Raw genomic sequence first — 288,358 nt, forward strand, 5'->3', positions numbered from 1 at the left:
CATGGTCAGTGAAGGAGGGAGCTCAACTGAAAAAGCAAACCTTTGTGCATGTTTGAGTATTCACCCATCCATCTTCAACACTTCATTTATGCAGAAAATAGAATGCTACCATTGTGCAAATATATTTATACACGTTAGCACAATTTGTGGCGTACAGATAAAAAATATGAATGATCAAATAAAACATGTATTTTATTGTTAATGAGACTAACAAAAGCAACACACTCGACATTGCAGTATAATTAGGATACAAATGTGCCCAGCATATAATTACAAATATGGAAAAATAAAATATGAGGCCCACTCATGCTGGGCAGCATAAGCTCCAGATCCCAGCACCCTGTATTTAGTCGAAAACGTACAATGAAACTTGCAGTAGTGTTGCTTGTGTTAAAATGTGATCAGGATCATTATGACTATCCCTCAGCAATAAAGACCACAAATACTGCCACTTAGCTGACATTGGTGGCAATAAACGTGCATAGACAGCTCCTGCAGTAACATTCATTCACGTCCGCACACATCCGAGAGGAAGAGAAGTTGCCCGCTGCAGTCAACTTGAGTAAAGGCCGTGAGCCAACCGCTCGTTAATGAGACGTGAAAGCCAAAAAGTCATTTTGTCCTGGGTGGAGTTGTTGCGTGGTAGCCTTCACAGCCAAGGAAGATGGAGAATAGCTGGCATTAATGAGGAACAACGCAGCAGGCAGGGGCACAGAAACCATCACTTAAAGAGCCAAAATGGATGTTGGATGAGTTAACGTCTTCTAATAATAATAATAAAGATGCATAAGTGCAAAGTCAGCATTCTGGAGTTCAAATATTATTTTGCACAGCTACACCTTGATGAGCTCATTATAAACTCAACGGGAGAATTTTTTGACCAAGAGATGTATATTTTGGGGTAAATTATCGAGCAGCAGGGGAGGGTCATTGAATGTGTTTGAAACCATTGCATCTAATGATTTTTAGGACTCCAAACATTCCTGTTGGGATCCATAACTTTTTAATTTTGCGAGTTCCGGGGACTCAATATTTTCTCAAGCATTGGAAACGGGGCACATTGCAATATCATTAAACGAGCTTCACGGGTCACGTATGTATGCTCCGAGATGCAAACAACATGTTTTCCACAGCCTCTGTCCATCTTTGCACACCTCTGCGTGGAGACAGACTTGCTCTGATGCTGGTTATTTAACAGATCAGCGCAGGCCGGCGGAACTGAGAGAAGGAGGATTGTGCTGCTGTGGGGGTGGCAATTTCACTCATGGAAAATCAAAGCTGCGCCTTTCAATGGGGAAAACACATCTGCACAGTGAAGTGGGTACTTGAAGGCTGTACCCAAATTGAAATCGCATGGCTCTTCTGTTGTTTAAACTTTTACAAAGTACAATCTGATTTTTACGGGACAGATTGAGACCACATTCGGGAGATACTGTCATATAATATGTTGAATTGTATATACTGAGAAGCGACACAGTGGAAGACTGGATAGCGCACTTGTCTCACATCTGGAGGTTGAGGGTTCAATTCCAGATCCTTCATAAGTGGAGCTTGCATGATTCCTCCGTGCCCATGTGTGCTTTCTCTGGGTACTCCTATTTCCTCCCACATTCCACAAACCTGCAGAGGAGGTAGATTTGATATTCAGAACTGCCCTTTGTGAGTGTGAATGGTTGTTTTTCTCTGCGTGCCCTCTGACTGGCTGGAAATCAGCTCAAGGTGTACGCTAACCAATGCCCGAATGTAAACTCCAGCCTGCATGTGATCTTTGGAGGACAAGGCGTTAAATGTGTTTCTAAAGGTAACTACATCAGCACAACATCGGTGCCACAATGGATGCTCCGACTGGGGACTGGGTGCACCAATGTGTCAAGTAGTACAGAGGGAAGCAGTTCAAACTTAAGCAGCCAAATCCAAAATAATGAAATTACTTGGAGCGGAGCGCCTCTCTAAACACACCTGGTCACAAATGAGTGTAAGGGTGTCGGGGTGAATTTCATAAACACGCCGTGGCGGGATATACTGTCTATAACATTGGGAGGAAAAAAGCATTGTGTAAATTTAATGAAATATTTTAGCTTTGAAAGTGTCTCATCTTACTTCAGCCTCAAAAAATCCATAGTTGTTAATATCCACGAGGCTACCGTATATATTCTATGAATGCTTACATGTGATGCAAAGCTTTTCTAACATGCATTCAGCCATTACATGAGAGAGCATTGAGACGATTTCTTCTGCTGAAGGACTCTTTTGTTCTCTACGTGAGGCCGAAGGACAGCCAGGTGGCGACGGTGATCCTCTCTGATAAGGGCTCTGACATCAAGACGAGCACCTGGGGGACTGTCGTCCATCGCGAGATCACCAGGCGAGGGCCTCCGCAGGAAAGCATCTGATCAGATCAGATTTACATTTTGCTGCCATGGCATTGCAGAAACACATTGTGTGTGTGTGTGTGTGTGTATGTATATATATATATATATATATATATATATATATATATATATATATATATATATATATATATATATATATATATATATATATATATATATATATATATATATATATATATATATATATATATATATATATATATATATATATATATATATATATATATATATATATATATATATATATATATATATACACACACACACATACTTACCACATACCACATACTTATCAAATTACATTAGGCATACCTGATGTTAGGGCAAACAATTGCTGTTAAAATGTATACAAGTGTACCGAATATTTTTCCAGATGAATTTATATTTCATACCCTTTCAAAATATCAGCTAGTAACTGTTTATATATACAAGTGCCATTAGACTAATGCCCAGCCGTTGTCAAGTCACCTTGAATAAGACCAGCATAAAATAATGATATTGAAATACTATGATGAATATACATTTTAAAAAATGTGGAGTAATATTGAATTAAAGAAATCTATTAAAGTTTATTTTGTCCAAAATTTTAAGTACAGGCATACTTCTGCAGTTTTGAATAAAAAAAACAAAAGTTACATGAGGTTTGAGGTATGAATTCCTGACCCTCAAGTTGGTAAACAGCCAGAATTGCACCACTCAGTGCTGCCTCGCTTAAAGTTTCTGACTTTACTAGTTTTTTTTTTTTTTTTTTTTAAACACAAATGGACTTTTTTTTCAATTTAGTGAGTTTACATATTTTAATTTACAGATGAGTATTGTATGCTGGTAGTCCTATGCAGGTAATGTTGAGTTAAATTGATTGGTTGTCTCAATTTATAACCAATCTTTGGGTTTTACCATAAAGGCATTTTCAAGATGATTCTCATTAAAAGTTTGACATGAGCAAGTCAGATGAGTGAACGTGTCAATAATATATACATATAGAACCTCCAGCTGTTGCACTGACATTTTGTGTTGACCGTGGATTATCAGGTCTCTTGGAATTGTTATTTATTTATTTTTTTATTAATTCATTTATTTCAGTTTTTTTTCATCCCATCAAACCCAATGTAATTTTAAATGATTTTAAATTGTATATTATTGTTTGTAAGCTTGCTGTTGTGTGTTGGAGTTGATCACTACTGCTGTTGTCCAAAAGTTTAACTAAAATGTAACTGTTTTCATGTTTTTGGCAGTGTGACTGTTTAGTATGAAAAAGAAAAAATGAAACTCAGCCAGTGTCCTACAGTAAAAGCTCACTGGCCATCCCATTGTATGGGTGAAAACTTGATAATAGTGCATCCATCCATCCATTTTCTAAAACTGCTTATCATCAAAAGGGTCGCAGGTGTGCTGGTGCCTATCCCAGCTGACTTCGAGCAGAAGGCGGAGGGCACCCTGATCTGGTTGCCAGTCAATTACAGGGCACACAGAGATGAACAACCATTCACACACCCAATCACACCTGAAGACAATTTAGTGTGTCCAATACACCTGCCATGCATGTTTTTGGAGTGTGGGAGGAAGCCGGCGTGCCTGGAGAACCCACACCGGCACGGGGAGAACATGCAAAATACACACAAGGTCCCTGAACTGTGAGGCAGAAGTGCTAACCACTGTTCCACCGAGCCCCCTTACTTGTTAAGGTCCTGCTTGTTATAATAATGTTGTGGCTTATGAGTGCATTTACGGCCAGTCAAAATTGAGTTTTGACTTATTTAGCTTTCCAGTTGTCTTTGACATCTACAGCGGTGAATAGCAGTGAATGGGTTAATACCCGTCAACATTTGTGGCGGGGTACTTAATGATATGGTGGAAATTTGTACTTCACAGCTGTCAAAAGGTGTGACGGCATACCTCATGTTATGACTGGTGATAGTATACTTCATACCCTTCTAAACAACCACGAGCCAGAACACTTACTTGCCTGCAGCCAGACACAGACATTAAGTCCTGTCTTATTCCATTACCTTAACTCATCCACTCCACAGGTGTCTCTGGCCCCTTAAATGACAGAGCTATCACAACACATCACGACTCAGAGTGGAAGAGTGGCAGCACCCAGCCAGCAACTTGCCCAGTGCGGGCCCCTGGGTGGAAAGATAGGAAGGATACGGGATTATACCCTCCAAGCCCGACAACTACTTCCATCCAAGAGGTCAATATTAAAAAAAAAAAAAAAAAAAGTGAGAATTTGGTCCAAAAAAAAAAGCCATGTGAGACCTGGTCTACGATGAGATCCCCGCTGTTGCCTTCTCCCCGGTGATGCTCACAAAAGTGTTGCGCCTAAAACCTTGTTGCCACCACACCCCTCAGGCCCCCAGATGATTGACAGCCCGTCACATTATTTTACAGCGGCGCTCATGGAGGAAGAGGCAGAGAGAAGGAAAAAGAGAGTGTGTGAACAAAAGAGCGGAGTAGTGATACTGGGGTTAGTGCTAAGTGTAGATACACACCCTAAGGACCTTCCAGTACATACAGTAGTGGAGCAGCTGTGATGTGGATGCAGTGTGTGTGTGTGTGTGTGTGTGTGCGTGTGTGTGTGTGTGTATATAACAGAAATGTGCAGATGTTTGTACATCTGGTGTATAATGCGGATATTTAAAGCAGGATGGTGAAAAGATTTCTTCATTAGATGGTGATTATTATATACAGTAACTGTAGGCTATGACTGTTATTCATGCAAGCTATATCAGTTGAAATCTATTCATTGTATGACTTTGCAAACCCATTCGGCGGTTAAACATTAAGTGCAGGATCTGCATTGTGGTATAAAAGGAAGGCATTCCTCAGAGGGCTCCAATGTCTTTTTTTTTTAAGTCAAAATGCAAAAAGGACAAAGAATTACAGAACTCAAACAAGCAGGGGTGTTGTGACTTGGCAAAAAGCTAATTTTCACGAAACAGTGAGTAGAAATAGGACAGTTATTGCTTTGTTTCACCAAAGTTGCGGTTCAACATCAATCTACTATAATGCCCTTGTTAAGCCTGCGGATCAGTGCAAGTGGCGCATACAGCAGCGCAGACACATCCTGAAACACAAATACCATCCCATTCCTATGTTGACAACATTTCTGGCCATGTTTAGGATGCAGCTAATATCAAAAATAAACAGAGAACATTAACTGTATAATTTGACACTTGATGAGGAAACAAATATGTATGCAAGCAAAAGTATTTCTTTCTTCAGTGTGAAGGTTGCCACTGTTAATACGACCACCTGATGCCAGAAGACCCCAAAGGCACCCAATATCATCCAAAAATCATCTTTTTAAAAGTACCTGTCATTCCATTTGTGACAAAGTGACAAACTCTGACACTCATTCACCATGAAATCTCACCGTGTGGCTCACTACGAAACTGTAGCACCTCATCTTCGCTAAAGGTCAACAACCTTGGGCAACATGGAGAGAATCACGTTCCAGATGGCTCAAAATAGAAACAGCAGAGGTAAAACATTTCGGGAAATGTAAATCATGGAAGCAAATCTGTTTGGTCACATGCGTTCATACCTCTCAGGATTTGGGCCAGTGCATCTTTGCCACTCAGATTAGATTGATGGCTGTCACATAGCAACTTGCGTCAAGTTGCAGACAGAGAAGTGACAACCGAACGACATTGACTTGTTGCTACTACTGTCACTTATAGGTTGCGTCGACGCACTCCCCAATAAAAGTTAACTTAGAGTTGTTTAGAATTCTTTTCTCCAATTCACGCGATTAAAGGGTTTAGATTACGTTAACCCAAACCCTAACCCTTAGATTACGTTTTACATTACAAATACATGTTTTTTGTGTTCCTCAGCCAGGTTTGCCCCAAGATCTCGATAAAGCAATGCAGACATTGCAGTCATTTGAATTATCCACAAAATAATTATATGCAGTTCTTATCTCATTCACAAAAATGTCAATATTATGATTATGGTTGTGGGATTAGCAAATTCATCGTGAACAATTAATGACAGTCATACTCCAAGCATTATTTTTTTATGTTGCGTTAATCACATTTTTGATCGCTAACTTTAAGCTTTCTGTTCGCTGATTAGATCCGTTTTAATACATTTGGTTTCTTTTGGGTTGAGTTGCTGGGGGTTGGGAAACAAAGCTTAATAGCAACCTGACTTGAACACTGATTGGCTGTAAGTGGGTTTGACATAACCTGATAGGCTCCTGTTGTGAGTGAGAGGGCAAGTTCAGGGGCAGAAGGAAGACATAATAATGGAAGCGCGTGTGAAAGTGTCGGTCCGATAAGTGGTAAATTAAACTTAAAACACTGATGGTACCTTTGATAGTGACATGCATTCTTTGTTAAAAGGCCTTTTTTTTTACTCCAGAATCAGTTCTGTGACTGCAGCCACAGTTAATAAAGGCAAAGACGGTAATGTAGCGACTCATAGCAAAGCTCTTTGGCAAACCAAACTGTGTTTGAGCAAGTCTGCAATGGACAGGATGCACAATATTTTATTTTGTTCATGTCTAATTATTTGTCAATTGAGAGAAAAAAAACTGCTACATTCCTTCCTCATGGCCAAACCAAAATGTTGCAGCAAAAACTGGGGGCTCGTCTTAAATATATCAAAAGGTAAATGGTTACTACTGCAATTAAGTAAATCTCTGATAAAGAAAATAAATGACTGAAGACACTTTTATTTAAAATGGTTGTATATCAATGTTTTGATCTGCCATAATATCACATGGTATCAAAAGTTTTAGTGTTGCGTTTGAATTTTTGTTTTGTTCTTGTTTTCTTGCCCTTTGTTTGAGTGTCTTGTTAGTTTGATTTTGTCCATCTGTCTTTGTCAACCCGCCTCTTTGTGTTATCCTACCAGCTCCCTGCTCCAATTGTTTCTTGTCAGATGTTCCTTGTTGCCTAATTAGTTTGAGTGTATTTAGTTTCCTGTTTACTTTCACTTCCTGTCGGATCGTTGTCATGTCTACCTGCTTGTATATTGTCTTGTTTACCCGCCAGCCTGTCTGTGTAGTTCTTGCTGTCCTCTTTTTCCCGCATCCTGTTTTTGCTTACACTTTTTGTGAATTAAATATGGCTTTCTGCACTTATGTCCTGCCACCGAGCTTCCCTACAATTGGGTCCACAATCCCCCACATCCATGACAAACCTTGACAGGTTGAGGACTTTTCTCTAATTTTTTTAAATGAGAATAAAAAGAGTCTTAATTACCAGAAATTAATCAAATTATTAAATTTAATGACATCACTAATAAAGATAATAGTTTGAGCCCATAAGCCTACTTGACTATTGATATTGTGGATGTAACGTTTAGAGGCATTTCAAAAACCCTCCTGCCTGATTTAGTGCAAAATATACTTATGCAAATACCCATCCATCTTAAACTCTTATCTTCACAAGGGTGCTGCAGTGGTGCTATCTAAGCTACCGTCGGGCAGCAGGCGAAGTACACACTGTTATGGTTGCCAGACAATCGCAGGGCACATAAAGACAAACAACCATTCATACCCACAGACTGATTAATGTTCCTCCAAAGAGCACAGGCATGTCAAAAGTTTGTCCAACATAGCAACAGTAGCTAAGGGGATGTGGGTGTGTCGAACCCCAAAGACGTCCCCGTAAGCATCTGAGGCCCCGCTTTAATTGTTCTTTTTCACCAACCTCAAGCTCTCACACTGAGAGGTGTAGGCTAATCTCTCTGGGTAGCCCCCCTCTCTCCCCAACATCGCCTGTCATTCCACTTTGTAGAAAAAAAAAAAAAAAAAAACACCCTCCCCTTCTTTCTCCCTTTGGAAGTCTGCATTAAACATAGAGACCGTGCATGGGTGAGTGATTCAACAAATTGCCAGAGCCAATAAATGGGTAAGAAAATGATCTATATGCCACCAGTCCTTACCTTATCTTTTTGTCTGATGCGTTTAAATAAACATGATCTTTGCTTATTGCATTTAGTTAAGAGCGTCCCTCCACATGCTTGACTGCTTGTGTCCATCAACTGGAGGGAGCCCAGCTAACACACATGAAACCCGCTACAGCTGCTGCTCTAACCTTTGAGTGTCTCCTAAGGAGCGCAGTGATATTTGCACTTAATAAAATTATGCCTACCGGGAGAATATGCCGCTGACATTTGCCATTTGTCAAGTTGAGGTGGCAGCGAGAGCTTTATGAGTCATTAGTGTTCCGGAGTGTGTGCGTCTGTGTGTGTTTGAGAAAGACAGAGTTAATCAGCCCGCAGTGACAGTCATTGCTGAGTGTACAAGTCAGAAATATCCACTAACATCACCCTGTTTTATCAGCTTAAAAACCCATTTAACATTTGTTATAAATTATTCCGTATGTCTTTTCCTTTTTTTTATGATGTTCTTTTAACTGCTAGACATTTAATGTTGAAACTCCACACAAGTGGTTGAATTTAGTACTCAGTCAAACTGAAAAATAAAGCATTTCAACAATTTTCATGTACTTCTGTTCAGTGTTTTAGAGGCTTGGTTGTTTGATTCTATTATTTGAATAGGTTGTGGTCATGTAAAGCAGTATTTTACCAAGCTGGCAAAAAAATAAAACATAAAATAAATAAAAAACATACATAGAACAGTGTACTTCACATGTGAAGCGGCTTTTTTCATTTTAGACAAAATCTCAAGCAGTACAGCCAGGAAATTTGACTGTTTTACTTTGTTGTAAGCTGACTTGCTTACTCATTAAAAAAAAAAAAAATCTTAACCGGTGTGTTATGGTTCCAACAAAACACTAATTCTCTGATGTCTGCTGGGGTGCCTCAGAATTGGTGACTGTGATCATATGAAGTGACTTTTCTTCATAACTTTCCCAAAGTCTGGGACCAACCCTGAGAAATGTCTATGCTGGGTTCAAACATGGAAGTCAGTGGTGTCAAACATAATGATATGCTGTTATCTTACCAGTGCAGTTCTCCTCCGGCATCTTCACTCGCATCCTTTCCACTGGTCCACTTTTTTCACCGCACATAACCAGTGCTCTATCAGGTGTAAGTCCAACGGTTTGTCCGAGGGCAGTTTAATGTTGGCTACACTTTGACATACATTTTCAAACTTGTTATTTCCACCTGTAGTCCTGTGCCCTGATTTTATGTCCAATATTTTCTCTGTAATGCACATATTGGAGTCCACTCCACCAATGAAGATAGCTAGCTGTGCTGCGTCAAGTCATGTCAGCACTTTCATCCACAGCAAGGAAGTATGCTATCATTCCGCTGGTAACAAATGGAGTTTGACCGTCACTGATCTGGTGACTGTGAAAGCCTAAACAGTGGCTTTTGATGATCTCAACGTTATCGCAGGTCCCGATCATGCTGAAGCCGTGATAAATATTCCCGCCGCCTTCCTGCTAAATAGATCAACAACAGCAGAAACAGCATTCAGTCATTTCTTTATACTCTTTCTCTTTGCTTCCACACAATGCGACTCCCCATGCACAAATAAACTTTTTTCTCACTTGCGCACACATGAATTAAATATGCTATTCCAAAACCAAATATTCATACAGAACAGAAGGCAAATGGTTGGGAAAACACAAGACAAAACTTCAGCATGTCCACAAAACAAAATAAAATACAAAGTCCACATTTGGTACACAAACGAAATGTGTTTCCCTCTCTGTGTGTCAGTTCTTCACTGACCAGAAACAAAGTGGCCGGGCGACAAAGGAAAGCTGTTATACTTTGGTATCTGATCAGTACAAAAACTTTCAGTTTGAGAGAACACTAACAAGAATTGTAAATCTCAGATGTTATTTTCATGAATTGTGACATTTCACACATGTATAGCCAAAAAAGTGCACACCAGACGAATCCCCCAAAGAAAGTAAAATTTGATCATTTGCGACAGCTCAGGTACAAGCTGACAATTGCAATTTTCTTTCTCTTGTCTGTTTTACGCAGCCAATTGGGATGTGAAAAGAGACGCCTTAGTACAATCAAGGTTGTTTACCAAATGTAACCTCCTGCTCATTCCCTATCACACATTGATCAAGAAACCAGAACACACAAACACAACTGCGCAAACCAAATCAAATACAATCAAAGAGTTAACACAAGAAAGAATTACCCCGTCCTTCATGCTTTGTGTGATGTGTTCAGCTCAGTTCTTCTTCTTCTTCCAGACATGTAGCGAAGATTTGATTTGGAAAGATGAGGATTTGTGATATCTGCCATGACAGTATCCCAACAAATGATTTGAACTGTGAAGAAAGAAAAATAAGTAAGTGGTCTAAGCACTTGGTCACAACTTTGATGCAATATGCAATATTTCAGTGCTTACTATGTACAAATGTATTATTCCAGAATTAAGCGTCAACAAAACAACACAAGAAATTGGATAATTTCATGTGAACTTTGGTGTTGTGTTTTCCACAAAAACAAGTGATAAATCATACTAGATTTGTCCAGCAGACCCAAACACTCTTTTTACATTAGCTAATATCATGTGGTCTGCCGTTTGTTTATTTAATTAAAGACATTACATTTTACTGTTGATTTAATTTTAATAAATTTAATTATAAATTAATTAATAATTATAGTGTTGGATGTAACTGGATTGTAAATCGATGCTGATCAATGCTGACTGTCACAACAGTCAGAGCAATTTATTTGATGTCATTTCTACAGACACATGTCGCTCATGTTTTATTCTCTTCCTAAGCTAAAAAGATTTTTGTTACATGGCTGGTTTGTGTTTTTGTTGAGAAACAACTTTAGATAATGGCAACGGTTAAAAATGGCAAAGCTAAAACAAATGTTTTGACAGTTACAAATGAGATACTGTATGAGCAAAATTGCTCATTTGGACTCAAAGAAGGTGTGACAAGAGAGAGGGAAAAACAACAATCAATGGGGGTGTTTAAGTTTTGGGGTTTTTTTTTCAAATTCAAGATCTAGGGATGTGTTTTTTACTGGTGCACAAAATGAACTGTGTATGAACATCACCTTGTTTAAAGATCAAGACCAACACAGAATCAACACTCAAAACAAATCACAAAGCTGCAAATCATCGTGACTTCCAATCTTGCCTTTGAGAAATGGCAGCAGAAATGTGTGGCTTCAGGAATAGAAAAGATCTTCCAAATATGAAATGCTTCAAAGAGTAATGATTTTCCGATTATAATATTTCAATTATTAAGTCATGCAGAGTCTGCTAGCAACACTTTTATTATCAGATGAGGGTTAGGGTTTATTTGATTATTAATTTATTCGACAACTTGTGAATGGCATCAAATGTGGGGCTCTGTCCAGGTTTAGGACTTTGTACAGTAAATAAAAAATACGATAATTAAATCTGAACACAATTTTGAGTCATACGTTAACTTGGTACCTATTGTTCAAACACAACCATTAATTGTAACAGATGAGCCCATTTGAAGTGTACAGAATTGTTTTGTAACTTTTAAACCTAAGAAATATAATTTAAAGTGACAATACGTTAGGTCAGGCAAATCCGGCCCGCCAAGTGCCTCTTGTAAAACTCAGTTCCAAAATCTTAACTTGTCATGTATAGTAAATAATAAAGTTGAAAATTTGCAAAATGTTTTGGGGGTTTTTGTTTCAGTAAATTCAACAATAAATCAACAAACATTTATCCTTTACATCTGATTTCAAAACCACAAAGCCACTAATTTGTTGTGTACAATAATAATACTACAACACTATTTAAAATGGACTTTGTTTCCTTATCATATCGGCCCAATGAGAGAAGTTGGAGCTACACAGTGGCCCGTGACAAAAATGAGTTTGACACCGCTGCGATAGGTGCATGGAGACTATTGGCATTTCCGTTAACTGACAGGGTCATTCGACATCTTGTGTATGTCCTTGATGTTGTTTCAGAGAAAGACACCAATTATAAGTAGTCAAGGAGGCCAATAATCTATATTTGGAGCAGATATTCCATAGGAAAAAAAAAGGCACCAGCATTTATTTGAAAATGTCAAACTCGAGTTCTTAAGTTTGTTGAACTGTCTCAAAGCATATGTATGTACATACTGAGCTTGATGTGTTTGGTTAAAAAAAAAAGAAATACATTTTATTCATATACATTTTTGTTGTAAAATTTTAACATTCAGGAAGCTCCCAGAGTTATCATAAACATAAACAGTCAAATGAAAACTACACGACTGTAAATGATGCTCTCTCATATTTTTCTCAAAACGTCACTTCGTTTTAAACTAAAACACAGGACGTTGATGTTTCTAGGGTCATCAAAATTTCCTATAAAGTTACCAAAAACTATATACAGAATTAGATCACCAAAGTTAAATATAGTTTTAAATTTATTCATTTTGGATAATCGATTTTTTTTTATAATGGCAGTATTCATCAAAATGTCAAATATTAGCGCAGATAATTGGTCTGGCAAATTATTAATAAAAAAAAATAGCTACTTGTCTAAAAAGCAAGTGGCCAAAAGACTTTTAAAAAAAATGCATGAAAAGAGTTTTGGGGAAACTTAGTTTTTCATCTCCTATTACCTAGTTGCGTTTTGGGAACTTGACAACTTTTCGCATGTAACATCGTCACGTTGACGCATTCTTCCCTCGTGCTCACAAAACCACTTTTCTGCCATTACCTTTCATTATGCGCTTTCCTCCGTAATGTCACATCCATTTTCTGCTCCCTCACTCCCAAACGACCATATGCATGCACAATTTAGCATAATAGGAGAATTAAAAAACACAAAATTATAAGGTAATGTCTCACCAAGGGCTATACATATTCACATTAAAACGCTTTCTCGGTGGTCTGTAAGATTGCTCTCTGCGGGGAATATTAATTGTTTGAGCACAGCACCCCCTGCAGGCATGCATTAGTCCGTGCCAATAATACCCTCGGTGGGCGCACGAAGTCTTAGGTAACCTTTCTCTGCAATTACAGGCCTTTCTGCTTTGATCGGTGCGTAATTGAATTGGTTTAAGCACTTATGATTTCTCTGTGAAAATTCGACCCATATTTCAGTCTCCCCTGCGAGATCAGACAAAGCTCGGGTGGCCCTGTAATTAAAGGAGCCAGGTGTACAAGTAGGGGAGCAGGCGACCACAGTCACTTGTATGGGACTGATTAGGTATTTAGTGAAAATGAGATTTCGCTGCTCGGGAGGACAAACTGCGCCATCGTACTCGGTGTTCCGTGTTCGGTGGGGTGGCAATCGACTGGTGCACCAATCGAAAATGACTTTTTTGGTCCATGCCATTTGCACGAGGCTTGGTGGTCTAAACATGGGGGCACATCAAGCATGAAAGGTGGTTTTTGATTACATTTTGGAGACCATTTGGAATATTAATATTATGATGTTTGAACAATGAGTAGGGAAAGCATTTTCTATTGAACAAAAACTAAAATCATTTAAATTTATCGGCACCCTCACAAGTTTGCCAAAATTAATAAATGTGCAGTAGTGTGTTTGAGAGTTTCAATCATCCTAACAAATGTGAAGCTGCTAAGTCGCAGGTTAAGCCAATCACTATTCACAGTACCATTTTCTTCCTGGAAAAAAACAAAACAAAAACAATCAAGGTAAAGATGCTGTTTATGTGGCAACCTCAAACCAAAAAGCCAAAAATGCTAGGTCAAAAAGTGACACTTTGGTCTTTGGGGAGTGACAGCTGCGGCCAGTGGATGAACGCCAAGCGACTGAATGGAAAACAAGTGAGCTTCACTACTTTAATTTTAGAACGGAATGGATTTTAATCAACACATTATGCCGGTTGTTAATTGCTTTTCCCACCTGCTGCTGAAATAATTAGCTACTTTTCCAAATTATTGGAGTAATAGCCATCTGTTTGGTAGCGCATAGACAGGATCTGTTCTGGACATAGTGGAGATGCTGACATGAGATACAGGCGGCTGATAACGCCGATATCTATGAAGCCAAAAAAAAACTTTTTTTTTTTTTCAAAAATAAGCAAAATATTAAAATTGTTATTTTAATATCTTGCTTATTTAACAAAATGTAAATGACAATGGTGAATAGGTGCACTCCATTTACAATTGAAAGACTTATAATATATAATCTGACAAGGAATACGATATGAACTGTAATTGTAAAGGTCAGGCTTTATCAATGTCATGTCCGAACCTGGAGGTTTTTGAAGGATACGCCATCAATTGAAGAGGAGTATTTCAAGAAACATTCGCATGATGAAGTCATGCATGTATAGTTAAATGAAGGTTGGCTATTGCAACTTGTTCCAGGCTGTTATTGACTCTGGCCCGCAGTCATCTGAGGCCCCAGCTAGCCCGCAACCATACTGAGGACAACCGATACAGTAAATACATGAATAGAATGTGCACTCTCCAATTAATTGCAATTGTCTTCCATCTTAGTGGGGGCAAATATCTGAAGCAGTGGTGTCAAAATAACATTAATGGTGACACATTGTCATTATCAATTGCTTAGTATAATTTTTAATCTCTGACTATGCTTTCTGATCCATTTTTATGCATGGGGATTCTTGTGGTTGAGTTGTCAGGGGTTGGAGAACAAAGGTCAATTATACCCTGAAGTGGACACTGATTGGCTGCCATTGTGAATGGCATAACATGTTGTGGGTGGGATGGCAAGCTCAGGAGCAGAAGGAAGACATGAAAAAGGAAGCACAGTGAGAATTGTCGTTTTGATAAATAGTACATTTAACTTTGAAACGCCACCTTTGATAAAGACAGGGTCGTATGTTTTTTATAAGAGGGTGCTTGCTAACCACAGTAGCGGTTTAAGTTTAGCTTACCTCATGAATCAGTTAACGATAGCAAATAAAGACGCGAGCAATAGCAAAGCAATTTGCCAAACTAATTTCGAGAACACCTCACGTTCGAGCAAGTTTGCGACGGACAGGATGATGTTTAACTTTAATGTTATTTTTTTAAATCATTTAACTATGAAAGAAACCAGCACCATTACTCCTGATGGTCAAAACTAAAGATTGCAGCCAGCCCTAGACTCAAATGTGTCAGAAGTTAAATAGATACAACTGCATCTATTAAAGAAAATAAATGACTGAAGCCACTTTTTGATGCTGTTTATCGATCTCTTCTGCCACAACGCAATGTGCCAAAAAAATAAACTAAAACTTGAGGATTTTCTTCCACGAGCACTAATTTGAAGATATATGGTATTAACGCTTCATTTGTGAAGAGTGATCGACACACTAGGAGCTCAATAAGAGCATGCCATCTGTTCATTAATTGGGGAACAGCAAATGTAGTCGCAGAGCATTCATGCATTACTAACAAAGAGTGGACATCTACCATTGCCAAAGAGTGGACATCTAATGGAGCGCTGGCCACCACTTAAATAATGAAAGGTCAGTGGTGAAAGATGGAGTTGGCCAATCATCGGTACAAGGTGTCTATTGGAGCTTCATCAAAGCTTCATAATCGAGACATGGTTGTGTATTGGAGCGGCCGACATTTAAGAAAATACCATATTGATGATTTCAACTGTTCAACAGTTTGCATCTTGAGTGGTAGTCTTTTAAGTCAGTAGAACAAGAAAAGGTGTGCTCCGCCAAAGAGACGGTGCAGCTCTTAAAGTAACATCTCACCAGGAGGGGAACAAGCCTGTGCAGCCAATGGTGGACTTTAATTATAGGTAATCTCCACTCTCAGACAGACACTGCACTTAAGAACTTCCTGGCCAATTACCAAAGTGCCTTAAGTAAGCTGCAGACATCCATGATAGAAAGTGACGGGCGGAGGGGGGTGAGAGAAAAACAACAGGCCCCGAATGAGGCGGCGTCTTACGCGGAGGCAATTAAAAGACACAAATGTTACACCACGCAGGGCTCAAATGAGAAGAAAAGAGGAGAAGGCCTTTGATGAGTCGGTTGTGAGCTTAGTTGAGTTTAAGAGGCGATGATGGTGGAGGAAAAAAAAGGGTGAGCAAAAAGGGGCAAATTAAAGACAGTTGATTAGCACCAGGCCCGGTGTCACACTGTTTCCCTCCAGGACCATATGTCACACGGAGAACTCACTCGTCGAGGGCCTGGAATGTGCCACCAAAAGTCAGGATTTCTATAAAGCAAACTGGGCGTCCCACCGGCAGCTGATTCTCTGCTGCGCTCCCTCATGTTCATTATCAAGCAAGGGCCAGCGCACACTCGGTGCTAAATTACGAGGCTTTTGAATGGACAATCCAAGAGCCTGTCTCCTTTAATGGGTTAATTACGCATCTAACAAGGGGCCTTGTTCAGGGGGAAACACTGGCCTTGATGAAGGTTAGCACATTAGTCAATTGGTTCTGAAACTAACCCTGAATGATTGTCAAACAAACTAATGATAAGGGGGAAAAAATTAATGCCCCCATTCAAAAAAAAAAAAAAAATGTAAAAACTTGCTTGCGATGTTTGCGTCCTCTTGAATTTCCTACAACTGCTTACTTGACACCGTCATAAGATGCTACTTTTAGAAATTTTCACACTGTTTTACTGCATTATTTGCAGTAGGCTATATTATATTTTGGACATAATCCATTAAATGCATGAATCTAGATACAACGGACCCCCAGTTTACGACGCCCCTGACTTACGTTTTTTTGTCTTTACAACATGGACTGAGACATTTTTTCGTCCCCTCTTTGTGACATTTTTATTCGCCTTACGACATCAAAAACAACAACTTCTTTTCTCAAACATGGCAGTCAGAGTGCACACTCATACGTCACTGCACACGTCCCTGCTTACGTCACTACAATGCTGATCTGGTATTGATTCGCATCACGACTCACGAAGATACTGGTCTGCTATTGGTCGGCTTCCTGGCATCACTAGGATGCCGGTCGGCTAGTGGTCAGCGTCATGGTGTCAAGATGGCGACATGCTAAAGATATTAACTCGTAGGAGTGCTTACAATATTGTATTTATTGTGCATTTTACTGCTTAATTCAAACTTGAATTGCTTAGGCATGGATCGCAAAATTGCAACAATCGCAAAAAGTAAGAAGATGATTAGTATGGAAATGAAGCTGCAAATAATTGAGAAATACGAAGAAGGCTAAGCTAGCCTAGTGCTAGCTACCCTCACTAGGGAATATGGCCATAACAAGCTCGTCACGTCACACAAAAGTAAATAAATCCTTTAAATAATTTTTATTTACTATTTAATAGTATACATGTACTGTATATTACTGTATGTATAAGTAGCACTTACCATGCTATTTTATTACTAATTTTTAATATGTATAGACAATTTTGATGTTTTTACCTTGGGTTTACACACATTAGCTAATTAACATAGGTTTCTATTGCCTGCCATATGATGATTTTGCCTTACGATGCCAACTGTGAACGGATTAATTTCGTAATAGCGTGGGGTCGACTGTACTAGGTTCTCTGGGTCAAGTACAGTTAGTGTATCTAATTGTCAATATTAGGACTGTGCAAGAAAAAACATAATAACATGTTATTATGTTTTTTCCACAGTTCAGCAACTTCATGCACCACATATAAAAAAACACATGTGTAAACCTCTAAATTACATCATCAGCAATTAATTAAAGGCCAAAAAAATATCAAAAAAGTAACGTAACCTGTCTGGTCAATTAGTAAACAATCCCTAAATAGCAGTTTTGAACTTGACCCGACCTATGAAACTTAATTTAGCTTGTTCATCGTCAACAAGCATTTGAAGAGGCCAGTCATAATTTTGAAGTGTATATTCATCGGGGCCTTATCAAAACAAAACAGTCCATTCATTTCAAAGAATCATGGTCCCAGATCTACAGTGTTGTCATTGGATGAATTTTTCTTATTATTTGCACAAGTGGTCATTTGGGATATTTAGAATGCATGTTTTTCATGCAAACTCCAGCTATATTATCATGATAACAGAGTCAAAAAAGACAATTATCAATTTACCACTTGTGAATACTCAAAAATGTGATTTACACTCAGCGGAGCTTTGGCTGTGTTGCATTATGTGTGTCCTTCAGGTGGCAGTAAACACGTAACAAAGTGTAAGAGCAGGGTTGTCAAACTAGAGTACGGAAGGAGGTTTGATGCAATCTGTAGGATTATTTTGTGAAGTATTAAAAACATCAATAAGTCCCAACCCTTTAGTCCGCTGTTCATAATCAACAGACAGACAACAATTCTTAATTTTACAAGCAATGCCCAGATGAGCACTGTGACTAGCGTTTATGTTAGCATTGGCATTTAGCTTCATAATGGCTACTGCTCAGCACAAGTAAAATCCTCTGATCGCCCCGACGAGATTCACAAAGCGGAACTGTCACCATCTGGGCCATTACCAGACATTCATTCATTTATTTCTGTTTTTTCTGTTTATTTTATTATGTGTTCTATACAAAATATGTACCATAATTCTCCAAAACACACACTTTTTTTTCCCTAAAACATGAAGGCCAAAAGTATGGGTGCATCCTACTTTTTACATTTTTTTATTCAACGTCGGCCACATAAGCCGAGTTTTGACACACATATGTGTAGTTTTATATTGGCTGTATTTTTACTAAGAATAGTTACCGTAACGGTGCGAGTTAGTGGGCGGATGTCAGTTGGTTGTTAGCAGCAAGTGCCTGTCACTGCTAACAGCAGCTCGTGTTAACTAAGTTCTAATGTCTACAACTGATTCACTTAAAGCTTTGTTTATACTTGATGCGTGAACACTTCGTGCAGAAACGACACGCTAGGAGTTGTTTCCAGTATTTCGGTCAAGGGAGTCCTCTTCAACCAAATCATAAAGGTGTTTATACCAGCATAGTTCCAAAAGCAATAGTTAGAAATTCCAGAAGCAATGCATTGTGGAAAATCGGGCCCGCCCCTGGATGCCACCCGGAGGGTCACGGTTGCTGAAATGACGTCATTTTGGCGCGTGGAGCCACGCTGAGCTCACGGACGTGTCAAGCATGAACCAAGCTTTAGAGCGGTGTGTGCACCAGTTAGAGAACACGGAAAGGTATTCTATTTGATTTGTTTATCGATTGCGCTCTTTTGGAATATACACACAATCATAAACTTGGTGGAACACGGATGCTGCACAACTTTGGATATTTATGGCAAAATGAATTCCAGCTGTGTCGCGAGGAGTATAAACAGCTGCCTCCCGCGCATTCACCACGATGCTGCGGCGCTCACTGATCACTCATAATGTAGGAAATCTGAAACACACTTAACCCTAACCCCGCAACAAATATATAACTTACAGATATAAACACAACAGAATATGAAGTTTATGAAGATGAGATTTATTCTGTTTTGATATAGTTTTTACATTGTTGCTAAAGTGTTTTATAAACGGTAACATAGAAAATACCAGAATTTGACCCCAAAATCAAGGGTGTGCCCTATACACACTTGCGTTTTTTTGGGGAAATTACAGTATTTTATGAGCAAATGGAAGGAAAAATGTTATAAATAAACAATTTTATATATATATTCTATTTTTTATTTTTTTTTGTTACAACAATTTATTTGCAGTTGAGCGTTGAGATCCGCTGGGAATTGAGACCATATTATTGAGCTCATATAATTGACACCAATAGTTTTTAGTCATATGCCATGGTTTTACCTGTCTGGCCCACTTGAGAATTGATTTTCCTCCATGTGGCTCATGAGCTAAGATGAGTATGACACGACTAAGATAGAAGGAGGTAGTGAATTCAAAAAGTCATACAAAAAGAGACAACACCTTCTCATCATTGCCTACATAGAGTAAGCCTTTAATTAGAATATAAATTTCTAGATAGATTTACCGGTAATTACTTACATTCATAAATCTATTATTCCCTTCATTGCATACTTCAGAATAATAGCAATGTGTTTTTAAAAAAAGTGTCTAAAGCTTCAAATCCACATAAAATATTTGGTTGAACACAAGCAAATGCAATGGGAACACTGCATAAATCAAGAAATTGTAATACGGAGCTTTGCTGTTAATTACAAAGATGCTGTAATATGAATCCGTGAGGAGCCATTACAGGCCAGAACCACTGGAATAAATTGAGACATTACAAGAAATTTTAGCTTTACACACATTGCTATTATGCCGATCACGACAATATATGCTCCCCTTACCCACCCAAAGAGTACAAAGCGTCCATAAGAAAATCCATATGCATATGATAAATAAAGTCAAACTGACACGAAAAGAGCCTTACAGCTGAATACACAAACAAGAACAGATTTTGCTTCATCGATCCAGTGTGTCCTCGCCGCTCACACTTGCCAGATGTGCCTACAAAGCAACATTCGCAGAGGACAGGAAATACGGCTCCCAGAGGTATCAGCTTGACGCCACTCTTTGGCCAAAATACTTTCTCTAGATTCAAAATAATATCTTCATTGATCCAGTCAACAGATAAGCTCCCCAGCTCATTAAAGTCAAAGAAAAAAAAAAAAAAACAAAGTTCACAGTTTGTGGATGGACCTAAATGTCGATGAGGTCGTCGCCGCTCTCGTCGCTCTCCACTGTCAGCTGCCGGGTCCACCACTTCTTCACCTCCGACCCCGATGAGGCCTCGTCGTTGACAGGGTTCATCTTACACACAATGGACTTGACGCTGGTGCGACCTGACACACACACACACACACACACACACACACACACACACACACACACACACACACACACACACACACACGAGAAAATGAAAATGCATTCATAACTTTAGGTACAAAATCTTATCAGTTCCTATTATACTTTTTTACCTTTACAAATATAATGTCAATATTGACGGGCAAAGTTTTATTATCAGTATAGAATATGACAGAGATGGAAAATAGTGATCCCATTGATCGATCTGCAAATGACATTAGCGCTGATGACAGATTACGCATAAAATGGCGAAATTTCTGCCGATCCATTCCAGCCAATCAAATTTGTCTAGTCGAGCAGCGGTGAGAGGTGGGAGGTCTGAATGAACTCACACCCTCCTAAGTACGGAGTGTTTTTGTCTTTTCTTTAGACTACATGGTCTTTTTGTGTCCTGTGACTGATGTGTCCGCGGTGGCCCAAAACAGATACAATGGATCTCACTCTCATTCATCGACTAATTAAAGTGAATTGATCCGATGATGTGTGCATCCTTGGGAAATTTTTATCACAAGCTTCCCTTATTCCATCCACAGGTATATATTAAATTGTAAATATAGTTAACTATTGCTGTAAAACAATATATGTGTACTGTAAATACTGTATTTTTATCACTTGCTTGCTGAAAACCAGCAAAGGGACTTCTGCAGTGGAGTTTTGCTGAATTACTGCAAAAAACACCTACATTTGTTGGCCAATCAAATACAGGGATACCACGGCCCAAAGTCTGTGAATGCGTTTATATGTTGTTGTGATCATAATTTAGTTTCTCTAGTTGGCTGTTGTGTTTGTAAAATTCCTCTAGGTGTTGTGTCTGCTTGTGTGAAAGACATTGAGTTGCTGGAAATTAAACATAAACTTGCCTTGCTTTGTATACTTATTTTACTCTAAAAATCAGAATAATTTGAACTGAATTTAACAAAATGTTTTCATAATATTGCCTGCTACACTGAATCGGTGTGATATGTTTACAACAGCGTATCTTATCATTCTTTTAATATTATCGTGGTTTGTTACTTTAATCAGGTATAGCATCTTCCATCCATCCATTTTCTCTCGCCGCTTATCCTCATTAGGGTCGCTGGCTCACTGGTGTCTATTCCAGGTATCTATGGGCAGTAGGCCGGGGACACTCTGAACTGTTCGCCAGCCAATCGCAGGGCACACAAGGATGAACAATAATTCACACACCCAATTACACCCAAGGACAATAGTCCTGTGATGCATGTTTTTGGGATGTGGGAGGAAGTCGGAGTGCCCGGAAGGAACCCATGTGGGCATGGGGAAAACATCTAAACTCCACGCAGGAATTCAGTACTCTCAACTGTGAGGCGGACGTGCTAACCACTCTGTGGTATGGTTTTTTGTTTGGATTACTTAATATATAAGATATAAAAATAAATAAAGTTATAGAATTTGTTATGCATTGTGCTACATAATAATATCTTGTAGTTTGGTTGTTAAATTCCTGTGTAATGTGTGATGAAGTAATGAGTATGAAGTATGAGCTGTAATGAAAATGAAAACTTGGGCCAATACAAATAACATCCAAAATGAAACTTTTGCTGGATATCAATCCCTCTCTGACAGTGAAAGCCAACATTTTTTTTAATTTTTCCTAGGGCAACCCTGTTATTGTCGAGAGTGTTTGGAGCTAACACACAAGGATAAATGACATTCTCAATGTCTAACTAATAGCTGTGTTTTGCGAAGACAAAAAGGTGCCCGGCCGCACACACCTGCAGGCAGCCGCCACTGTCCCAGCTTCCTCTGCGGCTTGCCCAGGTCGGAGGAGTCCTGTCTGTAGCCTCCTCTGTCGGACAAGGTGGGACTGAGCAGCTGCTGGAGGCCACTCATCTAAACAAAAAGCGCAGATCCGTTGTTGAGCGTACACCTGCATTTGGCAGTGTGACGTGTCAAACAGGGATGGCGGCGAGCAGGTTTTCACCTCAGGCTGCGAGGGGTTGTCCGGGTTGTTTGAGTTGTGGTCTTCGCTCGGCACCGTGGTCTCGATGCTGGGGGGGTTGAGGAAGCGACTCAACTCCTGCTGCTGGCTCTCTCTCAAGCTGTGGATGATGCTACACGACTGCTGCTGCTTCTGCAAACGGAGCGAGGACAAAGCATCACACGTGCGCACATGCCGAGAAAGCGGCGTCGGTTCCCGCGTGGGCGGAACGCACCGCGCGGATGCGTTTGAGGCACTTCTTCAGCCACATGCGTATGGTCTGCTTGGCGACCTCCTCCTCAATGGTGTACTCCAACTGTTCCCTGGCCAACAGCTCCTCCAGCTGGAGAGACTTGCGAATGTCCACGGAGCGGTAGGACAGCATGCTGCCAACACGCGCAATGTAAAAACACACAATTATAGCAGGCTTATCGGCAAATTCAAACAATACTATACCTTCATTATTACTTAGAAAGAAAATAAAACTATTATGTATTTTTACTGTTGTTAATTACAAATCTTTTCTGGGCTGGCTGAGATTATGAACTGAAGCTCTGCAGTCAAGTGTTGGCATATGCACAATAAATGTTCAAATTGTGCATAATCTTACGGTGGCTTAACCCCCCCAAATCCAGTCCAGTACAAATCTGTTGAATTTAACTTCTAACAGTTAAAATGTGTACTCTTATGTATTACATATGTCATATTATTTATTTTATATTTATTTGCAAACATATACCAGTACATATAAACACTTAAAGAAACTTTTTCCACGGAACTATGTGGAAAATATCAACAAAATAAGAACACACTAAAAATAATGACAATTGCATACCTGTGAGACTGTGTTTTACAATTAATCTTTATTTACAAAATATTGATTGTATGTCATTTTTCATATTTTTATATTATGTGCACCAATTGGAGCAGCGCTCCCAATTTTGGTGTATACCTGTGTATAAAGACAAAGGTTCTATTCTATTAAAGTACATTTTTATCTTAACTTAAGAACAATACATTTTATTCAAATAAGTAAGTGCTACATTTAACATAATGATAAAACTGTCTATAGTGTTTCATTGGCTTACAATAATACAAAGTACATTTTAAGTATACGGCCTCAGAATTATTTTTGACCACCCACTACAGTGATTTAATGGTGAGGAAAACTACGGTTGTGCTTGGTACTATTTTTTGAGGTGGTGCAATAAGTTTGGGACTTAGATATTCATGTAATTCCAAATGACGATTGAAAGAATACAGAAAAACGTATTTGGCTGAAGAGAGAATGTTTTGTTGCTTTAACTGTAATGAAATGTAATTGATTTTTTTTTTGTTTTCAATTCTACAAATATGGTTTCATCTTACTTGGTACTTTTTTTTAAGCCGGTGCTCACTGTAACACACTTGAGATTTGGATATGCACGTAATGTCAAATAATGACTGAAAGAAAAAACATTGAACAAAGAGGGAATATATATATATATATATATATATATATATATATATATATATATATATATATATATATATATATATATATATATATATATATATATATATATATATATATATATATATATATATTTTTTTTTTTTTTTTTTTTTAAACTGTAGGGGCAGTTTGAATTTTTTTTCATGTTTTTTATTGATTTTATTGATGTAGCCCTTTGTTGTTGTTTATTTGTTCTGCAACAATTTCCTGGACATCAAGCCAATCCATCAAGAGAGATGTTGTACTTTCCAAAATTTGACCTCAGGGTTGTCAAGGATTTCTGTATGGGCATGGTCACCTGAGAACATCGTGAAAGGTGACATCTCCTCCACTGTGTAGTCGCTCCATCTCGTAGCACATGTGCTTGAAGAGCAACTTATCTTTGTCCAGGTCCACCTCCAGTCTGCCTCTGAGCAGACGCAGTAAGAACTTCACCCTGGATGTTGGAATCACGCCCTGCAGGAGAAAGAACAAAACGAAGAGGAGTGGGAGCTGTTAAAGCAGCAAGGCGGGAGCTGACTAACAATACATTCACTCTTCAATTTTCAGTCCCTGTGCTATATAAGCGCTCACCTCCCGCTTGTCGTCGACCATGTTCCAGATGATTTGGAAGTGTCTCAAGTCATTGTAGCTCAGCAGTTGGTCCTCCTCAGTGGAGTAGAAAAGGGAGAAGTTCTCCACAATGATGGCTACGTCGCAAGGATGGAAATATTTCAGTTTATGTGTTAATACCTGCTCTGACTGTTTATTAAAGCCTTGTCATTGCTTCCATTTTTTTGATCTGTCATGATACGATTGCCCCCTCGCTAAAGTAGCAGTGCAGATCAACAGCTACTAAAATGCAATAACTGTCAGTGCCATCTGTGTCTTCCTTACGAGCCAGCGGGGGCAGAATGATAAACACAGTCCATTAAACCACAGGAATACATGCTGTGTGCCTCATCTCTGTATGCCTTTATCTTGCCATGTCATCATTCAGGATTGTTCCCTCCCTCCTCCTGTTTGCTGGCACTGAAGCGTTCAAAACGTCTGCTTTAAAGGAATTAGGAATAAAACACCAAACTCTAATATGCTGATTAAGAATAAAATATTAATACATTATCAATAATGACAAATCTATTTCGATGGCTCAGTTTTGAAAGAAAATTACAAGCTGCCTTATGGTCAATAAAAAAAACAGAAAAAAACTAGCACACTACTTTACAAACATGATTTAATAATATATAAATAATACACAAAAAAAAGCATAAGTGAACTCTCCAAAGTTGAACACCTTAAAAGATCAACCAAAAAGAAAAAAAAGTTGAAATGATGAAAACCGTCGAACAGCAAACTTTGGCAGACGTTGGCTAAGTAAACATGTAAAATGATTAACAGTAAAATTTGTTTTTTCTCATTTCTCTTACACGTTTATGTCGACCACTACAGAATGAAAAAAAAAACACCCTGCTTTTTGCAGCAATTATGCCAATAGGTGGCGGTGCTGCTCTGCAAATGTCTTTATTTTCCAACTCTGTGACTAGTGAGTACAACAACTTATTTTCATTTACTTATATTATAGCTTAAAATGTAAAATTTTATTTACAAGCATTGAGTGAATAGCTAATAATAATTTTTATCAATGTGGAATTCAGCCCGTATTGAAAACATTTATGATATATTACTTTATGTGAAAATGTACTTATATTTTGAAATGATACACTTGGAAGTCCACCTGCACCAGGAGCAGCTTATATTCCACTGTAAATGAGAGGCGAGGAGGTTAAGTACAAAAAAGACACATGCACTGACCAACAAGGAGGTTGAGCATGATGTAGGCTATGATGACGTAGAAGGAACAGAAGTAAATAAGAGCCCCGGCGTAGTTGCCACAGTCAGTCTCCCAATAGCGATGCTTATCCGGAGTGCAGAATGGAGCCTGCACCTGCGTAAAAAAACAAAAACAAACAAAAAAAAACATTTACAGTATGCATACAATTCTAAAGGCATTAAAAATTAGCAAAACAAAAAGCAAGAGGTAAAGTGGTCTCAAAAGTTCCTCATCGTTCCCCCTAAAATTCTTTTTTAGTCATTAAAATAACTACAATATCTCAGTTCAAAGATACTAATGTTCATACAATAGTAGTAACTGCTTACCAGTCGAAGCCATTTTAGCAAGGCACATTCATCTTAGAGGAATGAAAATACAGTATAATGCTCTATGCTGCTACCTTCCCACTACAGGACTTTGTACCCCATTTGAATTTTTATTGCCTGTTACAATAGAAAAACAAGTGTGTCCCTCACCAAAAATAAAGAATGAATTTATATTCTCTGAGCTAACACACTTACCAAAAAGGAACAGCAACATGCGGGAAAAATTAGCAATGTTTTTTTGTGAATGCTCTATATTGTTGTGTGAATTTATATTTGAGTTTTGAGAGGTCACACCACTATCTTGTCCATTTTGTTGAAATTCGATAAATAATTTTTCTATTTGTTTAAATGTCTGTTTTTATTTGGCAAAATTGGTAGTATACCAGTATCAAAGTGATATTAAGAAGATAAGGAGCACCTGTACCTAATGTCATAAGCTGTAATAATTTATACAGATACAGATTTAAGTGTCAAATGATATCATTGTCAAAGCATCGAAACCAGTGTTAAAGAGGATCCCTTGTTTTTGATTACTTACCATGCAGTCATGCATGATTTTATTCCAGTCCTCTCCAGTGACTATGCGAAAGAGGACGGTGATCGCTTGGCCCGCCGTGGAGAAGTTTGCATGTCTGCAAGGTGGTGGCGAGACCGACTAAGACTCACAGCAACTTGACTTATTCAGCAGTGTTATTCCAGTCAAACCTTACCGGTTGATGTTCTCCCCATACTTGACAGTGCCAAAGAGAACAACGCCAGCAAAAGCATAGCAGAGGAGGAGGAGGAACATCCCCACTATGATGAAAAAGCTCTTGTACATGCTGACCACCACGGTCAACAACAGCATTTTCAGTGTCACCTGGAGACGTTCAAGCGTAACAACATTTTACACTTCAATTGCGGGATATGTAAAATGTACAGTTAAACAGTTTGAGACAAACTTGGCCAAAGAGTTTTTCAAAAGAGTATTAAAACTGACTAATAATTTTGTGAAATTGTAATGGAATTAGGTGGTTTCTGTCGGAACCGACTACAATCAGCATTAAATTGATCCCAGAGATCCCAGAGTTTTTATTTTCTTTAAGGTTTTTAGGGGTGCACAGAGAGAAGGGGAGGGGGGGGGGCAGCTAAATATTACATTGCATTTTTCCATACACAACCAGAAATAACATCCTACATAAGCTGAGCAATTGACAACATGAAATGGCATTTAATATTATCAATATATTCAATATTTAATTAAGATGTTTAACAATATTTTATGTAAGATTTAATTTTCATCCTAATTAGAAATCTGGATAAATACTAGCAATACTCTTTCTCACCCTATATTCACATTGACCAAATTTGACAATGATGTGCTGTATTTGTATTATGATTGAGCCATTGAAACTATTCACGAAACAGTATGCTTTGTATATACCCAGGCTTGAAACAATAATGCTGGTCATCCTGTTTGAAACCCTAATGGAATTTCTTACGACTATGGTCATCAATGGCAGCAAATGAGTTAAATGAAAAACTTTAAAAAGTACACTTACGTGCTTCCCACATATTGTGAAGAATCTGAAGACAATCACACATGTGCCCATCATGTAGGTATATGCATTCTAAATGGCAAACAGGTATGCATTAGGTTTCTGAACTGCAAATAACAGCGGCTTCATGATATAAAAATAGTGAGTCTAACCAGGAGAGCAAAATGAAGTACAATCCAAATGACACCGAGCGATGTCACCAGCAGATCATAACGATTCCGTCGACTCTGCCAGTAACCAGCTGGAGACATTGCTATCAGCTTCATTGTTACCTAGGCAACAGCGAAAGATGTGACCATGGCTGACTATTATCTAATCAGTAATCACCAACTTGAAAAGGATGCACCCTAGCAGTCTTACCTCCAGCACAAATATAAAAGTGAAGACCACCGACATGGTGGCAAGAGGAAATGTTACTTGGTCATCCACATCCCACTAAAGAAAATAGATGGGTCAGGTTAGTTTATATAGTATAGTACGATATTAAGGTGGTCTATGCAATACTGTATGTACCTTGACTGAGAGGAGCACTGATTGAGCCAATACCAGCACAGCGATGCCACGCTTGAAGAATGGGTGTTGTGTGATATCATACATCTTGGCCCGGAACCCTCCATTCTCTGTTAGGAATATTGTACATTTATTTTATAAATCTATGGTGCTAAACCATTTGATCAGTTTGTCTTAATTAACTTAAAGGTGAGACTGATTGTACAGTAAATTGAAACAGGTGTCGCCTCAATACAGCATACATGTACAATGTCTATAGAGTCCTCAGGATGGCATTCAAAGAATAATGCTGCGTGAACATAAGAATCAGGAAGTTAACTACTTTTACACTCTTTTTAAAAAATATTTTAACCGTGCCTTATGAATAAAGTCCTTACTTAATACTAAAGAAAACAATACATTACAGGTGCTGTGTCTCCATGACTTTCAAGATTCAACTAAAACTTAAAAAACAAGATCTGCTTCTATTTATATGGTAACCTAAAATTAAGTAGAAACAGACAGGGATTGCTTCATTCACTTTAAGCTAGTAAATGTGATTTGTCCCAGTCAGCAATACACTGGAAGATCATAACGATATATCAAGCAACATAGAAATGTAAAGACATCCAAAGAAAAAAAATGCAGTAAATTCTAATATAAAAATTCATAATTATAAATATTTTTCAGGTTTTTCTATTTTTTTTTTATATAACTATTGGCTGTAAATTCCTGTATACATTTTTCAGTGTGATATGTATTTTAGTTTTGCAATAGTATGCAAAGTATTATAAACATATAGTAAAAGTCACTGAGTTTGAAAAAGCCTCACACAACATACCTTGTGAAGCATTACATAAAGTCACCGAATGATTATTTTGTGCTCTATGAAGTCGAGTAAAGTCATAAATTGTTAACAAGAACACAGGCTAGCAGCTTTCTAAACAGGCCATTACATTTTCAGGGCCTTGTTACATTTTTAAAATGAATTAAAAAATGTGCTATCACCACATCTCTCCTTTTGAAATATCTCTGTGAGTCTGAGCTAATTCACACATAACACACACTTTGACTACGACCATCTGAGCATGGCCAGCAGGAGTGTGCGTAGTAATGTGAGTGAATGAGTGGTTTTAATGGGCCTTTGGAAGAGGATCAAAAGCAGGTTGGTTCAGCTGGCACCAGTGTAGTGTGTGTTGCAGCAGCTCTCAAGTTTCCATTCAATAGGAGCATATTAAATGTGCTTTAATCGAGTCATTGTTAAATTATGTATAGTTAAAAGTGTTAAGGTGGATATTAGCAGCAGAGCCGATCATGATTCAGCGTTTGAGCCATTTGCACCTTGAGTCTGCTATATACTGCATGAAGCCAAAGACTGCTGTTCATCCTTTTTCGGTTGCCCTGGTGACAGATGAGTCTGAACAACATGCCCTCAGAGAACATTCGTCTGCTTTGACACACCTCAAATGTTCACCGGCATCTAACCCCGTCGCGACCAAGTTTACATCCAAAAAAGCAATTATTTATGATATGCACTGCTTGGATTACCCCACAGTGCAGGTGCAGTAGATATACACCCAGAAAATGAGTGGTATATTGTAAGTTTAATAAGACCGCACTTCCTCCAAAGTAATTTATAGTGTTGTAGGCATAAATGTTTTATAAATATGTGTATGCGTACCTGGACGAGGAGGGAGGTGGAGAGGTTGGGCTATTTTGAGGCGACTTTTCAAATCCTCCCATCGCCTCTGATCTACAGTCAGCAAAGCAGTGCCCTGGAAAGAAAAGAAATACAAGTGCAAAGACTTAACTGAACTATTATAGACTTGTCACACCAATAAACAAAATGACTTATTAATCGACGATGAGAATTAGGGGAAAGAGGGAAAAAAGCTAAATTTGGAGAAGAAAAACATATTAATGTGACAAAATAAAGTTTTTATATTTACAAGAATAAAGTCAGCTATTTATTTGATTTTTAAATAAAGCAAAATTTAATAATACATTGTTTTTCAATAGCTGTAATGTTGACAAAGTTATAATTTTGCTGAAAAAAAAATCATAATATTACAATGAGAATAAAACATTAGATGAAGTGATAAAAATAAAGAAATATTCAAGAATTTTTTTAAAATTTTGGTGGAAAAAATTCAGTAAAACACTTCAAATACTAAAGTAGTAGGTGTGGGTGATAATATTGATTTATTGCAATACTAAGTGACACAATACAATATCGCAATACGACATTCGTTTTCCAATATATCACGTATTGATTTTGAAACGCCTTATTTTCGTAATATTTCGTTTTTTTTATATCAATCTGCTCCAAAGTCCCTTTTGTATTATGATTTTTGTCATATTATGAATAGTGTTTTACATGTTAATTATTCCAAGCACTTCAAAAATCACATTAAATGATACAATAGTGTAGCGTGTATGTTGTGAATGGAGAGCGAGAAATTGGTCAAGCAAGAGTTTGGAGGAGGCGCATGCGCGACAGGAGGAAAAGTTGCTTCACAGCGGGAGAGGACTGTGTTGTTACTAAATGTAACAAAATGTCGACCCAGCCGGCTGGGCAACTCCGGCCCTGGAAGAGGGACGGACAACAATACATGACCTTTCGCTACACTGGCGGCAGTGGAGAAGGGCAAACAGTGGAAAAAAGAAAGCTTTCCTGTTCAAGTTGTCCACAATAAGCTCTTGTATGTGTTCCTGAAACGTGCAATAATATTTAAGCAGCCGTATGCTTTTTTTTTTTTTAATTAAGAATTTTTAATGTGTGCTCAGAGATGTCAATTATGTGTGGCTTCTGAAAAGGAATAAATAGAATGAGTCTATTTTAATCATTTTCTCTTTTTTTTTCAATCATTTTAACACATATGCCATAGATTTTTCTTTTAACCAAACATTGCCCAATATGTTGCAATATGTGTCGCAATACGCCCTTGACTCGCAATATATCGCAATACACTTTTAAGACCCAATACCCAGCCCTATAAAGTAATAGCAAAATTGTTGAAATTTCACTAGAATAAAGTCACATTTATTTAGAAAAAAAAAGAAGAAACAAAACTATTTTTCAGAAAAAAAAGTTGTAATACAGGTTGTTCTTTTAATCTCGGGCACATTTTGAAATTGATTATCTTGAATACCATTAAGGATGCGCCTGACATTCTGAAAACATTTGATTTCAAGTTTTCATGGAATTTTCAAAGATATTTGAAGAGCACTTTTTAAGAGTTTTGTCTGAAATGCATGTTGAATTAGTGTTGATTCAGTTTTCAAATTCAAGGATGCAAAATGTCTGTTCTGGTTGAGTGAATGTCATGACTGGATGTGAAATAGTATGAAAAAAGCATAAACATTACAAAAATAAAATAAAATGGTGAATCTACCAATTTCATCATAATACCACCTACAGTTCAGTAGATATGATGATTTGAAAAGTGCCAAAGACTTCTGGAAGACACTGTGTTTTGAGAATGAGGTAAAAAAGCAGAAATTCTATCATTGTTCTACTATACTGTATATTTTTCCAATTCCATATGTCTCTGATATTCTTTGAATGGCATAAACATCACTGGTACATACTTTGTTCTCGTTGAAATTGGCAATGACAACACCAACAAAGAGAGTGAGTCCAATCATGCACCCCAGGAACACAAAGACATGGATGTAGATGCCGTGGATCTGCCCACACAGAAGATAGCAATTAATCAGCTGCTACCACTAAGTACAAAAGAGTTTAAAAATACAATAGACAGTTCTTCCAATACCGGTCCAACACGGTGAATAATGACATCTCGAACTTCCACCCATCCTTTCAGTGACAGCACCTCAAACAGCGCCAACATTGCATTGCCCACATTGTCAAAATTAAAGTTGCGAGGGTTGGCCCTGGAATGCGGCAAAATCAGATGAATACACAATTTTACTCAAAATAAAGCATGAGGTTAAAAAAAATAAATAAATAAATAAAATACATGCCGATATTACCAGACTCTTGGTACCCAGAATCCTGGCTTCTTCTCTCCAGGTTTCAGTTTCAGGTTGAGGTTTTTGGAAACGCTGACATTTATTCTGAATATACCGTGACACTCGTCCTGTGACCAACACAAGACACACATTTATGGTACTGAATGTGTGCAATATTCATGCTTTTTCTATTTTCAGTTCCATCTTTTTGCTGTACCTGTTTGAGAACATGAGGGTCATTGCACTTGGCCAGTTTCCCGGCAAACAGTTGAACTCCGAAGCTGGCGAACACCAGCATTAGCGTGAGGAGTAGAATGGAAACCTGCAGAATAGAAAATACTGTAATCAGTCAATCAAAGCTAATTGCTAATTGTATTTACATGTTAGATACATCAGGTACAACTGAGCAATATGATTTTGGACAAAATGAATCAGGGTCATACAAAAGGGATGGAAAAAAATATCCATCAGTCAATTTTCCACACATACGGTACCAAGGGGATCACCAACATACTGCCTAATAACTTGTGAAACATTAAACAGATATGGTAGCAAAGAAGAAAAGAAGAAAGAAATACAAAGAAGAAAGAAATTTGAAAACTGAATGAAGCATCTTGGAAAAACTTGTGAGGACAAATGACATTTTTGTGGAACACTCATGAGATTGAAAATACGGTCAAAAATCATTCAAAAGATATACACATATCGCACTCTTCCACCCACCAGGAAAATCTCTTTAAAGCCTTTGAGGACCTCCCGCACCACCTTCCTCATTTGAGGCACCAGCTTGAAGATCCTGAGCGGCCGCAGGCAGCGCAGCATCATCAACAGCTGAGCACCAGACTCGGGCGGGACATCATGTGGCAGCCAGCAGAGAAAGATAAGACTCACCTGCAGCGGTAGACAGACAATAAAGAAATGTACTCAATAATAATTATTCAAGCATACACTGTGTATGTACAGTAGGTTTCCTTACAAGGTAGATGAAGATGTCCATCACACCTCCAAAATCCCTGATGACCGCTGTGGGCGTGAAGAACAGACCGTCTGCCATGATCTTCAGGTTCAGCTCGATACTCATAAAGATGACAAAGACGTACTCCCCGATCTGATGTGACATATTGTTTTTGGTTGTTGTATAGACATGCTGGATGAAGGACACTGATGTTTTGCTTACCTGCAAGGTAGGCACGTGCATGACCCTGGTAAAGGGTGACTCAAACATCATTGAAATGCATGAGCAGATGGTCACGATGATCATAACCCAGTCCAAATAGGTGACAAGGCCCAACAGGTCACTGCAGGCAAACATACATACATTTAGTGGCATATTCATTGAGAAATTCAGAGAATTTTACAATTGTCTCCAAATGTCAAATTGTGTTTTAAAACACTTTTAAAACATTATGTTTAGATAAGCAGGGCAAATAGAAATGATTATTCTCAGTGACAATTTTTGGGTTGACTTCCACTTTGTTTTCATTGTTTGTCTGTGTACAACACCACTGCATGACTAGATGAAAGATTTGGGCTAGATGACACGGCAATAATATTAGAAGCGCCTCCAAGAGTGATGAACTCTAATCGACAGCGCAGGTGTAGCTGATGCTATGCCTGATGAGTGTCCTGTTACGCTGATTTGGGACTGAATATCCTAGACAGTTCTCAAAGGAGAATGTGCCTTCAAGCAGAACTTAAATAATTAAATTCATTTCGGCCACAGCACCGAGAGATTTCATTTATTTCGAGGCCTGTGCTCACCTGACAGCTCTCATTAGCAACCACAGGATCGCACGTTTCAAGTCACAATGCAACCACATGGTACCAACTCAACTTGTTAAATTCTGGACCACTATCCGCTTCGATCTTCACGAGGGTTTCCATGGAGAAGTTAAAAAACAATCAAACAGCGAAACCATCTAAACTGAAAACAACCCTTGAGTAGACAGTCAATCCATCTTATGTCACCATACATTCTATGTGGTCTAATGCTTGTTATACTTTTTAAAGGCATTTCCACAATAAAGCCAACATTGAACGTAGCTTGGTAACTTTGACATTTGGCGCTTCCACTGTGTTATCTTGACATAAACCTTTGTATTACATACATATGAATATAAATATGAGCCTTATAAACCATCTCACACATTGCATTTGCTTTGGACCCAAATTAAATTGCGTGTATCATGCAAATTTGCTATAAGCTATTTCTTCACCCAAAACTACCCCAAACCCCATTGGTTTTCCCCCATTCACACATCTCTGAGCATTCTTGCTCATTGCTGCGCTCTTAGTAAAAACCACTCCCAATCGGAGAAATGATAGGGTCCTTAAACTCCTCCCGTTGTAATGTCATTAATTGAGCACTGCCCATGCACTCAACACAAGAACTCATTCTCCAAGCAGTCAGCAGTGCATTGTCATTTTCTAAGAAATTCATAATATCGAAGTGGCTGTATAACCTGTAATATAAACCCACCTACAGTAAATTGTGGAAAGTTTAAAATATCATGTACTTCAGTTAAGTACTTACTAAAGTTGGTGGTACTTTGTGTTTTTCACCACTCCTGTGATAGGGTCCGTTTTGGATCTACAGATGGATTCAGCGTAATAGAACACAGTGTGATGATGCAGTAATGTAAAGTCTTAACATTTTGTATTCATATGATGCAAGTGAAATTGTAGATTAAAAAAAAATGCAAATTTCATGCAGTCAGAATATACCTTATTTAGTAGATGTGCATTTACAATGTGGTTAAACAAATTCAAAAGTTTGCCTTTACATCCAAAAGCCTTGATTTGATCTGAAGTTATGTGCTTGCAGAGTTTGGATGTGTGTTCATGTCAAAAAGCTTATACTGGACTTAAAACTACAGTTTCTTGGTTTACGTGTCATCAAAAGTGGCAGAGTCATCTTACGCATTGAAGCGCGCTCGAACAATCATACGGCAGAAGTTCCTGAAGCGGTGTTCCCGGCCTACAATGAAGAGAGGCTTATCGAAGTATGGATGGTTCTCTCTAAGCTCCTCCTCCTGGACTTTTCTGTCGGGCCGATCAGAGAGATGGAGGAAACAAACGGCAGTGCCGGTAAAGGAGTGCCGCAGTAAGTGTCAAAAGGAGCTGTTGTTTATGTTTACATTTTTTATGTTTGACTACCGTTTCATCTCTGCTTGTTCTTTTTTTTCTTGGATCATCTTGATTTCGCTGTCCTCTCTTTGGGCGTTTCGGTAGCGGACAGTGCTTGAATGCTTTGAAAGTAAAAAAAAAAAAAAAAAAAAATCACTAACACTTGACATTTTTATGTCATTTTCAGAGGTGGTCCTCTAACATTTTTTTGCTGGTCTGTCAGTCATCAGAGCACTGATCCTTTTCTGTCATGGTCGATTGGCGCATCGGTGTTGCGCAAGACACATCACTAATATTCCATTGCCCAATTCCATAATACAGTGGACCACCAGGTAACGGTGTCCCTAGCTTACATTTTTTTTTTCAAAAAAAAATTACAAATTACAAAGTGGGATTTGAAGTTTTTGCGTTCCCTTGTTATGACATTTTTCCCGCCATAGACTGGCATCAAGAACAATTACAAAATTCAAATTTGGCGGTCAGTGTGCATGCGTACGACTGTGCGAGTCACACCATGTTCATACGTCACTATGTGCGTCACTGCATACGTCACTAAGATGCTGGTCTGCTATTGGTCGGCGTCATGGTGTCACTAAGATGCTAAAGACTTGATCTCGTGTGAGTGCTTACGATATCGTATTTATTGTGCATTTTAGTGCTTAATTCAAACTTTAATTTGTTAGCCACCGGTTCCAATATTGCTAGTGATGTTAAAGGGAGAAGATGATGATTACTATGGCAACAAAGCTGGAGATAATCAAGAAATACGAAGAAGGCACACGCATCGTTACCCTCGCTAGGGAATATGGCTGTAACTGGCTTAAATCATATCACTCTGAAGGTAAATGAAATTTGATTTTCGGTTCGGAGTTTCAACAAAGCAACACTCAGTCATCATTGCCTCTCGGTGGCGGCGTTATGTGATTATAGTCTAATTGACTAGAAAACGATACCAGTTTATAGTCATTGGAAGAAAGCAACAGGCAAAACAGTTGGCTTGTTTGTATTTCCGTTGGCAACGGGGGTGGGGGGTGGGGGGTGATGGACAGTTGATGCAACGTCTATCTCAACGATTATAATGACGGACGAAAAATACACTTCCGACATTATAGTATGGAATACTCACATCCTGGGTGAGGGTCTCCAGCGACTTTCCTCGGCTGATCCTCTGACTGGTGGAGCCATGTCGCAAAGACCTGCGCTCTTGGCGTATGTGATGTTGCACGCTAAGGATGGAACGTTCCTTAGTCGGCTGCCCCTCCAATGACCCGCTAAGCATCCGCTGTCTTGTGCATGCCCTGCAGAAGAGATAAGCAAAGGCGCAGACATTAAATGTAAATGCCATTTGTCCCTTTCCTTTTGTTAGTCTGTGTGGCAGTGAGTATGCATTTTTTTTCCTTAAAAAACATCCTTGAGAAAACCTGCCAAGCAACAAGATCTGGACATATTTATGATTTATCAATTAATCAATTTGGTGTGAGCAGCTTGTTGGAACAGTGGGTATCACGTCCGCCTCACAGTTCAGAGTCCCGAGTTCAATTTCAGCTCGCTTCAGCCCTCCTGTGGGGAGTTTGCATATTCTCCCTGAGCCTGCGTGGGTTCTCTACAGGCACACCAGCTTCCTCCCACACTCCAAAAACATGCATGGCAGGTCTATTGGACACTCTAACTTGATTGGGCCTGAATGGTTCTTTGTCCCTTACCTGCCTTGCAAAGTTAAGAGTGTCCCCCAATAACTGGGTTAGGCACCAGCAGCCCTAGAGGATAAGCGGCTACAGAAAATGGATTGATGGATGGATGATATTTGTTGTTGTTGAAGTTCCTCACTGAATCAGCTAGGGCAGGGGGGTTCAAACTTTTTTGTTTGAGGACCACACACAGAAAAATATAATGATGCAACGGCCACTTTAAAAAATTTCAAATGTAATTTCATAAAGACAAAAGGAAAAATTACACATTGTTAATAAATATTTTGTTTTGACTACTACCTAATGCCCTAGTGATAGGGCAAATAGTTCAACATTTTTCAAAATTTTTGCTGTATGCCTCTACATTAGATCCACCCCTGCACTGCATCCATCCATCCATTCATCCATTTTCCAGAGCGGCTTATCCTCACAAGGGTCGCAGGCTAGCTTTTGCATATCCCGGCTGGCTTTGGGCAGTTGGCGCTGGACACCCTGAACTGGTTGCCAGCCAATTGCAGCCCCTCAATTGCACAGCAGTCAAATCCCATCTCCACACGAGTGATGGACAAATGAAGCTTCATGAAGCACTTGTGATAGTTATTTGACCTCTCTAGATGGAATTCTTCTTTCAAAAAAATGGGGAGGAATTTAAAACATTTTCATTTCACTAAACCAAGAGCACCATATGGAGAAGTAAAACAATAATACAGGTACTTCATGAAGCTTCATTTTCCCATCACTAAGACACACTCAAAAGCAAAACAAGAGAAAACTGTAGTAAGCTGTTTTTCAAGCAATGACTTGAGCATCCTTAAATGGTAAATGGTAAATGGACTTTCACTTATATAGCGCTTTTCTACCTTAGGTACTCAAAGCGCTTTACACTAACTAGTCATTTACCTAATGATGACGCAGCATCAGGAGCAACTGGGGGTTCACTGTCTTGCTCAAGGACACTTAGACATGGTCTAGATAGTCGGGGATCAAACCCACGGCCTTTCGGCTGGGAGACGACCACTCTACCACTAAGCCATGCCGCCCCAAATGCCCCCAAAAACCATAATGGTTTTTATGCACCTTTACAAAAAGGACTGTGGAGATTTTTTGTTTCTAAAAATGAATTAGCTTTACTCACCAGTGTTTTGACACATTGTGTCATTGAGACAAATTGTTGTATTAGTTATAGTTTATTTGTTTTTTCTGAATCTAGAAAAGCTTCACAGGATATAAAGTAACTCAAAACTAGTGGTAGTACCTATTTTTAAACGTCCTTTATCCCTCAACTGACCCCCATCTATTGGTCACAAGTTTAAATGTCAATTTTAGTCATTTTGTCATGAGCACCTGAAAAACGCATGGTGGGTCACAAATGGCCCCCGGACCATAGTGTGGACACCCCTGAGCTAGGTAATGCAGACTAGTGTCCTGCCATTTTACTTAAAATAAAAACACTCCTCTGTGAGGAAATGAAGGCTTAATAAAGCAACCAGAGGGCATTCACAATGTTAGCTCTTCAATCAATTGAGAAAATGACTCACATTATGCATGCGTACGTGCTAAACTATTGATGCTGACGTGAACTTGATTTTGTATTCGGTGATGGCACAGCAGACGCAACGTGTTATGAATGCTAATGTAGCATCTACCTTTCAGGAGCAAGAGGAGGAGGAGGAGGGGAGGGCAGACAGATTGGACATGGTGCCAGCGGGCTAATGTACACCCGGTGCCATGCTGGACAACAAATTATGTTATTTATTTCACAACAGTAACTGAGTCAAAAGCTGGCCTGAGTGTGGGAGTAAAAGCATGAAGCATTCACCAACTAAACAAGTGTTTTGATGGATTTTATATCCTTTACACAGACTTTAACTGCAAATGTTGATAATACATCTTATTTAAAGATGCTTGAGGCTTTTTCTGATGTACTTGATTCAATTCCTTTGTCAGTTTAATTGTTGAGGCCCATATTTGAGTCTAGATATATGTCTATCTATTTGGCACATGTTCAACACGCAGTGTATGCTAATAATGCTTTTATTGTCTGTACAAGATGTACATTTGAGTGAGTAGATACAATATACAATGCATACTTGCTTGTATGCAGCCGACAATTACAAATCCAAGAGAGGTCCAGGTGGCTTTTATACATACACTTCCCAGTAAGATGACAAGAGGCATTCTTCACAGCTACTCTAGTTGTAATGCTGAAGCTCCACCCATTGTCATCCTGATATGAAAACAAGACTCGGGATTGGCCAAACAGCTTTTAGGATGCCAAAAAAAAACAATTTCCCGACGACACAGGAAATATGGTGTCTGTGCAAAATATGCTACAACTTGATTTTTGGACAGGACTAAAATGTTAAAATATGTATATTGTTTTCTTTATAAGTTCTCTGTATTATGATAAAACAACAAATTGACTGTTGATAACATTTTACTGGACTGCATTTTTACATTACAACTTACAGCTGAATACGGAATACAGAATATGTGCATGTGTCTTACCGTAGTATTTTATTGATTGTTGTTTCCTTTTCCAGCAGATTCCGAGCCTGGATGCTAAATATTGACCGGCGAAGCTGAGGGAACAAACAAAGGTTACAAAACCGAGCAGGTGAATTGAACTGGCACAAATAATAAATGCAGTGTTTGGAAAAATAAAACACCATAGCTCTCTGTCACTGCTGTTTTTAATCAGCAAAGGGAAGACATTATCACCCTCATATTCACAAGTCAACTTGAGCCTCAATGCACCTTTTGGTCTATATACTTGTTGTCTTCAATGGCCGAACGTTTGGAGTGGTCACAGGAGGACGACGAGGCCGAGGGGAGTCTTCGAATCAAACAACTTGGGTCCTGCTGTTGCCTGTCGATGAACTGCTTCATGAAACTCTCCCTTGAGGACGTGGCACACAGGAAACATGACAACAGTAAACATATTTAGAACTTTATGATGGTAATCCACGTAGGCATTATACAGTAATACCTAGACTATGGCAAACACACACAAAATTTAAAGCTAAAAAAAGACGTGTCTATAACCCACAGGTATCCCCGTTGTTGGTCTCATATCAGCTTTACCTTGCTAGCTTATGGTAGGGTATATCTTCGAGATGTCATTAGGGCTGAAACAAGTCCTTAAGTAATTTCAGTAACTCTTGTTATTTTTTTTCCCTAAACACCCGTTTATTAGCTTACATGTCAGAAATATCAAGCAAATCACAGCAACAATTGCTTAATGACAGAAAAAAACATGCTGGAAACGCAGTGATAAAGCTTCACTTTACGAAACGGTATAGGGAAACAAATGCCTTGGTAAGCTTTTACAAGTTGTTTCCAGCAGCATGTTGCAGTAAAACTTGACTAGTGTTTCAACAGCAAGTGTTGCTCCCAACTCCCGATGTGAAATGACACAACGGTCGCTCTGAAGTCATATTTAGCCAGTTTAGCTGACAGCTACAATTGACGTTCATACTGATCACATTTGAACAATATATGCAGATTCAAATGTGCTGTTTGTGTGCCAAAATTTAAGGGGAGGGATTGGTCTAAAATGTTTTGAGAGAGGAGATTATTGTGCTGCTAAGCACAGTTTAAAAGTTTAAGTAAGCAATATGAATGCAATTTAAAAAATGCATAAAGATTGGTCATTCTTGTGAAAGTGAAAATGTGTTATTTGGTCATCTGTCTAAAACAATGTTTTTAACCAAGCAAAAAATATGTTTTTTTTTTTTTTCATACACTTACTTTTATCTGGTCAGTCGTTCTCCTGTGCACTCCGCTCCCTCTCAGCCTCTTTGGTGTGTATTTTTGGTTTAGACCACTTTTGCTTATACTTTGTATTTTGCCTCTGCGTTTTCAGTTGTACTTTTCCCTTTTGACATTTTGTTTGTTGCCTTTGACGCTGGACGTGCATGTTTGTTATTAAAACGTGTTCGAACGTTCTCCTGCTGTCTGTTTGTGGTCCAATTTCTGATCACGCTATGAGGCTCATTCGTAACACGTACAACCAAAGGCTTCTGGGCTTATGATGAAACCGAATGGAAGCTTACTTGGGAACAACCACGACAACCATAACCATAACAACCACAATGTCTTTATTTTTAAGCTTGCTTTAGTTGACCAAACAGTTAACAAATAGGTTGTGCCTGTAGTTAAAACAAAGCTACTGGGGTGACATACCTGATTCTGGGCACGGTGAAGTCCGACGGAAGCTTGGAGATCTTCACCATCTGAGGTCTGTTGGGGAACTTTTCAAAGATCCTGAGTCGTAGGGGTAGCTTCTCTTTGGTGTCAGCATTTGCCTCACTTTGCTTGAGCTAAATGAAGCATAACAGCAAGGAGTCCATCAAGTTCATGCATGGTTGATACAGAATGTAAACGTTACAATATCAGCTTTTTCTGATGTAAAAACAGGACACCACGATTAATAGTTTTAAGGGATATACACGCTCACTTTTCTTCAAAATGATTGTGGAATAAATGCATGTTAAAGACAAAAATAATGCTACATACGAAGTCTTTTGCTTTAAAGGAGTCCAATCATGAAAATTCGTACCTCCTTTACAGCACCCTTCATTTTGGTTTCGGAGTTGGGGAGGAGACATTTTGCAGTGAGTCGGCCAGGTAATCCGCAATGTTTCATTCAGTAGTTACAATGTTTCACCTCAGAAAATTCCAAAGTGGTGAAAATGTGTGTTTGGGAGCACATAGACAGACAATCAACGTCAGTAGTAAATAATTCACCAGAGAGTGGAAATATCTTTATGAATACTGCGTTCCCAAGGGGACTGATTTGATAGGAGGAACGGTTGTTAGTAGAAGCTGTGGATTGACGCTGTTTTGCATTTTAATGCCGTTTTTTTTTTTTCCCTCATTCATTCTGTTGGAATAGTCTCTGTCATCCGCAAGCCTTGTGAGAATGAGTGGTCAAGATGATGGATGGTTGTTTCGTGGCTGGCTGGCATTGAACGACGTCATGAGGAGGTGAGGCAGCCACACGGTAAGTGGTGCAGCCTCTACAATCAAGGCGTATTACTTCCGGGTTGGAAATATTAAATCAAATCGCCAATTTGACGTAATTCACATGCATATATTTAACTGTGGAAAGTGGAAAAATACCATGAACTAGGTGATCTAGAATTGATCCCTTTAACAGTACTCAGTATTTGGCCAATCTTGGCCACGGTGGGAGGACAAACCGTTGTCAAGATTACAAGGATTTCTTTTGTGCACTGCCCTCTTCAGGCCACTCCACACATTTTCAGCCTTTGGCATTCCTATTTTTCTCTTAATTCTTGCTTACTGAATCAATTACTGTATTTAGTTGATTCAGGTTCGCAGCTAAATTTGACTGTCTTGTGGAACCGTTCATAAAGCAAAATAATATGTTCAAGTCAAAGAAAACAAACCCCAAAGCATGACAAGCATGATTTTGTGTTTTGCGGCATGATGTGCAAATCTTTGGTTGTCAAGCTCTGCAACATTATGAAATCAACTGTACGTACATATTGTATGTATTTTTTGTTGTAGTAAGTTTGTTTGCACTGATATATTTCTCTTAAACATATTTTCATGTTTATGCTAAACAATGTTTTTTATTTATTGTCGTGGTGGGGGTAATGTTCAATCCTAATCGTGGTCACTTTTGTTCTCATCAGATAAACCTGATATTTAACACTTTGTATACGTACTGTGGGGTGAATATTCAGAGTTCAAGATAAGAGGATTGAAACCGACAAAAACAAAAAACAAAAGAAACAGTACTTGGTTCTCGGGACAATAATGAGGCTTGCATCTCATCATCTACTAATGGGGGAGAAGCACCAGCAAAAAGCAGTTTGCAGCTTTAAGTTCTTGCCTGATGATGGCAGTAACACGCTAACCTACAACAGCACAGTCACATGAAGACACACTTTTCCCACAGCCCCATGACTTACTTTGAGCGTATAATGGAAGAAGCCAACAAAAAAGAAAACAAAGGTTACTTTGGAGTGGTTTGTGGAGAAAAGGAAGAGGGGGGAAACATGCAGCAACAGAACAACGTGTATTGTTGCAAAGGGTTGACAGAATAAAATGACAAAGGGGAAATGAAAGCAATTATTTCCATTTAATTACATATGGGGAGGCTGATTGAAAATCCCTGGCAGGTAGTCTCTGTGTGGGTGCCTGCAGATAACCTTTGATGCATTGCCGATTAGGACCGCCAGCATACTGCATTTAAAGCAATGCTAAGGCAGCTTATCATTCAGAGCAGGCCACTCGCTGAGTGGCAAATTAGCTGAGCTTGGTTAATGTTTTGCAGTCCATTTACCTATGTGTGAAAGCAAACCTCCTTTCGTGCTGGTCATTTGATTGTGCAGCACGACAACTGTGCCGTTATATTCTTGGCATTACTTTTTTGTTTACTGCAGTATTTACACATTCAGGTATGGGAGTGTCTTTTCAGTGATCAGCGAGTGAGGGGAAATTAAGGAATTATGTGCCAGTGTTTGCTCACCAAATCCTTCTCTCTATGATTAGGAGATTAACATGCCAAACAAATAAAATAGGCAAATACAAAAGCTGACAGATGGAATTTGTAACCGATTTAAATTGAAACATCATTTTTCTTCATTTAAAAGATGTGAGTGCATAAACTTATCAAATTGTTCCCTATTTAAAATGTATCGAGATACATACTGAATTGTCTCATATTGGAAATGTCATACTACAGAGATGAATCGTATCGTATCCTTCCACGTTCAAATTCAAGCACCCTAGAAATGTTTTGTACCCAACATACCAAAACTGTATTGAATTGTCTTTTATTGAGAGATGAACACCCCTTGTAATCATCATTAATCAGCCATTTTCAATCCAATGTAGGATGTAGGCCTCTTCATTATGACACTAACATTTACAGTCCTTTTGCTGCCACTGAATTCCTGCATGCTTTACAATTCCATGCACCCTTCAAGCATTAGGTCTTGGTTTCGGGCATTTCGTGTCTAGTGGTATTGCCTAATCTAACAGCAATTCTTCTTGTAGTGTATGCTGAGACCTAACATTTGTTGTTTCACGCTTCTTTTGGTGCTAGACAAAGGGGTGCAGTATTAGGAATTGGCAGACAAGTAGGGATAGAAGGAATAATGAATGCAGCAATATACAAAGATATCCTGGATGAAAACCTGCTACAGAGCGCTCTAGTGTAAAGTTTCATGTCTCAACAGGACATTGAAGCGAAACATGTAGCCAATATCTCAAATGACTGACTTTAGAATCACTCTGTGAATGTCCTTAAGTGTTCTAGCCAAAGCTCAGACTTGAAACCAATTGAACATCTCTGGAGATCCATCCAACCTGATGAAGCTTGAGAACTACAGCAAGAAGAATGGGCAGAACTGCCTTGGAATTGGTGTGCTAAGGTTGTGGCTTCTTTATAAAAAAAAAAAAAAAAAAAAAAAAAAAAAAAGACTGCATTAAACATAGGCTCTGAATACATCTGGAAATATAATTTCTTAGTTTTATTTAATCCATTAAAAAAATGCCCCCCCGCCCCCCCTGCCCCAAAAAAAAGGGTCGTATACAGTGTGTTGTGCCTAGAATTTTGAGGAAGGGGATTAATTTGATAGTTTGGAATGAGGCTGTAAAATGACAAAATGTGGAAAATGTGAAATGTTTACATGTGCATGTAACCACCAGGGGGAAAAGGCAAGAGTAAGATTTCATTAATCTTAACAAATATAGCAAGCAGGCAAATCCTGCAAGAAGGGCGGCAGCATGCTTGGTTTATGCTTGACGCGAACTCCGCACGGTTCCACGCGTCAAATGACGTCATTTCGGCAACTGCGCCCCTGCTGGGACAGATTTTCCGCAACGTGAACCTTCTGGAGTTTCTCCCGCGCACACAATATGGCAGACAAACTATTGCTCATGGAAGTTTGCTGGTATAAACAATTTTATTATACAACTAAAAAGAACTACAGTGACCTAAATACTGTAAACAACTCCTAGCGAGCACGCACACTGGATATACATGAGGAGTCTGTTATAAAAAAGCTTGAAATAATTTCGATCATTTGACTCCAATAGGATTCTCTACCTCTTTTATACAGTAGTGTAGTGTTCTTTGTATGCTGTAGATTCTATTTACTAGCAGAATATCGGCTGACTGCGGGGGAAAGCCGCGCCGAGTATTAAGTACTGCAAGATTCCGCGTGTCTTCTTTCCGCACAGAGCATAAACCAAGCCTTAGCAGCAGTCTCAACTGAGAGACTGGAAAGCGACGCTGAGGTTGGCTGCGCTCTCATGATTTCAGGTTTCAATACCACCTAGATGGCAATATTTCCCACATATTTGCATAACAAAAGCTTTTCTCACCCCCTAATATACCGTACTAGCTGTCAATTGAGACCCATTTTGAAAAATCCGATTGGCAAAATAAATTCAGTTTGAAATGACTGAAAATGGCAGTTTAACTGCTAAGTCCGTAGTCACTTTGAGTTATTCTGGTACTTTTAGCAGCCTCCCATCAGCGCCAGAGTGAAATGGTGTTGAATTTCTCACCGGATTCCTCATATACTGTATACCTTGCTAGCTGTCAAATGAGACCCATTTTGGAAAATCAGTTGTCTTTGAAATGACCAAACTTGACACTGTCCATACTCACTTTGAGCGATTCAGGTACTTTTGTACGTTTTTTTTCTTGCAAAAGAACGTTAAGGGTGTTGTAGGTCTTGTTACAGTATGTGCCAGGTTTTAAGTATCAAGCATTGAAGCCTTGTTTGTTTACTACATGCTTGTTTAAAAAAAGTGCAAGAAATAGACATGTTTGACCAAATATAAAGAATAATCGTAATGAATAATAGTGATTTAAATATTGACCAAAATAATTGTGATTATTATTTTGGACATAATTGTGCAGCCCAGTCAATCGGAGGGCACACAAAGACAAACAACCATTCATGCACCCTATCACACCTGAGGACAATTTAGAATGCACAATACATCTGCCATGCATGTCCTTGGAGAGTGGGAGGAAAGGTGAGAACCCACGCAGGCTCGAGGAAGGCCGGAGCAAGGTGGATTTGAACTCGGGACCTCGAACCACACACCCACCAAGCCGCCCTCCGGCAAATTATTTGAATTGACCAAAAAGTCTGAACTAAATAACAAAAATCAGAAGTGGCGAACATTATTACAAACACATGTTGCCTTATGACGCCCCAAGAGATGAACTATAAGCTAAATGTAATCTTCAAAGCAGAGGCTGATTTCTTAACATTTTAGAGGTTTAAAATCTCAGATGATGTGCTTACCTGCTGTTGGAATTTACTTTCTATAAGTCTTTCAAAAGTTTCAGAAAGTGAGTAATCAATATATTTTCCTTAAAACTTAAATAGGATTTTCTCAAAACTAAGGTATTTTAAAGTGACAACCAAAGTCAATTTGCTGTATTCTCATCATTTTTTAGGTATTTTAAAGGCAATTTTTCTCAAAAGTAAGGATTTCAACATAACAAAAGTCAATTTCCTATTTCTGAGCTATTTTAATGTGACATAAGTGTACAATTAAAATATATGAATTTATCAGCATTATTTTTCTGAGACATGAGCCTAATTTTGTGAAAACACATCAAATGCACCCCCCCCCCCCCCCCCCCCCCACACACACACACACACATGCACACGCACTCACGTATTTTTTATTTATTTTTTTTAATGTCAATGGACGGTGACCATTCTAAGGTATACCACAGCATGCGTCAAAAGTCAGCTGGAGTTGGTTCCAGCTCACCCGCAATCTAAAGAGAAGAAGCAGTACAAATAAAAGCAATAATTAAAAAAAAAGCTGTGAAACAAATGAAAAAAAAATCCGTCTTAGTTAAGACTGAATCAATAGGCACCGCCCGTGCTAAGTCTACAATTAATCGCACAAAGCTAACTCAATTCTTAATGGACAATTAATCGAATAATTGATGATTACGCCTCTCCTAGTTTCCCTTAAAGCACAAAGATTAATCCCAACTTTATGGGGTTGAAAATAAAGGTGTGCTGAAATTCTCTATGGCACTGCAATTCTTGGGTAGACACCCAGAAAGTGCTGATTCAACCCAAAGAATGTCTGCACAATTGGCAGTACTGTACACGAGAGCGATGCACACATACAGGGGACAACAATGAAGAATTAATATAGACTCTATTGTTCCCAAAGGTTCTAATCAATTGGTCAGACACAAAGAAGCATCCCATTAAAACAAAACTTTCGATGCAATCACCCTTTTTCTTGCTCCCTGTGCCAACTTGGAACTTCTCTTTTCCTCTATTTGCTACTCATTGCTTCCTTTCTTTACAAAACGGCCTGAAGTTAGAACCAGACATTTAAATGGACAAGTGTGACATGAGCCAATTAATTGTTTACCTTGTGTTCCTTTTCAATGAGGGCATCCGACTGAGGGGAGATTAAAAAAAAAAAAAGCCAAAGGCATGGTGGATTTAATTTAATTTCCCCGTAGGAACATATTGCAGTGTACTATACCCGAGACCATTTGGAGTCTATACGAAGATTTCACTTTAAAGCAATTAACATACAAAGTCTATTGTTAAAACGTATTGGTCAGGTTTTGCGTAATCGTTTCCTTTGTTGGGTGCTTATTTATTGATGCAAGGTCGCTCACCTGGTGTTCTGCTATCACCAATAAGCCGCCATGGATCACTATTAACAGTATGTGCTAACACACTGGATCCTCAGAGTGGTCAATACACATGATCAATAAAGCGCACATACAGGGCATACTACTTTCAGCATGGATCATCTCACACCCTTTGGAATACTATCGGAGGGTATGAACAAAATATACTTACATTTGCTCTCCCTGTATATCTTTTTATACATTAGTCTGTGCATTCTTTGACAGTGAATGGATGAGATATATTTTAGCCATGGAGATAAGACTAATGTGTTTTGCCTTGAGGAGTCACTCAGTCGAACCTGCGACTGCTTCCTCCTCCATTCAAGCCAATTTCAGGCTCGGCTAAGCGTCTAAAGAATGCCAGCCCTTTTTCCGACCAAGGGCAAAAGGAAGACTAAAGCAGACTGTTAGCATGACTGTACAATCAGCCAGAGCTTTCGTTTCCACTCATAAAACACAACAATACTTGGTAGAACCAAACCTTAGAACAAAAAGGTTATAAAAACACTGTACACCTGACATATACCTGTTTTCCAGTCTTTATCTGGGTCACTTTAATTGAAAAGGTGGGGTACACCCAGAGCTGGTCACCAATGACAAATTTGAACTACAATTTAAACAGTTACACACACACACATATACCTATATATATATATATATATATATATATATATATATATATATATATATATATATATATATATATATATATATATATATATATATATTTGCATTTTTTTTTCAAAAATACTTCATCACATATTTTGAATTTTCTTTGAACTTTTCCTCAAACTAGGTGCCTGTTTAACCAAATTTCCACAATTTGTGGAAAAAAAAAAGAAAAAAAAACGTGGGACTGAACTGAATGAACCACTTTGTAGAAACCATTTTTTTTTAGCCCTAACCGTGTAATTTAGTGTCATTTCTTATTCAAAACTAATGGTTCTGCGCATAAATCTGCATTCATCCCAGCAGTTATGTCCATGATCAAAGCTAAAATTAACATGTATATCGTATTATATGTAATAACCTATTGGCCTTTGAGACATTTGTGTTGGGTCCCCCATGCTTCTAGTCCTATCCAGCTGCTATACCCAGGGGGAAGACGAGCTGAGAATGAGTGAGCAGGGTCACACTCTCCTTCTCTCATTAGATGGCTAATGAGGCGTGCTGTGGAGCTGCTGTAGAGCCATGCAGCCCATAAACCTCTAATAGCTACCTTCAAGATTCAAAACAACATTATACTATTATTATCAATATAAACACCTAGCCTATGGTGTTTAAGTCTGTGCTTTTGCCATCAAAGGTCCTGGCTCATCAAGGTTGGACGTTTTTTTGTTTTTTTTTTACATAAATGCTTAAGAATAACTGTGTGGCAAAAAATTACATCACATAAATCCTGATATTTCTGTCAATGTATTTGTACAGCGTAGATTCAGTCAATAATAAAATGTCCCTCTCCACATTGCCTTTGTCTCTTATGCTACTCCTTAAAGTGTTGAAGTGTAATTCATTTCGAAGCCACTGCTCGTGAATACATAATAATGAAAGAAGAAACAAACTTGCTGATTGAGCTTAAGGCTAGATACTAGATGTTGGACATTTGGTACACCTGATATTTGCAACTTAACATCCACAAACAGACTGATTTACAGTGACCACTATTCTAGTGAATATATATATATATATATATATATATATATATATATATATATATATACATACAGTATATAGTGGCAGTTCATACGTGATACTGTCAAAACTTAAAATAAAAGTGATTTTACTATTTTATTTTTAAATATACGCTATATTACAACTTGCAGTTTAACATAAGAACATAATTGTATATATTTACCATTAATTGAAAATTAACAAAACAAAATGACAAAAACATATTAAAGATGAAAAAATACCTCAATAAAATCTTGCACTCACCAAAATGGCTGTCTCCCAAAACAATTCAACACAAAATCCATTCTTCTTTCTTTCCTCAAGAAGACTTCAATGAATTCAGTTGTACAGTTTATCTATGCATTTCAGATCCAAAAAGAAATCCTTTAGTATCATATGTTTTAATTCGCTTTAAAAAGCCAGAGAATGACCGCAACACAGAAGCACAGGACAAAGGGATTGATACAGTCAAACAGCTAAGCATGCTTCATCATGGTACCCCATAGCATGGACAGAAAAGTTTTTGCACCATTGTTTATAAGGTTGAAGGTATGGGGGGTCAGATTGTCAGTGCCCAGACAATACGCCGCACACCGTATCAAATTGGTCTGCACTGCCATTGTCCCAGATGAAGCCCCTTGTAAATAATGACACACATGAAAGTCCAAAGCTTGCTGAAGACAAACAGAGTAAGGACCAGGATAAGTGGTAGCATGTCCTGTGGTGTGATGAGACCAAGATCAACATATTTGGTTCAGATGGTGTCAAGTATGAGTGGTGGCAACCTGGTAAGGTGTATAAAAACAGGTGTTTTGCCTACAGTCCAGCATGGTGTCATGGTCTAGGGCAGCATGGGTGCTACCGACATCAGGGAGCTACACTTCATTGAGGGAAACATGAACACCAACGTGTGCTGTAACATGTTGAAGCAAAGCATGATCCCCCCTCTCCAGAAATTGGGCCGCAGTGCATTATTCCAACTGATAATGATCCCAAACACACCTCCAAGATGACCACTGCCTTGCTAAAAAGGCTGAGGGTAAAGATGAAGGCCTGGCCAAGCAAGTTACCAGACCTAAACTCTATTGAAAATCTTTGAGGTATCCTCAAACTGAAGGTAAAGGAGCATAAGACCTTGAATATCCATAAGCTTGGCGATGGCGTCATGGAGGAGTGGAAGAGGATTCCAGTGGAAACGTGACGCTCTGGTGAACTCCATGTCTAGGAGAGTGAGGTCAGTGGTAGAAAATGATGGTAGCCATACAAAATATTGACGATAAAGGGCTTTATTTAATTAGGGTTGTACTCACTGTTGTTGCCAGTGGTTTAGACATTAAAGGTTGTATTCTGAGTTATTCATAGGGAACAATAAATTAAGCTGTTATATATGATGTACACTGACTACTTCTCAATGTGTCAAAGAGACATTTCTTCAGCGTGGTTCCATGAAAAGACAAATATCTGCACAAATGAGACAGGTGCACTCGATTTTGTGAAATTCATTAATACAGATTTGGCAATAGTGAATTACAACATTTTGCATGTTCTCCTCAAGCCCGCATGGGTTTTCTCCGGGCACTTCGGCTTCCTCCCACTCCCCAAAAACATGCATGGCAGGTGAATTGGACAAACTAAATTGTCCTTCGTTGGTTGTTCGTCTCTATGTGCCCTGCGATTGGCTGGCAACCAGTTCAGGGTGTCCCCCGCCTACAGCCCGAAGCCAGCTGAGATAGGCGCCAGCAAGCCTGCGACCCCTATAGGGATAAGTGGCGATAGAAAATGGATGGATGGATGGATGGATGGAATTACAACATTATTAAATTCCTAACAATCAATCAGTCTATTGGCACAATCCCTTAGTTGATGTATTCGAACAAAATTACTGGTAGTTAATTTTGATTTAGGTACAGCGGGCCATAAGACTAACACTGGCTGGTCTTTCCTATTTTTAATATAAACAATAACTGCATGCTGGTGGCAATGATTGCCCTAAGTGGTAGAGTATCTCAGACACCTGCGGTAGCTTCCCAATTGATAACTGAAGGTGACATTCTAGAGATAAGAGCACATTGTATCAGGAATCCTCTGAGGGGGAACGTTCTTTTCCCCTGTGCTCCACTCTCTGTCTACTTAGGCTTTCTGTCGCTAAATCCCTAAATAAACCTTTGCTCCATTAAGTCCCACAAACGGAGGGCAGGCTTTTAGTTTAGTTAATATACAATCAGGTGGCAACTCCATCCTCTTCATTGTGCATTTGATCAGGTTGATTTCATCTTAACAAAAGTGTTTATTTTATATGCAGACACACATGCACATTTAAAGCCGAGAGCCTTTAGAATACCCTAAATTTGAATAAAATAAAATAAAATGTCTATACATTTATAGTGCTATTGTGTGAAGCCCTTTGCCACTTCGGATATTCAGGGCTATACAAATAAAATTTGATTGATTGATTGATTGATTGATTGATTGATTGATATGTCCACTTATATATACATTCACTTGTCTCATGCTGCACCTCTTGTTTCATCCCCAAACGTGATTTCTTGCAGTCTGTCGGACGAATATGTAATATATGTACATGTAGCCTGACTGCTGAATGGTGTCACCACCACCATTTTCTATGCAACAAGCCTGTCACACTCACTTGGGCGTAGAAGTGTGAGGGATTGCCACTGCACAAGATCACACTGGATCTTGTAAATCCGAGGAACTCCCTGGAGACTTTACTACGGATTCACATGAGAGCACAATATAAATGCGTCAATGTAGGAACCATCCATCATACCACAAATAATGCATGCATATAGACACGTCCATTTAGCTACTCAAGCCATTTTTCGACAAGCATCTGTTATCTACTCCGATGACTAGGCTTCTCAGTAGATGGCTATCTGACAACATGTCAGATATACTGAAAAACCAAATGTTATGTATGCAGTCCTCATAAAATAAACCGCCAGAGAGATTATAACAATGTGATGGTGAGTCAATTGTGGTTCTGACGCACCAGGAACCAGAAGCAGGAATTGGTCATCGGTTCTAACTCACATATTCATGAAAACACTTTTGTGTCTATATTCAGTGATCATCAAACTTATTACTTCATGTCAACAAAATCTGAAAAGACTATTCAGTGTTATGGAACGCTTTTAATGAAGGGTCAAATTCATCTCTCTTTCTCTCTCTCTCTCTGTCTTGCACACTACTAGTTCATAGCTGACTCGCAACTTGACCTGCTCTTTTACGAAACAACTTTGTTGGTTAGGGGGTCAATTTTTTGCATTGTTGAGCCACACTCAAGCAGGCTGGACGCCTTGTGTCTTACCTCAGGTGAAAGCATAATAAAAGTAGCACATGACAGCAAGTTAGCAAGTGAACATTATATTGTATATTGAGCAAAATTATATTGCTATTAAAGCCCACAAAGCAGGAGATGGACAATGAGATTGCTGCAGCAGAGGAGGACTCACGTATAATACGCATTGAGAGCTGCACAGTAAAATTGCCTGGTAAGGCAGACAAAGTGGGAGGGGACAGATTTGGATAGTTTTAAACAACCATGACTTTTAAAACCGCAATATATCGTCGTTACGGTTATCAGTTCATTGTTCCACCTTTCAAAAGGTAACAGCATGCCTTGTCTACGTCCTGCAACTGTTGCTCCGGACTCCCAATACCCAAATAACCCGAAGTTGTTCTGAAACCAAGTTCAATTGGCAAATTAGGTCTCTGACAAACTACGCTGACATTTGCGTATGGCCACTGTTGCCAGTGTTTATCAGTGGCTCAAGGCTCCCTTATAGCTGCACCTAGCATAAATTAGCCGCTTACTACTGTAGCTAGCGCTTGCCTGAGTGCTCCATATAAACTGCCGTGATACTTAAATGACTTCACAATATGAAGCACACAACCCAACACAGTTGCCGTTCCTACTCATCACATTTTACAAACCATGTTAACTCAACTGGTTTACCAGTGTTTCAGAGGAAGTTGAGTTCAAAATTACAGATTCAACTGTAGTTTCAGAAATAATATAAACCAAACAAATGAAGGTTGACTTTTAAAAAATATTTATAACCAACTTCAATGTTTTCATTTTGTATATTATTATTCGTCAAGTGTTTTGTCATTTTTTTCTGACATTTTTCTACTTGGGCCTTTTTGCTAAATAGATAGCAGATCAATTAAATAAATACATTATCATCGGACAGATTTATTTTCCGATGATTCGTCATTCATTTCCTACTATTACTCAGGATTGAAAAAAGTCGCTTGGCTTTGTTAATGTTGAGGTACACAGCTGCACATTAGTCTGTCATTTCCTTCTGCTTTGTATTTCTCACAGCATTTTTTTCTCTCAAATTTTTTCAATACATCTCATGACTCATCGGCCTAGCCTTCGGGTGTGGGTGATTGCTACACATTTTGTTACAAACACACCTACATGATTATCATCATCACTGCACCCTGAAGTGTAAACACCTATTTTCCCTTGGATTTGGATATTTTCTTGCAAAGGGACAATGATTTGTTAGCCACATGGTGGGCCTTCAGTCCTCTCACTGAATCCGACCAAACTGGGACACAGATGAAGGCATGGCATATAGTACAATGTCGTCATTTGTAATACTAGACACAGCCAATTGGTATGGTCTTCAATGTGACAGAAAATATGTGTCACTGTAGCATATAAACGCATCTTTATAGTATGCCACACATAACTAACACTGAATTGGGCAGCATTTTGTCCAAGTTGCACATCTTCTGCGAGCATTGAGGACATTGATGAGTGTGTGGGTGTGTAGTGACGGCGAGTCGTTTCTGGTTTCCTCTGCTGTCTGTCTACCACTCTGCTGCCTTCCTTTTATTAAACCTTTGGAGCAAACCTAATTTCACGCGCTAAATGCATTATCCTAATCAACACTGATGTGTGTGGATTTGTGTGTATGCGTGGGCGTGTGTGTGTTTCCAGCCTCACAAAACAATATGGTTGAAAATTATGTTTGTTCTAGACAGTTTCCTCCACCTTCCAAATGATAATGGATCACTTTTTGCACATACACGTGAGGGTGATGGGGGCACCACCCAGGCATGGCTTCACACCATTTCAATTCTAATATGTCATATTAAAAGTGGCAAAGGAAGCTGATCAATGCGGGACCATCCAGGAAACTGAAAGCCCCCCAAGTACACACTCAAGTGAGTTGTAGAGAAATGCTTGAAATCAAGAGAAATGGGCTGTCAGTAGTACTTACAGAGGCGAGTCAGCTGGCCTGTGATCAGAATGCAAATTTTGACAGATGCTGTTTGCTATCTGACTTAGTAATAATCTGCAGGTAAATCAGGCACCAGAACAGCATAGCCTCAAAAGACCTAGAAATCATACAATCCAGATTTTTGGGGGCCAAAGTACACTTCTGGGTTCACTGAACTATTTTGGACTAAGTCCAAACGCTGCCAAACCTCTAGTAAGACAGCATTTGGCATGGCTCAATGAGCATTTAAATGATGACCAAATATTTTTGAGCTTTTCCTTGTCAGGCATAGAATTAAAGGTTAAGAGTAAAAATAAACATATACTGTAAGTACAGTGACCTTCTATATCTCACAGGGAATACGGCCAACAGCCACCTGCATTAAAAAAGAAAAAAAAAAAGATTATACTTTTTGTTCATGGTTTTATCCATCCGACACACATTAAACAAACCTTATTAAAAACTAAAATTTACACCGATCTGATCGCCTGGCTATAGATTGGCTCATAATTTACATTATATACCAAATCACGATCAATTGTTATGTCTCCTTTAAATGAAGAAAAAAACAAAATAAATGTGAGTCATGACAACTAACTTTCAGTTTACACATCAGCAAACTACAAGGTCCATTATTTTAACCAAGCAGCACCTTTATACTGAGGGAACAAGAAATGTATTTGCTATGAATATTACAGGTCGCAAGTAAAAAGGCAATCACATGAAAACTGTTAAAGATTAGTTGATTCATAATTGAGGGGCAAAATACATAAACTTTGCTATGAGGTGGCTAACTTTTATTTTAGGGGTTTCCACGCCACAAAATGACCAATTTTGGAAAAAACGCAAATGTTTTATTGATGTGAAATGACACTAGAAGCGAAGAACCGTCAGTATTATGCCAATGAATTTGAGGTGCTGTAAATTGTATTTGGTCAATTATTTATATTTATTTTGTATTACAAAAATTGTTTAAAAAAATAAACTTTCTCTCCTATAAAAGTAAAGGCTTCATGATGGCAACCCACTTTTCATTATACTCTGTGGGATTTTTATGTATTTATTTATTTATCATTTTAGTACAAATAACTTGGACATCAATTACACACAGATTGTGTGCTATGCCGCGTTGTAAGTAAACAGCACTTGTATGATCTTGCCTGGAGTCAGTTGGCCTAGCTGGAGTGCAACATACTGCCACTCAACAATGCAAGGACTGACTTGATTAGACTGAAATAATAAAAGTAACCACTGGTTAGGTGCCCTTAACAACACGTAGTTTACTTTGTGTAGTCTGTTCCACAGGTACTTTTATGAAGTCAACCTTGACATTATATTCAGCTTTTAAGTCATGAGGTGATTCTGCAAATACCTGCAGCCAAGCAGGCTTTTTAGCCCTCTAAGTTGTGCATTTTTAATAGGGCATGACTCACAAAGATCACCCTTCTACTGATGCTGCAGGAATGTAATAACAGCATGCTGCATAACTATTACACTTACAAATAAAAAGAAAAGAAAATTGCAAGTAGCATCAGCCGAACATCTAGTCGCATATGTTGTGAATATAGCCAATGGTGTGTATGTGAGGAAGCTCACCGCATTGGTGGATGTTGCATATGATGATCATAAGTAACTGTAATTGGAGATTCTGTTTCGCCGCTGTTTAATAAAACTACAAAATAATAATAACACCTTCCTTTTGCCTAAGCAAACAATATAGAAAATAAATGGATAAATGGCTCACCGGCAGGCTGCATAATTGTGCAGGTAAGCGTTATTGCTTCAAGCTTCACTGCATATTTGAATTTCCATTTCAATGTGCCACACTTACACACATAGATAAACACATGCACTGCATGCTTCAGGTCCCTCACGGATGGGAACCAATGCTAAAGGCAACCAAGTGGCGCTGATATCTTTGACTGATTTTTTTCAAATAATATTCCAGACGAGCACGTAGCACGATGAAGGGCATGAGCTGTTAGGGCCAGATTCATTGTGACCATCAAACATATGTAAGCCACAGCGGCTACAATTTTACCATATGAAATTCTCCTTGTCATTCAACTCATAAAAAGACTAAATCCATTACTTTGAATAAATAATGTCATTTGGTAGTTTATTTGTTGAAATAGTTGATCACAACAGGTTCTGAACTCAACCATGCCCTATCATAAACATGCAATTTGCAAAAACGAACTAACGATGTACTAATGTGCAGAATTCTCATGCTGTAGTGGTATATCGTAATGATTTGAAGAATTTTACAGCCAATAACCACTGCAAGTTAGGTAAGGAAGAAGAAAGGTTACTGGTATGTTCTGCTGGTTTATAATATTTTCAGTACATACTGTATATCCCTCTAAAAAACACTGCACACTGATTTGCTGCCTGAGGTGCCATCCACATTGAACAATTGCGGTAATTGTCTTCTCTTTCTTCCATTTAGGACAAAAAAGAATAGCACAGTGTCTTTAAAGAAATCCTTAACTTACAGTGTCCTGTGGTAACATTTTTACCTACCTACCTATCTATCATCCATCTATTCATCGATCCTTCCATTCATCTCTTCATCCGTCCGTCCATCTATGTATGTATTTTTTAGGAGCAGTACAACAGCAGTTACAATCTCAGTGATTTCGACAACTAAAAGAAACTCTACTACATACTAATAGTAAATACTATTTATCCAATCTAAATAATGCTTAACGTGCCATTTCTTTCATATTGTCTCTACTGTCATTTATACGCTTTTAAACAAAGATGTCCAGACTGCATGTAATATTAGAAAGCATATTTTTGCATTCGCTTGGTTAATGTGGGTGCCAAGCAAGAGTAAGACTAATTTTGCAAAAGGATTTATGTCACTAGAACATTTATAGCAAGTCTTGTGGTTTTTATTTTGTGACTTCATCTATGTGGTGGTTAATGGCTGTTTGCCTTGTTTTGCGAGTCTGCGACATAACCCTGCTTTACATTAACACACACACACACACACACACACACACACACAGTTGGACAATGGGGGAGGAAACAAAGTCCTCATAAAAATGTGAAATGCAATTCGATAGAGGAGGAAGAAGGAAAAAGAGTGCGATGAACACATCACTGTTTCACTCCTAAATAAGTTCTAGTTAATTCGTAAGATGACAACAATTTGCACATGAGCCTCAACATGTCTACTGAAGTTGACCTGTTGAGTCTGCACATGGGCACGCGTGTATGACTGCTAATTAGCTCAGCCCACTTGCTCAACCCTCTGGAGATGTGGTAAGGGCGAGAGGGCCCTGCCCACATGTGAATACATTATTCAGTCCTGTCACTCTTCCCAAGTTGGCACCAGAAAAGTACTTAAATAAAATATTGCAGTGAATGGAAAATGGCTGAGAGAACAGTGGAAAGAGAATATTGTATGTTAGGCCCATGCTCATTAAGTAAAAATGCGATCAAACTACTTACTTGTTTGAGCTTTTTCAAGTCTTCATCCAGCTCAAGATTGTCCAATATAACTGCGACAAAAAGACTGAGCAGAATCTAGAAAGCCAAAGATGAGAAAAATGAACACGTGATTTCATTACATACCTAGAATTTGAGATTTTTTTTCAAAAGCACTATTAGCTTCCGTGATTGATTACCGAGCATAAACATGGAAGTCGTGCCAAAAGGTATAAATCAAATCAAATCAAAGCAAATAGTCTGTCTTTGTTACAAGTGGTCATTTAGGGATCTTTTTGCCATTTTCAGAGGTCCTTGAAAATATTTAATTTGATTTACTGCTTGCTTCATCCACAAAGGCATCTTGTCAGTCTGGGATGAGGAGGTGTGAGTCATCAGGACACTTCCCAATATTAGGAGGACAAACACTAAAATGTCAGCACTTCTCACAACGGCAGCTGATTGGCTGTAAAGCTCGAAGAAGCATAACGGGGAGATGAGGCGGTAACTAATTAAATGCCTTAAGATAAGAAAAGAATTCATGTAGCTTGCTTGCCATTTGCTTACTTTTACTGCTTACAAATAATGTTCATCCAAATTAAATGTCACCCTTGTTTTCCTATGTTAATTTAATTTTAGTGAAGTCTGCTTCAGTGGACTTAGTTAAGAACCGATTACAGCACTTAAAAAATGCTGGATTCCAAAATTAATGGGGAGTCATTTTGTACTCACTGATGGTTTTGAAAACTGATTAATGCAAAGTGTTATGAGCTTGATATGCACTTTTGAATCTACATCAGTTTTAAATACATGTTAACTACAGGTTATTATTACTGCTGCTGTGAATAGCAGCTATGTGTTGATTGATTAATTTTGACACCTCAGCTTTCACCATATTTTAACTATGGCAGCCCAAAACTATGTAAATATGTGACGATCATATTTAAAATTAATTTGACTTCATAGTCATATTGGCCCTCCTCTTTTTAAGTCAAAGGTTTGTGGTAAAATACCCGCCCATGGATAAAAAGGATGCGATATAAATCAAAATGTTGTGTTTAGACTAGTGAGGGTGCATAGAACAAATGAATATAAAGCCTTTTTTTGTGCTGACTTCCCATTAAGAGTCTTACCAGGGTCGCAAACAGATGGTAGAGGATGAAGTAAATGGCCACGACTGGAGCCCACATGTGACCAACTGCGACCAGTGTCTGGTCCATGACGTCTACCCAGCCCTCCTGTGTCAAAATCTGAAACATGGACATGAAAGCCTATAGGGAAGAAAAATAAGGTAGAAGGTGAAATTGCGAAAAGGGTCGGGGGCAGCACAAGGTGAAGATGTAATGCACATAATGCTTCTTGCTAACCACCTTTTCCATCCTGCCATTGTGAGATTTAGAAACATAATCATCTGCTGCATGGTGAGGTCAAAGAAAGCCAGGACACTGATGCACGCCTGCACTTTTTTCTTCACCGACAAATAGCATCCTCAACTCCCTGCTACTCGCATTCTTACTCCCACAGTCCAATCATTGCAAATAATGATACAACCTACAGGTCTGCCAGCACAAGAGAGATACTAACATGACAAATGTGTGGGTGTAAAGCACAAGCCATACAGAACAGATAATATTTGAGTGGCTTCTGTTTATGAGCACATTGGTGTGTGAAGTGAGAATTGAAAGCAAAATTCTAAGAAACTTAGACACTTAAAGACATCTCATCTCTTAAACCAACATCCAAGCCATTATTACTATCAATTCTATATCTAAATAACCATGGTTATTCTCTAAAAAATAAAATTTGCTAGGCTAGTGTGAATTATCCATAGTATGATATCACAGTGCTCCATTTTAATCAGACAATTTCCACTTCATATTTTTTCACGAGCCCACACTTACAATGTCCTTACTCCCGAATTTGTTTGCAGTGAAATATGACACAAATAGTAATATTACAAAAAACGCAGTCTTAATTATGAGACTAAAGCAAAAATATTACAGAAAAAAAATTTCAAATGGAAATGTCATAGGTGAAAAACATTACAATTAAAAAAAAAAACAAAAATAACATTAAATGAAGTCGCAATATGAAAAGACATAATTTTCAGAGTATAAAGTTTTCATTTCAAGTTTATCAAAAATATCACAAAAATAACCTCTTTGTGAGAAAACATACTTTGTGAGAAAACATAAAATTACAGGAGTAAAGTTATTAATACAAGAATGAAGTCAAAATATTGAAAAACGCTGAAGTATTTATTCATAAAAGTAATACTAACAGAAAAATACATACAAGTAAAACTTACAGGAAAATAATGTTTAAAATATGAGAAAAAAAAGTTCGAATTTTACTAGAATAGAAACGTATAATTTTTTTGTTATTACAGATCTTGTTTTTCTTTTTAATTTTACAAAATAAAGAATCAATGTGCAGTTCCTCACTCTGGGAAAGGTTGTGAAGCGGTCCAGGTCTTCCACAAAGCAGAACATCTGCAGACTGATGGCCGACATGACGATGAGGAGGCTGGCTGTGAAGACCACCAGGCTGCCTAATTTTTTACCTGGTCCAAATATCTTGTAGACAAAGTCTTCCAGTGCCGGGGAGATCTTTATCAAACGCACCACACGAAGGACCTTTGGAGGAAAAGGAAAATGCATGTTTAATGTTAAAAAAAAAATAAAAAATCCAGTGTACATAAGGAATATTTTCTTTCCCAAAATCGTTCATAAACAATTTTTGGAACAATAATGAAATGAATGTAACTTCTATTATAGCTGAAATGAAAAGTTTTGAGGTCATATATGGTGAAATTGTAAGAAGTGATTCAGAACAGGGCGGCATGGCGGAGGATTGGTTAGCATGTGTACCTTACAGTTCAGAGGTCTCAGATTGAATTACAGCTCCAGCCTTTCTGTATGGCATTTGCATGCTTTCTCAGTACCTGCGTGGATTCCCTTCACATAGTCCAGCTTTTCACAAACATGCAGGGTAGGTGTTTTGGACACTCCGAATTGCCCTTAGATGTGTTTGGGTGTGTGATTGGTTGTTTGTCTCTATGTGCCCTGCGATTGGCTGGAAACCAATTCAGGTTGTCCCCTGCCTACTGCCTGAAGACTGCTGGGATAGGCACCACCATACCAGCAACCATATTGATGATAAGTGGCCATAGAAATTGAAAAATGATTGGATGGATGAATTCAGTACACTCTAAAAAAACAGTTGGGTTAAAAGAAACCCAAATTTGGGTTTGAAAAGGATCAACCAAATTACAGTGTAAACAACATGTAGAAAATTGAGTATAATAATAAAATAATAATGAATGTGGGGTTGTCCCAATGTCCCATGCTCTCGAATATAGGAGAAATGTTTTACTATGACATACTAAAAAAAAGCTGTAGAGGCTAAACAAAGGCTTTCCGGTGTAGTTACTTAAAGGCCAAACTAAGGGGATAAGGCATCAGGCTACTTCTTATTGAGTATCGTATTTTCCGCGCTATAAGGTGCACCGGACTATAAGGCACACCCTAAATTAATGGCATATTTTAAAACGTTTTCCATATGTAAGGCGCACCACATTATAAGGCGCAACAGTAGAAGCAGTCAAACTTTATTCGTAGATTACAAACCAGCTTTCTGACAACACCATTCACTCCCAAAATGAATAAACAACTGTCTTATGTTTTATTTTACTAGTATTTCCGTGACAGTTGGTATAACATGTAGTGCAACTATTATATCAGGGAACTTTTTCTCCAGTGCAATCACAATATAGTAATACTCAAAGTAGTAAGAATAATAACTCAATTAATAACTCTAAACTCTCAATAGCATAATAACTCAATGTCAATATGATCAACCTTGTTCAACTGTAAACACACAAAAGAAACAGGTAAAGCTACTTTATCAGTTCATTCCCCATCTACGAATCCTAAACTCAATATTGATCCATATATAAAGCACACCGGATTAGGGCGCACCATCAACTTTTTTAAAAGAATTAAGGCTTTTAGGTGCGCCTTATAGTGTGGAAAACACGGTAGCTTACCATCCAGCGCTTGCAGCGTACCATCCCCACCCCTCCCCTTTCCTCCAAACTACCCTACTGTTGACCAAGTGAAAACTAAGTGTAATTGCCTTCATTCATCCATGAGAAAAAGCTGTTTTGTGGCTGATGTTTCAGTGGATTCAATCGTAAACCACTAATGTATGCATAGTGATGAACTGAGATTTACAGTCTGTATTTTTTTTCTTCTGCCAGGGCTTCGTACAGAGGTGTTCATTTGTCTTCAACCGCTATTTGAGGAACTATTATTGTATTTATACTACAGTACAGCAATGGTCAAAATGTTTTGAAAACAATCTAGGAAGCGCCTTCTTTGGTTATCAATGCATTTGGCTTGAAATATGCAGCCTGTCTTCAAAATGTACAGTATGCCTTTTCAATGAGATTACTGTAATAAGGCAGCTAGACTGCTTTCCTACTATTAATCACAAGCAATCAATTAAAAAGAGACAATGGCCTTCCTGTACTTCTGCCAGAATGTTCTTGGCTACTTGCAAGACATCGAAATGATTTGCATGAAATGTAATTGCATGATGAATTGTAACACATTGTCGCTGTCACAGACATCCGATTCTATTTAAACTGATATTGGCTGGAAATCAGCACACCCCCTCACCCAGCACCACTGGAAAGGTCCGACTGTCATCCAGTGCTTTGCCTTTCTGAATGAATCAGATTGACTGAGCTGTTGACTCATGCCAGTAGTGAATTCATTTAAATTCTGAGCACACAGAGAGAAGAGAACTCCATTGGCTAAAAAAATAAAAAATAAAAAAATCATTCTACGTCATGTGAAAGCTGACAAGTGAGGCTGGGGAAGCATGTGAGAATTTGTTCGGAATTAAAGAGCATTTGGGAAGGTGAATGACACACCACTCGATTTGATATCGAGAAACCGAGGAATATAAAAATGCCGGGAAGTAGGTTTGATTGCTGGTAGAGACTTAAGGTTAATCATTTGTGACTAAAAGGTCATCATGTAGGTCATCATATAGGACCCACAGTAGATGGTATTAAATTCGATGTGTGAATGAAATATTTTTTATGATCCAGTGGAGGGAAAAAGTGACCATTCTAAGGCGTATGAATAATGTCCTCCTTAAAACAGTGATGATGAATGTTTTCTTTTCTAATTTGTCCTTGCCAAGCCATACAAATGGTAAGTGTGAATGTACTTCAAGACATTATGGTTGCATACAATTCAATTAGCGAGCAAGGGGCAATGCTAATATCAATGATAAAAAGCATAAGAGGGCTCCAAATTAGGTCCGTGGATAAGTGTGATGGATGTTATTGTATTTGATAATAGCTTACACAGAACCCATTGAATAATTTTAGAAATCAATTAATTGAACACATTATAATCTCTATTTAAAATCAACTCCGTCAGGGCACAACCGCGGGAGTGGTCAAACACGGACACACCGGATGGAGTGTAAACTCCATTTTTCCGATTTCACTGCAGTGATCTTTAATTTTACTCGTCAACTTTCTGGCTGTGGTCTGCTTACAGTTCCTTTTAAACTTAGTTTGGACTTTGATCAAACCACTTAGGATAAGACAGTTCATGCAGCTATTTTTAAAAGGGCAAAAGCTCTAATAGCCTTTGCATGAGAATATGCATGATGGTGCAGACAACATCTGTTGAGGGTGAATCAGAGAAGCACAAGGGCAGCTTGTATAGTCAGGGTTCATTAAAGTCCATTCAAAAAGACTTTCTCTCCTTCCCGAGTTTCAACTGTCCATGAGCTTTTCATCGTTGACACACCTACAGCAATTTCAAAGGTTTAATTAAGGGTGTCAGATAAACGGGCTAATTGTGATAAATTAATTACAGTCCTACTTAAAGCAATATTTTTTATCATGTTAATCAAATTATAATTTCTAAATTGATGCTTTCTGTGTGCTGATTAGATCAGTTTGTATGCATTTGGATTCTTCTGTTTGAGTTGTTGGGGGTTGGAAAACAAAGGTCAATCACACCCTTAAATGGACACTAATTGGGTGTCATTGTGTTGGGCAGAAGGAAGAAATGAAACTGGATGAGCATGTTAGAGATGTTTGTCTAATGAACGGTACATTTAACTTAAGAAAAAATGCCCCGAAAGCATCTTTGAGAAAGCCAGTGTGATATGCACTCTTAGTAAGAAGAAGCTAAGCACAGAAGCAACTGAAATTTAGCCTACCACATAAATGCAGAGCATCAAGCTGCATCTGCAGCCATAGCTAGCAATGGCAACAAAGACGCTAATGCAGCAAACTATAGCAAAGTTCTTTGCCAAACTAAACCCAAGATCATCCGGAGTTTGTCCAAGTTTGTGATGGACAGAATGGATGATATTTTAGGTTAAAATTATGTTCTAATAATTTGGAAAAAAAGGCAAAAAACAAACAAACAGACAAACAAAAAAACAGCACCATGCCTTTTAAGCAGATAGTAAATGGTCACAGCTGCAGCTCTGTTAAAGTACATTTGTAACACTATACTAAATGCCATAATAACACAATGTATCTACGTAACAAACCAAAAAAAGTCACCTGAAGGGTTGTTCTCACGTTTTTAGGTGTGATTAACATCTGATAAGTTAGATCAATTGATAACAAATTTCAATTTTTAATCTATTGAGGTCACAAAGTTTAAATCTTGGGGGCTTGTGAAAAACATAGTAAACATTTTATTTTTCTTCCTTTCTTCCTTTTGAGGTGTCATAACAAAACCATTTATTCAAACAATGGTTGATGGACAATAGTTGATGCTTACGCTTCAGTCACTTGGCATGTTTTGTCAGCACACGGTTACGTCACATCGTGCAGACAGTCTGTAAAGTTGTCTTCTAAAAGTGCCAAAGTGAGCGGAGAACAAATAGCAGACATGGCATCAAGCAACACTTTTGCAGACATTGAGGCCTGCTTTCAAGACATACACACCCAGCTTCAAAACATTTTGGTCCGAATCAAGACTCGCAGGCTACCCTCTTTTGCACATGCAAAACTAACGCGGATCTTTGCATGAGCAAAACAATCCAGACACGGAAGCACACTCTGGTGCCAACACTCAAACACATATACCGTATTTTCCACACTATAAGGTGCACCTAAAACCCTCAATTTTTTTAAAAAAGCTGATGGTGCGCCTTATAATCAGGTGGGCCTTAAATATGTATCAATATTGAGAATTGATACGAGATTCAAAGGTGGGGAATGAACTGATAAAGTAAGCTTTACCTGTTTCTTCTGTTTGTTTACAGTTGAACAAGGTTGGTCGTATTGACATTGAGTTATTATGCTATTGAGAGTTTAGAGTTATTATTTGAGTTATTATTGTTATTACTTTGAGTATTCCTATATTGTGATTGAAAAAGTTTTAAAATATGTCATTAATTGAGGGTGTGCCTTATAATCCGGTGTGCCTTATAGTGCGGAAAATACGGTATTTCAAATAATAGCATGAACTGGAAGAAAAAAAAAGCACCTTCAAGCACCAATGCAAATAAAATAATAAAACAACAGGTTTACAGTATATGGAAAATGGCTATTTATGGTATAATGGGCGTCAATGGGAGAATACATATATTTAAATCATGTTCCATCATTTTCTGCGCGCCAATCTGAAACAGTTAGAGACTAGATTTTGGTGCCCTTTTGAATTTTGGGCTCTTTTGAAATTCCATCAGAAATTTCAGTTCTGTAGTGTTTGCTTTTGTTTTTTTTTTTTTCAATGCTTTATCTTCAATAAAAAACAAAAAAAAAGTTCAAAAAAATGTCACCAAAAAGCATATGGTGATACATACAGAACCAGTCCAAATAAAAGCTAGTAGGCTATATTCAGCATTCAGCCTATATTGTAGCTCTGATTCCACCATACAAGACAGGCAATTGATGACTAGACTGTCATCCCCACTCTATCTCATTGCTATTCAAACGGGAATATCAACATGGGGAAAAGCGTGGAGAACTACAGGCTTTTACAGGAAAGAGCCTCTCACGCTGAGAGCTGGCAAAATTTTTGCATCTGAGACGTGACAGGAAATCAGTCATTGATCCTGCTTTTTACACAAAACCCATCTAAGTGGGTATTGCTGTAACTGTGTGTGCTTTCACACAGTGATATGACATCAATGTCACTCCCACAGTATGTGAAAAAAAATTGCAGGACCCTTCACACTGCCCTTTCCAGCTGCCTTTTCCCTCATCTTTTCTCCAGTGTGTGTGTTTTGTAAGCAAGATACAGTAAATATATGGACTGAGTCATTAAATCAACCAATCAAATGTGCTGGTTTTTCAGAGAGAATCTGAAGCATAGATACCTGTGCATAAGGGGAGCAGAATTTGCTATGCTGGGATGACACTGTAGTATGAAGTTCAAGCACCATGTACTAGTAGAAACTACATGAATCTATAAGTACCGTATTTAATAACACACACACCATGTGTTATAATTGGACAGCCATGATCTGTTTAACCACTAAAATCAGGGGTAGACTTACAATTGTGTTTTTGTAAAATGAATCCAAATTGAAGTTAAAAAAAATCAGGGGGGTCGACTTATAAGTGACTTGTTCTCTGAGAAATATGGTAATATTGTATTATGTTTTTATTTATGTTGTTTTTTATTGTTATATAATCATATATTTTTTTAATTAAAACACTTGTGTCTCAAATGACCATGAAATGCAGTTGTTTTTTTTCTTCCCCAGTTAGAATGTCTTATTCAGGGCATGAACAGAGTAATAATTTCACTGTGTAGTTTTGTGCTATATATGTGACAATAATTCTCTACAATTCAAGGATTAAATACCACTACTTAAGATTTATGATTGCTTAAGTGAGTTCACAACAATGGCTTGATAGCAAAATATCCTTAAGAACTTTTTAAACATGCTAGCCCATTCGAACAGTGGTTCTCAAATGGGGGTAGGGATACCCCTGGGGGTACTTGAAGGAACTCCAGGGGGTACTCAAGATTTTAAAGAAAACAAACATGATAAAAAATCTTTTGAAAATTATTATTGAATTTATCAAATGTTTAGGGAAAATAAGGAAAAATGTTCATAAAACAAATTTTATGTCAGTAGGTTATTGAGTTCCATTATTTCAAAAACTCTGATTCTCACCCATACTAGAATGGTTTGACCCAACTTGTCACGTGCCACCTCTCGCTACCTGTCAAGTTAATGATTTATTTTCGTCAACAGATACCTAATGTAATCCTTAATATTTTTCCGTGCACAAATATTTATTTATAATTAATTTTTGGAGAGCATTTTACTTGATTTTTTTTTTATTGTGGACAAATATTTAGTTGTGATTAAATTAACGATTTATTTTGTGAACAGATATCTAATGTAGCGCTTTGAGTACCCAAGGTAGAAAGAAAAAAGTGAAAAGTGAAAGTACATTTACCATTTAGAATGTGTCAGACACTTTATCTTGATGATTTTTTTTTGTGGACAAAATGTATTAATAATTAAGTTATTTCTTTTTGTTAACAGATCTCTTCTATGATCCAAAAGAGGACACTTTATGTTGGTTTTTTTTTCTTTTTTTGTGGGCCAATACAAATGAAGTTTAAAAGGTTCTAAGGTTTAATGCCACTGATGTATTTTCACTTTTTTTTTCCAGATACGTAAGTATTGAATCGCTACTTAAGTACATTAAGGATGTTAATTTCCAAATACTTAATTATTAAATTGATACTAAAGTATCTGGGATTGAATGTCTGGAAAAAACAAAACAAAACTGAAAAGTCGTCCCTGGCATTGAATTAGTTAAAGGGTACTTGGCTAACAATAAATTTCACAAAAGGTTGAAAAAGGTTGAGAACCATAGCATTAGAAGATATTCAAGTATGTGATCATAAAATCAAACCTGAAAATAGGTGAACTGGGAATGGTAGAGATCTGGGTAGATGTGCAGGGTGGTTCCCACCACTAGCAGCAATTCAAACTTGTGCAGGGAAGAGCTGAAGTAGCCGGTGAAGCCCAGACACCATATCTTAAGAAGAGCTTCCAGGTCAAACAGAACTGTAAAGGCCACCTAGAAATAATACAGACGTTACAATATAAGGTAATGTGATTTTTTTTTACGTTTTTATTATTGTTTATTTAATATTGGGTTTATTTTTTTAGGGGGATCAATCGGAAGTTACAATAAATAGAAATGCCATTAATCCCTTTCAGCCTTTTTTTTTTAAAGCACCCATAAGGTGACATTATAAAATTAAATTCTGGTTTCAAAATACCCTATATTGGAAGTGCACCATATTAGCTTTGCTTCTCAGTATGGAAAGAATAGTACTCAGCTATTAAATATGTTATGAATACAAGACTCTATGCCTTTGAGTACTGCTGTATGGTTTGTCAACCTGTGTTGCAGCACCATTTAGTCAAAGAAGTCAAACATTTTCTTTGTGATATGTGCTACAGTATGTGCCCTTACTCATCCGAACACAATATTCAGTTTTAGATTTCCTTTCTGACATGAGAATGAAAAAAATCAATGTTTGAATCCATCTCAGACAGCGGCCATTTTGTCCTTTACCACCACCATTTTGTCCTGTAAGATACTGTGACCTGCTGCGGATCTGTTTTCTAGTCTTGGTCCTGATATGTTCGCAAGGTGACACTATGGATATTTTGATGACAATTCATTTTGTTCTTTCAGTAAATTGTCTTATTTGGCACGTTTCGTGGATAATTATTCATTAAAGACAGTATTTTATAGGTCTTCTCAAACATCATTCAACATGCTCTACAAGCACTTGGCACACTTTTGTACTTTTTGGGAAAATTGATGGCACTGAAAGAATTAAGAATATTACTATGTTATTAGGGTTTTCATGAATATGAAAGTATGTTTTTTTGCTGATTAACTGCGATAGGGAAAATGAAAAACTGAAATAAAATACAAACAAATCAGTGGTTGACCATTGCGTTGCACGTGGGTTCCATTTTACAAAAGAGTGACTATACACAAATATAATAAAATATCAAACACCATTCAAATTCAGATTAATTACCACGCAGGACATCAAGTCTATATTTATGTTTTATATACAACAGTGTATCATCAACGTATAACATGAATAGTTCAAATTGTAAAAACTAAAATAGAAAACGTTAAAAACAGAAAAATAAAAACATCTTACCTCTGCCAAGTAAAATCTTCATGTGCTTTTATTTTGCATTCAAATTAATGTTATTCTAATACATTTATGTGGGAAAAAATGGTCTGTTTTGAGTTATGCGGTTATACGTTGGTCCACCTTATATTAGGGTTGAAAATGAGGGGAAAAAAAAAAAAAAAACTTGACTTGTACTCATAGATATACAATAATCATATCATGAATAGTTAAAATTGCAAAAACTACAATAGAAAACATTAGAAACTGAAAAATAAGAACATCTTACCTCCGCCAAGTAAAACTCATCATAGTGCCTGCGATGATTCTCGCCTTTGTAATAATTGCTTGCAGCAACGATCACATCAACGGCCACCATACTTAATATGAACATGTGGAACACAGACGAGCGCATCAGTTGCTGTGGGAAAAAAGAAGTGTGAAATAAAACACTGTCATTTTCCATCCCATTGAAGTTCAAGTTTTGGTTTTCATGCAATTCAGAGAAACAATAGCAATAATAATTTTTTTTAATACAAGACCCATATGTTATCCATATGCTTTGGCGTGTATAGAAAAAAAAGGAAAAACCAGATTGGAAGAAAACTCAAAGCAATCAGGAGGCTTTTCTCAGCACAAGATCCAACCAGACAACAAAATCAGTGTGTATTCACACTGACGGAAACAAGAGGAGAAAGGTGCAATCACTGTGTGTTATTTCTCATGGGACGTGCCGTGGAATTGAACGCCTACAACAACATCACAAGATGGAAACAATCGGGACACAAATAAAAAGTGATGGAGGGAACACGCACATGCACGCACATACACGAATAAACACACTCAACACTTGTTTCGACAAAAGGGCGAAACGGTCTATGTCTTGGTTTTGAAACAATTTAACAGATGTGATCACGACCTTGGATGGACTGAATGTGTGTGGCAAGAGAGGGGAACAGCTTGAGAGTGGGCGGAATGGCTCACCCTACAAAAATACGGAAAGCTTGAAACCACTGAAAGATGAGAGGAAATTGAGATGTTTGGAGAATGGAATGAGTGCCACCAATCCACCTACGCAGCACAAACATTGATTTATTGACAACCTTTCATTTCCAGTTTCAATTTAGATTTTATTTTTTTAACATAATATCATCCATGCATAAACATTTAAGGAGTGCCACCCACCAAAATTACATGTTTAATGACACGGTGGAAAAAGAAAGTAACCCCAGAGTCCTACCTGCCAGAACCAAAGTTCAAAGCACATATTTTTACTTTGAAACACTGCAGTGGTTGATGACAAAAGCTGATCAATTTTATTTTGTTTTAATGAACTATTCTTTTTAACTATATTTTGAGCAGATGGGTGATAATGAAGGTTTTCTGTGCCTGAGTCTAAAAGCGGACATAGAATTATACCTCTATTGTTGGGCCCCCAAAAAGCTTGAAGGTGGATGTTCCGCCATTAAATGTTTCCAATGAAAAACAAGGGGTGCCAACCCCCACCGAAAAAAAAACAAAACAAAAATCATTAAAAAATATAAATAATAATAATAATAATAAAAATATTGAAAAATAATAAAAATATTTAAAAATGAAATACAGTGGACCCCCAGTCTACGACGTCCCTGCCTTACGGTTTGTTCAATTTACGATGTGGACCGCAACGTTTTTTTTGTCCCCTCTTCACACCATTTCTTTGGCCTTGTGACACATCCAACATGGTGGTTCGTGTGCGTGTGTGACCGCCATGTTGGATGTGTCTGCACTAATACGTCTATAAATGCGTCACCGCTTACGTCACTACAATGCTTGTCTGCTATTGGTCAGCGTCACGGTGAAAATGGCAGCATGCTAAAGACGGGATCTCATCTGAGTGCTTAAAATAACGTATTTATTGTGCATTTTACTGCTTAATTCAAACTTGAATGGGTTAGCCATGGGTCCCAAGAGTGCTAGCGATGTTACAGAGAGAAGTAAGAAGATGATTTATACGGAAATGAATCTGGAGATAATCAAGCAATACAAAGAAGGCTACGCAACGGAATATGGCCATAAATCGCTAAAAGGTAAATAAATCCATTATATATATATTTTTTTGTTCATGATGTTATTTACCGTATTCTCTGGACCATAAACCACACCATATAAGCCGCAGCAGAAAAATATGAGCAAAAAATTATTTTTGTCATGGATAAGCCGCACTGACTATAAGACGCAAGTAATAACATGAGATATTTCCGCAAAAAGATTGTACATGGACGTTTATATATTATATTATATTATATATATATATATATATATATATATATATATATATATATATATATATATATATATATATATATATATATATATATATATATATATATATATTTTTTATTTTTTTATTTTTTGGTTATTTAATTTGTTTGTAATTGTCTTTAACAAACTGAACATGCCTGCACGTTTAGTCCCAACATATTTATAGAGATGGTTGGATGGATATTTTCAACACTAAGAGAATACTGTTAGTTAAATTGCAGTTCAAAATCAAAATCAATACTTCAATAGCATCTTTTTTTTTTTATCTCTTTGTTTGATGGATTATTTTAGTTAATATAAAAACATCTTGCACATAATTCATATATACAATCATAATTACATGAATAAAATCATATATACTGTGTACTGTATATAAAATTCACACGTCACAAATTTACCCAAAATTGTATACGTTTGTTACATTGTATTACATACATACATTATTCAATTTAGACATATTTTGTTAAATAATATATTTTTAAAACTCGTTTTGAGCACAGCCATTGATTCACATCTTTTCAGTTCTATTTATTAGATGTTCCATAACTACCTCAAACAGATAAACACATTTGCTTGCTGGTAGCTAGCAAAAAATAAAATAAAATAAAAAACAACAAATAAACCGGGCTGCAGAGGTTAGGCTGACTGATGTTATAAGCCGCAGGGCTCAAATCATGAGGAAAAAGTTGCAGCATATAGTCCGAAAAATACGGTTATTTTATGCATGTATATTATATATACATAGCACCTATACTATTTTGATACCAATCTTTAAAATGTTTATACAATTTTGATGTTTTTACCTGGGGTTTTAAATGCATTAGCTATTTAACATAGGTTTGGATTGCCCGCCATACGGCGAATTCGCCTTACAAACCCAACCGCAGAACGTCTTAATCTTGTAAACTTAATCTCGCCCACTGTATTAAAAAAAAAAAGAAAATTTAAACTGTTGAATCTCACACCACGGGTGTACAAAGACTTTGTATAATATTTTGTACAAAATGTTCAGAACAAAATTAATCACTTTTAATTTGAATGTATACAGAGAATGCAATGAAAAAATAAATTCATGTTTCTGGTACTGCATCTATCAGATTAAGTCTTTGGTGGTTTTGTGAAATACTTGCAGTATAACAACTTTGCACTCTAAACAGCTGTGTTATAAATAATGCAATTATTGGTAAAAAAAAAAAAAAAAAAAGGACCAAACTCTATATTTAGGTCAATTTGACTGATCTTTTTGGGTTGTCCAAAACAACCCATTTTTTGAAGTTACGGCATTCACAACAATGACCCATCAACCCAGAATATTGGGTCAACTTGTCCTTTTTTTAACCAACAACTGGGTTGTTTTTAACCCAACTGTGTTTGGCGTGTAGTAATCAAAAGACGATCCCAAAAGTCTGGGCTTTCAGGGCTGGGATACACCAATCCCATGTCAGAGGTTGTGAAGAGTTCAGGCGTTGCTATGCTATGCAACATCTGATTAATTATGAATACACCATCGTTGCATCTGAGCTATTGGCAGGTCACCAAAGGGTGCGTTCGGCAGATTCGGTATGTTGTATTGGTGCCGTACTGTCGCGACATTTTATCACTTTGTTTGGCTATTAGCTAGAACAGGAAGTGTCGAACACACATCGTCACCCTCCACATTTCGATGGAAAATGTCTGCCTAGATGTAACTATGCAGTAAAATAGACACGAGTATCGTATGAGATTACCGTAAGGTTATGTCATCAAAGTGAAAGAAGCAACGTGAAGACATGGAGATGGTACTGGACCTACATAGCTAGTAGGATATGTCAAAATTCTAAGGGTTTTCTTTGTGCGGAAGGTCATCGTAAGCAAAAACAATAGCGATATACATTTCTTAAGTTTTTATATCCCATCCTCATTAAGAGCTTTTTGATTGGGTTTTTTCTAACAATGAGGAATAATGACTACTGTCACTTATGATATGCAGGGGTATTACTTATTACCCAGGTGGAGCAGGTACTTAATTACTGTAGTCAGCATTGTTGCAGTGTATTTTCGTCATTTATTCAACGTGATGTGCAGATGGTCAGGCCAACACCACAGGGAGTAGGCGTCATCACATTTGGCCAGAATCCGATTGGTGTATCTTTGCCTTCAGATGTTATCATGTTATCTTATGATAGATCTGATCACTAGCACTTCATGGCCATTACCTTGGAAAAAGTACCATTTACAGTATTGTCACAAATGTCACCATGTTTTTTTTTTTTTTTTCGACAAGAAAAAAGATTCACACAGAGGTTAGGCTGACTGAGATTGGACGTGACAAAACAGTTTGACATTTCCAGGAGCCAGACACTCCCTCCCATGGGTCTTTGGCTGAAATGTGTGTGTGGGTGTGTGTGTGTGTGTGTAAAGGTAGCCAAAGAGGACATGGAGGAGAACTGACAGAGAACAGAAAGGGGCTGGTCAGCGCATATAACACTTGATTTTCTCAAAGTACTGACTCTGGCCGTATTCTGCAGTCAATGGACTCACACTTATATTACCTTAAGTGCTCAAAGCGCTTTACACTGATGACACATTATAAGGAGCAACTGGGGGTTCAGTGTCTTTTTTAAGAACACTTCACCATGGTCATAATGGTCGGGAATCAAACCCACAACCTCTCAGTGGGGAGACGACGACTCTACCACTGAACCATATGGTTATGTCAGCTTTGGAGAATCACCACACCACCACAACATGAAAGTCCCCTCTGGAGAGCAATCTGCAATACCAACCTTTATTAAGGAGGCTAGGTGTCTGCACATACAGTTAATGGTCAACCTTTTTTTTTTTTGTTGTCCCTGCTTTCCCCCTTTATTTACTTGCGTAAATTGGTGAAATGCAGTGCAAATCACTTGACAATGTATCTGATGATAAAGCGACAAAATAAACGATCTGAAATTCAGAACATTCAGAGACAAGTGTCCATTCCTTTTAAAGTATTATTTTCTAGATGCTATGGTCTTGAGGTGTCAAAATAAATCTAAATCTATAAACCATGAGACAAGATAGTCACTCCCTGGTTTGGATTGCCCGTCATACGAAGAATTCGAGTTAAGAGCCTAGCCGGTAAACGGATTACGTTCGTAACACGGGGGCCCACTGTATATAGTATTGTAATATTTCCACGCTGTTTGTCACTTTTGTTAGTTTTATGAATTCATCATTTTGGTCGTGTATTTACTGTTGTTATTTGTTTGGGTGGTTTGTGGTTTGTTTCTTGATATCAATTGCCATGCCGTTGCTATGGTCCTTTAGTTTGATTTATTATGTCATGTAGGGTAGATGTTTGGCACTATTTGAGCTCTAGGTTCTCAGTAACACATGGTCAGAATGGCAAGCTCTGAAGTTGCCAAGTCAAGTCATGTCATTCTAGTTTCTTTTAGTCGAGTTTTTCCAGTCTAGTTTTCAGAGTTGAGTTTTGCAGGTCTAGTTTCCGATGCCTGCTGTGGTTACTTGGGATTTTTGTGTATTCGTACTTTGTTCTTTTCCAGATCCATATCCTGTCTGCTTCTGGGTCCAAATACTGCTCCAACATGACACGCAAGCAAGCCAACCAAACGCACACAACGAATTGTCTTCGACTGGTTCGTCATTGGAAATACAAAACAGCTGGGTGCTTGTTGATTGCTCATCACTGAAGTTATGCTTTGTTAATTCACTGTTGCATCGGCCATCTTCTCAGTGTGACATAAACTGGAATCCAACAACACAACAGAGTTGTGTTCATGAAGCATGTCCCGATGTAATTTACTGTTAATAATGTAATCATCTAGAGGATTTATATGTGATACCTGGAACATTTCCCGCGGCTTTGACCATAGAGGCAGGCTTATACAGACTGATTGCTTCTTCCTACTGCTCCGTCTGTTCACTCACATTGCCAAAAAGAACAAATGCTCTTTTCCGCCTCAACTGGAGACAAGTGTGACACGTGTAACATGAAGCCACCAGACGACAGCTCACAAAAACCTGCGCCACTTTTCTTTGAACTTCAACTGATTTATAGCTTCACTCACCTACGCTCAGAAGCTCAATTAAGTACACCTCCACAGTGTGAAAAGATTGAGTGTAAGAGCTGCATAAGAAATGCTGCCTTTTCCGAAAATAATGTCAAAGGGACAGTGTGTAAGATTTTGACCGTTATTTATTAAAATGCAATAAATTAAAGGATTGTAAATTTCCAAAACATTCAAATGAATTTGTTCTTAATGACCACCAGTATGTTTTAAATATTATCATACGTCTAGTTATTAAATGATATTACATGGCCTTCTCCGGACGCGGCCAGTTTGTTATAGCTACAGACAATGGTAAATGCTGCACCTGCAGCACCTCCTGCTGTTCGTAATGAAAAACTATCTAAATCTTACACATTATCCCTTTAAGAATGTCGTTGTGAGGTCTTAATTGAATAGCATTTTTATTAAAGATGCGTATTTGAATACATCTTAGTGAACAACGAGAGAAATTTACGACTGTACTTATGTATTGTGGACACTTGCAATCGACGGATATGGCAACTACCCTTCGAACGTTCTTAAGTTCAATCTTAATATAAAATTAAGTGCATAGCGTTTAACTGAACGTTAGAAGAAAACTTTTGGTAGCTACAAGAACTAAAAAATGTACTTTAATTGCCACTCAATTTTCACGCAGCATACTTTTGACAAGAATGCAGCATAGCAGAACATTGTCGTTACCGTAATAATGTTTTCTACATACGCTAATGATTTTAATATAGGCTCAATATAACTCAAAGCCTGGGAACAAGATACGGTCCACTACATTATTGTATGTTGTTGCGAAGGCAAAGTGTTACGTTAAATATTATCAACACTATGCTGCTTGCTATAATAACAAAATTGCAAACTGTATACATTTTTAAAAACATTGAGACAATGCAAGCATTTTTCCTTTGTATCTTTCATTTAAAATGAATGTAATAATTTTTTAACTAACCGTTTTTACTGGCCTTTAGGACTTTATTCCTGCCCATTCCTCAACTTTTGTACATATAAGGTATATAAAAGTTCACAGTCATAGCCATGACTATGATATGGCCCAAGGCAGAAATGAGTTTGACAGGTTCTGTAAAGGCCTATTGACTATTGCTTATTACATATCACAAGATACATTGCCAGTGTTGATTGTTACAGCTCACTTTCAATCTCTACATACTGCCCAGTCTCATTGCCCAATGTTGTAATTATAATAATTAGTATTTGCTAAACATGTATACACTATGCATTTTTACACTGGCATTATTATTAAGTTGTGCCACCTTCCATGTTTCTGTATTTTATTCAACAGTGTTAATTCCCCTAGTATGTCGTTCCAAACAATGAAAAAGATCATGTATTTTTGTATTTTGTATTATCTATTAATGTATTCATGTATTTTTAATACAGCTCTTGAATTGTTTATTTAAATTTGGCTGAAGGCTGTGAATAACATGGAATGAAATTTGACTGACATTTAGGACTGTGGAGTATGTAAAACCTTTAGTAGGTTGGCAATCCATCAAAGCAGTAGCAAACAACAACAGCCCGACCTTGAGGGTCTTAATAATATCCGTTGTGCTTTGCCACCTCTGCCTCCTTTTCCTGTCTGGCTTTTCATGCTTGTGCAAATATACAGTGTGCCTTGGCTGATGACCGTACAGACCGAATAAATGTTCTCATTCATATTCACAAACACTTGACTGTGTGTCACTTCTTATTCATTTCCGGTGTCTTTTGTGTCCCATCTTAAAGCAAATCCACCAATCTACCGATACGTTCTGTGTTTTTGTTTTTTGTTTTTTAACTCATGTTCACTCCTGATCACACTGGGATTCATTTCTTCTTTCTCTATTTTATTTTTATTTTCTCAATAATGTCATGAAGGCTACTTTACTCAGCACCTGGTCATGTGGCATACACGGTAGTCTGGTCATAATAAGTCAAAATAAAGTCATAATAAAAGCAATCACCTCTCTTGTTGCACGAGAAAATCCTCACCTTGGTGATGATTATTGACAGGGTAATATCATGAACAGTCATTTCAAGGTGAGTCTTGAAAGCGTATTTTAATTTAGCTCATTCTTGTTAAAGTGGGCTATTGCTTTTAAAACAAACACTAATATTTCAGACTTTGCAAGGTTTACAATCACTATATACTGTACATCCATCCATCCATTTTGTATAGCCGCTTATCCTCACAAGGACAGCAGGCTCCCTGGCGCCTATCTCAGTTAGCTTCGGTCAGTAGGCGGGGGACACCCTGAACTGGCTGCCAGCCAATCGCAGGGTACACAGAGACAAACAACCATTCACGCGCCCAATCACACTAAGGACAATTTAGTATGTCCAGTACATACCAGTGCATATGATAATGATTTTTTTTTTCAGAAATGCGTATTTGATCCTGAAATAAAATTCCTGAAAGTCTTGTGATAAGAACAGCATAACTCTGCAAAGGACTCAATTTTTTCTTCTTTCCCTAGCAGGTTATTCCATGTCAAATAACGGCTAAAATATTAAAATTCAACCCAAGCAAATATTGTTTTGAATGAAATAAATTGGAGAAGGCGTTTGGAAGCAATTGGCCACCGAATTCTTTTATATTTTCACCAAAAGATATGGGGTTGCCCTCTTTTGAACTCTTATATATCAGAAACTACTGGGTCTATCTTCAAAGAACAGATATTGTTAAAAAGGGAATTCAACAAGAATTCCACAATCATCATCAGATCATTTAGAACAGTGGTTCTCAAAGTGGGGTCTGCAGATCCCTGAGGGTCCGTGGCCTGACTGCAGGGGGTCGGTGAAATAATTTTGGGTATTTTGGGTGATTTAGTTCATTGTTTAATAGTTACAAATGTGTGCCTTGTTTGGCTTAGTCTTTGTTTTTTGGCGGCGCTTCTGGCCGATGTTGATATTTTGTGGTGGGGAAGGACAGCGTGCAAATGTTTTGCAGTAAAAATCATACTTGTTTGCATTTATTTAACATTTCGTATTGAAAGAAATATCATTTGTAATTCAGATTTATGATTGCTTTAATCTACGCAATTTGTCTACGCAAGTACAGTTTGACAATATAAATGAGTCAGAGCAGTGCTACTGACACAAGTAAATTAAAGAAGAATTACACTCATTTGCAGTTCGCTGTCTCTCTACCTGGATGGAAGCCACTGTAACATCTAGAATGGACAGAACAGTGGATTATTAATCAAAAACTAAATATTTTTGTTAAAAATTATTTTAAATTAAACTGTGAACGTATTCATGACTTCAATAAAGCAATCAATTCAACTATTTTCAAACATTTTTAAAACGGAATCAGTTTTAAATTTGCGTTTCGTGTCTACAATTGCTTGCTAACGGGGCGAAAAAGTCAGCAACGCTAATGCGGCATTTGATTTTACCATACTGTTTTTGACTGAATAATTGGCAGCAAATTTTTTGGAAGGAATTGACCCAGTTTGGTCAAAGGAGACGTGCATGTTGCAATTTTTATTTTCTAAATTTCAGTGTAGCTGTAAAATAACAAATATTCTTGTTGTCAAAATTGATGTGTTGCTTTCTAAAAGGGGTCCCTGACTCCATAAAGTTTGAGACTCCCTGATTTTGAAGATTGCTGTGTCATTCAGTCAGTTGGAAGATAATTAAGATTTTTACTGATGAACTTTAAATTGATCTTGTGGTTCCTGACCTTTAATGGTGTCTCCAGGATGGTCTGTTTTACACTGACAAGCTCAATGCATGCTTTTTCAATCAAGAAAATGGTATTGATCTTATTTGCATCCTGGAACAGATCATGTGCAAACATTGAGGTTTTAATAATTTTCAAAAGTGAGGTTTGTGTGCGCATACAAGTTTATAAATATTCACGGTCTTTCTTGGCAAACAACTGAGATTAGAAGATAAACACATTGAGACTGTGATAGCTAGTGGATGTTTGGCAATGTCACCCCTCAAGAGAGGACTTCCCGCTCCATCCAAAAAGAGCAGGTGGTCAATCAATTGCATATTATCACTAACTGCTCCTTCCCTCCAAACTACACGAGCGTACAATCACATACACATTACCAAATAGGATGAGCAATGTCTACAAGTGGAACAGAGGTCTTCCTGTGTAAATTCAGGTTTTTTAATAGTCTGGTGGGTTCAGGTGTTGGTGTGGGTAAGACGTGGAGACATTCTTATCATTTGAAGACCAATTACTCTGGAAATAGGCAGAGCAGAACACAAGCTCACGACTGGCTTCCCCTGCACATCCATGCGGATGGTAGGGCAGTCTGGACCTCCAAGACTACCTGTCCGTTCAGCACGCTTCACTTCTTTCAGTTACGGGTGACAAAGCTTAGCGACAGACAGCGTGTTTAGCTGTTTAGTTAAATGTCAGGTCTCAGAGAAGAGTAGCTTTCCCTCATTTATCAAAAATTGCAAAAGCTGCAATAGTCAGACTGGTACTTGTATTTTAGTTCTTAATTTTACATCAGAAGCAGTCATCAACAATAATCTTTTTCGATGATTCAAATAGACAGTTTGATGAACATGTTTTATTTTGAGTACTGTAATTCCCCAAATATAGGACGCACCAATATGTATGACGCACCCTTAATTTAAAGAGCAAATTCTGGCATATTCTATGTTATCGTGTGTAGGACAGTTTGGTGACTATGTAAAAAGTATAGCAAAACAGAATAAAAATCTTCTCTGTAAATTATCTATTGTATTTGTGAGTGAGTGAGTGAGTGAGTGAGTGAGTGAGTGAGTGAGTGAGTGAGTGAGTGAGTGGGTCTCTGATCATAGGGAGGAGCATGTGAGGGTGCAAGGGAGAGTACTGTTGAATAAATGAATAAATGAATAAACCCTACCGCCTTGTTTTCCTGTTTGGTCGGCTACAGGCTCCATTTGAAGTCGCATGTGAGGGCCGTCAGCTGAAAGCCTTGTGAAAGCGTCACGTCACTAACCTGCTCTGCTACAAGAATCGATTCCTTCTTGAAATCTACTTTCTATCTATTATTCTTCTGTATGAAAGAGGATAGAGACAGACGCCGGTTCAGTTTTCTTGCTTCTTTTATTGAAAATAATGCAGTAACAACCTCGGCTAACATGAGCAGCAACTAACGTAAGCCAACTGACTGCCTCCAGTCTAAGCCCGTCCCATGACCATGATTACGTACTATAAGTAAGTATACGTCCCCTTGCCCATGAGCCATCACTTTACCTTGGTGGAGGGATTTGCATGTCCCAGTGACCCTAGGAGCTAAGAATAATATATCTGGATCGCCTGTTCTCTTGTGCAGACGCATATCACCAGGGCCCCCCTCTGGACCTAGGGGCTAGCCGGCAAGCGCCTGATAGCCAGACCTGCACCCATGGGGTCTGGCCGGGCACACCCCAAATAGGCAATGAGGGTCTCCCTTCCCATGGGCTCACCGCCTGTTGGAGGAGCCAAAGGGGTTCGGTGCGGAGATTTCTGGCTGGTGGTCAAGGTCCTAGTGCTCTGATTCCTGGCTAAAGAAGCAAGATCTTGGGACATGGAATCTCATCTCTATGGTGTGGAAAAAACCTGAGCTGGTGTGCAAGGGCAATTTCCAACTAGATACAATCAGTCTCGCCTCTCCACACATCTTGGACTCCAGCACCAGTCCGCTCGAGAAGGGTTAGACTCTATCCCACTCTGGAGTTGCTCATGATGAGAGGCGCAGAGCCGGTCTGGGCATATTGATTACTCGCACCTTGGAGCCTGTATGTTGGGGTTCACTTCGGTGAACGAGAAGGAGGCCTCCCTCAGCCTTTGGGAGGGGGGATGGGTCCTGACCATCATTTTTTGCCTATACACCAAATGTCAGGTCAGAGTACTTACTCTTTTTGGAGTCAATGGTGGGTGCTCTCTCTGAGGATGCCCTCATTCTGCTGGGGGACTACAATGTTCATTTGGACAATGACAGTGAGACCCAGAGGGGCATGATTGGGATGAATGGACCCCCTGATCTGAACCCGAGAAATGTTCTGTTACTGGAGTTCTGTGCTTGTCACGGATTTTTCATAACGAACACCATGTTCAAACATAAGGATGTCCATATGCCCACTTGGCACCAGTAAACTATAGGCCGCAGTTCGATGATCGACTCTGTGGTTGTGTCATCACATTTGCAGCCGCATACTTAGGACACTCAAGGTGAAGGTCGACCAACAGGGGTCTGGGGAGGGAGAAGCATTGCACTATTAACACTCTGTAAAGTGGAGAGGGAGGTGGAGCCCACCTTAGGTCTATTAAGACTTCAGGGCGTGGGGACCAGGCCTCGGGCGCATTGGGCTGACCACCCAACTGCCTTAAACCCCAAACTGTTACGGCAACACGGATTGTTGCAACTGCAACTATCTCTGCCCGATGCCTCAACCAGAGGCTAAAAGGAATTACTACAATAGTGGAGAGGCTGCACTCCTAACATCAACTCAAGATGCCGTGGACCAGCGGGCAGAATACTTTGAAGACCTCCTTAATTCCACCCACATGTCTTTTTGTGAGGAAACAGTGTTTGGAAACTCCGAGGTGGAATTTCCTATCTCTGGGATCAAATTCACTTTAGTGGTTAAAAGACTCCTTGGTGTCAAGGCTCCTGAGGTGGATGAGATCCACCCTGAGTTCGTAAAGGCTCTGGATGTTGTAGGGCTGTCCTGGTTGACACGCCTCTACTACATTGCATGGAAATCTGGGACAGTGCCTCTGGACTGGCAAACTAAGGTCGTGGTCTCCCTATTTAAGAAGGGGGACCGGAAGATGTGTTCCAACTATAAAGCAACAACACCTTTGTGCCTCACAAGTAAGGTCTATTCTGTTGCAGAGCATGGTCTGTTGGGAAGTCAAACCTTGGATTCAGAAGGCGCAGTGTGGTTTTCGTCATGGCCATGGAACAGTGGGCCAGCTCTACATCCTCAGCAGGATGCTGAAGGGTACATTAGAGTTTACGAAGTTTTAAGATGCGTCAAGAGATCACACAATAACACAGAATCCTACCATAAAATCTGTACCTTTGTCCGGCCATGTGGTTCCAAACACACATTTTTGCCACTTGACTGTTTTCTAGATTTTTTAGTTAAAAACTAAAAATTGAAACGTGAAAAACGTGAAAATCTTTTCGAATAAGGCGGGTGTGTATTTTCTCTTTGACGGGTGGTCAGGGTGAGGGTGGTGTTAAGGAATTAATAGAAATGCATTAATAAGCAAATAAAACTAGGATTATTTTCAGGATATGGGGCCAATATAATTTTATTGATAACTAACTAGCTAGACTATTCCTTTCGTTCTGTGCTCAACTCAAGTATTTGACTGGAGTATAACACGCTCAGAATGTCTACTACATTTGCTGAGTGTTTTTCAGTATTTCTCTGCATTGTTCTGAAGTGCAACGCTGCAAGGGGAATGTACAAGGTGCCCGCACAGGCGCAATGATGCTGAAAACACAACCATTTGAATATGGAGTTTAATTTTTTGTAGGATTTCCCACTAAATTCTCTTGAGAGCGCATTGCTGCGGGTGATCCATTTAATGGAGCAGAAGGCTCAGAGGGAAGTCAGCCGTGTTTATCCCTCTGGTTATCCCTATCTAAATCCTCCCTCCAAGTGGTGATGGTGCTCCGGAGGGGACACACTGCATATTCTGCATGCTATATTTCTTCTCAACATTCCTCTATTTTTAAATTCTTTCCTCACCCATTTGTGTGTTGACGCTCACCATCTCTGTCATAGCCACAAAGTCTATCGGCAGTCTCTCGCAGCTTGAAGCAGCCTTTTGCCCTAAGCCACTATCAACAGAGGTCCAGCTGCAAGCTGTGTTTAGCTTATCTCAAAAGCACCGCTGTTTGGATCACACTGACCACAAGTCTAACAGCAGCATGCTGCCTTGTGCAGACGTCATTTAAAAGTCATTTATTGCTGTGGCAACGTCATTGGAACGTCAGTGCAAATCCACATGTCATTTAAACTTCAGTCACTTCTCAAGGCTTAGTTCACTGATGCTTGGTTGATATTGATTCTTAATTCTATTACACAAAACGAGTCCTAAAAAAATTGCACGTTATCATTAAAATGCACTCATTCACTGCCATTGACGGCTATAGAAGTTGACGATTTAACCATCCATCTTCTGTAGTCACTTATCCTAACTAGGGTCGCTGCCTCAGGGACAGTTGACACAGGGAGGAAGAACCATCCATGCACCCAATCACACCTAAGGACAGTTTAGAGTGTCCAACATACATAGAGTGCATGTTGTTGGAATGTGGGATAAAGCCAGAGTGCCCAGAGAGAACCCGCGCAGGCACCGGGAGATGAGGTAAGATGCGAAAGTTATGGTAATTGTAGGACAAAGTAAAGAAGTATGTTAAGGTAAGGAATGCACAATAAGGTTAACTCACAGTTGGATATAAGTCTGAAAATAATATAATAAAAAATATTTATTATAAAAAATATAATAAATAAATGCAATAAAATAATTTTGGCCTGCATATCCGCATATTAGTGTACACATCAGAACAAATACATTGAGCCAATCACAGCAACACAGGGAAGATGATTTATTTTTGTCATGTGAAGTGTAACTGTGATCAAATAAAAATTGGCATCTTTTTTTTCAGGCACTTGTTTTTTTTTCTGCTCAGACCAGGGGTGTCAGCCTCATTTTAGCTTGCAAGCCTTATGGTGGAAAATCTATTTCTAAGTGGGCTAGACAAATAAAAGCATGATATGTATTTATATAACTTTAAAACAACAACTTCATATGTATTTTAATTTTTTTACTGTCTAAAATAGTAAAAGCACAACATCACTATTAATCATAAAAAATTAACATTACTAATAATCATAAAACTTAAAAGTCTTTCATTTATTATAAAATCAACTCATTTTTCTACCTTATAAAATCAACTTGCAGGGCGGATAAAACCCAGCAAGAAACAGCCTGCAGGCTTTATGTTTGACACGACTGGCTAAGTCAAACATTGAACCTGTTTAAATGCTGTAAAAAAAAAAAAAAACATTAATAAATAGTTGTTTAAAGTATTTTTTGTGCTGTTTCCTTGTTAATGTTAAAAAGGACACAGTTGAAGGTATACTTATACTTTTTTTATAGATAATGATCTTATTTATGGTCGGCATGGCAAGTGGGAGGGATGCAAAATTATGGTCGGCATGGCAAGTGGGGGGTTTCGAAATAATTTCTCTTTCCTAGGAGGGGGCTTTGCAAAATATTATTGAGAAGTACTGTTTTATTTTAAATAAAATATTATAGTCCATTAATACATTATCTGTTTAACTTTTTCACAAGGCAGAAGTGAAAAAAAAGTCTGCAGAAAAAGATACAAAAAAATGGTTGTGACTTGTCAGTTCTCACTCTTTACTTTAAATAGTTTGAGCAAAGCACTGAGTGGGGGAGCAACAAAACGTTACAACTGAATGCAGTAAAACATGTTTTCATTGGTGGTTTTAAATGCCCCAGGCTGAAAAAAACATAGGAATCCAGTCATTCGTATGCAATAAAAAAGTAAAATATTGTCAGAAAGGGTGCACAGGAAGAAGATCAGATAGTATAGCAAACCCATGAGAAAGAAATACTTTTCCCCACTTCTAAAGTTCAAGTGACATTCTATCAACAAAGCGAAGCCCGTCTTAAATTTGCAAGTGTGCGTTTAGGGGGAATTTACACATTCTTATAGTAGCGGCAACACTGATCGCGAATAAAATGTGTTAGAGGATTCACCTGAAGGCAGGCAGGTGCTCGTCCATGTGGTTTGTTGACGTCCACGGCAACAAGCTGCCATCCCCCAGCAGCATCTTCGTGGAACATCTGCAGCATGAGGACACCCCATCCAAATAATAAAAAGATAAATGAAATGAATTTAAATATACACCATTTAAAATAAAACACAGAATTCATACAATCTTTAAATAAATAGGGTGCAATATGATTTGAGTATGATTTGATTTTAAAGTACAATGATTTTAGAGGGATTATGAACATATTTGGTTCAAGAATACGAGGAGACGATTTACATTCTCCAGTAGGTAGTTCTGTATTGGTTAGCAATTATGTCAGTAAATAGGCTCAGCAGTAAAACCTTGAATGTCCCTAAGCGAACAATTGGAACGGGTTAATTACAATATTCTGGTTTTGTATTTCTTGAGAAGAAAAAAATAGTACAGTTGGAGACTACTCTGTTGTCAATATTGCAAAAGTAAAATTACTTCCAAAATATGACAATACCTGCGTTGTTGCTGTGGATGTCGTGCTACTCCTGGACCCCCACATCTGCTGAAATTGAACTCTGATTTCAGCAAAGGTCTCGATGATGACAGCAATGAAGACGTTCTGTTTAAGGACAAACAGCACCATTGGTCGGCAAGATCGAAAGCTAAAGAAGGTTCAATTCCAGGCGACCGGAAAAAAAAGATCAGCAAATGGTCTAACCTTCACAAGCCATGCCAGAAAAAAAATGAGAGTGATAAAATAGAAGTAGGAACGCCAACGAGGGAAACTGTCAATTGCTCTGTACATGAGGAACACCCAACCCTCCTGAGAAGCCGCCTCGTAAACAGTAAAGATGCTTGTTCCTAAAAAACAAAAGAAGAATATGGTGGTTACAAGGACAAGTCTTTTCTTTTCCTCTGGAAATGACTTATGACAAGACTTTACCCAGCTCATTGAAACCACTGTAGCCAAGTTCCTGCCTGCTGAGGCCCAGTTCTTCCAGGTCCATACATTTAAAGCCCAGTGGACACTGGTAACCCTCACCATCGGGGGAGCAGTGGGTATCTGGGATTGCCAAGCTATTCCATGTCACATTGCTAATCAAATGAAAACACGAATAACCATTGCATTTGGTTGTCGGTTGTAATCACAGTGACACGACATCTGAAATCTTCTCATACAAAAGTGAAAAAAAGAACACTGACAACATATAGTATCTGATATAGGATGCGGGGATGTTAGAATTTTCTACACCAACCAACCTACCCTCTGATGACAAACAAAAAAACTGTCAGGATTGCTGAAATAGCATAGTTTTTAAATGTTGAGAACTTGAGTAAAGTGGCGGCTGAAACAATTTGAAAGGGGCATGTTTTTGAAATGTGGGAGGAAGCCTGTGTGCCAGGAGCGAACCCATGTGGGCACGGGAAGAACATACAAACTAACATTGTCCCAAAAGTAAATTGAAAATGCTCTCCCCCACAACGGTGCTAACACCAATTTTTAAATGCACATATCTATATAAAAATTAAAAAAAAAAAAACATCCAAAAACAAAATTACAAAAAAGAAAAAAGAATGAACTCGAACCATGTTAGCCCGCATTTTGTGATAGACTTGCACTGGGCATTAAAATAGGGCTCCAGGTGTTATTTCAGGAGAAACTAATGAAAATTAATTACTTCAATTTGACTGTCCAGACATTCATCTCAAGGGCGAGGGGAATCTAACAGGGATTCACATTTTGCAACGTCACAAAGGGCAACCAAAGGCATGACAATGCAACAAAATAAAGCTAATTAAACACGGAGAAATAATAATAACATTGTGTCTTATCAAAGAATTTAACTTTCTTGATGAAAAAAAAAAAACAGGGAATAGATAAACCCCCAAAGGAGACATCAAATATGATGTCAATAATAATAATGAAGTGAGTCAAATTGAGTAGGAAGATTATAGATCTGTGAAAAGGAATGACTGGTATTTATCATATTTGTTGAAAAAAAAAATGTGACCACTCAGTATGAGAGTGAAGATTAAAGATTGTTTTACTTTTTTCTTGCGTCAATAATAACATTTCATTTTTATACTGTGTTGACAACGCACAGCTTCTTTCAGGAAGACTGTCGAGCCATAAAGGTTTTATGATAGCGACAGTGACTCCGCAAAAGATTAACTCAATTTCCTTTATTTCCTTTGTGGAAAAAAATAGATTAGATGGAGGATGGCCAGGATGGACTGTACCCGACATTTCTGTTTTTTATATTTTAAATAAGCAATAATAATACCTTTGTGTGCAATTCATGATATGAAATCAAATAGCAGGCGAAATCCTGACATCCACAAGATCCTCCTATTGTTAACAAATCCGACACCCTTTTCATCTCATACCCGCTGCCCCTGGTATATTCCTTCCTAATTTCCATCACATCTCATGTGTGTGCAAAGCTGTGGGGCTTTTGACTTTGGGTCAAGGACATGCAGCAGTTACAGATAAGGCACATCTGTTCTCTCTGACATATTTTAAAGCACATAGTGGATTTAGGCAATAGGAAACAGGGGGATCGCATCAGACACGCTGCTTTTATGTGGCCGCATTGGTATCTAAGGTGTAAATGTGAGAAAGAACTGAGGTTTCTCTCTTGCACGTAATGGTCAAGGTTTCCCGAGGGTGCGTCGGCACAAACACGGAGATAGATGAGGAACTGGGGAGAATGAATGAGCTTCATTCAAAAGGACTAGGACGTACAATTAATTTGAACAATTGCTGCTAATGGTAAATACAATATAGTATATGTGGAAGAGCGTTACGCCTACCTGATTCCAAATCTCCGCGGAGTTGTACATACATCCTCATTATGAGCAATGCCATTTTAATCATGCTGTAATTAATTGTGCTTCAATTTGAATTAAACAGTGGTGCAGAATAATGAGGCTCAATGGGTATTGGGCAGTTCCATGACTATGGAGAAGAGGCTGATAATCACGACTACCAGCGAGTATGTGTTTTTAGGATAAAAACATCAAAGACAACTGAGTTGTGGGACATATTTACAGTATGAACCCCTATATTTAGCAAACCATTTCACAAATATAACCCTACAACCTGGAGCTTCTCCACTGCAGTACGATAAAGATTTATTTTAAACTATAATTCAAAACTGAAGCTGAAAATCTGAAATTAATACCCGGGATGTATACTCGAACAGTCTGAATTTGTTTGTCAAGAACATTGTGATATTGTCAAGAACATTTATTTCACAGCCAATACAACAACATTTCAAACAATGTTAATATTTTCATTATACTGTTATGCTATTTTCTTTTTTGTTGCAAAGCTACTTTTGTTCATAGGGATGATGCAATGACGTCAGCGAATGTTGTTGTTATAGGTTGGCTCTGATAGTCCCTATCTTACTGCTTGTCAGCCTATTACACGATCTAGTAAACTAGCAAATTCCAAGTTTGCTTCACAGGTCAACATAATTATTATTCGACAATAACATGTGTAGAGGTAACGTTGAATATAAATCATTAACACTAAACGGTGGTTAACTAGCAGACTTCTCTATGTGGTATATGTCTTTTAACATAGAATTTTATGACCATTATCTTAGTGCCTGTGTATGTAATATTATGACGCTTTACTGTGAGGAGAAACTATGATTTCTCATTTATGTATTACTTATTTAGTTATTATGTACCCTATTTATTGTTCATATGATTTATAAGCATCAATTGAAGAAGCGCTCCCAATTGTGTTGTATACATGTGTACAATGACAAAGGTATTCTATTTTATTCTATTCTATTGGAATGGGATTTTTTAGGTGAGCCTTATCAACCATGTAAGCAGAAGTAGAAGCATAACACCAATGAAATATTTAGACGGAAAAGATTTCTACGATTGGTCATGAACACAAAGTAAGTCATTGAATAAATATTATGGTGGTATGTGAGCTTGCCTTTTTGTCCCATTTTGTAACGACATATTCTTTCACCACTGTACAAAAATATATCGCTGTGCATGCTTGTTTCATTTAAAATCTTTGAACGTTGTATGCCATTGCTGTGCCATTACCAAAGCAGTGTAAATCCAAGTCAAGTATAATGATGATTGCATAGACCAGCGCTCATCATTTTTCCATAGTATCTTTAGCTTGGATTGGTTAGATTAAGACAAATGTCAAGCAACATAAAAAAATACTGTATAAAGTATTGAAGTGTTATTTACCCTTTCTGTGTGTCATTGGTTACACAGTGGTGGTTGAATGTTCCAAACATCTGCACACCCAGAATTCCATAAAGCAAGAGAAAAAACAGCAGAAAGATAGATACACTCCAGATCTGCTCCCCAGAGCGCCTGCCAGCCAACAACAAGAATTTACAAACACATTTTAGTGGCCTAGTTCCTTATACACAATCAGTTTTGGTAAGAATAAAATGCTCAGTCGTACTTAAGAATGTTAGTGATGCGGGAGCGAGGGAGCTCAAAGCGGAAGTAGATCCTGAAGGCCCGAATCATAATGAGCGCTCTGGGGATTCTCAGCATCCCCCATGGAGACATCTGATCCACGAGCTCAGCTATCTCAAACACCTCAAAACAAAGAGAGGCGGATGGTTAAAACAGTAACATGCCTTAAGTAAAGCTGTCTAAGCAAATTTAAGTTGGTAAAAAATGAAAGTGCAGTAAAAATAGTCAATGTCGCAATATACCTGCAACACAAGGGACACCCAGATGAAAAACACCATGAATCCATCAAACATGCACCAGCGATCTTTCACATAGGAGTTATCCCCCTGTGCAGATTGGAGGAGGAAATGGCAATGGAACAAATCAACAGTTAACAATCCAAAAACAAGAATGTAACACTTTTAATGATGAGAAGCAGCCCACGGCTTTCCTTTGTATCTCACACATACGCACGCGCACACACACAAACACACGCACAAACACACACACACTATTTCTTCCCTGATGTCTTTGAACACACATATACAGACACGAGGTTCAACCTCTATAGAGCCAGTAGCTTGTCAGGAATTGACACCCAGCCCATAAAGCATCAACACAAAATCATCAACGAACAAACTGGAACGTAATAGTGACAGAAATAAAGTAAAACAGTACTGTCAATGCGGGGCTGAGAATTACATTTGTTAACTTTAGCCAAAAGGTTGACTACATTCATGAATGGAGAAAATAAATTTTAAAAAAATTCTAGTCATGATTCCATCCATTTTTTTTCATATTCATTTCATTTCATATTATTTCCATATATTTGGACACAGAATTTACAAAAAGTAATAGAACAGAACTATTAATTATACTGTGCCCATCACGCAATCTGAGGTCATCACATATCTAACCACATAGGTGATTTTTTAATCAGATGGAAGCTAGCTTGTGGCATAGTGAGAGACGAAACTGTTATGTCCTTTGCCCATTCCACTTGAAATTCTTTGTTTTGCCTTACACATAATAAATTGGTGGTTTAAAGAATAATTATGCAATGTCAGCCATGGGATGTTGAACTCAAGGAACTCCGCAGACCATTGAGACTCATTGGAAAATACATACCATTCGTACAGCACGAGGGGGATCGTACATCAAACATTAATTTTATCAGGGATTAAGTGGGCATTTAAATAAAGAAAATTAGTGCTATAACTAACAATTATTTGAATTATTCTGTTCATTTTTAAGACTTATCGAATCTTTGAAAAAACATTTTTAGATCACTTCCCTTTATTAAAAAAAACGCAAATATATCAAATTGACAGTGCGGAAGATGTATTTGTTATGATTCACTTAACAGTTTGGTCCGTAACATATCAGAAAATCATTCTATATTGGCTACCACTTGCTTTTTCTTGATTTATTTTGCGTTTTTAAAGGACAGAAAGTCACCATTTTAGTTTGGTGTCACGTCTGTGAGCTGCTTTTATTTCTGAAAAACCATCCTCCAAGACTGGTGATTCCAGTATTTTAGCCAGGTGTTGCAGCTAAGAAAAACATGAATCTTCAAAAAAATGAATAAAAATAAACAGCCTTAAATTAGTAATAGATTTGTCTTTCATAAATCCTAATCCTAATATTTTTTTAACTCACCCACACAGGAATAAAAAAATACGGATGTGTCAACAGGTATATATGGTACTGTGTGTAAATCTTTCAGCATTCCGCTCATGCGGAGAAGCAACCTGTTTTCGACACGATAAGCCGAAGAAAATGACAAAAGCCCCGAGGTATAAACAGTGAAATGTCAAGGGGACATTGGATGCAGAAGAGTATGAGGAAGAAAGACTGCAAAATAGCAGGGTGTCGTTTAAAAAACATTAGAAATAAAAACATGAAATTGTTCAAGTAGTCACATGTATTCTAGTGTAGATTATATCTTTTAATCATTGAGGTCACATTAAATTGTTTTAAAGAAAATTAGGATTTTTTACAAGTATAAATTATAATGTTCCACTGCTGTTTTCAACCAATGGTAGATCAAACCGTGTCCTCATTTGCCTCCTTGTTTGTTATGCCTTACATGCCACGTTAGCTGACCACATGTTGCATGGTAGCCAGCTTTCCCTTTCTGGACGCTTCAGTTGAACCTTTCCTGGCTCCAGAGAACAGCAAAATTTACTGCATTTTACTGATTAGTTCCATTTATTCTTCCATTTTCCCTTAGTCTTCACTAGCTGGGCTGCAGCATGCACAAAAAGCGATAAAATCCACTTGTGCAATGTGTAGGTGAATTTCTGTCTGAAGTTTTCACGTGGCTGAGACTCAGCCACTGATTTTGCAACAATTCCAAATTTGAATCGCAGCAAACATTACAAAATTTCATAGATGGATGTGTCAGGGAATTTTCCATTCCATCATTCCATAACTGTACATTTGATGAAGACTACTAAGGTTAAATTTGAAAAAAAAAAAATGTATGTTTGTCACCGTTATGTAAATGTTGCAGAGCAAGTCGCTACCTTGATAATTCCCCTGATGTGCATCTTGGCGATCATCTCAGCTGTGTAGAGGAACATGAGCAGTGTGTCCAGCGTGAATGTCACATATTGCAGGGGCGGGTAGTGTTCAAATGTCTTGGGGGTGTTCATGCACACTGAGATAACGCTGATGATGGCACAGGCTCTCAGGAGGGTGTGCACCCACTACAGAAAATTGAGAGACAATGTGCAGTTTGGATGATTGTGTATTCAAAAGAGATGGATGATTGTGTATTCAAAAGAGACATTGAGACAGCAAAGTAACCAAAATTGTATACATATATACAGATATGTACAGTATATGCACACGGGCAACATAGATTTTAGATTCCTTTGAATTTTTATAGCGAACAATTTAAAAAGAAAATGTAATTGCTATTTTGCTACCCTGGGCTTCCAGAGCTTCCACAGCTTCCATCTTCCACTCATTTCCTCAAGTCTAACACCAAATAGTAGGCTAGCAGAACACAGCTACACCTAAAGTACTCCAACCGTAAGAGCTGACTTGTCAGTGAATTGGGTTTGCAGCAACAGACATGGAAGAAGCAACATCATGCAACGTTTGTTTAAAACCCGTTGCAACATAAGGACAGCAGCATAACCAACTTTTTTCAGGACCTAAAACAGAGTCAGTCACCCAAGTATGTAAGATGTCAATCTTACAATGGACGAGTCATTTACACAAATAAGCATTTATGATAAGAAATTGACATAATGGAGAGTGATCATTGAAGCACCCATATAAACGGTGCAAAAGACTGGGGCAGAATTGGTACACAACAAAATTGGCAGCATCTTATCCAGATATTTTTGTTGGTTTCTCAAGTGATACATGTTGTAATGTTTAGCTTTAACAAAGTTGTGAAAGATTTTAAGTGATCTTTATCAGTCCCATGAAGTGTGGTAATTTTTACTGCTTGTTCTGTTAACAGAAGTATTTTATGCAAAGACCTGCAGAAACTAAAATAAGAGCAACACTTGTTTTGACTTTCCTGTATCATTTTTTTGTATCATTCTTTTTCCTTAAAATAAAGGTGGGGTTAATAGGAAAAAAAATCCCAAATCCAAGCTTGACAGCTAGACAGACAGACAGACAGACAGACAGACAGACAGACAGACAGACAAAAGTGCACTCACTGGTTTGTTAATCCAGAAGATGTCAGCGCTGTCTGCTAGCGTCTCATCAGGCCCAAAGTCGGTCATGGGCTGGGTCTCGACCCTGGAGCTTTGTTTCCTCTTAAGCATGCTGGGGCTTGCCGTGCTATACAGAGAGTGGATCTGACAAAGAGAGTAGGTAGACCACATAGTGACCCAAGCTACATTAGGGAGACCACAACATTCTGTATCTGCATTCAAGTCCGGAAAGTATGATGTGAAATTTAGGTTTACCTTCATTTTGTTTTTGTTAAATAATTTAGTTTATATAGGAGTTTGACTAGACATGCATTATTGCACTCATTGTCTTTGTTTAAGCCTTTATGTAACCAACATTGACTCAAATGCTCGCCTAAACCATCTAGTGAGCTCCAATGCAAAAGATGTATCATCTTTATTAGCTTGAGGTTTGACGAGTATTTTTTTTTTCGTGTTTTGTCGTGTATTCAGTTTTACAGTAAATTCCTACTTGGGTATTTTCAAACAGCTTAAAGCATGCCTAATTGCCCATCTCTGGCACATAATAACTCCACTGACCTGTTTTCTAGAATTGGTAATGTGAAATGTATAATACAAAGTGTATAGAATGTGTCAACTATGTTTTGTATTTATTTAGGATGATCCAGCTAAGTACTGTAGAGGTATCACACATTTAGGACTCAGCAGTGGCTTAATGTAAAGAACAAATGCCCAGACTTGAACTGCAAGAACAGAGTTGTATTTCTAAATATGTTCAACACATGATGCATGATCCTATCATGTTACACAACAAAGCACACATGGAACACAGGACAAGTGTATTCACACTGGAACATGTCCAGAAACTTACCATGTGACGAGATCACACATGATCATCATTTAGCTGCATAAGCAAGTGTGACTCTTCTTATTTCAGCATGTGTGTGTTTGTGTGTGTGTGTGTGCATGTGTACAGAGGATATAAAAAGTTGTATACTTTTTAAATCCGCTGCGCAAAGGGAAAAGGTTGTATACAGGTTGCATATAAACAGAAGAAGAAATGACACTCTGAATGGAGACAAAGCGCACATACCAAAGGGAAAAGTAAAGCTGAAATTGCTCCAGCACTGCACATAACATGCGATCAGGCATACCCTGCAAATAACACAGTTAACAACAGTTAGTCAACATCATGGCTTGTATGGCGTACATTTACACTATACCCACAGCTACATTACGCTCAGAGAGACAGGAATGCCCACCACATCTGACATCAAGGCATATATGTGACACACTCTGTGAATGAGTGACCGAGTGTGGAGGAGGAAGACGGGGCGGAAGAAAAGGCAATTTGAGGGGGGGGGGACTCACTGTGAGGCTCCTCATTGGTGCGTTCATCCCCAGGGCACAGAGAGGTGGAGGGACCAACCAGAGAGAGCAGAGATGCAAAAAAACAAGTGTCCTCAAGGCCTGGATGTGCTGTAGCAGCAGCAAGTGGTGGACACAATGGTAGAAAAAAGGAGTGGGAGTACAGTATATAAAACAGTTTGATCCATTGAGATTAAACACACAATGCAATTAAATTACCCGCTGGTTTTAACGTGGTGTTTTGATTGATAATGTGTTCGAGGAATATGAATTGAGCAGCAAAATCCCCCCATTTTTATCCATAACAAGGAGTGGCCATTTTACCACTTGCTGTCGACTGAAACTATTGCTCAGGGCTCGGGTAATGATCACGGCTTCACTTGCTAACATCACAGAACCAAACTCAAAAAACAGGTGAGCCGTTATTGATTTTTTTTTTTTTTTTCCTGAGCCCTTGAGCAGTTGTGTGATTTTGCCTGAAATGGATAAAAAGGAGTGGATTCAGCTGCCTAATTTATATTCCGCAAGAACATTATTAATCAGAATACTATGCTTCGAGTAGTGGAAACACAATGAAACGTGTTAAGAAATGTTTGGATAAAAACTTAAAATCTGTATTATTTCTTTTTTTAGTCATTCCGGATGTTAATCGAAGAAATAAACACAACAAGCATTTATTCAAAAGTTTAAATAATTCAAATAAACTGTGCAAAATGTTCAGACGACAATAATGGAAAATGATATTAAATCCATTTCAACGTAAACTTGCCATTCTTGGCTAGGACAAAAAATAGCTATTCATAGCTAGGGTTGGCTTTCAGTCTCTAAATATGAATAATGGAAAGTCCAATCAATTTTAATCAATCTTAATTGAATTTATATTTTAATTTTCTGAAAATTGTTGACATGTTTTGTGATTCAACTATAGAAGGTGGACAGGAAATGCAAAGACAAAAAAAAAAAAACATTTACTATAGAATAAGAAATGTGATGTCTCTGTTTTGGCTGCTCAGTGCACCAACAATTTATCAACTATAGCAACTGAGTGTCACAAAAAAGGCAAAAACAAATCTAGCACGATGACAGGAAAGTTCAAGCAGAGCCTTGTTTGTCTTCCCATTTCAACTGCACTCACATTTAGAAACAATTAAAGCATGTGATTTTTGCACTTAACATATAGAGATGTGAGAAAGAGTGACAAGAAAATCACAGGGCCTGCCTGCTATTATGTGGGAGGACCAGTGGTGAGAACAGCAATTAACTTTCCATTTGGAGGAGACACGACGTGTGCCTCTTGGGCAGGATGCAATCACATTAATTGTAAGTCTGGATGTGTGTGAAGGATTCATTTCTCAACTTTTAAAACAAACTTAACAAGAAACATCAACAGCATTTTTCAGGACTCAGGAGTACAAGTACACTAATCTGGAACAGTCCAATAAAGCTGACGAAGAAAAAAACTTTGAGTCAATGTGTAGCTTACAAAAATTTGGGGAACAGCTCCTCTCATTACCAGCAAGAAGGTAGCATAAAATGAAATGGTACACTTTGCCTGTTCAGTGTCATATGGATAAAACAATTATTTTATTTGAAGTGCATCTGTGACTTTCAGAACGGAAACAAATAGTTTTATCAAGAAAAAAATCGATTTAATCGTGTTTTTGTTTCACTAACAATGGATGGATGGTTGTATTATAACAAGCATATAATAGTAAGAAGAAATTATTTACGACAACATGTGCAAAATTTTACAGTACATGCTAGCAGGGGTTAACTGCTAGCAGGGGAGAGACAATATATGGCATCATAGACAGGCGGCCTTTAATTCCATTGTCTTCTATTCAACATGCCACATTTGGCCATAATCTGCTAAGTCTGACTGAGTCAGTCCCACCTCATTCCAATAAATGACAAAGGGTCCTTGAATGCATCAGTATTGACGCTGACAACAAGTGAAACAAAAACATGTTTACATGCAGTTTTTCTTGATAAACCATATATGTTATTTTTTTAATATGCCAACGGGATCAGTTTGTACTTTCAGGAGGCAATCACCCCTTAAAAACTGCATTTTATATTTAGTTGTGTTATCTTTATAGGACATTGGAATAAGTTTTGATTAGTTCCTCGATTTAAAGTACCTGCTGATACCAATATTACCGATATCCGATCTGATACCTTAGGAAAACATGAGAAAAAAAAAGGAAGAAAAAGTGGTTCAAAACCAAGGAAAGGAAAGCTTGTCATACCATATCAGTGTTGATATGCAAGATATGCATGAGGAAGCACAATCATGTGCAGTGTTCTCAAATAAATGACTAGTCTTTATCATTTAATCATATCACTGAAATATATTCAGTCAATCAATCAAACTTTAGTATACAGAGATTTGTCAGCACAAGATTGTAATTCAAATTGCTTGCCATGAATTAAACCAAGTCCAATACCCACCACTTAAACACAAGAGAGTAAACACGCACAAGCACACTCAAAAGAAATAAAATGTAAAGACGCCTATAAGCCGGACCCCTATTCAGCTGAGTTTGGGCAGTAGGCAGGGTTGCCAACTAATTTCAGGGCACGCAGAGATAAATAACCATTCATGCACTCAATCACACTTATGGACAATTTAGTTTGTCCAATACACCTGCCATGCACGTTTGTGGGATGTGGGGGTAAGCCGGAGTGCCTGGAGAGAGCCCACGTGGACTCGTGGAGAACATGCAAACTCCACACAGGAAGGCCGGAGGGAGTTGCATTTGAAATCGGGTAAGAGAACTGTGAGGCGGATGTCCTAACCACTGGGCCACTGGGCCACGGAGCCACCATACCCCCATAACTACTAAACACAAATGAATACGTGTTAGACAGACAGTATGGGTGCAGTCTCACAATAATCACAAAGCTGTCCCGTGTGTCACTGACGAAAAGCTGCACACCATCTCACTATCTCATCTGCAATCAGGAGATGAATGAAAAGACAGTCAAGGTTACTATGGAAACGCGTTAGCACGAAAACGCTATATTTCCTCTAAAACAAGCCGACGACAACACTAATATCAATCGGTTGTATCAATGAGTACAACTAAAGAATCTTTGATAACGTCTGGCCATAATGACAATTTGTATTTTAGCAAATACACGCGAAATAAATAAGTCAAGGCCTACTAGGGAGGACTTCCGGTGCACAGCAAGCTAGCAGGTGGGAATTTCTTGCGCTCTTAATACGCACAACTACAATACCAGGTGAACGTTAAAATACCGATTCCGTGTCATACTTGCACACACACTAAATGACTTACGGCAGCGGGTTTTTCCCCTCATCGACCGCGACACATCGTATCCGTGTCATCAGCTGTTTTCCTTCAGTGAGTCTCTCTGTGTGTGTACTTTGGGCTCGCGTGAGGGATGTGAGTGCGCGCGCAGCCTGCAATCTCATCAGCAGCAGAGAGCGCGCCTCCGTTTCCATGGTAACACAAAACCAACGCTTTTGAAAGTCAACCCTCTTGATACGTCTTTTAATGCAATAGAATAATTATTTATTGAAGATTTTGTTAGGCTGGAGCATATTGACGTTGCAAGTCACAATGCTTTTTTTTTTTCTTCTATATCAACTAAATCGTGAGACATTACTTTTTAGTTGAGACCTAATCCACTTCTTGAATGCAATACCATCACATTACATTTATATAAAACCCCAACAGTATACGAAAATGCGAATGTAGCTACGTGAAACCATAATATGCATCTGAAGCAGTTCATAAATAATTTAGGCCTATACCCAATTTACAACATCTAAACAGAATGCATATTAGTCAGTAGAGATGGTGATTATTAAACGTATTAAAGCTGTATATCAATACAGGACAGGTTTGTTTTGTTACTAGTCAATTTTGGCTTGTAATCAGTATGGAAACTTGTTGATGGGTCACGCCCTAAAACAAAAAGGAAATCTGATTGACTAAAGAAACAGCTTTATCGATAATAGTTTTAGGTGCATTGGCCAGCAGCACTGCTGATTCTTAAGTCCCTAAGCAGATACACACGTGGACAAACGTGTTGATACCCTTTATTGAATGAAAGAAAATTCACCTTGGTGTTTTCGACACCTTTCTGCCGTTTTTTTTGACACCACACAGTTTCCCCCACCCCCACTCCACCCCATCAGCAAAACGGCTCCAGTTGCCTCAGATTCGAAGGGTGCCTTTTCCAGATGGCATGTGTCAGCTCCTTCCATTGATGTTCAATAGGATTTAGGTCAGGTCTCACTTTAGCAGCGGACCAGAATACCTGCAGAAAGGTGCTTAAGTCTCATTGACAGAGGTTTGTTTGATGGTGGCAATTGCTTCAAAATATTGTAAAGCTTATTTGAATATAGAGTGGATTACAGTATTGGTATCATGTCTGGAGTTGATCGCAGTTGTTAAAAATGCACAGTATATATACAAATTACTATGTGTATATCATGAAATATCATGAAATGCTACTGAAGACAGTATGAAAAAAAATGAACTGACAATTCAATCCCAACTTCACCAAGCTAATAGCTCTTTCATCACCGGCACAGCCAAGAATCACAACATATTCTGCATTTACATGTGTAAAAAAACAGTATACATGAAGTTGGACAAGTTTAGGCAAGAACTAATAAAGCCTACTGAGTCAGGAAATGATTGACCTAGGCTTGTCAAAATACAATAAGCACAAGTAAAAGCAATAGCACCCAAAGGGCCACTGAAGCATCTTAGGAATTCCGATGATTTCACACACACACAACAGCTGGGCCTTGAGCTGGAAAAGCTGTTCAGGACACACTCATCATTAAGGCTCAAAGGCCATGGTATTTAGTGCTTGATTCATGGTCATTTGGTTTGGATGCTTTTTTTTTTTTTTTAACTTTGGCACAAGTGAACACACAAGAGGACAGCATTCCACTTCATTGTTAATGTGTTTTTTATGTGTTGGCTGACTATGCTAAATCGCCCAGATGAACCCTCCATTCTTTTAACAAAACCTAACTTAATTCTAAACTTCCGATATAAGCAGTACTGATTGCCATACAAGGTAAACCAATGAACATGGGTGACTGTGACATCACGTTGAAAGAATCATACTCTCAGATTACTTTTGAATCTACTCAAATCCAACATATAAACTTGAATGTTAGAAGGTTACAGTGAAAACACTGAAATGGGTCAATGAAGCTAACCTGACACTGCAGCAATATTGGACCGCACAGAGTAGACTGTCTGAAATTTGAGATTGATTAATATCCAGACATTGTGATATGCTCTGTCAATTGATGTGAAGGCAAAAATGTCTGTGCATTCAACAACAACATGATTTGGTTAACTTTGAACATTATTTAGGAGGATGCCTGTTGAAATGGGCATAAACAAAGTGGCCGGAAACCAGATGACAAATAAGTGTCGATATGACAAAAAAAAAAAGTTTCTGCTTACAATTCTGCTTCAGTGCTTCACCACTATAATAAATTACTGAAAACAAGAGACCATGCCGTCAACAGTGAAGGTACTGTTAAAGTATGTTGAGCTTTTCCATCCTTCCATCCCTCCATCTCCTTTACCATAAATAAGCAGAACGTAAGACGGCTCTGCTCTGCCATAAAAAAAAAAATGGACCAATCTTTTTTTGTTGTGTTTTCATGTTGATCTCCAGCAACAAGAAAGCAGTAGTAGCAATAACATTAAAACAAAACTGCCAAGCCAACCAAACCTTGGCTCACTGGGCAAATTGCTCTATGATCAGCTGAGACCCAGCTTGGAGCTTGTGATAGCTGTTGACCAACTGGAGTGCTGCTGGTGTCACTAGCTACCAGCACTGGACAGTTGGATGAAGTTGCTAGACATTTGCTTGTAGTGCTCTTATTGTAAGGAAGAACACTACAGGCGACCATTTGGCGGCGTCCGATGAACGTCCAGCAACAGTCCAGTGACTGTTCGGTGAGCACTGGTGGACCTGAACAAACCCTGATGAGATCAAAAGAGCCGCTACCTTCGCTAAAACATGTCAACATTCATCCCTCAATGGAATCGAGGCTTAAATATTAGTTTAGCTGTTTGTTGTTCTCATAATGGCTCAAACTTTTAACCAGAAATGGAATGATTTTTTTTTTACATACTTGCCCAATAAGGATGATTCCGATTCTGAAATTCTCAGAGAAATCTAAAAAGAAGACTAAGACAAGGCCAGCTGCTAAGCAGCAAAATAGTAACTCAGACCAACCAAGATTGACTTTTCTTTGCCGGCAAAAGGAGGGCTTGGCTCTCACTCTCATGTTCGCCAAAGCTGTTGGAGCCCAGTCGTCCCCGCCTGCTTTTTATTAATTCAGCAAAGCATTGCACATTACAAGACATAACAAAAAGAGCCATCCGGGCGCCGCCAACAGCTGGGCCAAGGTTTCAGTTCAACCTTTCCTGCATCAACAGCTTTATCTAAGGACTGGGGTGAGATGATCTAGGACTGCATAGATGGATAGCAATGCATGTTATTCTAGACAAGAACTAAACACACTATGACAACAACCTTATATATGATTCCCTTCATAGAAATGTATTGCATGATTATTGTCACTTTTTTTTGTTCCATATCGGGAAACGTACTGAAAGAATTTCTTTGTTTGTGTTTGTTTTCATGTACAGTAGATCTACATAGCTGTCATAACATTTTGTGTCTTTGATTTCCTCCACTGCCCTGTGATTGGCTGGCAACAAGTCCGGGAATGTCCACCTTCTGCCCAAAGATATCTGGGGTAGGCTGGAACACAACCTTCGTCAGGATAAGTGGTTAAGAGAATATATGGATGGATTTTTCACAAAATGTCTTTGTGCCTTATATCTTTTCCTCTATCGTCCACGTGAAACAAATTCCAATTGCAGGTTCTGATCCCATGAAAAGGATCATCTGGAAAAAGTAAGAGGAGGGGAACAAATGAAAAAAAAAGTAAAAACAGTCTGCTTCTCATTACATTCTTAAACTGGTGAGTGAACTTTTCATTTTGGCAGTTCTTCCCCCATAGAACTCGTGGCCAGCACTGCGCCTGAGAGTCACAACTAATGAAAGGCACTTGTAAGAGAAGAGATCAGGCCAGCCTGCTGCTTTTTCTCTCCACCGTTCGTTTTCTCTCCCCTCCTTTTTTCTTCTTCTTCCACAAACTGTCAGCGAAGGGAGAGTGGGAAAATTCCTTCGAGCTACTTTAACTTCAGGTTAACTGTGGGATCTAAACATGCACACTGAAATTTGGGTGCAGCCCACGCTAGTGCCGCTGATTCTAATTCTGCTCTCTAGCGTGGAGGACACATTGTTACAGTCTGTGAGGTGAGTTTCTGCATAACTTCATACTCCACGAGTAAAATGACATATTTCATGTTTATATTGGGATGAGTTGAAGGTACTGTGGGGAACGGAGTTGCTGAATTTGCTGACAAAGACAATGCAACATGCAGCATAGAAATGTTGAAGAGACTGCAAAGATTTTGTTTGCACATTTCTTTTTTGGGGTGCTTTTAAACTAAATGCACTAAATATCTGTGATTTTTTTTTCATATTTAGCTGAAGAGAAGTAAAAAATAATAACTAAAATACATAAAAACAAAAACATTTCACTTACTTAATTTTAGAATTACCGGTGTATCAACTGAGTTGCATTCCGTGGAATAAATTTATTTTTTATTCCAATTATTTTTTTTTCTGATTATTTAAATCAAAACACATTTCATGAATTGAATGTGCAATTCATATTTAACTGTAATATTGACAAAAATATAGAAATAATTTACATTTTATTTAGCTGACAGAATCACTAAATTGTTAAATGTGTAATTTTGTCAAATAATATTGATTTATATGTTATTTAATAACTTTTAGATGTAATACATTTGTATTAAGTCCTGTTTAACAGTTTCTTTATCAAACATTGCTTAAAGTAGCGGATTTTTCTGATGATAAACAGCAAAAATTGAAACGAAAAAAAAAGCCACACTGGACTACAAACCGCAGGTGGGATAGCAGATATTTAGGCAGAAAGATGTGAATGTTGTGGTCTTTTCTGTTTTGAATAGAACATGTTCTGATTTGGAGCCAAACGTTATAATTTGCGTCATCGAGGTGTTGTGTTGTCTAGTGCTGTTGCATTTATTGGCAAACCCACACAAACATTAACCACAGGAAGTAGGAGCAGCTTTCAATTGATTTCTCCCTCTTTTTCTTTTTTAAACAACTATAACAATATGAGAACCACAGTGGGTGTGAGTCATTCATTAATGAAGGTCCTGCACTGCTAAAAACAAAAGTGAAGTGGATGGAAGTGTAGTCTTGGCAACTGAAGGAGCACAAAGCCCGTCAATTACACTGTTGTGTGCAATGTTGTGTGCATGTTGAGGATGACGTCCAAAGGCAAGCAAGAAAAAAAAGGCAGATTTATTAATCGCTGGAGAATCTTAATTTCTAACCATACCAAGGCATTACATTGATTTCAATGTAGTGGCAACACTTTGAGGAATTACCTTTTCTGTCTTACTGCAAAGGAATGCTTCTGTGTGTTTGGTGTGGAAGAACTTGAGATCTGTGACCTCAACTTCAGGTCATTGACAGTTTAGTGGTCCACAATGCTGACTTGCATGCTCTTGACATTGGAGAACTATCCAGAACCCTAAGTGTGGGTAACTGGTAGTGTTGTGGTTCATCCTATATGGTTGTTTTGTGCAGCTGGTCTATAATACATCATGTCAATCCTAGTTCCTTGGTAGTTTAGTGGTCCATGATTTATGTATTTCTGACTCTTGTGGGAAGCATTTGCTTGAAGTCAACCTTTGGTTTCTGGTAATATCGTGCTTCCCATAATAGGTGTGTGCTTCTCATGTCTCCCGTGACCTGAACCCTGGGCCATTGGCAGTGTAGTGGTTCACATAGCTGACTTCTTTTTGGACCATGACCCTTGTTCTTTGTTTTTTATTAGCCAGGTGGCTGGTGTGTGTCGACTTTCCACTGAGTCTTCCCTGCGTCGCTGCCGGACACCCGATGGCAACATCTGCAGCGGGAGGGGCAAGTGTGACTGCGGTGTATGCGTGTGCCAGGCGTCAGATCCAGAGAAATTCTATGGGCCTCGCTGCGAGTGCCATGACTGGGTCTGTGCCACACACAATGACAAAAATTGTAATGGTGCGTACACAAAGCGGATGCTATGACATGTGCAACACAAGCAAATTATTTAACATAGGTGTGCAATAACAAAAACAGCCAACCAATCTATGGGTATAACTACTTTTTCCACTTCTATTGGCTCATATTCTACTGACTATAAACAAGTGTCATGTTTAGCACTGTCTGGTTTAGGGTCATTAATACATTTGTTTATTGACTACGAAGGGGATAAGACACACATCCCGCGAGATGAGATGTCTCCCACGACTGAGTTCACAAGAACGAGATGAGATGCAAAATTTGTAATAATTCATGGTTAATATAGTTTTACATTTTCAAAATTTGTTCTTTATTGCAGAGAGCAAGAAAATTAACAATCTTGCATGAAAATATAAGCATAATTTAGTGAGCAAATAAAACATAAAACAAGACAAATTTGCTTTGTCTTATCAGCCAATATTTTACCATCTTTTTCATCAAATTCAAAACCAAATTTTTTCCACACTGGTGATTTGAAAGTAGAGTGATCAGATCATGCTGTATCTCCCCTGGTGAGCAACAGCTATTGAGTATTTTGGTACTTGGATAAAAATAAAAGAAATCACACTTATTTTTTTTGCTTGGTGAAAATCTAAACACAGACCACCAAAAAAATAAAATAAAATTAACCAGAAATGACCAAATTTTATCTGGCAATCAACATTTCTTTTTTTTTTCAAAAGATATTAAATAAGATTTTAGACAATGATTTCACAATAGCTAATAGTCAATGAGTGACAATAGAACACAAATTTGAGTCAGGCTGGTTTGTTCAAAAGTCTTAAGGAGGAAAACAACTGTGTCAGGCTGTCAGGATCAAAGTGTGCAGCCATTTACATTTCTTCAACTGCCTTCGAAAAGTAATCTGACTTCTCACCAGATCATATACTGTAGAGCCCTAAAATGCTGCTATCTAGCGACTAATTTTTGCTAGACGCTGTGATAAATGCTGACACCAGTCAACGTACAATACATCGTCAGCTAATTACAGTAAGTCCCTTTGTAACACCCTGAATTGACAACTGAACATGATTGTAGAACAACATTGGGTTGTTTATATTGGGAGTCAGAAATCATGACTCACTCTGCAAGCGCCAGTTTGTGACTCAAGTTAGCCGTAATGCCCCTAAAGCTCGTACAGGTGGATGAGGAAAATTACACAATTACTCCAAGGGAGTATGTGTAATTTAGGGGCATTGCAGTAAATGCAACACCTTGAAATGCTGACACTTGTTGGTGCCTATGCTCCAAACAGTAGTTCAAATCACCCTTCATTTTTGGAGTTCCCCAGAGGGTGTACTGAGGAGTGCGCCCTATGGGGACTCCCTCATTTTGCTAGCAGACTTCACTGCTCCCATGAGAAATTTGTGATTGTGTCATCTGATTTGCGGCCCTATGTTTCTGACGCTCAGGTGATGGTGGACTCAAAAATATCATGGGGAACGTCTGACAGAGTCCCCTGTCAGAAGGAGTTTCAACCTCTGGCAAACTATCTCTCATCTTCCAGGGGAGGTGGGGGATAATGAGTCCAAATGGACCATGTTGTATAAGTCCGTTATTGAGGCGGTTGATCGACGTTGTGGCCGTCAGGTGGTCAATGCTTGTTGTGGTGGCAGTCTTTGAATCCTGATGGATACCAGCAGTAAGGCTTGCAGTCAATTTGAAAAAGAAGTCCTGGGCTCCCCTGTCTATGGGATCAAACTCAATGAGGTGGTTTAAAAGTTCCTTGGTGGCAAGGCCCCTAAGTGTTGATGAGATCTGCTAAGCTCCTAAAGGCTCTGTTGTAGGGTTGTCCTGGTTTAACATACCTCTACAACATTGCATGGACATTGGGGACATTGCCTCTGGATTGCCTCTGGAAGGGGGACAGGAGGCTGTGTTGTAAGTATAGTGAAACCACACACCTCAGACTCCCTGGTAAGGTCTTTTCAGGAGTAGTGGATTGGAGGGTCCGTTGGATTCAGGAGGAGCAGTGTGGTTTTCATCAATCTATGACCATTGTCCTCAGTCGGGAGGGTCGGGATGAGGTCCTGCCCCAAGTGGAGGAGTTCAAGTATAGGCTCTTTTTCACGGGGAGGGTAGATAGAGCTGATATAGCTGGAGATCCAAAGATGGAACGCTGTAACGTTAAGTATGGTGTGGTCTCTGTACTGCTCTATTGTGGTAAAGAAGGAGCTGAGCCAAAAGTCAAAGTTCTCTTTTGACTGATAGATCTAAGTTCATACCCTCAACAATGGGCACAAGTTGTGGGTCATGACCAATAAAGGAGATCCTGAATACAAGTGGTCAAAAATGATTTCCTCCATAGGATGTCCAGGCTCTGCCTAGAGATAGGGTGAGAACCTCAGGCATCTGGTAAATATTCTTCCAGCACGCCTCTCTGGTGAGATGTTCAAATTAACGCACACATTTACTACAGGAATACTACTGTTGCACTGTGCAACATGTGATGTAAATACTGCATAATTCTGCAGTTGTGATGACCTGCTTTACTCTATGTAGTAATGACTGGCCAGTAGGTGGTACAGTCATTTGACTCATACAGGCTAGGTGGGTTCATTTCCCAATCAGTGAACGGTTTTCTGTTTTATGCATTCTTTGACTAATTGGGTTGTCCTCAACTTCTCACAACCATGAACAGAATAAGTGGTATACACAATAGATGGATGCAGTACAGTACAAGTACCAAGTACCAACTTTTAACTAGGGTTTCTAGGACAGAAACTGGGGGGGGGGGGGGGGGGGGGGTGTCTATCTGTATAGGTAGGGGTCAGCAACCTTTAACAATAAAAAGAGCCATTTTGATATCCCCGGATAAGACACTAGAAGCCGCAAACACTCTATTACATCTGAAATGAAGATGTAACACACACACACACACACACACACACACACACACACACACACACACACACACACACACACACATATATACATATATATATATATATATATATATATATATATATATATATATATATATATATATATATATATATATCAGGATCAGTTGTGTAGCTTTTGTCAACCAAGGTTTACCACATTATTTTAATTTAAAAAAAAGGCAGACTGAATCCATCCGTGTTCTCCGTCTTATCTGTGTTATCTTCTTTATAAATATCTGCTTTTGACGTGTTATATTTCGTGTTTACATTCTCTGTTTGTCATTTAGCTTTTAGCGATGTTTGTGTCAGCCAAGGTTGTTACATTCTTGGTTTCAAGACGAGAACGAGGAGACTGACCCAACATTCAGCTATCCACATAGTCAATCTGAACCAAGCATTTTATTTTCCCAAACCACCGAGAGCCGCAATGTAGGGATGAAAGATCCGTACGTGGCTCCGGAGCCGCAGGTTGCTGACCTCTGGGATAGGCCTTCAGACAATTTGAGAGTAAGTCTACGGTAATAGAGATATGAATAGAGGTTCGGGTGGCGCTTTCACGTAATGGCTTTGCCAGTGATTTATTTGGGGAGACAACATGGCTGCTGCGAGGAGCTCATTATGGTTCAGCAGTCTGGAACGATGAGGCTCGACTTTTCGGCCCCTGATAATGGGCTTTCACTCACCACTGCACTACTTGGCATCTGAGAAGGGACGGTGTTTCACACCTTGGCGCACACTAACGCACCAAAACACACTGACACCTACAGGGTCACCTGGCATCCACAGTACCAAATACAGGTGCATAGCAGACCAGTAGAAATATTATCAAAGCAGATTGAATGGAACAGAGCCAACCTCCTTATCTATTGCTGCTAGGTATTGTGTCTTAAAAGTGTATCGCGATCTATTGAGATACAGCAAACGCATATTGCGATACCTATTGCAATATATTGAGCAAAGTGTGTAAAAAAAAACCAAATATATTTGGATGGAAATTGTGTGTGTGTATTTGTGTTTATATGTGTGTGTATATATATATATATATATATATATATATATATTTATATATATATATATATATATATATATATATATATATATATATATATATATATATATATATTTTTTTTTTTTTTTTTTACACACTTTGCTCAATATATTGCAATGTCTATCATCTAAGCCTTTGTTTTCTTCAATTTTCAAAATTTTCATGCAAAATGCTCCAAGTTGAGTTGTTTCTTTTAGTGTCTTGAGTGGAATGAGCCTTCTAAGGCAGAGCTTCTTTTCATTTTGCTGCTTTTATTTTCAACTCCATTCTATCCTGATTCTTTAGACATAAGTGCTAGGGGGTGTTTTTTTTTTTTTTTTCTCTTTTATCATGTTAAAGGGGAAATGGAGGAGGTATTATAGGGATGTATACTGCATGGCAGTTATTCACATGCAAAAACATCCATGTTCCATTTAAGAATGTGTACCGAGATAAATAAATACGTTCAGCGGACAGAATCTTCTTCCACCTGTGTTTTATTTCATTTACTTCAATAATTTATTCATGTGCATGCGAATGTGCGTGTGTGTGTATGTTAGGTTTTTTTTTTTCTTTTGAATGGGCACACCCTTCTAAAATGTCCCTTTTCACCATACATTCAGAAAGACTGTTACACAAAAAGTGTTACACAAATTGTATGGATGGAAATTGTGTGTGTGTTTGTGTTGTGTTAATACACCTGAGCAAAACTAGAAAATGCCATGTGTAATTTTTAAAATGGTCTGCCCTCAGACTTTAATTTCATATATATATATATATATATATATATATATATATATATATATATATATATATATATATATATATATATATATATTTGAAATAAAAGTCTGAGGGCAGACCATTTCAAAGATTACACATGGCATTTTCTAGTTCTGCTCAGTTGTGTTACTCATTAGATATATTTCATTATGATATTATTTCATCTTTGTAAAAAAAAAACAAACAAAAAAAAACTTGAAATATTCAACTACACCATTTGACTCTATGAAGACTACAGGATCTGGACTGTGCAGAGGGTGGGAAGTATGGGAATCCAGAACCATTTTTATACATCTTGATAGTAACTTTAGTGAACATATTTTTACACACTTTCGATTGTTATATGCCATTGCAAGTATATAAATATATCAATAAATATATGACAGTACGTAAAGGTTCTAGGATGTCACGGACTGACCCTGTTTCTACCTAAGATAATCAACATTTTGTGCAAAAAACGAACAAAATCTCAGCGAACATGCTCCAGCAGAACAATACGGTGGTCTTGACAAACATCTGTTTGCCAAATGTGCAAAAATACATTGTCATATTCTTTCCATTGGTTTTCCCCTACTCCCTCTCTGCATTTTCACATCTTTTTAGAGTCTGAACAGTATTTCAAGTCAGCTGCATGGAAATAGTTTATGAATCACGGTATCATGAAAAACCAAACACAGCAACTGAGGCTATTTAACATCTTTGTGTAATAACTTGTGGTGTTCAGGCTCAACGTGGCACTGTCTTACAAAAAAAACTCATCTACCCCGCACTCTTTCCGTCCCTCCCTCTTTGCGAATAGCCACGTGAAGTCTGTTCCATTCTCTTCAAACTGAGGATGTATTTTTCTCTGCTATGTTTATATACATAATGTTTTCTTTCTTAAAATGTGTTCTTTCTTGGCCCATGACTCAACCAAAACTTTCTTATGATAGTTCGTGTCATTTATCTTTACTTACTTTCGGCAATCAAAACATAACCTCTGGCCCACACACTTGGTTGATGCACAGTGGAATCACTGAGGCTGTGCCAAATGGTTCTCCACTCCAGAACAATACTCATTGATGCAACCTCTTTTTCTGCCTGGAGCCCCCAAGATTCCAGACCTCACTGCCAAGAGCGAACAAGGATCCCACCCAGGGGGCATTGTGTCAGTAGCAGTACACATCAAACGCCTCCAAATGCAGTACAAGAGTTATATAACATTTGTTAGTTGATTGTTGATTTTGCAGTACGAGTACAGATGATGGCATATATTGCAAGCAACACTTAAAGCTATGCTTCTCTGTATGGTTTGGGCCACAGTTCTTGGTGGTCTTTCAGAAAGGCCAAGAAGTCAGGAATTTGACATAAGACCACTGTGCATTTAGGCCATGGGATCTACTGGGTAATTTATCAGGGCCAAAAAATGATGCTGCAAAGGAGATGGAGCGGTAGTACAAAAGTAGTCTAGGAACACCTGGGGTGGGGTTTGCATTACAGTTGCATTTTCCGCCTAGCAACTTAGAATTCGTGCAGCAAAAATGTATAGTTTTGTGCTGTTTAGGCCTTGCACATTAGTTGTACTTTTACTTGAGATACATATTTTGGAATCATGTTTTCATTTTAGACACTGTAAGCGAGCCATTCGCTTTGTGGTGAGTCACCTAATGATTCCAGTGTGGGTTGCTGGGAGGAAAAACGCCACTCAAGTCTTGACAGGCCACGGTGCGCCAGTAACACTTTCTGCTTGAGACAAGTGCCAGAACATCCTGTCTGTTTTGAAATATAAGAAGCCAAAAGGAGACTGCTTCTTTTATAGGGTGACACTTACAAATAGGGGTGTCCGTGGTTGATTTTTTTTTAGGCCCCCGTCAACATGAGATGACTTCCTCTCACACTCTAACACCCACAACGAGAGAAGAGTGATAATTAGTCACAGAAATGTGTGATTGAGCAAATTAAGTGGATATAATATCTAGAGAACAGTTTTATGTAATAAGATTGTACCACTAGATTTTCCAAAGCATTTTGACAGAAGGACATAATACAGTTACCTCATTATATATTTAATTGTAGAGGTAACTTACACAAGACCCTTACTTATAACTTACATTATAAGGAAAAATAAATTAGGTTTTAGTGAAGTTCAAGGATTCTAACAGGAACGGCCTCTCTTGTTTGTCATCCCCCTTGAATCTGGAATTAGCTTGAATTACTGAATAAATACAGACTCTATCGTTTTTCTATTGTTTTGTTCACTTCCTTGACCGGGGGTTTTCGCTGTCCTAAAAGGGACAATTATATGAAATATGGTCATGATGATATTGCTAAGGTAACACATTAAAAGGTTGGCCTGATACAGATAAGATGTGTTGGCTCATGAGCAGATTCATAGTTCAGATAATGAGCATCTGAATGTTGATTATGTAACCTCTGACAAGGAATGTTCCTTGGCTGTTTTTATATTAGTTAGAAAGACTAACTCAAAACCTCCAAAACAACTTTGAAAAAAAAAAGTGCTGTTTATAATATAAAGTATAAACTATGTTATAGGCCTGCATGCATTACATTAGCATTGTTCATCTTTCTGTTAGTTGACCTTATAGAATGTGGCACTGTGCCATTTTATTAAGTTATTTTTTGTCATCAAGTTACATTTTATGAGTCACCGTCCTCTCCTTGAACATGGTAACACTACAGTACATCATCAGTTAGTAGAGGCACCTTTGGCCCCAATATGTTATATCCAGGGTTTTTTTTATAACCTGATTTGCTGTGTGGAGTATGTAGCCTGTGTGTGTAGTAGCGTAGTCGTGGCAGGCAACATCCCAAAGACAGAGAATCAACATGCCGGTTGTGCATGCAGGGCATGATCTGGATCCCCTGCACAGGAGGTACATGCATGAAAGGTCACCCATCTTTGATTGCTAACTACAGAGAAAGACAATATAAATCCCTAGATAATTTGCAATGCACATTTGTAAAAAGATGACTGTTTTCCATAAATTTAGGACTATAAGACGCTACTTTTTGTCATGCTTTGAACCCTGCAACTTATAGTCCAGTGCAGCACAGTTTTTTCTTTTTTTTAATACCAGCTTTGGGCTATCTCCCAATAAACAAAGAGGAAACAGAAGAAAACACTTTCAAAGTATCCATCCATTTTCTAGAGCCACTTATCCTCACAGGCTTGCTGGTGGCTATCCCAGCTGACAGTACTGTAGGCAGGGGACACCCTGAACTGGTTGCCAGCCGATTGCAGGGCACACAATTTAGTATGCCGCACATGTTTTTGAGGTGTGGGAGGAAGCCAGAGTGCCCGGAGAGAACACATGAAGGGTCACTGAGAACATGCAAACGCCACACAGGAAGACCAGAGTGAGGTGGATTTGAACTCGAGTCCTTGAACTTTGAGGCGGGCATGCTAACCACTCATCCACCGAGCCGCCTACTTTTGAAGTATTGATTTTGAATTTAAACTGCTATATTACTTGCCACCAGGGGACACTTCACTAGCAAACACAATCAGGTATCTTACTGTTGTGTTGGTGCACTATTTTAAGTATCTGAGTGTGCCCTTATGTTGCAAATATGTTGGTGCTTTTCTTATTTCTAAATGTGCAGTTGTGTTCAATCTCAGTCGAAGGTGTGCTTGGTGCTGCTCTGATTTCAAAACATGAAGGCATGTTCAAACTATGTTGAAGGAATGACATTGCGGTAACCAGGCAATACAGTAGTCAGATGCAGCCTATACAGGACAAAAATAGATATCCAGTGACAAGTTTATTGTTGCAGCTTAAATTCTGGTGCAACTCCTTGTCCAAAAAATATGGTATATCTTGGAAAGACATGCAGCAATTTCGTCACATCTTGTGCAAGTAGAAAAGACAGACCAATGGACAGACAGACAGATGGATTGTAGATCCTTGGAAATTGTACTGTAGTTAGTTTTGCTTCGCCAGTGTGTTTAAAACACACCTCCCCACTGACTTAAAGACAAGTACTTATTTTACTGGAAATGTTCGAGTCAAAAGTGAAATACTTACATTATAAATATCAAAGAGTTTAAATGAAAGGTACTCCAATAGCATACTCTAAAGTAAGGCAGAGCTCAAAACAGTCCCCAAGTAAAGTTTCTTTTTTGTCCATCATTGGTTGATCAATTATTTTGTGGGTCATTTAAAGGTATTAAAGCTACTAGAGAGCTACTACCACAAGGATAAATAGAAAAAAATGTCATTGCCTGAAAATGAAATGAAAGGGTGAAAAAAAGGACAGAAAGATTTCACAGAATAAATCCATTTCCGAAATAGCATAACCATCCATCCATTTTCTAGAGCCGCTTATCCCCAAAGGGGTCGCAGGCGCCTATCTCAGCTGGCGGGGAACACCCTGAACTGGTTGCCAGCCAATTGTAGGGCACACAGAGACAAACAACCATTCATGCACCCAATCACACCTAAGGACAATTTAGTATGCCCAATTCACATGCCATGCATGCTTTTGGAGTGTGGGAGGAAGCCGGAGTGCCCGGAGAGAAGCCACGCGGGCTCAGGGAGAACATGCAAACTCCACACAGGAAGGCGGGAGGCAGGTGGATTTGAACAAGGACCTTTGAACTGTGAGGCGGACGTGCTATTCACTGTGCCACCGAGCTGCCCGGAAAAGCACATTAAATCATAAATGGTTTGTTGGGCACATTTGTTTTTCAATTGAATCATTTTGTTAATTTCAGCGTTGCAATGTTCACTCATTTAAGAGTTCATGATTAGCTGACTTTGAAGTGGGTTGGATCAAATACTTTCTATGTGTTAGCAAATACAGTATATGCTGAATTGCAAATCACGTTGATAGTGAACTGCTCTAGGGCTCTACTTTCCTTTTTTCAGATTCTCATAGGTGTACACCACGGTAATGAGGATAGATGGGGGATGAGTGCTAATGATTGATTGACAGCCCTTGAGAAGGGCACTGGATTTACATGATGAATGAATCGAGAAAATGATTGAGTGTGACACACAGAGCCCCTTGCTACCAAATGAAGTAACATATAAAAAAACGTTCTCGTCTGTCTCAGGAAATTCCGCCTGCCGTGTACAAGTTTCAATCTTTTGGGTGGTGGTCATAAGAGCTGTGGTGTGGTGGAATTGGAACCAGCCTTGTGTTTTCATGATTTAGGTTTCAAAGAACATTTCAACCCACCCTCAGTGTAGTTCCCTTGAATGTTTTTATTTTCCCCAAACGGTACCCTGATAATTGGAAAACAGAGGTTTGATTGTGGCTTGAGTGACAAAAAGATTAATTCTTCCAATAAAAGAGGAAAAAGAGAAAATAACCCATTGTGCTTTGAATGCCGCCAACAAAATAATAACTTTGTCTAACAAGACAGGAACTATCACAGTGTGGTGTTTTTGTTGTAGTTTGTCCATTAGGAGGCTATTTCTTGGTTCACGGAAAATGACAAACATTGCAATATTAGACAGATAGATGAGATGTGTTTATTTGGGTTCCGGGGTAGGCGGAATGTTTCCATCAGGACTTGAGTGACACATAGAGGGAATAAATTCCTCTTGGAAAAAGTGAAAAGAATTGTGCCAAATTGTTGCTTGTTTTTTTATTTGATAGTTATCAGACTTCATTCTTCATGGAGAATGATGTTAAACTACACAGAAATGATGGCACCATATGCATTCCAGGGTGGTGGCACTAACAGCTAACAGCAATCAGCAAAATGATTCCTCTTAGTTACGTCTGTTCTAAACAGAGTTAATAAAATGTACATGCTTTTAACAGTCTTCGGCAAGTTATTTCAGAACTGCATTACACTTCTATTGCATTACTCTCACCTCCATACCTGGAAATATATATTTGGCATTCTAAATGTAGCTCATTACGCTCATTACACATCCAGTGGAAGTTTGTCCTAAGCCTAAAAATGACAAATTCTTTGATCTGTATAGTACAGTATTGTAAACCTTTAAAGACACAGATACCAAATATTTTTTTGCATTGTAATCCCTTTATAAATTTGACAGCATAGTGATGCATTGTTTATGCTTTAGGAAGGAATAGTTAGTGCATTCCACAATATCAATGATAACATTCAAATAAGTTCAGTCGGCTAGGTGAGGGACAGACGTTTTAAAAATAGATGGGGGTAATTTTAGCAGCTAGCTTACCTTGTCATTATTGCTAGGTGCAACAGGGATCTTGCTGACAAGGTTTTGAAAAGCTGACGAATCTACTTAGCAAAGTGGCAGCATATCTTTTACGAACCACATACTCCAACATGAGTCTCCTAACCTCTTGAGGTCAAAGGGGCATCCCTGAGCTCGAAAACGATAATTTTGCCTGCTTTGTTTAAGCCCTACACTCATTCTCCTCATGCTTTTTTCGCTAACTTCACATTACTATGGCAGTGCTCAAAATGTTTTGTCAAATTACTGGTGCTATTACGCAAAGTTGATAACTCTTTAGGTTTTCCGCACAAAATGAACGTAGCTATTATATTCTTTGTGTCCTTATCTCTGATGAACTGAAAGTAACGGGTATATGTCACTCTCGTGGTCCATATCCAAGCTTTGGTCTGCTGCGGCCACACTCTAGTGTTGTAGAAACTAACAACAGGACCTAAACATTTTCCCTGGACATTTCTCCTCCGATCTCGCTGTCTTTTTGATGAATTTGGTGTAAAAAAAAAAACCCATCACTTTCAGGTAAAAAATGCATTGTAATGCATTGTGTTACTCTCATTTGTAGAGAGTAAACTATCACTATATTTTTTGTGTGTAATGTACACTACCACATTTCATTACTTTTGTAATGCATTACTCCCAACTCTGGCTATATAATGCTCTCTAATGAACTCCTCGACTTCCCCCTGCAAATCTACACTAACATCCACCATGAATCCTGGGCTTTACGGTCCACATTTATATCAATCACAGCATTTCGGCATTCTCACTGTTTTGAAGCTCTTCTAAGCATTTTAAAATGTTACCACTATAGTTACTGTCTTTTAGTAATTTTAGAAAGCTACTTTTTTATTCTCTTCACATTAACTTTTTTTTCTCTTTACTTTTTTATGAGCTTAAATGACTTTTTCTAACCTTGCGTGTACATGCTTAAATGTTGTTAATGTAGTGCCTTTGGTTGCGCAACTTTGCAGTTGTGTTTGTAAATGCCTTAAGCCTCGGTTGTGTGAAGCACATTGAGTTGCTTGTATATGAAATGCCTTGCCTAATAAACAGCATGCAGTATGTGGTGTTTCCCTACAGATCACGGCTACTGCGATTGCGGGAAGTGCGAGTGTGACGATGGCTGGTTTGGCGAGGCCTGCCAATTCCAAGAGGAGTGTAATCTTTCTGGAAAGAAGAGCAAGGAGCTGTGCCGAAACCCCCAAGGGGTGGTGTGCTCAAACAGAGGTGCAATGTTGCATTTCGTGGTAAATTATTCATTAATGCCGGATTGATCCGTTTTTATCTTCAAAAAACTCACCAGCCAAAAATTTATAGCTGCAGTCTTAGGAGAATATTGATTATCCATTCTTATTAAGAAACCTCCTGGGAACAATTTAGTAGGGTTTCAGATGAAAAGCGATGCCCTAGTTAGTCGAAAATTTACAAAATTTGGGAAGAACTGAAAAAAGGTTATTCTTATTAAAATCAATGTAAAAAATAATAACCTATTTTAAAACTATGAGGACACTGTAATATTTTTGAAAAAGTATTCTGTGCAGCAGAATAGAAATGTTTCAGTGGGGTGGCTAGGGTGTCACATTTCAAAGAGAAAATGAAGTGTGTGTATACACATACGGACACGAATGTGTATACACAATTCCGCTTGCTTGTAACCACCTGTCTAACTGAGAAATGATTGTTATATCACCCACGGTCAAGATTTCATGAAATAAAATGCACAGATATTCAGAAATTTTCTCAACACGTTTTCTAAAACAAGCAGGATTTAGTTTATGTAAAAATCAACATTTTGCTGAGCTTACAAGATAATGCTCATGCATTATGATTTACTTTCATGTACTTTCTCGGTCTACCACTCCTATGTTGCATGCAAATTGCAAATGATAGCCCATTCTTTCAAAACATACCCAACAGCCATGTTGACACAAAAATTTCTTCAATTTTGCCAATTTAAAATGTTGCATTTGACAGGTTTGTTCCTGCTTGTGAAAGAGATTGTATGAAAGACTTTTGGCATCATGCAACAACACTTCTTGTCCATGATGCTTAAAGGGACAATGTATAAGATTTAGACTGTTTTTTTTTTTACGACAGAAAGCAGGAGGTGTAGACATACGATTATATTTAAAACATACTGTTGGTAATTAATAACACATCTATTTGCAGGTTGTTAAAATTGATAATCATTTAATTTATTCCTTTTTAATGAAAAGCAGTCTGAGTCTTACACATTGTCCCTTCCATACTTTTCATACACCTTCATATTTTGAATATGTTGGACGAATTGGTATACAGTATGTGTGCATTTTATTTATTCTATTCTTATTATTCTATGTGTTGACTGTGGATGGTATACTGTAAAAGTAATTTGTTGATTATCAATGTGTGTAAGAATCATAGATTCTTTACTAAAGAAGAATTCTTGAAGAGTTTACATTTTAATGTACTTTATGTTTACATGTAAATTGGAAATGTGTTCTCTTAAAGTACATTAAATCTAATTATATTGTAGCGGCGTAATAAGTGATCTAAGAACACTGAATCCATGTGAAAATGACAGGAAAGTCACAGATATCGAAATATTCCCCGAAATGTGGGGTGGCCAGAAAGTAACTAGGTGTGGTAATAGCCACCCGTGGGCAGCATGGAGCTCCGCCCCTACAGAATGATTACCTTGGTGTATCTTGTCAAATATTGGCATATTTGTCAGACTTTATTTTGTCTTTCAAGAATGGTTTTAAATATTAGTTACTCTAATTATTACTCTACAGTAATATGGATATCTTCTATTTTATGGCCCAAATTGTATGCCACAAACTTAATGTTCTCCCTCACTCTTCCTGTGGCATTTACTTTAGTTCTGACCTATGCAATCGTTTTGTGTGTAAAGGGACTTGCCACTGTGGTAGCTGCATGTGCAACAATGAGAACAACAAAGGCCTGGTGACGGGACACTTCTGCGAGTGCGATGACAGCGAGTGCCTGGATGAAGAGACTGGTGAGGTGTGTGGAGGTATGTGCCAAAACTCTCATTTGGGCAAGTATTGCAACCAAATGATGAAATGCTGACACTAAAATTGTGGATTAAATATACAAGAGTAATGATAATTCAGTGTTTTTAAAAATATCGACATTTAGTATTTGAGTGTCAATTTACAACCCTCAACAGGAGTGACCTCATCAGGTTGTCACGTGTTGCACTGCTTCCAGGCCACGGCCAGTGTTACTGTGGAAACTGTTACTGTGCTGCTGGTTGGCATGGAGACAAATGTGAATTCCAGTGTGACATCAGCCCATGGGAGAGCAAACGCAGATGCTCATCTCCAGACGGCAAAATCTGCAGCAACCGAGGTCTGTTCAACCGCTTTGAAGCCACAGGGCAACCACAGTCATTTGGGATTGTTTTTCTTTTTAAATTACTTTATTCAGAATATACATTTTACAAAAACATGTATATACAACAGTCATAAATGATATACAGTATATAAAACATATATGTTTAATGCAAATGGGCACAATACAGTTGAATAAGTACAACAAATTATATTGGAATCATTAAACAGAAAGAAATCCAATAATACAATCAAATAAAGTAATATTTTTCCACTGTTCATTTAACAAACACAAGACAGTTGCTGCATTCATTTTAGAACCATGTCATTAGATCTTCATGTGTTTTTGCGTTACCTTGTGTGTATTTTTGCTGCATTATTATGAATGCCCATAAAACTACAGTCGCCATTAAGTTCAAATTGTAACTGAAGTGGATGAAAATAAGAGATTAGCAGACAATGCACACCAATCCATCAATCCATTTTCTACCACTAATCCTGTGTCGAGTCCCGGGGGCTTTACCAGGGAAGCCCAGACTTCCCTCTTCGCAACCATTTAGTCCAAGGCACTTTAAATGAAAGGCATTCAGCAAACCGCACTGACCTTATAAAACAGTAAACATAAACCAGAAACCTCCAGTATGGAGGAGCCTCACCATTGAGGGCTATGTGACTGTTTAAATTTTCTAATGAAGCCTAAAATTAAATCGGAGACAGCATAAGGATGACAGAACGTGAGTGATGTGACTGAAACCTCTGGGATCTAGACAAAAAGCTTTTGGTTGTGTTCTAAACTAATTGAAGATGATCTGATGAAGATTTGTTGAGGCGGCTGAAAAGAGAACTGCATCCTGAGGAAATGCACTGATACACATAATAGAACAAGGAGTTACCTGAAAATCCACAGAAGTTCGATTGTTGAAACCCTCTCATTCCTCATGTGACAAAATACCATTCTAGCAGAGCATTTTTTTTCACTCTAGAATTAGTTATGGAGTGATTTTCTACTGTATTTCGACAAAGGTTTTTGCAGCTCTCCCATTTCTGCTTAAGTGAACAAGTGACACAACACTGACTGTGTTCACAGAGTAGAAAGCTATCAGGATCTTGCAGTAGAGACAGAGGGCAAAGGCCAGAAAGGATTTACCAGTGCAAAGAACAATACGGAGATAAAAAGAAGATGTGGATTTAGTTCTAGTGTTGAGCAAAATGTTTAACATTCAATGCTTGCTCAAAGCTCTTTTGCCAAAAAACTGGATAAAAATCAGGCAAGCAAAGGTCCAGAAAATAACTTTTTTTTTTTTTTTTGGAAAGATGTGGAGTATGGTAACTATATAAAAAATAATAATAACAATAATAGTAATAATTCAGACTGACATGTTTGTTCAAACGTACTTAGAAGTACAATTGGACTTATTTGCAAGCATGTTAGAATAGACTTGCCTTATGTGAAAAAGCATAGCTTTCTATTCTCATAATGACAAGGGCTATTGACTTGCGTATGTAAAATGTAGAATGTAAAATGTAAAATGTAGGTCAAAGGCTAAAACGATTTGTTTTGACTCACACAACGTCTTTATGACTGAAGATGGCTATTGCATTTATCCTACTTCTGCGTTTGAAGTCTTTAACTATGTTTGCAAGTAAGTTTGAAGGTATTATTAAACACTTTTGAAAGTATATTCGACTACATTTGAAAATACTTCAAAGTACGTTTTAATGGGTTTGCTAGTCAAAAATGTTTCCTCCACATTGCCAGCACCTCGCTTCCGCAGGAATTAGTATATGGATTATGGTCAATTTAATAGTAAAGTAGCATAGTCAAGAATCAAATTGAAAAAATGTTGTCATAACCAAACATCCATGCATATAAATACTGTAGCTTGCCTTGCTCCATACAAGGATATTTCAATATCTTACTTGATCCATTGTTTTGTCTCACCTGTTTTCTTACCTGAGAAGCCCACGTCAAACAAGGTGCTTCTGTACATGTATGAAACCGTGTTTTTTTTTTTTTCTTATCTGGATATTGTAAAAATATAAACTATACATACAATACTTGGTTAACGACTACGTACTATTGACAACTCACGCGTTTAGGCATGATGACTACACAAATACTGTATATATGTATATCCATGTTTGTGTGTGTGCATATCGGTGGGGGGGTGGTGATGCTAACTTAAGTTCAAAATAAGCAAATGGCATCACTGTTTGCAGATAAAATGTATGCTATGCACAAAAAAACACAGCTCTTAGTTCGCAATCCAGCAGCATAACCATTTCCTATTTCATGTATCCAACCTCTTTCCATGTCCACTGTGCAGCTTTTGGGGCCGCTGCTGAAATATTGGCGGCATTGCATTCAATTCAAGTCTGTTCTTAGGTTGGTATCCCAGTAGCTTTGCTTATAGATCGTCTTAGTAGCACAATTCAAGAAAATGAACCTCACAAATAACCGATTACCTGCCAAACCAGTAAGTATTCATCGAGTGTCCCATGGGCTGAGAAGCTACTGGTATATATATATATATATATATATATATATATATATATATATATATATATATATATATATATATATATATATATATATATATATATAAGGGAGACTTTCCACAATCAGAATTCTAATAGTAGTTCAATATTAGTAGTAGGAGTACTGTACACTGACATATCGGGGAGGCTAGGGGTCAGGATAGTTATTTGGAAGGGTCATTGAGAAGATGGGTTAGTCTTGGAGGAGCTTGTGAAGGTGAGGTTTGGAGAGGGAGAATAAATTGGGGGGAGGGATTGCAGATGCTGAGGTTTGTCACGAAAGTCATCAATGAAACAAGATGATGCCAATCTGGAAGATTTGGAGGTCATTCTGTGGGTGATCGGGGTGATTATTGTGGAGGATGAAATGGTATTTGGGAAGGATAATTGGAAGTATGGTGGGTTGTCTACAAGGATGGATGGACATCAGACGCAATTACACTTTAGAACAATATTTCTTCACATAGTGGCCAACTGTAATCGACTCCTGACCTCATTAATCTCCATATAGGTCATCAACTTCAATAAATAAATGCCACACTCAAGGCAATAGTTTCCTTTCTTTCACTCCACTGAAGTAAAATATATTTTTCACATTGAAGTTACTTCATCAGGAGCCAGCATCTGGGACTTTACTGAATGTGCAGCCATGCTATCGGTGTTCATAAGTGAGTCGTGAATAGGCTATGTAATTTCCCGTTCGCGAACAAGTCAGTACGTCATTTTGCATTCATTAACAAGACAGTGAGTGAACGAACTGTTATTCTCAGTGATCCATCTGCATCTCCTGAGCTAATAAGTGCGTGAACGGACTATCATTCAGGAGTGAACATTAGTGAGTGATGTGTGATTCACCAAGGAAGGAAAGACAATGTTACCATTCAGTGATCTGCGAGACTTTCGTCTCACAAGGATACGCTCAATTGGCATTTGGCTAGCAGTTGATTCAAAATACACTAAAAGAAGCAATTAATGTAGATCAAGATTGGATAAAAATGTGTATTAAATATTAACTAATAATGAATGTAGCAGGCGGATAGGTCTTAGTTTTTTTTTCATTTTTCTTTTTTTTTTAAGCAATTCCATGAATGCCTTTTTAAAAAATATATTTTTTTTAATTAACTGATTCTAATGATTCGTGCCCACCACTAGTTTACAGTTGAGTATGAAACAAAAGAGCTACTGTGCAATTCAAGATGGATGGTATCAGTATATCTCTCTGATTTCTCTGTTAGAAAAATGTAGGCTTAATACAGGAAACACCATGTAATAATAAGATATCTGACAGACTGTTGAGTGACAAAAATGACTAAATGAGAAAATATTGTATCTATAAATGTGTGAAGGCCTTTGTTAGGTTTTTTTTTTTAAATTCAAAACCTTCCTTTATATGCATCTCATTTCACATAATTCATCTGATTCCTTTGGGATCGTAACGCAAATTTGCCGTATGGCAGGCAATCCAAATCTATGTTAATTTGCTGATGCATGTAAAACCTCTAGTAAAAACATCATAATTGTATATACATATTAAAAAATACAGTAGTATCAAAATAGTACAGTGGGTGCCACGTATGTATAATATACATGTATACAATTAAAAACATCATAAATAAAAAATATAGAAAGGATTTATATACCTTTATGTGACGAGCTTGTTATGGCCATATTCCCTAGTGAGGCTAGCCTAGCCTAGGCTAGCTTAGCCTTCTTGCTATTTCTTGATTATTTCCAGGTTCGTTTCCATATAAACCATCTTCTTCTTTCTTAAACATCATCATCATCTTGACCCACTCATTCAAGTTTGAATCAAGCAGTAAAATGCACAATAAATATCTATTTTAACCACTCAGACGCAATCTAGTCAGTAGCGTACTGCCATTTTGACAGTGACGCCAACCAATAGCAGACCAGTATCTTAGAGAGTTGTGACGCAGACCAGCGGAGGCAGTTTGAGAGGACCAGAAAATAAAAGCAATTACCTTAAAACGTCTGAAGATGGAGACAAAGGAACACATATACAAGCAACCCCTTGTTGTTTTTATCGTAAAGCGGGAAGAATACCGTAATGAGGGGACTGGATAAAAACAAAACAAAACAAAACATAACAAATATATATATATATATATATATATATATATATATATATATATATATATATATATATATATATATATATATATATATATATATATTTTTTTTTTTTTTTTTTTTTTTTTTTCAACGTTAACGTTTCAAAGTTAATTTGCACAAGGATGTCAATTCTTAAAAGTAAGAATTTTTGTGTATTGTAATGTGCATTGCTGTCAGGCAGAAGGAGGCCAGCGAATGAGGACTGAGAGAATCAGTTACTTGTTATCAAGCACGAGCATGAGTTGCAGCTGACAGTACCTTTATTTTTCTTTCAATAAAGGAAGCTATCAGACTGAACCACAACTGAGTGAATCCTTTAATAAATGCAAGGGCATTATAGTATTATAAAAAACAGATTAATTGGGTTCGGTCTGATTAATTTTTTTGTGCTTCATGATATAATCTTGCAGGCTGTATTGAACCTTCTTGCAGGTCGGATATGGCCTGCAGGCCATAGGTTTGACACCTCTGTTCTAAAATACATACTTCGATATCATGCCATGTTTTTAACAAAATTCAAGATCTTTCAAAATCATTCGGTATTTCAATATATTTTCATTCAGAATTTAAGCCTTCAGATACAATTCCCCCCCAAATATCTAGTTTATACATGCGATGTAAAAAATGGATTTGCAGTTATAAACATTATACATATGCATGATACAAAGAAAAAAAATTGCATCAATCTACATCGTGGTACAACTACACATATTTTTGATCATTTTAAATGTCTTTCTCTATACTCCACAGTAACCTTCATCTCTCCTGTGTGAAAAGCTTGACTGACAGGAGACAGTAGCGTAGCTCCTCATCGCCTAGCTAATAATATACCAACTGGCATGCTGTCAAACCACGAGCAGCTGGGTGGTGGCGCTTTGGGCTAAATGCATGCATTAATACACAGCAAGATTCAAAACTATCTCTATAGTAGGAGGACCGTGGGTGTGTGATGCAGTGCTTAATACAAAATATAATATGAAATGAAATGCACAACTCTTTGGTTGAAATAAAGGTGTAGATGGTGCAGTAAACCATATCATTGGGGTGATGAGATACTGAGGGTGAGGTGCGAGGGTAGGGTTTAAACTTGGGGCAAGGGGGCTGATACATGCAGTTATTACTACTGAGCGCTGCTGAACAATTGTCATGATTCTAAGTGCAGTTCAACTAATGTTAAGATGCAGAAGAAACACACTATGAAAGAATGAACAAAGGTGGTACTCATGCTTAAGAATCACATCTCACCTTATGGTCGTCTTATTGCCAAATTTAAAAAAGCAGGTGAGCCCTGACTGATCCTTTTACCCAAACGAGTGGAAAAATGGCTGACCCCCTGACACAAATGAAAATGTGTGGATTTTGCTGTTTATTTAATATTCCACAAATGCAGTATCAACTCGAATGGAGAGTTTAGAGTAGTTGTGGCGCATAGAGCATATTGTAGAGATGAATTTTAACTTGACTCAACCCTTTGAGTACCAAACAATAATATAATTACTGTCAGATCATGTTGTCAACATTTCTGTTGTCCGTTTTTTTTTTCTTTTTCCTCTATAAGTCAAACCATGCTTGACTTATTTCTTGACCACTCTCTTTATTTACGTCATAAGAGGAGTAAAAGATAAAGATAAAGAAAGATTTGAGTAGGGAGCAGTTGGCTTTTAAATCTAAGTGTTTAAGTACTTGTACTTCATTATTTACCACCACTGAGAACAAAAAGGATGTCACATAAGATGAAGGTTGGGGAACCCACTGTATAATCGTTTGTGTTGCTCCTCCACACAATTCTAAGAATATCAGTGGAAATACAGGAAAACAAAATGTTTTGTGCATGGATGTGTGTTTCCTGTTTGTGTGCAATTATGCTTTAGGCACCTGTGTGTGCGGGGAGTGTAGCTGTTATGATGTGGATCCCTCTGGCGACTGGGGAGATATTCACGGTAACACCTGCGAGTGTGACGAAAGAAACTGCCATGCCACCTACGACCGATACACCGATGACTTCTGCTCAGGTGAACATACTCTGTAATTGGGATGGTAAGGGTTATTACACATAGCATGTTTTTATACACGTTAAGTGTAGTTTTACACTACTGAAAACCACAACTGCACTAGTAAACACTAATGATACCTTTCTAAAAATGTAGTTGAGTCATGAAGGCTAAACTGCTAGATACACAAGCGATGAAAAGGACGGACAGAAGAAACAGAATCGCTTCTTGTCTCTTGTCTCTAAGGGATAGCCTGGACAACCTGGAATGATTTTCTCAGAGTTATCTGCCTTGAACTTTAATGACACTCTTAACCATTAATGATAGATATGGTTTCTTAGTGGTAAACCATTATTCACAAAAAGCCTCCATGTTATGTCATTTGGGTTCACATGAATGGCCCAATGGTACTGAGGTAAGGAGAATGCAATGGCCCATGACAACCACAATTTTTTTGACCTTGTTTGTTTGGATCATTGTCACATTGGAAAATCCCAGTGTGGTCCATGCTCAGCTTCCAGATCGATCAATGCTAATTGTCCTCCAACATGTTCTGGTGACGTGCTGTATTTATTTTGTCATCGGTTTTGACAGTATTCCCTGTTCCATTGCTTTGGTCTGGTTACATCAAATGACTTATTATCATAGGTATGAGCTATGTCTACATCAGTGAACAACTGAAGTTTAAGAACTTGACCTTTTTTTAGGTATTGAAAATCCCCAGTTTCATGTTTCACGACATAGACACGCCAGCCTCTAGTAAACATCCTAAATTCTCCACAGTACTAATTGGCCGAGCAATCTAACTTAATCATCTGCTGCCAGAGGATTGTATCATCACAAATTGACACAATGAGATGGGTATTTCTTGACCTCCCAAGTGGAGGCTTCGTCGAACCCCTGAGACCAACTCATCGAATTCAGGTGAAGAACCACTGGAACCACAAGAGTTGTTTAACAGACCGTGGGCAGCTTTGAGGTATTGGTACCCCCCAAACAATCTTCATACTGGTTGTGACTGAAATTTTTCTTAATCCAACCATGAAGGAATAGCGCTAGCTTGGGTGATTGATTTATCTCACCTCCCCTCTTCCAGGTCACGGCCAGTGTCACTGTGGCAGGTGCGACTGCAAGGTTGGCTGGGCTGGAAAGAAGTGCGAGCATCCGCTCTCCTGCTCCATGTCTCTGGAGAGCAGCCTGAAGAAGTGCCAGGGAACATCCAGACTGCCCTGCTTTGGACGAGGTACACCCGCGTCCTTCCCTCTTGCGCGCCTGTTGCCATGGTAACCCCCTGCATTCAGCTCTCACCTTCCTCTGTATAAGTGGGTCATTTCTAGTGCCACTTTTGAATTTCTACAACCACAACAAAGAAGACTCAACAAATACCTTTTTGACAGTGTCAATCAAAACAGAGCAATACAAACAGAATTTTTAATATCATTTTTTTACTGATCTTATCACACCAGAGGTCACCAACTTTGTATCACCAGACATCAGGTAGCCCCCAGGGCCATATGACTAGCCTTTGGACTTATCATGTCCTTCCTAGAAATGCTATAGCAGTGATCTTTTTCTTCTTAAACACGAGCAAATAGTTAAAGAACTAACGTGTATCAATATTTCAAATCTGTTTCCTACCACATCAATGTTGATAATTACTGTATTTCGAAATTATTTACATTATAAGTTTCTTAACAGGGTTAATCATTATTACCATTTTGATCAAAGTTCATATGAATGACTTTGCTGTTTTAGGAGGGTGGCCCAAACAAGTAGTTCTTCATATTTATCACTCACTAACAAGACACCTGCTTGAGTCTCTCTAATAAAGGTGGGGCACTCGTTAAAGCCATGGTAAAGTTTCAGTGACCTGGTGGTTGGTCGATTTGTGATTTATGACACTGTATGATTCATTAGTGGCCCCGCTGGATTGCAGAAGCCCGTTTTCTTGCAGCTCCAAAAACCACTATAGGCCGACTCGAAATTGGATACGCGTGGCACTGGAAAGTCCCGCTAAGCTCACCAGATGTGCAGCTTGCTCCTTCTCGGTGGACCTTGGTGGCCTGTTGATTGATGGCAGTGGGTTAAACATGTGGCAGGACAAACGTGCCAAGGAAGCAATAACAAGATGATGATTTTTTTTAAGACAAATACTAAGGGGTTAAATCATTATTTTATTTTTTATACAAACTAAAATCAGGATATTTATCAACAAATGGTAGCTTCACAATCCTTTTTCAATAGTGGGAATCACAGCTAAATAGTTGCCATGGTGACCCAGGGGTGTGACTATGACAGCTTCAAAATCACACAAAAGTTTTGAAACATGAGCAATACCACCTCTGATGTTGCCAAGTTTATTTTGGAACTTTAATGAGTGATGATATTTTTGTGGACACCAGCCTAGACAAGTCTCATGGTTAGGCTAGCATCTGTGCTAGTTAATTTGTGTCCAAGTCTCCCACGAGCTAAAGTTTAGGAATGCAGTTTTTGTCAATACAGATTAAACCCACACATCATGTAATAAACCGTATCAGGAGAGAGCCAAAATCATGCTTATGTATTGTAACATAAAGAATACAATCTCTGCTATTGGCATGGTGAGCCTGGGACCCCAATAGGCTATTGTTTATTAGTGGTGTATAATATTGATAGACCAGCCTGGCCACTCTCATGCTTTCTTAGCACTGACATCTGTGTATGCTTGTTTGGAGAGTGACTTGCAACCGGTCCAGGGTGTAACTCACCTCTTACCCAATGCCAGATGTCAACAGTTTTGTTGCCAATAAGCAGAAATGCTCTATAAATTAAAGGGAGTTAGTCTATGAAGGAGTACAAATTGGTGTTAATTCAAACTAGGATTGGTCACCCTCAGCATATGTCTACTATTTGTCATTGCAGCCTCTATTATTTCCAGACATTGGTTTGAGTCAATTCCCCACCATAACATAATGAAACAGGAGAGATGAACATGTGACAGCAGGCTTAATTAACTTCAGCACCTCCAGCAGTGCCTTTAAATTATCTCTACTAGCTACAATAAAATGGAGCTTTAAACTAGAACAATGAAGCCATAGACTGTTCAAAATTAACATCATTGTTCATTCAATGGCTGCTGGTATCTTTTTTTGCTAATTTTTTGTACCCCTTGTTGCTGAGGCTCATCTGTGAAATTCAACACAAATATCAAATTTTAAACCAACACCACTGTTTTTGACATGCTGTTTAAAGAATCAAGACTTGAAATGTACAGTAGAACAGGCCATGGGGGCCGGAGACAAGTGACTTAAAACCAACTGGCTTCACCATGGCTTAAGCACAAACTGAAGGAATTCAGTGAGGGTAAGACAGGCAGGAGAGAATGGGAGGCATGAATAGTGGGTGCAGATGGTAGCTTGAGCGGAGAAAAACCCTGAAAAGTGAACCAGCAGCTTAAAGGCTTTTTTTATTCCTTTCCCTGAGACACAAAAGGCGAGCACATTCTTTCCACCATGTGGGATTTCCTCAAGGAAACACCTGCTTTCATCATTGGGCTTTCTCGCCAAGTGTGATCGTAATGCAATGAACGGTCGCATAGTCTTATGTCTGGCATTTGATGTGCAGAAAAAGGTCAGAGTTAAAGGGGGTCATCGCAGTTTATTTTGTGAGCCGATGCGAAATAACCGTGAGGCAGACTGTGAGTGACATTTTCGATGTGATTCCCTTCCACACCTCCCTTCTGACAGTATGTGTCATCCTGATGACTTCTCACTTCACTGGTCTCCAGCTGGTACTACTACACTCACTTTGAAGAAACGCTGAAGGTCACTGACTAACATACTACGGGCTGATTTAAAAGAACTAACACAATTTGTACGTGTGAGATACGTAGTATCTCAACCAGTATTTGAATCAATATGTTGGACTGGAAAATCAACTCCTTGACCATGATACCAAAGAGCCAGGCTCAAATGGCGTCCTTGCCACAGAAGTGAGGAGTATTAATGTCACCACCCATCTAAGAAGACGTGTTATGTTAAAAACCTGCATTTTCACCAAGCCAGCCAACACCACAGTCAGATGGCTCCATGGCTAAGCTTCTGGAACCATAACCAAAAGAAATTTAAGGAATTCAAGTCAACCTGTTTTTGATTGCAGATCTTTTGGGCTGGAAACATACACAAGTCTGAGAAGCAGTAGAGTGAATCCAGTGAAGTTGGGTTTAAAAACACATACACTGTTAAAAAAAAATAAAAATATATATATATATATATATATATATATATATATATATATATATATATATATATATATATATATATATATATATATATACTCTCCCAGATCATGTCCAGTGCAACCCTGCATTTTTTTGTTGTTTACGTCCTCCATCACACCTGATTCAAATGATCATCTTATCATCATAAGATGAGCATTTAAATCAGGTGTTTTAAGAGGACAGAAATACCAAGGCCCAAGGCCCTCACCATCTCAAGTCAAATGTCTGAAGTTTTCTTCAAATTGGAAAAGCAGTGGATGTCCTTTCGCGTAGCTATTCCACAGAGAGGTCATCTAGGTGAAGGTCAGCCAACCATGTCTGAAAAGAGGAGGGGCTTACAACACCTACTATCCCCTGTGTATAATTCCATCCTTTCATGCAACCCACAGAGAATATATTATTTTGCCTCCAAAAAACAACAAGGCAGTCCTCTATGAATGTAAAGACCTTTCTACTACAACTGAATGGAAGACATATGAGGAAGTTTCCAGCCATGACTTACTGATGGACAGAAGCATCAGTGCAAGGCATTTTTTCCAATTTTTTTTATATTCCCACAGAATGATAACACTCATGTATTGGGACGTGGCTTCAATTTGGAGCACAAATAGTTTCCAAACCAATTCAAGCTGTCGCACTCTTAACCAAGCCTTGTTGTATGAACTGACAAAAACTGTTCAAATGACAGGTGAAATGTCTTCTCAGACAAGCAGAACAGTCTAGTTGCGATTGACACAGTGCCTTGAGAATGAAATGACCTGAATAAATGAGAAAATTCACCAGCAATTCCCACTTCTGACATCTTTTGTAATGGGCGCTGAAGAGCAAAGACGGAAACTGCCACTGCGGAGTGAACATACCTTCCTGACAAATTCATGTAAATTTACTTGTAAGTCAATGCTAAAAACATATTCAACTTTTCTTCCATATTGCGCCGGGGTTTGCACATCAACCTTTCTCGTTAGCATTGAGCCTACAACTACTTTTTAATGTTTTAGTACTGTAAATATGAATGTATTGTTAAAACAAGTATGTTTGAATGTATTTTCAAATATGTTTGCAAATATTTGAAAAGATCTTCAACCATATTTTCAAATATGATCAAACATAGTTTTAAGCAAAATGCTAAAAAGTATTTGTACCCACATTGCCATAGAGTGTTGATGCGCATATCCAGAAGCATTATGGGGGAAATAAATGAATGCATTTTCAGTACTTAGCTTACAAGTATGCACGAGCAGATTTGCATATGTTTTCAAACATACAGTATTTGCAAGGGCGTTCAAACCTATTTGAAAATATGGTAATGTAGACCTTTGAACATATTCGAACATACTTATAAATATATTGGAATGTACTTGCAAGTATATTCTAACTGACAATGAAACGCTTCCCCACCAGGACTTGTGTACAAAACCTTATTTGAGAGATCTTTCAAAGAAGGCATTCCACTTTTGATACCATTCATTATAAAGTTCTGAGAAGTGGCCTTTGATTGAGGTATTTTTCTTGCACCAGAGAACCAGGCTCTTCAACAAAGTACACAAGCTTTGCGACTACACACTTAAATACGTATGTATGAGTTATTGACACTGTATTAATACTTTGAATTATACTTTCATCATGGTTAAATAATGTTAAGCTAGCCACTTTTTGACTTAGTGTGTGTCCTTCCCATTCAGTCATATTGTAGAAGGTTGGAGGGTTTTTGGTAGCCATCAATTGGGGTACTTGGGACAGTGACATGGGCTACAGACAGCAGTTTTTTTTTTTTTTTATGTGTCTGGAGGAGTGTCTTTTTTGTGCAACAATGGGAACAAACACAATTTTTCAAAATAAATAGACACTTGTAAAGCGGAATTGCAAATGTTGCATATCCTCCATTGTTGATTATTATATGGCCTTCCTCTTTTTTTCATTGGCACCGTGCACTGTGACTAACAGGTCATCATCAGAATCTTTGAAATGCTTCCTTTTTTTTCCCCTCCATTTGTGCAAGCAGGGCCATGCTGCCCAATGACTGAGCTTGTGTCGCCACACTCAAAATTGCAAAATTGAATTTGCTTTGCCCTCAGCCACCTTCGGTTAGTGGTGTGCATCTGCAGGAATAGCCATGAAAACTCAGAAATAAATTGTTTCTTGACAAGCAGTCCCTTATGTGACTTTATCAGAAAGTGTGACAAGTGTAACCTCACACACATGTACACAGATGCACGCATGCATGCACACACACTTTCTCCAGGTGTGGATAGTTTGACGGATGGATATAATCGATAAGGCAAGGGTGTTATAACATCAGTGGTTGCCAGGGTAACTGACTCCCTTGCACAGATGGTGCCATGCTCTATGGGTCTGTCTACGTGTGTGCGTGTGTGCACACTTACATAATTCAAAAATGTATACCGAAATCCACGACTGAATCTTCAAGCACCAAATTAGATTTAAAAAAATAGGAGTATATTTTAAGATATGTAGTTCCATTTCACCTATACAAAGTTGCTAGCATGCTAAACCTGGTGTATCCATGAATATAAATATGAATGATGTTCCTTGTGTGTTTTCTCTCATATGCTTTGCTGCTCCTTTATTGGGTACTCTTGGTCAACTGCTAAAATACTGAATGAGAGGTCAACCAATCAACTATAGTGATTTCAGTAACGCCTTAGAATGACTGAATAACTGAATTGTCTTTGACGCTGTCACGTGTATTGTTTTCGGGTGCCATCTGTTCATTCTAAATGGCAATTTTTATGAAGAAAAACATAAATGTAGATACTAATATAATAATACTAAATCCTGTAGGTGGCATGACTATTGACTACCCATGGATGGATGGATGGATGGATGGATGGATGGATGGATGGATGGATGGATGGATGGATGGATGGATGGATAGATAGATAGATAGATAGATAGATAGATAGATAGATAGATAGATAGATAGATAGATAGATAGATAGATAGATAGATAGATTTTCATCTTATACCGCGTTTGTCATCTTTACTTTTTCCCTGCAACTCAGCTATGTAAGTGTTGAATGTAAACGTGTTTTTAAACACATACTCTCCACAATTTAGACACAAAAGAGAGCGCCGTGAATACATTATCTTCTGTTCATGTCTTTATAGGTCAGTGCCAGTGTGGACAATGTACTTGTCACCCACCTGGAGACAGTCGAGTACATGGCAAGAACTGCGAATGCGACGATCGACAGTGTGAGGACCTCTCTGGGGAGGTGTGTGGAGGTGAGTGGACAGACAAACACAATTTTGAAAATGCAATTACCAAGTTACGTAGAGAAACAACAGAAAAACATTTACGTGAACACATATTATTCACAATGTTGCATTTATACAAGTGAGGGGACACAAAAACTGTCAATAATGTTTTTGACTTGACTTTGTACTAAAGTCAGAACAAAGTAGTATTTGGGAGGACCGTAAATAGTACTTAATTTATACAGCACTCATTGAGCTTAACTACTTATGCTCATACTGATGACGCGGCATCAAGAGTGACTGTGGATTCAGTATCATGCTTTCTGTGGTCGCCAGGGTCAGTAAATTAACCCACAACCTTACGGTTGTGAGACAAGCAGTCTACAACTGAGCCATGGTTCTCAAACACATTATGCATTATATGTTGTGGAATCAAAGGGTACAGATTTGTTTCCTGGCCCTGACTCATTCTCCTGTAATAAAAAAAAAAAAAAAAAAGGACCTTTTGCCCTCCACCACCAGGTCATGGTTACTGCTCATGCGGACGTTGCATCTGTGAGGAGGGTTGGTTCGGAAAGCAGTGCCGCTTCCCTAGGTCATGTGACTTAACTGATGCCCAGAGCAAGGAGCAGTGTGAGACCGCCGATGGAGTCATCTGCAGTGGCAAAGGTACCTTATATGAATATTCACAAAAAGAATGCTAACATCCAATATCATTTAGTACAAATTCAAAAATCTTTATGATCACGCCGTAATTATAATAGCGTGTGCAAGCCATGTTTCTAAGGATACGATTCTGTAAAATTTACTTTTATTATGCTGGGCTACCATGAAGGGAGTGTTAACAAACAATTATGAGAGCGAGTACCTATTTCAAAATAAGGAGAACGTGTTGACCACTGTCAACCAAAGATAGGGTCTTCTACAGTCGTGAGCTTTTACCAAGTAAGGGAGTGTTGAAATGATCAGACTATAAACATAGGGCTCAATATTCAAGCCCAGAGAGGGTAAAACTACAGAGGTTGTGCTTTCTACACAAATAGGGTTGTTATAAATATGGTCATTCGCTGCAAGAGAGTGAAGGAGTACTGAAGACAAACATCGAAATCACTTAGAATTTTAAGGGTACTGCGAGCAGGCCTCGACAGGTGGATGAAGGAAAGTTGGCCAAAGCAATCACACTTCAACACTGGGAAGTGGGCAATTGCACTCCACCTTCCACCTTTTGGTATGCATCTTAAATAGAAGCGCTCAAGTGTCTCCATGAGTAGTCAGAATACGTTTCAGAGGCAGTTCAAGAGGTGGAAATGACATTTTGGCTTAACATTTACTATTACATTAACTATTGATGCTTTTGAACATACCAAGTTGAGTCAAATGTATATTCTGTGGGTATGAAATCCCTTTGTCTCAATGAAAAAAAACAATATGTAGAAAGAGCTGTCTACAATCTCACAGTTTAAATTTCAAATATGATCAAATTTGGTTATTTATTAAGTAAAATATATTGTTTGGATTTCTGTGTTTATAATTGTTTTTGTAATTGCATGGGGAGGACATGAAAACTCCATACAGGGAGGCTGGAATGAACTGGAATTAAACTCTGAACTATGAACTGGCGGATGTACTAACCACTCCGCCACCGTTTTGTTTTTAACTAAATATCAAATTACTCAATCAATTACTCAATAGGAGTCCTACCGGAGAAATTCAAAATGTGCTTATCACTTTCAAATCCTTTTTTGGATTCCAGTAGAATAAACGAATGGTAAAATATTGGCATATCAAGACAAACACAGCAAATACTGAAAAAAATGAGAGCTCTTCTTTCATCATGATTCCCTAGTAGCTATTAGCCCCTAGATGGCTTGCCATGATGTGTTGGGTCCCTCCAATATTCTATAGACTCGCCCTGTGTGCTGTATTCAGATTCACACAAAAGATTTGAGAGTTATTAGCTGTATAATTTGTTTGCCAGTCTTCAAGCTAACAAGCTATGAAGCGGATGAGCTTGCTTGGATACGTTGTGCAATACTTTAACACTCAGAGACACTTAAGAAAATGTGAACTTAGTATGAAACACAGCAGCACATTAATTTTCAGCCTGCAGCTAACTACAGACACTTTTTTCATACAGCGTATGAGCTAACGTACACTATTTAATTGACAGGTAAGGGTTGAGCAGGTTTCCATTGCCTACAGAGGAAATACATGCACACTGTCCTACTACTGGAAAGCAGGTTCTATTTGGCATGCATTTTATGAACACTATTTTTGACGTGTTAAATTTACAGGGCATTTTTGGGGGCCGTTTACTCAGTTTTTAAGGCATGTCAACGTACACCAAACTAAGAAGAAAGTGTGAACAAAGGGCAAAAGAAGAAGGGAGTATATTAAAATTTAAATTAAGTGAATGAAAGGGATGTTAATTGGAATTTGAGGAAGGAACATTAACTGGCAAATTAAGGAGTGGGAGGGGGGGCGGCATGAACATGGCAAAGTAATGAGGAAGTGTCAAAAATTAAAAAAAAAAGAAGTGACTGTCAGCAGTTTCAAAATAATGAGGGTGCGTCAACAACAACACAATCAGAAGAATCGGGGAACCAAATATAGAATCCACTTATTTAAAAATGCCCCTTTTCAACATCCTCAAAATATTCATAACTTTTTCTGACGAAATTTGCTCTTACTAACAGAGTAAGGGTATAGGACGTGTATTATGGATCTGTGGTTCTGATTCACACATTGGTCCTCATTCCCCAGCTATATATTACTGTTGTATGTGTAAACTGTATTGGAGTATTAATATTGGAGCTCTTTGGATGTGTGCATGTCGAGCGATTGAGAGTTGATGTGAGTGTGCATTCATCTGTTTTGGTTTTTGGGTTCTCTATTTTGAATCTGCAATGTTGTATCCGTCTGTTCTGTCTTGTTTGATTTATTTGTTTTGTGATAACTGAAGACACCCTTGAAAATGAGACGGTTATTCTCAGGGGGTTTATCCCCTCAATGTAATGAATCACACATTTTGTTATATTGCAGGTTCCTGTCACTGTGGCCAGTGCATCTGTTCCACAAAGGACTGGTGGGTGTCTGGCGAATACTGCGAGTGTGACGACAGAGAGTGTGACAAACATGATGACCTTGTATGCACAGGTACACCAGCTGAACTTAAATGTTATAACATTTCACAGTACATTATGAGGTACTTTTGTAATCAGTCAATTACATATGGGAGGTTAACAAGAGCGGCTCAATCATTGTTGACAAAATTCATAATTATAACATTACGTTGTTAAAAGTGATAGGTGCTAATGCTAGCTTGCCCTGAGGCCATATCTTAGCTCTGGGCACTAGTGTGTCAGTCTCACAGTCGGAACATTTTGAAAACCCCGGGCTAGGGTCATTGTGCGTCTTTGAAGGACACCTGAAAGTGGTCAAAATCAGAGGTGGAAAGTGACACCTGTCATCACCAGTCTGTCAGTACTGACAGAAGGACTGTCAGTCATTCAGTGAGAGCACAACTAAAACCATTTTGGGGGTGATTCCTCAAACAATGCCTGAATTTTAACAGGATAAACACACCTTGCAAAATGTGGCGACTTTTTGAGTTTTGTAAAGCCATACAAATTGTGATTTATTTGCCCCAATATAGCGACGCTTTTAAGCGTTCTTCTTTAACTGAAGGAAATAACACCTTACTTGGTCTCTTTCCCTGTGAGACTTGTGACAGTCCAAGTGATTCTTCCAGAGGGTCATGGTGTGAAAAGATTTACCTTGTTAAAAAGTTTTTATCATTCACAGCTTTCTTTTGTACCTCACTTCAGGGAACGGACTGTGCAACTGCGGCACCTGCGAGTGCTGGGACGGCTGGACCGGGAACGCTTGTGAAATCTGGGTGGGAGCCGAATACTGAAACCCCGTTGGTGAAAACGAAAAACCAAAGCTTGTAAAACATGGACATGGTTTGATTCCTAGTATTGTATTGGCTACAAGCATTTTCTTTCGAATTGGGTCTATTCAAATCTTTTGATGCATAAACATCTATTTGTGCATGTGTGCGCTGTTTTAATGACAGGCATACACACGCACACAGAATGGCTGATATACAACATTGGATGCAAGTTGAACACCATTGAGGCAATAGAGGCAAACTGTTTGCATTGTTTGAGCATTTTTATTTTTTTTCTCTTAAAATAATAAAACATTAAATGTGCCGCATGACAACATTTTGCATGGAAAACAATGCGAATAAGACCTTAAACATACATACATGGTTACAAATTTGGTTTATAACATGACATAACTCCAAATGGGCATACTTGCAATGGCATATAGTTTTATATATTTGTTTTTAAAAAATAAATCTTTTCAACCTTGACTCTTTCTTTAATTAATCTTCCCGAAAAGAACGAGACTCAGACTTCCAGGTATGGATATTCCTCATAGACTTGAGAGGAGAGAAAATTGAGAGGACATACAGTACATGCACTATGTGCGCTAATGTATTGGGATATGTGACCATTAAACCTGAAGTGAAAATGGAAGTAAATATGGAGCTGGTCTCCCTTTGTGCATCTCTAACAGTGTCCACTCCGTTGGGAATCCTCGTCCATTCAGAGGAGCATTTATGAGTTTGGTGGGGTTTATGTCAGGGCCCCAAGAGGCAAAGTGATAACCTAATTGTTTAAACAGTGCTTTACAACCCTTTTGTCCGTAAAGTGCCACACCTGAGAAAGGGTACCAATCACATTTTTTTAACCATGGTACTTTTTTTTTGAACAAATGAGTATTTGGACACATGGAAAATCTTGAAAATAAATGTACTATTGCACATCAATTTGTAAATTCTGAGAAAAAAAAGTTGCCATTTTGTGATTAAATAATATATCTTAATATTACGGTGAGAAACAAATTGTGTTACGAGAAGAATCAGTTCTTAGAAAAAAACAAAATCCTAGGTACAACTTGTAATGTCCTATTGTAGTAGAACATTATGTTTTAATCTGATGGGAATACATTTGTGATGATAGGGCTGTATTTTTGCAAACAGTGCATCTTCTCTGTGACGCAAATTCCAGCGGAACATGATTTTCATATTAGCTGCATGTGTTTCCCAATTTAGCACACAGAATTTCAAACCATAACAAAAATAGTTTACATCATGTTTTACATGTTTAACAAAGTCATATTAGAACAATACTGTTTTCTTTCTCAGAAACGGGAAGAATAAAGATAAAATGTTGGGGGGCATTATCTTAGTAGAATAAAGTTAATATGAAGGAATGGTCTAATTATCTAGGCAAAAATAAATGTATATATTTGTTATCATACTGAGGATATTGTAAATTTATTCTTTAGTTCATTAGTGTTCTTTTTTCTTTTTATGTGTTCCTAATACTCCTTCATAATCTCAGCAATGTATTTGTTACCTTTCCCAAGTTCAAAAGTATACTGCACACTCTATTGCACATAATGTATTAAATTTATAGCATTCACTCACAAAAAAAAAAATGTTTTATGTGTGTGTACACCAAACAAATTGTACAGGGTCGACAAACCTTTTGCATATACGTCATTAAAAAAAAAAAGAGATACAAACAAGTTAGTGAAAGCCATATCTTACTTACATGCAGTTCGTCGACACCTTTCTCCGCACCATGCACAAATGAGACAAGATGATCATAATGAACCAGTACGTGCAAATACAGTACGCCAAACGGAATGAATGGAATTGACATCACACACAACACACATGAGGAAAATGGGAGAAATGGAAGTATATGAGTCAGGGGTGTCAAAACCGTGACTGCATTCTCAATGGTTTCCACGTTTCTTTCCATTCTAAACCTGATTTAAATGATCAGGATTGTTATCGGGCTTCTGCTGAGCTTGTTGATGAGCTGATCATTTGAATCAAGAGTGTCAGGGAAACAAAACTGGAAAACATGCAGGATACTAGCCCATGTGAACCGAGTTCAGACACGCCTGGATTAAACGGATCCAAACACATTTCAACATCGCAGCCATTTACAAAATTGGAGTTTCCCTTGGAGTGGACTCATTTTTGTTCGACCAAAACTGAACAGAAGTTTAGTACGACAACTAAATAGAAGTTGTTTTTTTTTAATGTTTATTAAAAAGCAATTGTTTTCTTCCTCGTGGAGTATTAGTTAAATTGAAGGTAAGTGGACATTTTTGATTGTTCAAAGTTTTGTAGAATCCCAGGACACCAAAAAGTCCACCTGCGTTCAAAATCCCATAGAAGGCAAGTTGACTATTGCTTTTAAAAGATAAATAGATGCAGAAGAACAATCTAGAAGAAATCTAGGTGCCTTTGAAATTAGAAGGCAGTTAGTTTCTTCTTAGTTGTTTCAGAGATGTCAGAGTTAACTTCCAGAAAGCTATTTCCCTGGAAGTTGAATAAAAGACAATGGAGTCCAATTCAACTGCAAAGTGCAATGAAAAGAGAAAACGAGTATGGTTGTGAATTTCTATTTAAGTTGAATACAAGAAAAAGCAAAGGTCTTCATGATTGTTGGACAGCTGATAGTTTGCTTAGTTGCCTTTCAAGTTTGAAAAGGAGTCCAGTTCAACAACGAGGAGGTCTAGTTGTCTTTAATGTGTAGTAGCCAATAACCTTCTCTTCAATTATTTGTAATTCGGCATGATCTGGATGACTGAGAATTTAAACAGATACAGTCCCAAATGCATTAAGAATTCTTTCCAGCTCTCGCATCTAATCATACTCGCAAATCATAAGTAATATCCTAAGTTGGTCATATCACATTCTGATAAATATAAAAATTTGACATTTCTCAACTAGAAAGAAAGAAATCTAGTCAGAAAAAGTCTGATTAAAGCAAGACAATTGTCAAAGATTGGTCATCATCTGCTAACAGTCATGATGAGAGTAACAACGTGAAAGTGCAGAGTAGCTTGTGAGGGTGCCGTAGCCTGCAACATGCCCATGTCAAGTCCTACACTACGTATATCCCGACACCTCTGAAAGAACATGCACATGACTAATTGAAGGTAGACAAACCTCTGCAAAAAATGACATCAAGTTACGACCTTCCAAAGAAGTAGGAAAGCAGGGCCGCGCTCACGCAAAGATCTCAGGAGGGTTCGGAAACGAAAAGCTATCACAGTGAAAGCGTTGATGACTAGAGAGGATTTTCCAAGAATCTTCCCGGTTGGTGGGGGGGCCTTTGGTCATATCAGAGTGAGCTGGGTGATTCTCGCTATGCTAACGATGCTACGTGTCCTGTAAATGGATGGATGGGTGAGTGGGCGAGGCACCTTTGGCCCAGTGGGGACTGGGAACCGCTTTTTGCATGCCGGGAATAGTCGAGGTTGAAAACAGGCACGTGATAGGTCAGAATGATCAGTACTGGACTCTGCATGCTGAGCTAGGACGATTCCCATTGAAGAATAACCTTCCTGTTTAAAAACGTCTTTTGATTAATACCCCCCTGTACCAATACACGATGAAAATGTTACAATATACATTACATTGTTGCTGCAAGAGAGACAGAACACAAAATCAACCTTGCCCATGCTTTAGTTTGTTTATGCAGCTGGTAAATGTTGAAAATGTTGCCGTGAAGGGCTGCCTGCCAGAGTCGTACAGATTATCTCGGCCAAAAGCCTCAAGCCTAAGAAGTTCAAAAAGTCGTCAACGGAGGCCCACTAAGCTGAGAGATATTCCCGCAGCCCACGCTCAGAAAAAAAGTTCAAGAAAAATAGATTTACCAGAGAAGGCGAACCGCTCAACTAAAGCTTGGTGGGACTTGAGTGATATGTAGACACCGTTCCTGTACAGCTCTTTTCTCGCCCACACCACGTTTTGCAAATCGTGGGGAGTCCCATTTCACTGCATTGACTTCTGCAGTGGTGGTAACTAGCACTCCATCACTGATTGCAGGTGCTGCAAGGAAAAAAAAAAACTGTATCCTAATGTTTCAGTGTGTCTCTACGCTGTCGTTTGCATTTGTTTCTAGGGCCAAAGTGGAAAGTGTGTGATTGGGTCTAGAAAAGAGAGAAAGGGGAACTCATTAAAAAATAGAGGACAGTCGTCCACATATTTACTCTATCTATACAGCCGCTATCCCAGACCGTAGCTGGTGAACCGTGGTATAGAAAATAGGTCTGTAGATACACAGACTTACTCTGCAATAGGGCATCAAAGAAGGGAACAATGTTATTTTTCTATGGTTTTTTTTTGTACGAACCCTCAGCAAGCAAAGTGGCTGTAAAACACACGTTCACACCACAACCTCACAGTTCCAGAGGAATTTTTAAAGGCATTCCAGGATCAGAGAGGTCCGTTACTGTCCTCCGGTTTTGGGGAAATCCCCCAGCACCCTCCCGGTACCCTCCCCCAGCCTCAAACTAAGAATCCCTCCACCAGACAGCTGGAATAAAGGGTAAGCACAAGGCAAAGACAAAGCTGGAGGAGCGAACGAAGAAACGGAGGAAAGGTTCGCCCGGATCTACCGAGGATAGACGCTCCGGCGAGGGTGAAACGGCCTTCCGCCATCGCCCCGGCACCAGCAAGCAGTCAAGGGGGGGAAGATGGGGCGTGGCTATGTAGTTGGTTTGTCAGGCTTGCTAACAGGTTTACCTCCATTCATTACCACGGGCTCACTTGTGCTTTTACTGGCCGGGACCGCTGCTTTGGGCACCGTCTCGCCGACGTCGTGCAGGGATGGCTCTCGGTACATGGCGACTGGGGACGCAAAGACAAAACACATTGCTGTTTCCAGAAAACAATGCTTAACGCAATATGGTCAGAGAAACAAACACAACCTCTGACACCCCCTCTTCATTTCTGTTAACTGTTCAACATGGTTCTGAGATGCTATTCTTTTGTATTTTTCAAGAGAGGTACTTTAAACTGCATCTCAGATGCACCTACTCCTGTGGCTTGAAAAACACACTGTACCTTCTAATGGCTTGGGCAGGAAGTGAGCAGCTGGTTTGGTTTTCTTCACTCTGTTACCCTTCATGGCTTGACCCTCCTTATTGAGACCGAGGAACCAGGCTCGACCCGACTCCTGCTGTCGGTATAACATGGATGAGTAGATGACGTAGTAGTTCTCGAACACCGACTCTTTAAATTTGCACTCTGCCGTGAAGAGCTCCTGTGAAGGTGCGCGCACACACACACACACACAAAACTCAGTTTTTTGTAACTAGATGTTTTGAAAACATATTCACATCCGTGGATGTATGGATGGATGGCTAAATATTTGCTTTTATTTCTGGAGAAATAGTGTGGGATGGCCTAAATGTTGAATGAAATAAATAATTAAAAATGGCAAATTTAAATAATATGGAATGATTTTGAAAAATATGAAAAGATATTTAAAAATATCGAAGATGTGAAATGTTAAATGCGCCACTGGTTTTCAAATATTTTCCTGCGAATGAATGATGAATAAGCAGCTTGGTGGAGTATTTGCTAGCAAGTCCGTCTCAGAGTTAAGGGACACAAGTTCGATTCCAGCTGTGCATGAACTCCCCGAGCCCACGTGGGTTATCTCCCGACACTCCGGCTTCCTCCCACACACCAAAAACATACTTGGCACGTGTATTGGGCATACAAATATTTCCTCAGGTGTGATTGGGTGCGTGAATGGTTGTTCGTCTCTGCATGCCCAGCGATTGGCTGGCAACCAGTTCAGGGTGTTCCCTGCCTACTGTCAACTGGAATAGGCTCCAGCAACCCTGCGACCCTTTTGAGAATAAGTGCCTATAGAAGATGCATGTATGAATAGGAAATTTTGTTTGTCTGTATTGTTATGCTGAATATGTTCATTTGTTGGTGAGTGGACATTTTCGCAAATTCAGAAATTGCTCCCAAGGAACATTAATCAAGCCAATATCAATTTCGAATGGGAATGCTGTGAATGTGTAAAGTTTAATTCGGAACCTCTTTGGAATGATTGGTGAATATTCTGACAAAGGTTTTAACATTTTGCAAAAACCGAATACTGTATTTGGAATGACAAAAAAATCAAACACCCATGGCAGGATATTTGTGAATATTTTAAAGCCTGAATGTTTTAATTAGGTGAAATACGTGGAGAGAGGTGAATGTAAAAAATATGTGAGGAATAAAACAATCAACAGGAATAAAAATCTAGCACAAAGCGCAATCTAACGGTGAATGTGAGTGGAGTTTTCACAGATGGCAAAATTGGGCTTAACCCTTGTGTTTTTTCATAGACATTTTTTGGACTTTGTAACTTTTTTTTCATTAAAGACAGAGCATTTAAAACATACAAAAAAGGCAATACAAAGCTGAAATTTCAGTTGGAATGTCAAAAGAGGCAAAATTTCAAAAGAGCACCTGTAACGGTTTTAGCTTGGTGCTCAGAAAATGATACCCTGGAACGTGATTTAAATCTATTTTTTGTCCCATAGAATCCCATTATGAATAGCCATTTTACTGTATTTTTACTGTATGAATCCCTTCAATGGGCTGAAGCTACTAAATATTTTGAGCGGGTGAAAGTAAAAAAAAATATTCATAAGAGCCTCGTTATGACACCTCAAATGCAGAGGCATTTTTTTGTCCAAACATGGTGATGTGTCATGTTGTAGTGATAAACTGCACTTGTCAAAAACTGGGCATACTAACACTAGATATGTATGAAACTACTACCACTGAGCATTTTTAGTGGTTGAAAGTAAAAATATATTCATAAAGGGTTTTGTTATGACACCTCAAAAGCAGTGACATTTTTTGGTAGAAATATAAAATGTGTATTGTGTTCTTCACAAGCCCCAAAGGGTTGACGGAGCAAGCTTCACTGTGAGCCATGGTGCGATGGAACCAGCATTTTGTAACCAACTTTGTTATGTTTTGGGATGTTCAGTGTTTCTTTTTTTTCCTTTCGTGTTTTTTTTTTTTTTTTTTTTTTGTTCCTTTCATGTCAAATTAGCAGTTGTGCTGTGGAGTGAGTCCCACCGCGTCCGCGGGAACACTCAGTAAGGCACAGCCGTTCCATCAACTTCACAAGCTAGAATTGCACAGGCGCTAAAATTAAGATGCACATATTTTTACGCCAAGCAGAGTATTACTTACCATGACGAAATTAATTATCAATGTGTCTGGGGCAAGGCAATCCATGTTTGCTGTAATGCCCAGACAGGCGCAACACTGCCCCCAAATAGGGTAGGCTTGTACTGGCACAAAAATGAAGTTAGGCCTCTGTTTACACCAAGCCTGCTGGTGCCTTTCTCCTAAAATAGGACCCCTAATGAACAGCATACAACAAAACAGGACCAGTGCAATAGTTGGTTCCTAACTTTCAAGAGGAAGTGTGTTGTTTTGATGTATATTAATTGACTTTAATGAACTCAGATTCAGGTGAAATGCAACTCTTGTTACAACTACAGTTATTTGGCGACGAGTCCAGTGTTTGCCTTTCACCAAAAGTCAGCTGGGATAGGTTCCCGTTTGCCCGCAACCTTAATGAGGACAGGTGCTATTGAAAATGGATGAATACTGTTCGCTAAAGCGACTAACACATCTTGCTTGATCCTTGAGGTTTCTTATGAGTAAAATCCACAAAAGAGTTGGTTTTTTCTTTGCAACTTGTTAGCATCGCCTCGTGGGCACGTGTGCAAATGATGATCGAGCAAACCGAGCGGCTCCTCTGTCCTCTGTCCACGCCTCGACGTGGCAAAGACAAATGAACCTAGAAGGCGCCACATCTCTTCTTTGCTGTCGCACATTCATCTCCAAGCAGAAGGGTAATAAAAGCGTTTCCACATTGTCCGCCCCTGCTCGAGCTAAAAATAAAGGCCCGCATCGTAGTGTGTTAATCAAGGCACTTTGCGCACATCTGTTTTGTGAAAGTCACAAACTCAAGCTTGCAAACTACATATGCACATATTAGCACGTAAAAAGATAACGACGTGCTGCTTTTGGGCAGTTTTTATCTGAATTTGGAAAATGTTACCACAACTTGCTCTGCCCTTTTTTCAAATAAGTATCCCCTTACCATTTGAAAGGGTTTAGAATTGAGACTATGCTAAAAATCCAAGGTTAATAGATTGTCCCCAAGAAAATAAAAACTAAAGCGGACCCCCACCATACAAAATACAAAATTAACCCATTTCGGAGTTGGGATCTTAAGGCGTAATTGTCGTATGGCAGACATTAGAAACCTATGGTAATTTTCTAATGTGTATAAAACTAGCACTAAATAAAGGAAAAATTAAATGTTATTTACCTGAGTGACATTGACTTGAGCTACTTACGGCCATAATCCCTAGCAAGGGTAGCCTATCTTAGCCTAGCCTTCTTCGTATTTCTTAATTATCTCCAGCTTAATTTCCATACTAATCATCTTCCTACCTGTCCTTTTAAAATTACTATCAATTTTGGGACCTATGGATAACCAACTAATGTTTGAAATAAGCACTAAAATGCACAATAATGCACAATGAAATGCACACGCCGACCAAAAGCAGACTAGCATTTAAGTGACATATGCATTGACGCATTTAGTGACGCGCACTGACCGCCAAGTTTGAATTCTTGTTGATGCTGTAAAGTTAAAAAAGTGCCATAAAGAGGGGACGAAATAAACTTGGTATTCCACTTCGTAACATGAAAAAAAACGTAAGGGAGAGACGCCATAACCCGGGGGTCCACTATATTAATCTGTGGTGTTAAATTCTATGTGGTTATCATCATGTAGAATGTTGTGGCGGACACTAGGACCATGTCTCTCACCCAAACCACACGTTGCTGTGCTAGTGGAGATCTTTACTCTTCGCATGCCATCACAAAACTGATACAACAAAGTCCAAAACAGCAAAGACAAAGCCAACAGGTTCAAAGCATCAAAGGATCATAGCAACATGCCTACTGGGTGAGAGACATGGTCCTAGTGTCCGCCACAATGTCAGCATTTTCTTTTAAGAAAAAAGTGTGACAGAAGGCTCAGAAACCTTCTGGGTGTTTGGTTCTCCAATCACTTAAGTGTTCAGTAGTCCCCCCAAAGAGTGATATATCTTTTACCCTGGCCAGGGTAGTTGGCCTGACTCAATCAACATGCACACTAAACACAAAAAAGTGTCTCTACTCTCAGTCTAAGAAGAAATTTAGGTCAAATATACGTCTTTTCTTTTGAATTAGTTTGACAAGTCAAAGAATTAATATGCTTTCAAACTGTAGCTGAATAAAGCCGATAAGATTTTTGAATTACTCCATCTAACCGCCAGTAGTTCAAAGTACCTGCTTTAATCCCTCACTGACTGGAATTAATAGGATTGAATCACAAAGACTCCTGCAGCCCTCAACCGCCCTCCCCGGTCCCTTTGGTGTCCTGGGAGCTGACAGTTGAGTAGAGGCCATTTCAGTGAGTGCATGTCTCCTGAAAGCAGCCGCCAGCACTCAGCCTCATTGCACGCGCGAGGGGCGAGGACACAAGAGGATTCCCTAACCGATACTTGGCCTTTCTTTTGAGGAGACGAGGTGGCATGTCCACAGCATAGAGACTGAATGATTCAAGCAGACAGTATGAAAACAGATATGAGATGAAAGAAAAAAATATATATATCCAGGCATTGGGATTGATATGGGTGCTCAGGGATTGAGTTTAGCTTTAAAGTGAGTTTAGCTAGATTTATACCTGATGGGCCATGGTTGGACTGCTGTAGCCCGGTGTATTAGAGCAAATGTTCTTGTATTATTCGGTAGGAATATTCGAAGAAAGACTTTTTTTGGGGGGAGGGTTAAACTCGGATAAAGTTTGAGTATAATAAGAGCAAGTCTAGATAATTCTACATTTTGCGGATTAGTATGATCTATTTGTCTCTACATTTGAAATATGGTCAAGATATTCCTGTTTGTATGCTGTGATTTCATACAGTACATACTGTTAGTGCAGGTTTCAGATTTACCCTGCAAGTTAAAAAAAATACATCTCTGGGATAACATAATGTACCAAGGAAATCCTACTATCAAACTACTTTTGGTTAATATTCAGACCAGCTTCAATTTTTTGCCTTTTTTGCACCATTCAAATCTTATACTCTTCATTTTGTTTTAGGGAATATTTTGTTCAAATCCACTTTATATCTCCTGGATAAGGTTAGGTTATGCCCTGTGGTGCCTCAGATCTTTCTTGTCTCATCAACTATAGTTTAAATACAGCACATTTTGAGGTGGTCTATGGTCAAGGTTAGATAAGGGGAATAAGGCGAAATGTTTTTTGCAAATGTTTTCACTAGGGTTGCGGGCATGCTGGAGCCTATCCCCACTATCTGGGAGCAGTAGGTGGGGTACACCCTGTATTGGTTGACAGCCAATTGCTAGGCACACAAAAACAAACAGCCGTTCATACTCACAAACACAACTAAGGTCAATTTAGAATAGAATAAAAAAGAACAGAATAGAATTGAACAGAATGCCTTTATTTTTACTGTACACAGGTATAGGTACAAAATAATTAGCAGCACTGCTCTAATTGGTACTTAGTAATACTATGAACAATAGATGAATGAATAGAATAGAATAAAATAGAATTGAATAGTAGAGTGTTTAATATGTCTACCACGCCTGTTTTTGGAATGTGGGAGGAAAGCCGAGTGCTTGAGTATCTGAGGAATCACCACGCAGAAGACCACGTAAACTCCACACAGGTAGGATGAAGCCCGGAAGCAAACCTACGGCCTCTGTATTGACAGGCAGACGTGATCACCAGATTCACCATGCACTTTTGGAGTATGACTTTTTAAATTAATAACATGAATTTGAAGGTGAAATAAGTAATGTCATGTACAAGGCTTAAAATGATAATACATATAACTCAGGTATGAGTCCGTTTTAGAGTGTTTACATTAGTCAAGTTGGCTCTTTGTTGTCAACAACAAGGTTGCGTGGATATTTTTTTCCGGCAGGTTTTGATGCATTATGAAAAGGAAAATACGGCTTGACTTGTCTCCTTCAGCTCGCAGACGTGGAATTGAATAAGCCGGCACGGATGGGGGCAAGTTGGGGGATAAACAGCGAAAGGCAACCTTCCACGCTCTGATCTCACAACAATCGTCACTTGGGTGAAGAACGTCCCAAGTAAGACGATCAGCAAATCATCTCGGAAGACATCCATTTCAATCAAATTGGATGGGTCCGACGATGTCTACCCGAGAAAGAAGGTCGTTCGTGAGTTAAATGGGAGGAGCTACTTGGCGTTTCAGATAATTATGATAACTTTTAGGGCTTTTCGACAAATTAAGATTCCACTGGATCAAAAAAAAAATGTTTTTTTCTTTTTAAATCACCCAAATCAAACCAAAAAAGGGGGGTCGACTTATATTCGGAGAAATACGCTAGCTACATTATTGTGCATTGAAAAGGGACATCAGAAAGATTCACAGTGCCGATATAGAGGGTGTATTTTTCTAGTATAAACCAATGATATATGACATATTAAATCTCAATAACCTGCTAGCCTACTGAGTAAACGCATGTCTTCTCACATTCAACTCACACAAGCTGTTGTGTTGAGTAGCTCGCAGCATGAGGGAGGAAGCTCTCTTCACATTCAAGAGAATACACTGTCATGCTTTAAAGCCTTTCGAAAGCGCTCTCACACTTATTGATTATTTGCATCTCCTGGGGGAGGAACTTTCATAAAATGTTCCTTTCAATTCTGCCAGTGAAATGGGAGGGGGGGGGGGGGGGGGGGTTTAACAGATATTACACATTGGCAGGCAAGTAGAGAAATGCAGGCTTTTCTGTCACTGTGAAAGAATCCCTTTCCCTCACACACACCCACACTTTGATCCAAGCGGCTGCGAACAGCATGAACAAGACAGCAAAACAACGCAAAGCCGCTGAAAGGTTTGAGCTGCGGTAAATCAAAACAACTCGCGTAACAGCAAGGATGTACGGTATAAAAATCCCGGCATGTTCTGCAATATATTTGTAGTGACTCTCCTTAAATGGAATACAAAGGGACTGAGTGTCGTATTTAAGCACCCACAACAACCGGCCATCCAACTAGAAGCATTGTCCGAGCTACTCATTCACTGTTAACATTTTTTTTTTAAGTCTGCTTTGGAAATTAATTTCCGTTGTGTCTGGCCGTCTGCTCCCCACTTCATGCAATGAATATCACAGTCACTCAGAACCAATGAAGGGATGCAAGAGGGCTGACTGTCATCCCAAGCCTGCCTGCAAGCCCCAGAAATTGGAAATTGAAATCTGATTGACTAAAAAAAATAGTGTTGCTTCAATTGTATGGTTCTGCAAACCTGTTTGATGACCTAGAGGATTTTACTCCGGTATAACAACACAAGTAGAATGAAATCCTATTGCACAAAATAAAATAGCAATAATAGTAAGGATAACCCACACAAAAATGGTGACCTTCATTTCTCTCTTGTGTTAAAGTGACACACAATTTGGTTTTGCAATGTTTTGCAAATATTTTGACCAAAATTTTTTGTTGATGGTGCTTGTGACATTGTTCGGGTCTATTTATCCTTGGACTTAAGGATAAAGTTCTATTTAAAGTAAACTTTTTCCGAAAATCTCAAAATCTAAGACTTTGTAAGGATTATTATGATATAGGCATTGTTGCCCTCAATGACATTTCCTACTTTTGAGCGGTCTCGGATGCAAAGAAACACACACACGCACACACAAAAAATTGTACATTAGTTCTGTAGTGAAATCGCTGAACCATGGACACAGATGTTGAGCACTGGCCGACTTCGACTGCCACACCGTTTGCCACTCGAAGCGCAAACACTTCCATCTCTGCTCGCTATTTATGACCCTCGTTCCACCCTAATTACCTTCCCATTGCATGAATGTCAAGCACCGTGCAAATACAAATTGCACACTCGTTGCTTCAAGAGCAGCGTTAATCTGTGATTGAGTCGCACCAGTCTGAAGCAGCTTGTAAAGCAGCAAGTTCTCTCCAGACCCTAATTGAATGTCTGACTCTCTTGAGCCTATACGCACATTTATTTATTATTAGCTCAGTTGCATTGATTTGGATCTGTGACTTTCTTTATTTAAATTCCCATCTTCAAAGTTTTCTTGACTGTATTTAAATTCTATTAGATCAGATAAAATTCTATGCATTTACCTCTTTATTAAGCTAAAAGGAAGGGTTACTGTTCAACACGCGTCTATAAACGGCTTTGAACAATAAGCTTTGGCACACACTCCACTGATTACATATTCTGTCTCAATGTATCTGCCTCCAGCATCATTGACACATACGCCAACTAAGCCCTGTCTGTCTGCTTTACGCTTGTGGTTTTGCTGGAGATGTCCCCGATGGACGAGGGAGAGTCAGCGTATGCTTCAGCTGACAGATCAATAGTTGGCAGCCCCAGCTGACACAAATGGAAAAACAACTATAAAAGACACTGAGTAGGAATACCGTTGAACGTTTCTTTCCTTGAATGCATGAATGTAGGGGTGCAAATTTGGCTCTGAGAAAACTATTTTTATAAAAGAGACCATCTAAGAGTGCTGAGAAAGGTGTGCTTTTATAAAATTTTGATGCCTCATTTTACAGTACTTAGGGGGATTTTTTCATTAACATTTGACAGGGTGAATAAGACATTGCCTGCGCTGCTGAACTTTCTGTTTGTACAGTACTACAGCCATTGGAAAAAGTAGTTTCAATTGTGCTAATACTTTCTTCCTGCTTCGCCGCTGTTCATATGGGTGTGTGTCTGTGTGTGTGTGTGCTTGTGTGTCTGTGAGACCAGTCTCCCACAGCGCTGAGCAAGCTGACTGATAGGAGAAGGAATGAAGCAGCGCAACTGAATGCAGATGATGTATGCACACAAGCATGTGAATACTTATTTATCATTTCGGGAAAACAACTAACATTCATTATTTTATCTAATGATATGGTGATATATTAATTACTGAGACTGTAGCATTCGCTGTGCAAACCTCACACCTCAGATTACACAACTAGATTGCCCAGAACTTTAACTCCTTCAATTCCCAGAACCATGTCAAAAGACAGGTTCATATTTTTAACAATACACCATAACAGTTGGATTGTTAAAATACTGCACCAACACAGCTGTAACACGCTTGGCGCGGTTGCGATTCAAAGCAGACGGCTTCCGTTGTGCAATCAAGCCTTACTATCCCTTTAAATTTTGTCAAATCGGTGTAAATATTCTCACATATATAAATAAATTATTTCTATTTTTTTTCCAATGACAGCTATTAATGTATATGCATATTGTTTGAAAGTAAGGTGTAAGGAATGTTTATTATTTATACAACTTTGTTCTATTATATATTATTTCTAGACTGATTGCTCTGAATATATATTTGTTATAGTAAAAATAAGACGTAAATAAGATCCTTGTGGCCCCGAGGGCTGAGTTTAGATACCCCTGACTTACAGTTTTCTCAGTTTATTTCATGATTATACAGCACTTTGTAGGCATTAATACCTAGTTTAAAGCATTATATAAATAAAGTTGAGTTGAGTTAAGTTGTTGAAAGGCAAACCTCCATACATAATGCGCACTAGCAATTTTTAAAATTTTATTAAGTGCAACACAAGGGCTGACATATATTTTGCTCCTTTTCATTCATTTTGCAAATTCTGCTTTATGTATATACAATTTTACAAATACATTGGGGGATTACTCAGTAATGGAGGAATCAGGCAAGATGACATTTTAAAAAAAAAAAGAAAAAAAAAAACTGAATGCTGATCAATCCTGCAAAGTAGATTTACCAAACACCAGACGGAGTTAATATGAGAAAAACTCTATACTTGGCACGAGCTGGCTTTGCCGCCTACCTCTGACCTTGCTGTTCATTAATGCATGAGGCTGTTCCCCGCCAGCCCTCATGACCCAAACTATTTCTGACATTGCATTAAAGGTAGGAGAGAACAACAATTTGGATATAATGAGCAAACCCCCACTCCACCCATCAGCCCCGGCACAACCACCCATGGTACTTCCCCTGATGGGTTGGTAATTACTGCATGCAGCACACTTCTAGGGACTGTAGGAATGTGAAAATATTATGGTCTGCACACCTTTCACGTGCTTTAGTGAGTCAGTGGATTTATTTAAGTGCTAATGGCATACAGAGGGACCTATTAGGCCGATGTTTCATTTCATTAACGGCAAAATGCCCAAATGATCTAATAATATAGGGCCAGAGAGATAGTCCCTGGTTGTTTTATTGTTTTGTTTGTGGTGGTTTAAAACATGTATACTATATCTATATATTGTATATGTGCAACATTAAGTTTTACATATACACATACACAGTGTGTGTATATACAGTGTATATATATATATATATATATATATATATATATATATATATATATATATATATATATATATATATATATATATATTCTGATTTGCTTGTGTATTTATAATTTCCAAACTCTAATGAAGAGTAAGCAATTGTTTATAATTATAATAAAAAAATAAAAACCTTCGGCTTGGTGTTAAGCTTTATCATGACCAGACTAGTTATAATCATGAATGCTGGAATAAAAGAAGGACACATGGATTTTCTTTCAGATACATGTGGAACATTTTCTTCCTGCAGGTATGGTAAAATGTTATGTGTAGAATTATTATTACATCAAAATAAATTGGAAATAAATTGGAATCAAAATAAAGTGGAACCTTTCATTGTAGTTTACTATAGATTTGAACTAATGAGCTTGATATTTTGCGTAACATCATCTCAATTTGCATGATGATCAGATCCACCAATCCAATGGAGATATTCATGCAAAGATGTGAAGTAGTGTCTCATGAGGTCATAGTCGTGCAAACGAGAGTTGTATTCGAAATGCCTTGCACGCTCAAGTATTTGATTCATAAACTCAAAATAATTTGGAGTCGTACTCATATGGAAACACTTCAAACTCAACCCAATTTAGAGACGTACGAATTGTTAAAAAATGATAACAACAAATCAATGATAAGAATTCCATCCATCCTTTAATTCTCCACATCACGGGTCCTGGATGTTTTTGGTCAAAAGACAGAGTCAATGATTTGTTTTTTCTCAAAAAGGATGGCACAAGTTTATCTCTAATCATAATTTAGAATTTTTTGGTATACCAACACTCAAATTGCACTCATCCAATACAGACATGGAACACAGCTTAACATTTCCTTCTGTACGGTTTCTTCTCTGTTCTATTTACCCAATTCATTATTTTATCCCTTTGACAGACACATGCAACAGAGACAGGGCAGTATCCAAGCGCACACATATAAAGGACCCAATCGACTGCAGTATTACATTTGTGCACATTTGCATTCCACACGACTGAAAACGGGTTCACGCAAAGCCATCTGTTAGCCACTGACACCGTATACCACAAACACACACTTTACACTAGAGGTGTCTATGGAGGAGGTGTTATAGTTGTGTGAAGCTGAGAATTTGCATCTATGGTTCACGTATGCTGATGAAATATACAGTATTTGTTGGGACCAACACCTTCCTGAGGTGCTTCGCCTACCCATACATTGTATTCCTCTTGTTTGTATACTGAAAAGTTGAATTCAAGGGAGGCTAAAGAAGTTACAATGACGACTGCATCACCAACATCATCAAGAAATGTAGTGAAATGCCAAGTCTGCTAATCGCTAATAAAGACGCCATCTCTGCCCAGGGACTTTATTTTGGACTCCTCCTATTGAGTTTTCTCATGCCAGACTGTTTATGCCTCTGTAGATGCTGCTGTTTTAGTTAGCGACAGAGTTCAAATCGGGTCTGCTGTTAATTCTTTAATGTCAGTGTGTGACAAATAATGATTATGCTTATCCTCGATATTTACTTAAAAAATTGAATACCACCCATTACAGCTGATATTAATTCACTATCTGCAGTCATGTGCATGCAAATAAGAGTTTGTTATTCTTTCATGGGTCTCGCAGGATTCCTCCTCCAAGGGAAAAGTCCAGAAAACAGATATTTTGGGAACAGGTCGACAAATAGTGTGGTTGACCTTGAGAGTTTTTCTCAATGGGGCTTCAATTAGGCAAATAAACAATGCTATAGGCTTGCAATAACTAACAGAATACAGTTACTTGACTTCCATTCTCCATTCTAGTGTATTACTTGACTTCTCAACAAATCTCACATGCACTAATCTGCCTCTTACTCAATGCATAAATAATGTTTTCCACTAATATTTTGCACTACATATTATTTGCACTATATTATGATCACCATTTCTGTTGTTTTATTGTTTATTGTATTATTGTTCGTGAATTCTTATTAATCTATATATTTATTGCTTGAACATGGAATGTGGTCTGCTACTCCGGGAGAATAAAACAGAATAAGAATTTCATTATGTGGTATAATAATACTATACATATGACAATAAAAACTCATGAATCTTGAAGTTTGCATCTTCAATGGAAGGTTTTTTTTTTATGCATTTGTTTATAATTTGGGGGTGACGTGTGCGTCACCAACAGACTGCTCTCAAACCACATCATCCTACATAAAAATCAAGCCAAACAAAGCACAAATAAGTGAACTGTTAAACTAAATCAGTTCCAAAACATTATTTTGGGTGGAACACACGCAGCCTGGTACCAGTTGATCCGCGAACCGGTACCGGGCCGCGAATCGGTGGTTGGGGACCACAGACATAAGCCACATAAACCAAGGCAGTCAATTCGCTGTTAGCAGCCAGGGCGGATGATCCTCAGCTAACAGGAGCAGCTTTTTAGCTGTAACTATAGCATTATTTTCAATAATAGAAACAAGCAGACTGAAAAGGTGTCCGGGTTCATTTTTGTTAACACGCAGGAATATTACTGTTGCTTACAAGAAAACAGTATTTCTTGTAGCGTAGTAGGTTAGAGACCATGAGGCTGCCACAAGGTTTGGGCTAACAATAATAATAGTCCCTCACACCGCATCTTCACCACCCGTACTAGAGTAGATACACGCCCACTTTATCTGAGGAAAATTGACCGTTTTTCACTTTTGGTTTTATTCCAGGCTTGGGAAGAAGAGATTTTGGACTGTGTTGGCCAAGTAAACAGTAATGTTTATTAGTTACAGAGATTTACTGTAGAAAATGGCAAAATGGCAAAATAGCAAAATTGTATGTTTTGGAGCACACGGCAAGGCAATCAACGTTCCAGTACATAATTCACTCGTGGGAGACATTGTTGTTGTGACTTATGAGTAGTGGCTTTCCAAGGAGACTGATTGATAGGAGGAATGGGTGTTACTGCGTGTGCTCTATCGTTTGTTGGCAACTCCAGTTCATTTCAATGTCGGTAAAACGCCTTTGACTCCCATTACTGATCACTACAACATTAGCTTTGTTGTTGTTGTTTCGTCATGGCAGATGGCTTTAGAAAAACATCATGAAGGGGGTGTGCGAGCCACTCGATGAAAGGCGGGGTTATAGGGAATATACCGTTTCACTTAACTTAACGTTTCACTTAACTGGCCTTAACAAAGGCCAAAATTGTTAATTTTCCGGGGGAGAGTCACGGCACCTCTGTAGGATGAAAACTGTGAAGATTCATGGTATTCATTTGACAGTCGATATGCTAATGTATTCTGCAGCCTGAAGCTGTCATAGATTGTGAATAAAATGCAAACTGGGAAGTAGATCCCTCCATTTTACACAATATGTCTTCTTACTTAGAGTGTAGTTGCTCAAAGCAATGCCACCGGTCAATTTGACATTCAGAAGAAGAAAAAAAAAATACCAAAAGCAAGTGTAGGATCTGACGAGTCAGCTGAGACTTTGCCGGTCAAGTGAAGCAGGGCAAATGTAGCCGCTAACCATGAAATGTAACGTTTCCACTTGAGATATGAAGAGCCATTTAATGGATGGAAAACAGTGAAGGAAATGATTTGGCAAAATAATGCAATACATATATTATTGTAACCATTAATTCTGAAAGCATTAACAAATGACCTCTCAAATTCCCAGCCTCACTAGAGACACGAAAATGTTGGGAATTGATGACAAAAGTAATGTATTACTTTAGGTAATTAAGGAAATAAATAATGTATTACTCTGGTTAGTTATATAAATAAGTAATCCTTTGATTTAATTAATGATATACTCAATTAATCCATTATTTTAGATAATTATGCATACAAGGAATTTAGTAATAAAGAACTAAATATTTTTTGTCATTAATTACCTAAAGTAATAAAAGCATTCATTTATTTAACCCCAAAGTGTAGGATTAAATAAATTAATTACAGAGTAATGATTTACTTGAGTATTTAATTACCTATAGTACTGGCATACTTTAGTATTTAGCTACCTAAAGTACTGGCATACTTTCGTACTTAATTATTGAAAGTAATGGAATACCATAGTGTTTAATTACTCAAAGTAATGATTACGTTAGTACTTAATTAACTCCTTTAGCACCACCATTTTTAAATCCTCTTTTAGAAAAAAAAGAAAAGTTATATGAATGAGACCTTGGGATAGAATGTCTGGATTTAAAAAATAACAAAAGAAAACAACAACAACAACAACAACATTACATAAAACTATATCTTTAGAATTGAACTAGTTAAGTAGTGGACTAACTCAGGTCATTGTCCATTTCAAAATGTAACACCCACCACTACTTTATAGCTGTGCAAAATGAAAAATAATTTATTGACTGCTGAGAATGCAGTCGATTATGTGGAGCTGATTGCTAATTCAATATGTTTTGAAGGATTTTTAAGGCAATCCTGAGTGAGCAATTGTCTGAAACATACAATGAAACTATTAATTCACGGTCAAGAAATGTATTTTCTGCAGATTAACATTGAGTTACAAAACCATGAGTTCTTCATTGACTGATTTTGCCTCAAAAGCTTTAGAATTTCGAATGATCCCAGAGCAGACACTAAGGTATCTGTAGAGAATAACAGCATCCTTATAGAAACCCCAGGGAGATAACCATGGTTCTTATTACATCTCAGAGGGAATGTCGGACCTAGCAGGAAAGATAAATTAGCCAAACGTTCATTAGTTCATAGAGACCAGAAAGGCGTTCGGTGATTGAGCCCTCCTTTTGTTCCGAGGTGCTTCCTTTGTGCCGGACTGCTCGGCCGCTTTGATACCAGATGGAAGCGCTGTGCCCAGTGGGCCTTTCGCACAAAAGAACCTGATGCACAACCACGGGGCATTGAATGTGTTCGTCATTTATTTCCTGGAAAAGATCACAGCTCTCAGTTAATTCACGTCCTGTGAACGTGCGTCATTGCCCATGAAAGACCGACTGAGTCAATTCTGCTATCCACTTGGCCTTTTGGGCTTTAAAGAACTGAGCTTGTAACTCAAAATATCCGTCTTGTTTGAGTGGATTCTTCTTTATGTTTTCATTTGTGAACATGAGGTAGAGTGTTATTCGCCAGCCAAACACAGGGTCACACTCAGACGTTACACAAAAATATTCACACACATGTCCACATTTATGAACTGTTTAAAGGGAAATGTCAGTCACTAATTTCTTTGCTAGAATATATTCTATACATTCTCCACTGTTTAAACAAGGTATTTTGATTAATACTGTGTTTGTGGAACCTGAATTAAGCAGCAAAATCCATCTGTTTTTGTCCATTTCAAGAGGGCAGCCTTTTTGTCATCTGTCTTCGACTGAAAATGACTTCACAGCTGTTTAAGGTCCAGATGATAGCTAATAACAGGTCACCTGTTTTGCGGGTTTGTTCATGTGGTATTCACAAGCTGAGATGTGATCGGTTGCTATGTTAGCTCTTAGCAACCGTGGAGGCATTTTTGGTCGACAGAAAATGGCAAAATGGCCGCCCCTGAGATGGAGGAAAACAGTTGGATTTTGCTGCTTCATTTATACTCCATGTATGCAATACTAATCTGAATGTCGTGTTTGGATGGGTGGGGTTGCACTGAACAAGGACATTTGACTAATCTTATCCTATAAAATCTCAAATTAAAGTAATATTCTTTATGTTCGCCTGTTTGATCTTCTTTGTGGACAGTCTCTTCTAGATTTTTCAATAAAGCATTTTTTTGGGTGTTCAATTAAAAAAAAAAAAGAAGAAAAAAAAAAAAAGAAAATGCAGCAAGTTTTTAGTGGCGATTTAAAACATGATAGTCAGAGTTTTTCCATCACAGCGCATAGGTTCACAAGCGGCAGTCTGGTGCTTGGTGTGCAACGATATGCAGCAGACCATTCGTGTTTGACTTATTTGACAGAAGTAAGGCTAATTTCAAGTCATAAGTAACTTAATACATCAAGGTATGAGGAAACATTAATCAATGTCCCATACATCCTTTATTCATATTATTAATTTATTCACACACTAGTAGGACAAAGTATACACAAAGCTAAATTTCACACACAATAATAACCTGCTGATTTAATCAAATGAACATTAAGATTCACAACCCTGTGAAATATTTTACCTTAATAATCTCATGGAAAGCCTTTAACAAATTACTTTCAGATAATATATAACTGTTTTTTTTTGTTTGTTTTTGTTTTTGTTTTTTTTACTTAGCGATAACCTAAGGTATGAGAGGCTTTGGGAATTTTACACTACCCAACTGCCAAGAAGAGTTCTGTGCCTGTGTGCGGCGTTTAACTGTGGAATAGTCTGGACCTACACAACAAGCAATTCTATAGCTTTAAAGCATCTTATGGTCTAGTTAAATTTGAACATAAAGGACTGGTTTGGTTGGTGAGTCATTGGCTCTTTCTTACCTTTGTTGGTATCTGCTTGTTGTTAACCACGTCGGTGTGCGTCGTTTCCATTATCTTGATGATATATGTTTGTGATTTAAAATGTTGGTATATATCTCATTTCTATTGCCAGTTATAGTAGGTAACTACTATTGAAATATACTGTAATCTAAATTATGTAGACTACTATATCTATACTAACTAGTTATAATGTATGATAATGTTTGATGTTTGATAAGTTTGTTGCTTATCTTAGCTGGCATGTATGGGTCTGTTTGCCACCAGAGAGGTGAAAAACATTAGCATGGCATGCAATAAAAATTAAGATGGAGTTCTAAAAGGATTTCATCTTCCTACTCCTTTTTGGGCACCATATGACGAGTTTGAATTACAGTACATATTGACAGATTTTTGCCATGATACTTTTTCTGCATGCATTGCTTTATTCTTTTGTATAGTTTTTCTGAGGTAGGGGGGGGATTTGTTTTGACTTGATAAAAAAACAAAAAAACAATAACAAAATCAATCAAACAAAATCAACCAAGTCTTAAATCATAGTCATCAAATTTATCAGCATGTCCCAAGCTACTGTGTCAAAAATTCAAGCAAGCCGAACCAAGCTATCACTTGGGTTGGTCAAAATGTAGTATCAGGGACAATATGTTTTTCACTTATCATAAAAAGTGTTCATTTTGAATTCATAAAACTCAAATGACCAAGTCTAATAAAAATATCATACTCATATTCATATATAATAAGTATATAGTATGGAATGGATTTAATATTAACCCCTTACATATTTAAACCTTTCAAGATAGATAGATAGATAGATAGATAGATAGATAGATAGATAGATAGATAGATAGATAGATAGATAGATAGATAGATGTTTTGCTAATATAAAATTAATACAAACTATCAAATCCACCTTATACACACATCAAACTGACAACTTCAGCATTTATTTGAGTTTTTGCTCAGCTGATATAACACTGCATTCCACCAAATAAATATTATAAGTATTTAAGCATTCAAAACTGCCTTTAGCATTTGGAAATCTTTTGTGCTGGGCTTACAATGAATTTCAAAGGTAAATATTTTGAAAGTTTACCAATTGAAAGTTAGATCAGCATCAGTGAGAAGCTCTTGAAAACTTACTTTTAGATCAACTGTGATGTGTTTGTCATTTTCCCCCCAAATATGTTGTTTAGCACAGCTGCATTAAAACAACCTTCAGAGCAGTTTCTCTCAAAAAATCTAAGTGCACTACCTTCAAACACAACTAATGGGCAGAAGTAGCAGCGCGAGTCTGAAGCTCACAAAGCGATAACGGCAGAAAAGCGTGTATCCTCCTTACGGAGGAGGATGAAGACCATCTGGCAAGGCTGCCATTTCCCCACTAAAATGGGGGCCCATTTGAGTGGGCCGCGTGATCATAACCTCCATTAGCAAACAGAAAGAAGCGGTGGACAAATCAGCAAGACGAGCTGTGTAAAAGGAACACAAGGCTCCAACCTCAATAACTCCCACTTCAAACATGTCTGGAGGTTAGTGGACACACCATCGTTTATGTTACAAAAAGAGGCCGTGTTAAACGGTAAAAACATAGGTGGGGAGCTTTTTTCCCTTTTCACTTATTAGAGATCCACCATCTTAAAGTTACAATTCCGTTTTGAACAGTCCAAATCCTCAGAGTTTCAGGCTTTCACAAGTGAATATTCTACGATTTCTGTAGTCCTCATGGAGACAGTCATATTATATTTGTGTAAAATAAAAATAAAAAAATAATAATAAAAAAAATCAAACATTTGCATTAGAAAAAAATATGAATATTTGTGCCCTTTTTTCTGACGTTAGGAACTAAAGCTGTTATGTATCTTAATTTATTCATATGTTATTACACTGTCAATTTGTAATAATGTCGTTAGTGAATAAGGGGATGGGAAATTAAGTCTGACCATTTTCTATAGCCGCTTATCCTCACTAGAGCCGCTGGCTTGCTGGTGTTTCTCCCAGCAGTCTTCAGGCAGTAGGCGAGGTTACCCTGGATTGGTTGCCAGCCAATCGCAGGGTGCACAGAGACAAAACATCATTCACAACTAATGGAAATTTGAAGTATCCAATAGATATAACAGATTTTACCTGCCTAGCCAGCTTGAGAAATTATTTTCCCCCATGCGGCCCATGAGCCAAAATAAAGTTTGACATCCCTGCTTTTTTCTATCCATGGATATCCATCCATCCATCCATCCATCCATCCATCCATCCATCCATCCATCCATCCATCCATCCATCCATGCATCCATTTTTTAGAGCCGCTCATCCTCACAAGGGTCGCAGCCTTACTGGTGCCTATCCCAGCTAGCTTTGGGCAGTAGGCTGAACTGTTTGCCAGCCAATTGCAGGTGACATAGAGACCAACAACCAATCATGTAGCCAATCACACCTTAGGACAATATACAGGGTTGTCAAACTCATTTTTGTCACGCGCCACTTTGTAGCTCTGATTGGGCTGATATGATAAGGAGTTAAATATTTTTAAATAGTTTTGTAGTATTATTACTGTAAACAACAAATTAATGACTTAGTAGTTTTGAAATCAGAAGTCAAGGACAAGAACTTTTTGATTTGTTCTTGAAGTTACTGGAAAAAAACAAATGATCAACTTCATTATTATACACAAGTTAAAATTTTGGAACTGAGTTTTACAAGGGTCATGGGAATTTACATGATTTGCTATCGCAGGCCATATAAAATGACTTCGCGGGCCGGAGTTGGCCGGATTTTAGGTCCAAAACACCTCCCATGGATGTTTTTGGAGAGTGAGAGGAAGTGATGAAAACCTTGGGAAGTATTTTTATACTACTTAGGATTAAAAGCATGCTTATAATCAAACACAATACAATTTCTCTGCTTGGTTGATATTTTAAATTGAAAGCAAGGGATCACGGGTTGAATGGTGGGGGGTGGGGGTGGTGTGCATTACAATTACAATACATGTGTACTACATTTAAATGTACTTACTGATGTGTAGAGATGACCCTCCCCGTTCATGGCGATGTACAAGCCCGTCTTCACAGACTGGATGGCGACGACTCGGAGGCCCACGGGAATGAGGTTGAACAAAGCTGAAGGATACAAAATATGGGTAAACATCATAAACAACTCGACCTCAGTTGTTGGGAAAATAAAAACATTGCTGCATCTTCTAGATGAACAAAGCTGAAAGATATAAAATATTGACAAACATCGTAAACATCTCAACCTCAATTTTAAGGAAAGCAACATCATGACTGCATGTTCTAGATGGGGCCTGGAAGCTAAGCTAGCCTCAGACTGCGCAGAATTTCCTGTGAGTTTGCCAATGAAATGGTTGATGGGGTATCTGTGAACCATCATGGGTGCAAGGTTGATTTAATAGTCCTGCAGTTTCTGTAATACAGTACATGTGGCTTGTTCTGGTTCATTGCTTGTTCTGGTGGGAGACAACAGAACATAAGATGTGAATAATAGTGTATAATACACTTAAAATGGCAACATTTTAACAAAGTATACATATGATTTGGTTAATGAAGTTTCTGAACATCAAAAGATATATTAGCAATATTTTTCTGCTTGTTTTGCTAAATTGCCCCAGTCAAATAAAATCTGCATTTGCTGCCCACCTTTAGATTTTTAGTTTTTCATTATCCATATGCAGCGTGTTAGGATTATTAAAAAAACAAATTAAAAAAAGATTAGTAAACCTCTTTTATACTTCATTGTTACTAAGGATTCAGCGAACAAATAGTTATGGCTTAGCACAAGCTGACCAAACTCAGAAAATAGCGAAGATTGGTCATTCCCTAAACCCTCAGTAATGTCCTTTTAACAGCACTGGTCAAAACGTCCGCCCTCTGAGATGGATGAAAGTGGAAGGATTTTGCTGCTTGATTCATATTCAACGACAGCAAGACATATCAGAAGGCAGTGTTTAGACGTGTGTAAAAAACCCTAGTAAAACATTTTGATTTGACACCCCCTTTCACTGTTTTAATTCGTTTTTATATGTGCAAGCACTTATAAAAATGGTAAATCTCCATTCTTCTTCATATAATTTAAAATATATTTCTAATGTTCAGAAAATAACCTGTATCTTCACTGTCTGTTGGGCTTTTAACCTATGTGAAATGACACGTGCCACATCCCATCTGGTTGACACGCTAATGTGAAGTGTCACTTGTTGGCAGCTAGCAGTTAAATGAAGCAGCTAGCCTAAAGCTGCAGTGCCACAATCAGCTATTAATACTCCCGCAGCCGCTTATCCGCACTTCTCCGTCTGTTTCCTGGGCGACCATCCGTCTTGGAGGTTTCATCATTTGTGACCCATGAGCATAAATCAAGGTTACAAATGCTAATGAGAGCAAATACAATACAATTTCTCCGCTTGGTTAATATTTTAAATTCAAAGCAAGTGCTCACGGGTTGAATAGATTTACCTTATCCAGTACAATTTACAACTGAGTGAAATTCGATTCTATCAAGAGCTGCTGAATGATAATGAATAAAAATTGATAGTGGCGCTGCATGAATTATTTATATTCTTCAAACAACATGCGCAAGCTGCTTTTTTTTATATTGATACGTAGGTTCATAAGCCTTTGTGAAATCTCCTTAGCAACAAGTGGTCATGCAAATACTGTGTGTCTGTCATGACTTCCTATTCTTATGCCTACTTTGTCATTTACACAGTATAGTGGGCATACCTGGACTAAGACCATTTCTTACTTAAACAATTAGGCAGTAATGATTTGGCTTCATGAGATCTGCATAGGAAGAAGTGTATAAGCCATTTGTGCTGATGGGAGCTGAAGATGTTTAATTCTGTGCCTAGTCAGAACTAGAGTTCTAGTGGTTTGAGACTTTTTAGTCTGGTTTGTTTTATTTCATCTAACTTTCTGTTAATAATAGTAATTTCTGTTAAATTCAGAGCAAGTTTGTTAGGTACTTCTAGTTCTACTTACAAAATTAATTTGTTCCAGAAGTAATTTCGTAATGTGAATCTTTTTGATAGAGCAGTTTTTTACATATAAATAGCCTAATACATTCCTAGACCGCCAAAATGCTCCTGAACCCTTTAAACAAATATTAATCAATTATAAAAATGCATCAAAAATGGTAACAAATACATTTTAGAAGTACATTAGTGCATAATAATAAAAATATATTATGTAAAATATCATAAAAACTGCTCCTAAACCCTTTAAATGAAGCAGTTGACAATATGAATGCAGTTCAGTTGTTTGCCTTGAGATGGTGCTGGTGTGTTGGTGATGAGTGCAGAGACAGATATCTCTTCAGAATGTTAAATTTGTACGTTTTTATTTTACATTTCCAGTGATCCAGGAATCATTTACAAGTCCACTGGAGCAATAATATTGATTTTTTTTGGATTATTTTGAGCATGTAAGTTTACTTGACTTTAGTTTATCGTCATGCAATTGCCTCCTGTGTGATGTCATTGCTAAAGTACGGACAATGTGTTAACAATGTTAAAGTTAGAAACGACAGTCCAAAGTGGTTTGTTACATATGTGTTTTTATGTGATTATGTGAATAATAGGCTAACAACCTTGAATAGAGCTTGTAGCAGACTAAACAGGATGTACAGTAAACATTCACATTTATTTCAATAGAACTCTTCCTGAAACTCTCTGTAAGGCTCCCTTTGCTCAGGTGAAATAGCATTAAAGATGAGCAATACACCGAAACATGAAAAAGAACAGGATTCGACCCTAAAATAAAGAGTGTATTGTATGCACATGTGCGGCCTTTATTTGGGGGATTATAGTGCCAACTTTTCAACTTTCCTCTGTACAGCCAGCCATACAGTAAAACTGGAATAAATGAATTTAAAATGAACCCTGAAAGCTCATGTATAGTACTGATTCATAGGATGTCTTCACTATAATTATACATAGTATTAGTTAATTTTATGAATGTAAAATGCAGGTTCCAGTTACTATTTTTATATTTTCATGCTCATACTTGTTTTATCCAATGAAAATTATTGTCATATTTAGTTTTAGTTATTTATTTAGTTGTTGTTAACTATAATAATCTTAGTCAGAACAGAGGTTATCTTATGTATCTTTATATAAGGACAGGGTCTAGAAAAGTGTTCCTAACCAAAAAAAAAAAGAAAAAAGAAAAAAAAGAACTCGGAGAGGCACAGCCATTTAAGCACATTGGTTAAAGATTATGAAAAATTAAAGAAATTATTTTGCTGATTTACTTTACATTAAAGTGACACCATAAAAATACAGTGAAGCAGCAATGATTTGTGCTCCTTGAGTGATTTATAAAACGGCCATCATCCAGAATTTGGGGGGGCTGTGGAGGGTTGAGATCATTTTTTTCTCTCTAAAGACAGCTAGAGAGTGAAACAACTACTCACAGGAATTACTGCTGTCATCCTTGGTGCCATCCAGAGAGCCATCGGGATTCATTTGCAAGTAGTAGCCCTGTCTGCAATATAACCTGGTCACTATACCCTTGAGCTGGGGATCTGTGAGGGGAAAAAAGGCAAAGATTAATTAAAAGTAAAAGTACGTGGCATGTTTCCACACAGACACATTTTAGCTCTGTGATTGCTTGACTGCCAAAGAGAACCCAACACCACCTTCTCTGGCAGTTTTATGTAGTGCATCCATAGGATTACTATACTGTATTTCTTATTTTTCCTGCAAGAGAAATCAGTGGATTACCTCTATCCGCTGTACAGTGCATGCTGGTATTTAATTTTGTCGTGAAGCTGGCTTAAGAAATGATACATTTAATAAAACTCAAAGATATGGCTGTGGTGGGTCACACAGGATCAACATTACTCTTATTGCACAGACAGCCAACAGAGCCTCCGAGGAGGTGAACTTCACTTGAGTGGAAATTTACCACTGTGTGCCTGTGTCAGGTGTAAAAAGTATCGAACATGGCCACAGAGGACACAAAAATGTTTTTTTTTTCCCTGCTGTAACTGTCCAACCTAAGGCAATTTCTGATAGCAATATTTTGGCTGATGACATTGGAACAGTCTGGAAACCTTTACTTGAGAAGAGATAAGGTAGGCAGGTGGAGGTTGAGGCCATCTTTCAGCAAGCACAATCATGTGCAAATAGTGCAAATGAATGTAATTATAAAGTAGGTGGAAGTATACAGTACTGTAACACTTGTTACATTCAATTGGCACAGATTTTTCAAGCAAGTAAAGAGAAACAAACATGAGACATAACAGCAGACTTGTCAATGCACCACCATCAATAAAGAAGTTTGAAGATTCAGACGTTGTTTGTATCAATGAAAGACCTACGTGCAGTATATGCAAGTATGCATTGTGTGCTGATTTGCGTTGACTGTAAATTAACCTGCTGTAATTTTATGAACATTTAAATGTATTTCCCATGTGTAGCGTGAATACGTTTAAAAAAATTAGGACAAAAACATGCCAGGGGGGAGGATAATTTTGACCTTTGTAGGGCTGCACAATGAATCAAGTTTTAATCGCGATTACGATATTGGCTGGCACGATTAATTAGGCTGATCCACGGCGCTATTAACATTTAAAAAGTCGGGCACTTTTTTTTCTGATCACAAGTCAAATCAAGCAAGTTGTCATCTTACCACGGGGGGCAATGTTTCCTCATGTTTGCATGACGAAAGCCTCTTAATTTCTCACCCTAATATTTTCCACACAGAAATTCAATGGAACTACAGCAGGCACTGCAAACTAGAACTAAAGTTTGAAAATAGCTTGCTATGACAGCTTGTGAACTTGGCTTGATTTGGCATAACATTCGGACAGTTTGTCACTGAGAATTTAGAGCGTCAATACTGTCAGAAATGAATCTTATATGACATAACAAGTTAACAACGCAAGTTAAGAACCATAGCGACTGCACAGAAAGAAATAATACAAGGAACAAACCGATCACAGCCCGTTGTATTTCAACAAAAATACAAAAAATCTAGATTGGAATAATGTAATGATTACACATGGGAATTTAAATCTTGGTGTTTCTTATCATTTTCGTTTTTGCTGTGCTGACAGCACATCCATCATGCAGACAGGAAAAAAAAATGGTGATCAAGGTCTTCAACTGCAAGCGTAGCGTCACAAGCACCCATCTTAGAAATGAAGAGACTGAGAACGCCAGCGAGCTCCTGTTGCAGCTTTCTGCTACTAGCCGTTGCCCACCCGTCTGATAAATGCAACCTGTCGCACCCAGAGATAGAGCACAACCGTTTCCATGGTGACCAATCCCAAATACACAAATTAGCATTAGAAAAAATGATGAGTCACTTTCATCATCACCTCTGATATTTCAGGTGTATTAATAAGTGTTGTATCAGGGGCAAGAAAAATTGTGAACATACTACTAAAATACTGTGTTTGGTCAATAACTAATTAGAAGACATCTTAGAATGTTATTTATTTTTTTAATTAAAAAAAAAAGTTTGGCGGTCAAAGTGACCTTGCCCACACACCATTCCAGAAATATTCTCATTGAACCTGGTCACAAAGCAGATGTAACAGAAAGTATACAAGGCAGCAAATTAAAACAACCAAATATGATGACGACAATTAGAATTAAAAATAATATATGAAAAACACAAAAAAATACATTACATTTACAGTTTTACACTAAAAAAAACAATGGAAAAATATAAACTTAAAAAAAAAACAACAGAAAACACCTGAAAATTGCAATACATCAAACACAAACACATTTAAAAATAGTCACAAATGACCAGAAAAAAAAATGATGACTAAGAAAATACGATCAAAAAATAGTCTCTTAGCAATACACATGATTGTTTGAGTATGCAGGATTACCCCCTTGCTCGACACCTAAGGACCAATGTGATGCCAAAGCCCTCAACTTCCCCAAGTCATTGAAAAAAATGGCTCAGTCAAATTTGCCATAATTCCTGACCCAATCATGGGTGGAACCAAACAAAGCAGCAGTATATGCGAGGCAAGATGATGATCTGATTTTGCATGCAAGGACAGTCAGCTCTTTCAAAAACATGGAAACCCTCTTAGATCCACAGAAGGACGAGATTACAAATTTGAACACGTTGGTTGATACAACCAAACTAATAAAAGGTCCTACTATATTTATGGGCAACGGGGCCTTGTAAAGAGACTAGTTTTGAGACATCCACCAAAAAATGCAGAAAGAGTGGATTTTGGTTACAGCGTGAAGAAACAGGGATGATTATGATTACAGTTCTAATAATATATCCAAACAATTCTTGATTCTTATTCTTAATAATAATAATAATAAATTTGAAAGAGGCAGGGGGGAATATTTACTTTTGCCGTTTACTGGTGTTACACGAATGCAGCACGCATACTACAGAGTCACAGAGAGAACATAATTTGGAAGCATGCGCCCAGCCGGCGAGAGAGTGAGCGAATACAAATACAATTTGCCATTGGTTTCAGTGCATACAAAACTTGGGCAAATACGTCAACACTGGTTAATTACCCCAGGCTTCCACGAACATAAAGAAAATGAAAACACAACTTTTACCAGTCTAGTAAAATGCAAGAAGTAATCCAGGAGGATTAAAAAGAGGCATCAACACAACGCATGCAGCCATTTTTAACCAGTATATCAATTTTATTAATTTTATTTGCGAACCTCAAAAAAAAAAACAGTAATACTTTAATATCAGGCAGCAGTTAAATCATGCTACTAAACACTCGTTGATGGGCTAAACTAGTGCTTTTGTTTGTTAGGACAAAAACATGGTATTAGAAACACAAAGTTGCATTTGAAGGGAAAGCAAGGAAATGGTTCTAATCTATATGTAACTATATACTGCTTGTATATACACACTATGGATGGGACAAAATCCCACCAGATGAGATGTCTTGTGAGATTGTGTCCATGAGAATGAGATGAGGCAAAATTTTGGCAATATTTGTCATATAAAATAATGTCTCACATAAATTTTACAGTTTTCAAAATGTTTTCTATTTAGTTAGCAGATTGCAACAAAATTGATGATCTGGTGTGAAAAATTAAGGCTTCTTTTTTTTTTTTTTTTGCTTGGTGGAAAAGTCAGCTGACTTATAGCACTTGATCAGTGCTAGCTAGCAGTTAATTTATGCTAGAGGCACTGCAGGCACTGCACAATCAAATGCCAGCGGAGTAAAGACATTTTTTGTCCATACAAATCTACCAACATAAATGAAACCATTTATTTTGAAATTGGTCAATAGTGGAGCAGAAGAAAACACCTGAAAGAACCCGATGAGACGAAGAAAGAAAAGAAAAAAAAAAAATTAAAAAGTCTCCTGTGGTACGAACATGAAACTTAAATGTTGATATAATTAAGGACCATGAAATTTCCCTTGCCATCGAGGATCCTTCATGACTAAATGCACGAAGATGGAGGATTCATTTTCTGTCTTTGATCTGTCTTTGTGGCGGTGAAGTCTGTAGCGCTAATGAATTTGGCTGAGATACACATAGTAGAAATGTTGTTCCAAAATATGTACATGCTTTGGTAAGATAACTTGTAGAGGGGAGAATTATTTTTTTGGTAACATTTTTGCTACGTTTCAGCAGCAAGACCTCCTTTATAGTAAACATAGCACAAGAAAGGTCACCTCTATGAATTGAAAATAAATCAGCATGTCATTTATCACACCATGCGTCAAGTCTGACCTTTTTTTTCAAAATCCCAAACTAGTTTAATCAGTGTTCCTCTTTGCACCATTCAAAGATAATGGTTCTTTTTTTATTGAAGACAATGCTGTGGATGTCTTCATTCAGACAAGCATGGACTATGAATGTGTGTGTCTTTGAGATTTCTGTTTGCGTTCATTCCGTATGCATGTGAGTGTGTGTGTGTGTTTGTAGGTGTGTGTGTGTGTGTGTGTGGGGGGGGGGGGGGGGGGTTGTTAGTGTTGTAGGGACCATTACAATGGGAGGTGACTCATTGGCGTAGTGAATAGCACGTCCGCCTCACAGTTCAAGATACCCGAGTTCAAATCCACCTGGCTCTGGCCTTACTTTGTAGAGTTTGCACGTTCTCCCCAAGCCTGCATGGGTTCTCTCCGGACACTCCGGCTTCCTCCCACCCAAAACATGCATGGCAGGTGAATTGGACATAATAAATTGTCCTTAGGTGTGATTGGGTGGGTGAATTGTTGTTCCTCTCTGTGTACCCTGTGATTGCCTGGCAACCAGTTCAGGGTGTCCCCCGCCCACTATCCGAAGCCACCTGAGATAGGCACCAGCAAGTCTGCGACCCTTGTGAGGATAAGCGGCTCTGGAAAATGGATGGATGAATAGACCAAATGGGCTCCTTATCATTTTTTGGTAGCCATTGTCTACAACCTCAACTTGACAATAAATTTTAACTTCCAATTTAGTAACCACTTGGCAGGTTCACTACCCACGATTATGTAGTTAAAAATAGGGGTTATACACAAAATCAAATTCTCATAAATCAAGTCATAGTCACTACTACTAAAGACAACCACATCCAATGTGTAGGCTTTGGTAATATATATCAATGTGCCGCATGAATAAATAAATACTTTACACGTGAACATTGTTAATCAAAATTGATCAGGCACAAAGAGAGCAACATTTGAGCAAGCGCTGCTTCAAATGATCTTGCCTGTTAGTAATGCTATATTGGACTGCAGTTAGCCATCTTAGGTAAATGCACAATCAAAATCACAAAGGTTCTTGTAAGTGTAAGTAGAACTCTGTCAAAGAACATGAATTGATTTCAGCAGCATTGGGGAATATTTCTGTTCAAATCAAAATCAGGTTTTCATGCTTTGATGAAGGCCTACATTCTCTTGAGCGCTGAGGCTTAATTTATAAGGGTAGATAGTGGTGACAATTAATATAGGGATATTTATTTGTTGCTATTGTGATGAATTGATTTCATATGCAAACAAGATCTGGAACACAGCTGCCCTCTTATCCAGGAAGGAAGTCCGCACCGCAGAAGCTAATCTAGCGCTCCTCTCTACACATCATAATCTAATGATCTACGGCTTTAATTGAGCTTGATCATTATTGCAGTGAGATTACAGTCGTGTGGTGAGTGTAATCGGATTTACATCTGGCAAATCTCCCACAAAATCTGTGTGATCATTAACCCTGTGGACACTATGAAAATCTGATGTGCTTGAAAAAAAAAAAATCTACCAGTGTTCTTACTCAAGTTAAACAGTACTTTGAATTACAAGGCACTTTGACAGAATATGGCGAACATTTGTAGTTTTTTTAAATCTTTTTTTAAATTGTACTGAAAAAAAGATGCTGATAATCAATACAGTCAGACGGTAGATGCTAATGCAGCGTCGGGCTTGGGTTACATATAGAAGACACTGGTGTTTGGAATTTCCAGAAACCACTTGCCAAAATCCCGATTTTCATCCATGCCACAGCCCCATAATGATAGAAGACAAGCAAAAAAAATATAGGAATATTCATTTTCTCATTGAAACAATTTGGAGATCAACAAGATTCAACTCTAGTACACAATAAAATTGTTTTGATAAGCAATAGTTTTACAGGTTTAAAATATGCAAGGGTTTGCATGAGAATACAGTAATAAATCACAGACACCCAGAATCTGTAAGTATCATACGGAGTAATAATAAATTTCAAACTTGTCTCTTTTCTAGCCACATTAATGTTCTCACACACACACACAAAAATGTTCCATCATATGATACAATAACGGCAAGCAATAGTTAAACACAGATCATTTCTGCAGGTAAAGACTAACCTAACACAGTTGAACACTGCGTGTCTTGCAGGACACTCAAACTTGATTTCCAGTAATTGGCTCCCGGCGGGACCATCGACCAATGAGGGCAGGAGTTGTAATCTACTCCCGCCCTAACTCCCGCTGTGTCACTCATGAAACAAAAATCCGCAATGCATTGAGGGCCCAATAGGTGAGGCGCGAAGTAGCGAGGATCACTGTATATCAAACATATTCTTCAGATAAATATGGTAATGGGGCAAATGGGAAGGGTGGAAGTGGACAGAATCAGTTGGGGGTTAGCAGCCAGAGGAGTTGCTTACAGAAGCTTTGTTAAGCAACGTTGTGCACCAGTTTTCATTAAAAAAGCAAGCAGATCGAACCAACGTCTGAATCCATCTGTGTTCTCAAACAGGAGCATTGAAATGAGATTTATTCTGTGTTAAGAATTCTCCAAGCACACCTGTTTGTATTGTTACTTACCTGTGTTATATTATTTTGAAATTACTGCTTTTAATCTGGAAGTTCCCACTGTATGTTCTTCGTTCATGATTTAGCTCTTAGTGGTGTTCGTGTTAATACAGGTTGTTAACTTGTTACCTTCTTGGTTTTAAGAAAAGCACTAGCAAACTGATCCAAGGTTTTGAGTCCATCCTTGTTGAAACTCAGGCGCATTAAGATGGCATTCATTTTGTGTTAAGAATTTTTTAAGCACTTTAATCTTTAATGTTCAGTTATAGCAAACTCTGCAAAGTGTGTGCTTGTGATCTGGAAGGCCGCACAGTATTTCCGTTTCCAACTGTAACTTTCCCAAAACTAACTGGCTGTGTCTCGTCACGTTTGGGTTATACCAAACACGTCCTATAGATGTCGCCCTACCACCCAATCATGCAAACGTCATTGACTGCTATTCAAACGTGTCACTTGTTACGCAATCCACGTGGTCAATCAGAACCAAGCATTATTTATTTTGCCAAACATGGAGAGCCGCAAGATAAGGATGAAAGTGCAACATTTGGACCTAGAGCCGCAGGGTGCTGACCTCTGGGCTAAGAATATGAAGGACGATATTTGCTTATTCCAGGGCAAATATTGCAACAAAAAATGTCAATGATGAAATATGTTCTTTGAAGGCCAATCAGTATAAACACAGTGTGCTTGTGAAATATGAATTAAGCAGTAAAATGTACCCAGTATTTTCCACCTTAGGGGGCATCCATTTTGCTACTTGCTGTAAACAGAAAATTACATCACAACACTCACATATCAATAGTCCTTTATTTTGCATTTATTAGAATATTTTTAAAACTGTTTTACTTGACTTTCTCCTTAATAAATACCATCTGACAAACAGTCTGTTTATTTATAAAATGCATCATTAAGAGTGGTTACGATAAAATGTTATTAAAACACTATGTGCAGTTAAACGTTTTACAATGGCCACACGTTTGACGGCGAAATGGAATATTTGTATTGAGACTTTTTCCGCAAGACCAAATTGTAGCATCATAAGATAAATACTATTTAAAATTGTGCAAAGCTAAACCAAAAAACTAGGCTGCAAAATGGTATGTGGCAATTGCAGTGGTCTTGGAACAGACCTTACAATGAACAGCAGTTGTGTGAACAAACACACAGAAACATAATCTAGATGGATGAAGCTTCTGCATTAAGGTGACAGAGGACGACACCAATCTGCATCTGCCATTTTGAAGCACCCTGACCCATCGCCAGATGGGTCCTCTCTCTGACACCACACATATAAACGCCCAGAGAAAAGCCATTTTAATCCACACTGTGCCTCTGTGAGGTCAACATATGAACTCCCGTGTTCTTCTTTCCAAAAGAAGGACACTTTAGAGGGCAACATTGCAATGACAACAACTACACTGTGAAAAGGTCACTTCAAATAAGTCAAAGCACCAATGCATGTCCAGCGCAACAGGTCCTATACCTGATGATTATGCCATGCAAGTTAACTGAAGGGAATTTGTTGCATTTTTAAAAAAAAATATCACAAAAATGCTCCAACTAGTTGATTTGCCCTTGAACACATCATGTGACTTTTATATGGAGCTACATACTGTGAGAAATTAGATGCATTTGTCTTCCAAAAAGACAATTATAAGGTGAATGCCCAGCAGGAGATGACACTAAGTATCAATTTCATCCCGTAAACCACGGATGTCAAACTCAAGTCCCGGGGTCCAGATCTGGTCTATGACATTATATAATGTGAACTGAAAAAGCACGTCAATTTTGTAAACCTCTAAGATGCATGCAAGAATCTATGTACCACAACCTAACATTGTTATATCTCTAAAATTATATGGAGCGATTGAAAGCCGTTTCTTGTCACCCAAACCCATTATTATAGTAACTTGAACAATAGTTGAACAAAATGGTTTTCTTATTTTATCATTCATCCAGCCATTGATTAAACATTGAGATCGGTTAACATAACTACGAAATGACCCTTGACAAAAATGATTTTGATAACCCTTGAACTATTCCGCTATGAATATTGTTTGTTGCAATATGGTGATATTCGTGGTGACCCAGTCTTTTTTTCCCCATTCCAGTGCTACCTGTCAGTCATACGGTCTGACAAGACAAAATAAAGTATATATTTCCATTTACCTGTTCATTTTGTGTTTTTTTTTCCCAACATACCTTTCCTCAATTCAAATGAACTTTTCATTTAGGTACTTGATCAGTTAGTTCTGCGTGTTTTCTTCAACATTTACATATCACTAAATGCACATTGCAGTATTGTCATCGTATAATGAAAATATTGCAATATCATCGTACATCTATACTCTGCATACCCGCCCAGCGTGTACCATGCAGGACATGACAGCTCTCACATGCGGCAAACGTGCTCAGCGTTTTATCACCTTTTACGCACGCGCCAAACACATCGCTGTAAACGTGTTGCCTGTAAAGGGAGTGGCAATCAACCAGTGGCTGCGTGGCCGAAACTTGCACCTTGTCTCCGTAGCCTGCGTTTCCTGAGGCCAAAGATGCGCACTTTGGAGAAGATGTCCACTAGGTTGCCGTTGCACAGCCCCTTGTTCTTGTTGGGGCTCCTCCGGCGCCGGTTGGTGGAGGGCCGGTCCAAATGCTGCTCCCGCGCCTGCCTCTTCTGCCGAATCAGCCCGCTCGCGATGGCAGCGGCCATGGCTGGTCAAAATCAGCCGTCCGGCTCCCGCGGTGTGCGCACTAAACGGCCACCGGGTCACGGTCCCGGCATGGTGGCGGCGTGTGCGGTCCGCTCCGGTCCAGTATAGTGTCAAATGTCACTTTGTTATTTATTAAAAAGAATGACAACTATCCGTGCTGTCGGAACACTACATGATAAACAATAAACTGAGTGGATCATCCAGGAAATCATGCGTAATTCCGCATGAATGCATAAGGGGGGGAAACAGTCTTGAAGAACTCGGGCTCCCTGAAAGTGCTATCCAAAGGAATACTCCCGATTCACGCTTGTTAATACGAAAAAAAAGAAGGTCCAGTTGCGGCTTGCAGCGTGCTGAGAGGCAAATGCACTCCTTTTTTCCCTCCTTTTCACCAGCCGTGCTTGTCCACCCTCCTCCTTTTTCTCCTCCTGTCAGCCGAGCGGGCGCGTTCACGCTGCTGTCTAAGTGACGCTCGTGCATGAGCACACAAAGCGCATCTATGGGGAGTGAAGTTTGTTCCCGAGCAACACGTCCAAATAAAGACGCAATCGCAAAAGTAAGCCAAACTTGTGCGGTAGAATGCGTTTTTTTCGGTATTCCGTGAAGTTCTGATGCGGCACAATCACCAAAAACGACAACAAATAATAGCTACACGCTCACAAAAACTGATCCCAGTGCAATGAACTTGACGTGTGCGCGGCGTGACAGTCTGCATAGTAAAATGTGTACGCAAACCTTGTATTGTAAAATGTGATACACAATTAGAACCGGATGTAGTTACATATAACAGCACAATCAACAAACCACACCCATTATCTCAATTTACTACATGCTGGAACACAAGAGTTTATTTCAAAGAGTTGCAACTTCAGATAAACGACTTGGATACTGAGAGTCATGAAAAGTTGTACTCAAAGTGGCTGCCTTTGCAAAATATCAACAACCAAAGACAGTTTGGATACAGTTGCAAAAAAAGATATCGCTTGGGTAAGACGCAATCCCCGAACCTCCAAAATCATCACTTTTTAAGAGGCCACAAAATGGTAAGCTTGATCTGCTATTAACATTGCATCATCAAAGAGAGCAAGGCCTTCTCAACACTTTCAATCGGTCAATGTGTAAAATTGACACTCACAAACCTGGAATGGATTTAAAAAAAAAAAAAGAACTGATTGTGACCTAGAAGGTTATGGCTTGACACCAGTGGTTATCATTACATATTGGCGTTCGACTGAATAGCCACTTAATTGAAAATTTTCATTTGAGAATCTACTTAGCGTGGAACAATCGTGTTTATACTGAATTTAATTTGGACTTTTCAATGTCACATTTTTGAAAGTGAACTCATGCGAGAAAAAAAAATACACTACTACTACTACTAGTATGTTCCATGCAACCAGCTAACCTAAACATTGCAACCTAAACAGTCTTTTAATCCGTCTCAGCAGGCAGCCATGTTGCCAGCTGCTATTGAGTGAAAATGACAACAAAGCTGCTCAGGGCTCAAGTAAGGACCAATCAAGCCATGATTGTGATTACCGGAGCAACTGTAAAGTCCTTGAGGTGTTTTTGCACCTTAAATCATATTCCATGAATGTAATATTATTCATAATCCATTGTTTAGACTAGTGGCTCTGCAGAGAACATTATTGTAAAAAAATATTTTGACTTGACTTGGTGTTAAGTATAGTCGATAAAATGCTTCCAATTATAAATATTATGAATAAAAATAAAGATACATGATACTACAAACAAAAATATAAATGGCTCAATTACTTGTAACTCATAATTTTGTTTAAAATGCTTAGTTTTGTTGTAAATTTTAACTAGTTGTGCTTTGTTATGCTTTGTTTGCACTTTAACCTTTAATGCCTATGATTCGTCTATTCATATATTTATGGTAATACCCTACTTTTGATATTTACTTCAGTCAGTTTATGCAAAAAGATCGACAAATCTAAAAAAATGTATGCCAAAGCCTATCTGTTTAGCTCAATATTTTCAGCACCATGGACAGCAACTTTTCATCTCCATCCATTATCACAACCGCTTAGCATCATGAGGGTCACAGGCTTACTGGTGCCTATCGCAGCTGTTTTTGGGCACTAGAGGGATGGACCCTGAACATGCCAGCCAATCACATGACACACAAAGGAAAATAACTATTTACATTCACAAATACGCCTATAGACCATTTATATTTGGATTGTGGGAGGTAGGCGAACGCACAACCCACCCCCCCTCCCCCTACACACACACACACACTCACATATATATATATATATATATATATATATATATATATATATATATATATATATATATATATATATATAGAGAGGAAGCAGAAGCAACAGCATGGCAGGAAATCACAGACATTCAAATTAAAACTCGAGAGAGCCATCTGCTGTTTGCGTCTGTAATTAAAAGCTCTAGGCTACAAAGACTGAGGAAGGGGGTTGTCCCAGGGGTCTCCACATGCACCTGTTGAATCCAGCTGCACTATTATTGGATGGCGAGAACTGACGGATGAGCATCTGCACATTCATTCAAAGTCATCCATTCTCATTAGGGAAAACCTGGTATTTCCTCCCTGAGATAAATGGGATTTGGAGGGAAGAAAAATACATCAAGCTGAACATAGCTGATAAGGGAATTAAAATTCACACTAACAGCCTTATGTAGACTTTTTTCACGCGTGAACAACAGTGTGTTCTCTACTATACACGTGCAGTGACTGTGACGCTGCATTGACTGGAGGATGCAGTAAAAGGCTGCAGCCAGCAGCGGACACTGTCAGACCGTGACAGAGGCACTGCGTGGACCATCTACTCGTCTAAATATATCGAGACAGAGTGCTCTGCTTGTCTAGTGCGGCAAAAAGGAAGACAGACAAAATGTTCAGGCAAGCAATCACGTGGCAGACTGACCTTTCATTACACAGACTGACAGACATGATATTTAACCTCAAAGGAGAACACGGCAAGAACACATAGCAATTAAAAAACTATAAGAATTGAAACTTATAGTTGGCTGTCCAACTTGAGGGCCATGTATCAGCCAAATAATTTCTTTTCAAATGGTCTAGTGGGCGTGGCTGTTTTTTTATTTTTTTTGTGGCCCATGGGCTCCGAATAACAGTATTCAAGACATACAGTACATATTAACACGTAGCCACAATAAATGTCTGACCTCTTGTTCCAGCGCCAAACACCCATATTCTGCGATTCAAACAGCCTAGAATGCATGACTGGCATTTGGTGATTTTTTTCATCAACCCAAGGGTCACAAATGACATCTTTTTTTTTCCAATGCTGCCCAACACACTTCCAGTTTCTGCATTGTCAGCCCTCAGCAATTCAAAAAGACTCAGAGGCATGACTGGCACAGGCACACAACCGAAATTTGGACTAGAGAGAAATTAACAGTTCAAAACATCCCACATTATGTGTTCAAAAATGTAAAATCCATACTGGGCAGTTGCTGATTATGTATCTGAATACATTGCAGTGCAATCTAGCATATAGAGCATCATTGAGCATAATCAGTGGTCTTGTCGCTGGGCAATGGCCTGTGGGCCTGCAATTTCCAGGGGCTCTCCCATGTCTCATAATCACTGACTAATAAAGTTTCTTAAATAGAAAACATTTGTTAATCTTTTTTCTTTCAATGCACTTGTTTAAAAACGCATAAAAATACTTAAAAAATATGATTGTTTACTGTGCTCTCCCTCCCCAAGTGGGCATATGCAGACCCAGATTCTGGGAGAGGATAACGATTAACAAAACAACAATGTCCAATGTATTGCAAGGAAAATGAAATAGAGGTATTCTGTGTTGCGGAATGTTTCAGGATAAGGATTTCAGGGTAAAAAAAGCCTTTAAAAATGTCTTTTGGGGGTTTTCTATATCTGAAGCTTCAAAGACAGAAGTCTTAACACAGCATTCTGTTGGTCTGTGAGGTAGTGTGAAGGGAAAAGTTAAAGGAAGATTCTTATGGTTAAGGAAGGGAGGAGCTACTAAAAGGGAGTCAAATACAAGACAATGATATATGTCTGTTGTTGAACTAACTGCAGATTCATTCTAAACAGTTTTGATGCAGGTAAAAAAAATAAGATAAAAATAAATCATTGTTCAAACATAACGGATGGTCGCTGAACAACAAAATGTTATGCTGAATACTTATTTTCCATTATGCTGTAATATCAAAACAACAAATATTTCAACCATTTCCGTGGCGACACCAAATGCGTGAAACTGATAACAGCACACTCCTGCTAGTTGTAGTAGCTGTGCTGTCAGTGTCAGTTGAAGATGATGGAGTATTGATGAAGGGGAATGAGACTAGAAATATAACTGAAAACATATATTTTATAATAAAGGCTTATTCAGCTTTCTATCAAGAGAGTAAACGTATTGAAATGATTCAGCTAATACTTGAGAAAGACCTTAAGGCTTTATCTACTTTGTGAAATAGTAAACATTTTCAAGTTCACACTTATTTATTGATGATAAAATGTTAAAAAGGTGAGCATTACACTGATGTAGAAGGTCCAATGATTGAGTTTATTTTGGGCCGCTCAATGAGTACATAAACAACAACAGAATATAAAATCCAAGAGGGTGTGGCAGGCTTCAATTTTGACATATGCGATATAAATTAACCATTAGTCTTGTTCACTGTCTTTATTTAAAGCTAAATCATTATAAAGTTGCTCCGAAATTATTCCGAACTACAAAGGCAACTTTACAATACAAATAGAAAACAAACACATCTGTAGCATTGAAAATTGTAAGCATTAGTTCGAAAGTATTATATTCACATTTCCAATTTTTGTTATGTTCCAGCACAAGAGAAAAGAGAAATTTTGCAACTTTCACAATACCAGTACAAAACAAAAGTGGATTAAAAACGATTTAAACCAATGCTCAAGTTCCGCCTAAAAAACATCCGAAAAACAAAGAGCAATCAATATGTCGAGTGCACACGTACCTACATTTTTTTTCCTCCTGCACGTAAATGCACGCGCCTCCATGTCAGTCCCATTCCAAAGCTCGCATTGGCCAAAAGCCTTCCCTCCTGATCACCAATGCCAGCATTTATACTGCCTCTACTCGGCCCTAATATGGTTACATGGAGAACTTGACAGTTGACCCCCCTGAGCACTTTGCATTCATTTGCCTACAAATTGAACTCCAGAAATGTGTTCAAGCTTCATGTTAAGTCACATACTAGCACAAAGAATGTTGTTATGACACTTTGGTTGCACTTTATGACTTTGAGAGAATCTTTAAATTTAAAACGTATATGCCATAAATCATCTTTTTTTTTTTTTTTTGGGGGGGGGGACAATATTGAAGAGGGAGCATAAAAAGTCGTAACTTTCTATGTAACCGACACTTTTGCACAACATTCCTAAGAAAAATGCGCGTTTTGTTCTTCAATGATATGGGTAATTGTTGAAACATAAGGAGTAAAAATGCCTTAGAATTGCCATATATGGTAAACAAAAAAAGGAGTCATATCAAAATCAGAAGGAGGGGGGCTTAATGCAAACGTGAATTTTGCACCTGCAGTAAAAAAAAAAAAAAAGTCGCTGCCATGTAGCAAATACACAATCATCCATTCATGAATGTCAGACAGTTTATTCGTGTTTTCGAAAGAAGTGGTGTTCTTAATTCAATACTGTACATACAATTGTTGTAAGAATATTCTTTGCCCAAAGTAAAAATATTCTGGATAAAATACAGTATGTAAGTAAAAAAAGATGACAAAAAACAAAGAAAAACTGCATAGATGCAATCGAATCAGATGTAGGCTCGTCCCATCAGGACCAAATGTTCTAATCCAATCTGCTTTGAGGAAATGACATTAGTGTGAGTTCAATGTCCTGCAGCGACGCCACAACAAAATGTCAGCCGACACAAGTTGGATAAACAAGCCGACTGATGATGATTCTCGCCGCTCCGCCTCCCGGCCGCGTTCCTTCATCACTACTCAATACAGGCATGAAATGTCTGAATTACGCAACATGAGTGCATTCGACTGCTTTGGATGTTTGACTCAGTTACAGTGAGTAAACTCCCAATCAAAGTATTGAGGCTGTCATTTATGAAATTTTAGTCAGGACTCGAGACTGTTATTGTGTTGATTTTTACACGTGTTAATTTACTTTTATAATAATGTAGCAAAAGGTGTGTAAGGTTATCCTTATTACACAAGTGAGTTCTTTGTTGTTTTCGTGATAAACAACCATGAACTTATTCTTGTTAACAAAGTTATAATATGACAGGTAAAATTGTTAAAAGTTATAGTAAAATGCTATGACCCTCTGATCCTGGAACAAATAAACTATTTGCCACATCCCAACTCTCTGCAATGACTATAAATTGTCTAATAGTTTTTTTGGAAGTATGTCTCTGCAGATGTGCTTCCAGTGAGATTAGAACACTACTGTCACCCATAGCAATTGACAAGCAATAACAGGTTATAATAGAAAAGAAAAAACATTCAGTTAGTGCCACATTCAATTTTATGTCCTAGGTTTCAAATCCACATAAATGATATTTGCATGATGTTCATCTGACCCCCAAATAATTCTGTTCAAATATTGCCCTTAGGATTCCCAACTAAACTCACATAACATGCTGGCAGACAATAGTGTCCACCGATAATTTACTATATATCCTCCAGGGAATGTTCCAGAAGGGGCGGTGGACATAGTGACCCCGGCCACAAACCTTTGACTCGCCGGCTCATCATCTTGTGAGCTTGTGTCATAAAATCATTTAAATGTACATCCCATAATGGCTGCCAGGCACTCAAATGTGCCTTGGGGACTACGTCGAGCCACGTTATAATTTGTCTCCCTCTCGTGAGTATGATGAAGCGCTGCCCAGCCCCCTTCTCCATCGTCCTTACCCCTCCAAAAGCATAAGATTAAAGCCTAGCCTGCGGCATGGAAACCTCCGACAGGAACGCTAATGAAACACAGCAAGTGCCACTCAAAAATAGTCCACTTGCTGCTTGAATTAGCTCGTTAATACTTACATTGCAATGATTGGCTGCCTCCTTGAAGGAGGGGACCAGTGGAAAAGCCTCTGGGGGAAAGATGATGGAGCATCCTTATTGGACTGTGAGGGCTACACAATGACCTATATGTGGAACCTTTGGTCGAGAAAGGTCAATGCTTACAGTAAAGATTGCATTTGGACACAGTGTTGAGGCAACCCCCAAAAAAAAAAAAAAAAAAAAAAAAAAAATAGATATATATATATATATATATATATATATATATATATATATATATATATATATATATATATATATATCAACTTATTTTTTATATATTTTATTATAAACACATATTTTTGTTTTATATATTATTATATTATATTATATTATTATGATATATATATTATATATATTGTTGTGTGAGACATCTTTGGAAAATTTATTTGGGTAGAGGCAAAAGCCGGATGATCAAAGAAGTCCATGTATCCTTGTTACATTTTTAATTCATTTCAAGCCTTTTTTACAAGTGGCCACAATATTTCCCAGACAACTACTTATATAAGGTGTTGATTTCCATTTATATAGTGTTGGCTAAGTTCATCACTCTTATGTTCTGTGGAATTTTGTTTGTGTTTTGGTTCATGTTGGGGTTTTCTGTTCCTTTCTGTTCTGGGTTTCTACTGGGCTTTGATTTCTCTTTGCACATTCTAAGTTTGGTCTTTTGTTCATGTTTCTATTCCCCTTGTGTCAGTGTCTCGTCAGTGTCATTGTGTCCACCTGTCATTGTCAACCTGCTTCCCTTGAGTTGGCCAATCAGTTCCCTTCAGCAATTGTTTCCTGCCCAGGTGTTACGTGTTTTCTCCTTAGGTTTGAGCAGACAGTATTTAGTTCTCCTTTCAGATCTTGTTGTGTTGTTGTCCAACTGTTATGGTCTCCTATTGAATTGTTGCTGTCGTTTTCTTCTGTGCCTTTGTTTAAGGAGTTTTTAGTGTTCAAGTATTGAGTGGAAAGTTTATTTTTGAGTTTTGATTTGTTACTCTGTTTTTCTTTGTCAACTTTGCTTTCCTTTGTTATTTTCTTATTAATCTTTTTCCAGAATTGAACTAGCTTTCCCGCTTCCCTGCATTTTGGGTCCACACCCTTCCTCATCTCAACCCCCCTCACCCACCATGCTACGCCATCGTAACAATCACATGACTTTTAAAGTGATTACGCAAATATCCCCAATTCCCTGCGTGTAACCTTTTCCCCTTTAGTGGTCTTTCTTCACGGTAGCAATTAGCAAAAGCATTGAGTAGCTTGGCAAGCAAAGCAAACCAATGTGCCATCTGCATTCTGATCACATATTCAGATAGTTGACATCCTATTTTTAAGGATGCAGCAGTGGAAGAGGAACAGCGAGCTTTGTCAGCAGTTTGGCGCTCCTTTGGGAAGCCCGGAGCAGTGTGGGAGAATATCAATTAGTTGGAAGTGACAACTGCATTTGTGTGTGGGATTTGTATGGCGGCAAAATATTAACCCACTAGCGCCTGGGGGAAAATCATTAATATTACTCCTTGATTGATCCAGGGGAAAGCCATCAATGGTGTTGAGTTAAATATAGTGTGCGGGTTGCAGCTTATGGAATGGAGAAAATAAGCCCTGCATTAGCTACCGCAAATTTGTGATTGCAACACAAGTTTTAAGCCAGAGGCATGATCCATCACTTTATCACAAATACACACGGGCACACACACACACACACACACACACACACACACGCACAACACTAATCAAGGAAGAAGCAAGGTAGAGCTTTTTGAACGGGCCACATGAGACCGACCTCAAAAATCTCTCTCGCACTCATACACATGCATGCGAGCACTAATTAATTATTGAGTCTCATCTAATAAACAGCAACTTTTGTACTTGGGCTCGGTATGAACCTGTATGAGGACCCTAGAATTCTAATTTTCACCATGGCTAAAAATATGAGTTCAACTTTAAAGCTCACTTAAAGAGGAGCGATATCTGCCATAGTATACACAATATACAGTGTTCGCTTGCCACTTTGCGCTTCATCTTTTTGCTCACTCAGCGTTTCGGATTTTTTGTTTCACATTGGCAGTGCATAAATAAAATGTGTGAAATATATTTAGTAAAACCCTCCGTACCTTTCTTTCCCATCCAACAGTCTCTTTTGTGGCACAAACTTTTTTTTTTTTAACCAACACATAGCAGAGTGCTTTCAGTGAGACGCCAACTTCTCAATTCCCGCTGCTGAGCGTGCTACCCCTGCCCCCGCCCATTTCTGAATGTCAGGTCACTTTACGTTCTGCTAACACCTCTCATCCCTCGCCCATTTTTGCATGAAAGGTCATCTCTTGATTCTGCCCACATCTATGGTAAGTTCCGCACTTGTGTTAGACATAAGCCACAGCGGTGCGGCCGTGCAAGTGTGGATTTTGCTAACGTCCTTAGTAGTGCCAGACGTAGAAAAGCATTAGTTTAGTTTTCGGCAAAAGTGCCTTAATTCGAACTAGATTGTGTATTAGTGTGAGAGCTGCAGTTCATTATACACTACTGTGAAGTTATAGTCCTTTGAAAAAAAAAAATGAAATGCACTGAGAGCCCGATAGGAGAGGCGGAGAGTAGCTATATCGCTGTATTGATATTCCATTGTATATGCCTGAATTTTGTTGTCATGCTCTGCACCGCAATCATAATTAATGCATGTATTCTTTTTATATTTTACAAGCATCGCTTCACAAGAAAAATTATATAACAGTACTAACTTGAGCGCTCAATATATGAGAACATGATAAACACGACAGAAAGCACACTGCAATCATCGTAAAACATATGACACGCTTCCCACAGAGAAATGGCGGTCCATTCCATTCTGTTATTGCTGCTGGATGCATCACAGGCCTCCAATAAGGCAGGCGGTCAATTGAGAATGAAGATTCAAACACTAATGTCTGTGAAGGCTAACATTACGATACCGGGCTCCATTAACTGAGGCGACTTCAACCTTTTGATAGTGCGCATGAAAGAAAATATATGATGCACAAGGCATTAATGGAAACACTGATGGCGACACTTGGCAAGCCAATGAGGTGATAGGGATGTGATGTCACTGCACTAAGGTTAAGGAATCAACACAAAATGTAGATACAGAGCAGCATTGTGAGGAGAGTAAGATGGAGTGTATGAGACAGGCAAGCAATTAGGAGACTAGACCATGGTGTGCACATGATATGACTCAATCAATCACACTAACATTACACAACAGTATTTTTAATAGAATTTAAATGCAACCCAGCATGTTCAATTATTGATTTTGCTTTATTCATAACAAATAATATATATGTTCAATTATCTATACCAATGACATTTAGCGCCATGTATGAACATTTAAATTAGCTCTGATTTTATTGCAGAGAGTACATATTTAAAAATGTTTCCATTCATTCGAAGTAAAAGCTGTTGTCACAGGAAGGTCGGAATTCTAATTTTTCATACTTCCAACCATTTTATTTATTTATTTATTTTGATATACAGTAATTGTTTCATGAAAATATAAGTTCATAAAACAAAACAAATGTTATGTTATTATGTTGTAAGTTTTTGTTTTTTTCAACTCAAAAACGCTTTGCACTGGTTTAGGGGTACTTGGCTGAAAACATGTTTCATAGGAGGCACAATGACAAAAGGTTGAGAACCACTGGTCGAGTTTACCAAGTATCATAAAATGTTCTGCTTGAGATAATGCACGTGCTGTACTAGCGTTCTGCCACTAGAGGACAGTGTGGCGCTCAGCACGACATTACTGCAGGCTCTCTCTCGCTCGCTTTCTCTCTCTCTCTCTCGCTCTCGCTCTCGCTCTCTCTCTCTCTCTCTCTCTCTCTCTCTCTCTCTCTCGCTCACTCTCTCACACACATACACACAAAGACAAACTAACTCATCTATATGCTTGACTCCCTGACGCTCCACTCCGCTAAAGACTACAAGCCTCATGGTCGACTTCAGCAGAGAAACAAGCAAAAGGGGGCAACCTCTAAATGGAAACCCATCAACTCCAATTTGCCGAGGGCCAACACAGCGTGGCGTGATATCATGAATTAAACATAGATCACATATATCGGGTGGAGGAAAAATAAGCAGTGTGTTCAAAGTGGATGTTACAGTTCAATCACATCCCTGTAGCTAAAATAAACCATAACAAAAAAGAAAGATGAGGAAGAAGCCTTCAATTGGTCATTAACATGTCACGTCACACTTGCTCTGTTTTGACATCTTCATCTGATAATGGCAGCCCTCTTCAGAGTCCAAGTTTATCTCTTTGATCAAATCTATCAATCTCTCATTTAATCAAGCTTCCACGGTTGTGACAAGTGGAGGAAAACACTGCCGAGAAGCCTTCATCTGACTGTGTGTCATTTGTCATAAGAAAGTATTGTGTCAAACGAGAGACTCATTCCAACATGTGTTGTTTGAGTAACACTTAGAATGTCTCGTACAAACCTCTGCCAAGGCTCCCTCAAAAAAAATCATGTTTTTATTTTCATGTTTGTTTGTCTAACTATTTGCTAGCTATCAGACTATCTCTGCTAGTCTGGTTCAGGAAGGATGCCGAATAGATGGGCACACCAATGATGCCATCCATTGGAAACAAAAGTCTACATTCTCCTTTTCATTAGAGGGTAATCCATATATATTAGAGGGGGGTGTTTGTTGTTTTACGTTCTAGCACATAGGTGTCGAACTCCAGTCCTCGAGGGCTGGCATCCTGCATGTTTTCCGGTTTTCTTTCCCCAACACAACTGATTCAAATGATTATCTCATTAGCAAGCTCTGCAGGAGCTTCAAAATGATCCCAATCATTTGAATCAGGTGTTTTTGAGGGAAAAGGTTTGAAAACATGCAGGATATCGGCCCTCGAGGACTGGAGTTCGACACCTGTGTTCTAGCAGATGCTTATTTTTTTTGTCAAGATTGATATATATTAGGAATCATTCAGAATTCCCTCTATCTTGTTCTTAAATTTCAAATTCTAATGGAAAACAAAACAATGCAATAACACAATACTTCACTGTAACTCGTTAAAGTGCTCTTTTGGCAATGATGGTTTTGTAGCCACTTATCCTCATTATCCCCGCCGTCTATGGGCAGTAGGCAGGGGACACCGTGAACTGACTGCCAGCCAATAGCGGGGCACATATAGACAATCAATCCATTTATGCACCCAATCACACATAAGAACAATTTTTAGTATGTCCAATACACCTGACATGCATGTTTTTGGAATGTGGGAGGAAGCCGGACTGCTCAGAGAGAACCCATGCGGGCTCAGGGAGAAGATGCAAACTCTACACAGGAACGCCACAGCAGGGTGCATTTGAACTTAAGTCCCTTAACTGTGAGGCGGACGTGCTAACCTCTGTTCCACCAAACCGCCTTGCCCCAAATATTCCTTTTGAAATTCTGAAAAGTTCAACATGGGTTTCATCACACTGCCACACGTTTAGAGATTTAAAGTGGTGACATTCTAACCTATAGCCAATACATTAGGGGGAAAACGAAACAAAAACTGTAGGTTTGTTTTCACAATTGCTAAATGGCCAGTACTTATGAGAAATTCCTTCAGTGTTGCCTTAGCCAGTTTGAGTAGTTTTGTTGTGTTTTTATTATTCTCAGTCTTGGTAATGTCTACGTTGTGTCATATTTCTCTACTTCATTCTCTACTTTGCTGTGTTTCATGGTATAGTTACTGCTTTGGAAATAATTTCATACCCTTCTCCTCACTGATATGTTCAGGTAACAAGCTCCGTCAGATGCTACAGAAGCTCTCTTTCGGCCATTCGCTTTCTACCTTGGATACTCAGAGATGTAACTTACAGGAATGAAGTATGAAACGACAATAATATGTATGTAAGATAACAAAATTAATGCTCCAGAAAAAGTAAAAAAAAATACTTGTGTTGTGAGAAAAAAATGTTTTCTTATGGTTAAAAGTTGTAATCCATCCTAGGCTCAAGACATAATTAGCTGTTCTTCTTTTCACCATATAGTGAGCCAAATGCTTCTTTTGTAACATTTTGGAAATCTTTATTTAGCTCAAGAGAGTTGACATATGAAAAAGTTCTATCTGTATGATAGTTATGAACTTATTGTTGACATTGTGATAGTGTCAATCAAAAAGTGAGCATTATCATCTTAGATTGTGTGATGTCAATTCACTTCCACGTTATGCAACAGACACACATATAGATCACACCCTGAGGACAGGATTTCCAACAGCAGTGAGGCAGGGCGGTACTATTATTACGCCGGCTGCTCTCGCTTGTGTGAACAGGGACGCTTGATTTTATGTCGGGAGCAGAAATTAGCATTTAGCGATCAATATAGCTCTCTCGCTCTTTCTCATATGTCAGAACAACACATCGGACTATAAAGCAGCAAATGATCTCATTTTGTTCTGCTTTTTAGGCTTTCTTTAGCTCACTTGGAAAACAGCATCAGTGAATTAGAATACATTAGTTCCATACAGCACTTTGGCATTTACACAATGCGCCTCTATTAAATAGACAGTATTGGAACTCTAATGTTTTTATATGCCAACAATAGCCCATTCTTTTCTTTTTCTTGACCTTTCGTTTCAACAACATAAGACTATAAACAAAACAGAAGGGCAACTACTCTAGCATTTTCACGAGTCGAGAAGAGAGCACTGCCGAGCTTCCGCATCTTTCCTGGGAATACAGGTAAAACAAAACAAAAAATGCCGACAACAAACAACATCACGTCATGACATGGTCTAAAAACTATCTTCAAAATAAATGCGCTAAATAGGACATGGGCGTCAATGCAATAGCTGGACTAAGCTTTTATATTTAAGTTGGCCTTCATAACTGTGTTAGCGGAATAGCTAGCCTAAGTGCTCATGACTGTTTTTATTGCAGTCACATCACAGAGTGGCCAATATTGAAAATGTAAAAACAGTGCATTCAGAGTATCCTCACTGTTGTTGTACGTTTACTTTTATTGGCCGTTACCCAGTGAGTGACATCAAGAACATGGCCGGTTACATTGTGTCAGTAAATTTCAGCATACCGTATTACAAAAATATTGTGGTCATGTGGTTTGTATTTAACTGTATTGATCATCTGAGGAGCCATTTCCTTCCTTACATTACACTCTGTGGTTTTCATTTCCTGCTCTATGGCTATCATCACACTTCAATTGGCATATCCACTATCTGGCCTAATGAGGACGGACACATCCATAATTACTTCTGGCATCAAAGTGACACTCCAGAACTAAAATATTTAAGACATGGGGTGTAAGTGGGCATCATATTATTGACCTGCTTAAGTCCATAAAATGCTTCAAAAGGAAGTCACTTTACTTTAACACTATTTGGCGATGCCGAGACGGATGGAGAGACGTCATGTGTTCGCTCGGAGAATGTACGGCTTACCTCACGTCCTAAATCTCGATTATGTGACAGGACCATTGAAGCAGCATTCATGTCAAGTCAATGAGAATGGATTGTCAGGGCATGTACATACATTCTCTGCTTCAGTAATTTTATGTGATGGACAATGTTAAAGCCTGTGTCTAAAGGTTATGGGTTGGCGTGACTGTTAGGTTTATCAGCTACTATTTTTAGGATCAGTTAATCAATCACCTTCGGACACTCTGACTGTACATAAGTTCATTGATGCACACAGATTGATGCTTTGAAAATAAAATGATTGTCATTATGAAGATGAATTGAGTGCATCTTGGCAAAGCTCAAGAATGGTTTCAGCTGAAGCAAACATGACATGCACATGACACTCAAAATGTTATCAGTGAAGTTATATACAGTATATTTGCCTGAAATATTGAGTAAACAAAAATATTTCGGCCCACCTCTAAATATGAAATATAATAAATATATTTTGCATTCTTCTATCATTTGACTCGTGCTACTTCTGATTTTTTGGCTGTGGTCTGACATTTTGGCTGTGGTCTAGAAAAAAATAATAATAATAATAATTATATATATATATATATATATATATATATATATATATATATATATATATATATATATATATATATATATATATACTGTACTGTACTGTATAGGAATATTATTACTTATACAATAAATATTTTTTTATATAATAAATAGAAAATGGGGCAAAAATCGTGGTACTACCACAACAAAATAATCACACATCCAACTCACACTCTAACTCTAACCCTAACCCTCAAAACATTTTCTCAAGAAGCTAAAATAACCCGTGAAACACACATCACAGAGGATACATGTTTATTATTTTTGTACAGTTTCCACATCCATTTCACAGGTTAACCTTTCAAAACCCATCGCCAAAAATAGCTATTGAATGAAATAAAAGGGGAGGGAGGGGTCCAGGGATTTTTGCAATAACATGCATTAAGTGCACAAAAAAGGTCCACATAGTCACACCTTATTACAAAAACTCCATCAGCATCAGCAAGTCATCACATCTACTTAGGGAAATGTTGCCCATAATCATTGATTTTCAAGTTGATTCAACTCATCTGTCTTATGCAGAAATCAGTCATGTCCCTCTGAACAATACTGGTATTCATAATGCAACAATTGCTATGAGCTGGAAACAACATGTTTTATGTTCTTATTGGGGTTTCATTAGTCCGGAAATAGCTGTCTGGAATCATAAAATGATTAAGACTCATTGACAGTAATCCCCAGAGCTTTAAATGTTCATAACTCAACTTTTACATTTTATATCTATTGACAGGACTTAAATACAGTTGTTACAATAGATAAGACTTATGCCAACATGGTGGTTTGAGCAAAGAACACAATGGCAGGGCATTGAACAAATGAAAACAACTGCATTTTTAACCAGCAACGGCCTCGAAAATGTTAAAGCTGTTCAACATGAATTGTTATTAATGAATTTATTTATTTATTGGTTTATTTTTACAAGCGAAGATAAATGACAGCGCCCTGAGGAACTCCAGGGGAATGCAAACTACAGTATTTCAAAAGTCTGAGTGTACATGGAGTCATGTATTGAATATGGACCTGTTCTAAAGTACTTGTAACTTTTTATTAACAGGATGATTTCATCTATAATGACAAAAATACGTAATGAAAACCCAGCTAATGATGCAGCAGATTTTTTTTTAGTGCATCCATTGTCATTGCAGTATAAACGAGAGGTATTCACAAGGAGCGGTATAAATGAACTAAAACACACACACACACACACACACACACACACACACACACACACACACACACACACACACTTTTAGGCTCACATATAACTAGAAAACGTTTTTGTTTAAAAAGTATGAATAATTTCCAGACAATTATAGTAAATAATTAGAAAAATGCAGCAATGTATCCAGATTTTCTTCTGTTGGGTGGCCAGAGTGACAACACCTCTGCAGGGTTTCTTGAAACAAATGATACATGTATTAAATAATGTTTAGTGGGCAGTTACAATATAAATCAATTGTGCCAGAGGGTCTAACAAAAAAATGGCAGAAAAATCACATATCAAACTTTCCTCTAGGAGTAGGTAGTGATGTGACGTTAGTAAATCAACCATGTCAAGCCTTTAAGACGTTCAACCCGCCCACCCGGCCAGCACTCACTTCTGTAGAGCGCGTCATCTTGGCATATTAGCGTCCTATAGTTTTAAGCGTGTTTTATTTATATCTTTATTTTAATTTCTTGAGTGAGAATAAAAATATTCACAGAGTGGGCCAAATGGATAGAGAAGGAAGGGAGGGTGGAGGGGCAGAGGTGGGGCAGAGCAGAGCAGAGCAGAGCAGAGCAGAGGAGCTGCTGAAGACATTGTGTAGATGTGAGTGGCTACATACTCAATTTAATAGATGTGATAGCTTATGTCAAAATATTTCAGATGCAGTGTACACATGTTCTTATGCAAGCCATGTCTGTAAAGCATGTTTGTATTTACTTATGCTCCAAAGAGAACAAGAAGTTACTTCATGTTTATCTTTTTGTATGTCTAAAATAAAGCCATATTTGGCACAATTCCCAACATGCCTATTGTACTTATTAGTTAGAATATTTTAGAAGAAGACAACATCAAATGTCACATTAAAATATTTGAAAAACTTACCCTCACTCCCAATCCCATTTAACGCTTTCCTTGCCAGCGAGAAGAATTATTGTCGTATAACATGTTATTTGCCACTACATTTGTTTTCTTTCATTAATAAAAAGATGACATTTGTGGCCAGCACTTCTCTTACTTCTAAGCTTATTGAGCTGGATGGGAGTGTTGCTCTCAATAGCTACGATAGATGTGATCAGTGGGTTGCCTTTTCTGATAACGCTTGGCACTGACAGAGATAAAAGTGGGGCATATGCTTTTGGCACGATATTCATCTCTACGTTTTGATGCATCTCGCTTCCAAGGTGCAAGGCTGAAAAGCCTTTTTCAAGCTATGAGAACAGCCGTTGGGTGGCAGACGTGCATTTGGTAAGATATCAGCATATACTGTACAAAGAAGAGAATTAGCAAGAAAAGGGAGCGGCTAGCAAACTTTGAAGAGTGATGAGGGAAAAAAAGAGAAAATGGAAGAAAGCCAACAGAAAACACCAAAAGAACATTTCATAAAGCAAATTTCCAAGAAGGAATCAAAAGAGTCTCAAATGACGAGATAAGCAGTGAAAAAAGCCTAAAGCAACAGCCACCCAGAAAACAACATCCTTGAAGGAGTCAGCCCGGTTAGCTCTGTGTTGCGCAGATCGCTCTGAGCTCCGGGGATCTCACATCATCTCTTTCAAGAGAAACAAGCTGATGACGATGAAAGGGATGACAAAGATGAGACGGATCCCGATCTGATCCAGAATTGCTCCGATTATTATTGGGAACAATCTAACGGTGCCACAACAAGGGAGTGCTATCTTGAACATTTGCCAACTTAACATATACAATAAAGTTTTTTTAGCATTATGTGATGTGATGTGTGTGGGACTAAATAAATTATTTTGCTATCAAAAGCTCTTTTTGTCATGTTGTTTATGTAATTCCATAAAAGGAAGCACTGTTTAGATATTTGAGAGGTCACAGAAGCATTTAAAAAAATAGGCGTGTTATGGTCAAAGTTATGCTTGAAATGTATGCATTACAAAAAGCTTTGGGTTTTTTTTCAACAGAAATATAAATTTCATCGAAACATTCAAGAATTTCAACAAAACTATATTCTAATGCCGATTGCTAAAGATGGAGAACACATACTTTTTTCTGCTGAAAGAAGAGAGTCAATAGTTTCTTTTCGTGGGTGGCATGTTTGTATATAGCAATAGAAGACAATACTCTGTGGGCATTGCAAGATCAGTCAAAATTCGATGTTTTTTGTTCATTTTTTTTGAGACGTGCTAACTTACTTTAGATCTTACCTTTCATATTATAATTGGCAAAAATGTCTATACCAAAAACCGCGTCTTAGCATTTCAATATATTGGAGCCAAATCTCATTATTCCAAATTAATACACTTTCAAGTGTGGTGAATGATTCACGTGGCTTCCACTACCACTGCTCTCACATATGTAATACGAGCACTGATTTTCTCTCACTCACACTCAAAGAGGACACTAACTTGTCGCACCTCAATGTAGCTCACCATTATGACACACATCATGGTTATCTAAACCTTCCTTTCTTCTTTCAGTCTTGGTAGAGGCTTCACCAATGCAATCTTCCAAAAACCCTCCCACTATATACCCACCTACTCGTTCCTCCCACAGCGCTTTCAAAGCTCCGCTCCATTCCCAAACTATGTCATCACAAGCCTGCTCCCTTTGGGTACAGAAGGGAGTAAATGGATGGGTCGGAGTGGGACAGGCGCTCAGAACGTGCATCAGTAGGACTTCATTGCCATGAGTCAACCCAAAAGGCTGCATTAGCTGATTACGAACACGACAGAGGAACCACGTTACCTGAGTAAGAAGCCATTGTTGTGAAAGTGCACTTAGCAGTCATTCGGTACACCTGCATGCACTATTATACACACATCTATATGAAAAAAAAAAAAATCTACCACAGGCAATGATACAATACAGGATGAAATGTTACATGTATAATATCCATGTTTCATTGCAATATATTCTTTAAAAAAATCATTGTTGTTTACTTATGTAAATTTGTAAAAATAAAGGGTTAATTTATTTTGCAATTTAATTTGCAGAAGAATACTTATTTACAGGGCGGCGCAGTGGTTAGCATGTCTGCCTCAGAGTTATGGGAGCAGAGTTCGAATCTAGCTGGCTCCGGACTTCCTTTGTGGATTTTGCATGTTCTCCCCGAGCCCACGTGGATTGTCGCCGGGCACTCTGGGCTTCTTCCCATTCTCCGAAAAATTGTACGAATGTGTGATGGTGTGTGTGAATGGTTGTTCGTCTCTTTGTGCCCTGCGACTGGCTGGCAACCAGTCTAGGATGTCCCGCGCCTACTGCCCAAAGCCAGCACCAGCAAGCCTGCGACCCTTGTGAGGAAAAGCGGCTATAGAAAATGGATGGATGGATAGATACTATAGTTACAAAAAAGTATTAATGTGCAATACAGAATTCTATACAGTATTTATTTTGGATAATGCTTCAATACACAGATTTTTTTTAAGTTTTGAATGTTTACAAAAATAATTTTTCTATTTACAAAATACAAAGTAAATAAATATAAATGCCTCCTTCCTCAAATTTCCCACAAACCCAAAGAAGGTCCCTGGTGAAATCTGCAGCAAAAAGAATCTGTAGGTAAGACTTTCCATTAGACGCAAACATAATACCATGTACAAGTACCTGAATAAATTTTAAGTAAATGGCAGATGGAAGGTTAAATCCGATTTAGTTTTGGTGTTATAGTTACAGCAAATGGGAAACTATGCTAATATGTATTTGACGGAGAGCAAAGTTCTTTCAATCTCAAGTTGTCCTTGTTTATTTTTCATTTTATTTGAAGTTAGGCTCACGTCCGCTTCCGAGATTAGGATGTTAGCACACATAGGAGGGGCACATCTGATTTGAAGTGTGCTGTAATAAAAAGCGGATTGCGTTGAATATTCATGATGTTTTGGTCCTCCAGGATAGAGCACTGCTGTTTCAATATTGCATTTCAGAAGTAACTTTATCCACCCATCCATCCATTTTCCATAGCCGCTTATCCTTAGTTGGGTTGCTGGCTTGCTGGTGCCTACCCCAGCAACGGGGTACACCCTGAACTGCAGTAGTTGCCAGCCAATTGCAGGGCATACAGAGTCAAACAACCATTCACGCACCCAACCACACACAATTTACAGTGTCCAATATGCCGAGAATGCTTGTTTTTGGAATGTAATTTTTCTGGAATGGCCGGAAAGAACCCATGGAGGCACTGGGAGATCATGCAAACTCTACACAGGAAGGCCAGAGTGAGGTGGAATTGAACTCAGGACTCTGAAATGTGAGGTGGACGTGCTAACCGCACTGGCATTGTGCCCCCAAAAAGTAACTATATTTAAGGTAAGTACAATCAATCTCTTACTGCACAATGTAAGAAAAATGTGATCTAATTTCCAAACCAATCAATCGACAAATATGATGAAGAATAATGAAAACAAATGAAAAATGCATTTGTTTTATTGTCATTACAAGTTTTTTGTTGCAGTAAAAGCACTACACACCTAATAATAATCTAATAAACACAGAGAATGAATATGCACAGAATCCTTTGAAAGATAATATCCCTAATGCACATATTTAAAATGTATCAGTTTCACATTTTGTAAGCAAAATGCGACCTCATCTCTTCAAGTAACATGATTAATATTAAAAAGATTTAACAGTTATTATCATTATTATTATTATTATTATTATTATTATTATTATTATTATTTACATCATCATCAGTGTATTTTTGTTATAGTACAGTATCATTATGCAGCTAATATTAAAGTATACATAGATATGTAAGAAACCCAGTAAATAGTTATGTACAGAATATTTTAGTGCTATCCCTAATGCACCACTTTTAAAATTCAGTGCATTGTAAGACATAAAATAAAACACTTTTAAAAATGTAAGAAAATAAGAACTGGAATTGTGTGTGTGCGTGTGTGTGTAGGTGTGGGTGTGCGTATGTGTGTGAGTGTTTTTCTCTAAGTGTAGCATCATTCTTGTCAAAGAATGATTTTAGATAGGTCATTTTCATTATAAAATAATCTAAAAAGAGACACGTTGCCCATAGAGGCACTCAAGGTAAAAGCCGACATTAGTCAATAATCCCAATATAGCAATTACACTCTCTAAAGCAGTGGTTTTCAAAGTGGGCGGTACCGCCCCTCGGGGGGTGGTGTGAACTTTCAGGGGGGCGCTGACGAATAAACAGGCGAATGGGGGGCGTTGAAATAGTGAAGGGGGGCGATTGAGCAATTACATTGAAATGTGACGTTGGTGTTTGTAGAAAGACCGGAAAAATTGATTGTCTGTAATAAAAAGTCGACAAAAAACAAGCTTTATTGAAACAAGAAACGTTGTCTGCTCGAGCGCTCACGAGCAGCGCGCATATACCGTATATCACTAACTGTCGCGAGTTTATCGTCGATGCAGGCGACTGGGGAAACCACCACCATCCAGTCAGCCGCAGAGGAGCACACAATAGCGCGCCGGCAACGCTTAACCACAGACGTATGCGCACAGCGACCGGCTTAATGCATCAGCTATCAATTTTTATGATTCGAGGTGAACTGCGCATTGGTCTATTTAAAGAAACGAAATTAGCGAATAATATCTGAGGCGCCTGTCTTCTATTTATTTAAGCTTCTCTCCAGATGCAAGTCAGTTTTTATAGCTGCCAGAAAGCAACTATACGTGCGCGATTTTCTCATCATCACGACAGAAATCATTTTAGACGGTAAGCTCAATGCTATCTAAAAACGAAATTTTTTGGCTCTAAAAACAGTTTGCATTTTTTTCAGGGATAACCATGGCAGCTTCAGGAACATCGAAAAAGAAGTGCAGGCAATACTCTGTAGAGTACTTGAAGTATGGATTTATACAATCACCGACCAATCCGCAACAACCCATGTGCTTGGTTTGTGAGAAAAACTTTTCAAATGAAGCAATGAAGCCGTCTAGGCTCCTCGAACATTTACAGAAGATTCATCCCAATAAATCCGGTAAAACATTGGCGTTCTTTCAAACTCTTCGAGATCAATTTCTGAAGCGAAAAACAATGAATATGTTTATTTCCTCATCGAAAAATTCAGATGACGGTCTGAAGGCTTCTTACAACATTTCTTTGCTGATAGCGAAAGCCGGCAAGTCCCACACTATCGGAGAAGACTTGATTCTGCCTGCAGTTAAAGAGGTTATTAAAACAGTTTTGCACAAATCTCCTGAACAAATCATAAAATCGATTCCTCTCAGTGACAACTCAGTTCAACGAAGAGTGGACAAAATGGCTGAAAACGTCGAAGAGACTCTCTGTAAGATGTTGATGACAACTGAGTTTAGTTTGCAATTGGACGAATCCACTCTTCCGGGAAATCAATCACTACTTCTTGCATATGTACGCTTCATCAAGGATGGATCTTTGTGTCACGAATTATTGTTTGCACGTCTCCTGGAAACAGATACCAAAGGAGAATCACTGTACCGAGCTGTGGAGGACTATTTCCAGGGAAAAAGCATTCCACTTATAAACATCATCTCATGTGCTACAGATGGCGCCCCGTCCATGGTTGGTCGCCACCGTGGATTTCTAAGTTATTTGAAGAAAGCTGTTCCGGAAGTCCTCACAGTTCACTGTGTGATCCATCGACAACACTTAGTGGCAAAGAATTTGAGTGAGAAGCTAAATAAATCCTTATCTATTGTGATTACTGCAGTCAACAAAATCAAAGCAAATGCTCTCAATTCTCGACTGTTCCATCAGCTGTGTATTGAAAATGACGAAGATTTTCAATGCCTGCTTCTCCATACAGAAGTTAGGTGGTTGTCAAAAGGTAACTGTTTAAAAAGGTTTTACACACTGTTTAACAGTGTTCTGGATTTTTTTCAAGAACCCAATCCTGAGCTTTACGACAAACTGAAATCGAGTAAGACAGATATTGCTTACCTCACTGAAATGTTTTACAAATTCAATGAAGTGAATTTGCAGCTGCAAGGTGATGAGACTTCGTTAATCAAAGCCAAGTCCGTCCTCTCAGCATTCCTCTCAAAATTACAGCTCTACAGCAGAAACCTTGGACGACGCGAATTCCGTCAGTTTCCTTGTTTGTCTAACTTGGAGAAGGAAACGGGAGTGAAGGACGATGACATTGCCGTGTACTGCGCTCATTTAGCAGAACTCTACAGAGATATGTCAGTCAGATTTAACGACATATTTTCTCTTGAAATCCCTGATTGGGTGATCGATCCGTTCACTGAACCCAGCACAGAAGTGCCAACCCATCTAGAAGAGGAACTTGTAAGTTTGCAAAATGATGAGGATCTGAAACCAAAGTTCAAAACCTCTTACCAAGCCTTTTGGATGCAAACAGCGATCCCAAAACGCTATCCAACCCTATGGAAAGCCATCAAGTTGTTTTTCATTGCTTTTCCGACTTCCTACCTGGTTGAAAGGGGGTTCAGCGCTGTGACAAGGCTCCTCACCAAACAAAGAAACAAACTTAACATCACAGAGCGCGGTGATCTGAGACTGCTCCTGACAAACCTTCATCCTGATGTTGACAGTCTGATTGCAATGCACCAAACCCACCCATCTCATTAGGCAGGACAGTTGTTAATGGTTACTCGTTCAGTTTTACAATTTATTTCAAGTTCAGTTCAAGGTGTTGTAATTGAAGAATAAATGATAACCTTTTTTGTTTATTAAAATTGTTTTTTTTAGTCTTCAAACTGTTTGTGATTGATGAATCAACCAATTCTTGAGACATTTAGCAATATAGTCGTTCTAGCGTTCGTTGGAAAGGGGTAAAGAGGGGGCGTTGGCATTTTGGCCCGGCGGTGAAGGGGGCGGTGGCCAAAAAAGTTTGAAAATCACTGCTCTAAAGCAACCCAATCTATGCTACCTAACCAATGGGTCTACTGTATTTTCTCTATTAATTAGTTACACGTACAATTCAATACAAAAGCTGCCTAAAAAAACATATAGCTTCCAAATTAGCAGAGAGGTATTTAACAATGTTTTAATTATGGTACCGTAGTTTTACTTTGTCTAGTGTTGATAGAGTGTGCATTTTGGTTGCAGTGGCCGCAGTTAACCAATTGTTCCCATCGTAGTATGTGTGTACTGTCAGCTTTTTTGTCAATTACTGTACATGCTAGCATGGCAAATAACTGATGACTCTCTCTTGTGTCTGTCACTGACTCCTATAGTTGAACTCAAAACCTCTCGTCTTTTCAACGGCATTATTACACGCCGTTCCTGTCATCGGCTATTCTCCGTTTAGCAGAATGAAAACCCCTGCAGGCTGCTGTGCCATTGCCTTGCACACATTGGGCGACAGCAACACCTTGATGTGTGTTAGCACGTAAACACCGAGTAATTCATCATGCACAGATGAGACCACAAGATCCCCCCTTCCCCACGACTCCCAACCAAGCCCACACCCCGCCCATCTCGCCGATGCTTTATGTGTTAAAAGGTGCAGGAAGACGACAACACAGCGGTGGTGTAAATCACCCAGACAGAATCAGGCCTGCTCCAGCAAGCCTTAGCAATCAGAAAATGCTCCAATCCATTTGAAAATATCCACTGGCCTTTTAGAATAAACACCCCCAATTACAAAACCCCATAAGACTGTGGAGAAAACTTCAACAGAACTCTTGTGGTGATGATGGAAGGGATGACTCAAGTGAACCATAGCATAGATAATAGCTGCACCGCCAAGCACCAGTAGCAATGGCAATAGATGCAGCTGCAATAGCAGACATGCAACAGACATTAAGATCAAGACATTAGTGGTAGTGTGACAACAATAATTGCTGCTGCTGTTGTAACTGTGACAGAGGCGTTGCCAATAGCAATAACGCCAATAACCATAGTAATAGATCAATAGTAATAGTGATAGAGGAGCGGAGGCAACCATAAAAGAGCTAGCGATCATCAGATTTCTAGAAAAATAGCATCGTGGTAGCAAAAGAGAATGTAACTGCACACATAGCTCACCGACAAATTAACATGAAATAATGGTTTGTAAACCTCTTTAAGAAGTTCATTTCAAAGTCTAATTGCTTTTACTATTGGAAAAAAAAATGTGTAGGAAAATTAATAAATACTTCCCCTCGCCTTGCCTAAATTAGATTAAATCTACTCCGAGTTTGTTTGTTTTGTATGTTTGTGATGATCCAATAGTCTTGTGAAGATTTGAGGGGTTATTTGTGGGCTATGCTAATGGTGCCTGAAGAACACAACAGGAATTCATGACTTTCAGGACACAGTGCAGCTTATTTTTACTCCAAATTGGGCAAGAATAACTAGCCCAGCTTTTGGCAACCTTTAACATTAGTTATGGGCTGTAATATCGCTATATTGCAATACAAAGTGGCGCAATACGCGTATTGCAATACGCCGCCGTTCATTTCCAATCAAATGTTTCCATATTAAATCAAATGGGAATTATTAGATGTCAAGTTTCGTTTAATTTTGTTTGTCTTTTATATGCTAAGTAAGTTTCGTAATATGAAGAAAAAAAAACAGTACAGAAGGGCCCGCTGAGGTTTTACTGTACAGTGGACACCCGTGTTACAGTGTCCCTGACTTACGTTATTCTCGTGTTGCGACGTGAAATACTGAGTTTTTTCATTCCCTCTTTATGGTATTTTCTCGGTTTTGCGACCATAACAACTGTCATGACCCGAGGGGATTGGCTGTATTTGTGCTGTTTCATCTTTATCTGTAAGCGTTTTTAGGTAACTAATTTTCGGTTGCCTTTCATGCAACGCGTCACTAAAATTCTGGTCTGTTATTGGTCGGCGTCGCCTTACGGAGATGGTGGTCTGCTATTGGTCGGCCTCACTTGTTTCAAAATGGCGGAATGGTAAAGCTTTGTTCGATTGTGGGTGGTTACATAACCGTATTTATTGTGCATATTACTGCTTAATTGAAGTTGAAAGGGCTAGCCATGGTTCCCGAGATTGCTAGTGATCTTAAAAAGAGAAGCAAGAAGATGATTTATATGGAAACAATGCTGGAGATAACTCTTATTAGGGAATATGGGAATACAAGCGACACTCAAAGCTAAATAAATCCTTTCTATATGTTTTATTTAGGATAGTTTCTGATTGCATACATGTATATTATAGCTATATACGTAGCACTTACTATACTATTTTGGTGCCAATTTTTAATACGTATGTACAATTTTGATGTTTTTACCTGGGGTTCTAAACGCAATAGCTATTTAACATACAGTAGGTCAGGATTGCCCATCATACAGTGAATTCGCCTTACAAGCCCACCCCAGAACGGATAAATATCGTAACTCCGGGGCCCCCCTGTATTTGATCAATTTTAACAAAAGATGTCACTCCCTCCAGTTATTCAACAACACGCCTTTACAAAGACTAAAGTTCATTCATTCACACACACGCACTCACACATACACACGCACATATTCTTACACTAAGGAACACATTTCCCACTATATCTGGGCTGTTGTCTGTTACTTTGTACACAGTTGTCTCTTGTTTATTTTTCACCCTCTTCATTTTAAATTCGAATTTTTAAACCCACCCTGCCTCCCTGCATTTGGGTCCACCCCTTCCTCACACTGTCCTTGTCATGCCGACCAAGACAACAGTAGCTTCACTCATTAACTTCATTAGTCATAGGCTATAACATAGCACAGTAAAACACTTTGCAAGTTGATGGTTCACTCTTTTTTTTTTTTTTGGGGGGGGGGGGGGGGGGGGTATAAAATTAAAGAGCATTATAGAACAAAAACAAAAAACAAGCATTTTAAAGCCAACACATCACAGTTTGAGCTTCACCCTCTTTAAATAACACGTGGTCTTTTACGCGTGAAAATGAAGTAATTTAATGATTCACAGACGCTACGGTAACTCAAACCTGACAAGGATTCAGTCAGCCGTCTCACTATAATAATGGCAACCACTAACAAGTGTTGAGTTTGCTAAATGACAAGCAGACAAAACAACAAACTTACTCATATGCCTGCATTTGCGTGATGGAATGTAGCAACAAAATGAATTAAGCCTAAATGGAATGACTTTGATGGATGGAACACGACAAAAGGCACAGCCCCAAATGCACAAATGCATTAAATAATGCATTCTGAGGTATTTTAAGACACCCAAGATGCAATAAATTCAAACCAGCTAAAAAAATGCTACAGTGGAGCTTCAGATCTTCACAAATGCCTATCTTCGTACTGCAGTGGTACATTAAAATTAATTGTAATTGTTGTTCTTGGTCATCTATCTGCTCGCTACTTCCTGGTCCAGTGGTCCAAAACAGAAGGAATTATGTTTTTTATCCATCCATCCATTATTTTCCACTCATCCGGAGTCGGGTCGCAGGGGCAGCAGTCTCAGCAGGTAAGCCCAGGCTTCCTTCTCCCCGGCCACCTCGTCCAGCTCCTCCGGGAGGATTCCCAGGCTTTCCCATGCCAGCCGAGAGACATTGTCTCTCCAACGTTTCCCGGGTCGGAATCTGAGCCTCATCCCGGTGGGACATGCCTGGAACACCTCACCAGGAAGGCATCCTACCTAACCAGATGCCCGAACCACCTCAACTGGCTCCTCTTGACATAGGTGAGAGCAGGAACGTAGATTGACCAGTAAATGCTAAAAAGTACCCCATACTCCCAAATCACCACCCACTCCGCAAGGGACACGATCAAACGTCTTCTCCAAGTCCAGAAAGAAAATGTAGACTGGATGGGTGACCTCCCATGCACGCTTGACAACCCTGCCAAGGGTGTAGAGCTGGTCCACTGCTCTTTAGCTAATACTAGTGCAAACTTGGTTGACAGCTGACAGGCGCTAACCGAGTCAGTACACTCACCATTATCCTACCGTTTTTGCTTGGGCCCGGTGTTGTGCCAGTGTTTTTCCTACCACCACGAGTTAAGATGACATACAGCTGTTCTAATATTTAATAATGGTGCATCAAATGAATTATAAAATGTTTTCACATACCACCTGCAATCTTCTTATAGACTACGGCATTGTTGAATTAAAAAAAACATTTCTACATATGTTTGAGTTTTCCTACCATGTGAGTGTTCATGGAACGCTCATCAAATGAGCTGCTAAATGCTGGTGAATGCAGATAATGCTTTTGTTTCCTTGGGCACTTTTTCCACCTTTTTTCATAAAATTGAAAATCCAAACATACAAATAAAGTTCTTCCTTCCAAGCAGAATGTATGCACAACCCAAAACCCATACCAATACTGAATTGTTCTTCTCAATGCTCTTGTGACTCAGCCAGGCATCATAGATGTCACTTTTACATTTTAAGTTTTTTTCTGAAATTTTGGAAGTGGAATGGTTTGCGTCTGACCCCATCTGCTTCACGTCAACATGCAAACGGCAAATGCCCATTACGCAGAAGTGACTTTGTATGGACCTTCAGTGTGGTCTGACACTTCCTCATTTTGACACTAAACAACATATGGGCATGAATATGCCTACTGATGGCTAAATGCGTAGCAAAGCTGGAGTACAGCACGCATACGCAAATATATTTAGGTTTAAATAGAATAATTTGACACACCTGAGAACACATCCATAACAATAGATGCTATATCAAAAATTTAAGCTTTATAAAAACAGACTTTACTTTTGACTCTGTCCTAGATGCACAGAGAATATGAAGTCTACATATATTCAATTTTTTGTGATATAAAAATATGATCAAGGTTAACAAGGTCTACATTTACAAGGGCCTTTACGTCATCCATTTGAAAAGAAAGTAAAATCATATGAGGTAATGTGGTTGCATGTGTGTGCACACCCTTGTAGATGGAATGCAGCTATGTTTAAAATTCACCAAATACACTCAAAATCGTTTTACATGAGTCAGCCAACACCTGCGCCATTTAAAGTACCTCTGAATAACCCCACATGAATTTCAAATGTTCAATTAGGCTTTTCCTGCCTCTATATAGAACTACGGTATTCATAATTACTTCCACCTTGTCTGAGGTCCCAGCTGAAGAAAACCAGCCCCAAAGAATCACGCTGCCACTGCCGCACTTTACTGCAGCTATGGCGTTCTTTTGATGACGGTGTCAAACATAATTTCATCATTTTGACTTCTTCAAATTGGTTTCATCACATCATAACATTTTCCAAACAAATGGGTAAATGTGGAGTGGTACCCATGTCAGGATAGAGACAAAAATAAGGTACGAGACAGATCATAGGTTAGTACCAAATTCATAGTACAAATAAATAAATGAAATAAATAAAACACAAATGAATTGCATTAACGGGGTGAACCTAATGAGGACAGTATGAAAGTAGGGATATCAGATTAATGTGTTCATTGTGATCAATTAATTGCAGTCATAGTTTAAGTGTTATTTGTTTTATTCTAATTAAGATCATTTTTAATCTCTAACTTGTGATGATGATATCTGTTTTTATGTATAATTGGGTTTTTGTGCTTGAGTTCTTAAGGTTTTAAAAACAGAGGTCAATTACAACCTTACTGAATTGACTGTCATTGTGTTTGAATAGGCTACTGTTTGCGTGTGTGTGTTGAATGTGTGTGTTGGGTGTGTGTGTGTGTGTGTGTGTGTGTGTGTGTGTGCGCACGTGCGTGTGTGTGTAGGGGGGGTGTTGGGGGTCAGGTTTGAGCAATGGAGGAGCAAATGAGATTTGCCTGTATTCTAGGTGATAAAATTATCTGGAAAGAAATGCTCAAAAAACAACTTTGCTAAAGGTGACATGCAATCTTTGTATCGAGCTTGCTTCGCACAGAAAAGCTGCAAATTTACGTAAATGCAAAGCATCCAGGTCCAACTGCAACCATGGCTACAGTAACTATAATGTAGTGATCCATAGCTAAGGTTTCAGTCAAACTAAACTTGAGAAACACCTCGTGTTTCAGAAGGTCTGTGATGGACAGGATGGACAATGTTTCATTTTAATGGTACTTGCTAATTATTTGGCAGAACTCCATGGATAACTCTGCCCCATATCCCTTTGACCACTCAATTTAATTCTTGCTGATAAACACGCTCTATTTTAAATAAATGCAAGTTGGTTTGATGCATGTGGCAATATTTGCCAATTTCTGCATTCAGTTGAAATCTATTCAGTGTGAGCAAGATCCATTCAAACATCTACCTGTCCAATGAGCTACACCGACGTGACCTTATCTTCTCTCAGCCTCAGCACTTACGGCCCATAAAAAATAGATCAGAGCTACGCAATTTTGATGACAACACCATCTGTTCTCTGCTTTTTTCTGATGTGACAGACAAGACATATAGACAGGGGCCTCTCATTCAGAGGAAGGAGAGAAAGCAGCTGTCAACACGTGACGTATTTACATGCGAGTAGGCGATGCCGCCTATAACCTCAGGAAGGCTTCTCACCTCCCGGGTTTCAAGACATGATCACAGGGTGTCAAAATGGCTCATGGGAGTCACCCACTTATGTGACATACAGTATAGTTTACAGAAAAAAGTATGCTGAACCGTACACTATATTGACTGTAAAATAATCTCTTTGTTTTTCTTTAATCTATATTTTCATTGTTTTCTGGAAATACAATATAATATTAAAAAATAACACATTTCATATGCATATGTTGATTTTGTTTAATTAATTAAGAATTCATAATGAATTTTATATAAACTAATTCAGCTCACTCATTTGTCCAAAATTAAATGTGGCCCTTAAACATGTTTGCCCACAAAGTCATATTTTGTCAATGTAGTAACATATATATATATATATATATATATATATATATATATATATATATATATATATATATATATATATATACAGAACATTTATTAACTCTACAGGCAACACTTTAATTAAGCAAAGTAACAGCCATCCAGCCATACGTCCATCCATTCCTTAAGCCATTAATCCTCAGTAGGGTAAATGCACCAGTGATACAAATATAAAGGGAAGCTAACTCCTGCAGAAAGGCAGAAAGGCAAACTGATTACAGACAGAATGATGAGGGAACCGAAAAGTGTTTGCAAAGCAATGCAGTAACTTAGTCACGTTGGTAACGTATTGAGTTCAAGTACCATGATAATGATAGCATCTGTTTTGTAAATGTGTTTAATGTGTTTAATGTTACATACTCTTTCCCGTATGTCATCTGTCATTTGTCATATGGCATTTGTATTGCTTAGCTTTCATTTCCGTGTAAAACCCGGCTTAAAAAATGGGTGTAGCATTGTCATATGGTGCTTCCTGATCCTCTGTTTGTGTCTACACTCACCGCACTCAATAAACTACATGTGTGTCATCACAGTGGGTGTGTGTGTGTGTGTATGATGAGCAAAAAGGAGGTGAGGAGGCAGAAAAGGTTAAGTGTACACAAATACATCAACGCGTGACTCAGGTGGAGAAGAAAGTGCAGTGGAAAATGGCTAGATGGTGACTAAATGATACGGCAAGCAGACAAAAGGTGTAAAGATATATCGGCTATCGATAGAAAATTGTATCAAAAGCTGTAACCTGCTTTTTCTTTCCATGTCTGCACTGAACTCTCTAGCGCAATGATTGCCTGCCTCTCACACACCCACTCGCTCCACTCACAAAGCTGCTCACGTGGTGGAATGATTGGTCTGTGTAGTTTCTGTGTTGACCAGAAAAGGTACATTTCCCCAAAAGTTGTTCAGGTCATGACAGGAGTTCATCCAAATATTGTAACTTACGGTAATTCATTTACTGAACTACAGATATGTATTGACGAATCTATTGGGGGCATCTATTTTTCCATACAGAAGTGATTTGAAGGAAGTGTTTGTTTTAATTGGATGACAAGTGAGTGACCAATAGGGGCAAAAGCTTTACTTGAAAAAGAAAAACAAAAAAAACATCTCGTGCTGGTGGTGTTGGGGTGGATCGTGCATTCTTGTGAACACACAAATTTACACTGTCACTTTCCCATGATGACAGGTCTATTCTTAAAGTTTCTGTATGCAACACAAGTGGGAGCTATTGAGTGGTGATGAGTGGGTTTTATTTTTGGGTGAAAAACTAGTGTCAGAGGAGCTGCTGAAGGTGTTGACAGAGACGCCTCATACAGACATACTGTGCTCAAAAGTGTTGGTTTCTGTAAATATGTTTAGAAGAAATTTAGTCTGACTGAAACTGGATTTATGATACATCTATGCCTTGACAAACAAGATTACCTGAAGTCATTCTTATATCTCATTGTCAGGTCAAGTTATTAATGTTACCAGATATCAATGTCTTGCCAATTTATTGGATGAATGCTTGCATTTTATTTTTCTATTTTTTTTTACATTAAATGATTAGAGCATGTGTCTCTATCAAAATCAAACAAGTTGTTAAAAGTTTTATTAACATTTTTTAATATATGCTTTATATTTGATATAAATTCATTGTAATTTCGAAATACAGTGGTGCTTCTACTTGTGAGACCAAATGTACATGTTAAAATTTTAAAAAGTTAAAAAAAAGAAATATATATATATATATATATATATATATATATATATATATATATATATATATCACGGGGGTGCGCGGCGGGTGTGAATGCCGGCATGGTTGCGGAGGAGGAGGACCCAAAAGCAGGGGAGCGTCGGGACAGGGGGTTGACGAAATCCATATTTATTAACTCAACGTACGGGAACAAAAGCGGGAAAAACAGGACGGCAAAAAACTCGAACTAAGAGCGCAGGCAGGCTGGAAAAACAGAAAACAAACACTACGGGCAGGCTGGCAGAAAAACACGGCGCTGATGGACGAGACGGGACTACATGATGACTATATGATAATGACAAGACAAGACAATGATCCGACAAGGGCTGTAACAGAAGCTAGGTTTAAATACATTCACAAACTAATCAGAAATGCACGGCAGCTGGGCAGGAACAATAGGCAAGGGGAGCGGATTGGAGGACACGAGGGGCAGGTAACGCGGACAGGTGGACTAAATCAGAACTAACGCAGGGTGACACGAGGGGAGCAGAAACAGGAACTATATACGTAAACAGAAAGGAACAGAACCCCTCAAAATAAACCCACAACCCAAAATCCAACAAACCATGACTATATATATATATATATATATATATATATATATATATATATATATATATATATATATATATATATACATTCTAATTAAGCATCACTATGTACAACAACTTTTACTATGCTGAACTGCACAGGCTTTTGAAATGATTCACCCAAATACATCCATCCCAGAATGCATTAACGGAAAGCACTTTGTTTCTGCCCGCCAGGCACCAACTTTCTGTTTAGGTTCTGGTTGTATGCTGGTGTCGCGAAAACCTCTCTGAGAAGCAATTTTCTACAGCTTATTTCTACTGGCGTTTGATCCTGTTTTGTTAAAAAAAGAGGTTAAAAAGTAAAAACAGAAAACATACAGTATATTACCTGTATGTGACTAAGTGCACAAAAACATGTATATTTTATCATAGTAAAAAAGACTCATTTTTATTGGTCAAGATGGATGTTTTTTGACAGAACAAGGTTTCACTCCCATGTAGAGCTCATTACTCTCAGTGTAAAGTCTTGCTAAATTCAATCACATGAACAAATTTATAATAACTGGTCAAATAAGAGCTGTCATTTCCAGCTCCCCAGCAGCCTCAACGAGCAACTAATTTGCTTTGTGCTCTTTTCTAAAAAAAGAAGGCGGTTTTAAGATCATTATAAATTTAACGAGATCAGAGTGCAAGAAATGGTTGCTGTACTATATTTCTGTTGTAGCGAAGCGTAGACAAAATCTACATGCACACGCACTTTTACAAAGTTGCTCCAAACACGACAAGTGTTAGAGCGCTTGCTTTATATTTGATGTCTGACTTTGGAACACTTGGAATTTATGAGATCTTAAGTCCGGTATGTTATGTAAAACCAATGGCAAAAAACGCAACTAAACCAAGGACAGTGAATCACTAATAGCAAATCTTTATTAACAATCCATTCCCTTGTTTAAATATACAGTACATGGCAATGTCCAAACTGGGTGATAAAATAGTGAATCGAATTTTTCCAGGAAAGGTCTCGCCAGATCCAGTAAACGGTGAAAGAAGCTGGTGTTTTCCAAGAGTCCAGCCATTTATCCTGTGGTATTACAATGTCCAGTTCTTTCTCCCAACGATGTTTTACATAGTCTGTGTATAACATATTTAGAGAAATGATACTATGGTACAATATACTTATTAGGCCTTTGCAAATTCCTGAATCCAAACCATATATCATGTCTTATATTAGGTAAGCATTAGTCAAAGGTATCAGCTACCCTCCATAAAAAATACCTGACGAGAATTTTTTTATTTATTATTGTTATTACTTTTTTAAAAGACGAGAATTCTCATCCATGGTGCAGAAAGAGTTAATGTCATTAACACGTCATCCTCATTTAAGCTTATTTTGTACTCATCTCGTCCTATTGAAATACCATTTAATCCTGCTTCCTGACGGACTGCCTGGGCCAATGGTTCAATAAATCAATTGAAAAGACTCGGACTAAGGGGGCAGCCTTGTCGACAGCCCCGTTTGAAGGATGCTGAGTCAGAAAGGCTACCATTAACCATTAGTCCGAGCTCTCCCTTAAAGATAAGTTGAGAAGCTTGGTCATCCTGGAGGGGCCCAACGTTGAGCTGCTGTTCCTCCACATTGAGAGGAACTAATTGAGGTGGTTTGGGCATCTAGTTAGGCTGGACGAGCTTGACGAAGTGGCATGGGAAAGAGAAGTCTGGGCTTCCCTGCTCAAGCTGCTGCCCCCGCGACTCGCCTCCAGAATACAGTGGTAGAATATGGACGGATGGATGAAAAACAGATGGATTGTGCCTACTGCCAGCATTTATTATGGCATCTAGCAAAAATTAGCCACAAGCTAACAGTGCATGAATGGCCCCAGGAGCAGTCCGATTACTTTTCAAAGGCAGTTAAATTTACGTGAATGACTTGCTCTCGTTGATACTGACATCCTGAAACGCTTGTTCTTGCTTATTATTAATCTGCAGACATTGGTGCTGACTATCAGAAACGTTGGCATTCTTACTGGTCAATCTTAAACAAACTAAGCTACTTCAAATGTGTGTTCAGTGGGTCTGGCGTCTCTTCCTCTGATGACCAAAATGAGAGCTGTCCAAACTCTCACAAAAAAAATGTGGATTGGCAAAAAATTACAAACTTAGTTACTAATAATTAAGTATAAATATGTGTGATTTGAACTCTGTGTTTGTATTGTTTTTTTTTGTTTGTTTTGTTTTATCAAACAAAAGGATTGCTTTAATCTAATTAATGCCAGAAGACTTAATATCTTCAGCACTACTGGAGAAATACAGGATGTTGTTTACTTTCAGATCACCTGTGGTGATCAAATTTGGCAGGTAAGACAAAGACAGTTTGTAAACACTGCAAAAAAAAATATATTAATAATACGCCGACCACCTCAGCTAACATGCATTTTATTGCTACCCCAGCTGCAGCTGAAAAATGAGCCTGTAACAGAAGTGACTTTCCTTTGTTTAAATTCAGATTTGCATGCAAGAATCAAGATGTTACTTTTATTGCAGCCTGCTCAATATTAAGAAAATATATTCCAAATACTAACCACTATTTTATGTTAGAAATTTTACAAAAATCGTGTGTCGTCCTCATTGAGTCAAATAAGTCCCATCCCATGCCTAATAGTTAGACCAAAAGTTATTGAAAAGAACTGAAGGGTCGAAAGTAAAATAAATAAATAAAACTGGAATTGAAAGTCATTAAAGGGAGTGTGTATAATTCATAGCATGCGCCTGTGGGAGCTTTAGGGACATTACGGTAAATTCAGCAATAAACGTTCTTCCTCCTGTTCTCCATAGCTATAACCCCCCCCATGTAATATAATTTAATGATAACTAGACCTACGATTAAATTTAAAACATACTGTTGGTTGTTAAGAACACATTTATTTGCAAGTTTTTGAAATGTATACTACTCAATGTATTCACCTTTAATGAAAAATCTTACACAGTGTCACTTCAAGGGTTTAATTGTCCACCAAACATAAGAGTGCCCCAATGGTTATTTAAGCATGTTGTTCACCATACACCCAGTCAGCCGCGTTTCCATCACATCAATAAGTAACACATCCCTGCGCCATGACAACACCATTATGAATATTTCACTTTATTGTTTTTCAGCATTACACGCTGTTAAATACTTCATGTTTTATCACAGACGTCACACGGAAAGCTCTGAAACAATTCCAACAGCCTCAAGAGCTCAGAATTTGTCTAATGTGTTGAAAAGGGAACTTTAAGGTGCCGATCAGCAAACAGTCAGAGCATAAATAATTTAGAGAATCCTGTAGAACTGCTAACGTTATATGCAGCTGAGATTGTGCAAGTCAACATTTGACCCAAGCGTTTGGTAAAATCATGCCTCTACGTTCAATTAACTGAGATAGCTGTTTTAATTCTTTCGTTGGCTTTTTTCTCGTCATCAGGAAATAAGTGTTTTATTGTGTAAATTTCTTAGTATTAACAGTTGTTTCTTGTTTGACTCATGGGATTTCAAGTGTTGCACCATTTGTCTTGCACAATGTTGTCTGTCATTACACCATATATTTATCTCATTTATACCAATAACAGTGGGCCTTGATATAATATCTCTCTCTAATGCAAGTATGTGATGTATTGAACTACCAAGAAGAGAATCCGTGTCATGACAGTATTTTTCAGTGATGACCACATCTATAATTCTATAATAAAATAATCCAGCATATACAGCCATAATTAATAGATATTTGTTTTAAAATAATTCAGCGTAACTTGTTTGTAGAACGTAACATCGCAGTTTTGCCTTGGTGCCATTACCCCTCAGGTGTCCTGCCGCTCCACTTTATTTGAAATTCCCAAGTAGTGGCTCAGTGTATTTATACTGCGGCAGCACTAATAAGATCAAACATACAACAGCAGAAGGTTCGAGGTGGCACTTTTCTGAGGAGCTCAGCATTAAAGACTGGCACAGTGCAGGGAGCGCGTAACATAAAGGACATTGTTGCATTACTGGGCGACCTTGTCTTAGTCTTGCCGTCAACATTGGTGCCAACCTCAACATCGTAATCGAATAAAGAGCGGTGCGAATCAGTAAATCGGACAAGCGGCTTTAGTATGAAAAGCAAAACTGAAATTAAATGCTAGCAATTAATCAAATAGGCCAAAAAAAAAATGGTGATAACTCCACTTTGTATACAGATGGCAACCAAAAATAACCATACCATGAAAAAGGTCAATGGAGAATTTGTTGAGATGAAAGGTCAAAGCGGACCTCGCATACCGCAGCAGTATGTGGAGTGTTGCCGCACTTAAAACAGAAAATAACCATATGCAAAGGCCGTCTTGACTCAACAGGTCCATTGTTCTAGGTCTGTTCCCTTGTGGCCAAAACGCTGATTATGGCTTTCCTTAAAGAAGAAAGTAGCACATGGTGGTTCCAAAAAGAAATGAATGCTACATGTAAGTTTTTGCTGCTGTAATAAATTTTACTGTGAGATTCGTTCATACCTGTTGTTTTTTGCTCATGTCTTGTAAATACAGTTTGAACCTCGGAGATACTTTGTCCTTTTTACCGCGGAACATTTTGGACTCCAAACATTTTTGTTGGGACCCAAAGTTTTTTAATATTGCAAGTTCCGGGCACCCAACAGTTTTCAGAGGTAAAATGAGCACTAGAAAAAAAAAAAAAATATATATATATATATATATATATATATATATATATATATATATATATATATATATATATATATATATATATATATATATATATATATATATATATATATATATATATATATGGCTGCTGGCTTACGAGTGCCTATCCCAGCCATCTTCATGGAAAAGGGGCAGGGGACACCCTGAAGTGGTTGGCAGCCAATTGCAGGGCGCACAATGAAACAACCATTCACATTTCCAGTCAAATCCTATTTAGGACAAATTAGCATGTCCAATATACACTATCCAGGAGGAAATGACAGGCCCAAAAGAATACATCATGGTGATGGCCCCCATGAACAAATTCCTCTGTGAATGCCTCAAACCACAGAAGCCCAATAAGGAGAAGGAACTGAGTGGGCTGTCATGGTGGAACAAGCTCCTCTGTGGCATGTTCCACCATCAAATTGAGGAAGTGGCCAACATCAATAAAGCATACCAGTGGCTGGAAAAGGACAGCACAGAAGCTCTAATCATGGCAGCACAAGAATAGGCCCTGAACACAAGATTAATAGAGGCCAGGCCACATCAGAGAGTATCCCAGGTGTAGGCCCCTGAGACGGTACAGCACATCACATCAGGATGTAAGATGCTGGCAGGCAAGGCGTACATGGACCGGCATAAGCAGGTCGAAGGAATAGTGTAGTGAAACATATGTACCCAATATGGATTGGAGGTCCCAGAATCAAGACGGCAAACGCCTCCAAAGGTGATGAACAAAAAGGCCAAGATCCAGTGGGACTTCTACATCCAGACTGACACACTAGTGATAGACAACTTGCCTTATATAGTAGTGGTGGATAAACATCAGAAGACAGCAATTGATGGATGTAGCAATCCCGAATGATAGTAACATCCAGAAAAAGTAACATGAAACGCTGAAGAAGTACCTTTTTCCGATAAGTGCACATATGCATAAGAGCTTAAAAAGGCATACAAAAATATCAGGCCTATCAAATCATGTGCACCCACACCTGTAGGACATTTTCCTTTGATAAGCTATCGTTCATACAAAAAAAAAGTAGTCTTAGACTGGGAAACAAATGGTGTCGATTATATGTAGATTTTTGCTTTGCATGCCTGCCTGCTGCCAATTCCCCGCGAATGGCAGTTGGCAGTAAAAACCGAAAAAAAAGTAAAAACCGAAACTGTGTCCTAGACCAGGATCCAAAGAAAATATTAAAAAAAAAGCACACAAGGACTGAAGGAAAAGACCACAACTGAGCGTATGACTTCAAAATAAGACACAAAATCATTATATCATGTTATTTATTACTTTCAGAATCTACTTGAATAAAACTAGGATGAATCAGTGTAAAATCAGATTCATTTTGCTACTTCTCATTCATCCTTCTATCAACATAAAATGGTAAATGCAGCAAGAAATTGCTGCTACGCAAATCCAGCATAGTGTGGTTTCAATCATTTACAAGCATGACAAGCTGCTAGGCGGCAGTAGTGTCGCCAAAATCTGTCCAATCAAAAGGAACTTCCGTCTCTGATGTGTCCAATCATAAAGAACCTCCGCCTCTAACATCACCGGTATCAGCGTGAGTAACACGAGGCTGCATAATCTCTGGTTCAAGCTTGTTACACGCAACCACGAAACCGATGGATTGGGCAAGTCTCAACTTTAGTCGGAGGTTTTGAAAGATTTGGTTTTGATGGGGAAAAAAAAAACCCGGGCACATATAGCAAGTAGGCCAAATTACAGGCAGTTTACAAGAACATATATATATATATATATATATATATATATATATATATATATATATATATATATATATATATATATATATATATATATATATATATATATATATATAATACATCTAAATTGAGACAGTAACTGACACCTGAATTAGATATAAACCAAGACGGCTTAAAGTGATGTTTGAGTGCAGGCAAAACGCAAAGAATAAACTAGAAAATGAATTATAGTAGCTTCTATTCTGCACTAGCTCAATTCAGATTTGTGAATTGAATGTGCATATAAATTATTCAACCTTAGTCAGACTAAGTTTGTCTATTGAAGAACTTCTGTTTGTGTGATGGGCATACCATCCAAGCAATTCATATTACCACTACCTCTTTGCTACATGTGAGCAGTGGATGAAGATTATCGGAGTGCTGTTGTTTGCTTTGGAGCTCTTGACCTCTGCCAGGGGCGAAGATACTGCGACAGAAACTTAGCCCCTGTGCTTCATTGATTGACAGTAGAGACTCTTCTCTCTGTCAGTGAGTCATGTGATCCTCAGCGATAACAGGACATCACCTTAGCTGTCTGCATTATTTACCTCAGATAAGGCAGTCAGTTTTTTATTTTTTTATTTTTTTTATAACAGCCTTAGCCTTACAATGAGAACTGTTATGACTTATGTTACCATTTTAAGTCTTCAATTATGCACATGGAGGGGATGTCACCCTCATGATAAATATAAAATGTTGAATGTAATTGATGGCAATGTAATCAATCTGCAAAGTTACTGTAACGATTCTTTCTGCTCACTGTAAAAAGACATACGTCAGAACTGTGTCAACCACCCGAATGGTTGGCCGCCAATGCAAACATGACTAAAAAAGGAAGGTGGGCAGAGAACTACAAGACACCAAACTAATAAAGAGAGCATACAAACCCAAGGTGGTGGATTTAAAACTGGAAAAAAACCAGCAGTGCTTAGAAAAACGCTGAAAATAAGAATAAATATAAACTACTAGGACTGGGGTGTCCAACCTCGGACTTCGAGGGCCGGTATCCTGCATGTTTTCCAATATTCTTTACCCAACACCCATGATTCAAATGATTAGGTAGGTTTTCAGGGTTTTGCTGAGCTTGCTGATGAGGTAGTCATTTGAATCAGGTGCGTCAGACAAAGAAACCTGGAAAATGTACACGATACCGGTCCTCGAGGACCGGGTTTGACCACCCTGTACTAGGAGGACAGAATTGAAGCAAAAAGTAAAAAACAAATTGAAGCAGGAATGGACAAGAGGGTAGAATCACAAGGAAAACAACAGTAAACAGTGAAATTTCTGTGCCTTTCTCATGTGTCTACTACATCAAAATCATGTACTGATGATAATGATAATCACAGGCAGGTGCAACGCAGGAGATTGCCCACCAAAGAGTGGCAAAACAACCTAAAATAACTTCCACATCGGAAAGAAGCAAACTTTACAGAATGTAAAAGTCTCTCTCTCTCTCTCTCTCTCTCTCTCTCTCTCTCTCTCTCGCTCGCTCTGTCTCCCTCTCTTTCTTTGTGTATACCTCCTACCCTAGCTATTTCAGTAGCTCACATGGCATGCACTAAAAAAAAAAAAAGCGGAAAAAAAGAACGCCAGTCATTAAAAAAAGAGCATCAATTGGGAAAAAAAATGTCTGTTGTCGTGTGATGATTTTTATTTTGTGCCCTGATTTGACAGTTTGAATTTCATTTCCCAACAACACCGTGTGAACTTGAGAGAAGATTGCATCCGTCAGCCACATAAGCCGAGTTATGATGTACAAATTTGTATTGCTATATCGGACTTATTCTGACGTAATAATTACGTCATAATAATAATACGACCTAATTATGGTAATGAGACAATCTAGAGGGGTCAGCTGACAGTTAGCAGCCATTCCGTGAGCAACGCATGTTAGCCAAGGTTGTTACCGCATGGTTTTCAATAAAAGAAGCGAGCATACTGAAACAACGTCTGAGCACATACATTACAGTCGCTTTCAAAAGAAAATGATTCTTGTAGCAGACCAGGTTGGAAACTGTGATCCTGCCAGAAAGATCGATGGGAATTAATGTATCCAGAAACTGAACTGACTGTTGCAAAAGATAAGGTGGATAAAAACAGATTCAAGACAATTAGTATATACCGTATTTCTCGTAGTACAAGTCAACCTCACTTACAAGTCGACCGCCCTTTATTTTTACTTCAATTTGTGTGTATTTTACAAAAACACGATTAGTACAAAAACACGGCAAATATCTCTTCCTTTTTAACTCCCAGATATGTGTTTAAACATGCTCATTACTCTTCCATGGGTCAACTTCGGACCCATCCAATTTGTTTGAAGTGGAGGTGTTCGGAGATGATTTGCTGATCATCTTACTTGGGATATTTTCCCAAGCTTTCTTTACCTAAGTGACTACTGTTGTGAGATCAGAGCGTGGAACGTTGCCCTAAGCGCTTACTCCACCCACCTGCCGACCTCCATGCCGGCTTGATGTCTGCTGCTATATTAGAAATTATAACTGTTGACTATATGAACAAGCGAAAGAGTTCATTATAATGTCGGGCTTTTATTGTTTACAGCATTGCTTCAGGTCCCTACAATTACCTGTCAATTTTTTTTTTTTCAAAACTGCTCAACAAAAAACTATTTTGAGCCTTGAATCATACATATTTGATTCAATATACTGCATGCATGTGTTTCCATGTAGCATTTTTATTAATACTGAAAATATTAAGCAAAAATTACAATTGGATTAGTATTGTTGTTGTTGTTGTTATTATTATTGTTGTTGTTGTTATAGAAACATAACAAAACCACTAACTGGAAAATTGTTCAATGATTGCCTCTCGGCATTAAGACGGATCATTACCGTATTAGTTTCCAGCATAGAATTGGAATCTTGTAATCTCATTAGATTTTACATATGTACTGTATGTACCTGGTAAAGTGTCTGATTAGTGTACGGTACATTTGTTTTTAGAGGATTGTCTGTGATGACATTTCTTTCAGTGCTTGCTGGCTGTGCAGCGGATGGATTCAATTTCATTTAAGTGATCTTTCATTTGCTGCTGTCATCTGCTCTCCCCCACTGAGTCAGCAGGTCGAAAGCTGGCTTATGCTTTATATTACACTAGTTGCGTGGAAGTTCATGAATACATTAAGGAACAGAAGTGATTAAAGCCAAGTGTTATATTGTCAATGTAAAATCTCATTAAATGCAACAGTCCTGTCTAATAATTGTTTTTACAAAATTAGTCATTTATCATCATACGTATTCATACAGTCAATCTTTGCTTTGAACCTCTGTCATTAAAGTTAAAGTTGAGGGGTTTACTGTTTCTGAGTCTTTCTGTGATTCATTTCTTTTAACAGCCTACGTGGAGCTCACATGTTCTCTTCATGCTCGTGTTTTTGTCTATCGATTTGAATGTGTGTGTGAATACTTGGTTGTCTGTGTCCTGCTGTGTCCTCCAGTTATGCGTGTCCCAGGTCAGCCAAAACTAGATACATGAAATGTCAGAAAAATACATGTGACAAGTGAATTTATGATGTGCATCACCTTCCTATTATAGCTTACACACAAACAATCCGGAAAACCGAAATCATAAGAAAATTATTAAAAGCATGTGACAGAGGTCCAATAATTACAAAATGTCTTATATAATCCCTCTACATTGCGAATTATTACCCATTGGAGCTTGTACTGCATACATAAACTTGAAAAACATAAAACCACTTGTAATTTGTCTCTTAATTGCAGAAAACACTTCTACGTTCTTATATTTGTTTGGAGCCGTTACATAAAAGTCCCAACCAGCAGCTCGCGGGAGAAGTCGTTATAATGCTATTGAGAGCATCACAAAAGACGGCCTTGGCAGATCGTGACTCCGTTGGCGACGACTGCACGAGCCATCATGGAAGTCACATGGTGAGACATGAGACTTGATGACTGCAGTGAAATGTGAAAACGAGATGTGTAAAAATGGACGTTTAATTTGTATGCTGTTTCATATCTCTTAGGAATGGGAGTACAATGTCTAGTTTCCTTCTGGAGCCTATAGTCAAATAATAATATCAAGAGTGTTGCTCCACATGTATCAGCTATAAGGAAAGCACATTCAAAGGTGTTAACACACAGCCACACACACACACACACACACACACACACACACACACACACACACACAACACTGGGTGACCTTCACTTTTGATCATCTGCGATGAGGTGATCAGTTTTATTGACATAGAAACACATTGCAATGATAACCTTTCTTCAATGAAGTTCATATTATCTACAGTATCTATCATTATGCTTTGCTTTATGCCTACCAAACAAACAGTATGTATTAGCCCGTCCAAGGAGATTGTTCCCAGTGTTAGTTAGCTATTGGAATCATGCAGGCTGATTTAGTGTATGTGAAAAAGTGTAGTATCGGCCAAGAAAAAGATGTTCACAATTTCATGCAGCTCCAGGTATTTTTTTTCTACATTTTATTTAAAATTTTCAGGCAGTTTCACAAGGTTGTACAACTCCAGTCAATGTATTTATACTGCTAACCGTTTGCAAAGCTCCTTAACAGAACTCACCGCTCTGTTCCGCGTTAAGTGCCCTGCGAACTTGCCGCTCCACAGTCTTAGCAAAGGATGTGACCTCCATAGTTGGCCTGCAAAAACCTTAAACCGGGACTAAATTTTACATATCCTTTCCAGCATTTGCCTGCTATTGATATGACCCACTGAAGGAGGCGCCACCTTTTAAGTCGCTCTCACACAAATATTTAAGCTGTCACATGCTTGGAAAGACTCGTCAGCCCCACAAATTTCCAACATGTCCTGCAGATAACCGTGACACCTTCTCAGCTTTCTCCAGGCAATGTTAAGTGGTGCTATGACAGTCACATTGCATGTTTGTGTGAATGTGCTTGTTTCAATGGTGGAAAGCAGCTCAACCTGCATGTTTTCGTCATCATTAAAAAAGTATTTTAAAGCTAGTGTTCAGTGGAGATCAAAAGTTTGGGCACCCCAGGTAAAATTTGTATTAATGTTCAGAAAGAAGGCATGGGAAGATGAAAAACTGGCCAAGTGGCAATAAATTAGCAATGACACATTACATCTCAAAAATATGTATTTCAATTACTATTAAAGTAATAATAATAATAATAATAATAATAATAATAATAATAATAATAATAATAATAATAATAATAATAATAATAATAATATATGGTACAGGATCTGCAAAGGTTTTACTGATGTTGACGTCAGGAAATTGTGATGGCCAAGGCAAACCCTTCAGTTTACGTAATCCAGTGTAGAATTTGAGATGTGTTTAGGATCGTGATCTATTTGAAGAAGCCATGTCCTCTCTTTAATTTCAGTTTTTGACAGACGGTGGCAAGTTAGCATCCAAATTCCACTGAAATTGTATTGAATCAATATTTCCTATGTATTTGTAAAATTTGCCTGTGCCACTGGCTGCAGTACAACTCCAAAGCATAATTGATCCACCCCCTGCTTGTTTGTGCTATATGTTTTTAAAGTGTAACAGTGTACCACAACTCCGGTTTCTGCCAGATCTTTCTGGAAGGGTTGTGCCATCAAACATGGGTGTTGACTTGCTTTTCTCAAAATCCTGCAAGCTGTTCTGCCTTGGGCTTCAAGTTCTTCCCTTCATTTCCACTGTTCCTGATAACTGCCATTTCTTAATTTCATTCCATCAAGGGGTCTGGAGTCTAAAAAAGCTTTACTATAGCCTTGTCATGCTGTGTCTCAGTGTTCTAGACCAGTGGTCTCCAAATAGCGGACCGTAAACTGGTATAGGGCCATGGCCAATTTGTGACCAGGAAAGAGACCCAAAAACTAACCGAATTGAGGAGCATATTTGTCATCCCCTACCACGCGGACCCCGTCGATTAACTTCCAAGTGGCAATATTAGTAGGCGATTATATGATTGATATTCGAGATATTACTTGACCAGCTGAAAGCATACAAATTTACTCAATCAGATGCGGTACAAATGTGCGCAACTGCAGTCTATCATTGTCCAGTTTTTCCTTCTAACATGTTTCTGCAAGTTGCAAATCTGCCACAAAATGAAGGCAAAAGAAGTAAACCAAAAAGAATAAGAATGACTGAATTTGCATCTTTTTTTTTAACTCCAGCAAACCATTTGTTTTGGTCATGTGTTTGTCAATCACACAGTTGTCATAGTGATTAATGTGATAACCCAATCAAAAAGGAATTTAAACAGTTTACTTTCACATTCACGTCATACTGGAACAAGACCTGCATCCTGCTTCCGTGTTAAAATCATGAATCATGGAAAATAAAGTCAGAATACAGCAATATTTGGGGGGGGTGTTTCCAACATAAGACAGCGAGGTATGGACTGCCAACTGATTTTCTGTTTTATTAACAAGGTTTTGAAAACAAAGGTGCTTCATTCAACAATGAATAACCATGTGAAGACGCAAAAGAAAGTGAGTACTGTACTTGCTCATGCAGTCGACTGAAGACGCATTCCATGACCACTCACATGGAGGACATCTCAAAAACCAAAGAGCAATGAGTGGTCGCTGAGCGCATTGAAGAGATTATGTGGAAATATTTCATTATTTATTGATTGACAGGCTAAAATCATAACAGCCGCATGTCAACTCAAGTTGCAGGGGCAGGTATTCAATTTTTCCAAAATTTTACAATACTGGGACCACGCAAAAAGAAAAAAAAAAATTGGATGATGGTGAGTTGCATTGACTTGTTTAGTGCTCTTGAACTGTCATCCAAGATAGCATCTAGCATAACATATCACCACAATCACTGGCCAAGAGATTGACTCGTGATCAAATAGATTATAATTAGGTCCTGGTGAGTATGTATTTTACATTAAATTAACACGTTCATTTTCAGCAAACTTGCAGTGTCCCTGTTTTTAATGTTTAAAATCTTGTCACCTTAAGCTAAGCGCAGACCTGCTTGCCAGTCATGGCTTGGCGTCATCTTCCAAAGATAAAGCTGCTTTGATGAGAGTTCCTTCCCATCGCATGTGTGGCAGTATCTTCAGCACAACATGGAGTAAAAGAAGCCACTGGGCAATGTTTGTCGACAAAAACAAGCAAGACTAGAACCTAGGTCTAAGTTATTGTCTAAAATTTAAAAACTCAGATTTTTTTTTTTTTCATACTTGATACCTGATGCCACAAATTCAAACCACAACACAAACAAACGGATCGCTTTCTTTAGCCAGAGCACAGTCACACTAGCCTACAGTTTGGCGTGAGTGTGGAAGAAACAAAGGCAAGGCAGAAGCTAGACAGGAGAGGAAAAAAGCAATTTTATTATTTTTAACTTGTCTGCACCCCAAAAATTTGAATTGATCCAAAAAAGAAATTAATATTTGTCCAGGACTACTATAAACTGAACATGAACCTGTTGAATCATTTGAAAAAGTGATGAAGTTGTAGGCATGAAAATACATATGGAGTCACACTGAAAGTAGTTGAGAGTTTTTAATAAATTAAGGGTGCAATATTCAATAAACGTGTAAGACAAGATCTGGACTTCTATGAATCTAAAGTACTGTACAATATTAGATTTTGAGAACCATTCAACACTAGTTGGAGTTTTCAACAAATCAAAATGGTGAAGACAATGTACAGTGCTGCTAAGTCCCTCTGAAATGGTGGCGCGGGCCACGCGGGGGGGCGTTAAGCGATGACTGGGGGAAAAGCCCAGGGAAAAGGATTTGTTTTTGCCAAGTATTGGCATCTTTTTTTAGGCACTTTGATGCGCTTTGACTTTTTTTTTCTGCTTAGACCAGGGGTATCAAACTCTTTTTAGCTTGTGTGCCTTGTGGAGGAAAATCTATTCCCAAGTGGGCCTGACCAATAAAATTATGGTGTATATTTATGAACTTTGAAACAACAACTTTTTTTTTTATTACAGTCTAAAACAGTAAAAGCACAACATCACTATTACTCATAAAACATTAACATTACTCATAATCAAAAAACATTTCAAGTTTTTCATTTATTAAAAAAATTCAGATGACTTTTTTCCTTTACAAAATCATCTCACGTACCAGATTAAACCCATTTGCAGGCCGTTATATTATTCACCTGTGGCTTAGGGAAACCTTTAACCTGTATAAAAGCAGAAAAAAAGAAGTTAACAGTTGTTGGAAGTTGTTTTTTTTGTATTACTTTTTTCTTGTGTCAATGTTAAATAGGATAAAGTTTTAGGTGTACTTATACAATTTTGATGGATAATAATCTCACTTAGGGTCAGCGTGCCAAGTGTGTGTGTGTGTGTGTGTGTGTGGGGGGGGGGTCTCGTTTATGAGAAGGGGCTTTGCAATTAAGAAGTACTGTGCTAAATGAAGACAGCAGATGTTTTTATAATTGTAGAAAATGTTAAGTCCTTAATCAATTTGGTTTATGCATTGTAAATAATAATGATAAAGTAATCAGTGACACAAACATGTGTTTAAAGAATATTTTTAGTCTAAAGTTAATTAAACATGAGTGTTTCCATAAACATAAAAAAATATTTTTAACCCTGTATATTGTATGGTAAAAAAAAAATATGTAATTTAGACACTTGCCCACCCGACAATTTATTTTAACTGTTTTCTACAATGGAAAGTTTTTTGTAAACAAGACAACTGTGAGTGATCGCTAAATCTCTTGTGCGTGTTGTAATAGATCAGGAAAAGTCTTCAACGCACCCTTTTGTATCTTTCTGCCATAATAATCAAAATTGAAATAAATACTTAAAATATTTCACTTTGTGCGTGGTGAAATAACATAACATAGATGTTTCGCTTTTTGAAACAAAGAACTGAAATAAATGGACTTTGCCTCAGTATTTATATTTTAGGCACCCACCTGTAATAACACAAAGAGAGGGGAAGACAGTTTGTCATAAAGCATGATCTTTGTTCACTGCAAATAAGACCATAACTGAGAACTATCCTTTAAGTTGTACATGGTTGATAGCTCTATTTTTTTCTCATTTAAAAATGCCACTTGTGTTTGTCTAAATATAGAACATCAGTTCCAACTCCTACAAGACAGAGTGTCAGTAAGAAGAAAATAAATAAATAATTGATGGAAAAAAAAAAAAAAACCAAAGCTATCTGAGTACCCAGCTAGGAAAATAAAAACATGTAACATGGCGTTGCCAGGTGATATTAATGAAATGAAAACCCTGAGGATGACACCACCCCCCCTTCCCCGAAAAACAACAACAAACTAATTTTCTGTTCCACTCTTGTAAAACCATGTACACCCAAAAAAGGATGCGAGGAGTACGATATGGAGAGAAAGCAGAAGAAAGCAAAACCAGGAGCAAAGGACTGCCTGCTGCACTGCAGCAAAAATTCACACAGCCGACCTCAGCCAGCACACCACATCCTGCACTAATCAACATGGCCATGAAAACGAGAAGTTATACAAGGTAATTATGACAATCGTTCATTAGAATCTTATCACGATCTAAATGTTCATAAGCAATATGAGGATTCTTGGTTCAGCTCTGTAAAAATCACAGAAACACATAAAAAAATAAGTGAAAGTACTGCCACACACACCATAAACATAGACAATGTCCTGTTAAAAAAAAAAAAAAAAAAAACCTCAATAAGGGCTTTTACATGTGTTGAAATTAAATAAATAAATAAAAACTGAAATTTAGACGTCAGGTTCAATTGGTTTGATTATAATTTTGAAAATACTACCAAGCACAATGGAATATGTGTAATAATTATAATTACATTTTGACAAAATTAAGAAATGAAGAAGATCAAAAACCATGACTTTTCTGAGTCAAGCAACAGAACACACTATGTGTGAGATGCTAAATATTAGATTTGGTTTCAGTGATACTTAATTGAACTTGAAATAAAAGAATGATTAGATGAATAGTTGAATGAAATAATATATTTTACATAGAAAATGATTGAAAAATAAGACTTAAAATGTTGAGACTTTTAACAAACTGTCTAAGCATGGTTGACATTCTGAACTGAAATTGTTACAGTGCACTGAGCGCTAAAAATGTTTTGCTTCTTGTAGAAATTTAAATCTTGATGTATTTGGGAAATGCTTCATTCAAAAATGAACATGCAAAGCACTCCATAGTCATGCTGATACATTGTAAATATGTTGCCAGTTAAATAATGTCATATTATTAATCTTTAAACTTTTGTACTAGTCACTACATTGCAGACTGAACTGCCTTGAAAGCCCCACAACATGCAACTGCTCTCCTGTATCAAAAGAGTTCCTGGTAACACAATCAAACTCACAGTCGCGACTGATACGGTTGCGAGTCTAATCAAGACACAGGAGACAGACGATCACAATGGTAGATACACGGGGATGTCTAGCAGGCAGTATTAGGAGATAAGATAATGCATACAAGGTAGAGAAATATGGACAAGGAACCAAAATGCTAAATGGCCCAATAATTGTATTTGGTCTAATATTTGGTCTATGTGGTTTAAAAAAAAAAAAAAAAAAAAAAAAAAAAAAAAACTGTTTTTGTTTTTCGAGCTTTGCTCAGTTTCCGACAATCGGGGTTTTTTGAACTCCGATATGATGAAATCATTTTGTGTTTTTTTTTTTTTTTTTCCTGTCAGTGTCTGGTGTAATACCTGGTAAAAGCTGATGGACGGATGGATGTTTACTATGCATTCAAACATCACTACAAAACAGTAAACAGATTATATATTGCTCAATACAGCGGCATGGATAGGGAGTCATTTTAAAGGCAGCGGTATATATACAGTATTTGAAATTAATATGATGTTGCGAGTGTCAAATATTTCCAACAACCTGAGCAAATAGTCAATGTTGACCATAACTGGGCCTCTATCAGACACCTGAGAACCCAAGAGGGAAGCGCGAGCAAACAGAGGTACTGTGTCGAGCTTTTTCTTCTGGAGTTAGGAAGCACAGTTCACATTATGCCCTGGCGTAATAAATGAGCTGCAGGCCAGCGGTGACTCATGAAATCATATCAGCAATCAATCATAATCAAATCAATGAGATGTACTCTGGGCACAGGAAAGTAAGCAGGGTCTGGCGGACCTCGTCGTGTTTTTCTGCTCTCCTCATCGGTCTAAAAAGCTGAATAGTGCTCCTGTGGATGAGTGATTTGGCATCTTTTATTACCTTCATTGGAATTACCAATTAACAGAACAGTGTTACAGGAAATCCTCCAGTGTTTTTACACAAATGAAGTAGTAGACTTTACATGAAAAGGAAATCACGCACTCTCTTGGCCTGTTTTTAAGTTAAAATAAATAAATAAATAAATAAATAAAAACAACCAAATAAACAAATCTGTCATTTTATAGCTCATTAGTATGACAACCAACAGCAAACAGAAGGAAAAATAAAGGACATTCATAGATGTGAAAAACATATATCAAATGGAAAATAATATGATTGTATTTATTGCTACAAAGCATAACTTGGAAACCTGAACTCAAAAATGTGACCCAAGTGACCGCAGAGTGGATATTAAAACCTTCAACTTTGCTTTGGGATCCTTTTGGAAAATGTGAACAAAAGATGAAGAGCAAGCGACTGTTTGTACTGTACTTATAGTGTTTTGTGATGAATTAGGTAAGGTGTGTTGTTAGTGGGTACAAGATATGTTCTGTTTTTGCTAAGCAATGCTATTTCTTAGTGGTCTTGAATGCATCACACAACTCACGGGAAAAAGCGGTGAGCACCGTAGTGCAGGCGAGCTTAATGCATGTGTACTTTGTTTAGGCATCGTTTTCAGCCTACAGTATATCATTTAAATAATAGGTGAGACAAACACTAAGATCTAAGATCTGGTGCAATTTCTTTGACAGTATTTATTTATTTATTTTTTTTACACAAACCACAGCGGGCCATTAGAGCAGAATAAATAGCCTGAACATATGATCTAAAATGCTTCAAAGCTGTTGTTTTAGTGTCAAACATCATTTGTTCGCTGTCTGAATTGGAATCAAACTATTGGATCAAACTATTGGACTATTTATGCTAAGCTAATGCACTAATTGCACTAATTATAACATATGAAGTGCTCTAACTTTATCTATCTATCTATCTATCTATGTGTATATATATATATATATATATATATATATATATATATATATATATATATATATATATATATATATATATATATATATATATATATATGGACAATGGCTCTGACAGTGGTTGTTGAATGTTTTTGAATCAAGAAATCCCCAAAAGAGAAACACACCATGCCATTCGCCAAAGAAATTCCAGACGAAATGAGTGAAATCTATTTGTCTGAAAATAGTTATAAAGCCATTCCCAAGGTATGGCAGCCCTGAAGTGCAGATAACACAAACAAAAAAAACTAAGCAAAAAGAAAAAGTTATTAAATAAAAAAAAAAAACCTTATAAGAGAGAAGCAAACAAGAAAAAAGAAGCAAAATACGCCCCATTAAAGTGCATCATTTAGAAACAGCAGTTATGAGTGTGTGGAATATTTAAAACCCATTTGCATCACTAATTTTTGCTCACAACACAGCAGAGCAAATAAACCAACCAACAATTTGTAAATTTGGCACTCATAAGTCAAAGCACATCTGTATTTCGCAACTGTACTCAACACAGGCAATCCAATTCCATTTTTGGGCGGTGTGTCTGCAACATAAACCACATGTTAATGCACAACTGTATCCACATGGAAAATACAATCCGCGTTTTAAGTTGGGGCTTACATCGGCTTTGCAGTTTGCAATCACATTTTTGAATGACAGGGTACAACATGAATCCCTTTCTCAAGTCAGTATGATAATCAAATCCATATTCACCATTTGCCCAGCACTACAACAAAAGAAAAATTGGTAGTGTAAAATACAGTATAGCATAGTTCTTGATCTTGAAGATAAATTGAAGGTCTGCTTTAAAGATCATCGTGTGCCTCTCGCATCAGTATTAGCATACGTTACCAAGGTGATACAATGTGCATCAACCCTGAAGACAAATTATATTAAGCACAGTTTACTAACTACCTCGGTAGACAGTGACCTAAGATTCTTAGTCCATTAGAACAAAACAGTGAGTCTGTGTCGCTTAAACACATGCTTTTAAGTAGCAGCCATAAGTCTTTGTGTTGCTGTAATATATCTTGTGGTAACAAAACCCACAACTTTACTTTGGAAGACAGCCAAATGTGTGATAATACTGAAGGGGAAGGACAGTGTTAGAATAGAAACAGACACACTCACCAAGAAGAGGCGTTTGTTTTGGAGGGCATTGGTAAATACTAGGGATGGACAATTCATCAACCATTTACCGATATTGTAAAATAAGACCAGTGAATCAAATCATTTTAAATTGGCTGGTACCCTCTCTATTAATGTTCTGAACTCCTGTTTTCCAAGCTATTGTTGTACTGAGCAAATTAACACTGCCAGAACAAAGGTCTCCATGGATGTAGCTCAACTCCAGTTCCGTAAGTCATGCTGGCCTTCCTTCAGCAGAAAGTCACAAACCCCAATTCCATTAAAGTTGAGACGCTGTATAAAAACAAAATATGTACAATGATTTACAAATGAACCCATTACGAAGACAGAACATTTAAGGTTCAAACCTTTAAGCTTTCCTTTTTTTTCATTGTATCATTGTATTTTGGTCTAGCGTGCCAATTCCATCAACATTAGTTTGTCGTTCAGAGTAGTACTACTGCTGCTAGTAACAGTTTGACCTTGGAATGGATTTGTTTTGGTTCATTAAAGTGGAAAAAAAGTTTAAAAATACACACTTTTAAATAATTATGACATTTCTGTAAACCATGGGAAAGTAGGACTAATCACATAAAAATACACAGCAAAACTGTTCTGTAGATAACGCAAAGTGCTCATTAACTAAGGCTCAGCTGAGACAAGGCTGGGTACACACATTAGTTATGTTATGATAGGGTTTCAAAGTAAAGCAGCAAACAACCAAAATATAAACAACCAAAATAGAAAATAGCCTGTAATTTGTTTACTTCTACAATCCTTCATAAATGTGATGCAACCTGGACCTTTATTGGTTAAAACCAAAGCAGTGATAAAGCAGTGATAAACATATATATCCGTGTTCATGTTTGTATTGTGAGCAGCTGGATGACTTCACAGGTAGGTAACACTAGCTATGCTTCAAATTCCCTCACCACTTATTATCTCTCTTCAGTGACAATTCGCCTGCAATTCATTTTGAAGAAGAGGTTAAATTGAATGAAATGTCAGCTTTTCACAATGCCTGTTTTCAGTCTTTTAAATAGCTTTGATTACATATTTTGAAGTGATATCAGTGAAGTGTTAGGCACATTAAATGGACTACCACAGAATAACATGACCCCTTTCAAGTGGTTACCATGGAAACCACACTTCCACAACAACATGAGCTGCGATTCTTCAGTCTACGCCCCAATCCCTGACTTTAATTCTGAAAGACACTTTTGGACATGGAGCTGAAAGAATCAATTTCATACAATTATGACACCTTCTCAATCAGCCAGAATTTCAAAAGGCATGTGAGTGTTATACCTCTGAAATGAACACAACAAACAGAAGTACACAATATTTCTCTGGATTACACAAATCATGTTAAATGGTTATCATCCTTGAATATTTTGGAATTGATGATTTTGATCTGATGTGATTTTCTTTCACCATACTGTACATACATTTGGATGGTCTATGCTCATTTATCTTGTTGTCCCAGTAGGAAGTGAAAGAGGATCCACTTGCCAATGGAAAGCAAATAATGTAACAGACACTGCTTGTAATAATGATCAACAAGTATAATGGATATACAACGTCTCCAAAGCCTTATATTTTGTTTTTTTTGTGATGTGAAAAAAAATCAGACAAAGCTAAGTTAAATCTTATCTACCATTAATGTCACCTGTGTTTACTTGCAATCTCTTTGGGAGGGGAAGCAAGTCCTAAAAGCTGGGGTACAAGTGTGCCTATCATTTTGTAACTGGGACATGGCTATATTTAGAAGTATAAAATAGCATTCAAACTCATGTTAAACGTGAGCCAGAACACAACGTTTACCTTTTATGTGCCTCTGATATATACTGAAATAAATGGTAGATATTCTACAAGGCTTTTTTTCTAAAATGTTCTTTCCTGCTTTGTCGCAGAAGCCTTAAGACAGCAATTTTGAATGACAGCTGAAGAACAAAACTTCTAAGCATGATGTCTCCACCTCCATGCTTCAGTGTATTGCAGGTATGGTGTTATGTTGTTGATAAGTTCTTTTGTGTTCGTGCCAAACATACCTTTCGAAACCGCCAAAAACCTTTAGCCTTAGTTGCAATGGATGACACAATTTTGCACAAGGAAGATTTTGTTAGTGATGAAAGTGACCAATCGTTTGTACTGCTTGTATGTACGTAACAATTGATTGCTATGTAAACTGGCCTATGAAAAATAACACTCACTGGTTATGAGTATAGTAACCATTGACACAGAGGGTAACTTGTAGCAATTTCTTTCTTTTTTGCACTATTGTGGGTGTGAACACAGCTGACTCAGTTCACCACCAATCAAAACAGCTCCCTCTCCTCTGAAGGGCGTAAAGTTCTCGAGGTACGGCAATATTTTCTCTCCTTCCTATCAAGTGGCCTTAAGACTGTTAGTTGGACTCGACTGGCAGCTCAAGGACACTCTTACATACACAGACCACAGACTTCAAAGCATACACATCCCTATTTTCAAAGTCGCTGCTGGTCCTCTAAGCTCCACCCACATGACGTGACTACGCTGCGAAAGCGCTGGAACTATTACTAGCTGCTACCAGCTGGCCACGCCATGGCCCCCCTTCCCCCACCATCCTTCCCCTAGCCATGCACATGTGTGTGACAGATATGTTGTAGTGTCTTTTTTTTTGTTGGCACATGTGCAAGGATTTTTTTCCAGACTTTAGCCATGGCTTTTATTTGGGGCATGGCCAAGAACAAATTTTTTCTCTCCTCCTTTTCCTCATCTAAAATGTTTTCCTGCTGTTAGCGGAGCACTGTCCTATGGCGAATACTGTTGGGCCTTACCGTCTCGTCTACCCCTATGAGTCATTTGTGTTGAATGTTTCTTGGACGTCTATCTATCTATCTATCTATCTATCTATCTATCTATCTATCTATCTATCTATCTATCTATCTATCTATCTATCTATCTATCTATCTATCTGTCTATCTATCTATCTATCTATCTATCTATCTATCTATCTATCTATCTATCTATCTATCATTTGCTATAAAAATGCTACTTAAGAGGCTCATTTACTCTAACAATGCTACTTAAGAGGCTCAGTCACATGGCAAAGGGAGTAATTGATTTGCTTGAGTCCAAGCAAGAGGTTAAAGCTTACCAAGTACTGTACATTCATAAGGAACTCCAGGCAGAACTCCATGCAATGGTCAAATTATTTACCTATTGATGATATAGCATCAGGAGAATCTTGTGTTTCAGTGTCTTGCTAATGGACACTTTAACATAGTGCTAACATTTGGGGATAGAACCCACATCGTCCATTCGGAACACTTATCATTGAGTCATGGTGCTGTGTGATCACACATTTGTCAAGTGCGCACAGAGACTGTCTTCCTTTCCATGGAGCTTTATCCTAAAAATGTAATAATAAGAATAATAATAGTTAGTGTTAGGAGTAATGCATTACAAAAGTAATGTAATGACTGTAATGCATTACTTTTTACTGTAATGCTGTAATGTAATACATTGCATAAAAAATAATAATAATATTGTACTCGTTACAAATGAGAGTAAAGTAATGCATTACAATGCATTTTTAGCCTGAAAGCTTGTTTTCCCCCCAAATTCACCAAAAACACAGCGAGATCAGAGGAGAAAAGTCTGAGACAAAATGTTTACTTGCTGATCTACTACAGCTGAGATGAAACTGCGGGTTGAATATAGACAATACAGTATGTATACAAGCTGTACATAAAACCCTTACTTTCAGTTCGTCAGAGATAAAGACAAGAAAAATATCTTTGTTAGGTGCACGTTTTGTGCAACACCTAAAAAGCTGTCCATTTCGCAAAATAGGACCAGTAATTTGACAAACCATTCAGAGAGGGGCCATAGTAACATGGAGTTAGCAAAAAAAAAAAATAAATAAGAGGATTGCACTCTCTCGCTGAGGGATGACACTTTGACATCAAGAGGTCAAGCTGCTGTTTCCCACAGTGATGTACCAGCATTTGGAAACCGTCAGCAAGATCCTTGTTGCAACTAGCGTACATGACAAGGTAAGTTAATGCTAATTCTCACTGTACAATTGCTATTAATAATAGTCTGTAAATAGTTCTGGTCAATGTGTATCAAGATGAAGCATACAAAACTCATGTTAGCCAGTACGTTAAAGACCTTAACAATGCTGTAGGCTAGCTGCTAACGTTAGCCCCCCCACCGAAGCTATCTATTTTTGAAACATATGTCTCTAACCTCGCCAACTGATCTTTAATTTAAATATTAACATTGAAATTGTGAAATGAACTAACCATTTTGCCTACAGCATTATCAGTGCATCATGCTGTGAAGCTAAGTTATATAGAGAAAAAAATACACACAAAAAAAAGATTTTGTATCTTGTCTTAAAATGTTCATAATACAATACAGATGAAATGATTTGTACTGGTTTTAGGCTAAGGCCAACCTTTTACTGGATGAGTAATGAGAGTAATGAGCTACATTTAGAATGGCAAATCCATGTTTCCAGTTATGGTGGTGAGAGTAATATGAAAATAATGCAATAGTAGTGTAATGCATTACATTTTAAATACAGTAATATTGTAACTTAACTAAAAACTTTTAAATGACAGTAATATGTTATAAATAATGTATTATAGTTTTGAAGTAACTTGCCCAACACTGATGATAATAATAATAATAATAATAATAATAATAATAATAATAATAATAATAATAATAATAATAATAATAATAATAATAATAATAGTACATTCAATAACATGTTCGAATCCGTACAATTGAGGGAAATTCAAATGTCTGTGTTAACATGTAAAAGGAGCCAGTGTTTGACTTTTAAGATAACAGTCCACTTACTATAACTATAGTACGTCAGAAGAGTTTTGAATTAGGATTAAGGTAAAGTAAATTTCTGTAAGGGGCTGTTGCTCATGCACCTCTTCATGTTTGTGATGAATCCTAGCAGCGTGCCATGCTGGTTGGAGGCGGATATTTTTAGCAAACGCTGCCATTCTCTCCTAATTGTAGGAGTTGTGTTTGCATGTTAACCCACACTTTAACAGAACTCTTTTCCTTGTCTGTTGCTACCAATTAAACGGGTGTACATACATTATGCAGAAAGGGTTTTACCAACATCAAGTATAGATCATTGCAGCCTTTTCGACTCTGAGAACCTTGATTTTTTTTAGCTACCCTGAAAGGATACTGGAATGGATGGCTGCCTCTGGCCTTGAGCTAAAGCTGAAGTGAAAATTAGGTCTGAAGAGTGAGTGGCTTAAATGACCAAAAACTGGTGCTGAATGTAATGATAATTCATGTGGCATGTGCAATTACAGCCATATGAAGAGTGACTGATACAAGAAACTATTTTTTGCTTCTCTGGACATGTGACCTGCCCAACAATTGCATAGATGTAGATGCTCCAGTCTATGGTCAAAGTCCATTAAATAATTTGGTTACCTAAAGAGATGCTCTGTCTGACATTTATTAGGTCACACAAAATAGCAGATATCCAGGGGAAAATGGACATCAGTTCACCTTGATATGATTACATCAATAGAAATGTTTTATAAAATTGTTAAAGCCCCTGACGAGCAAAAACAAATAAGACTTTTGAATTTGACAAATTCTTGATAGATTATGTGAAAGATCTTGATGTCTCACAAGGCTGACACACGACTGATCTGATTAATGATGTTATGCATCCAACAATTACCTTTTAACACATATGATGTATTTTTTATTTGAAAAGCATCATGTAGCGGCTCGGTGGAATGGTGGTTAGCACATTCGCCTCACATTGCAGGGTCTGAGTTCAAATTCACCTCGCTCCAGCTTTCCTGTGCGGAGTTTGCATGTTCTCCCCCAGCCCGCGTGGGTTCTCTGCGGGTACTCTGGCTTTGTCTCAAACTCCCAAAACATGCATGGCAGTTCTATTCGACGTACTTAAGTGTCCTTAGGTGTGAATGGGTGCGTGAATGGTTGTTAGTCTCTATGTGCCCTGCAATTGGCTGGCAACCAGTTGAGGGTGTCCCCCGCCGACTGTCCCAAGCCAGCTGGGATATGCACCAGGAAGCGTGCAACCCTTGTGAGGATAAGCGACGCTTGAAGATGGATGGATGCATAGTGTATCTTAAATAAATCTCTGAATTCATTTTATATAAGACATTTTACAGCAACTAAAACATGGAGACATGAGAGATGGATAGTGATATATCCAAGCATTTCATGCTTAAGGGAAAAGACATTGTGTGTGTGCAGAATTACACCATTAGTTAAGCCTGATTGTCTGTTGGTTAACACAATTATCCTGTAAGAGACTTTAAAGTAGTCAAAAAACCTAATAGTACTGATTGCCCCATAAGCTCCCTTATATAATTGCTATCAGGAAAAAAAAAAAAAAAAAAACTACAGCATTAATGTTTCACTGAGTGCCCATCAAACCTTCTTTCCACAGGATAGTTCATGACATAACCTTATACTCTAACGTTTACATTACTGACCTTGTTAGATCACTGCCATTCATCGTAGCCAGAGTCCCCCATTCAAGTGACATTTGCAAGTTTCAAGACGACATCTATGTCATCGCACACACAGAAGAGGAGCTAACTCAAGTTCTATTCCTTCCACTCAGATGGCTCATTACTTAATTGACTTAATAAAGTACAAATTAACTGGTCAGACTGTCAAAGCTTGACTGACAAATTGCCATGTGTGCATGAAGGAAGTGCTCAAGGCCTACTTTCTGCTTTCTGATGCTAGAAATGGACACACGTGACCAATAGTATTCTGGGGCAGTAAAAATCACATCCGTCATTACTTAAATCACATTCACCATATAGTGTACATTCATACAATTTTTCCTCACCTGGATACTCAGTTTCTTCCCATGTCTTTATACCATCACTTTTATGAGAGATGTATTGTGTGAGTGTGTAAAGGTTGTAGTGTTCATAGGGTGTGTGTTTAACGTGAGAATGAGAAGGATGTGTTTCAAATGATTGCTTTTAATTCTTTAAATCACTTTCTGATTCATTTTTAATGTATGAAAGTGCAATACAAATAAAACCTAATTTGGTTTGAAATGGTGATTAATCCTCTGAAAAGTTAAAAATATAGATTATTATATTTGTGGGGGTGGCACGGTGGAAGACTGGTTAGCATGACTGCTTCACAGCTCTGAGGTCCCGGGTTCATCTCCGGCCCTCCTGTTTGGAGTTTGCACACGCCACAGAGGAGGATGGACGGATGGATGGATGGATGGATTTGGGTAGATATATTTGTGGGTGTTTTTTTTTTTTTTTCATTTTTGTATGATGTATTTCAACTTTGAGTTGCATCGAAAAGCAAAAAACAAAACAACAACAACAAAAAAGACCAAGCAACTCTTCAATAATTCAACAATATTGAAAATTGGGGCACTCATAAGTCAAGACACTAGTGTACTCCACCCAATCAAACTTGAAATGATCTCCCTGGCTCGAAAGTGAATCACCCGACTTGAAATTGGGCTTGAACGAGGGCCTAATTCTCATCACGTATGCCCAGCTTGACAGCCTTGTCAGCTTTGTCTCTGTCTGTTCTTGCAGTTTAGGTGGAGTTGCTATAAATACAGCCATGGAGCTGGAGTACCATATCTAGGCCTTTGCAGATGAGGCCTCAAGAGCAGCTGCCTCATCCCTGTGACAAGAAAAACACACGCCTGGTTTGAACTGCTGTGTGATTTGTTTGACAGGTAACATGCTCAACTAGTTATCTTATAGCCATGAAGAGACGTTCTGACACTGCCTTGCTACTTCATTAAAGGCCAGGTTGCTGATTCTGCAGGAATCGCAGCCCTCTTTTTCGCAATAATGAGCTACCGTGGCTTGTGTGGTCAGCACATGGCTTAAATGGGGGTCCTCTCATGAGCTTGTGTCTGAGCTATCACAATCAGTCGCTTTTCATTGCCACTGTGCCTTTCACATCAGTGACGTTTAGATTGTTTTAACTGTTATTATTAATTTAATCATGACATGATCTTAAATCAGGCAGTCACCGAACTTCATTGGACCAAATCGCATGGCAAATGTCAACAAATGTCACCTAAGTATTAGTTTTTACCAAATGACTTCAAATGCCACCTAGCTAAATTCACAAAGAGAAATTGAGGTGTACAAGTAAAATATTGTCAGTTGTAGGGTACAAATAATGTCTAAACTAAGACATATTGTAAATCCCAAAATTGATGAATTTGCGTTTTTGAGACATACGCTTCAATTGTTTTGTGCACATGTTTCCGATGCTTGATCCTAAGGCTAACTTTTTCATCTCAATCTTTTAGAACTATAGTATACATCTCAATAGGCACATAGGCTATTTGAAACAACATTTTCAAATGATCTTTTCTCTAGGGCACGTTCAAGTGAAAGTGGTGCGCTTGTAGAGACAGCCTCACAATAAGGAAAAGATGTGACTTATAGGGCAAAACCAAAGTATTCTATGCATATCTAAATCCTGCATTAGACTTAATTACCCAAATGACATCACGTGTGTTCCTTTTTTCTGTTGAATGAAATTAATTTCTACTGTAAAACGTAGCTAAACCATTGTAAAGTAATTGAAGGTAAACAATGTAGACCCAGCCTTTTTTATCCAGGCACATTTTAAGAAACATGTAAAAACTTAAGTAGAGGCAGCGTCACATAAGAATAACCTAAAGAAAAAAAGAAAGAAAAAGAATTCATTAAAGAATTCCTTACTTCAAAAGCTTGCTAAGTGAGGATGTGGAGCTAAATTAAGGCACACATTATTACACAAAGGGCGGTGGAAGAGCGGTTAGCATGTCCGCATCATAGTTCAGAGTCCGAGTTCGAATCCTGCTTGCTCCGACCCCCTTGTGTGTGGGGTTCGCATGTTCTCCCTGTGCCCGCGTGGCTTCTCTCCGGGCACTCTAGATTCCTCCCACATTACAAAGACATGCAGGGTAGATGGGTGCGTGAATGGTTGTTCTTCCCTGTGTGCCCTGCAATTGGCTGTCAAACGATTCAGGGTGTCCCCCACATACTGCCCATACACAGCTGGGAGAGGCACCAACAAGTCATTCACCCAAGTGTGGATAAGCGTCTATAGAAAATGGATGGATGGATATTATTACACAGTTCGGAGACACAATAAAAGCATAAACATGGGTAAAGTGATGCCAAACCCTTACATTTCTGACATTGTTTCAAATGGCAAGTCGTGCTAATATTGCTGGTAGTTACAGTATCACGACAGACGAAAAGTGTGTCTTAACCGTCCAAGTTTAAAAATACACATATGCACATATAGAAACAGAAACAAAGATAATTCACTTATTTTTCATATTGTTGATTTAATTTGTTAATGGCAAGTTCAAAACTAGCGAAAAAATGCTATTTCGTGTTTTGGAATCGTAGTTTGTTGTAACTAGAATTACTTCTATGCACGTGGCAATTATTCATAGAAATCTGCAATCCAAGGTTGGGCTTTGTTCCATATCCCCTGTGAATCGTCGACATCAAGTGTATATTGTACGCACGAGACTACACTCACACACATTCCTTAGTTTTGTTTCATTAAATATGTTGTAGATTTAAAAGCCAGCTATATAATGTTATTGTTCGGGGACACACAAAGAAACATGTAATTGGATGGAAAATTCTTAAAATTATGTGCCTGTGTTGCTAATAGTTTACTTAATCCTGAAACAAACCTTTTTTGTGTTCACCTGAGTAATAAATTGTTTAGGCTGTATTATTACGAAATGGTACAAAAATACATTATCGTCAATGACTATAGGTGCAACTGCGCTGTCTGGTGACATCCACTCAATTTAAAGTGCCTTGGTCAGATAATGCTGAGTTTAGAGTGATACTGTCAAAGAGACATTCATTTAATAATATATTTTGGGTTTGCGGCACACTGCACTGCATCATACTGAGAGATGTTTGTCATGTTTGTTTGTACTTGCAACGCATTAGACTATGTCAGAGTGTACCTAATGTCATCTTTGCCAGTATTCAACTGTTTCTCCTGCAGTGTCAAAGTGTCTCTACATGCAGTCAGATGTTGATGTGTGGTGCAGTTGCACTGTACTGCTGAGCTCATCATCTTCCATTCGCCAGGCTGCATGGAGTAACAAGTAGCCCCACACAACACATACACACACCACAAACACCACCAGATGCACAATTATTAAGAACATCTACACATTCAGCCTGTTGAAATAAGCATTGCATTGTTGCATTAAGACATAACCCCCCCACCCCCTTTCAAAAAAAGCACTGCATTGCTTTGCCAGTGCAGTGCTGCCGGTGGGGGCCCGTTTAATCGAGAAGTGATGTTGCAGTGGAGGGCTACTGCTGCTGCTGCAGTACGAACCAGAATGGCATCATGAAGTGCAGTGGTGGGCAACGTGTGGCACATGGACCATGTAGGGGGCTTACGAGAGCAGTTAACCCGACCAGCTAGAAAAAGACATCCATGGGAGGAAAAAGCATTCAACTTGTAAATGATCAAACATTACATTTGTTTGCCTCATTAATTTAGTTAAGCATTTAGAGCACTTCATACAAACTGAAACAAGGCCACTCAACCACTCAGTGCGTAACAACTATGTATTAACTGTGTAATAAATGCTAGTTGGGAAAAGTTGCAGGTGATGTGGTGCAGCTTGTTACTTGCCCCCAAAAAAACTGATAGCAGAAGTTGTTCCTCTTCCCTTGTGCCTGAGTGTGTGTGCCTCTGCATTACTGCATAAATAGCATTGCAGGGTCTATCACAAATTACACAGCGGAGGAGCAATAAAGTGAAAAAGCACACTTAGTGTTATGATAGGGATAACAAAGATGCAGCTTACCACTTGGATTCTTGTTTTTCTTGAGACTCTTGCCACAAAGACACTGCAGCATATGCGTTCCTTTGCTGAAAATGTTCCAAAGAAACCACATTGATTGATTTGGGCGAATCCAGTGGTTCAAACACCCGTAAAGAGATGAGATCCTTGCGGTTGCATAATAATAGCAATAGTAAGAATGACAACACAGTTCTCCACGCAAAGCCTGCCAATTGTATCATATAGGAAGAAGGGTAAAAAACATATATCCTGTCTCTGCGTGGTTTCTTGTGTTTCTCTCACGTGGCTTTATTCGTAACAATGCTACGGTTTCTTCTTCTCGTTTTTCTTCTTGTGGCGTCCTCAAGTAGAAAAGGTACTCTTTTAATTGCATGTGTCGCACCGGGGAGGAGACGCCAGCACGCACACACACAAGCGCGCGCACACGCACGCACACACGACACACACTCACACACACACACTACACGACACACACACAACTAAAACAATAAAAGACGGCGGACTTCTTCGTGGAGGAGACAACCATCGCCGCGTTTACTTCATCACTCTGACGCGAAGCCGAAGAGGAGAAGGTGGAGGGGGAGGAGGCGGAGGGTGGATCGACACCGCGTCACACGCCAGGGGAGGATGCATCCTATGAAGACCCCCTGCACAAGTCCAAATTCGCCCCCCCCCGGTCACACGGTACCCCTAGCAGTTTGCATGTCTTCGCAAGTCCCGCACCGCTGCGCCTCGATGCGTGTGGATCCCCGCGTGTCTGTATCAATGACACCATATATCCCCCTCCCCTTAAAAAAAAGTGCACCCATATCAAACCCCCAGCCTGTGTTTCAAACAGAGGAGGAGGGGTCACACTGGAAAGTCTGGCTTTCCATTACGTAAACACGTGGTTTGTGCCCATTCACGTCAGTGAAGCTGCTAAGAATTGGGATCCGATACGCAACACTGTCATACGTGTCCCATTCCGAAATCTAGTGCACAGTTAAAACTGATATTTGCTCCAGCGTGAGCCATTTAGGTTTTTAAGACTTTGTTGTATTGGCTATGCAGTTTTCTCTCCCCCATAAAGCCTTTATAACAATTTTTTTGCTATTGGATAATGGAAATTAGTTGTGTTCCCAGCGCCAAAACAAAACCGAAAAAAAGCAAAGGGAGTAACTATGTTCTTCAGTTAAAAGGTAACGACGATTTTTTTTTTTTTGTCAAACAAAAGGAACTCTGGCATTAAACCACTTTTTCAATAAACGTCAACAAAATTTTTAAAAAATCATCTATTATAAAAATGTACTTATGTTGAAAAGTAAATAAATGAATTACAGTACAAAATAAGTCTGTGTTTGACACAGTTGCGATCATGTTTTGTCCGCCTTATAGCCCTCCAAGATTTCAATCAAGGTCGGCAATTTCTGTAAAAACTGAAGATTAAAACCCCTATTTTGACAAACTTAGGAGAGCATCTTATAGATAGGAATGTACATTGTCAGAAAAATACTCTTTAAAAGTACAATCAGATTTGTGAACAACCTACTTAAGTAGGCCTGGAGTATCAAAGTACTTGTATTTATACATTGTTTCCTTCCCACCTCTGTAGCCAGTATAAAACCTTGATAAAACCACCATTTTAATATTCCTATACATGCAAATGAAGCCGGTTGTTACGCATCATCTTTACAGTTTTAATTGAGAAGACAGTAAAGTAATACACAATTATTAAAAAAAAAAAAAGACTATATGATTGTAAATGTGTTATTGCAGTGGACTAATGAAAGTTTAAGTTCTGAGCACAAAGTGGCAAATGTGTAAATAAATACACATATGTTTTGACTGAGTATAATTTCATGACTTATCATGCTGAACCCAAGTAATGACTTTAGTGGACTTACTTGGAATTTGGCCCCACTAACTTTAAACTATAAGATTAAGACTCAGGTCTTATTTATAACTAGCACATATACTGTACGTGACCTACGCCCACCTTTAATTACTTTGAATGTTATTCCCCTGAAGCTGAACCTTCCTTTGAAATACATGTTGCAAAAAAGCAGAAGAAAAAGTAAAACCCTTGCAGAGTTAATCTGGTGTACGACCTAAGGGAGATGAGCAGGGGGGTATAGACATCTACAGAGTAATTAATATGTTGTATTCTGCAACGTGTCAGTTTCTTTGAAGATGTTTTTAATGATAGCACCCTTAAGGATCAACGGCATGCTGTTTGTGTACTGTCATATCACCAATAGAGTTGGGAATATTTATGATCCGACAGGGGCAGTGAGAGTCTGATGGCAGCGAGGCGAGGCAAAGTGTGCGGCACATGCTAAGTAGTAAAATCCATATACATTAGTCATCTTTACACAGCAATGTGTCATTTCTGTAGGGTAGCCAAGCGTCATGATACATTTTAGTAAGATGTATGGACTCTCCACACAGATAGATGGATAGATGCTGTTGTTCGATTGTTGTGTTCATCCATCTCTGAGGACTAAAGGGCTATTGTGGTTCGCTCGTGGCTGTTTGTGCTGCCTGATGACATTCCTCAAAGGGATTCAAGGTTTTTCCATTGCAGCTGAAGACGAAGATGCAGTTCCCTTGTGTTAACTTTTCTTGGAACGTTAATTTGGAAAGATAATCGGCGCAAGGCTGTGGTAAGGGCTAGCAACTGACACCAAAGGACGTCATACAACCAGTTTTTTTTTTTTTGGGGGGGGGGGGGGTAGTAGTAGTGGGGCATTCTTTCACGTACTACCAGGTAGGACCGTGTTACATGTGACAGTGAGACTCTCCCTCTACATTGGCGGCAGAAGACAGTTTGACTACCAGGGATTGAAGGAGGACCTATTGATGGTTTAAGTAAGATGGTTACTGCTTGCTATCAGTCGATTTTTACGTGTAAGACCCCGGGAGCAGTTTTTCGGTTAGATCCCTTGGTGTTGTTTTTGATGTGACTTCCCATGTACATTACTCTCAAGAAAAACACGGGACAATGTAGCCAAGCGTTGATTGCCTTTTCCCTAAGGAAATACATTGATCCCTTTAGGTCAGGCAAGTCCAAACTCGGTCCTCGAGGGCGAGTATCCTGCATATTCTTTCCCCAACATACCTGATTTAAATGATGTACTCATCAGCAACCTCAGCAGAAGTACGATGACGATCCTGATCATTTAAATCAGGTGTGTTGGGGAAACAAACACGGAGCATATGCTTGATACAGACCCTTGAGGACTGAATTTTGACACCTCAGCTATAGGTGAAACAAAAAGCACTTTTTAAAAATATTTGACGTGTCGTAGTGTGCCTTGCATCAAAATAATTCAATTCTCTTTGCTTCCCACTAGATTTTGCTAAATCTTACACAATGCACCTTTAAAGAGACAATACGTACGATTTAGACTATTTTCATTAAAAAAGAATTAAGAGTATAAATTTCAAAAACGTTCAAATAAATGTGTTCTTAATGATCAACAATATGTTTTAAATATAATCGTATGTCTAGTTAGCATGAAATTATATTACATGGGGGGTGGCACCCCTCCAGAGGCTCCCATGTCTGTTATAGCTATAGACAACGGTAAATGCAGCACCTCCCGCTGTTTGTAATGAAACACTGTCAGACAGTATTTCCTGTTGCCTCCATTACTCCACGAGAAAGAAATTTTGCAGGCCACAAGCTCCACGGCTTTCAGTTTTGGTTGTTGTGTAATAAATTTCCTTCCAAAAATTCACTTAAACTCTGGAGCTCTAAAATAGAGTTGGCATCATGTGGAATCCTCATATCTCCAACACTCATCTTTTTGCATGGTCTGAATTTGTTCAACCATTAGCATTGCATGCTGAAGGAGATTAAACCATTTTCAAATCTTTAGATCAATAACAATAGACAATAAACAATAAAAGTGTAGTTTTTTTTTAATCCAAAATTGTGACTTTCGAGAACCAATGCAAGTTAATGTGGGTTTTTTTCTTCTTCTTCTTCTTGCATTTTTGTTTGTCTTGTACTACAGAGCTAATCCAAAAAGTATGATGAAGGTAATCTGATCAACATTGTTATTTCAAAAGATATTGTCACACTTTACTCAATCTTATTCAAGAGTCGCCTAGGTAAATCCTCCTCGTCTGCTCTAACTTTTAGCTTTCTACCACATCCTTGACCACATCCATGAATCTCTTCTTTGGCCTTCCTTTTGCGCTTCCTATTTGATGGCCCCATTTCAAGAATCCTACCACAGATCCAGATTATCTGGATTCTCGAGCTTTGTTTCCAAACCTTCCAGTCTATTTAATCCCATTTCAATCATCTAATTCTTCATCCTATCGTCCTTCAATTCTGCCACCTCTAGCTCTGATGCCTGTCCTCTGGTCACAGGTCACACTGTCTCATAACCATACGAAATGGCTTGGCCATGAATCGTTCGATGAAACTTTCCTTTCACATTTATTGCATTTTGTAAAACAGCTACTAGAAGGGTGTCAGAATTGTGCCTTTTGAAGTTTAGGTCTGCCATATTAAAGTGACAGAAAATGCTTAACAAATCCAGATGATAGAAAGGCCACCCTGATCATAGAGCCAAAGTGAGCCACTGTGAACATCACCCTTCTGCAAAGATGCGTAATTCTACATGTTCTAGAGCAACCATTCAAAAATATGAAGAAACAGAAGTAAAGAAACATCACAACTGATAGTAAGAGAAACACTGTTTACATTTTTCATGTTGTTTATCCAAAATGATTAAATGGTTAAAAACGTCCCTTCATTAAATCCTTCAATAACAACGGCCTGTTTTTTCTTGCATGCGTATTATTATATAGTTAAAAAGGAGTCGCTGTGGAATCAGAACAAACAGACATACTTTTGACCTCGGCCTCTATGCATCCTTCTCATCGATCCACCAACGGCAATGCAAGTATCATTGCACCCTTGGGAATATTGTCTGACCATCTTGTCAGGGATCATTACAAAACATGTTTTTGATTGCCCCAGGCCGCAGCCAGCAGGAAGTGGCCCTTTGTGTGCCATAACGGCCTTTACTTCAGACAGGAAAACTAGAGATAAATGGACGGGTTCAAGTTTTTACGATGGCTTCGCTTTGTTCTTTGTTTTTTTCTTTTGAATTAAAGGTTTGTTAATTTTTCACACACTTGCTTTCAATACTATTTCAAGCGCTATTAGATAAGCTTGGATCTGCATTCATCTTAGTCAAAACTTTTCAATCCCAGTTATCCAGCAAACCTGCAACCAGGCTATTTTGTTTCAGTGACAAAATTACCAACACGAAGGATCGTAAAACTATCTCTAAAATGGAAACTACAAGGCAATTATCGTCCATTTGTTGAATAAGACTCAAAACTAGGTTTTCTGACTTTCATCCATCCATCTATCCATCCAGTGTTGTCACAAGGGTTGTGGGCATAGTGGAGTCTATTCCAGCTGTTTTCGGGCAGCAGGTGGGATACACCCTGAACTGGTTGCCAGCCAATTGCAGGGCACACAAAGATGAACAAACAGTCACACGAGATCAAGCAAGCTACACGGTGCAGCTTGGCTGTGTAGCCTACACCAGAGTCAGACCAGGGAACCTTTAGCAGAAAATCAAATATATCTACTCACTTTTTTAACAAACAAAAGCTGAAGGAGAGGAAAACGTCAACCAAATCATTGAAGTCTTCATAAGGAGGGGAGGAATGTATTTTGTATTCAAATTAGTCTTTTGGGGGACAGTTGTTTTGGTGAGTGCAAGTATTTTATTTATTTATTAATTCGATCACACTGGCTGGGTCCCCTGGGCGATGGTGTCTGTTGTGAGACCTGAAACAGCCAATGAACCCAGGTGCCAATAATGATGTGTCTTAAGCGGTACCAAAAGTGTATTGTAGAACAATATTTTTTTTCATGTTTTAATATTTTTTATTTTATTCCGTTCATATTCAATTAATGACTATCACATATAGTGGTGTGTTTCAATTGCTGATGCAGGCTTATTGATGTTTAAATGCTCTGAAAAACAGCCTGTGTTGTACACGATTAAAGTGATGCAAGGCCCAGTACGCATGCGTTTGTATATGATTTCTTCATCCATGGTGTCATAAATGATGGTATTATGAGAGGTATTCATTTGAGTAGAAAATCACTGAAGGCCTAAGTGTGAATGCCGGACCACCAAATATAATAAAGTCTTATTGTTTATAATACAACAGACCAAAGCCGAATGTCTGGTAATGGTAATGACCCAGAGGGCGACCCCCGCTCATTGTGAATCTCTCCTGGGCAGTCAAAAGATTTTATCGTGTTGAGCAGCGGCATGACAAAACTAACTAATGATACGAATGTAAATTCTAGTCAAGTGTTCCACTTTCTGTCACTGAAAAAATCGCAGGCTATTTCGCACAAGCTTGGCAAATGGTCACGTCTGCTTGTAAGTTGCAGTGCTTATCGGGGCATTGGTTGTAAAAATAAGAATGTTTGTCTGTTGATTATGGACGCTGGACTATTCGATTCAGTCTTCATGTTTTTAATGCTTCAAGAAACCTCCTTGCGGGCCGGATCAGGCCTGTGGGCCACATGTTTGACAACTCTGATTTAGCGAGTTCAGTTAAAAAGCACATTTTTTGGAATATGAAAGGAAACCGGAGTGCCCGAAGAAACCCACGCAAGCATGGGGAGAACACCCAAACTCCAAACAGGAAGGCTCGAGACAGAAGCAAACACACGGCCTTCACACTGTAAGGCGGACATGCTAACCGGCCTTCCACCATGCTAGCTATCAATTTATTATTATTATTATTATTATTATTATTATTATTATTATTATTATTATTATTATTGTTATTATTATTATTATACATGTTAATATATATTGTCTATTTCATTTAAACGACAAAGCAAAGATCTAGTTTTGTCATCAAGTGATGTCCCTGCCTCCATACATCCATTCATCCAATGTATGTGCTGCTCATCCAATCACGGGTCATGGGGAGCTGGAACCAACCCACTTGACAGACAGAAGGCAGAGTAAACCCTGACCTGGTTGCCAGTCAGTTTCAGGGCACATAACAAGGTGGACAGCCTTTCACACTCACATTCACACTAATACCAATTTAGATCTGAAGTTGCTGAACCCTTGCTCTTTGCATACCATTGTCAGGTCCCAGTGGACAAAATGTATTTTAAGGGATGACAAAAAATATATATATACATTAGTACAATTAAGAATTCAATGCATTTAAGAAGTCATTTTTTCATCACTCCTAGTTATTTTACCTTTTATTGGTTTATTCTGTCTTGCTTTGACACCGACATGCTCTCTGCTCTTTACATATAGTAGTCATTTGATTACTTGGACATGTTTACAAGGGCTGCAACCCGGAAGTACAGCCATGGGCAGCCATGCGATTGATTGGGCTCTGCAGTGCCAACAAGATAATCAATATTTAAGCTACTTGCTACAGCCTCATTCACCCATGATTTGCCTGAGTAGCAAACCTCCATATTGTGCACATTATCTTCATCCCAAAGCTGAGACTCAGCATTTTATATTGGAATTGAAAGCAACAAGTTGGGGTACTACTGTAAAAAATTCCTTCTGAAAAATTATTTCAAATTATAACATAGCACCCAAACCCTCATACATGAAGTAAATGTAGTGCAATTCATCCATCCATTTTCTTAACTGCTTGTCCTCATCAGAGTCTTGGGTTCGCTGGTGCTTATCCCAGCTGTCTTTTAGGCTTTCCTTTCATGAAACCTAAAGTGAAGGTTGAAACTTGTAAGCATCGCTGTAGCGGTACTTTGGTACTGTGCTAATTTGTTACCCTTGTAAGTCATTCCGCCATTATATAACAGCAGCGCCAGTCTGTTTTGTTTCATTATTTATAGACTTTTATAGAAGCAACCTATCGGAGTATTAAGAAAATATGGGCCAAACTTCCTGCATTCAGTGAAAAGTGCTTCGTGTATGTGCCAAACTCCCGTTGAAACAGTCACTTTTGGGGGTTGCAGGGGTGGGCACATAAAGCTTATTTCCGAGTCAAAGAATCCATCCCGGTGGAGTACGGCAGTATTAATGGAGAGTGCATTGCCTCAGAGTCTTTTTCTATTCTGCCATCCATTAGTTGACTTTAAAAACTACATTTGATGAATCAGGTAGGAAGGCTTTTCAGATTGTGTTAAAGTCAGCCTGGCCTTTGCAGTTAGTTAAAAAGACATGTTTTTGGGGGGAGGGGTGGGGTCTATGACTATACTTTGGTTTCTGACAAAATATACAAAAATGGAATCATGTGATTACAGATGTTTTGCCAATTATGAAAGAAAATCGTGTTCATTAAGATGGCTCCAATATATGATTCAATTCTGAAAAGGTCAATGTTGCCCTTGTAATGATTGCACTCTTCTGACAGTAACAATGGAAACAGAGGTATGAGCTTTGAACTGTACCAAGGAACATACATTTCCTCATGGATGTACCTAACCCTATTCACAAGTTTTAGGGGAAGATTTTCAGAAATCTTGCTGATGCCTGCCTCTTCTTTGCTGGTTCTTCTCCACAAAGGCGACCTATTCAGAAATGTAAGCCATTTAAATGATTTATGTGATGAAATGACTTAAATCGGCGCATGCAACAAGCGCTTTGCCTTCAGTATCATACTCATCTGCAAATGTCGTTGTGAAGTAATAAAGTTGACAACCTGTCTAATATTTACCTTATGCACAGTGTTTGGAAATAACTGATTTAATGGCTGGTATTGCTGTTCGTACTTTTCCCCCTGAAAAAAAGGTCACTTTTTGAATACTGCTTATTTTAATAGAAGATAAAGAATTTGAGAACCAGCAAGATGTTATAAAACACACACACACATACACAAACAAATATGAGGTGTAGATTGCAGCAAGCAGCATGGTAAGCAGTGTGTGATGCTGCTCCCTCTAAACAGGATGCTCTCATGGGACATGTTGCCTTAGTCACTTTCCATCACATGGACAAAAAAAAAAAAAAAAACACCCTTATGGCGACCTTGGGGAAATGCACTGACTCCTCCTGCTAGTGATGATCTCACTTGCATTTTCCCCCTGAGGGACCATTGAAGAAAGTATGAGCACTAGCACTGCTATTTGTCTCAACCTGAGCAGACCACTGACGTTTGATACGCAGTTCAAACAGTAAAAATAAGAATAGCAATGAGTGAAGAATTTAGTAAAAATATTGTTGGCCTACTGTCGATTCAACTCTTTACTGTGATGGAGTGAATCAGGTCTTCGATCCAGCGGAGGCTTTCGTGGAAGAGCGTAGTCCCAGGGGAGGATGAAATAAGGATGCGCCTTAGAGGCCCATCGCATCACCCTGCCTTTCTGAATAGGACACCATAACAGGCTTCATTAACGTAATGCTATTAGAATAGTGCTGGCTTTGAAATTGAACATATTTAGGGAACGCACAATAACAGTGGAAAACTACTAAACACGCTATTTAAAATTTTCTACGGTTAAAAACCTCAGAAAGCTGCATTTCAAAACATCCATTAAGAAAAAAAAAAAAAACGTTTTTTTTTTTTTTTTTTTAAATTGCCGGACAGATTTTTGCAGGACATGACTCTCATAGTGCTGTGCAGATGAAAGAGCCAATATTGTCAGTTTTTCAATCCCAATCCGAAGCTGCCAAACTGGGGGCAATCAGTATGCATTGAGGAAGCACTAAGAACAGCAGATTGGCAATAGAAATATTTGAGACAAGGAAGCATATCTTTAATCTTTCCTACTAGAACAGTTAATATAATGGTTTGACATTTTTCCTGGCTAGTGTTTGGTCATTTCATTTGAGAATGTCATCCTTAATGTAGCAGTTTTCATTGTGCTTTGCTTGCCATATGTTTGTAATTGTCTGGACATTGCATTTATAACCGTTATTTTAAACAAGCAGTGGTCAAAAATTATGATGTTTTCGTTTCAGAACATATATTACGTAATTTTTCAGTTATTACGTGATGGGCCTGTTACATTTTTAAAGAAAAAAGGACTCATTTATTACTTGTTGATATGGGCTGTTAGTCTGTTTTGCTCTTCTGCTTCAAAAGATGACTACTTTGAATAACCTGATTGGAAACGATTGTATTTGTTTTTTTTGTTTTTTGTTTTTTTTCCATGGTAACTATATTAATATTTCTTCGCTATGAGAATGACTCAGGTATTGATGTTTTGGAAGAACACTAAATTAGATGAACAGGTATGTACCGTACGTGTAATGTAAATGCAATAATGTTAGAGCTGCCCATGACAAGGCAGTATTGCGGATGTTACCACTAGAAGGCGGTGTTGTGACAGTGTACATGTTCATTCATACGTGAATTCAATGGGATTCATTCAACAAATACTGAATGCTGACTTTTTCATAACAACAATACCAAATACTATATATATATATATATATATATATATATATATATATATATATATATATATATATATATATATATATATATATACATATACACACACACACACATAGTTATTTGGATAAACGTATCTTATCAATTCGAATAGAATAGAATAGAATAGAATAGAATAGAATAGAATAGAATAGAATAGAATAGAATAGAGTATATGGGTGTAAGACTGGTTAGCAAGTCTGCCTCACAGTTCAAAGGTCCTGGGTTCAATTCCAACCCTCAGACTTTCTGAGTGAAGGTGACCGTCGTGAGGATAAGTGGCTACAGAAAATGAATGGATGGATAATATACAGTACAATATAATATAATATAATATAATATAATATAATATAATATAATATAATATAATATAATATAATATAATATAATATAATATAATATAATATAATATAATATAATATAATATAATATGTGTGGAAGACTGGTTAGCAGGTCTGCTTCACAGTTAAAAAGTAAAATACAAGCATACAAACTTTATTCTACAACACATCTGGAAAATTCAGACACATATTATTGAGTAATACAACTATAAGTGAAAAACGTGAAAACTTGTTCAATCCTGGAGGAACCTTTGTTACAAACTTTTTTTTTGTTTCCTTCCGGCGCAGTTTAACGATGCACCAAAAGCGCAAATTGCAAGGAAGCCGCGGATTTAATTTCAAGCAGCGAGCAGGCTAGTGTGTACGTCGCAACGTAGCTGCATGCGCAACCATTACAGCTTCTTTTTTAACGACGACATGTGTTAGTTATTTAGAGCACCTGCGTAGAAAACAGATTAAAATGAATCTTGACAGGCTTCGAAAGCGAGTGCGGCAGTACATCGACCAGGTAACGATGTGCTATGTGGCGTTTGTGTCCGTCCATTCAAGCTAGTCTTAGCCTGCATTCAAATCTAGTAAACAGCAACGACATTGAAGAGAAGGTACTTATTTAAACATGATGATATCATGCATTAAGTAACTTGGATGTTGTGTGTGTGTCATTTCAGCAACAGTATCAAAGTGCGCTGTTTTGGGCCGACAAGATAGCGTCTCTTTCTTATGGTAAGATCTGGATTTAGCAATCATTTTATATGCTGTCATTCAAAATGAATGTTTCGTGATATCATTTGTATAGGTTTGAGTTAAATTTATGTTAATACTAAGAGCTGAATATTGTTTTAACTGTGCGTTTTGTTACATCATTTCAATACCCACAGCAAAAAAAAAGAAAAGAAAAGAAAAGAAAAAAAACCGTTAATATAATATATAAAAAATAGTTGATATAGGCCCAGGGCGCACGTAGCTGATGCGCTGGTGCACATTTCAGCTGAAAATGTTCAGTGGAAGATAAGTCAAAATTCATATTTATAGTAATACGTACTTTGCAACCCCACCTTCTTAACGTGTTCTACTTATTAATATTGCATTTGTGGTATATGGGCTTTATACATAATATTAAAAAAAAAACATTCCTCTTCTGCTGATTATGAAAAACATACACATTTCTTATTAAGGTTTTGGAAAAAAATTCAGAGGATTGAATCTCCCCCAATGACATTCAATGGATGACATTTACTGTATATGCAGATTTTTGCTGTTGACAGGCAGACCTGGCCCACTCCTCCTTCCAAAGAGTTGGAAGTAGACTGTACACTGTTATCAATTATGCTACTTTGGTTCCAATGTCCAACGTACTTCCATTTATCTGAAGTCGGAAATTTCCCAGTTTCCTGTTTTTTATTTTTTTAAAACATTTGGTCCATCTCAGAAATCAGGGCACGCCACAAAAGCGGTGGAGCCCAAAGAAATGTGAGTGGATGCTAATGTAACAATGTAATGTAATGCAGTTTTATGACGGCGACAATATTTGTCCAATAGAAGAACATTTTGTTCTATTGCACAAAAGTTGACTTCCAGTGTTTTTCTGTACAGTCAGACAATTTAAAACACTAACTTACTTTACTCTTTTTCTTGTTTTGTGGCGTAAAGAAGATCCTCAGGACATCTACTGGCTTGCTCAATGCCTTTACTTAACATCGCAGTATCACAGAGCCTCGCATGCACTCCGCTCAAGGAAACTTGATAAGGTATTCCCAGAATTTTAACTGTACCAAATGTTTGGCTTGACCAAGTGAGTAGAAACGCTTATCCCTGGATTTCACATACTACGTTGCAGCTCCTCTTCGCTGCCCTGTGTCGTGCACAGCACTACGAAATATGTTAATGAATGAGAACAGTTACGCAGCCTACATATCTGCCATGCCGCGCTGTTGTGGCTGTGCCGTCGGCCAACGTACAGTAAGCCAGGACTTGAAAAATCTGGTCCGCCACTGTCCATCGTGGTCAATTCCATAGTTCAGAAAGCACCAAAAAGGAAAAAGAATGTGATCTACAAACTTATTTACAAAGAAAAAGCACTTCATACTGACAAGATTGTCTATTCTTTTGTTGATTGATTGGATGAAGCCAAAATCAACTGCTTTTCCTTCTCTGTGCCATTGTCATCAAGACAAAAAGTGAAAATGCTTTCCTCCTGTTAATTGGCGCTATAATGTGTGTACAAATATATATTGCTATTTAAGTCACAATTCTATCAATTCACTTATCCATGCAAACCTTCCACAAATGGAGCTTGGTTTGTTTCCAGAAGTTTAGAAAACGTATTTACTTATTTAAATCGAGTTGGTAGCCTCTGTGCAGAATATAACCTTCCAGGGACTATGTGATGGGGTACGACGGAGCAGAGACGCATGCATTTGGCAGGGATGTGCGACATCATTGCAGTGGCGCTGCGCAATACAGCAGTCGTAGATGCAAAGTAGTATGTTGAATACCTGTATTAGTTTATGTTTTGAATGAGGTCAGTGTTTAAAGATCGTATTGAGTGACATTCTATGTTTCAAATGAAGTGTAACATTATTCACTTCCATTGTGACATTTTCCCTTTTCTTGCACAGATGTATGAAGCTTGTCAATATCTTGCTGCACGGTGTCATGTAAGTTACTGCAATGTGTAGTGGAAATTCTAGAGTTAAAAACAATACTTGGGGTTGGTCTGATTTGGAGTATTTTTTTTCCCCTGGAAACGTAGCCAATTATTACTCAAACCTCATCATTATAAAGTGCATACTTGTGCAGGCACTGTGATGAGTGAAGGTCATAATGATTATTCAAATCCTCAAATTAAATTAAATAAAAATCGTCTAATGCAAAAACAATAAAATGCACAATGTTTTCTTTTCCTTAACAAGTCACAGTGTCATGCAAGTATGAAAAAAGTTAAAAACAATATATTTATCGATTTTTAAACACTCTTTCACGGTGAAAAACCCAAATCCTTATACAACTGTTGTCAAACAATATACTTTGAGGTCTTGCTGATTGAAACCCTGACGACTTTGTGACTATAGATGAGTATTTTTTTCCCACAATTATCGAGTCAAATTCTGAATTGTATTAGATGTTGGACTGTGGATTGTCCACCGTATGAAATAAATTACAGTGGGCCCCTGGTTAACGAGATTAATCCGTTCCGCGGTTGGGATTGTAATGCGAATTCGCCTTATGGTGGGAAATTCAAACCTATGTTAAATAGCAAATGTGTGTAAAACCTCAGGTAAAGACAAAAATTATATATACATGTTAAAAATTTGTATCAAAATAGTATGAGTGCTACATATATATAAAATATACATGTATACAATTAAACAACATAAGTAAAAAAAATATAGAAAGGATTTATTTACGTTTGAGGTGATGTGAGAGCTTGTTATGGCCATATTTCACAAAGAGGGTTACCTTGCCTAGCTTAGCCTTCTTCGTATTTATTTGTTTAGCTCCAGCTTCGTTTCCATATAAATCATGTTCTTACTTCCCTCTTTAACATCACTAGCAATCTCGGAACCCATGGCTAAACAATTTGTTTGAATTAAGCACTAAAATGCACTCTAAATACATTTTTGTAAGCACTCACAGGCGAACAAAGCTTTAACATTCCGCCATTTTGTAAACCGTGACGCCGACCAATGGCAGGTAGGGGGGAGTCGTGACACTGACCAATAGCAGACCAGCATTCTTGTGACTTAAGCGGTTACGTGTGTATAGACGTACAAGAGCGGAGCGACTCTCCGAGTCATGCATGCACACTAACCATCATGTTTGAGGAGGAGTTTTTGTCGTCACAGGAAAAAAAATGGCCGCGGTCGACATCGTATGGTGAAAAACGCAAGCCAGGGACATCTTAAACCGGGGGTCCACTGTATAATGAGATTGATTTAAAGTAAAATTGAAAACGCAGGTGAATGGCTTTACGTTTGTTCTAGTATGCCGCCAAGGAGTTCCAGCTGGCCTTGGATATTTTATCAGAGGAGGCAGTTTGTAAGAAGCTGCTAGACAGGAGAATAAAGGAGGAGGTCGGGGCACCAGAGCCAAACAACGATTGGGACATGTCGCCTGCCTCAGTAAGTTGTAAGCTGTATGGCACTTGATCAAAAATGAAATATTCACACTGTTGTCTCTATATTTAATGCCTTGCATTTTCTTAATGGGAAGAAAAACATTGTATTTCCTGTGTTTAGCAATCACACTCACTTAAGTACTTGCTTTACAAAATAGAGACACTGTATTATATTCCCCTACCCTGATTTACACAAAAATATTTCATGAAACGAAAATCAAGCCACTTCGTTTGACCTATGCGCCCCTTGACCAAGTTTTGTAATATGTGTTTTGTATTATTAGCATCGACCTTCTAACTGTACATACTGAATCTGTTAATGTTAACTTTTTCTTGAATCTTCTTCTGGTTCCTGACAAACAGACGACCCTATTTTGTCATCATTGAGTCTAGGGGTACCCACCTTTTAAAAATCAACAACAACAATGTGACACCAATAAAAATTATGAATGAAAAGTCTTGTAGCCTAATATTGATAAATAGTAAAAACATGTAGACAGTGTTGTCAAAAATCCACCTGTGCACATTCTACACCCAAGAGGCGGTAGGAGGAAGCGAGGGTTGTATTGACAGTCGACTGAGGTTGGTATTCATATTTCAGATCAGCAGCTCTATCTGCCTCCTGCGTGGCAAGATCTATGATGCCATGGACAACCGGCCTTTGGCCACTTCCAGCTACAAAGAAGCCTTGAAATTAGACGTGTACTGCTTCGAAGCCTTTGAGCTTCTCACGTCTCATCACATGCTGACAGCCCAAGAAGGTAAGAGAGACCTTTGGTACTTGACATTAGATTTTTCCCCAAAATAGAGAAGCGACCCTCTAACAGGATCTGACATTAGATTTTTCCCCAAAATATAGACGCTACCCTCTAACAGGATCCGCCTCCCCTTCACTAGGAAAACAAAGTTATGTGTAATTATTTCAGTTCCTAGATTGATCACAAACTGACATTAAGACATTGACCACTGAAGTTAATTTTAGCTCAGTTACGAATAGGGCTGGATATTGATTCACATTTTCAAAATCTATGGCATAAAATACAGCTTTTACATCATAATGTTGCAAACAAGCAAAATATGTGAAATTTAATCTTGAACAGAACACTTCTAAGAACAACCATAATTTGAAAATAGAGCGTTTCCTAATTTTTCGCGGTTAGTGGGGAGCACTAGTAGGCTCTTGCTGATCACCAATTATTAAGCATTGTCTTCTTCGTTTACCACAGTAAAAATGATAACACATCAAAAGGCAGTTAAACACTTGAACTCAAATTTGGTTTTAACAGGTATCTTCAACAAGGTTTAAATGTAATAAAAAAAAAAAAACAAAGACGTTAAAGCTTTTTATCATTAAGGCCTTGCCTCAGAACAAAAGGAGTCCTGGCTTACCAGAATGTAACATGAGGCCCCATTTGATAAAATATAACTCCTCACGTGAGTATACGGCGTAGACATTGGTCGGGAGACATTGGTCTTTTCGCAAACATTTTTTCGAACATGTTCAAAATTTGGTCGTGGTTAGCAATGTCTGGTGACCTCTTGTGACCTTGTGGCGACCTTGAACAAACCCTAGAGGAGATCAAGATAGCCACTACCTTCACGGACACTTGCTAAAGTTCGCCCCTCAGAAGGATACCTGCTTAAAGGCCAGTTGCGCTCCATAAAGTAGACAATTTGTCAATCATTTTGTCACACCACGTTGTTGTGTGTTTACATCCTGGGGAGTTTCATGATGTATGTGTTCTGCTAAAGTCTGTTATTAGTATTTTATGCCATTTTTTTACAAATAGGTCTTTTTATTCAAGATTCAAGAGTTTTATTGTCATAAATAGTAAGACCACACAATGAAATTCTTATTCCGTTCACTTCCCTGAGCAGACTACATTCCATAATCAAGCAAATAATAAGGTAGGCAATAAAACAAAAACAAAAAATAGAGCAATAAGGGCATTAATAATGAACCACTAATAAATGAATAGACTTACATTCTGAGCATATGATTCTGCAGTTTCTCTTGTGATCATTTATAATATGATTAAATAAACATTGCTATGACGTGCAAAAATGCATTTGAAAATGTTTCCAATCTCTCCTTGTTCAACAGAGAAAGACTTTTTACAATCACTGCCGCTGAGTCAGCAATGCACAAAGGAAGAGGAGGAGCTACTTCATTTCTTATTTGAGAATAAGTTAAAGAAGGTACACTTAACCTCTGCTTTTCACAGGGGAGCGGGACTGGGCTGTCCCACAAATAGTGAAAATCATGTATAATTAATTGTCAGTTAAACGAATGCCGCCACCCAACCTCCACCCAAAACGTATTCAAAAACACTGGTAAACATTCAATATGCGTCTTCAAAGCAAATTGGTGGGGAGGGACGCAAAAACAACATTTTTTAATACTATGAGAGAAAAAGAATCCTTGAATATGTGAATCAGTGTTTGGAGAAAAAAAAATCTGTGTATAAAGTGAATCATTGTGGTCAACTGCAAATGTGTGAGTTTCCACTGCACATATGAAACATTGCACACACAAAAATCTAATGGAAGTAAAGTAAGCTGAAGCACGTTGGCACTACTCCACCACGTTTCAGTCAGTGCTAAAATATGAGCCCAGCACCTAACCTAAATAACGTTATATTTTGCCTAACACACGTGTCTCCACTTGATTTTGCCACAACAGTACAATAAACCCAGTGACCTGGTGGTACCTGCCATGGTCAACAATCTGCAGGAGAACTTGGACGTGGTAGTGTCCCTTGCTGAAAGGCATTATTACAACTGTGACTTCAAGATGTGCTACAAGCTCACTTCAACGTAAGTTGTCTTGCTCCCAGATTTATTGAGAGTGCCTTTAGCTCACTTGCTTTTTTTTGCATCTTGTAGAGTGATGGTCAAAGACCCCTTCCATGCTAACTGCTTACCAGTGCACATTGGAACTTTAGTTGAGCTTGGAAAAGCAAATGGTAACATATACTTCCGCTTTTCAGACCTGCTTGTCCCAAATCCATCCACAGGCCCTACTCAGATGATGTATTCATGATATATGTCTGTTTGTTTTTGTCCTACAGAATTATTTTATCTATCACACAAACTTGTGGACCTGTATCCCAACAACCCAGTAAGTGTTGGCTCTTCATACAACTTTAATTTGCCATAATGAGCTACAAAAAAACACACACACACATTCCCAGGTCTCCTGGTTCGCTGTTGGCTGCTACTATCTCATGGTCGGCCATAAAAATGAAAATGCCCGTCGCTACCTCAGGTATTTGTGTTACCCAGTACGCAAGCACGGTCACGTTTAGGGCAAGGTATTTGTCAAGCTAATGTTTTACTTGCCCTTTAGCAAAGCCACCACCCTGGAGAGGACGTATGGTCCGGCGTGGATCGCCTATGGTCATTCCTTCGCCATGGAGAGTGAGCATGACCAGGCCATGGCTGCCTACTTCACAGCTGCGCAGCTTATGAAAGGGTATGGCGTTAACTCAAAACAATATGATTTTGCATGTTGTTCCTAAACTAGTGCCCCAAATAACACTTTGTGGCATGAGGTAGTTGCAATTACCCAGTGTCGTTGACCATTAGTGCTGGATAGAAGATACTATTGTAAAGAAGATTTAGGGGTTGATTTCCCCTTAAGCTTCCAGAAGTCATGTTGTCATTATTGGGTTATGTGTGTACAGTGTCTTTATGTGTTTCACGATGGAACAAGCAGGTAACGTAACAAAATACTGCATGAAAAAAGTGCTTGCTTGTGTGACCTGTTTTTATCTGTGATTAATTATACTAAAGTTTAGTTTCAAAGTTGCATATTGTGGAAAATATATGAACAGAAATTCTCCCTTCCACCAAATTAATGCCATACCCTTTCGAGTCCCTGGTACTCTCCACTTGCTTAAATAGATGCTCCTGACAACTATAACCCTAACCCATTTAATCAAATCAGGAGTTATGTACTGGTAGTTGTGATTACATATTTATGTAATGGTTAATTTTTTTGTAATTTGGCTGCGATCGAATCCTCTTTTTTTTTTTCCCAAAGATTCAACACAGTTAGTATATTAGTGCCACCTATTGCTTTTGTTGTAAGCTCCATCTTATAAATGTGTGTGAGTCAAAATTTGGCATTTTGTTTGGCAATACAGTCCTCTTTGCAATCCTCGTTCTATTGTTGTTTTTCTTTTCTAGGTGTCATTTGCCAATGCTGTACATAGGTCTGGAGTACGGCCTGACTAACAACTCAAAGCTGGCAGAGCGCTTCTTCAGCCAAGCGCTGAGCATCGCACCAGAGGACCCCTTTGTCATTCATGAGGTGGCTGTGGTTGCTTTTCAGAATGGAGAGTAAGTCACAGACAGTGTTAAGAAATTCTTTTTATTTGATGGGCATTCATTTGATGGGTCATTGCTTCTTGTGGACAGGTTGTGTAAAAGTGTTTTTTTTTTTTCTTCACATCTATCTTTCAGTTGGAAGATGGCTGAGAAGTATTTTCTGGATGCCATGGAGAAGATTAAAGCCATTGGGAATGAGGTAGAAGCTTAACAATAGAAAATGATTAACATGCGTTCTGCTTGTTTTCCAATCCTCATGTAGTTTGTATTAATTCCTTGCAATTCATATAAAATGTATCGTATTTATCCGTGTACAGGTTGAGTTTATTGTTTCATTTTCAACCCCCCTATTCTGGGGTCGACTACTACACACATAACTCAAAACCAGACCAATTTTTAATAACATTAATTCGAATGTAAAAAAGGTAGTATCGTGTCGTTTACAAGGTTTAAAATTATTATATATGCCTGGATAATTTTTCTGGGGGACTAATGAAAAGAAAAGGACGGCTTGATTTGTCTGTTCAACACACAAATGCGAGAGTGCGTGGATTTCAGCAGTTGGGGGGGCACAGCAAAGCACAACCGATCCACGCTCTGATCTTGCCACAAACGGGTAAAGAAGGCTTCAGCAAAGCATTTCCGGAGGACCTCCATTTCAAAGAAATTAGACGCATCCAAATATGACTACCCGTGGAAGAGTAACAGACATAATTGAAGAGATGACAAGGTGGAAAAAAAGAGCACGTCCTAGATAGCCATGCATTGAAATGGTAGGAGCTTTTTGGCGTATAAGATAGTAATGATGACTTTGAGGACTTTTCGACAAATTCATTTAGCTGTCTCTAAAAAAAAAAAAGCTGAAACTTCAAATCGTTTTATTGTTGCAATTGTCTACACGCGTGTACATTGCCTCACACTTGTCTTGTTTCTGCACCACGCCCTCCCCCCTTATAACCACAACAGTATGTTACTCGATATACGATAATTTGTCTCAAAGTACTGTAATTTGGTCATTTTAGTAACACAAACCATGTGTTTTAAATTGGACAGCCATCATATGTGTAATAATTAAAGTTGTGGGACTTATTGCATTTTTTGTAAAATTCACCCAAATTGAAGTAAAAAAAAAAAAAATGTCGGCGGTCGACTTATATACGAGTTCGACTTGTACACTGAGAAATACTGTATATTGTAAGTTTTAAAACCAATTTTAGAATTCATATTTATTTGTATATACATTCAAACTACTTTTTAACTTTTATTTATTATCTAATGTTATTTAACATTTTTATAATTGTGTAACATTCTTGAATTGTTTTTTTACAATGTCTTTATTTTTATCAAGATGTAATGTTTTATTTACTGGTATTTGTACTGTTTTTATTTATCACTATATTCACTTACATAATTTGGTATGGAGGCTTGGTGGAACAGTGGTTAGCATGTCCGCCTCAAGTTAAAAGGACCCAAGTTTGAATCCTGCTGGCTCCGCCCTTCCTGTGTGGAGTTTGCATGTTCTGTCTGAGCCCATGTGGTTTCTCCCCGGGCACTCCGGCTCTTTCCACACTCCAAAAACGTGTGTGGAAGGTGTATCGGGCATACTAAATTGTCCTTAGGTGTGATTGGGTGTGTGAATGGTTGTTCGTCTCTGTGTGCCCTGCAATTGGCTGACAATCAGTTCAGGGTGTCCCCCGCCTACTGCCCGAAGTCAGCTCTGGGAGAAACCAGCCAGCCTGTGACCCTTGTGAGGATAAGCAGCTATAGATAATAGATGGATGAAAGATAGGGTATTCTTTTATGCATTCAAAGTTATTTTGATTATCTTATTTAAATGTATTTTATTATTGTTGTTGAATTTATTGATGTCTTAATATTTCACATTGGGACACATTCCATTCAAGGTGACTGTAGACAAGTGGGAGCCTTTATTAAACAACCTGGGTCACGTGTGTCGCAAACTCAAGTAGGTAACATGACACTGTTCAGTTGTTGAAAAGTTCCTTGAATTTTGGTATAATAAAGATCTGATATGCATTTGTGCAGGAAATACGACCAGGCTCTGGAGTACCACCGTCAGGCGCTGGTGCTGATCCCCCAGCATGCCTCCACTTACGCCGCCATAGGTTACGTGCACAGTCTCATGGGTGACTTTGAGAGTGCTATCGACTACTTTCATACGGTAATGCCTTTTTTAAAAATCAAATGAGTTAGTATTCTTAGAGTTAGTATTTTATAGATCCATTCAACTTTGTCAATAGAATGTTTTTACGTATATATCAAAAATTTTATTTCATACATATGCAAGTATATAACTTAGCATATCGTTTTGCGGACTTGAATTTTATCCACCGTAAGATTATTTTTCCCCCTTTTAGGCTCTTGGACTGAAGCGTGATGACACATTTTCTGTGACAATGCTTGGACACTGCATTGACATGTACATTGGTGAAACGGATGCTTACGAAGGTATGCCGCTCCACACTGTTCATCTTTCCAGTCATTGACATGCTTTTCCAAACTTGTGCTGGTGAAGGCACCGACATTGACGACAAGGTGCGAGGAAGTGCAAACACGCAGACGCTGATGAAGGCGCTCAACTCAACGGAGCTCACCGAACCGCTGGCCTCACCACGGGTAGAGGATGCCAGCGCCATGACAGTGGAGACGCCGTTGTCCCACCAGGACAAGATGGTGCTTGGTGTGCCTCTGCGGCTGTCCCTGACATTGGAGTGCGACATGTATGAAAGTGACGTCATGTTGGACACTCTATCTGACACCAGCACGTGATTTCAAAGTCATGGGTTGTCATGGAGACACAACCCGTGGTGGGAGACAAGTAAGCGTCTGCCTTTGTTTGAGAGTCGATCATAAATGTGAAGACTCTGGGCAAATGCCTGCTTGTTTGGAGTGAACACAAACTCAACCTCAGAACTTTAAAGACTCGTCTAGTTTTTTTTTTTTTTTTTTTTCCTGCAGTACCTGTGGATTTTTAACCATGATGTCAGAGTCTCAAACATAAACACAAGTGCAAGCGAGTCCATTCAATACATTTGATGCTCATTTAACATCATTTGCATTACAATTGATTTTTACGTGTAATATGGTCTTTAAGTCAAAATCTTCACATGTTTATTTCCCTGTTGAATTAAACGATTTACCACTTAGTTAAATAAACGTGCACCTTGGCCTCTGCTCCTAAACTGTGCCTCAATATTCAATCATCCATTTGTGGAATAACCGTCATATTTCCTCACAGAAAATAATATACTTCTAAGGACTGTAAGTTACTACAAGCTCTTGGACACCATGTTTCGAAAAATGATTAATTTCTTGGAACAAAAAGTTGTATGTGTGTTTTGTTTTTGTTTTGTTTTTAAATCTGCGCTCCTCATGTAAATGACAGCCAATACTGTATCTCATTGCTTGATACAAAAATGTCATCTCAAAGCAGTATATTCAAAAGGTGCAGTCAATTATTCTTATGTCTGAAAAAAATAAACCAAGTCGTCCAATCAGGACATTTATTATGTGCTGCAGACCAATCCCTAAATTGAAAGGATGCTGGGCTATTGCTATAGCACTTACTCTTTGCTCCTCAAAATTAGGCTTCAACTTAACCAGTGGACTCTATATGATTAAAGAGGTACTAAAATGGATCTATGGATCATGGATGTAATTGTATTAGTAAAGTGTAACAGTAGAAATTTTATCTGAGGCAGGTCTTAATGCAGCAAGTTTTGTTCCATGCTGGTCTCTTAATGTTTATTTTTTTTTTGTACTTTATTAGATTGCGCACTACGCACAAAATGTATACGATCTTTTACCATTGTCATTGTTGATTTGGGTAATACAAGCCATATATTTTTCTTATTAATGTGATTATTTTACCATTTTAAATGTTTTTTATGTACGAAACGTTCACCACGGATTGGACACGTCATTTCTTCATGACGAATTGCTTCATACGCTTTTTTAAAAGGTTCGCGTTCTGTCTTCTCGCGATAATTGCACGCCTCTCGCGAGACACCTGCTAGCGCTGCAGAATATCAGCACGGAGAAATGGACCGAAATGAGGTCTGAAAAGGAGCAAATGACGGCAAGCAAGGACAAGGGCGTGGTGGAAATAAAATTGAGGGACAACTCGGGGGATCAGGATAACATTCCTAAGCAGAAAGAAGAGAAAAAAGAGGTTTTTACGAAGGTACGAGTAAGTCTACCAAGCGTCTTTATTATTGTTTACGTTGCGTGGGAAAACATGGCGACGGTCTTTCAGCACCGAGGACAGAGACACAAAAATGTTTGTTTCTGCCCAAAAAAATGCATGCAACGCATTATTTTACGTTATTTCTCCCAAATAATTCATGCAGCGCATTATTTTACGTTTTCAATGATTTGGGTCATCTTAGCATGTATACGTAATATAACGTTATATAACGTGCATTTGGTATTCGGCCCAATTACAGTGTGTGCGTATTCATGTTTATTTTTACAAATAAACTACAATGTTTATGCAGTATGAGAATTAGTTACACGTGCTCCACACAATTACCGGATTTGCGACGACTGCTTCAAAACTATTATTTCCGTGTGGAGAGAATTATTTGGAGTGTATTTATATTTGTGAAACCTTTTCTGAAATATAAATAAATGACCAAAAATGTAGATAGGAAAAGGACAAATACGGCATTGTAACATTTTGTTACAGCGTTTGATTTTTTTGGTTTGTTATTGGACTTCTCCAATTGGTATTCTATTTTTGGGTATTTATTTAAGAGGCAGTAATTACAGCAGCGGTCCCATTTTCGTTGTATACCTGCAAGAAACATTTTCTTTTCTATCTATAAAATTAATTTGTTTTCTAATCTAGAGTATTGTGTGTTTACCTGATGTAGTCATTCGAAGGCTCCCACCTCACCTGACCAAGCAATAAACATGTTTCTTTCTATCTATAAAATGAGTCTTCTAATCGTGAGTACCGTGTGTTTACCTGATGTACAGGTGGTCATCCGAAGGCTCCCACCTCACCTGACCAAGGAGCAGTTAGAGGAACACCTCAGCCCGCTTCCTCCCTTTGACTACTTTGAGTTTTTCCCTGCAGATCCAAGGTACCTTACATATAGCATACATAGCCATAGTACATTATTCGTCTCTCTTCGTGACGTCTTTCTTTGTGTCCATAGTTTGTACCCACATTTGTTCTCCAGAGCTTACATCAACTTTAAAAACCAGGAAGATATCCTTTTGTTCAGAGATCGATTTGATGGCTATGTCTTCATTGACAACAAAGGTGATTGCCGTTTGTCTTTTTTTTCCCCAGTACATTTCTGTGTCATATTAAAGCACAGGGGAAATGGTGGAAGGGATAGAAGAAAATATGTCAGGGTAGCCTTTGCATGCAAATTCTCTCTTTACATACCGTACATTGCTATGGCTAGCATGGAAATCAAGAGAAGCGTGCCTCTACCCTGTTGGTTATACTCCAGCCATTTTGAAATCATGTGCAGATTTGTTCTTTGGCTTTGGTTTTATAATGCAGGGGTTTACTGCTTTTACACTTGTACATCAGTTAGGAGTGTGAAAATTAACTTATAACAGTGGCAAATTATCATAGCAATCATATTTAAGGAAATTACAGCATTATTAATTTGTATATCCTTCCTGACGTGTTGCATTTATTTATTTAGGTAAATGGACAATTAAGTGAATTATAATATCCATTGGAGTGCAAGCCAGCCACAATTTGTGATTTTATGTTATTCTAAACACTGTCGATAATTCTGACTAAGGCTTTGACATGCACACAGGTCAGGAATTTCCTGCCGTGGTAGAGTTTGCCCCCTTCCAGAAAGTCTCCAAAAAAAAGATCAAAAAGAAAGATGCCAAAGCTGGAAGTATTGAGGAAGGTAACATAAACACTAATGGCCACATCAGAGCTGTTACAAAGGAACCATTACACCTCTGCTACAGTTCTAAATTTAGTTTAAAAGCCAACAAAATGGCTTGAATCACAAACTTAAAGCATAGTGTCAATGCTTTTACTTGAATGTCACTTTCCCCCTCAGACCCCGAGTATAAACGCTTCTTGGATAACTACTCCTGTGATGAGGAAAAGTCGATGGCCAACCCTGAGATCTTGCTGGGGGAAATTGAGGCCAAAACCAGAGAACTTATAGGTAAGATTTCGAGTCACTCTCATCACTTAGTGCCATCATGCAAGTAAGATTTCTCCAAAATGTACTATTTCCATTTTCATTTTCTACAGCCGCTTATCCCCACAGGGGTCGCAGGCCAAACTGTACAATGTACGATACAATTATCGGTAGTCAAAGAGTCAAAGTCTCTCTCTGTCTCTTTTTCAAAAGCTGAAAACTTGCCACACAGCTGACTTGATTTTGTCTTCCTCTCTTTCTCTCTCTGTCTCTCTCGCGCACTCTCTCTCACACACACACAGCTGACCCGGTTTGGACTTAGATGGGGGAAAAAGTTTGAATTGTTGTCCTTGTTGACCCATCCTCTAATTTGCAAATTTGCTCGTGTCCTACCTCAAGCGATATCACATAAAACAATCATGAAAGTAGAATATGACAACATGTTAGCCACATTACACGGGGTAGTTAGTGGCAGGAGCAAACATTTAATGATATTGAAGCCGGCAAAGCAGGAAGTGGACAACAGCAGCGCTGATGTGATCGCTACGGCCAAGGAGGACTTGTATGACACACAATGAGAGGAGGCTCCTGCAGCACGCTGCAGTTGCCCTTTAAGGCAGACGATGAGGGAGGGAAAACAACTTACTGGTTTTGTCAGATTTGGACGGTTTAAAATAACTTTTAAAATCCCTGTGCATTGCCAGTCCGGTTATCGGCCCATGCCTAATCCCTAGGGTTTGTTGTTCGGTTAGCCTGGAAAGCTCGGAGGGATTCAAAACAGGTCAATGCATACAGTATATGGCTTTCACTACTGATTGGCTCTGGCTCTTGCACAGCTAATCAATCAGATGCTGCAATGGGTGGGACGATTCTGGCGCAAGACTCCACAGTCAGAGAAGTGCAAGGATGCATTAGGCATAATGACAGAGTAAAGATAAAAAAAAAATAGGGCTATACAAATACACTTGACTTGGTATTAAAAGTAAGATCCTTCATGGGTCCTTTTCTCCAAACCTATTGCAATTTGCTAATAGAAGTGGGAGTCATGCGATTTTTAAGTGATTTGTCCTACAAAGTTGCCAACACAATTTGGAGTCAGTGATACCCCAGTGAGATTCTGCATGTAATATGCTTTTGAAAAAGTGCTCTCAATTTGGTGTTGTAAATGCGAATCATGCAAGTGGTTGTTCTACAACCTTGATCACAATTTGGATCCCGCAAATGATTTGCCCTCCGCCGAAATTCACAACGTATTGCACAATGAATGCTGATATGGCAGTTCTTTAAGATGCCTGATGAAAGTACATATAACTCCTTTGTACAATTTTAGCCAAGAGGACAACACCCCTGTTGGATTACATCAGAAACAAGAAGATGGAGAAACAGGTATAACGGATTAAAAAAAAAAAAATCTCCTGAAGGGGATAAACATGAAAAAGTCATCATGTCCTTGCAGAGAATACGCGAGGAAAAGCGAGAGGAGCGGCGCCGGCGAGAGTTTGAGAAGAAGAGGCAGCGTGAAGAGGAGAAACGGAAGCGGCGCGAGGAGGAGCGGCGCAAACGTAAAGAAGCTGAGAAGCAGAAGAAACTATCTGAGAAGGACATCAAAATTAAGGTCATAATTCACCTGCCGTGTACGTGCATCTTCTGACCTGAAGCGACCCGTCGCCTCATACATTGTGTTCATTCATCAGCTGCTGAAGAAGAGTGACAGAGACGATGATGCAGACTCAGACCGCATCAAGGACAAAAGTGAAGTCGGGGAAATCGAGAGGGGAAAATGGGAGAAATCAGGTGGACAGCTGAAGTTAAAGGATTCCAAAGAAAAGTAAGGATCATTAAATCAGATTTGCTCTTTCTACCTTTTATCCTCATTAGAGGTGCAAGTGAGCTGGAGTTTATCACATCTGACTTTGAGTGACATTACACAGGCCACAAATAGTTGTTCACAATAACATTGACACCTGTTGAAGCTAACATGAGTTCTTGTGGAAGGACAGGAAGAAGATGCAAACCTCTAAATTGCTGTTGAACAGTGGAACCTCACACTTAAACATCCTCAAGCTTTTTAATACAAGAACGCATCAAAACAATTACACTAAAATCCCATAGTTCCTGATGATATGCAAAATCCCTGGCCTAGTTTGTGAAAACCCTCCTGTAAAAAGATAATATAGATTCCGCAAGATGTTGGCAAAGTCCTTCAGTTGACTTCAACATCTATGTTGGCTACGTTAACTTTCCCTTTGGACTAAAAGTACACTGCCTTGCGCAAACACTTTTTGTGACATTTTGGCAGCAAGATGGCACTGTAGTAATACTTGTTGTTTTTGGCCTGAACACAAAAGCAGGAAATAGAGGGTTTTTTCAGCACTAACAAAAACTAGGACCCCCCCCCCCAACCAACAAAAAGATCAATTTGTGGTTGTTAAACTTTGACGATGCAGCTTTGCACTGTATCTCACATTTTTTATGGCTTTTTTGTGTGTGACACCACCGCAGAGCACCAGTAATTGCAATGAGGAGAAATACTATATAAGCTATAAAAAAAGGAAATAATAAGACTTTATTGATCCCACAACGGGTAAATTCATTGATTACTGCAACAAAAGACATGAGTACAAAAGATTTAGGAGGTGTAAAATGTAATAAAAAAAGAACACTGTCAAATAAATCAGATGAGAGAAAATATGTTATTTAGAAATCGGTTCAGAGCATAAATAAGTTACAACGGCAACATTGCATTACACAACATATTGCGTCCTGTGTTTTACTGCGTCGTGTGCCTGTGCTTGTGTGTTGTTTGGCTATTGAGTGAAAATACCCAGTCTTATTAAAGTTGGCAGGAATGACCTGCAGTAGCACTAATTTCTGCCGAGAGAATAAAGTTAGGGCACTTAAGGAACTGTTCAGGAACTGTAGAGAATGAATCCTTTTGAATCCTGGGAAAGTTTTTCCCAGGTCCTTGCTCCTACAATTCCTTATCATCCAAGCTTGGTTCATTGAAGTTTCTAAATTGTCCACAGATGAATCTTAATGTGAATAGTTGTTTGTCTATGTTGCTGATGTCAGGTGGAATCTTATTATCTCTAAAATCATCAGATATCAGGAGACCCCAAAAACGTCACATTTATTCAATCGTTATTGTAACATACAGTGGCATTGTCAAAGTGAGGAGAGCAAGCCATTTTCAACATATTAGATAATAAAAAGTGTTGCAAAATCGCCCCCTTTGAAGAATGATCACGTGTGGAACAAGATGATTATACATAATGAAAATTTGCAAAAATCTAAAAGTGAAAATAAAAACAGAAATGCCTTTCTGAAACAAAATAATTGAAACCCAGCCACATGTTTTTCATTTTTGTCAATTAATATCATAACTGAGCTTTCAGGGTTCATTTCAAAAATGTTTATTTCAATATTGCGTTTCTTCCGTTCAGAAGAAGGTAAGTCATTTGAGACCTTCAAGTCATTGGAGGACTTGTCTATGTTCACACTGCAGCTCAATTCTGATTTTATACCCCCCATATGGAACACATATCTGATTGGTCATTGCAGTGTGACCAATACAATTGCCCAGGCCTTTTTTGTATGTGGATACATGAATCATAAAGTAGACATTTTTGGTGATAGTAGGATAACATTCATGCTGATGGTTCTTTTTTTTTTTTTTTGACAAATATGGCGCCCCCTATCTCCCAAATATCTCTTCTTCCTTCCAGCATCAGATAACCAGAACCCCTAAATACAGGACTTTATTTATTTTCGTAAACACTATTTTGCCTGGCCATGTTTTGTTTTTTTTCGTCATTGTGCTTTGTGGTCATGTATGTCACAATGCAGACGCATTGCACTCACATGAGAAGTTGTATTTGTTTCTTTATATGAAAGAGTATATAAAAAGATCGGATTTGACAAGAAATCCAAATTGTGCATCACGCACTGAAGTGTGAAGTTGTTAACATAGCCTAACCTTACCTTACCCTAGCTTACCTATCCTCCATCTCTACGCTGCCCTGGCATTTGCAACACCATAGGCTGGTTTCAGGTTCGCCATCTAGTCTCGTCCCTCTCATTTTCAACAGTTTTTCTTCAGGTGGTCGTCGGTCTCCCCTGCTTCCTTTTGCCTTCTGGTGTCCACGTCAATGCTGTCGTGCAGTTGGTCCCCTCTTCTTTCCTCAAGATGTGCCCAATTAATTTCCATCTTCTTCATCTAACATTATCACCCAGGCTCTCTTTTTCAGTATGTTATAATACTATAGTTTTAGTTGTCTTAATCTTGCCACTTTGTTTTAATATCCTCTTTAGCAATTTATTTAGAAACACATCAATTTTTTCACAACCATATGTCAATAACCCTTGTGTGTATCAACAAAAGTCAGCTGGGATAGACTGCACCTTCACCATGACCCTAATGAGGAAAAAGTGGTTTAGAAAATGCACAGTACAATGTATGGTACAATGTAGAGGATGTGCAATTTCTTGACTAGAGGTCAGCCTGAGAGTGACAAGGAACAGCAGCAGTGCCGCAGACAGCGAGACAAGGAGCACCGCGGGAAAGACGATGACAGGAAACGTCAGAGGAACCACTACGAATTCGACAAGTTTGCGCGTCGCAAAGACGAGACCAAGTGGGGCAAGGGCTACTGCCAGGACCGTGTCAAGAAGGATGGCCATCACCACACCTACGCCTTCTGCCCTGACAGCGGCGATAAGCAGATGAAGGAGGACAGAGACGAGCTGGCAAACAGAAAGGAGCGGCTTCGAAACAAGGTGAGCGAGAAGGTGAGCATGCAAGGGGTTTATATGATTTTTTTTTTTTTTTTTGCTATAAAAGTAGACAACAAATGCATATGCCTATTGTAATTCCTTGACTCTTAACAATATAGGCCTTTGTTAACTAATTCAATACCACTAACGTTTATAGTCGTCAAAGAATGGCACTGAATGAGTAATTATTTGACCTGACACTTTTTAATGCTGGCATTCAGGATAAAAATACATTACTTGCAGTAATGGACATCATGGCACATTGCTTAGCACGTTTGGAATTTGCATGTTCTTGTGCCTGTGTAGGCTGTCCCCAGGTATTCCGTTTTTCTCCCACCTTTCTAAAACATGCAGGGTATGTATTTTGAACACTCTAAATTGTTAATGAAAATTAATGATTTTTCATCTTTGTGTGACCTGGATTGGCTAAGATAAAATGGTGAAGAGGTGAAGGGGATGGATGGATGGATGGATGGATGGATGGATGGATGGATGGATGGATGGATGGATGGATGGATGGATGGATGGATGGATGGATGGATGGATGGATGGATGGATGGATGGATGGATGGATGGATGGATGGATGGATGGATGGATGGATGGATGGATGGATGGATGGATGGATGGATGGATGGATGGATGGATGGATGGATGGATGGATGGATGGATGGATGGATGGATGGATGGATGGATGGATGGATGGATGGATGGATGGATGGATGGATGGATGGATGGATGGATGGATGGATGGATGGATGGATGGATGGATGGATGGATGGATGGATGGATGGATGGATGGATGGATGGATGGATGGATGGATGGATGGATGGATGGATGGATGGATGGATGGATGGATGGATGGATGGATGGATGGATGGATGGATGGATGATACTGCCATGACTTAATGTACCATCATGGAAGAACCTTTAAACCATTCACAGCTATTCAGGATAAAAGTCTATTTTTATTGGCCTGGCAGTGAATGTTCCAATATTTAGTTGTTTTTTTCATTATTGTCATTTCATTATAGGATCCAATTTTATTATTGAACCTCTTAGAGGTGCTTTAGTTTTGTTATTTTCTTTATGTAGTTATTCTCGTTTTATTTTTTAAATGCATTGCCATTCTTTAAAACCCTATTAAACTGAAACCATACAATGTTGCTGTTTGGCTAATAGGTTATGAGGTAAAATATTTACCAAACAGAATTTTAGTACTGGGCCAAAGTTAGTCGGTTACTAAGAGAGCATTTAGCAACAACAAATACACCAAAGAGCACCTGATTGATGAGTGATGTTCAACTTTTTTTAATGTCAAAAGAGCATGAGCTCAGTCCTCTGCAAAAAGCAACCCTAATAAAGGTACTTTGAGGAACAAAAACACATGAGATATCCTGGTCAATGCAATTTTTTTGTGTTTGGTCTGAACCTAGCATTGGTTAGCCAGCTAAGTCATTAAAATATATGCATTATTGAATTGAAACACTTGGACACAACCGGGCTACACTTTGTTAACTGGTTAGGAATGCTGCATATCTGGATGGAAATGTAAGTCAATTAAAGTCCTTGTGTATGAAGTAGCCACCCTCTTGCATGTTTTGATGCCATACAACCCTCTTTTTGATCCCTTTGCAACTCTGCAGGACCGCCCAGCCATGCAACTATACCAACCCGGCGCAAGAATTCGCAAGGGCATCAACTCGGCTGGTAAAGCCTTCGACTGCATGCCAGCGGGCCACTCGCCCGATGGCGAGACAGGGAGTTGCTTCGAGGTGGTTACCATGGCGACAGTAGAGGACAAAGCATATGACAACAGTAATGAAGAGCATGGCCACTTATAAGATAGTGTTCATGAGTCATTATGGAGGATTTGAAACTGATCACTATCATATTTATTTTTTGACTGTATAGCACATTAAATTATTTGAGATACATTCCACTATGATTGAATTGAATAAATTAGTGGAACAAGGAGGTTTCATTGTGGAATGGAATTAATGAGACTAAATGGTAAACTGTATTCCTTAATCCTTTACAGGGCACAGCGGCTGCTTTCGGTATAAACAGGCAAACCGTCCATAACAGCCATTGCTTAAATTCTAACGTACCCCTAAATTTCTCTAAAATCTTCAAAATTCTTGCCTGTTTAGGGCTTAAAAATAGAAGAAAAAAACGTGTGCCTAATAAGGGCTCTTTTTGGGAAAATAACGCACTTGTTAAATCATTTATACTAGGGTGTTTTAATTCCAAGGTGTACAGCTGGTGTATTGTAACTATGATACTAATAAAAGCGGAAAATGTGCAGGTGTTGACAAAGTCATACTGCCCACAGGGGTACCATGCAGGTGTGTGGGTAGTCTTGTGTTTTTAACTTTGCTGTCTTTTGTAGGAGCACTTGTGACATCATCCTGTTAAGACTATTGTCATCCAGGTCAAAGCGATACTATCGCCATCCAATGGACATTTCAATATGAAACATCCTACAAAATGAAGTCTTTTTTTTTTTTTATTCAGATGAAGATAACTATTGACAACTAATTAAATGTTCCTTTTAAGCAATCTTGTCCATGTAATAACATGATTTTGTTTTTTCCTCCGAGCCTTATCTATACGTACTTTGCACATGAGAAAATAAATGTCTTCTGAGAGACTAATGTTCCAATCTATTTTGATCTCTCGCCCCCTTTCTCTCTCATGCTCGTACGCTAGCTAAATGGTATTCAACTCGCTAAATGGTATTCAACTTCATTGTTTACTGTAATAACGAATGCCTTTTTTTTATTGGGCTTTTGTTATTTTATTGCTCGGTTTTAGAGTATTTACAGTACTGCACACAGGTCTGATTCACATTTGTTTTGGCAGTATTTTTATGTTGGATACCCTCTATATTTATCCGGGTCCTACCGGCCCAAGTCAGTACTGTATACAAGACAGCCTATTGACCAATGAGATGGTTGATGAGGCGGTGCGTGTTACGTCATCGAGTAGCCCTACGTTGCTAGCTGTTAAGTTCCGGTGTTTTGCAGAGGTAAGGAATAAAAATGATAAATTGTCGTGTTTTTCAAGCGTGTGAGCGTAATTTCAAACAGTTAAATGTGCCGTTTTGGTGCTGCTGACATAAAACTCAAGTTTTGTTTTTACGTGTGCAGGATATTTTCGTGACGGTAGAAATGAGTCATTACAAGTTAGCGAATTTGATGTCTAAAGTTGCTGCATATTGTAAATTTAGGCCAGCAGCGAAACTCGTTCTTTGCTGTCCGTACAATGCACGTAAAGCTGTTAGTTTCATACATCATCGTATGGCTTATGATTTTCTTCGTCAGTTTATATTGTATAACACATAAAATTATGTAATTCTAAATGTTTGAATAACGTCTTCATTGTGGTTGAAAAATAGCTTAAGTGTTTAAAAAGAATGATTTAAACCTTGACAGAGGAATTTAGCACCCACGTCGTTTCAGCCTAATATCAAACAAAACAGCGTTTAAACTGAAGACAGAATTGTCATGAGTGCAAACTGGTAAATGTTCTGCGCAATTTGCTGTCATATTGTAGCTTCATACATAGGGTTTTTTTTAGTAAAAATGTTTTTGACGTGATTTTTTCTTCGCCACCTCATGTTGTTAAGGCAGCTAGGTGAGGGCCCACCATGGTGCTAAATCCCGTCATCTCTAAATTGGCTGGAAAACTGGTTGTGTTGGCCAGCGCGTCTCCGCGACGACTGGAGATCCTTCGCAATGCTGTAAGAGACTGGATGAATATCGTGACAACTTGCATAATTTTCTTCTCATGTCGCATATGTCTGTCTTATGTTAGGGGCTGCGATTTGAGGTGGTCCCATCCTGGTTCAAAGAAACTCTTGACAAGCGACTATTTAAAGCTCCACAGCATTATGCTGTAGAGACGGCCAAACAGAAGGCACTGGAGGTGGCAAGGAGGATGCCCTGTGTGAGTCGATTCTATATTATTTGGTCTCATTTACTCGTATAAACCTGTTGTGAATAGAATAGAATAAAATATAATGCCTTTATTTACATTGCATGGACAATAATATGATTTTGTGTCATTTAGAATCACCTTAAATCTCCAGACATAGTGATCGGAGCAGATACTATTGTGGTAAGTACATTCTTTCAGAATCAAGTCTATTTCCTCTATTTTAGTTATATAAAAACAAAAGTGAGCACTATCAATGTCCGCCCCAAAACAGCAGCTCAATTAATGTTTTTAAAATAGTTTTTTGGGTTTTTTTCATGATCTTGTTGTGGGGTTTAATTGAGTCCTGGAGTAATTTTGATTACTGTACTTTGGTTCAAAAAATGTGCAAGACATTTATTCTTGCCCTCGATATCGGTTTATGAGCGTACGGGTCAGAAAAACATGTTAAGCTGATCAGAGCGACAAGTGTTGAAACCAGAAATGGCCAACTTTAAAATAAACGTTAGACTTTTATTTTGAACTTGTTCACAGCTGTATGTCGTGGCGTAACAGCTTGACAAGACTTTTTACTGCAACTGTTTGTCCTAACTCCTTCCTGATAGAAACAACACTTCATTGTTCTTAAATCACATTCAATCTGCAATTCATATCAGCAACAAACGACTTAATTATGCTGACATTGACATAGAGCACCTGTTGCCAGTGTTTACCAGTGGCTGGGGTACATCTTGCATTAATTGGCAACTAGCAAGCAGTAAGTGACTGCACATTTTGATGCTTACAGCTTGACACAGTACCAACTGATCACGTTCATACAAACAATGCTTAATCAAATATGCATTTTCACTTGGCACATTAATCTAATTGACCCAACATTTAAGGGGAATGATTTGGGGAAGGAGAAAGAAAGTGGTGTGCTGTTCAGCACAATTAAATTTAAATTTAAGTGGGAAAAAATAGAATTGGAAATTAATTATTTTGCTTTCTGTATTCATCATAATTTTGCATCAAGTTATTTAATTTTTTTTATCTAAATACTTACTTATTATTCAATTTAATTTTTCAGTAAAATACCTGAATATCGAAAATACTCAATAGCCATTGTATTTCTAGTTACCGGTATGCGATGTATATTGAATTACCTCCTGTATAAAATGCTTTGTTCATATGCTACACTATACTGTATATGTTGTACTTTTATTTAAAATATACTTCCACAGAGTGTAGATGGCATGATTCTAGAGAAGCCACGTGACAAGCAGGATGCATATAAGATGCTCTCGAGGTAAAGTTTGTCATATATTTGAAATAAATAGTTGAATAGATTTAATATATAATTCTCTGCTGTTATCTTGCTTTAGTTTGAATGGTAAAGAGCACAGTGTCTTCACAGGCGTCGCCGTTCTTCTTTGTCAAGAAAAAACAAGTAAGTGATGTTCTGGCATCAGGGAACATGATTTTTGCACATGACCCATTCACAGGGTTTCCATGGGCCGGGCAGTGAAAATCAATAGATTCATTTAGCAAAAAATAAGGCATCAAATGGCATTACAAAGCATGAAATACAATATTCTGAAGCATTATTTAAAACGCCATTGGTGGGCTGATGTTAAGTAGTTTCCACCAAGCTGGTTTGCTTCTAAGTGTTCTGCATGGATTGGTCGCTCCCAAACCAACTTTGGAGCCAAGAGCCAAATGTGTGCTTGACTTGTCCCTCAGAGCGACTACAAATGACTTTGTCTTCACAATAGACTTGCATATTTTATTCAACAACTTCTGAAGATAGTTTGCGAAACATCATCAGTGTTATTTCTGGCTCGGTTGTGGGAAAGCTTTATCAATAATGACAATGCAAATCAATGTAAAACTTGTTTAAAACTAAATTAGTGGCATACAACAAGGGACAGTATTTTATTGTTTAACGTGTCAATGCAAATGTTAGATATTCTTGTAAATTGAAAGACAGTTTCTCTTAAAAAAGAATGTAAGTATTAGTTTTTTTCCAAAATCACCATATCATCCGAATCAAAAGGAAAAAAATCAAACAATATCGTCGTTCATCATTATAGTTTCTAGGAAAATAGCTCGTCCTGAAAAATGTTATTGTGACAGGCCTCGTAGTAAGTTACTTTTTGTCATGAGAATTGCCAACATTATCAACGCAAACATTTAGTACATATTCTAAAAAAATAATTGGATTGCAACCTTGGTAGATAAAGGGCTAACCCAGACCGATCAAAAGTTTCGTTTTACCTCACCTCACATCCCTATTTCTATTTTAAAAGGACAATAGTGCAGGATAGCATGCTGGCATTGTGTACAGGTTTTCATAATGCTAATATTAGTGATACTAAATTTACTACAACTTTTTCTGATCCGAGATGATGAAGATTACCAGATTGTTGAGTTTTATGAAGAAACCAGGGTGAAGTTCGCCGACCTCTCCGAGGACTTGCTTTGGGAGTACATTGACAGCGGTGAACCCATGTGAGTCTGATCATGTAAACATATGAGTGACTTTGGACTTGGATGTCACTGTTTTTAGCTGCTTTAACCTTTCTTATCTTTCCTTGTGTGTTTTGTTAAGCACTGTCGATTTTGTGACGTATCATTGATTAAGTTCTTTCATTGTGTTGACAGCAAATTGTATGTTTCATGTGCATGTATATGTGTTAGGGACAAAGCAGGTGGCTATGGCATCCAGGCGCTTGGTGGGATGCTGGTGGAATACGTGCACGGAGACTTTCTCAACGTGGTGGGGTTTCCCCTAAACCACTTCTGCAAACAGCTGGACCAGATTTACAATCAAAAAGGCAGTTGCCATGTAAAAAAGGCAGTTGCCGCTCCAATACCGCCAGCCGCAAATCATTTGCTACCTACCGCTTCATCCACTTACACGGTACTCTCTGGATGCCAACTTAGCGTTTATAATACAAATCATCACAATTTGTCTTTTAGAATAATTTATAAGAGGTGGTCCTCTTGAAGGTTGTCAACAGCTCATCCGGACCTTCTGAAAAACTACTACCGGTAACTGTCAACAGGGGCTGCTCCAGCGAATCTGAGGACAGTGAAGAAGCCAAAGAGGATCTACAGAAAATCATTCAACTTATGGATGGATTCAAAGCTTCCAAGGTGAGAGGGGATCACTGATACTTTTAAAGTATTTTGTACTCGCCATAGCCTGGTAATTTGGTTGACTGGTTACTTTGACGTTTAAAAATTCATGGTTTCAATAACGCCTAATACCATGCAGAGAACTAGATGTTGAGCGAGGGAGGGAGGGAGGGCTATGGTGAGCCAGCAGTAAGTTTGCGCAAACAAAATGCTGTTCCGTACACAAAATCCATTGTTGCTTGCTCACTATATTTTTATGTGCTCAAAAGCTATTCTTGCTCGTTCAAAATCTTTCATTGCTCACTCACGATTGTGACACAAATGTAATTCCATATCAAACTAGCAAAAGCCAGCAAGCCTCTCTCCGGAGGGGAGTTTCTTAAAGAATGCTTGGTAGAGACCATAACTATTCTATGTCTCCAGAGCAAGTACAAATTTGAAAAAAATAGCATATCACGCAGGTGCATCGAAGTAAAGTAAAAAAAAAAAAAAGTGGTTCCATTTCCACTGTACTCTTTGGCACTGGATGAAAGCAACAATATAAAGGACACCGCTCAGCTTTTTATTCTTATCAGCGGGATTTATAAGAATTTCAAGGTAATGGAGGAGTTTTCGGATATGACATTCCTGAAAGAAAAACCATGGGGAGAGGACTTATTTTAAAGCGTTATCAGCAGCCACACAGAAGCACAATTAATTGCCACAGCAAGATTACCACCAAACTTCCACGGTGGCTGACATGGGTGATCAACAACAGTGTTCTCATGATTAGGATATTAATATGTTCATGCTCTATTTATGTTTTATATTTACTAATAACAAATGCAGTTTTTTACATGTATGTTGTTGCTGACCCGGCCTGGATGTCTAATTTTAAAAGTCAATGTGGCCCCCAAGGCAAAAAGTTTGCCCACCCCTATTAAAGATCCTTTAAGCATTTACAGGTGATAACATTAGATGTTATTAGATTTTATTTTGAGATATATCACATTTCTTTTCTTAAAATCTTATGATTAAAAAAAAAAAATCAAATGTGCCCCACAATAGACATTCAAAATTAGCTGTGATAATATTTAATATTGTGATACAGTGATATTTCTACTCAAGGTTATCATAATGTCAGAATCTGATATCGGCTCATGGCTTTTTTGTACACAGTTGACGCTTGTCAAGAGCGGTAACTAAGTCAAACTACCGTAACAAATTTATGAATACAATACTCGAGGGATACAAAAGGACAACGCTCACATATATTCTATTATTATTATTTCAAACATGAAATGGCGGCTCGGTGGCGCAGTGAATAGCACTTCCGCCTCACAGTTCAAAGGACCCGGTTCAAATCCACCTGGAGTTTGCAGTGTGGAATTTGCATGCTCTCCCCGAGCCCGTGTGGGTTCTCTCCGGACACTCCAGCTTCCTCCCGCGTTCCAAAAAAATGCATGGCAGGTGAATTGGACATACCAAACTGTCCTTAGGTGTGAGTGGGCACGTGAAAGGTATTTCGTCTCTGTGTGCCCTGCAATTGGCTGGCAACCAGTTCAGGGTGTCCCCCGCCTACTGCCTGAAGCCAGCCGAGATAGGCGTCAGCAAGCCTGTGACCCTTGTGTGGATAAGCGGTTATAGAAAATGGATGGATGGATATTAAATGGAAAATGGTCTTATTAGTATTTCTTTGTCCAAAAACAACACTTCTAGGCACTTTTTACCGCCTCCAAGTTGGGCATATTTGACTTGCTCCAGCGCAGACCAGCGATAGATGCGGCACAGGTGGCCCTTGAGCTAAAAACCTCTCTCAAGGGAACGGAGCGTCTGCTGGAGGCATGCCTCTCATTAAAATTGTTAAAGAGCACAAGTGAGTCAACCATTTCCTATTCCGATCACCTCTTTGATGATATTCGACCAGCTGTAGGTTATTGTACTACACAATATGATAACATCAACTTTGATCTCTTTTAAACTTTCAGACTGTAAGACACCGACATACGAGAATACGGAGCTGTCCAAACGCTTCCTGCTGTCCGACGCACCATCTTCCCTCCTGGGCTATTTGATGCACTGCAATGACACGGTGTGGCCACTCTTCAGACACCTGGAGAGCGCCGTGCAGGAAGGCGTCCACCAGCACCACAGATCCCTCAGCAACACGTCTGGCGACTTATTCCAGGTGAATATTCTAATCAAGTCCTCAAATACTTGAATTAGAAACTTTTAATTCTAATGATGAATTTCTCACAAAGGACACAGTCTACAAGAGTCAGGAGGTGACGTTGAAGTTCATGAAGGCCATGCACAGTATCGCTCAAGTAACTGGTAAAGCAGTGGCGACAGCTTTTGACTTGTCGACCTTCAAGAGTGCCTGTGACTTAGGAGGTGAGAAATTCAGAAATGGAACCTGACAATGTTGCTAGATAATATTCTAATCCTGCGAATATAAGGTCGTGACCTTATATATTTTTTAATTAATCACAACTTCAACAGTCCCCTTTCTGATGATTTTTGCTCTGTCTTGAAATAAACAAAGACCCATTTGCAAAATTTAAAATTTGTACTGTTATTGATTCAATTACATTACATTGAATAAATAACAGTTTCAGATAAGGTCCTGAAAAGTTTACGACCAGTATATATGTTTTATTTATTTATTTATTTATTTATTTATTTATTTTCTTGGAAGGTTGTACAGGTGCAATGGCACTGGAATTTGCCAGAGCTCACCCGGGGATGTCTGTGACAGTGTTCGACTTACCAACCGTGGTGGAAATGAGTCCGTGTTTCAATCCTCCCTCCCCTCAAGACAGAGTCACTTTTGTTGCAGGTATTGATATTATTTAATTAATCTTAAAAGGGCCGTAACATGATACTGTATTCTTTCTACAGTGTAATGTGGGAATATAAATTACGTTTGGCACATTGGCGATTTAAATTATTAAATTAGAGTTTTATGGCACTGCTCTTTCTAACCAGGAAGTAAAATTTCTCGTTTGCTCTTACCGTGTCGCAACACAACATGCACCCATCCATCAGCTTGACCTATCGTCCTCATGAGGCTTGCGGCTGATTGAGACTACTCCAACATAACGGGGCCAAAAACAGGCGTTTTACTGACATTAAAGTGCACATTAAAAGACTTGGATAAGGTCAGCGTCTATTTTCTCTTGCACAGGCGGTGCAGGGAGTTGCGAATCGCTCCTGTCTCTCTCCTGTCGTCATAAGCGAACTTCAAGCCATTTTCATCTGCACGGGTGGGGCCAGTGGGAGATCGCAGAATAAGCAAGGAATGCTTAGCAATGGCATCAATGAAGGAAAATAATACAGTACTTTGACAGTGTTTAGGGTGAGAAATCTGCATTGGAAAGCTCCAAAAAGTGGACTTTTCATGTTACGGCCCATTTAACAAATCACTTTAAATGCTAATGAGACTCTGTACCTGTGACACAAACAGGAGACTTCTTCAAAGATGCCTTACCCAAAGCAGACTTGTACATCCTCTCGAGAATTCTCCATGATTGGTCCGATGAGAAAGTGCACCTCTTGCTCAGCAGAATCGCAGATGCTTGCACGCCAGGTAGAGTTCTCTCCAAATACTGTAAATGGACTCTTAAGTCAGGCTAACTTTATTCCTCGAATTTGTCAAGAAACATGACTGCAATTGTTGTCCTGCATGCGAAGGAGGGTTATCAAAAATAGCTTTTTCTGTTGGTCGAGCTTGATTTAAAAAATGTCCTTTCAATGCTTTCATTCAGAAAGGATGTGCAAACCAACATACTGTAACTGCAGCTAGGCCTTTCACTATCACACATTTTTAGAATCATTGATCCTATTGAATAATTGGATAAAAAAATTCTTATGATGTATGACAATCATTATTTTACAATTACTGTTTATTAGGTGATTATTTTTGTATATTTGATGTGGCTGGAAGATTAAAAAAAAGATCTTAATTAAACAAAAACAATCTGTCTTTCACAAAGGACTCTAGGAATCCAAATATTTACTCTACTCTAGAGAGGGTGAAACAAGACAATTTGGACAATTTAAAGCCAAAGTCAATTGCTTTAAATAATTAATCATCAAAATATTTGTTGGTTATAATTGATTAATTTTGGCACCTCTAAATGCAACTTTAGTACCATTAAAGCATTCTAATCATTAGTAAAGCACGGAAATGTTTTTCTCCTGAAATTGGCCTGAAAAAGATGAACCTTTGCCACCAGAACAATGCTGCAGAAACAGGATGAAAAGATAGATCATTTCCCCGCCATGGCAGCCGCCCATTGGCCCGGGGCGAAAATTCAAGCAGTATTTACGGAAGTACATGTACAGTACATAACAGTGGTGACGCAATTTCAAGGATTTTGTGCTTGAACTAGTTGGCTTGTAGATGCATCTACATTTTTTTTCAACACTGATGATTAGAGTTAAGTCCCAAGAATGACCTTTCGGGATGTAAGAACTGAAAATACACCTGCACTCGTGCTGTCACCGCGCTGTCAGGTTGCGGCCTGCTGCTATGTGAGATCTTCCTGGACGAGGGTAGAACAGGGCCAAGTCGAGGGCTGCTGCAGGCCCTCAGCATGAGCGAAGGGAGACAGAGGAGCGCCAACGAATACGCTCTGCTTTTGAAGAGCCACGCCTTTGTTGCCTCCGGTATCGAACGGACGGAAAACCTGCTGGATGCAATGCTCTGCATCAAAGTCTGAGCTCACTTCAACACCTCACAGGTCCGCTAAACTATGATCGCAAACTACGCTAAACTGGATTTACATTGCAGGGTCCAAAAATTAGAGTTCCAAGATTATGTTCTGTGTGGCCCCACTGGTCTAAACATGGCACTCATTAATATTACATTTGTAAAATATAAATTAAGCAGCAAAACCCACCGATTTTTACATCTCTGACATTTTACCACTTGCTAACTGCTAACAATGACATCACAGTTGCTCAGAGCTCTGATTTGTTGTGCATTGAGCATATATTGTTTCTTGAATCATGTAGTGCAAATCCAGCTTTTCAAAGACACAATTGTTACAGCATTGGGCACCTTTTGGACTATGCATCAAGCAAATATTCAACTGATGTTTTGTTTTAATTTGAACACCTAATGCAGGCTGTGCTGTTGTCATTGCTGAAACCATGTTGGACGGGCGGTCCGCCTACTCAACCTTGCAGTCTCTGAACATGCTGGTCCAAACTGAGGGCCTGGAGAGGACACAGCAGCAGTATGAGGACTTACTGAGTCAACACGGCTTTGGAAACACGCACGTGGTTCACACGGGGAGTTTTCTTGATGCTTTTATTGCCATTAAAATGTGACAAAATTTGAACAATGTGAGTAAATCTCTTTTCATTCACTTTGATCGAACTTGCGGTTCTTTCATTTCATACTTTATGAGAGGCAATGTGATTGTAAGCCACTGGACATCATTTTCTCATGCATTGAAATATGATGAAATCACAGATCAGTCTTTTCAAAACATTTTAATTCAGATTCGCATTTTACTATCCCGACAGAGGTGACACACCCTTGTGCAGAGAGGTGTGCACCCTCTGCACACATGCTCAGCTAGACCAGATTTGCAAACCACCAAAATCCCCTACGCACACCCTTGGCAATATCAATTGCTTCCATAACGTTTTTTGTTTTTTAAATACACTGACAGATTAGGCGTCCTCTTGCAAAAAAATCAGTTGCAAGCTCATCAAGGACAGGTGAAGGTGTCACACCTAACCGATTATTATTTATGTTTGCATTATGATTCAGTAAAGACACAAGAAATTTATTTTTACATTTTAGGAGAGCATTTTGTACTGTCATTTAAAACATGTTCCTTTTAATATGTTCTATACGCTCCTGTCTTACTGCGGCTGTTTTGTCACCTGAAAATGACATCACAGTTGCTCAGGGCTTAGGTAACAACTTATCTTGGCACACACGTTTTCTGATTTTGGTCATGTGATGTTCACAAGCTGAACCATGATTGCTTGTTGCCTGAGCAACTGTAATGTCATTTTCACTGGTCGCGGTCAGTGAAGCAGCGAAAATGGGTCAAAACCAGATACATACTCAAATTCCATACGCTTCTGTGTAACTACTTCAGGTGAGTCGTGAAACAAAGTCAAGTTTCTCATAATATTATGTCCAACAATGCACAGACAATTTTGAATGCACGCTCGTGGTCACAAGTCATGACCTTACTGGGCAAACAGTCATACATAGCAAATGATGTGAAACTGCATCGCACTGGATGATATAAGCGCACAAGCCTCATTGAAGGGCAAATATGGTAAATAACATGTTAAGTCATTTGTTTTCATTTTGATCTTGAAAATATCTTCATGTGAAAATGGTTATTATGAGCACCAAAGTATTTGGGGCCCTGGCTTTATTTTAAAATGTGTGTGGGAATGCATTACGTGGACAGTTTTGTTGATGTGTCACTGTGAAGTTAATAATTTTGCGAGTGGTTTATTCTTTGAATGATTCACATGAAATATAAGTTTAAACGCTAGTATTTTGGATAGTAATACAAAACAAAATAGTAAAACGTTTTTTGTTAAAAATTTTGATGTAACTAAAGTCCCATGCCACTGAAAATCATCCCTGACAAAGAAAACAAGGTACTTTATTCTTTTTATGTAAAAACATTTTGAATGGAGAATTAAGCTTGAAAACCTTTTATCTAGGGTGGTTCTAAAAGTTCTGAATGGCACTATGTTGAACAAACCGTTACTTGTGCTAATGTCTGCTAAAAAAATAAATGAGAGGAAACCAAGAATTATGCTTTCTGGACTTTTTATTGCCTTTCATGTTGTACCCGACCCGAAGTGTCTTGACAGATCTAAACAAAGGGTATTTTCTTAAAATGATCTGATGGTTTAATAGAAATGTTTCACATTTAGTAACGGTACAGATTACTTTGCATTGGATGTGGTGAGTAGCCTAACTTAGTATTTGTACTGGTATAGGTCAGATAATGGTAAAGAAAATGCACGGATCAGAGAAATTCTGTTCAGAGGACAACTCCTAAGTCATTCACTCCATAATTAGCCCTCCTGATTTTCTGACAGTTCAAGTGCCATAAATAATCTGCCTGGACACTGTACATATGCTTTACGATGGTCATGGTTTGACCATGTACTTTATTTTTTTTTCCATTTGCCTCTTTTCTTCTGTCAATGACTGCACCCTGGACTAGTGACTGTCAATCAAGAAAAATTACTGAACAGCGCGTCGGCATCGATCTAATGCTTGCTGCACAAAGGTTAGTTGTGTTTGTTTTCATAACATTATACAATGAAACCGCTAATGGGATTCCATGACAGGAAAAAAGGCCCGTTGTTACCCTAGCTCTCAACCTTGAGGAGCTCCGTATTTATGTACAAGCATGTCGTGTAGACTAGAGTCCATCCAAGGCTCCCAAATAAAAACATTCAAGTCAATTAGATTTAGCACAGACCAAAAGCATGGTGTTATTTCGAAAAATAGCTAAAACCTCCCACAGTAATCTTGTGTAAAGTGATCTGGCGACGTTCAATGAGGGCCGTACTGTACTTGTCGGTCTGTCGGATAAGCCCTCAGTAGTTTTGTCCAAGTCTAGTCTTGACAAGCGGCACCTGCAAGTCATCACCATTCCTCCGTTTAGTGCTTTTGATATCACAGCCAGTCATTTGTGGACGTTTGCCGTTGGTTCATTGCAATTGTGCCAAAAATGCTCCCAGATGTTGCTTGACTTGACATTTTGGAGTGTTTGCGTTTGCCCCTTGTGTGACAGCCAGTAAAAACATCCACAGCGTGGTTAAGTGACACATTACAAAAGCTCTTTGAATAGTTGTGGTTGCAAAAGTTTTGCAAGAGTGAGACAAACTTTGGTGTGCTTCAGTGAATGTGACTTCAAGTGTATGAACCCTACGAGGGAACGCTGGCAAATAAAGTGTCGTTTCAGTTGCTCCATAAGAAATTATAGTGTTTCACAAGAGACCAACAGGGGGCACTATTGGCTAACATTTACTGTATATAGTTTATTGTTCATACAGCATCTCAGTCACGTTTGCATTGTGGTTAGGGATTTTGAGTTTGGGCACCGGTCTTGTGTGCTCACATGTGTTTTCCTTTCATTCCTCGTGTTACACAAAGTTAATAAATATTGTTGCCGACAAAAATGTCCTTATGTGTTCAAAAGCTGCTTGAATACTTTGTTTACCTGCCACGTGATGACATCTGTAAAACTGCCGTTTTTGTCACGGGCCAAAAAGAAGAACAAAAGGTGAAGAGGCAAAAGATATTTGAAAATTTACAGTCAATAGAGCAGTTTCATGATGTTATGTTGCATCTTAGTATTGACTGAAGCTGCAATGACCGCTAATGAATTATAATGAATAAATTATAATAAATTATAATATGATTACCAAACAATTGGTAATCATTTTTGACCATCGATTTATAATTTCTAAACTGCGTTCAAATTAGGAACCAAATGCTCAGAATTTCAGCTTCTCACCAGTAAACATTCACCTAGTCTTGCAGTCCTCGATGCAAGCCAATGTATTAGTTTTGCGTGGAATGAAAACATAATAATGTGAAAACGTGTTTTTTAATTTTTACCCATTTTTCTGACATCGCACAGACCAAAGACAATTGATGTTATCTTACCGTCAATTTCAAATTGCATCCTGTGTTTGAACAAACAAATGGAATTTAAACCATTTGAGAGTATATATTTTTCAAAATCAGATTTGCCGGTTAATCAACAATCAACAGATTAATTGAAAATAATCGTTAGTTGCCGTCCTGGTATTGATAGTTGCAGTGGTGGTCCGTGCGTTTCACACTTTGGCCTTCAGTGATTCGGCCCCCTCAGAAGCACAGGTATGCATAACTGGGCTACACAGTCTATTTTCCGGAGCATTGAAACATCAATAAACACGCATCAGCAATTGAAATTTATCATTATACAAGATACTGCCAGAACTTGAAATAATTAATAATTATTTTAAGTTATTGGTCCACAAAGTTTTATGAAATCCACCAAGTGTCATGCCGGTGCGGCATGTTGGATGTGGGAAGGTGGATCCAAAATGCAGGGAGGCAGGATGAGATGGGCTCAATAAAACCATTTATTACTCTGGGCCAAACACAAAACACTAGAGCTACACTAGAGCTGAAACACGCTCATGACAGGTGACACAAATTACATTAACGACAGACGCCAGGGAAAAACAACATGAACCCAAAAACAAAATAAGTAAAACTCCACAAAATGAAGCCACAACAGGAAAAACATGACACCAAAAGCAGGCATGCTTTCACAAGATTGTACGCTAAATTACAAGTCACACTTTAATATGAGAACACCATTTTATTTCTTTACGACTAATTGAGTATGAATGAAATAAAATGATAAAAACATATTAAAAATGAAAAAAAATCAAATGCTCGACTCACCTAAACGTGTCTCCCACTTCTTTCAGTACAAAATCCATTCTTCTTTCTTTCCTCAGAAAGACTTCAATGAGTTTCAGTTCCAATAATAAAACATTTTGTATTGACGGATGCCAATGCTGAGTCTCGTCGGTCCAATTTTGGTTTTGTTCTTCTTTGGCCATTGTGGGTTAAAAAAAAGTGAGTAGATTTGAATTTTCTGCTAAATGTCCACAGGTCTGGCTTCGATGTACGCTATGCCTCATGGTTGCTGTTAGTTTACAGTTTAGCAACATGTGTTTTTTTCCTTTTTTTTTCACTAAGTTTATTTAACTACTTCCAACGTTAACATGGTGGCTCAATATAGCACCGCCTTAGTGCAGTGAGCATCCAGTCACGTCACGTTCAACGTGAGGCCTCTAGATGGAGAATTTATGGATCAATTGACTATTATAGCTGTCTATTACGCATTAGGGCCACTGACATATCGATCTGCGCTTGCACAGAAGCCCGCGCCATGTTGATGCGAATGCCCTGGCTTCTGGTGAAGGCAGATTTCACACAACATAGTGACACAATTGATCTGAATTCTAATTAGCTAAAAACTCTAACATAAAACTACAGCATTGCAAGGAGCGTAACCAAATGCATATAAAATGACACGAAAAGAACAGAATATGGAGAATAATTTTATTTAAAAAAAAAAAAATATATATATATATATATATATATATATATATATATATATATATATATATATATATATATATTTTAGTAAAAATTTAAGTAAAATTTAGTAAAAATAAATATAAAATAAATTTGAATTTTATTTTAGTTATTTTAATTATTATAGTTTATTATAGTTATGAGAATATAATATCATACATTATTTTGGTTCTAGCGGAGAAGGCCTTGCTGGGCCTGACGGACCACCACTGGATAGTTGTTATTCTAGTTGTAATGAGATAGGGATGCGATTTGGATGTGGATTGATCTCCTATTTGAAGGCCAGCAAATACACAGTTTACCGTTGAGTTTTTTGAAGGACTGCTGCGTTATTGATGCACTTAAAAATGCAACTAAATTATGTGTCCACTAGGAGGCAACATTGGTTAACAAACATCGTTCTTTAAGGTTACTGCAAAAGCGGTAAGAGATCATAACACATTCAGGGAAGATTTTGCATATATTTCAGTAATGATAAAAACAAAGCACCCCAAATGTGGCCTTGGCTCTGGTCACACATTTCAAAAACAATGTGTACAATATAACCATGAACATTTTTTTTTCGAAGAGTTGTGGGTACTTTCAAACACCTGTTTCAAAATAGTTGTTTCTTAAAGTGTTTGACCCACGTACCATATCAGCAAATGTGTAAATTGTTCAAAGGGAGTTGTGCTACATTGATTTGTTTCAAGACAAAGAAGAGAAAATAACCTCAAGGCATGTAGCGCTTCGAAATAACAACGCAGACCTTCTCTGCTCTGTGCTGTTTGTTTGGCTTGACATCAGCCAGAGAACATGGTGGGGCTTTAATGAGAATGAGGGGGATGCTTTATTTCTTCTTTTCCTCTATTGTTTTAGGATGAGTGAGGATAGCTCGTTCCTTTGTTTCAAGTATACGTCAAGCTAAGAGCTAAACAATGCATTGGATATTAGGCCCGGCAATAGAGTGCTGTGGTCATAAACAGGAAAAAGATGCTCCTGCAGTTGTACGACGTAGAAGGCGTCAAGTGGTTGCAGACGGGACTTTGATCCGACCCACCAATGACTCTTTGTTGTTATTTTTGGGATTTCTCTTGGGTGCGGCATTAACAAAGAAGTCGACATTTCAGCACACATCACGCATGCACATGCTAACATGCTCCTTTACATGTATATTAACATGCTTGTTGTTATGTCAACTAGATTTATGAATACATAATCTTTTATTGTCTGGAATTAGGACACAAAGCATTGTGAGGGGCGTTCGTTTGTCCATATATATTTATATTATGCTGTATTCACAAATATTGACTTGCTAAATTGTGTGTCTGTGTCAACATATATACTATAAATCTATAAATGTAAATATACATTGACAACTAAATGCCTGTGCAGGGAATGTAAGGACAACTTCTGTAAGCATACATCGCTTTTTGAACATGCTACATTAACAAAGATCAATCTTGCCTGCACAGGTAAATGTGTGCAAAGATATTGTAATGTGGTGAACATTTTAAGTTTGCAACAAGATTCGTAAAAGCATGATCTAAATGAGCGCAACAATTTCCAATTACAATTGAATATTAATAATTACCCATTAAAATGGTTTGCAACTTTTTGCCAGGCATTTTGTGGGAAATTATTCCATTCGAAGTACAGTAATTGCCCTAAAAAACAATTTACAACAAATAACACTTGTTTATCAATGGCAGGAATTTTTGTTGTTGTGTAGCCCCTTTTTGAAAAAAATTGTGTTCGGTGGTATTCCATAACAGTTTCAGGAAGCAATGGTAGGCTGTAAAGATTCATAAACACACACAAAATAATGTCAAAACAAAACTGCAAATGTGTACAATACAAAAAAAAGCATTATAAATGTGCATACATATGCATAAACATGTCTAAAACAAAATGCATGCATTATTTTATAAATGTGTGTATTTCAATGTAAGATGAGCATGTCAGATTTATGAATGCGCAAATAGCTATTTATTGTGTGTGCGTGTGTGTGTGTGTCAATATCCTCCATGCTGATGCTGTATGAAATGGAAATAAACTGTTAACTGTTTGATGTCATACTCCAAAAGTAATTATGACCTTTTACCTTTTGTGAAATGCAAAAAAACAAATACTTAGCCCGGCGACAGTTTGCGTGGCTGTGATATTTAAGGGGTTGACACACGTGTAGCGTCTCGTCGCGTGTTCGTCTCGACTCCGAGACGTCACATCAGACGCGGCATGTTGCAAACATGGCGGCGTCGCGCCTCTCGCAGCGCGACGCTGACCTTTCCTCTTAACCCGCGCCTGGCTGCGGCTCGTGACAACAATCAAACTAGCGCTGCTAGCTAGCATCTGACGTATAAATGATATGCATCTCCTGCTGCTCCCATGGCAACTGCCTTGACTTTATTGTAGGCTGCCTTTGATCCCGCTACACTTTGATTCATTTCTCCTTTCAGCCTTTTAGCTAAACATATCATGTGAATTTGGAGCTTTGTTCCTGACAGGCCCCCGTCTTCTTTTCGCCTCGCTCCGGATGCCTCCCCAGAGGAGTTAGCAGAGAGGAGAGGAATTCCGCCGGATTCAAAGACTCGTTTTGACTTGTCCTCTCTCCCTGGGCCTCGCCCTCCCTTGCTGACCTGAGACCCGTCGTCCTTGGCACATTTACATACATGTTAGTTTGGCTAAGGCATGATTTCTTCTGTAGGTCTAATTGCACATTATTTTATACTGCAATGAGCCACAATCCAGCCTGTTTATGAGCTGATCAGGCGGGTTGGTTGAGGGAAAACAAGAAGACAGGATAGATTGTGGCTCTTGTGGACCGAAGTTGGCCACCCCTGAATTGTCTTCAGCTGCATATTCACTT

General features: G+C 38.3%; 7 protein-coding genes across 15 annotated transcripts; 5 read left to right on the plus strand and 2 right to left on the minus strand.

Moving 5' to 3' along the window:
- Positions 1-19,605: 19,605 nt before the first annotated feature.
- LOC148424030 (sodium leak channel NALCN) lies at positions 19,606-98,542 on the minus strand. Of its 3 annotated transcripts, XM_088415488.1 has the most exons (45): positions 98,443-98,542; positions 95,144-95,251; positions 94,866-94,927; positions 93,797-93,937; positions 92,642-92,824; positions 90,377-90,460; positions 90,118-90,257; positions 89,895-90,023; positions 86,608-86,759; positions 86,383-86,525; positions 86,179-86,283; positions 85,675-85,761; positions 69,878-70,009; positions 68,337-68,504; positions 60,847-61,038; positions 59,536-59,673; positions 58,427-58,501; positions 41,549-41,685; positions 40,121-40,262; positions 39,872-39,945; positions 36,802-36,973; positions 35,706-35,797; positions 35,469-35,591; positions 35,083-35,139; positions 33,727-33,847; positions 33,526-33,657; positions 33,273-33,440; positions 32,767-32,871; positions 32,571-32,677; positions 32,351-32,471; positions 32,166-32,264; positions 30,256-30,349; positions 28,599-28,705; positions 28,446-28,520; positions 28,238-28,357; positions 28,089-28,157; positions 27,258-27,406; positions 27,086-27,179; positions 26,203-26,335; positions 24,985-25,100; positions 24,710-24,867; positions 23,153-23,303; positions 22,921-23,070; positions 22,712-22,829; positions 19,606-20,950 (listed from the first exon to the last, which is right to left on the minus strand). In XM_088415488.1, exons 3-45 carry the CDS (start codon positions 94,905-94,907, stop codon positions 20,808-20,810), a joined length of 5,238 nt encoding a protein of 1,745 aa, XP_088271614.1. In that variant the 5' UTR covers positions 94,908-94,927; positions 95,144-95,251; positions 98,443-98,542; the 3' UTR covers positions 19,606-20,807. The 3 variants fall into 3 exon arrangements, 2 of the variants coding, with proteins under 2 accessions (XP_088271614.1, XP_088271615.1); XM_088415489.1 differs by lacking the exon at positions 94,866-94,927; XR_015865674.1 differs by lacking the exons at positions 19,606-20,950; positions 22,712-22,829; positions 22,921-23,070; ... (1 more) ...; positions 24,710-24,867; positions 24,985-25,100 and adding an exon at positions 25,114-25,440 and having other exon boundaries at positions 26,112-26,335.
- Positions 98,543-102,105: 3,563 nt separating this feature from the next.
- On the plus strand, positions 102,106-137,067 carry LOC148424031 (integrin beta-like protein 1). Its single transcript, XM_088415057.1, has 11 exons — positions 102,106-102,478; positions 104,118-104,320; positions 116,293-116,439; positions 118,106-118,228; positions 118,426-118,566; positions 125,090-125,230; positions 126,306-126,452; positions 132,597-132,713; positions 133,209-133,355; positions 135,729-135,842; positions 136,514-137,067. Exons 1-11 carry the CDS (start codon positions 102,387-102,389, stop codon positions 136,600-136,602), a joined length of 1,461 nt encoding a protein of 486 aa, XP_088271183.1. The 5' UTR covers positions 102,106-102,386; the 3' UTR covers positions 136,603-137,067.
- Positions 136,844-238,810, minus strand: LOC148424032 (fibroblast growth factor 14). 2 transcript variants are annotated; one of them, XM_088415058.1, is made up of 5 exons: positions 238,184-238,810; positions 164,841-164,951; positions 161,430-161,533; positions 141,634-141,832; positions 136,844-141,417 (listed from the first exon to the last, which is right to left on the minus strand). In XM_088415058.1, exons 1-5 carry the CDS (start codon positions 238,272-238,274, stop codon positions 141,275-141,277), a joined length of 648 nt encoding a protein of 215 aa, XP_088271184.1. In that variant the 5' UTR covers positions 238,275-238,810; the 3' UTR covers positions 136,844-141,274. The 2 variants fall into 2 exon arrangements, with proteins under 2 accessions (XP_088271184.1, XP_088271185.1); XM_088415059.1 differs by lacking the exon at positions 238,184-238,810 and adding an exon at positions 174,176-174,756.
- Positions 195,692-198,284, plus strand: LOC148424033 (protein ZBED8-like). Of its 2 annotated transcripts, XM_088415994.1 has the most exons (3): positions 195,692-196,124; positions 196,203-196,296; positions 196,361-198,284. In XM_088415994.1, the coding sequence occupies exon 3, from the start codon at positions 196,369-196,371 to the stop codon at positions 198,154-198,156; it is 1,788 nt and encodes a 595-aa protein (XP_088272120.1). In that variant the 5' UTR covers positions 195,692-196,124; positions 196,203-196,296; positions 196,361-196,368; the 3' UTR covers positions 198,157-198,284. The 2 variants fall into 2 exon arrangements, with proteins under 2 accessions (XP_088272120.1, XP_088272119.1); XM_088415993.1 differs by having other exon boundaries at positions 195,692-196,296.
- Positions 238,811-249,243: 10,433 nt separating the features above from the next.
- On the plus strand, positions 249,244-260,583 carry LOC148424034 (cell division cycle protein 16 homolog). Of its 2 annotated transcripts, none has more exons than XM_088416083.1 (18): positions 249,244-249,439; positions 249,600-249,654; positions 250,582-250,679; positions 251,550-251,588; positions 252,915-253,052; positions 253,650-253,809; positions 255,153-255,247; positions 255,732-255,865; positions 255,935-256,014; positions 256,120-256,169; positions 256,243-256,316; positions 256,398-256,523; positions 257,240-257,392; positions 257,516-257,579; positions 259,285-259,346; positions 259,427-259,562; positions 259,759-259,849; positions 259,917-260,583. In XM_088416083.1, the coding sequence occupies exons 1-18, from the start codon at positions 249,392-249,394 to the stop codon at positions 260,168-260,170; spliced, it is 1,857 nt and encodes a 618-aa protein (XP_088272209.1). In that variant the 5' UTR covers positions 249,244-249,391; the 3' UTR covers positions 260,171-260,583. The 2 variants fall into 2 exon arrangements, with proteins under 2 accessions (XP_088272209.1, XP_088272211.1); XM_088416085.1 differs by having other exon boundaries at positions 250,585-250,679.
- Positions 260,584-261,400: 817 nt separating this feature from the next.
- Positions 261,401-270,973, plus strand: LOC148424035 (regulator of nonsense transcripts 3A-like). Of its 2 annotated transcripts, none has more exons than XM_088415340.1 (10): positions 261,401-261,584; positions 262,382-262,488; positions 262,564-262,670; positions 263,188-263,286; positions 263,446-263,556; positions 264,863-264,918; positions 264,989-265,147; positions 265,227-265,360; positions 268,026-268,320; positions 269,951-270,973. In XM_088415340.1, the coding sequence occupies exons 1-10, from the start codon at positions 261,453-261,455 to the stop codon at positions 270,146-270,148; spliced, it is 1,398 nt and encodes a 465-aa protein (XP_088271466.1). In that variant the 5' UTR covers positions 261,401-261,452; the 3' UTR covers positions 270,149-270,973. The 2 variants fall into 2 exon arrangements, with proteins under 2 accessions (XP_088271466.1, XP_088271467.1); XM_088415341.1 differs by having other exon boundaries at positions 268,026-268,308.
- A 134-nt stretch (positions 270,974-271,107) lies between these two features.
- On the plus strand, positions 271,108-280,693 carry LOC148424036 (putative bifunctional dTTP/UTP pyrophosphatase/methyltransferase protein). 3 transcript variants are annotated; one of them, XR_015865650.1, is made up of 16 exons: positions 271,108-271,335; positions 271,936-272,049; positions 272,124-272,255; positions 272,379-272,426; positions 273,467-273,531; positions 273,608-273,672; positions 274,628-274,733; positions 274,923-275,145; positions 275,235-275,381; positions 277,062-277,218; positions 277,331-277,530; positions 277,604-277,736; positions 278,041-278,181; positions 278,530-278,700; positions 278,809-278,931; positions 279,861-279,883. XR_015865650.1 is itself a non-coding variant. In XM_088415338.1 (16 exons), the coding sequence occupies exons 2-15, from the start codon at positions 271,957-271,959 to the stop codon at positions 280,064-280,066; spliced, it is 1,839 nt and encodes a 612-aa protein (XP_088271464.1). In that variant the 5' UTR covers positions 271,108-271,335; positions 271,936-271,956; the 3' UTR covers positions 280,067-280,087; positions 280,474-280,693. The 3 variants fall into 3 exon arrangements, 2 of the variants coding, with proteins under 2 accessions (XP_088271464.1, XP_088271465.1); XM_088415338.1 differs by lacking the exon at positions 278,530-278,700 and adding an exon at positions 280,474-280,693 and having other exon boundaries at positions 279,861-280,087; XM_088415339.1 differs by lacking the exons at positions 278,530-278,700; positions 279,861-279,883 and adding an exon at positions 280,474-280,693.
- The last annotated feature ends 7,665 nt before the right edge of the window (positions 280,694-288,358 follow it).

Source organism: Hippichthys cyanospilos, chromosome 5 (genome assembly GCF_059441005.1).
Source record: "Hippichthys cyanospilos isolate Australia breed blue-spotted pipefish chromosome 5, RoL_Hcya_1.0, whole genome shotgun sequence".
Lineage (NCBI taxonomy): Eukaryota > Metazoa > Chordata > Actinopteri > Syngnathiformes > Syngnathidae > Hippichthys > Hippichthys cyanospilos.

Coding starts and splice junctions, on each gene's coding strand:
- LOC148424030 (XM_088415488.1), bottom strand. CDS start 94,907: ATGTGCAGTGCTGGAGCAATTTCAGCTTTACTTTTCCCTTTG. Junction 35,798..36,801: donor TGGAGACCCTCACCCAGGAT/GTGAGTATTCCA, acceptor TTACTTTCAAAG/CATTCAAGCACTGTCCGCTA. Junction 28,706..30,255: donor CCACCTCCCTCCTCGTCCAG/GTACGCATACAC, acceptor TATTCCTAACAG/AGAATGGAGGGTTCCGGGCC.
- LOC148424031 (XM_088415057.1), top strand. CDS start 102,387: ATGCACACTGAAATTTGGGTGCAGCCCACGCTAGTGCCGCTGATTCTA. Junction 125,231..126,305: donor CACCGATGACTTCTGCTCAG/GTGAACATACTC, acceptor CCCCTCTTCCAG/GTCACGGCCAGTGTCACTGT. Junction 126,453..132,596: donor ACTGCCCTGCTTTGGACGAG/GTACACCCGCGT, acceptor ATGTCTTTATAG/GTCAGTGCCAGTGTGGACAA.
- LOC148424032 (XM_088415059.1), bottom strand. CDS start 174,368: ATGGCCGCTGCCATCGCGAGCGGGCTGATTCGGCAGAAGAGGCAGGCG. Junction 161,534..164,840: donor GGATGACAGCAGTAATTCCT/GTGAGTAGTTGT, acceptor TGTATCCTTCAG/CTTTGTTCAACCTCATTCCC. Junction 141,833..161,429: donor AGGGTCATCTCTACACATCA/GTAAGTACATTT, acceptor GCACCTTCACAG/GAGCTCTTCACGGCAGAGTG.
- LOC148424033 (XM_088415993.1), top strand. CDS start 196,369: ATGGCAGCTTCAGGAACATCGAAAAAGAAGTGCAGGCAATACTCTGTA.
- LOC148424034 (XM_088416083.1), top strand. CDS start 249,392: ATGAATCTTGACAGGCTTCGAAAGCGAGTGCGGCAGTACATCGACCAG. Junction 255,866..255,934: donor TGCTACAAGCTCACTTCAAC/GTAAGTTGTCTT, acceptor TGCATCTTGTAG/AGTGATGGTCAAAGACCCCT. Junction 259,563..259,758: donor CTATCGACTACTTTCATACG/GTAATGCCTTTT, acceptor TCCCCCTTTTAG/GCTCTTGGACTGAAGCGTGA.
- LOC148424035 (XM_088415340.1), top strand. CDS start 261,453: ATGAGGTCTGAAAAGGAGCAAATGACGGCAAGCAAGGACAAGGGCGTG. Junction 262,671..263,187: donor TGTCTTCATTGACAACAAAG/GTGATTGCCGTT, acceptor ACATGCACACAG/GTCAGGAATTTCCTGCCGTG. Junction 264,919..264,988: donor ACAAGAAGATGGAGAAACAG/GTATAACGGATT, acceptor ATGTCCTTGCAG/AGAATACGCGAGGAAAAGCG.
- LOC148424036 (XM_088415338.1), top strand. CDS start 271,957: ATGGTGCTAAATCCCGTCATCTCTAAATTGGCTGGAAAACTGGTTGTG. Junction 273,673..274,627: donor TCTTTGTCAAGAAAAAACAA/GTAAGTGATGTT, acceptor TTCTGATCCGAG/ATGATGAAGATTACCAGATT. Junction 277,737..278,040: donor GAGTGCCTGTGACTTAGGAG/GTGAGAAATTCA, acceptor TTTTCTTGGAAG/GTTGTACAGGTGCAATGGCA.